The sequence below is a fragment of the Neodiprion pinetum genome, chromosome 3 (genome assembly GCF_021155775.2).
Source record: "Neodiprion pinetum isolate iyNeoPine1 chromosome 3, iyNeoPine1.2, whole genome shotgun sequence".
NCBI classification, from domain to species: Eukaryota; Metazoa; Arthropoda; class Insecta; order Hymenoptera; family Diprionidae; genus Neodiprion; species Neodiprion pinetum.
Window position 1 is genome coordinate 18,785,397 of NC_060234.1, and position 288,358 is coordinate 19,073,754.

Consider the following 288,358-nt stretch of genomic DNA (forward strand, 5'->3'; position numbering starts at 1 on the left):
TTCGGAGGGCTCGATACGTTTCACCGTATAAAGTAAGTCGTCATTCTGCGCGTGCCATGATATACCGAGTGTTTTGTGCACAGGACTTTCGTCTGTCAGAAATTCGATATCTGCGGTTTTTTTCGGAATCGATCCTGCAACTCGTCGAACTCATCGACGTTGTCACCGTCTCCGTCGGTTAATAATGCGAGTTCATCGTGTAATTCCTCGTATGTCCGAAATTGTTCTTTTACACGATCCGCCCGCATTTTTATGTTCGCGGGTTCAAAATCCGCGTCCTCCGTGAACCGCTCGAGTTTTGTAATGTTCGCCTTTAAAGTCGCACGCTTTTGATTAATAAACTTTACGCGGGCAGCGATTTTACTGAGTTGGTGCGGACAAAATATTTACGAGATCTTCGAGAAAAAACAGGCGTATCGACGCCTCGAGATACGACGTCTGTGCGTTCGATGTCGAAGGTCGACTGATTCTCAAGGGTCGGCTCTAAGCCTCTCCCCGTGCAGCGCGTATCTTTTCGAAAACGCGCACGAACTCGTCCGTCCACCGACAAAGATCAAGAGACCGAGCGCGGCCCGCGTCAAGTGTAAACAAATCCCCCCGTGCGGCGGTTACGATTCAACGCCTATATATCGAAACTCTCATAACAAAACGAAACCTATGTTTTATACACGTGATTGTCGTATATATGCATGCTACGTTCTTCACACAAAGCGTGCGTTGGACCGAAATGTGTTTTCGACTACGTCGAACGTTATGAACTATAGAAAGACGTAAAACGCCAAAGAAAGTATATAATACGATATTAAGAATCGTGAACCGTTTGTATACTTATATTTTTGTAGATGATGATCGTTTTCCACCGATGGCGAACTGGGGGGTGACGAGTTTGGAGACGATGGCTGGCTAGTCGAAGAGTGTCACGATTTATTGAATACGATGCACGTTTGCACCTTTTTCTTCTTGTCCTCTATGCGAGCGTGGGTTCGCATCCCGCTTCCGACACCATTTTGTATAGTCGAAGTTCCTTTATTTTCAAAGTCCCTTCGTGATTCTGTATATTTAATTTTTTTTGGATTTTTTTTCTTTTGAGGGATAAAGGTTTGATGTTTTGGTTTCGAAATAAAGTACACTCGCGATTTGAGCCATCGGATTTTTGTCGTTTATTGGCTCTTGTGGGAAAAGCCTTGCGGCATAAAAACCCACGGCGATTTATGTTGTTTTACGTTTTTTCCTTCGTCAAGAAGCCAGTTTGGTCCGTGCCATTGCAATCCTCGGTTTGCGTTTGATTTTTTGATCGGAGAATCGAGGATCGTATGGCTGTTCACCCGCGTTGGGAGAATCTGGAACCATACGATCGTTCACCCGATCGTTTCGATTATCGAATTATCTCCCTTCTTTTGGGAAGTCGTATGTGAGAGAGCACAGGACTCTCTCGCCTTGGTGTCGTTACGCGACGGACGACCGCGTCTTACTGCCTGTTTTTACGTGTATTGCACGCTGGTCCTCGCTCATTGGAGATTTGGCATCCCTGTTGACGCGAGTTGGTCGAACGCGCTAACAACCGAAATTCGCCACGGCCCCGGACGCAAAAGACTCGTAGGCACTGAACATCGCTGATCGATTCTATTAATGCAAGGTCGGCGTCGTTATCCCTTTTTATGATTGTTGCCAAAGCTTTCCCTTGAGCGGAAAGGCATGCTGCAATCCTTTCTTGTTTTGAGATGATGCGGTTATCTCGTTTTACGACCGCCTCCGCTGAGGCCGCTTTTAGCTCGGGATTCACTTTTGGCGAATCAATGAATATGCAGTTGCTTGGCGGAGGATATTTTTCGATGATTGACGTCTTTAGCTCTGGTGGCAGACCTTGTTTGAATATTTCCTCCCATCGCACCGCGATAGGTTTTGGAATTTCCGGTCCCAGGACCCTGTCTGGGGCAATCCGTTTCCCCATAGCTTTGAGGACGTTTCCTGCCAGGCCCCCTGACTCATCGACTCCTGGGTTCGGTGGTGTCTCAGCTCTCGTAGTTGTGAGATCGACGTCTTCAGCGCGTCTCGCGTCTCCCTGCGGTTCGACGACGGGTACTTCCCCGGTCGCTGTATCGTCGGCTTGTGAACCTAAGGCCCGACCTGTATGCATAAATGAGGAATATTTTCTATGTGATACATCACAGTTGCGGCTTCGTTTCAATAACGTTCGTGTAAATATATATACATATTAGGGTGATTCAAAAAAAAAAAATCAATTTTTTTTTTCTTCCAAACAGGCTCAAAAGTTTCTTTTGGATGTAAAAAAATTAATTTTTTTTTTGAAATTTCACAGTGGCTATCCCCCTTAATGTTTGACGAAATATTTGATCCTTAATTTGTCACCAAAACCAACAGTTCCGGTGTAATTCACTAAATTCGATCAAATTTTTAAAAAATTGAACTTCGATCTTCAATAACTTTTGAACGCGTGGACTAATAAAAAAATGTTATCAAACCTTTTTTGTAGAGCGTTCAATTCTCTATAAAGATTATAACAGCGATTTATGAGTCAATCAGTTGTATGAACGGTATAAAAATCAGAAGAAGCAAAAATAATTTTTCCCATGTTATTCTTATGGGAATTACAAAAATGCGATGAGGACTATCTTAATATTAATATTAAGGGCTCATATTTTCACAATAATTTTTTTACATCCAAAAGAAACTTTTGAGCCTGTTTGGAAGAAAAAAAAAATTAATTTTTTTTTTTTGAATCACCCTAATACATATATATATTTATACATTTTTGCCATCGCTAGAGCTTCCTCGATTGGTTGAAACCTTACGAGTGGCATCGTTTTGGATTTTCCAATTTGTTGAGCATGAGTTACAACTCCTCTCTAAGGGCTACAGCCCGTGCAGAGTGCCGAATTCGCTACAGCGAAATGATCACGCTTGACGGGTAAGACGACCTAACCTGCAAAATATTTCCCTTTTCCTCTCCCATCCATGGGGATTCCGAGGACAGCGGGGAGACAACTCACCATTTTCCGTATTATTCCGTGAAAAACTGTCAGTTTCCCAGTTTCTCGTTGGGGATTCGTAGCCGCGTCTTCTCTTTTCGAGGTTATGATCTCGCGGCGAGCGCGAGTCGGACGACGACGACGAGGCGTGCCTGCGACGCGGTTTCTTTTTCGTGTTTTTCTTCGCCAATTTTCGTTCCAATCGCTTTATTCGTTTTTCCAGTAATCCTCCGTCGTTTTCTTTTCCCGAATCTGTACTTCTGCTCCGGTTCCGGAACATTTTTAATGTTTTTTGTGCACTTTATTATCTTATTTTTTATTTTTTGATTGTGGCTTGTCGGTACAAAGAAGAAGAATGACTAGATCTAGGGGTCAAGGGTGCAGGGCCGACTTTTTCGATATATAACTATGAAATATGTGGCGACATCGGTGTGGAGTAGGGGCACTACCAGTTGATCTCAAAGAAGAGGCGCGTAATACAATTGGATTAGTTAGTCGATGCTTGTCAGACGTTGAAGTTCAATACAGTACAACAGAAAAAGAACTCCTAGCTATTGTCTATTCGATTACAAAATTTAGAATATATTTAGTTGAAAATCAATTTGAAATCATAACGCATAATAAAGCTTTGACTTTCTTGAAAACTACAATTTATCAAAATACGCGTTTAATAAGATGGAGTTTATTACTCCAGCAGTATGACTTCAAAACGATACATTGTAAAGGCAGTGACAACATTGTCGCAGATTTTTTTAGTCGTATAGTCAATTTCATGAGGATCATCCCAATTACAGAATAATTTCAGCAATTACATCGAATCTTTTACCAAATGAGAAAAATAATCACCTAATATTATCAAGTTTAATGAAACCTTTGACCATGGATACCATACTTCCAGTTCATTTTAAACAATTTGGAAGGGTCCAGAGAGCTGACCAATCAATAAAAGTAATGTTCGACTCAGTCAATTCAAAAAAAGGCAATGTTAGATATAAGGTATATAATGACGTGTTATTCGTTAATGACAAATATGACGAAAAGTGGAAGCTTGTAATTCCAACTGGATTAATAAGACAATTGGTTGGTTCAGTGCATTCTAAATTAGGTCATGTAGGTGTATATAAAACAAGTCAATACTTAAGGGAATCTTATTATTGGAAGCATGTGGGTAGCGACGTCAAACATTTTGTGTTGGCTTGTGATCTATGTCAGCGTACAAAACATCTAATTTACAGTATGGAAGGAGTACATCAGATGGTGAGATCTGAAAAACCGGGAGATCTCGTCACAGTAGACTACTATGGACCATTGCCTACCAAATATACAAAAAATTTTAAATGTAACAGTACATCAAAGTACAGGTTTCACACCATATCAGCTACAATTTGACAAAGATCATACCGATAAGATATAGCAAATTATAAAATTTCCGCAAACAGATTTGATAAGCAAACCGTTGAGAATTGAGTTAGCTAGAGGAAGAATTGAAAAAACATTCAATCGGCGATGTAAATATCAAAAACAAAAATCGAAAATAGAACTTAATATTAGTGACCTGGTTCTGATCAGGGTTCCAATGCAATCAAGTCTATTGGATAAGGTGACACAGAAATTTTTTCATTTATTTCAAGGGCCATTTAAAATATCAAGTATCATTGGAAAAAATGTTTATCGGTTAGTTGAAATTGATGATGAAAGTAAAGTAAAAGGCGTATACAATAGAGTGAATTTGAGGTTGTATCGTCAATCCACCTAGTATGCAAGATGTTTCTAATAATTAGTAGATAAATTTCACGGTCGCACAGGTCAGATTGATCCTCCATGTCTCACCCAGAAACAATTGAGTGTAAGGTTACATATTGAGAAAATTTTGTTAAATAGATTATGAGGATTTAGACACCATAAATGACGAAGGAATGTGTGTATGCGTGAACGTATGAGTGAGAAAACGTAACGAAAGTGATATAAATCAAAGTGCAATGACGGTGTTCGTTTCTCATGAACGATGCACCGTCCATGAAAAAAGGGGGGTAATGTGACATTACAAGCATTCGAATATAGGCGGCAATATTTCGGATTTGACCGGACGGAAGGAGAGTGAGCGTTTGACCAGTCTGGTGGAACCGGCTACAAATCTGGAGGATAGAAGCGAAGGAGACTCTGCGGAAAAACGCCAACCTGTACAGACCGAAATTTATAATACTCCGCAGCAGTTCAAAATCTAGTCTATTTTTACATTACAAAACTCAATATACACAGTACGAAGTTCACCGAATATTCGATGTCATTGCGATCCTTGCTGATTTCATCTCCACTCTGAACGCGTGTAAACGACGAAGCCTGAAGGTGAACATCCAAATTTAAACTATCTATCGAACGAGAGCAATGGAGAGAAGAAGATCAGGATCGGCAAGTTACTTATATGGTGCAACCACATTCGAAGATTGAGACAAGCAAGTAGCATATTTCAAGGTATTGTGTATCCAAGGCGTACTTTTTAAATTGTGTGAATGTTCGAATGAATTTATAGTTTTCGATTTTTTATATGTACACTTTTATTTCTACCCTTCATTGCAATTTGCTCGTTTGAACTGTTTTATTTATACTATTTTATCTTTACAATTTTGTCCACTCTTTTATTTATAATTTATTTATTTATGTTTTTTAATTGTTCAGGGAGAAATAAAGTATTACAGGTTACTTTCTGGAGGTAGATTTGGACTACCCTGTAGAACTCCACGAGGATCATAAAGACTTACCTCTTTGTCCCGAACATTTTACTCCTCCAGGTAGTAAAAATGCCAAACTCGCGACCACCCTTTACCCCAAAACAAAGTATATATTGCAGTATAGAAATTTGAAACAGTGTTTGAATTTAGGATTGAAAGTGACGAAAGTGCACAGATTTTTAAAGTTCGCACAATCTCCATGGCTCAAGCCTTACATCAAGCTCAACACAGACATGCGTAAGCGGTCGAGGAATGAATTTGAGAAAAACTTTTATAAACTAATGAACAACGCGGTGTTCGGCAAGACTATGGAGAATGTGCGAAATCATAAAGATGTTAAATTGGTCACAAAATGGGAGGGAAGAGGTGGTGCGAGAACGCTTATTGCCCGAGCAAACTTTCACAGCTGTACCGTATTTGGCGCTGATATGGTTATCATTGAAATGAATCGTGTCAAAGTTCACTTCGCCAAACCTATTTACATCGGCGCATCAATTCTAGATCTGTCAAAAATCTTTCTCTACGATTTCCACTATAATTATATTAAAACCAATCTTTCGAATAAGTAAGCTAAATTGACGTATTCCGACACAGACAGCCTTATTCATCAATTCAATGTGCCTAATATCTATGATATCATCAAACGTGATGTAGATGCAATGTTTGATACCTCTGACTATTCACCGGACAATGTGCATCCCTGGTTAAAATTCCATCAGAAACAGACAGAAGACGAATCCTGTCTGAATCGAGTGTGTTTTTGTCACGGTAATTTCAGACAGAAGCAGTTGGATATGCCCGTTCTTATACGCATCTATGTGCAACAGCAGACAGAATTCCTATCCACTCGTGTCCGATTCTATACGCATTTTGCTATTAAATGGACAGAATTTTTATCCGCATCTACCGGTTTTCTATACGCAGACGTTGTCCACCTGGAATAACGCGCAGATGGATTCTATCGGTTTCTAATGTACCTCTATCAGCACTGGTTTAAATACGGTCCACAGATGCATTCTGTCCGCATCTATGCGCTGCTGATGAACTATTTCATTCCGTCTATTTCTATCAATGTATCTACCCTGGTGTTGCCCATGATCACGTACGTATTGAGAAAATAGCAGTACCTTTGGAATGACAAATCAACCCTGAATTACTTTTTTGGTTGAAAATCAAAGTTTTCATCCCGTCAGTATTCAGATCATGGACAAAATGTGATTTATTGTTTTCATACAGTAATGTTCATATATGCCTACTGCCCACGTCCGGCTGACTTGTTACTGCGCAGAGACAAAAAACTGAGTCGTTTTTGGTCTTTGCGCAGGAATGGGTTAATCCAATCCCTACAAAAAATGTCGTATGAAGATATACGGTACTATCCCAATTTAGTATGGTTTTCGTATCCGTATTGTATGCGAACCTATCCGAATGTATCCGGTTCGTAGCGATTTGTATCTGGACCTATCGTAAACCTATACATTCCGATAGGTTCACATACAATGAGGATACAAAAACCATATTGAATTCGGATAGTACCTTATATCTTCATCCGACATTTTTTGTAGGGATGTGGGTAGGCATATCTGAACACTACTGCCCAGCATTTATACTAATATGCGCTATTATACATATACCAAAAACAAACTGCAAATCGATGTGAAATCAAACGTGTGACCTTGTCGTGATCGCGAGAAAGCTGAATATAGGTCCCACGGCAGGAGCAAGATCGATCACCCGATGACGTCTTTCATTTGTTTCAAGCCTGCAATATATTAACATCCACCTATGCACTGAAATAACATACATGTACATAATAAGCGGGAGTGAAGTATATACACCTAGAATGAGCCATACGTCGCAGAGATAATTTTTCTTTGAATTGTTTTTATTGCGAGAATACAAATATGACAAAATCATCCCGTGACTGTCTCTACGTGACTGACTCTCGCTCTTACTCGCTGAGTTCCTCATTCGGCGTGTGTTCCGCATCTAACAAGTATGTTGAAAAGCAGAAGTCTTCATAAGTGGCACGGTTTTCGTTTCCTACGAAGTTTACATATGTTAATCTGACGTTATAAACTGACAAACCTGTATTTTCTTCTTTATTGTCATGATCTTCAAGTATCCTAATAGGGGAGTTTCCGACATCGTCAGTAATGTTGGAGTTGGTGCCTATATCATCCCCCGCGTCTGATTTCTGATCATCCTCTTCTAGAGACAGATATAAATAATCAATATCACAGAAGCGCCAATATATGTCTATATATGTATAATAAGAATATGGTTAGTGGTAAACTCAAATGTCAACTGTAGGAAAGTGGAGATGGTTCGTACAAATGTACAACACCGATGAAATCTCATGATTATACATGCTAAGGCGATATGTAGCGCTATGGTTAAATGTATTTAATTACGTGCACTCTATCATGATCAAGTTTTAATTTACCGGGTACACTTGATGTCATCGATGATGTCGATGGCTTATCAGTCTTTTTCAGTTTGTTTAGGTCGGATATCTTCCTAGTGACGTAAAGGTTTACTTTTGATAATTCCATTTGCGTATTGAATTCAGAAGCCTTCTGTATGGCCAGTAAGCGGTGACGGTAGATATCTGTAAGAATTGGTTATATTGTGCGTAAGTTCGGAAAACGATTCGGAGGCGATTCAGTATATATGCCTGTCTGCGGGCCAAGAATGACGATATTACGAATACGCGAGCTGGCGTATAATCAGACTCATCATCATCGCGCTTGAATTGCGAAAAAGGATCACAAACAATGGTTTTGGGTAACAGATACTTAGATTGAATACGTATGCGCTATTATGCCAATAGGGTATTATCTCCGTTGTGGAATACAGGTATTCCTTACTGCATACTAACACAGTTACTTTTCCTACTCGGGTTTATCTCTGGGGATGTGTATGTATAGGCTTGATAATGTAGTCCAGATGATGAAAGACGTACCACTTATAGCGAGCATCTTTGTTTCATCCAATTTTGCTTTTGCCGGTTTGTCTTTGAATTTATTTGATTGTGTACCAGTGATACTGCTATTTTTCAGAACGTCGTATCCAAATACTGCTACGGCGATTTCCTTCACGAACATCTGATTCGACTTTGCCCTGTTGACGGCACCATTGTACGTACTATAGGGGATCCATACGTTATGTCCCAAATGAATCTGTGAAATGGTATATGGTCGACAATTAATTCATGTAAATACATTACCATTGCCTCGTCAGTGTGCAAACTTACCTTGTCGTTTGAAATATGTCCAGGTGGTGGTGCATTACAACCTTCCAAGTTACGTATGACTCCGTCATATTGTTCCGACATAACTGTGGACACGTATATACTACTCAGTGACTGATACTTATGATAATTCATTTCAGGTTTTGTTTCACGCTAAGGGGAAAATACCTCAAGATTCCAGTGACAAATTGATTATTTGGGATGAAATAGTTGAAATTAATGAATCAAACTCGAATTTATTTATTGCAATTGTAACCTAATTTTGAATAATTCCAATCATTCACTTGTTTTCGAACGATTCTCGATAATTCACTTCAACTAGAGTAAATATCTTATTGTTTTTGTGATTTTTATTCGTATTTCTGATCAGTCAAATGAGTTCGTTTCATTTAATCCAATTGTTTGTGTGATTTTGTTTTTTCTTATTTGATTTATTTCTTCGAGAATAATTATCGATAATATACTCATTGGGGTGAATATCTGAATATTTCAATCTTTCTTTGGTACTTTCTGTGTCTTCAAATGAGTTGACCTTATTTTTTTCAATTCAATTTCAATTTTCTTTCGGAGGTTCGATAATTCACGTACAGTTTTTTGATCTTGTTTAATTTTTTTTCTGTGTTAATTTTTATTATTTAATCAAGCCGCTGTAAATTCTCGTCAATTTATGGACCTATTCGTAATTCGAATCAACGAGTCACTTCCCCCTCGCGTTCAAACCAAGCAGCCGGTGGAGGGCATTCTTTGGATTACATGAAATCTGATCTGTGGTATCTTGAATATTGACAGCTATGAATGCGATGGTATCATCATGTTTCAAACAATTATTTCCCGAGAAATAGCCGAGCTAAAGATACTATACTTCCAAAATTGTATAGAAATCTACTTTCTTTTTTTTCAACGCTTCATAAACTTTGAGCACAATAAAAACTGATAAGCCGTCGTGAAAAGTAGGAAAATGAAAGTGATTCTTGTTCTCGATTGTTAGATACTTGTGCAATAGACGATCGACAGTTAGCTGATGCTTCTACAACCCGCCATATAAAAGGTAATGATTTCGGCAGGACTGACCATGTGCGGCCGCATATGTACCAATTTATAGTCGAAAAATAATGAAAACCTGCCTCTTCGAGACAGTTCAAATTGACCCGCTTTTAGCTTTCCTCCCACCAACATAGCTAAAAGCTGGTTTGAAAAACCCCTTTAACAAAATTCTCAATCAGAAAACGTAAGGTTATTGTATATTTCGAGCAATTTTCGTAGTTTCGCAAATTTGTTTTGCCACCGTGTCAGGATCCCCTCCCACCTCCCCTTCACTGGGAAATGGAGCATAACCCAAAATACCCCAGGAATTTCCGGAAACCCCCACCGATCTCTATAGTAACGATTACTCTGGTAACCAATCATCATAGTAACGATTACCATGGTACCCAATCATTATAGTAACGATTGCCATGGTAACCGTTACCATGGAAATCGGTTGCCACCATGGTAACGGTTACCATGGCAACCAATCTCTATAGTAACAATTGTCATGGCCCAGCGTAAAACCTCCTACCCTCCCCGCCCCTCTGAGCGTAACGGGCCCAGCGTGACGGACGCAGCGTAACGCGCCTGGCGTGGCGTTACACGTGACGCCCCCCACCCCAGCCCCCCACCTTCAGTAAAGAAGGTTTTTCAAACAGTCAATAATAATCGTAGTGCTGTGTAGGCTTAAGAACATTTTGAACGATCAATTGCATAATCTACAATCGATTTACACTGCCTACCTTGGTCTGCATATCTGTCAAATCAATTGTCAATGAATAATGTATGCGTACCTTTGAATTCTTTGAAATACTGGATGACATCGCGCTGCAGTTCCATGTTCAGTGTTGTAAGTTCCTTCATCATTAAATTTTGACTGGCAATCGTAGTTTCATCTTTGGAACATTTCGCCTTTAGATTTTTAATCTGTTGCAAGAGGTCTGCATGACTAAGGTCATCACATCCCTGTAAAATTACCAATTCAATTACTATCATCACATATGTCATTCAGGTCCAATCCAACCATCAATTTCGTATGCATAACACAATTCAACAAAATATATATATATATATATATATATATATATATTTTTGATACGTCATTTGTTCGTTGCATCAGTCACGTAACTACATTGGAAAAGATTCACCAACTTGATTAACTACTGCGAGGTATACGTATGTATGATAGTTTTTTTTCAATATCAATGTATAGTCTACACATGGACAAAACGACGTACAGATTTGTAAAAGAATTTGTCTTGGATCTTTCTTGAGCGAATTTCTGCTGTACAATTTTAGGATTGGAAAATTTTTCATACATCGCAATAATTCTCGAACAATTTTGTGAAAAAGATGCAAGTTCCAAATAAAGTTTAGCAATTTAACACACAGTATTGAATGTCAGTGATGTCTGTGAAAATAACTAATTTGAAATCACTATACAGACGGAATCATTATTCTGGGCTTCTTTCATATCATTACGCAGTCCGCAATGGAGCCCAAACTGCTCATCGGGAATATAACGGGTACCTAATAGAATTTCAGTTCGAAATATGCGATTGAACCAATTACCGAATTCATGTTTTTGCTGTCCAGGGTATTATCGGTCGTCTTTCGTGCCGCTGATGTATTACTGTCCTTCGCCGTCATACTACTGCTTCGATTTCCCTTCTTTTTAACAGCCTGCATTTTATAATTATGAAAATGAGCATTGATTCACCGTAACAATAAGTGTGTATGAGTTACTCTATATTTACAGACGAATCGGGCTTCTTTGCAGGTTTAACTATTTTTTCGACCATTGGTTTATCTAAGGCTTTGGGAGACTGAGCGGATTTTTTACCTACATCAAGACCACTATCCGGCTGCAAATAATGTACATAGCATATACAATTACATAATCAAACATGGCTTTCATTTGAAGCACTCACCGACTGCTTGTTTTTGCTAAGTTCTACATCGTCTGGTGTCATCGCATTAGGCTCCGTCAGAATAGAGCTTTGAGCCTCTCTCACTTTATCAGCCTACATATCGTAAATGTGAAAACGAGCATGTCATTTATCATCATAAAGTGCGTATGGGTTACTCTATAATATTTACCGATGAATTGGGCTTCTGTGGTTTGGTCATTTTCTCAGCCACTGGTTCACCGAAGGATTCGTGAGATCTTGTAGATTTTTTCCCTGAACCGCAGCCGTCTGCATCCTGTAAAACATACAAATATACAACGGCTGAACGGAATAGTGCATCGTGTGACAGTGTGGAGTAGGGTCGATTTCCGTCTAGTGTGTGAGGTTGGTAGTGCGCGCCGAAGGCGAGTGCTGCTTTCACACGAGCTGGCTATCGGCCAATCTACACGTGTTGTACATGCTATTTTTCATCATTCCTGCAATAGGGGAAAATAGGATTTTAGTAACCTGTGTGGCGCGCGTAATGCAAGTGCCTCATTTTCGCCTGAGGGTAGGAATAAGGCACTTTACGCACGCTACACGTACTTCGAAAATCATACTTTAGAAGCAGATGTTGCAAAAAATATGTAACGTTAGTTCTGCATCATTAGTGGGTTGAAATATTGAAAGACGTACCTATATTTGATACAGCCTAACCTTGTCTATCAAAGACAAAAATTGGGGACAGGCCAGTGGGCCGAACTTGATCATTAAATCCATGAAGCTACTTTCAAAAAATTTACAATAGAAACAATTATTGATCGAGATTGAATTTCATATCTCATCTAAGAATCTCAATTGCAATAAGTTCCACTGATAAAGCATAGTGTGATGACTTGTAACATTCGTGCTCAGAGATATATTCAAAACTGCAAAAAAAAAAAACAAATCTTCAAAGTAACCTACCGTAGCTTTTCGTTTAATCGGGCCACTTTTTTTCATATTCTTTTTATCATTGTGGACTTCACCAGGTTCGATATTCTCCTGATCATCTTCAATAGTGTTCACTTCATTTCCTACAGGTGTCATCGTATCTTCTGCAACGTGTTTTTGTCGAAGTGCTTCTAATTTTTCATTCAACTTTAGTTTTATCTTCTGAGATTCATGACGCGATGGTGCCTTTATGAAATAAGCGTACAATCATGAAATCATTATCTATATGGGGTACTCCAGCCATAATCATCCAAGATTTGACTCGACGTTTTTTTATTATTCTTTTTTTATAATTTTACACGATGTAGTTCTATATCGTGTACATCAAAGAAGCATCTATGAATTTTTTCAGATTCTTAGTTGGAACCGGTTTTTCAGGATAAATATTACAGACGTCGATTAATATACAACCTTCGATCTTCCTGCAACGAAGCACAGGTATTCTACGTCGAAAAACTCAACCTTTGACGCCTAGACCATCGTGGACCATATATTCACTCTTTCTACGACTTTACCTACAATTCAGATCAAAAAATCGTTTTCCAGTGCCCATAAATATTGGTGTTAGTGATCAGAGTCTACACTATGGCTTTTTCTGTTCGAAAATATCATATCTCATCCTACTGGGTTGCAAAAATTCATAAATTTTAATTTTTTTAATAATAAACTTTTTAAATCAGTATATTTCTAATAATAAACTTTTTATCAGTAATTTTCTGAACCTAATGGGATGAGATATGATATTTCCGAACAGGAAAAGCCATAATATAGACTATGATCACTAACACCAATATTTATGGGCACTGAAAAACGATTTTTTAATCTGAATTGTAGGTAAAGTCATAGAAAGAGTAAATGGTCTAGGCGTCAAAAATTGAGTTTTCTTTACACATGCATGCGAAATCCTCGTTTGCCCACCGCTAGGAGGCACCCAAAGCCCGGCCTTCGCGCACCGCGCGTGAGAATAATTTTTCCTACCATCAGGCGATGCGCAAAATACTTTGCCCACCGCAAGCGGTGGGCAAAATGTTTTGCGTACCGCCTAGCGGTAGGCAAAATTTTATTCTCACGCGCGGTGAGCTGAAGCCGGCTTTCGCTGCCCCCAAGCACTGCACAGCGCGGACTTTCGCATACATTCACAAAGAAAAATAGTGTTCGATACGCGAGGCCAAACTCGCTTCTTGCGCACTACTCGTCTGAAGGGCGCACGAAGCCTCGGCTTCGTGCTGCCTTCAGACTCGTACTGCGCAAAACGCTTGTTTGCCCTCTTGTATCGAAATATACTATTTTCGACGTGGAATACCCGTGCTTCGTTGCAAGAAGATCGAAGGATGTATACTAGTCGACGTTTGTAATATTTATACTGAGAAAACGGTTCAAAGTAAAAATCTAAAAGAATTAATTCATAGATGCCATGACATACACAACTCCTGCCATGACACTCCTTTGACATACACAATATAGACCTCCATCGTGTAAAACTATACAAAAATTATTAAAAAAAACGTTCAGTCCAATCTTGGGTGATTATGGCTGGAATGCCCCATATACACCTTTGTGCAGGTGCTGCAACATCTGGTAGTAAACAACAACAACATCGTCAGCTTCGTATCTATATGTACCTATATACCTTTTTCGCACGTTTAGCTAATGCGTCGGAGTCTTCTGAAGATATTTCCGAAGCTGACAAAATCAAATTCGAAGGAGGTGCAACTTGCCTTTTCTCTCCACTTTTCGCTCGTAATTTTTCAATAGTGTCTGAAAACAGAATAATCAAACGTGTTCAAAATAGCACACCATCCTATACATTATATTTTCACTCTGGTTTGTGATAATGATTTAAACATGAATTATCGTGAATTCTTCAAGTGACGATCATAAATAACTACTGGCAATCCAAATTTGTTCCATGTAACGTTGGATCATTGTTCGGATGTCGAAAAAATGCGAACTTGTTAAGCATCGAGCAAGCCCGCTAAATATTGCTTTTGAAAAAAATAAACTTGATTTTTATGACAAAAAAAATGACTTTCCACTGTCTAATAATTTCTTGATAATTCATTGCGAAAGTATGTAATGATTTCGTTGGTCAGTTTTCGAGTACATCGAAATCCTGAATCAAGGGATCAACTGAAATAACCGACGGAATAACCAGAATAACAAACCTTCGAAGTGAAAAATCTAATTTACAATAAAAAATTGATGAAAAAAAGTATAATTTCATGACATATAATGTGAAATGACAAAGGAAAGTTAGAATAAAACAAGAATGATTTGAAATACATGAATTAATTTCTATTATTTCAGCATTGAAAAAAAAACATGTTCAGCTGACTGGTGCATGTCGAATCATAAGTTATTTCCCCCTTTTAGAGAGGTGTCAAAAGTCTGAAAAATTGTGTCAATGCTCCTAGCTCATCCCCAAATCGGCGGTATGAATTTTATCATCAAACACGAATATTTACTGTCGAAAATAAATAGACAATTCATGCGCACCGCCGTCTTTGACGCTCAGGGCGGCGGTGTCCTTTGATACTTTCTTTCAAATGTTAATATACGCGTATATATGATGGGAATTAGGATAATATATCGCTCATATAAACATTTGAGGGCCTGTCGTATAGTTCTGCGAACAGTGAGGATTTATCGATTATATTAACATTTTTTTAACTTCACTCGAAGTTGTATTTTTCTCATTTTATAGCGATAAAAAAAAATATACCATAATTGTAAATACTTGCATAATAAGTAACGGAATGTATGAATTATCAAACGTCCGGAATATAAAAAAAATGAATGAATTTCGGTTTTCTTTGTGTATAATTATTTAATATATATAGGTCTAATTGGTAATTCAATTAAAAAATCTCACTACAAAACATCCGTTCGGCATATGTAGTATTATTCTCAGACCGATGATATGGCTCGCGTATTAGAATATATAACCCGATAGCTGATAAATAATGGTGTTATTTATTATACACTTACCGTCAACACAGAGTATGATAGCCTGGCAGTATGAGCCTGCAGGTCCACACTTGATATTATAATACTTTCGATGATCGATGTTATCGGCATCAAAGTGATTAATTTTTGTCACGGGAACAATGTTTTTCATATCGTGACGTGAACATTGCACTTTGAACTGTTATTGGTAATGGTTATGATGGTCTCTATATATTTATCAGAACAATCCTTTATTTATAATCTTTGGTCTTTCACACAAAATACTTAATAACAAATTGGCGAAGAGAACGAGAATCTCTGGCTTCTTGTTTCTTTCTTAGTGAGTACCATAGAGTTAAGAAATTTAACATCTGAGAAACTAGACTCGTAACAGAATTACACTAAGGTAGTTTCGCTATCTGCCACCAGGGTTCCCGAACAAAGACAGTCGTTGTTAGTCGTTGTATCTAACACCCTCCCTCAACGAATACTTCATGTAGTCTTGGCTAATCCGATAACCCGCATTTTTCAGATATATTTTTTAATTTTACAGCTTGCAGCGGCTTTGTCAACATATCTGCCAACATGTGTTCTGTCGGGCAATAAATGTAGTCCATCATTCCCTTCTCTTTTAAGTCCCTTACGTAATGGTATTTAGTGTCTACGTGTTTTGTCCGGTGACTAAAGCCTTGATTTTGTGTCAGCTTTAGGCAACTCTGATTGTCTTCATTTATGATGATTTTTCCGTGTGGTTCCTCCTGCAGATCTGTCAGCAACTTTCGAATCCAGATAGCTTCTTGACAGGCTTCTGCGAGGGCTATGTATTCAGCCTCTGTAGATGATAACGAAACGCAACTTTGCTTTCGACATCCCCAACTAACTGTTGCACTGAATAGTTTGAATAAATATCCACTATTAGATTTTCTGTCAAACCTATTCTCTGCCCAATCTGCGTCGGCATATCCGATTAATTCGTTTTTTCCATTCTTGTCTCCTAGTGTCAATTTTCTGTCTCTTGTCCCCTTTAGGTAGCGTAGAACCCTTTTTGCTTCGGTCCAATCTTCTTCTGATGGTTGCTGATTGTGTTGACTTAGTATGCTAACGCTTGCTGCTATATCGGGTCTTGAATTTACTCCAATATATAATAGGGCTCCGATCAGCTGTTGATATTTCTCACTCTGTTTCATTGGCTTTTTGTCTTCTTTAGTTTTTAGATATCCTGGATCTAAAGGTATGTTTGATGGCTTCGCGTCTTGAAGTCCAAATTTTTCTGATAATTTTTGTATGTATTTTGGTTGATTTATGTTATAGAATCCGTCTGGATTTTTTGTTACCTCAATTCCTAAGTAGTTTTGTGGTAATCCGAGGTCCTTTAAAATAAAGTGCTTCTTCAGGAAAGCAATCACATTATCGATGTCCTTCATCCCTCTTCCTGCGATCAAGAAATCATCCACATATATTATTAGGTAGATTTTTTCTTCATTCTTTCCTTTTATGTATAAACATGGATCAGCTTTGCTCTGTTGAAATTCGTATCTCAGAAGAATTTTCTTTAGTTGATCGTTCCAGACCTTTGCAGCTTGTTTCAGGCCGTAGATACTTTTATTTAATTTACAGACCATTTCCTCTGATCCTTCGACGATGTAACCTTCTGGTTGTTTCATGTAAATTGTTTCCCTTAGCGGGCCATTTAAAAATGCTGTCTTTGCATCAAGATGTTTTATCACTAGTCCTCTTCTGCCTGCTATTGTTAGAAGTATTCTAAAAGTAGTTTGTCGCACCACAGGGGCGAATATTTCGTCGTAGTCTATACCGTACTTTTGTGAAAAACCTCTGGCGACAAGTCTTGCTTTATATTTTTTAGTGTCACCTTCGGCGTTTTCTTTTGTTTTAAATACCCACTTACATGTGATGATGTCTTTATCTATTGGTGCTGGTACTATTTCCCATGTATTATGTTTTCTTAACGATTCAATTTCATCATTCATCGCATTTATCCAGTGTTCTTTATTTTTTCCAGATATTGCTTCCTTTCGAGTTGTTGGTTCTTCTGTTTCTGTTGTTAATCCTGATATATCTCTGTATCTACTTGGTGGTATTCCTTTATTCGTTCTTTGAGATCTTCTGATTTCTATTTGTGATTCATCTTGAGTTTCTCCATCATTTGTTTCAACAGGAAAATCTTCATATTCGTCCGTCGAATCTGATGAACTTCCATCAGTGTATTCATCTTTGGTTTCTTCATTTGATGATATTTTAGGCGCAAAGATTATTTCTTGCGATGTTTTGTTTTCAGTGATCTTTGATTGATGATCAGAGAATATTACATCTCGACTGATTTTTATACAGTCTGTTCTTGTATCCAGTAGACGAAAACCTTTAGACTCCTTAGAGTATCCGACAAATGTAAGTTCTTCTGCTTTCTCGTCTAGTTTCTGTCTGTGTTCTTTTGGTACTTGTGCATACGCCTTACATCCAAAAATATGTATGTTTCCCACGTCTGGTTTTTTCTTGTGCCATAACTCATATGGTGTCTTGTGAATTGCTTTTGATGGCAGCTTGTTTTGTAAATAATTTGCTGTATTAATTGCCTCACCCCAATATTTCTTTGGTAAATTCGCATCAAACAGCATACATCTTGCCATTTCCAAAAGACTTCTGTTTTTTCTTTCAGCGACCCCATTTTGTTGGGGTGAATAAGCTGTTGTGTATTGCACTTGAATCCCTTCATTTTTCAGGTAGTTCTGTAAATTTTTGTTAAGGTATTCTCCTCCTCGATCTGAACGTATAAACTTCGGTTTATCTCGGTACCTTGTTTTTGTCATTTCGATGAAATCTTTCAGGTACGAGGCTACTTCTGATTTGTATTGCATGAGGTATATCTCAGTGTATCTGGAATAATCATCGATTATTGTTAGTATATACCGTTTGTTACCTGGTGTCATAGTTTGCATTGGGCCGCAAACGTCGGTATGTATGAGGTCCAATATTTGTTCAGTTTTACTGTACGATTCCTTTGGGAAGGGTTTCCGAGTCATTTTACCTTTTATGCAGCTCTCGCATATCTCTTGTATACCGCATTCCTTGATTTTTATGTTTGTTGCTAATCCCTTTGATTCAAGTTCCTTAATTGCACGTGTTTCTCGGTGTCCGAAACGCCTATGCCAAGTATGTTGGCAGTCATCGTTGTGTCCAGTTTCTGTTGTTGTGCATGTTCTTTCTACAGTCTTGATTTCATATAATTCGGGTGATAGACTAGCTGTAGCTTGAATTTTTCCATATTTCATTATGTTGCATTCGGTGTCTTCGAACAGTAATTTATATCCTTCAGCTGCTAACTTTTTAACTGACAATAAACTTGCCGTTAGTTCTGGTACGTACAAAACGTTTTTTATTTCCATATTTGATGTGTTACTGTTATTGGTTTTGCATCTTATGATACTCGTTCCGATACCCTTTATTTCGCATAACTGTTGTTCATCAGCCAGGCGCACATGACCTTTTCTTCCCGGATTAAACTCGGTGAAACATTCTTTGTAATTTGCCATATGACTAGTTGCACCTGAATCAACGAACCAAGTATTATTTTTCTTTTGACTTCCTCTCGCACCAAAACATGATTCCTCATTTATCTCCAGATCTTCGGGTGTAGTCATCATGAAGCATGATTCATTTTCATCGACTTGTTTCGCTTTTTCATTTTTTTCTTTCCAGGCTTTATATTTTCTGCATTCCTTCTTATAATGTCCATCCTTTTTACAGAAAAAACAGGTTTTTCTTTTGTGCTGTTCGCTGTCAATCTTCATTGCCGATTCATTTTTGTTTTTATCTGTATCTGTCTGCTTTCGCCTCTTATATTCATCTATGAGTTTACTTTTTACCAACTGTATTGTGAGTTCATTTTCCGATCTGCTCTCCAGGCCTGTAATCAATGCACTGTATGAGTCTGGTAAGCTGCCGAGAAGCATAGCGGCTACTAGGTTATCTTTCAGTGTTTCTCCCAACGCGGCCAGCTTATTAACCAAATTTGACATTTCGGTGATGTGGTCCTCCATATTACCACCTTCCGCTAGTGTTAATCTACAAATTCTTTTTAATAGAAAAATTTTGCTGGATAAAGTTGCCTTTTGGTGATAATTCTTTAACGAGTCCCAAGCTGCACGCGCTGTCGTAGCGCTCCTGACGTGGTGCAATTGGCTGTCTTCGACTAAAAGTCCAATTGTTGCACGAGCTTGATCGTCACGTTCTGTCCAATCGTTTGTTACTGGAGATGGTGCATCGTCCCTTATTACGTTCCACACTTTATCCTTTATGAGAAGTAATTCTAATTTATAGCACCATACTTCGTAATTTTCGCCGTTCAGCTTCTCTATCTTAAAACGTGAGCTTTCCGCCATTTTTGTGTGAGTCTGTTTTATTATCCGGATAAATTTAATGATTCTTCGTACCTGGGCCCATAACCTGTTATTGGTAATGGTTATGATGGTCTCTATATATTTATCAGAACAATCCTTTATTTATAATCTTTGGTCTTTCACACAAAATACTTAATAACAAATTGGCGAAGAGAACGAGAATCTCTGGCTTCTTGTTTCTTTCTTAGTGAGTACCATAGAGTTAAGAAATTTAACATCTGAGAAACTAGACTCGTAACAGAATTACACTAAGGTAGTTTCGCTATCTGCCACCAGGGTTCCCGAACAAAGACAGTCGTTGTTAGTCGTTGTATCTAACATGAACTTCACCAACGCGAACATTATCCCCAGTAGCTCCGCGCTACGTGTTGATATTGAACAAACACTGTATGCCGGTGTAATAACTTAGAAATTGTCTCGTGTTATTATATTCACCCGTCAGTTCAAAATATACACGTGGTCGTGAAGCTCGTGTGAACTACCGCGCGCGCAACTGCACACAGCCCGTGAGCCTTATGAGGCGAGGAGGGGGTATGCCGGCGTTCAGGCCCATCCACGCGTGCTACAACGAGAACGCGTCAACTCGCTAACTAGCGAGCTATCGCGTACACAGTGGTTGGCGTGAGTGGAACTGGCGTGACTACTATATACAGGTAATAACAAGTGATTATTCTAAGGTTCGGATGCTAAATAGCAGGGATGTAAATGTAATAAGGATGAAAAACAATAACGAATGATTGAAATATTCAGATATTATTTGGGCGCTTCACGAATTATCAACCATTGTCTGGGCTCGAAAAATTCGATTTGCGTAAATTTTTTTCCTTACTTTCTGTGACTCGAGTAAATTAGTAAATTCAACAAGTTTCAATCCGATATAGGACGTCGTATGCTGCATGTTCAGGCGAGGAATATGCTAACCAGTTCTTTAGACAAAATTGCTATGCGTATTTTTATCGTATATTTAGCGTGACAATAAAAATTTGAAGAAATATATTTTCTGTGTGAAAAACTCTCAGCTTTCCGGAACTATTTTCCATCTTTCATTTACTCTGCTCAAACGACCTCCAAAACACGTTTTTTGTCAAAGAATAACGATTTCTATTGCCCCGCAATGTTGTATCATTCTTTTGAATTTTTATTCTAACAGCTGAGATTTTTTTACTCATGAACACAAATTTTCAGAATGGAAAGGCTACGCGGTCGCGCGCGTTAGGTACGATTGATTTATAAAGACAATTGTAATAAAGAGAATTTTATTTACCGTTCTTTATTAATTAATCGTAGCTCACGCGCGACTACTATATTATACAGCCTTCCCACTCTGAAAATTTGTTTCTTTTATGACTGGAAAAATCTCAACTGTCAGAATAAAAATTCGAAACAATGACAAGACATTGCGGCGCAAAAGAAATCGCTGTTTCTGTTTTGTCAAAAATCGTGATTCTTGATTGGTTATGGCAGAGTCAATGTGAACTAAAAAATGGATCCGAAAAGCGGAGAGTTTTTCACACATAAGTTTTTTTTTTCAATTTTCATTGTGACTCGAAATCTGCGATAAGAATGCGCATACAAATTTTGTCCAAAAAAATTGGATATCGCATTCCTCGTGAAAGGTACGTCCTATTGGACTGAAGCTTGTTGAATCTACTAATTTACTTGATGGGTCACAGAATAAGAGGAAAATAATTATGAGGCAAATCGCATTAATTTTTCGGGCCGAAAAATTGGTTGATGATTGCGGTGGAATGTCCCATTCACTCATAAATGGAATTGAATTATCGAGAATAGAAAAACTAGTGTATCAAATAGTATCAATTGCATTAAAAGATTTATCAAGTGAATTATTATGAATATGATTTCGATCTGCAACTATAAATTTGTATAACACACTTAAATTATGATTTATCATTTCCTATCGCGGAATTTTCCGTGCGGATTAGTGAATGACTGCGTGAATATCCTTTGATTATCATGTATTTTCAGTGTGACAGTAATTAACTCCGATAATCTGGAATAAATACCAGTGAATCATCGAGATAAAATTAAAGGATATTTATTTCCAACATGGAAAATGAAAGAGCAGCAGATCCTAAGCCACGTAAACGTTACAAACTGTTCTTGGATCCAGAGTACCAACCACATTGGGTTTCTACGAGGACTCATTCATTTTGGGTTGCTGATGCAACTGTTCCGCCACCAGAAACCGACGTCGACGCATCAGGTATTGGTCCAACCAAAGACCGTTTAATTGGTACAAATGTGGAGTATGCAATTTTTTTTTTAACACACGCCAATACCACGCGCCTATAATTTATCCTATACCAGGTTGCAAGCGGAACATCTATAGGCTATTTCTGTTGGAAAAGGTGGAAGATCTTTTTTTTGCGTCATCTATGCTCACGCTATAATTATAGTTACAATGAGCCGTAAAAATTTATTAACGTCGAAATTCGTACATTTGTCTTGGATGATGCATATGAGTTTATACTACTTCACCTTAGGGATTTTTATTATTACAGTTAATAATTTATGAACTCGTGAGTTCGAAAAGTATATTGCTTAGAATTTGAAGGATATTACTGTATATCCAGCTCGCCTAGAATGCTTGAAACATTTTTGTTTTATGTGAGAAAAAAATCACGATATATCGGTTTTTAAATTCTTGGAAATAAAATTCAAGTTAGAATATGGGACATAGGACACGTTTTAGGGTCAGCTTGTAATTGTTTCATATTTTCTTCGGTTCTCAATCTTTGACGTCCCTGTACTTAGCAGAGCAATGTTGGAGAAACCGAATATAATTGGTACCATAATTAGGTGCTTTTTAGGTGCTAATTAGGTGCCCGATTCAAAATTTGGTGCTTGATTTTTTAATTAGGAAAAATCGATTTTTGCCGCGCGCTGCCAGCGGGACGTCAGGCTAGCAGAGCACCCCACGTAACTCGACAAGTACCGGGGTTAGGGAGAAGTACTCTCCGTAGGAATTAAGTGCTTTTTAAGTGCTACTCGGGTAGACTATCTAGAATTTACGGGATCAATTTTTCGATCAGTAAAAATCGATTTTTGCCGCGCGCTGCCAGCCGGACGTGAGGCTAGCAGAGCGCCGCATGTAACTCGACAAGTACCGGGATTAGGGAGAAGTATTCTCCGTAGGAATTAGGAACTTTTCAAGTGCTACTCGGGCATGCTATACGGAACTTCCGGCATCGACGTCTCGATGTACTTTGATACATGGTAAACGTTGTATATCAACACATACATTCTAAAATCACGAGATACGCTGTATACGTATTATATCAAAATACCAGCAAAATTTTTCAATTCTTTCCGCATCTCGTTTTTACGACGGCAAAAGTTATTCGATTCCAACCAAGTAAATAACCCTTCGTCTGCACACACCCGCCACGACCCTCCGCCACGACCTTTCGACTGCATATAGGGTCAATCTGACTCTAACCGTTTTTCAACCGATTGTATCGTACTAAATGAACCGACTGCGTATTTTGATGACGGGACGCCATTAGAACAGAGTAGGAATCGGACACTTTGATGACTATGCGGTCATTTTGGTGACTGTCACGAATGTGTATTTGTATGAATCGGATATTTTGATGACTGGGATTTTTTGGCGTGATCCTGAAAATTCAAAAATTCGAAAATTTTGTTGCCAATTTCTGCCCAAGGCGAAACCACAATTGCATAGCTGTGGCTGTTGTGATAGCCTTCCTTTCCCATGGACTCGCGCGCGAAGCGCGCGAGGCCAGTTGCTCATCAAATTTACAACAAACCTCGTAACTAGGCACCCAAAAAGGTCCGTCATCAGTATATATGATACATGTAAATATATAAATACGCATTATTAATTTTTTTTTGCACATACACTTTTTGTAATAAATTGTTCTTATTTATGGCCCAAGCGTTGATTTTTGAGAATACTAAAATCGAAGTGCCCAAAAATAGGTAAAATACAATTGTATGTGCAAAAAAAAAAATAATAATGCGTATTTATATATTTACATGTATCGTATATACTGATGACGGACCTTTTTGGGTGCCTAGGTACGAGGTTTGTTGTAAATTTGCTGAGCAACTGGCGTCGCGCGCTTCGCGCGCGAGTCCAGGGGAAAGGAAAACTATCACAACAGCCACAGCTATGCAATTGTGGTTTCGCCTTGGGCAGAAATTGGCAACAAAATTTTCGAATTTTCAGGATCACGCCAAAAAATCCCAGTCATCAAAATAACCGATTCATACAAATACACATTCGTGACAGTCACCAAAATTAACGCATAGTCATCAAATTGTCCGATTCCTACTCTGTTCTAATGGCATCCCGTCACCAAAATACGCAGTCGGTTCATTTAGTACGATACAATTGGTTGGAAAACGGTTGGGGTCAGATTGACCCTATATGCAGTCGGAGGGTCGTGGCGGAGGTGTGCAGACGGAAGGTTATTTACTTGGTTGGAATCGAATAACTTTTGCCGTGGTAAAAACGAGATGTGGAAAGAATTGAAAAATATTGCTGGTATTTTGATATACATACATACAGCGTACCTCGTGATTTTAGAATGTATGTGTTAATAAACAACGTTTACGATGTATGAAAGTACATCAAGACGTCGTTCCCGGAAGTTCCGTATAGCATGCCCGAGTAGCACTTAAAGAGCACTCAATTCCTACGGAGAGTACTTCTCCCTTACCCCGGTATTTGTCGAGTTACGTGGGGTGCTCTGCTATCCTGACGGCCCGCTGGCAGCGCGCGGCAAAAATCGATTATTCCTAATTAAAAAATCAATCCCGGAAATTCTGGATAGTGTACCCGAGTAGCACTTAAAAAGCACTTAATTCGTACGAAGTGTACTTCTCCCTAACCCCGGTACTTGTCGAGTTACGTGGGGTGCTTTGCTAGCATGACGTCCCGCTAGCAGCGCGCGGCAATAATCGATTTTTTCTCATTAAAAAATCAAGCACCAAATTCTTGAATCGGGCACCTAATTAGCACCTAAAAAGCACCTAATTATGGTACCAATTATATTCGGTTTCTCCAACATTGCTCTGCTGAGTACAGGGACGTCAATCTTTGTACGTTATTATATTACTTGTGCCAAAGTTATTGTGAGTCAATTAATGTTTTCAGATCAAAATTCTGTGGGATCGGGCGAGAATATGTTGTTAAATACCGAGGATGATACGTCACATTGTGTTTCCGATTCTAATCAATCATCTGCTGCATCTTCGATGGAGCCTGATCTAAGCAATGACTGCTGTGGAAATATGTCACATGAGGAGAATGATGATGTCTGTGTGTCGGATGAAGAGCACTTGACAGATCCCGATGTAGAAAATTCTGATGACTCACAATCAGACGATTCCCACGATTCGCACGACAATTTACAAAATTTTGACGATTCTGAAACTTCGGAAGAAGATGAACCTCACGAACGAGTCGGGCGAGAAGACGGTGTGAATGACGACGATATTATGTTTGATCAATCTGTTCTGTCCGTGTCGGATGTTATGGAAATGGTCATGGCATATTGTATGCGTTTTTCTGTATCCCATGAGGCCCGAAAAGCACTGGTGGATATGATACAATGTTTGGCCGGACCAAGGTATGAGAATTGGTCAATTAGCAAATTCCAAATCAAAAAGAAGTACGAGCCGCCTGAAGATGTTATGACTTACACTTTTTTTTGCTCTTCATGCAAAATACCTATTTTGGGACCAATCACAAAAAGGGAATTTGAAAATAATTCAGTTACTTGCGAAGAGTGCCTTCAGCTACAAAATCTGACGATGCAATCGCCGAATAGGTTCATTTACATTGATTTGAAGTACCAATTTAAGCAACTCTTGAGTAGTCGAAAGATCCGTGAGAGCCTAATGGAAAACTTAATAACACGAGACGCTGCGCTCGCTCGTGCACCACCGACCGTAATGACAGACATTTATGACAGCGAGCTGTATAGAGCGGCAATTGGGGAATATTTTCAGAATGCTGATCATGTCCTCACGTACAACTTCAATACAGATGGAATGCCGATTTTTAATAGCTCCAATAGAAGCAGTTGGCCATTGCTATTAATTGTGAATGAATTACCTCCCCATCTGCGATTTAAGCACGTCCTTCTAGCTGGATTATGGGTTGGAAATAAGGAACCCAGTCCTACCATGATGAACACTTTTCTCCAACAGTTCGTTTCACAGGCAAATCACCTAACCGAACGAGGCCTCAAATTGAAAAATGACATGGGCCGAAAGACAACTTTCAAAATAATACCACTGTGTTGCGTTTGTGACTCCGTGGCAAGACCTATTGTCCAGTGCAGGTTACAATATAACGGATATCGCAGCTGTAGTTGGTGCTATGCTCATGGGAATTATGTACGTGGAGCTGTGCGCTATTTATTCGGCGAAGTAGACGCAGACGGGAGAACACACGAGTCTCATAAAGAGGATGTAGAAAATGCCACACGACTTCGGAAACCTGTGAATGGCGTCAAAGGAGCTAGCATTTTGTTACAGTTGCTCCTATTTAATATGGTGTGGGGATTTCCCTTTGAATACATGCACGCCATATTACTCGGTGTAATAAAACTTCTGTGGGATATTTGGACAACTCCCGGGAGTCCAATTTATCTGGCCCCAGCCATTCAAAATCAAATCAACGATAGATTGATGCGAATGACTCCTACACACGAAATTCATCGATTGCCGAGAAAATTATCGAAAAGAGGCAAGTGGAAAGCTTCTGAATGGCAGTCATGGTTATTATTCTACAGCCTCCCTTGTTTAGACGGTCTCATACCAGACGCTGCTTTGGAACACCTATCACTTTTAGTAGACAGTTCGTTCATACTTCTGCAAAACAAAATTTCCGAAGCAGATTTAAATAAGTGCGAACTGAATCTCACGAAATTCGTAGCTGAATTTGAAATTTTATACGGAAAAGAATATGTGACATTCAATGTACATAGCTTACTGCATGTGGTGAAATCCGTGAAATCGTCAGGACCGTTGTGGACGACTTCTGCTTTCAGTTTTGAGAGTACCAATTACAGACTAAAACAACAAGTCAATGGACCGAAAGGGGTTGACGATCAAATCGCAATGGGATACCTCAATAAAAATATGTTCCAATGGAAATTGGGGGAAAACATGGAACTCTCGGAAGAAAGCCAGAATTACTGCAAGCGTCTCTTTGCCGGCCGTCCTCACACTTCGAATTGCACAATAACACCTGACAATGTAGTTTTGCTTGGCAAACCTGTCGTACATGATAACGGGGAAGTCATATACGCTCGGTGTATATTCAAAAATACCCCTTTTCACAGCGCACGATATCGGCCGAACAAAAAAACTAACGATTCCGTAGTGCAATTGGTCACAACGGATATAGTTCAAATAACTGGATTTGTACTCGTTGATGGTCGGACCTATATCGATGCACAGAATATTGATGTGGTTGTAGAATTGCACGTACCGCACATTGTGAGAGTAAGGCGAAGCGATGAATATCGAAGAATCCCCATGGACGATATCCAAGAGAAACTGCTATTTCTGAGCGTCAACAATTTGACATATATTTGCAAATCTCCTTGCATCATAGATTAAGATAAACTATGTACAAAAAAAATTTACAGCTATATAGCATAGACAGGGTTTATAAACTTGTCAGACAATATTTACTCTTTGCAGGGCTGATGTTAAAATTTGTTCAAGATGTTTAAAATCCTACCATAAGTTAAAATTTGTGTACACTGATTATTATAGTACAATACAATTATAATAAAGACTGAATTGACGAAGGACAAAATAAATGTAAAAAAATACTGTATATCCGCTTTGCTTAAAATTATATCATTTAATAATGATTTATTTTTTTATACAAGTGACCGGAATGCGAAACTGAAGTTATCAAGAAAAGTAATTTTTCTTAAATTCTGAAATATCGTTCTGGTTTCTACAGAAGAAAACTTTGGCTAACAAAACTATTTTTCCTTGACTATAGTTGGGTGAAAGAAACCGAAATCCGACATGTAAAACCCAGACTCAAATTCCCCGTTTACCGGTATTATATTTTAGAGTGAAAATTACGAAATTGAAATGCTGCAATTAAAAACGCATCGTGTCGATAATACATGAAAACCGGACAGACAGGCTATCTATCGGATGCAGATAGAGGCCGATAGAATTTGTATACGCGATTGCGGACAGAAGAGGGTTATTCGTTGTCGGTAGCGAATGCGGATAGAAGCCGATAGAATTTGTATACGCGATTGCGGATAGATCCAGATGAATTCGCACGCTGCTCAGCGCTGCGTACACATTCGGACAGACGGGCTGTCTGTAATTGCCAACAGAAGCGGATGGCTTGTTGTAAAGAGCGAATGAGGATAGAGGCCGATAGAATTTGTATATGAAATTGCGGATAGACGCCGTCAAGCAGTTAGAAGTCCAATAAATACCGTCTGAAATTCATAGTCATGCGTACATGAAACTGATAGATGCAGACAGAAATTCAATGTTGGATCACTTGTGCGGATAAAGCTGACAGAATCCCGTCAAGTTCTTATACATTTCAGTTACATATTCTATTGGTTTCTGATGGAATTTTAACCAGGGATGGTATTCCCCTGAAAAACAAATAACAACTAGGGCTAATGAAGGATGAAAATAATGGTAAAATTATGACCGAGTTTGTGGGACTGCGAGCAAAGCTGTACACATTTACTACGATGGGTGAGGATGGGGAAAAATATGACCGTGGCGTGAAAGTGAGTAAGCGTGCCAAGGGTGTAAAAAATTCATCGATAAATAGCATCACGTTTTATGATTATAAGCGCTGTCTGATGGCTTACCAAGAGTTGACCCTCCCCCAGTGTTTAATACAAAGTAAAAAACATGAAGTAAGCACGGTCGTACAAAAAAAATTGGCTCTGAGTTGGCAGGATGTCAAGCGGCAATTGATACCTGGGCAGACCGACACCGTACCTTGGGGGTTTGTCGCAGCCCCCCATTAATAACTATAGGATAGAACTGTAGACGTAAAATTGATGTAAATATGTGACGTTTGACACATCGGACGATCCACCATTAGGCGGAAACGTTTCACCATCAATACGATATTTAATGGATTTGAAAATGTGAATTCATATACTTGGCAATTATTTGTTTATTTATTTATTTATTATTATTAATATACCGAGAAATTATTCATATTTATTTGTTCACCTTGTTACGGTGTAGATTGCGCAGGCTCCGATGAGCGGTAATCGGAGCTTACTCCACGCCCAGCCAAGGTGTTATTTGGCTATTGTAGGGTCCGTTCACGTCGACTATGCACTCGCGTGCTACTACTCTCAATGCAGGAAATGAGTGGAATAGAAAGGGATCGGTATTAAGGGAAGGTAAACGATTTAAGGTATATGATTGTTTATTAGTAGTCAATGCAATGGAGTCGGTCGAGGGATGAAGGTATGGTCTTGGTTTAGAGGGATAGGTGTCTTACTTGAGCGCTAGGATGGATCTGCCTGGTTTTGCGGGATGTAGGAGGCAAGCTAGCCGCGAGTTACAGAAGAATCTGCTGACTCGCGAACGATAAGAGTAGACTACAGAGCGTAAGGTAACTAAGAGCGTGGGAAAGGAATATGAAGTCTGGAGGACGTAACAACCTCGAGAAAAGTTTTCAGAAAAAGAAAAAAAAAATTCAGAAAACGTAAAACAGTTTTCAGAAAACTTTTTTCCCATTTGATTAACACGTAAGAAAAGTTTTCAAAAAATGAAAAAAAGTTTTCCAAAAAATAAAATGTGTAATAATCGTATGGCAAAATTGCAGATTATCATTATTATCCCTGTTGGGATTCTGGATGTTGGTGTGATTAATTTTATTAAATAATTAAAGATTTATTATAGGAAGATTGTTACTTTATTCAAAATAGAGTATCGGAGGTTTGTCTTGACAAACTGAAGGATCAGAGTGAACTAACTCCTTGGAGCTATATTACTGTAACTGTACTGTTAAAAATATATATTTAAGGGTCTATACTATGCTAAAAATTATACCTAGTTTTTATGACTCTGTTCGAGTACTCTTATCCTTACTTCTAGAAAACTATAAAAGCAATCGCTACAGGGTTGACAATGTGTTTACCAGATGTTGCAAGAAAATGAAAACTTTCACTTTTAAAATAAATAAAATAAAACTTAAATATGAGAATGTAGAGTTTTGGAGTTGTGGAGTGATTAGCGAAATGATTGATGCCGATAATTATGGTTAACGATAACAAGAAATTAAAAGATGCTTTATTGAAACAGAGAACAAACGAGGTACTGAGTTTACACGATTGATTGACGAAAGTACAGAAAGCAAAAGAATGAAGCTAGCTACTTGATGTGTATGTTACGAGAGCGCAACGAAGACTAGGGTAAAGAAAGAGTGCAGGCTCGCCCCCGAGTCGAGGCCAAGGGTCGCGTCGCGCCAAAAATGCCACATGTAGGGAAATTTCCGGCGCGGTCAAACCCTTAGCCCTCGGCTAGCGAGGCGAGGCCTGGACACTCGAAGGCTAGTCGGACATGAAAATATTTCAACGGTTTTTCTCGCCAGTGGCGGGTGTCCGCCACAGAGAAATATAATATCTCAAAAGAGAGAAACTTTTGTAGACGAACTCAATATTTCAACAATCCCCATTATTGTTATTATTATTATTATTATTATTATTATTTTCATAGTACAGAGTATGGCACATGTGCATACAAAGGAAATGAAATGTGGAAATATTTGTATATTCAAAATCTTTTATTGTAATTCGGAAAATACACACAAATTATGTTACATGTCTGTCTTATTTATCCAACTATTGTGCGAACTATCAAAACCCAACCACTTCACATAGAACAGATTCCCCCGTTTGCGTAATACTTTCTCCACAAGGTAGCCGTCGGGGTATTTTACTTTGCTGAGCTCTTTCTGGTAGAAGCCCCCATCGATGGGATGATCCTGATAATCGGTAAGTTTATAGGTAGTTGGATTGGTATTTTCCACCTCACTCACGGTGAATATTTCAGTCGTCCAATTGGGTGTATAGCTTTTTTCGAAATCATTCTTGTACTTGCTGATTCGAACTCGATCGCCTACACTGAATTTCCGCGCCCGATCACTTCGTTTGATTTGCCGAGGCTTGTACACGTTACGATACAGCTGTTTTTCATTCTCCGTGCTAATATCCACGGGTTTCATTCGAATCGTGCGATGTTTGGTGTTGTTGTAGGACTTCATTAAATCATCCAAAATATTAATCCACTTGTAGGATCCTTGGAGAGTAAACCGCTTCCACATTGTATTTTTCAATGTTCGATTAAAACGTTCGCATATCGACGCCTTTAAGTTGCTAAATGTCGAATACATGTTGATATTGTGATGCTTCAGGAGGGCTTTGAATTCGCTCTTGTAAAATTCTTTGCCTTGATCAATGTGTAGATGTGTAGGTATACGGCTCTGAATCAGTACAGATTTCATGGCAGCAGTAACATCTTTCCCACTCTTGGACTTTATCGGCACCGCCCACGCGTACTTGGACAATATATTGATGATTGTTAGTAGGTATTTGTATCCCTTGTTGCACGAGCTGTATGCGGTCATATCGACGAGATCAGCTTGCCAGGTCTCATCCAGTCCGCGTACATCTACGAATCGGCGCGGATAGTTGCATCGAGCCTGTCTGTGAAGTTCGGCAGCTATTACAGTCTTCATTGTTCCCAACTCTTCACCTTTCAATTTTTCGAATTGTCGTCCAACCACTCTGGTTCTTCAATCGATATTGATTGCCTCTGCTGGTCTGTCCCAGCGTCGGTGTTGCTTGCTCCCCAATATGTTTGATGCGACTCAACGCGTTTTCTACGATTTTTTTATTTATGCGTAGCTGTTTTAACTCCTCGTTGCGATTATGCGCGAAACTCTCAAAATTTTATTGAAAAGTATCCACAATATCCTCAGCCATAGATCGTAAAGCGGTATTGAGAACTTTTAGGGAAACGGCATCGTTTTTCATTTGTGGATCAGCGATATTACACAATCGTTTGCTGTCTATTTCGTACTGATTGTCGTTGGTGGTTTTAAATCCAACACCCGGAGGCCCTCGAATAAATTTTTTACCACCACCACCACGCTCCGAGTGTCGTCCGAATGTGTCTATGCTCATCACTGGACGGTCACTGAACAAATCATGGTTTTATGTTCACACGCCGTTAATAAACGATTCCGGCCTCGCGCAACTCTTCGATAATGGAGACTATTTCGTTGGAATGGTTGGTATTTCCTGCAACCTGTGACGCCATAAGCAGCCGGAGGCGATCTACAATTTCATTTGGATCATCCCAGTAGACGTACTCAACATCTTGCCCCTCCTTTCGAGCAATCTTATAGTCAGGTAAGCCTTTACCTGATTTATTCGGCGAGCCGACGTGTTGTGCAATGAAATTTCTATACTTTGCGCTTTTTGAATCATCTCGAAGGCTTCTATCGGCTTGGTAACGATTTCGATGCGCATTTTTCGTCGTTACAATTTTTATATAATTATTCTTATCCGCATCATTTACAATCGATGCATCGGTTGATTTTTTAAACAGTAATTCGAGTAATCCAGGTGTTCTCTCATAACTTTTATCCCCCACATTGACCAGATTATCAATAAAATTGATCGGCGTATCGCCAATCATCATACCGTTTGTCAAGTTTCGAACACCGTATGTGGTATCCAAATCCCTCTTTTTGCTTGTGCTGAACATTTTCAAATATTGCGCCGTGGAATCCGTTATTTTCTTCACCGGCGTACTTGTAGTAGAAATTTCACCAAACTTCAGTGTTTTATCATTCGCATCCATGAACTTCCCCTCATCCATATTCTCATCCTCCTCAGTATCATGATCATCCCCGGTACTCTCGTCATCTTTTTCTTCCTCTTTTTTCATTGTCACATCCGGTAGTTCCGTTTTAATTTCTTGTTTAATATACTGCTGCTGCTGTCTTAAGGTATCAACCAATTCTTGCAACGGTGTTACTAAAGGCTTGAGTAACTCTCCCATAACCTGTTCGGTCGTGTCCTTGTCCAACTTGAGCATCTTATACTTCCGCCGTATGACATCGGATGCTTTCGATATTTTACTCAATGTATCCCTATGTTCACGAATCTTGGCACTCTCCATGTTGCCGACTCGATTGTTGCCATGAAACTGTGCAAGTTTATGTTAGTTTATGCTTATAAAGCAGTCAAACCCCTTCCTATATCGCCCCCCATTCATTTCGCTATCCTTGTCAATTACGGTAAAACTGTAATTGTAATCATTCCAGCATGCCGAGCACAAGTCTTTCAATTGCTGATACGTCATGTCCGAGTTCACATGATCGTTGTAGATATGTTTCAGATTCATATCATCCTGCCAAAATAGCACCAATAAGTTTGCATTGTCACGCACTAGGTGTTTTGGAATGCGCGCATACGTTTGACTTAGATAAAAGCTATCGATATCGCGATGCCTGCCCATGCTGAAGTATGCTCTGATATTATCTTGCTTTTTACAGGCCACATTGTCGAAAATCATAACAGAGTTAGGGCGAGCGACTTTCAGTTTCACAACCTCATCGTTCTCGCGAAACGGGAAATAACCCACTCCCTGCACGGGTTCTAGTTACTTTTGCAAAAATTGATACTTTGGCTGGATGAGAGATTTCGAATAGACGTAGACATTTTCGAATCGGATTCCATTGCCGTGGGTGATGAGTGAGAGAAGAGCGTTAGTTTTACCACAATTTGATGGCCCGCAAAAAATTGCTCTCACGGTATTTGGCAGCAATTTTTTATGTCGTCTTTCTATCTTCCTCTTTCCACGTCGAACCATTTTATCAAAATTCACGATAGGTAGTTTATCGGGCTGACCTTGAAATCTCATGATGCTTCGTTAGCATGACAACGAGAACTAAGATGACGGTATATAACTTCCTTCTTTCATAGAAGTCACGTTAGTCGTGGCCCGACTACGAGAACGTGCACACGGAAGAAACGTGGTGGTGTTTTGTTAAATAAAATCATCAGTCATCTTCCAGTTGAATTGCATGTGCCAGGGTATCAGTACTGCGGACCTGGAACGAAATTGGCCAAGAGATTGGCTCGTGGAGATTTGGGGACCAATCCGCTGGATACCGCGTGTAAAGACCACGACATTGCATACGCAAGGAATCGCGATATCGCAGCGAGAAATCTTGCCGACAAAGCGCTCGCTGAGAAGGCGTGGGATCGCGTCCTGGCCAAGGACGCTAGTGTGGGTGAAAAGGCGCTAGCCTGGGGAGTCACCAACACCATGAAAGCTAAATCTAAACTCGGAATGAGCTTAGCTGCGAAGCGGTTGAAACTTGGAGCGGCTGCGAAGAAGAAATCTAGAATTGGCGGGAAGAGTAAACAGCGGAAGAGAACTGTGAATCTTAAATAGTGTAACGTTCTTAGACGTTACGGAAATAAATATGGATCCGTGAGTTTGATTATCAAACCAAAATCAAAGGCGTAAATAGAATGTCGTGAAAAAGCTTTAATTGCAAGATATGTGTTTCTCGTTTCAAGTCTGAAACAAGACTGTTTTTACAATAATGTTGGTTGACGCAGCAACCTTATTCATTTTAAAGAAATAAAAGGTTTGTATACATCTTTTATCTATGATGACTACTAGATCATTAAAAGGGGGCAAAACGGGTGATTTCACCCTTTGTAACAATATCATCACAGCAGCAAAGGTCGCTATGCTACCGGGTTATAAAGCCGTCGAGTCGGCGTTGGCGGGTGCTCGTGCGGCTGTGCGTGGGACTGGGAAGAATATTCGTATGCCTCGCGTTATATCTGTGCCTGATAAAATTGGCGGCATCCTGCCGTTTCTCATTCCAATTCTGGCCGGTCTAAGCGCTACTGGGGCTCTTGCGGGTGGTGCTGCGGGTATAGCTAAAGCTGTCAACGAAGCTAGTGTCAACAAACATCGGTTGAACGAGACCAAACGGCACAATACAACAATGGAGGCGATTGCTTTGGGCAAGGGATTATACCTGCGACCCTACCGCAGCGGAATGGGTCTGTACTTACGTCCGGCAAAAAACTAATAAAGCTACCACACCGAGCTCTCACCAACATTGATTTACGCAACTATTCTAAAAATATGAAAATTTTACATTATCGAGGTGTTTTCATGCGGAATGATCTGCCGAAATCAGGACCAAAAATGCAAGAATCCGCAATTATTAATTATAACGATAAAAATGGCCCAGGAACACATTGGGTTGCATACAAGAAAAATGGTGACCATGTTGTGTATTTCGATAGTTTCGGTCATTTGAAACCGCCTAAGGACTTAATGAGGTATCTCGGTGTTGGTAGCGTTGAATACAATCATAAGAGGTATCACGAATATGATACTGTAATTTGCGGCCACTTGTGCCTCAAATTTCTCTGCGAACAACTCTCAAAAGACAAGTGTTACATGAGCAAGCATTAGTCATGTCGGAATCGTTGACGTTAACACTGTCAGGCACATCCTCCGTGCTGGAGGCTCAATATTTCCCCCCAATCGAGTTATCACTAGAGAAGAACTATGTTCTCGGTCTCGTCGAGTTCCTGACATTCAACTCAATACCCAATATTCATGAGACGTGTAATAAATTTTACCTGAAACGAGCGGACAACAGCAGAGAGAGCATCACGATACCTACGGGAAGTTATGAAATTGAGGATATTCAAAATTTTTCGCCTAAAGAGCTACCCTCCGACATCACCCTTAGTCTGAAAGCTAACGACAACGAGCTGAACAGTGAAGTCACGTGCAATCATGTGGTAGACTTTAAGGACGTTGCCTACCGAGCTCGCGCGGGAACTTTGGCTTCATGCTCATCAGCCGTTTGCATCATCCACATTCCAGGACAACGATGAAATCCATATTGTTGTTCAACATCAAGACTTGTGTTTACTGCCCAGTAAAAGCTCTCTACACATTCATGAAAAAATCACAAAGGGTGATGGCGTGGCTGCGGTGACGGTTACGAAATTGATCAATATGGCCGTTTGCCACTTGTTTGAGGAAGTTCACTATGAGTTGAACGGTGTAGAGATTGATCGAAATAAAAATGTTGGCATCACCAGCGCTATGAAGGGTTACGTATCCTTGAGTCCAGGCCAGCAATATAGTCCCGAGAATACCGGGTGGTTGAGTGGGGGTAACGAACTAACCGATGCCGCTGGAAATTTCGATGTTGTTTTACCGTTAAATTATGTGCTAAGCTTTGCCGAAGATTATCGTCGAGTCATCGTCAATGGCAAACACGACTTAATTCTCACACGTTCCAACATTGATTTGAATGCCGTGATTCAGGCCTCGCACACGGAAAACTTCAAAATCACCCTAAATAAAATCAAGTGGTTGTTGCCTTACATCAAACTGGCGGATAAACCGAAAATCCAGTTACTCAACTACATTGCCAAGGATCCGGCCATATCCATGAGTTTTCGTTCTTGGGAAACGTACGTGTATCCGATGCTCCCATCGACGACGCGACATGTGTGAGCGGTCAAGACATCGACACAGCTTGAGAAGCTGAGATATGTCGTTATGGAATTTCAAACTGCAAGGAGAAACGAGCTGCTGAGAACTGCCAGCGAATTTGATCATTGTCGGATCAGAGATGTAAAACTCTTCCTCAACTCACAGTGCTATCCCTACGGAAATATGAATCTCGATATATACAATAATCAATACGCCATTCTCCATGATATGTATGTCCGGTTTCAAATGACCTACTACAACAAAGAAGCTGAGCCTTTGCTATCGAAGCGTGAATTTATAAACCGAGCCCTCCTTATCGTCATCGATTGCTCCAAGCAGAACGAAACATTGAAAACTGGACCTGTGGACATTCGATTGGAATTTTACTCTAGCATTGCGTTCCCACCACACACTTCTGCCTACTGCATGATCCTGCATGACCGCATTGTTGAATGTAATCCGATTAGTGGTACTGTAAAAAAATTGGTATAAAGTCAATTTCGAGATAGGAGGTTTAATTATTATTATTATTTTTGTGCGAATAATGAAAATATGTGTAAGGTTATTTGCTTAATTTAAAATGTGGTGATCTATTTCCATTATTATGTATAAGCTGAAAACAGAATGTAATTGTTGATAAATAAAATAAACAAATATTCGAAGCATCCGACCGTTATTCTTTGAAACGTTCACCCCCAACCATACGATAAATGAATAAAAACTTGCCGTCTTGCGGCGAGCATTGGAAACATCACGCAGAGTCGATAGATGAAATATTGATTGATCGATAATGCGATGGAGGGGGCGCCACATACCACTAATCTGCGGTAACACCCGGTAACACCAACTGTCGGTAAGATCGGGGATAACAATTTCGTCGGTAAGATGCTTACCATCAAACAATAAAAAAAAATAAAAAATTTGAAATGTTTGCTCATCTGACGATGAAAAAATCAAAATGGGAGCTCATCCGGCTGAGCAAAAAATCCCATTATCAAACTGTCTGACGATAAACAAATCAAAATGGCTGCTCATCCGACTCAGCAAATAACCGAAATAGCTGCTCATCTGAAAAAAGCAAATAATTCATTGTCAAACTGTCTGTCGGTAAGGTCGGACAAAAATACTGGTGGCGTTATCTATGGTAACGCTACAGTCGGTAACAATTTTGTGGGTAAGGCTTACCATCGTGGTGGTAACATACCGACTGCTAGTAAAGTCGGAACCAAGATCGGCCGGTACGCCGCCATCTATGGGGTTAGAACTGTCGTATATACACTACTGTCCTCGAAGTCGAGTTTCACCAGGTAGCAGACATGGAGCACAGGAACCACAAAGCGCTTGTCTTGGAAGTCGAGTTTCACCAGGTCGCGGATGTGGAGTGCAGGAACCACGGAGCGCTTGTCCTAGAAGTCAAGTTTTAATAGGTAGCGTACCTTGAGCGCAGAAACCACGGAGCGCTTGTCCAGGAAGTCAAGCTTCGCCAGGTAGTGGACCTTGAGCGCAGAAACTACGGAGCCCTTGTCCCCGAAATTAATTAAGTTTCACCAGGTGCGTACCTGGAGCGCAGGAACCATGAAGCACTTGTCCTGAAAGTCGAGTTGCACCAGGAACTGGACCCGGAACGCAGGGTCCAGGAGGTAGAGAACACTGTACGCGAAATCTGCGGAGCGCGATTCTCATTCGTCTGCTCCACTGCGCGGTTGTTTCCAGACTGAGGAATTTGGCTAGCTGATTTTAGATTGAAGACGTCAAGAGACAAAAAAAACTTGGGTAACGTCATTTTCTGAACATCTGAACATCCAAACTTCAGTTTCGAACTTTAATACTATGTATGATGATGTATGATGTACGACGTATGATGGTATCATATGATGTATAATGATTTCAGTTCTCACATTTCGTACAAGAAATACGCACTCTATCTTTTCTGTCGATTCCAGACTCAGGCGGCCAGGCGCCTAGGCGCTTCGATAATCAGCCGTTGACCAAAGATATATTCTTCAGTTAACGGCTTAGCTAACAACGCTGCCGTTCTGCGACAGTTGGATGATAAAAAATTTTGCTCGTACCTCTCAAATGTCTGTTAAAATGTACTTGAAGTTTTAAGAAGCTTAGTTCTTTCTCTCTCTATCACCTCTTCAGGTTTCCAAATCTTTACACTACGTTAAATACTGTCTCATATACGGAGCATCCATTTCATCTCGATCAAAATTAGCGCATACGCCATGTATTACAGTTACTCTGAACCTTTTTCCATCCGAACACTTTTCAAAAAACAAATCTGCTTCTCTACCCAACGTAGATACTTCACTTACGACTAGCTAAAACAGCGTTTCGATTTTATGCCTACGAAAATTCAAGATCGAGAGAGCAAATGAAAGGTTGTAGGAATAATTATGAATAATAATGTTACGGAATATATCGACCGCGTGTCGAATAGAATCCCATTTCGAAATGAATAATTCCTCTATTTTCATATTACAGCCGATTATCGTTGATAATCTAGTATGTCTCCTGGAAAATTATAAAATTTATAGTATGCATCATATGATGGTGATGATCGAGCTGATCGAAATTTCTAAGTCGCACTTGACAAGTAGTCTTACGTACTCTCTTTTTACCGACTCAAACTCAAGCCTTCATACCGTTACTACTTTGGTTGCTACGAATGTAAGCGCCAGCTCGTTAGGTAGAGTCGATAGAGGAGAACCCTTCTACGCTCCCAGGCCCACCTGGGTCCACCTGCTCGCCGAAAAATTGTCACAAAAATTTACCCAGGGGCATCAGTCTTTATGTTCTTCAGTCAACGGATAAGGTAATATTGTGGGAGATCTGTTCAAGTGGAACTGGGATCCCGGTCCCTCACTTGTGACACATACCCCTAGAGGGCGATAGCCAAGATGGTACCTACCACGCCATCTGGAGGAGAACATACCTCTCTCAATATTACCTTAGTAATGACAGACAGTCCTTTAACCTGTAACGTAAATAAACTTTATAGTCCGATTTATTGATATTCATGGTAATAAAATGCATAAATTGACGTTGTTTGTGTTTTTATTGAAAATAAACAAAAGTACGATAATTTTCTTGTCAGTACCATAATTTTACGGCCCTGATACCATAATTTAGTCTGTCAAGGTTGGGAATACTGCGTAGCAGCAAACCGTAGTATACTTCGGCATAAGCAATGCCCAGTCCATTCTGTATGGTCTATGACAGTCTATGATATTGATCACTAACTGTCGAAAAACGTCAGAATAAACAAAATTATGTTATGCGAAGCCCTGAAGTTGTTTAATCGCTGTGATGACTTCGTCTATTGGTGAGATGTCTAAATGTTGCTTACAATTATTCGTTTAAAATCAAATCTCTCGTTTTTGTATTACTAGGTATTGCAGGTAGAAACAGGTTATGTTATTTTCTTTCACGTAAGAAATTGGAGGAAAAGAAGAAAATTTAAAATGTCAATATTACTTTCAAATTTTGCAGAATCTGTTGTGTACTTGGGACTCGCTGCTCTGCTGTGGGGTGCTACCAATCCGTTCATCAAAAAAGGATCCGAAGGCTTGCAGTATGTCAAAGCAAGCTCACCGTGCAGACAATTAGCCAAAGAAGTTGTGTTTCTCGTCACAACCTTGAAAGTATACCAATATTATCTTTAATACATCAGACTATCAACAGTCATTGAATTGTTTATCCGCGTACTAATACTCCTGTACCAAAATTCAGGTTGCATCGTACAAAATTCAGGCATTCTCAATGTTCAAAAAAAGCTGTAATTTTGAAACATTACTTTATTTTATTGTGTTTAATTCGTGGGAAACAGACAATTTCATCAGCTTTATCTTTGTTATTGCTGTGGTTTGATAACAAGTTGATATTACTATGTTTTATATCGATTTTCAATCTCATCTCCCATTTTAATCTGATGTCATATTTCCTATAAATAATATGCTTCCATCAAATGAACAACATTACAGAAATGTAATCAAATGTGAAAAACTTACAATTTTGTTTTTGTTTTTTGTTTCAGTATATAATACCATTTGTAATCAATCAGTGTGGTTCGGTCCTTTACTTTCTTGCACTTCAAAGTGCAGACCTGTCTCTGGCTGTACCAGTTTCAAACTCACTCACGTTTGTATTCACCGCAATTAGTGGATGGTTTTTGGGTGAAGAGAAATCCGACAGAAGTAAGCTACCATTACATAAGTATACCGAGACAATCTCTAAAAACTATACAGTCAATGCGCATGTGCCAAATAATTCAATCTCATTGGTCGGTGAAATCGCCCCGCGGCGATCTTTTCGTCTGCTTAGCAGGGGGCCAACGTACACAAAATGAGACAAGACTCAAGAGTTGTAAATCTCTCGCGCACAAAACCCCGGATTGAGGTTATGTTGCTGTTTATTTTTACGTAGCGTGAATTGTGTAAGAAGAATAGTATCGTTCAGCTATACCGTGGTCGATATCGGAAAATATTCAACCGACGCTATAAAGAATTCAACGGAAAAGCAAATATCAAATGATACAGAAATTGGGTGTTATTTATTGAAAGAAAAAATTTGAAATTCAATGTGAAATGTCATTAACAAGTGGGAGTCTGGACAAACAGAGGTAGGTAAGTAAAAACAACGTTTATTGTGAACAAATTCTTTATTTACATAAAATTAAAAATGCATTTCATTCATGATTTATATTTTGTGCATTTTATTGGAAAGTAGTTGTATCCAAAACTATCAAAAGCTCCTGTGTGATAATACCTTCTAATATTTTCAGGTATGAAATAATTCATTGTCAAAGCGGGATTAAAGTTGTCAGGCATGGAAGCATGTGAGTAAATTTCTAAGTTCGTGATCTTTGACTATTACAATATTTTAACATGGATTCAATGATAAAATTAGTTTTTTTTTCAGCTGGTTCGAAGTTTATACTTCGATTAACACGAGGAAAATGATGCCTTACCTTATGGTCAAAACGTTTCGGTGGCAAGAATTCTGGTTTCTCGAGCGGTGCAATCATTACAACCATCAAAACTGGTTGTTCCGTCAGACATCAGGTGCCAGAGTGAATTTCATCAGGCCATTGCCACCTTCTTAACATCAGTTGAGGCAAAATCGAAAAGCGGGATACACTAGAGATCAATCATTCTGTGCACCATTGTAATTCAAGCATTATTATTGACCAGCATTGTTTTTCAAACTTTATACCATTGAAGTTGGTATCTTATTTCGAAGCTTACTTTTACTCTCTTTGGCATTAAATTCAGATAAATAGTTTTTCAAGTCCTCAATTAGAATGTAGGGTTGAATTTTGCTAGGCAAACCGAATCAATCTAAATCTAGAATTGTTAAATAACTTCCGTTAAAAATGTCTTTAAATTTAATCTTAGTTGACGGTGTCATCTGGTTAGCTAGTTGCACGATAACTTAAAACCAAATTCAATTTTACACTTTTTATAGTTAGTCCTTAGTCCTACGCTAAGACTGAAAGCTTCTGAATCTCCATTTATCGCAATTATTTCTGCGTTTCATGTTAGCATTGTCTGGAGCAAAAAAAATCTTATTTTGAAATTGGAAATGGAACCTGAAACGCAGAAGTTATTCAGTAGCACGAATTGAAAACCAAGAATTTTATAATGGTTCCAGCAACAAAGAGACTCTTTCCAAATATCCTTGTTACAAGGTAGTGTTCGGAGGACTATGAACAAGATATTGTATCGGATTACATTATTTGGAAAAAAATCTTCATGAACTTCGTTAAAAATTAGATATTCATTTATTTTGATAGAACAAAAGACAAATCTTGAATGCGATAAGTCAATATCCTTGTAATAATGTTTTGACATTACTCTAAAACATGATTGTCCTTGAAGCTAATTGTGGCGTTAAGGTGCATTTTGAGAAATTTGATTTTCAACTTGTGTCACAGGATGCGATCCACGTTCCTGAGTTCTACACTTCCGATTAGATTTTCTTTGTTTCGAACCGCACTAACATGAAATACAGAAATCATTATAATAAATCTCATTTTAGTTGAATTTTCAATTGGAGTATTAGGTTCCCTTCATTCATTTAATCGAACATCGTTGAAAATGTGCGAAATGAACTCTGATAATCATTGGAAAATTTTTAATAGTAGAAGTAATAATTTATTGATCGGAAAAAATACACTGACTATCGACCATTTGTAAATTTTGTTGAACTATTTTCGAGAAAAAAAAGATTCACAGTCCTATTAAGGCTGACGCCGACTAGACCGCGGCGGACGGCGGCGGACGGCGGCGAAATTTTCGCTCATACAGTTATCCATATAGGTGTTCACACTAGACGGCGGCGGACCGCGGCGGACCGCCGCAATTTTTCGCGAGTTCCAGGTTGGGAATATTTCGGCGGTGCGCCGCGCATCGCCGCGCATCGCCGTCGTCTAGTGTGAACACCCGACCGATGCCGAAATTCATCCCAAGTATAAAAATAGGGCAACCTGCGTTACTTTGATGTAAATGGTTATGGTTTACAAGGATTCTTTTCATTCTCTCCGCTGTTCTTGCGAATAATAAATGTATTCATTTTTACATCTTAAATAAATCCTACGGATATTAAATAAATGTTACGTAAGTAATTACTTCATTTTTAAGGAAATTTAAGTAAATGTGAGTTTTAGAACAACAAGTTATGATCAACGGATTATTTTATGTGAAAAATTTTTTTTTTTTTTTATTGTTCGGGTATGATGCTGATTTCGTGAAGACTGTTTTTTATTTTGCGTATCAATTTTTATGCATAAGAAATGAGAGAGTATATTTTGAGCTAAAATTTATTTCATTTTTACTATACATATATTATATGTATAATAGGGTGTTTCAAAATACAAAAAATTTTCGATTTTCCAACGAGCCACACCCGAAATAGTTAGTTTAGGTAGAAACAAAAATTCTGGCGAAAGATGAGCATTGTCGGTTGAGTGGAAGATCGGGCACATTTGATTTTTAATCCTTTTTTCCTTTTTATCGAATTTATGATGGACAATTGTTAGTAATTTTTTTTTCGTGTTAAACACTTCTTCATCTGAGCTATCCATAATGAGTAATCCAGAAGTAGTGGCAAATATGCATGATTATTTATTGTGTGCCCATGACGACTGAGACAAATCGTGGTCATCGGATAATTGATAAATATCTCTTTTTTGTAGAAACAGTATCGGCGGGTGGTCACGCGACTATAGTGGGCGCATCTCACGGTAACTGCGCCGCGGTCCGCCGCGGTCCGCCGCGGTCCGCCGCGGTGTAGTGGGCGTCAGCCTTTACAGATAGTGAGGTATTTAAATTTCCTGAACGCTAAGTTTAATGTCTCACTTTTAAAAATGATAAAATTCAATATTAACGCCTGAAATCACAAGAGAGTGAGAAAGTCACGTAGTTGCCTGAAAGTGGCGATGACTTTGTACGTTTGTTAAATTGAATAGGCAGATAACAGTGAATATTAGAAATGTAATTATTTTAGCCGTATCACCTGTTAATAGAAAAAAATTTCATTGTTATTTCTAATGTACGAAATAATAAAAGTGATCAAATAAAGTGCTCCCACCTATCTGCTGCGTTTTTTCCAAGCACCCAACATTTAAACAGATTTCTCATTTCAGTCGAATAAAGCCAATTTTCAAAGAGCATTGACATCAACTTTCGGAATCACTACCTCGACTGTTTGAGATTCTAACCTCAAACATTCGGATGAAGTACATCGCCGCCAGAAACAGAGTTTGACAGCGGAAACTCGGAGTGGCCAGCCTGTCCGAGCAGCCGATAAAACTCGCGCATGCGCATTGACTGTATAGTTTCAAAAGATTGTCCCGGTATAAAAATCCTGCCATAATATTACAATTATAATATTTTTCACTGCTTTTTTTGATTATAAAATATTCTGAGATCTATTTATAGTATGAATGAGCATGAAATGGGTGAATATTTTTATCACAAACCATATCTGTGATTTATTAGACAACACTGTTTTTGCAACATATGTTAAGGGAATTCGTATAAATTCCCATATTCTATGATAACACTAAGAAATTGCATACTAATCACAGAGATTGTCTAGTTCTAGGGCTAAGTTCACGCTACTCATGAAGATTTAACAGATGAAAACTCGAATTTTCTATTTTTATTATTAAATCACTGCAAGTTTGAGGCTAAAATATTCTATCATGTAACAGCAAATTCAATGCTGAACAGATGATTGATATTAAGTAGATTTTCATCTGAAACATTGATGATCATCTTGGACTCTTGAACTATGGCATAAGCAGCTTGTAGGGAATTTTGTTTGCTGAGCATCAAAAAAGTATGTTCTTAAGAATTACTGTCGAACGGATAAATTTTTCAAAAAAAACCAGGTACTAGTCCGATTATTGTAACGGCAGTGATTCATAAACTTCGCATTGTCATATCATTTCAGTACTACTTTAATTCTACATGTCTCCTGCTTTCATGATGAAATAGTAATCTTGGACATGCTGCTGTGAAATATCGTAGAATGTTTTGCTTGATTCCGTTACTAAATGACATAAGAATTAATTTAGTCACGTCAGTTCCAGCCGACTGTACAAAAAATCCTAATGCATCTACATTTCTGATGTTTAGATACCTATATTGGCATGGTACTAATATCAGTTGGAATAACGCTATGCTGCATTGACAAATTGGATGCTTCCGTACAACAACTGAAATAACCTTCCAATGTTGGTGACAATAGTTTATTTCTAATACCGACGACATAGAGATCAGTTAATATGAGGACCAGTAGAAGTCTTGGGGGCATTCAATCGGCTGAGCATCAGAGAAGTCTTATGGCGTTGGACACAATCGTGACGCTTCCATGGACGCGTGTGCAGTATCCATCGATTCCTGTGCAGGCTAGAACTGCTGGTTAGTTTCTACTTCAACTATATTGTGAAGAGTGTTGGATAACTCTGTGACTTTATTCCGGTGTTCATATTCAACATTGCTGCATCGGGTTCAAAGCATTTCAAGCAAATGAAAAATACTGAAAAACAAATTTTTCATTCTTACATTCTTAAAAATTTTTAGTTATTTTTCCCTACCACTGACAGTATTATACATATAATCTTGTTATTTGCACTTCAAAATATCGAACACTCTTACTTATGTTTTGTTGGTATTTCGCTAGCTGCTTTATTAATCGTTGTATAGCCGTAATATAGGAGCAGCAATGTAAAAAATCTGAACTAGTTAGTGGTATTAGGCTGTGATCTTAATTTTGATCAGCTTACTTGTGACACGTGACGAGAAGTTGACTAGCTGGAATTACGTTTATTTATTTTTCAATTATTTCATATATAGTGTTACAAAGTATAACTTGGTTTGGAGCGCACTCCTCCCTGTTTATTTTCAACATTCTCTTCGTACGATTAGCAGTACTGTCAGCCTAGATTAATAATTCTATGTAATTTTAACACTTGATCATTACACGTTAATGGTTATGGTATTTACATACAAATTTATTGGATTTCTGTTCTCTTCTATATATACAGACACGCACTTAGCACCGATCCGATTTTAAAAAAACCAACATATCTTGAAGATGTTTGAAATTTCATTCAACAGTAAATCGAAGCATACAAATTTCTGTATAAAAACGTCTGTAGAGTAAAATCTTGCTTGTTACTGCATTATGTAGCATCTGAATGATGGGGGAAATTACAATTTCAGTGATGATAAATTACATGATTATACTGTTACATTAAACGGTAAGTTGATGAACAAAAAGAAACGTTAAAACTTAAATTAGATTAATCGAGATATTTACAATATACATGCTTGTCACGGAAAGCCATAGAAGAAAAAGAAAACAGAAAAAAATTATATATGTGGTAAAGTGAATCTTTAATATTTATTATATAAGTACGTTTTGTCTCTTCTGGATTAAATGATATTCTTTGAAAGGCATCACATGCTTAAATTAGCTGTCTTCATAAATGCCTTTACTTACAAAATTTATTCACACAGCGTTATAACGGACAATAATTGTACGACATTCCACATATTTATAGATTAATGACAAACACATCATGCTTATATCCTAAGTATGTAGATGATTTTTCAGTAATTTTGATTCATTACGTTATTAAGTAGAGTACATGTACAAGATTTACAGAAATGGCACTCTGATTCACGGTAAGTGAGAAATATGTTACGGAAATGTTAAATTTGAGAATCTATTATTATGGTTTTCAACGTAAAGAAATGAGACAAACGACATCTAGTCTTTTTAAGGGGTAAATATTCAGAGCAGTTCAATATTTCGTGCCTGTGATAAACTATTTCAGTAACTTCTATTAGGGACGAGGAAATTTTACAACACACATGCAATGTTCTTTCTTCTGGTGAAAATTTACTTTCATAAATTTATCAGAGAGAGAATTAGATAGAGAAATATGTGATTAAAAGTTGGAGAAAAAGCGCGAGATCATGAACTTGATAGATTTTTCTCTTCACTGTATTATTCAGTGCTGCTCAGTATTATTTGAAAATTAAAACGGTAGAAGATTTTCAGTCGATCTTAGTCTGCATTTTCATTTACTTAGTTCCCTTTGTTTTTTTTTTTTTAATACAACTGTCTGGTTGAAATTGCACGCTACTCAACTTATATGCGCAATCAGTTCTTGCAGCTTATGCGTGTGTATACTGTACTCCACGAGTAATTTCGAAAAAAAAGCTTTCTCATAATTTTTTTAATTTTATTAACAGCAGTAGCAAATAACAATTCTTTTAGACTATTTCGTAATTAAGGTAATCGGGTCACCGTTTCCGATAAACAACCCGTATATGTGAATGTTTTCGTGACTATATCCAGGTCGATCTGTTTGTAAAAATCGCGATAAATTGACCAATATTATTGAATGTTGGTATTAACAGCATGCGCCTATATCTCGCGAACGATACAGATACGACGTAATCGTCGACCGCTTAAAATTACGCTTTAATTACGAAAGACAAGACTAGCATTGGTCATCGGCGATTCGTTTAAGCCCTAGATTTTTTGCTCTTCAGCTTGAACCACCCGGCACTCTTGTTTGGGTCTCGCGGCACCGAAGTGGATCGGTTTAGTTCTGGCCTCGAACTTCCGCTTCTCGATTTATTTGCCAGAGATTCTGTCGAGACCGTTCTGTCCACTTTTTGCTTGTCTTTCGACTTAAGTGTGCTACGGCTCATTGTACCTGTAACGAAATGAATATCTAGCTGCATTATTTGTCGAATGACAATAATTGTTCTATGTTTAAAATTTGAAGACTGGTTGCTCCAAAGACTATGTTTTGTGAAAGTACACCATTTTCTCGACCATTTTCAGGATTACTCATTCAATAAATTTGATATTATGTAAGTGATGAATCCAATGGTGGATGGAGAGAAACAGAAAATGTATTTGTGATCAATTTCCAAAATTGAGTGACTATGATAAAAATTACTTTGAAGAAGTATCGAACGGGGAAAAGCAAAGGGAAATTTTTGATACCAAACCGAGTGGCCACTCTGAAGTATTGGAAGAATTTTTTCTTCGCATACCGGAAGCTGCACCAATCGAGCTCGGGTCCTCACTCAGCCCTATAACCTCCTCTAAAAATACTGATCACCTGTCTTTGAAAGATTGTCTCTGCTGCGGCGGGCGTCCTTGCTGCGGCGACTAAGGGTTTCGCGGCTTCTATGTCTGCGGCGCATAGTTGGTACAGGTTTCTGCTGCTGCTGCTCGTAGTTTATCTCGAAAGGTTCGCGATAATGTCTCGGTTTCCACGGTGCCAGGACACTTACGCTCCTGGACACCGTCCTTGTCTGAGGATGGAGCGGTCTGTTGAGTTCCTCTCGGCTAGCAGCCCGGCGTCTCTCGTTTGGTCCAGGGATTTCTCCGACTGTGGTGAAGGATTGTGATTATTATTCGTTCATAAGTGCAGAGGAGGTGGGGGGCACGTTTTTTGTTGAACTTATTACCGGTAGATGTTGAAGCCTAAGTAGTGTCTAAAGTCGTTGAAATGATCAACCGTTATTTATGTGTAATATTTCAGCCTAAGAAAAAGGCCGTCTTCAAATACTGCAGTACTTCATATTACCACATTATTCACTGGACGGCGAAAATGAGATTTTCGTGCCACCGGTACCTATGTTATATCTCAGTTTTTTTGATTTTCGTATTTAGCTTCCCGATGTGGCTAAATCCAAACGTGATATCAGAATTCCGAAATTCAAAATGGTGGATCCAATGTGTAGCAGGTATCCATTTTCATGAGAATTCAACTGCTTCTACAAATTTCAATCCGCCATGTTGGGTCTGCCGTTTTGAATTTCGGAATTCTGATATCATGTTTGGATTCAGCAGCCTCAGAACCCTTGGAGTACCAGCCTCTATAGAAATTGCACGAGCATGAATATTTTTCATACACTGGTGCTATACTACAACGCAATTTGTAACTTTCAGTTTTACATATTACAAGTTTTTTTAACAAACAGTTACGGAAATTTGTAAAAGAAAGTCCAAGATACGCGTATCAGAAAGATATAAAACAATCCTTATAGATTAAATAAATTATATACAGTTCGCATTGATTGTAGATGACTAGAAAATGCTTCCTTCTGGGCGAATCGTATTCGTGAATAATTTGTTTACTCTGTAACTATTAGTTTATACTTTAATTTTTTTGCGACAATTTTATCCCTTTCTCGTCAAAGAAGATATTCGTGTGTAAAATTGAACTAATGCAGCATCTAAGGACGGTCCTGTACAAGGGCTGAAAAATTATACATAATTAATGCTCATAGTTTCAACGGTGTTAAACGGCAATAAACTTTCAACCTCATTCGTTCGTTCTTGCAAGGGAAAGAATGCGAAGCACAAGTCGATCAAACTCACCAGTTGCGGCGTGAAGATAAACGACGGACCTTTGCGAGCGCTGGGAATTTTGACTCTGTTGACTGCTGTCACCAGTTGTACTCTCGCCGGATGAAAGGGCGCTCTCTGCAAGCCTGGGAGGTTTCCTGGGTGGCACCACTAGTCCCGAGCCTGAATGACTCCTTGAATTCGTCGCATCGCGCCTTAGATTGTTCGTGTGATCGTCTGCTCGTTTGTTTCTGAAATAGTGTTCGAGATGGTTGTTACTCATATAATACAAGGGATAGAGTCACACAGTCAGATGGAACAGTCTCTCTGATTTCGAAAATTGGTGAAACTTTTCTATAGTCGTCTCTGTTTACCTGCGCTCTCGGTTTGACGATACCGATTCCTGGTCCGTATCTCCGAAGAAACGAAGATTTTTCTGCACCGAGGTCCGCTCCGGTACGGAAGACCCTTCGTCCTCGGTTCCGGTCGTTAGAATTTCGCTTTCCGGTATTCTTGGCTTCTTGTCCACCTGCTGAAACAACATACGGTATTTTAATTCGTGCGATAAAGACCACTGATAACCGTGGAGATTGAACCGGGGGAATCTATTGATTAACGCATAAATAGGTTAATAAGGGAATTGAACCTTCGAATGCGCTTGCGTCAAATCATACGATTCTATTGGTAGATTCAATGAATTTTTCCCGAGCGTTTCGTCTACTTGTCAGGTTGACCAACCCATTGTCAGTTGCAGCAAAGCTCTAGCTACAAGATTTCATGGGTGTCTCGTTATGTTACGTTGAGAACCTGAAGTAGCCGAAAATTGACGGGCCTGGTGTTTTGAACGTGGTGTCACTTGACGGATTTCAGACTTTTTACGAGAATCCATCTCATTCTTTCGTAAAACGTCGATTCTATTGAAAATTTTTGTGATATTATTACGATCTTTTTGAGATTAGGATTAGATTTTTTGCTCTGGTCATTTGGGACGGATGAATTGTCATATGAAACAAAAATCGAACAATTCGCGATATATAACCTTTTAGCCTGTCTCGCCAAAAAGTCTTGGAGTGATAACATTTTTAAATTAATAAATATGGGGTATAGAATTGAGAGTGAAATAATGCAGGTTGTTTAATACTTAACATACCGTTTAATTGGTCGTAAACATAACGCTATTTTTTCGAATGTTCGTTGCTGCAACTCTTACCCGACTGAACTATAACTTGGAGTTTCGTTGACGTTTAAACGCCGTAAAGAAAAGAATAATTTCACGCATATCGGTCCATCCGTAATGCCTACTTTTAAGTTGGAACGTAGGACGTATAGGTTGCATACATCCTCAATAACGATCGCGCATCTTCCCCCGGACAGCCAGCCGTAACTTATTAGCTATAAGGTATTGCATTCGTTATAGGTAATGCGAGAGATCAATTCTTCGAAGGCGATTTCAAACACTTTCCAAGTGCGAGGCTAAGTACAGTTTGTACCTCGGTCAGGTACGTTCATCGGTCAACGATCGTGACGTAACGACGCGAGGCCCGGCTGACGGGGCCCATTAGGATAGAACAACCACCAATTACCAGTTTGATTAAATGCTCAACTAACTCCGCAGTCTGTGGTTTAATTTAATCACGAGATTAAGTACGGACTCTGTCGAGTATATACCGTGTGGCACAAAGCAGCCTTCGATCGAAGCGCCGAACTTGCTTCCTGCAGACGTGCTGACTACTCCGTTCACTTATTTTTCGCGACGCAAACTATAAGAGTGAAAATATGTAACGTGTTTAAGGAGATTGGTTGGCGAAAAATCGATACTTTTTATTAATTCTATTACAAGATGGTCATATATTCGGTATTCATCGAGCCATAATATTCTTAATCTATATACGGAAATCTTTTTAAAAATAGTATCGTCTAATGCACAGATTTAATTTTCTTCATTAGTCAATTCGATATTGCCATTCGTGGATCGTAATAATATGGGTGCAATGTTGTGAAATCAAATATTTAACGCTGCAATGACAAAAAAAAATGTTTCAATACATTCGTACAAAATCGTCTGTTCAACGTGTGCACATTGTGTACCGTTTATTTTCTCCATAGTTTTATACGTTGTACGTATTTTTTCATGCAAGAATCGCGCTATAATCACAATTTTCAACTCATGACTTGTTTAATTTTCATTTAATTTTTCGTACGTGAGAATGAGTTATACATATATACATCGTCCTTTCTCGCTTCCGGCGATTTACGATTCACGCTGCATGCGGAACGAGTATCCTCATCAATAGCTGTCTTTGCAATTACGAATGGCGAGGTAAGATCACTTCGAAGCTCACTCAGGCAGAGGTGAAGGCCAATTACATGATTCTTCAAATTTATTGATTCTGCACCGGTGCGAAGGAGAATTTGCGTCTCACGATGCTGATAAAATTACCAGATTTCATGATTCGATTATGATTAAAAAAAAACGGGGTACCCTTGCGAAATAACAAACCTTATGCTGGAAACTTTATGGAAGGATTGATTTGACACCTTAATAATTGCGACAACGAGCCAACTGTAAGATAGTAAAAGAAATGTCGCCAGGATAGCGTGCGCAATACACCAATCGAGGATCGTTGTTACAATTGTCCCAGTTGTTATTATTTCAACGACTATATAAAGTTTTCGCCAGGGTATTGAGTTACGCGTTACGTAACCCAGCCATCAGACCCTCATTCCATGTGAATTCTGAATTTGATCCGGAGTCAACGAACGGAGATCGGTGTTGGGTTGGCAAAACCGATCCCTTCGAACCTTTTAACGTCAGCGTCTATGAAGCGGTGGTCGGGCCAACTTAACCACGAGGAATTCGCGGCCGATATTGCATAACCGGAAATACCAGGTATTAAGAAACAGTCGTCAACGATTATTCTGCACCTTTGTTCGCCACGTTTATTCCGTGGATTTCGGCACACTCTGCAGCAAGTGTGAACCGGTAGAATTGTACAACTATCGGTGAATCTCCACTAATTCATACTTGAAATTAAGGAAACATGCCGCGAGTTTTCTGTAAAACTGAACGCTCACCAACATCAGATAGGCAATTGAAGCTACGTTTTGTATGACTACTTATCAAAAATTTAGGTTTTGTTGCTTATGTGCCGAAAGTTTCATCGAAAACTCTCGGTACGTTAGCGTGGATGGACCGCGAAGCGCCTTAACTGGCCAATGAGATACGTTCCATCTCCCTTTTTCTTCTCTTCTGTTTCTCCAACTTGTTATTCGGCGCTTTCTCTATGCGTTTGCCTCGCGTACCGTATTACGTATGCGTATACCTGTATATACACGTACCGTGGTCCGAATCGAAAGACCGGATTTTTCGTTGCGTAACCGGTCGGCCCGACACGTTTCGTAGGGTTCGTTACTCGCGTGTATATGTACCACCACGATCCTCCAGAGATTTTTAATTACGCGATTCACGCGTCCCGCCATTGAACCGATCGTGAGTGATGAAAGAATTTATTTTAGGGACGGCGTGCCGGAGGATGGACTGCGGACCGGCACTCAATTTAAGCGTTGCCTCACTGCCGCGGATAACCGTTACCAATTCAATCTACAAGGTCGTCCGATGAAACCGACACCTGCAAGCTCGAATCCGACTCTGAAATACGTAGTTGGGCGAGGGTTGTTGCGCCAACAGCTTTGGCAACTATTTCATGTGCAGTAATTGCGGAGAGTGCAAGTTTATCGCACCGCAATTAATCACGAATCGAAAAATATGTTGTGTAAGTTCAAGGAGAACCAATAAAATGATCGGGTAAAATTTTGAGTTCAATAATAACAGGCTTAAGGGATGTATGCTCACCTTTATGTTCGATTTGTTTTTCCTGGAAAGGGACTTGAACCACCCTTTGCTCTCGGCTTCTTGCGGCTGGTTCTCTCTTGTCAGAGTATTCTTCGTTTCACGAAAGGGTTCCTCTTCTCTGGTCAAGGTCCCCGTCGATTGGGAAAGCCTTGCAGGTCGGGGAGGACTAGGACTTCCACTGGGGGTAGACAGACGTCTACGTTGACTGTAATCCTCCTGTAACAAAAGACGGTATCCCGTCATGTTAGCTTCCTCAATTTATGGTTCAATTAACGTTACACAGTATATTTGTCTTTGGAAAGATGACGAGATAAAACATCACTAGAGAATCTAAGAACTTATTCAACTGTTACATTTCATTTCCTGTAACCGTATCTAACTTTTCTCAAAGTAATTAAAAAGCATGTTTGTTCGCTTTAACTTAGATTAACCTTAGGACTCTACACTAATCTGTACGAAACAAATAACCTGTACATCGATTACGCGCACTCCAGACCTTCAAATCAACACTGCTAATGGACTGTTTTTCGAAGAAGAATTTTGTTTTTTCATTCGAAAGCTGAAAGACCGAAGAATAGAATAGTGTATGTGAGATAAACCTAATACAAATTTTCCACCGTGAAAAATTCGATTGAACGAAGTAAGAAAAATGATTTTAGCAGGCCGTAACAATTGTGTGGGGTTAGGGGTACCCATGTCTAGGGTCCTAGGCGTAAGTCAGCAATGTTTCTCACTTTTCATTTCTTGTCTTCAACATTAAAATACAACAATGGAAATATGAACGAATTGGAACGAGGAGGGTATGAATTGTGTCCTGAAATTGACCAAGGTAGAAGATTACAGTATACTGCGAACTGCCTCGATGGTCAGTATCCTTGGATTGTGAACGTTTGTACAAATGATTTCTCCAACTGTTTCGTGACTGGGATTCATAAAGTGTGATAATTCGACCATTCTTCTTTTCTAAACGATTTCGCCCTCGGCTTTGTTCGCTTAAAAATTTCTGTGTTGTTTTCGTCCGAGGACTGACCCTTTTTCCACTTCTGGCTCGAGCCTTCTTTGATTGCGGGTGTTCTGCAGTCTAGAATTCCCCGATAAACGTAGAAGATCTTCGACTGCCATGACTTGTTTGCGCTGCCGAAGATGTTTCGAATCAGGCGTGAGGGGTGCGAAGGGCCCCGGTGCTGATAATTGCAGGTACCAAAGGACCCGCTGTCGTGCCTGCAGGGCAGCGTCAGGACGCGTTAGTTGCAGCTCAGCGCGAAGGAGTCGCGTAGCCCTCGGCGCTACAACTCTTGGCGAGAGTTATTTCAGGGTCCGAGTGTTTCTGCAGTACCGTGGCAGTGCGGCGAAGGCCACGATTGTCTCCAGGAGCTCGGGTGCTATTAAGGTGGCCAACGGCGCGGTGACGAGGAGACAAATGGAAGGACGTGGGTATCTACGTACGGCGGGAACGGCGGAGCGAAGAGCGTCGCCGTGGGTGGCACCGACCTCCCCCGAGGATTACTTCTTACTCCTCTTCCTCGTTAAAGTGTGCCGAGGGGCCCGGGCGGGTAATGACGGCTCGCCTCATTCCCTGAATGCCCCTGCATTACCCGGCCCTGCCACGGTAATAACTCCCTGCATTCGCGAGAAAGAAGACACTCGGTGTCATCCTCCTTCTTTCCCTCGGCTGCATCTGTGCGAAAGGAAGGCAGAAACGAGGGCTGAGCAGGTAGTCGATGATGAGGGAAAAAACAGTATCGATGTACATTTTTAGTCACATCGTCCGTAATATACGCCATTGGGTGTTCTGTTTGGTAGCGACTTCTTTTTTCTTTCACTCCCAACCGCAAAACCTGTTGTACATTGTACACAAAAAAAAAAAAAAAGAAAGCATTCTCGCATAGAAGGGATATCTTTTGAATCCTACTTCAAAATATCGTTTTTGGAATTCGAAATCTTGATGTTTAAATAACGTGGGGAAATGTCATTCTTTTAAAATGCTACCACTCAGCTGCATTCAATAATACGGACGTGATTTTGAATGTATATGATAGAGAATTTAATTCCTCACTATAGCTTTATTCGATTTATTGTTGTAAGCTCAATAGTTTTGTTATTAAAATCGCTTCAGGATTAATTTCCACATAAGATGGACTCACGAGCTGAGGCTTGTAACTATTAAATCGTTTAAAAAACAAATCTCTGTCAGTGGACAGTTTTGTATACAACTAAATTTTCATCGGAATACTTTCAGCATCGAGTCTGTATCATTAAATGCGGCTGAGTGGTAACAATTTGAAAAAAATGAGATCTTCCCTGTTTTATTCAAATGGAAAAGGTCTAATGCTGACAGAGATAGATATTTGTGAACGAGCCTCTTGAGTTACATTTTTATTTTTAGGAGCAGTCGTTTATTCTAGTGACGCGTACTGTCCAACCCGCAATTTGAGTGATTTCTATTTGTCCAGATTACATGATATCGACTAAACAACTGGAAATATTGATTTATTCAATTGGTTTTATTTTGGTTTGAAACAACTACGCACGTCTTGAATGCATTACACCACGTACTTCTGGATGAGTCAGCATACTTCCGCTCCTGCCGATCTCAACTGTCTAATCAAAAATTAAACAGCGTAGCACGTACTGCGTTAAATTCTATAATTTAAACACCTAAGTATGGAGTATCGCCGACCTTGTCACCTTAAGCAGAAGAACCCAAGTCTTAAATTGTACATTCATTACTCAATTTTAATATTTGAAATTGGATTTTTGCTTCAGTGTAGGTGTAAGATCGGGTATACCGGCAGATAAAAACGAAATACAACTTATCAAAAACATCCTCGTATAATACCGCTGCCATATGAAGCCGAATAAAATTGATGGTCGTATACCCTATATCTCTGCACCGAATGACAATATACTTTTGCTTTATTGCGCAACGTATCGTGCAGTCTCAGATCTCCCTTGAATCACCCTGTACGCGCGGGATCGGCAGAGAGTTTGAACTTACCAACTATAAACTGTTAAATGACTCACAATGAAGAACCGATATCGCGAAGGCTACATCTGCATAGTACATGCACAGACCCAGCAACAATATCCCAGGCTGTTCCCATAACGAGTATAAGACCAGGCCCAACCGTTCCCTCGGGGCATTGTGACCCACGCATCGTCCCGACTGCGCCCCCCCCCCCCTCCTCCCCCCTCTACCCCTCACCTTCCATCACGAGGCCCCTTTCGGGACCAGGGTACGCGAGATCGACGGAGGGATGCAGGGGGGGGCTCCAGGGTTCGCCTTCCTCGGGGAATGCGTGCGGAGTTGCCCGTCTCAACTCCCCCGCATCGCGGTGCGTGGGCCGCAGGATTGGGCTAGGTCGGTAACGTAAGCGCAAGCCGCATATCGTACATACGTATACACTATAAGTATGGATGCCTGACACATAACTCTGGAACATTAAACCTTGGCTCGTAGCTCAGGCTGAGGTTACGCATAAATTTCGCCCCATATACTGTTTATTACCCTAATACACCTAGTCTGGACTAGCTCTCGCATGTTCCATTTCGGGAATAAAAGTCCCACTAGCGGATACCTGTCATTCTTGATCTAGCTAGTGATGTGAGTCGAATAAGCTATTTCATACAGTTTTCATTCAATTTTTCAAGCGTACATGTACTAGCATCATCCATCATGGCTCGGCTCGCGATATTTGGAGATAGAATTTGAAATTACGTACGTCCATTATTGAAAGACAGTAAATTTGTCCATGTAACCCCCGTGTATATTATACGATCGACACGCCAATTCAGTTATGCAACAAGCTTTTGAGCTTCTGCCAATTGATAGAGAATCTTGACTTGAGACCTGCGCACCATCTATAGAACTTTTTCAATCACTCCTGCGCCATTTGAACATTATTCCTATCTCCTTTTTCATGGTTCCTTGATAAGATAACTCTAGTTCGTACTTGATGACGGTGCAGAAACTTATGTTGAAATTCTATGAAAATAGTTTGAATCATTTTTAAGACCTTCGATGACAAACAAACGCTTACTTTTGATAATAATGGTGTAGAAGTGTAGTTGTAGATGAGCACCTAGCTCAAATCTGGCCACCTTTATTAACCGTCAAAGATGTAGTGACGTTCACTTCATCGTAGCAAGGTCAAGCAGTCATCAACCGGAGAATGGTTATGATACCAGTGTAGAGTCATATCAGCACTGCAAGTCTAGTGCACGTCCTGGGTCAACAGCGACTGCAGAGTTCTTGTGGAGAGTAAGTTTTCACATTTGGAAAGATGAGGTCGTCCTTGCAGATGGAAATACTGAGGTGGAAATTTTTCTTCTCAGAACTGGAGATCCGGATGAGGTGCTTTGACGAAGACGTGCTGATTTTACTGAAACCACGAACGGTTGATACGCTGGTGGTATTTCGGTCTGCGTTGATTCCTTCGATTCTTCATCGACGGAAATTTGCGCGACACAAAGTCACATTAAGGTTCCGCTGTCAGTTGCGGCAGTCACTGGATGGGCAGATGTTGGGCTTCAATGCCCGAGGCTTGCCTCAACGTCGTTCGGGCAAGAAACGTAATAAGGTATAACAGCGGGTTCATTGCCGCTGGAAAAGGGCCACCCTGCCCGTAAAATTATAGTTTCAGCATCACGAAAGAGATCAAAAGTGATCAAAATAAGTGGACAATGAAAGATCAAGATACGATTGGTTGAATCATATTGGCATCTGCGGTGTTCGCTAGTCAATAGATATTCGCAAGTTGAGTGACGACCACAGTTGGTACTATGCCTGGATTCCGTGAAAACGTGCTGTACATATTTTCATCACCACACCGTGGTGATGTACGCACGTCTGCGTAACGGAGAACGCACCGCAAAGCGAGAAAAACGGCAAATACTATGAAGAGAACAGGGCCTCGTCGATGGGATGTAGTCTGACAAGGAATATGTAGTAACCGCTGTCCAAGCGTTCCTGATCAAACGGTGGGAAGCACTTTATTTTTAACCTTTTTCAGATGTTTGAGTTGAAGATATTTGAAAAATACACCTTAACCATGGGTACGTGTTTTGTCCAATGGCAATACCTCGATCCCCTTGTTGGACAAAGCTATGACCACGATGCTCCCGGCGGTCGACGCACTTTGCTCTCGACAGAATGTTATCCTGGAAATCCGTTGTTTAGAGGATGCCGTGCCTTAATGAGTGTCAGACCTGTGCCACTCCTCGAGGTGTCAGGTGCTCTCTGGCACACCACCTCTAAGACAACTGGTCCAATTAAGTCAGTTTTATGTCTGAAGGTTTCCACGATTCCTGTTACCTGAAACGGAATTTACTCCAACTTCAGGTTGCAGCTAGGCAAATGGCTTAAGGTAGAAATTCCACTCAATCTCTGGTATTCCAGTTCCACTGCTACTTCCGTATCGACTCAGGATAGCATTGTGTTCTCGAGTAAGAAACTGTAGTTACATGCTGTACTTGTATTCAAAGCACCCTGAGTGAAATAGTGTGAAGGATAAATAGCCCACAGCAAAAACGAGGCAGCGTACAAAAAAACCGTAATTATGCAATCAGCCAGCTCAGTAAACTATAGTAAGTTTCTAGAAATCTAAGGGAGAATTTTGCGTTAATTAGAATTTTACTTTCTAGTCTTTGTCAATCTCAATAGCTAGAGCACATGTTGGCACCTAATTTCTTGCAATGTTGTATCGGGCAATTAGGTAGAAGCGGGCGCCCCTTGTCCCAAAAAGTTTGAAATTTTGTTTTCTGGGCATGGAATTTGCCATTGTTCGATAGTTACCTTCAACTGAATCACAAGCAAAGTTGTATACATCCAATAAAGTGAATCTAATCGGATAAAAGCGGCAAATTTAAGCTCTCCGCCAGAATTCACCAGGTTAGAATTATCAGCTGTCTTAAAACCGGATGTACCTTAGCATGCTGTATAGATGCATGTGTAGTGCTCAATGGAGATACATAAGCATCACACTTGTTGCAAAAACTGCTGAAAAGAACATGGAACGAAATGGACTGAAGAAGTTCAAGCAGAGATACGAAGATGTTTCTGATGTGGAATAACTCGCTTACTCTGATCTGACGCTTGCGTGCAACTATTGCTAGTGCGATTCTTTATTACGAAAACCTGTGGGGGCGGGGGGAAAGGGAAAGACCAACGTTCTCAAAGAATTGAATATCAAATTACGGACACTGGCCAGAGTAAGGTGAATGAATAAAAATGAATGGCAATTGGTTATTAGCACGATTGTAAAGAATGTGCGCGTTTGGATTAAAATATATATGTTACAATACCGGAAATAGTGGTCTATGGAAGTAGTCTATGACATTTCAAACTCTTTCGCGTGAAGTGGCGACTTGAAATAACGTTGTCGTGATGACTTACAGCAGTCATCATTCGTCGAACGGTTGACAATGAAAGATTGCCAAGCGTTTCCGGATCGCTACGTCAGTTGTTTAAGATTTTCCTAATCTAAAAAGTTTTGATCACCTACATAACCTCTTGCTTAAGGTGGCCAATCTGCATGAAAAGACGAATCCTTGGATGAAGCCTGCGCATGCGCAGTTGGACTCTAAATCTGCTAAGTTATACCATTTTCTCCCGGTTCAGTAAGTATAATTAGTTGGTGGTTGCAAGGATCGTCGTAAATCAAGTCAGGAAAATTCGTACGTCTGACGCCGCCTCACCATCCACATACGTATCTCCCGGATCTCGGGCGCAGAAGAAGAAGAAGAAGAAGAAGGACCCGAAGAAGCAGTAGACGAAGCAGAAGAACAAGAAGAAGAAGAAGAGTAAGAAGAGGAAGGAATATTCGTACGCAGAAGAAATGAAACGAGTCGCGATTCGCTATCGGGGTGGTTCGCTCGTGGGTAATAGAGCTACAGAACGGCGCTGCACGGTAGAAAGTATCCGCTCGGTCTTCGTTCAAGTCTGTGTATATACCGACAGCTCTGGCTTCTTTAGTCCGAGCCCGACGATCCACATTGACCAGTTGGCTCTGAAGGGCCGCCGCTTAGATACGACGGTAGTTACCACAGAGATGCATCTGTACCCCACCCTAGCCTTACCAGAGCCTGCCGTGGCTCGGTCGAACGGACCCAACCTAGAACAGAACGGAGCATTGCGCCGAGGAGAATGGTATCGGCAAATTGCAATCGCGACCGCCTTGTCGGCAACTCCCATTCCAGAGGTAACTAAAGTATCTGCCAGCCTGGAAATCTTACGAATATCCGGGATTATTTAGGATTTAGAACCACCAGGAAACTCCATTCCCGGACCAAGATCATTGCTCGTATGTTCTTTTGCGTCATCCACATTCCAATTTTTTTACTCAGCTGGTTGTGTTCAATTTATCAATTTCATTAGCCAGGGCTTCATGGTAGCCATATTGTATTACTCTTCAATGATTCGTTATGCCTGCAAACCGTGCTGAAAGTCTGCTGCATTATATGCCTAAGGGTTTTGACCTGACCGTTTCGAGGACACCGTGGTATAGCCAATTAACTCGTTATTCAATAGACTTCAACAATATTGGTTATTATGAGAAATTAATCGCATGGTCATTTTTCTGCAAAACGACTCTGCTATCATCAGTTGGTTTTAGTTCGGAAGCGATTGGTCCGATTTCAACTGCTGAGACACCTTTGTCTTTGGAAAGAATTGATACGATTCTGCATAGTAGAAAATATGTATCCATTTTGCTTTATAGATATTAGTATGTTTAAAAATGTTGGAGCAAGTTTCGATTTGTCAGCATTTCAATCTCTTATCAATTAGTATATTGATCTTTCTGGTCTACCTTCAACCGTGCTAATCGCCAATACTAAATTAATTGTGCAGGAGAGCCCGCAGTATCAGGAAGAAGGTTGTGTGCCTAGGATTAGTTGATGCTTAAACAGCGATTAGACATGCAACACAGCATCAGTGCATAGAGTTGTTTAGATATTTAAATGGGTTTTGAGTATCAGAGTGTACAGCATTATTCCCGAAGAGAAGAGACCGATGGAAGTCTTCATTTTGGTATTTGGCTGACGTGAAACTATCCGGCAAGGATGAGATCCTCGTAGCCGTGGTTCTTGGAGTAATTTACGACCAACAGTAGATCACTTGCGAGAATGTGGCAGAGGGAACAGGTGCTATTGCGACGAAGCCCCCTGCATGGCGGAGAACGCTAGGCACAGGTTTCTTAATGGTAACTATTTGAAGAATCTCGCAAGATCTCGCGCTTGAACCTTGCTAACCCCTTATCTATCTCGTATAAGCAACTGCTCCGGCAGCTTGCATCGCAGGCTTGCCCCGCGTGTCGCCCCGCCTCGTCGTCAGGTACGCGAATTGCTGTAACCTCCGCTTTCAGTTCGTTTCCACAGATATTACCCCGTCCGGACGATCTTTAACTCAGTCAGCCAGGCTGTGAGAAATGCACGATTAAACCGCGCGCGTTGCGACTGCTGCAGGATTTTACAACCTTTTTTAAAGCTTCTTATACATGCCCGGCTGCGCGGTGTCGGTGTCGACTTTATAGTACACGCTGCCACAAAAACAAAAACAAAAAACAAAAAAAACCAACTGAAAGACAGAGGATAAAACGGGGAAACGAAAAATGAAAAGAAAATACTCGGAATTACAACCTGCAAGAATTTATTGTGGATTGTGCGCATAAGAACGACGCTAATTGGGGTGAACGATAACTCATAGGAATAGAATTCGCAATTGCAGATATGACTGGAAAAAGGAAAAGATTGAATTGACTCTTATCATTTTTTTTTAGACATTGATATAAAAATTGATGAATGTAATTTTCTTGTCATGATATAATCCGTGTCGAACTTTTTCGAATCCAGAAGTACATCTGGAGTTGGAAAAACCACGCTACTGAAAAAGGTATTAGTGTTTAGTTCTAGTGTATCCTTATAGCATGAAACGAGTTAAACTGGCTCGTCAAGATCGGCGGTAAAAAGAGAAAATATCACTCGAATAAATGACGAACAAATTTATTGCCTCGGTTTTTGTAAACACCGGGTAATCAAAAGAATCCCAAGTCACTGGCTATTCCCTTCGTTCCCGAATCACGCTTACAGTAAAAAGTTAAGGTTGTATTTGAAAATGACTCGTTAACACAATCTCGACCGATCATCGCTTCATTAGCTCGGCGAAATTTTTACGGCCTTGAAATAAAAGGTAACACGATTCTTTTCCATCTCGTTTGCAACGTTGGCCATTATTATTTTATTGCTTTTTTACACCGAGTTACCGAGTCCGCAAACGCGCTGTGTATATATGTCTTACATAAACAAGGTCGCCTAATCTTGGATACGCTTCTGCCCGGTATAAAAGAATTGTCATTGTGGACTTGGTTATTTTCATTAGAATTGAGATACCAAAGAGAACTGCTTTTGCCACGATCTCAATCGCTCTCCCAGCTCGCTCGACTGACCGTGACTTTAATCTTGTTCATAAAATCTCCAGCTATGAGGGCGTGCCTGGCAAATTGCTATACAATTCTCACAATTCGTACAATTCATACGATTGATAGAGGTCGAAGTTTACCCTCCCTGGGTTCACATATCTGCTTATCGCGACAAGTATATGTATTATATTCATGTAGATTGTACCGCAAAATCGATAGTCGTAACAAGTAATAGCTGGTTCTCTTCCGTCAAACTTAGAAAATTTTTAGGGAGGACGTGTGCAGATTTGGTCATGTTATTGTTTTATGAAGAATTTCGTCTTTTGAGCCTACAGAACCTCTGACTTTGACAGAAAAATAGTTAGTTCCTGAAAATAGTGATACAAGTCGCCGATCGATGAGACCGTTTCTGATTTATCGATAACCAAGAGTTAATGATAGTTGCCCTAATTACAATTTCATTCCCATAAAACAGGCTTTTTCCAATGATTTTGTAAACAGAAACAACTGTAAACAAAGCAACGGACACTAAGAGACTTAACGTGAACTGAATAATATTCGTTACGAATTGAAATCAGTTCGGTATTCATTTTACAACAATATTTATCGACTACTGTTACTATGGTACTACACTAACCAGCTACTATACTTGAAACGACTTTTATACTAATATTAAATCAAACAATTTTATTTTATTATTTGAATTATTATACGAAGTGTAAAAATGTCAATAATCGTTTATGCTGGCATTGTAAGATTTGAACATAGACATGAGTCTCAAAATATATCACCAAAAACTAATAAATAAAACAACAAGTCATTTATTGCTCCATTCGATCATTCGCTACAATAACTTATTAATTGTTTTCAAAAGATGTAACGTTTAAATTTTTCGGTATCACTTGCCTTCCGTTTCGTTTCGTTTATATTTCATTACTGGTAAAGCCGTCTCTCTACACTTTTATATTCTTCTTCACGTGAAATATTTGCCTGCACAATCCTGGTCAATATTCAGGATTTATTTTAAGTTTACATGCAATTTATCTTTGCAATTACTATCAAGACTTTATCAATACATTTTGTGAAAGGAAATTGGCACGTTGTTCTCCGTAGACTGTTAAGCAAAGAGTCGCAGGGACTGTCTTTCCAAGACAACAGGTGTAATTGGCTAACGAGTACATCACGTGATCGACGCCTTGAATCGAATTAGATACAGTCCTTGTTTTGAGTATCGCCGGTACACTTGAATCGTTGCATACTAGATAGCTATTAGGCACTATACTGCTACTAATTACCATAGTGATCGATAAATTGAAACCACTCACAGGCAGCTTGGATCTTTGTTAGTAGAGTGAATTTTTTTCCGAGTCAGTATGAAAGACAGGGTTGTTCATAAAATGATTAAAACTTATTTGAATCAGTTTTGGCTCTCTTCTACATAAATTATACCGAGCCGTCGCCGGCTGGTTGTATTCTACAAGTTTTCAACAGCAGCCAACCACCGTTGGATTCAGATACGCGAGCAGAGAAATTATTCTTGAGGTTTCTCGACAGCTAACTAAAGCCCGTTTACCAAGTCATTGAGAGAGCCAGGCGGCGGCAAAAGAGAGGGAGGTGAATCTCCGATGAATTTCTAGGCACGATCAGGCGTCGGAGCGGGTGAGAATCGAGATGTAATTGTTACCAACCGCTAGTTAGAGCCCCGAGATATCTTCGCGTGAGTTATAGAGGCGCCTTGGTAATAGATGTGGCCGTCAGTTCCCCTGGCGAGCTTCCTCAGCAATCACGAGATACTGCCGGCGTCGTTTATTTGTTCAACTCTAGGGCCGACCGTGGGCAGTGACGGGACGTTTGTTCGGGTGAAGATTTTTCAAACCGAGCGACAATACAAGCGTCGAAAACGATCTTTGCCTGTCATCCTGTCATGGTTGATAACTTTCAACGGAGAAGGTCGCACGGTACGAACGCGATTCACTCCTCCGCAAGCTCCGTCTCTGCAATTCCAAACATCTACCTACACGTTACATCTATCGAGGACAATATACAATGCGGCCTTTTCTACATTGTATTCAAATACGATTCATGTTAATTCATATAAATTCTTACACCTGTGATCGTTTTAGTCTACACTAAATTCAGCCTGCCCGCCTTAACCATTAACGGCCTTATAAATATGGGCCCATTTTTTACACGATTCATATCTCCACGTGCAAGATCAACTCATAAAAGTCAACGGTATTTTTCGAATAATTCTATGGAATATCGGTGTACCATGACTGATTCTATCGTACAGTTTGCAATTCGCATTGGTCGACCGGTTTGTACGATTGGAAAACATCAAATTTTGTCGCCACCTTCATAAAAATTCCATCTTCATTAATTTGAAATTTATTCTCTATACTAAATCAAATGAATCATATCTAAAATCCAACTTTGGGCAAGTTTCGGACACAAGTTTTATTACTGGGCACACATAATTTTTAATACAATTGTTCACGGAAATCAAAGTACCTATGTACCAATTGTGGCCATAACCTCCGATCACACGAATGAATGTATCCCCAACTGGATGCAACTTGTTGAATCACGATATAATTCTCATTTAATAAATTTTAATTTCTTAATTTTTTCTTTTCCCATTACAATAGAATTTTGAAAACCGTGATCTATAAAGAAGAAGTGACCTGCTAAAGTTCAATTCCATTAATGTAGAAGTATTTACGCAATTTGAAATTGGGCTCGATGCCTGAACACTGTTGCATTATCAACACGTGTTATAGGAGATTTTTCCAAATAGTACTTGAAAAGTTTAGTCAGTGACCGCATGATGAAATATAAGCGGGTTACTGTAATAAGTATCGTAGTTTTCACAATCCTCCAGTTGGATAATCTCAAAAAGGGCATGGTAGAAGCGACGAGGTTCATCGATCCCGAGTTAATCGTTCGCTCAACAATCCGGGAGATTAACAGGGCGATCTGAATGCCGATTTTTTATCGTGTGAAACCGGTGGAGGAGTTGTCTACCGGTCATCCATTACGTGTTCCCACTCTAGCGTAAAGAAGCAATCGGAATGAACGAGCAGCAGGTTCCATCAGCAAACAGTTTATACCTACATCGAATTCACTCACACCGAGAAGACATGATTCTCTCGAGGAAATGCGGTTGTTGTTAAATCGAGCCGTACGGATACTTATCTTCAGCGGAAGTGGTGAAATTTTTCCACCTGAAAGTGAAGAACAAACAGATCGAGACACACGGATCGGTGTATTTTGAAAAACTGGATAAGTACACACGCTCTCTGGAAGGTCCGGGGAAAAAGAGTCAGCGATGCAACGCTCTCGCTGTTCGTTTTTAGTCTCGCTTTTCTTACTCAAGAAATGGAGAGTCGCGGCCTGGATGGAAGCTGCGGTTAGCACCGATCCTTTTTTTCGACATTTGGTCGCTCCGGATGACGATCCCCGAGTTGATCCGCTCATTCTTTCAATCGAGACTCATCGCTGCGAGTATCGTCGTTCCTTGGATAGAGAATGCAAATTCGAAACCTTCAGGTGACTTGAGTTGCGACGAAATCTGCAAGTTCCTTGGATAGTTCGACAAGGACGTTTTTTACGACGAAACTTGCCCGCTGGCTTTCTTTAATATTGAATCCATTTCGTGGCATAATACGAGGATGCGTGGATACGCGTGCAGCAGTTGGTTTACCGAATAGAAGTTAACCATGCACCATTGCGTTCAAGTAGTGGTGAAACTCGGAGCGATATGCCTGCGGTGTGCAACGGGAGGATAAAATCCTCTTATTATCATCCACGTTCCTCTGCTCCAGTACAATGGCCAAGATCCCAGAGTCCGATCCACGCCGGAACAGTATCGTACTGTTATTTGTTCCCTGCAATACGACCACGCCGGAGATCAAAGAGCCCTGCGTGTCTGAGATATGCCCGTCCCGGCATAATATCTTGTTCACTATTATTGTAGCCGAGTTCTTCCAGATGGATTATTCTATTACGCAGATCATCAAATGCCGCGCACAGGCTGTTGTATGTGAAATTCAATGCGGTTTCGCGTGGCATCGGACGACCAATGTTCCAAATTTTGTTGTAACTTTATTGCGCGGCAGACTTTTCAATAGCCCCGTATTTTTTGTTTGTTTCTCAATATCACCTACCGTTTCAAAGAACTAGAAGCCGTTAATCTACAATTTTTCAGACGACACTTCGAAATCTGAAAAAAAACTACATAGGAAATTTCACGGCAAAGGACAAAAATTTCAAGACTATGCAGAAAGTAGTATCTACAATTGTTATTTGTTCAATTAAATTTAAAGTCAAAATTCAATTTTTTGTTCTAGATATCTTAGCGCGCTTTGAAAGATCTCTTACTATTAGAAAAAGTTACAGATAATTATAAGAATATTTGCAGAAATTTTGAGACACTTAGAGGGTGTTATTGGTAATGGTTATGATGGTCTCTATATATTTATCAGAACAATCCTTTATTTATAATCTTTGGTCTTTCACACAAAATACTTAATAACAAATTGGCGAAGAGAACGAGAATCTCTGGCTTCTTGTTTCTTTCTTAGTGAGTACCATAGAGTTAAGAAATTTAACATCTGAGAAACTAGACTCGTAACAGAATTACACTAAGGTAGTTTCGCTATCTGCCACCAGGGTTCCCGAACAAAGACAGTCGTTGTTAGTCGTTGTATCTAACACCCTCCCTCAACGAATACTTCATGTAGTCTTGGCTAATCCGATAACCCGCATTTTTCAGATATATTTTTTAATTTTACAGCTTGCAGCGGCTTTGTCAACATATCTGCCAACATGTGTTCTGTCGGGCAATAAATGTAGTCCATCATTCCCTTCTCTTTTAAGTCCCTTACGTAATGGTATTTAGTGTCTACGTGTTTTGTCCGGTGACTAAAGCCTTGATTTTGTGTCAGCTTTAGGCAACTCTGATTGTCTTCATTTATGATGATTTTTCCGTGTGGTTCCTCCTGCAGATCTGTCAGCAACTTTCGAATCCAGATAGCTTCTTGACAGGCTTCTGCGAGGGCTATGTATTCAGCCTCTGTAGATGATAACGAAACGCAACTTTGCTTTCGACATCCCCAACTAACTGTTGCACTGAATAGTTTGAATAAATATCCACTATTAGATTTTCTGTCAAACCTATTCTCTGCCCAATCTGCGTCGGCATATCCGATTAATTCGTTTTTTCCATTCTTGTCTCCTAGTGTCAATTTTCTGTCTCTTGTCCCCTTTAGGTAGCGTAGAACCCTTTTTGCTTCGGTCCAATCTTCTTCTGATGGTTGCTGATTGTGTTGACTTAGTATGCTAACGCTTGCTGCTATATCGGGTCTTGAATTTACTCCAATATATAATAGGGCTCCGATCAGCTGTTGATATTTCTCACTCTGTTTCATTGGCTTTTTGTCTTCTTTAGTTTTTAGATATCCTGGATCTAAAGGTATGTTTGATGGCTTCGCGTCTTGAAGTCCAAATTTTTCTGATAATTTTTGTATGTATTTTGGTTGATTTATGTTATAGAATCCGTCTGGATTTTTTGTTACCTCAATTCCTAAGTAGTTTTGTGGTAATCCGAGGTCCTTTAAAATAAAGTGCTTCTTCAGGAAAGCAATCACATTATCGATGTCCTTCATCCCTCTTCCTGCGATCAAGAAATCATCCACATATATTATTAGGTAGATTTTTTCTTCATTCTTTCCTTTTATGTATAAACATGGATCAGCTTTGCTCTGTTGAAATTCGTATCTCAGAAGAATTTTCTTTAGTTGATCGTTCCAGACCTTTGCAGCTTGTTTCAGGCCGTAGATACTTTTATTTAATTTACAGACCATTTCCTCTGATCCTTCGACGATGTAACCTTCTGGTTGTTTCATGTAAATTGTTTCCCTTAGCGGGCCATTTAAAAATGCTGTCTTTGCATCAAGATGTTTTATCACTAGTCCTCTTCTGCCTGCTATTGTTAGAAGTATTCTAAAAGTAGTTTGTCGCACCACAGGGGCGAATATTTCGTCGTAGTCTATACCGTACTTTTGTGAAAAACCTCTGGCGACAAGTCTTGCTTTATATTTTTTAGTGTCACCTTCGGCGTTTTCTTTTGTTTTAAATACCCACTTACATGTGATGATGTCTTTATCTATTGGTGCTGGTACTATTTCCCATGTATTATGTTTTCTTAACGATTCAATTTCATCATTCATCGCATTTATCCAGTGTTCTTTATTTTTTCCAGATATTGCTTCCTTTCGAGTTGTTGGTTCTTCTGTTTCTGTTGTTAATCCTGATATATCTCTGTATCTACTTGGTGGTATTCCTTTATTCGTTCTTTGAGATCTTCTGATTTCTATTTGTGATTCATCTTGAGTTTCTCCATCATTTGTTTCAACAGGAAAATCTTCATATTCGTCCGTCGAATCTGATGAACTTCCATCAGTGTATTCATCTTTGGTTTCTTCATTTGATGATATTTTAGGCGCAAAGATTATTTCTTGCGATGTTTTGTTTTCAGTGATCTTTGATTGATGATCAGAGAATATTACATCTCGACTGATTTTTATACAGTCTGTTCTTGTATCCAGTAGACGAAAACCTTTAGACTCCTTAGAGTATCCGACAAATGTAAGTTCTTCTGCTTTCTCGTCTAGTTTCTGTCTGTGTTCTTTTGGTACTTGTGCATACGCCTTACATCCAAAAATATGTATGTTTCCCACGTCTGGTTTTTTCTTGTGCCATAACTCATATGGTGTCTTGTGAATTGCTTTTGATGGCAGCTTGTTTTGTAAATAATTTGCTGTATTAATTGCCTCACCCCAATATTTCTTTGGTAAATTCGCATCAAACAGCATACATCTTGCCATTTCCAAAAGACTTCTGTTTTTTCTTTCAGCGACCCCATTTTGTTGGGGTGAATAAGCTGTTGTGTATTGCACTTGAATCCCTTCATTTTTCAGGTAGTTCTGTAAATTTTTGTTAAGGTATTCTCCTCCTCGATCTGAACGTATAAACTTCGGTTTATCTCGGTACCTTGTTTTTGTCATTTCGATGAAATCTTTCAGGTACGAGGCTACTTCTGATTTGTATTGCATGAGGTATATCTCAGTGTATCTGGAATAATCATCGATTATTGTTAGTATATACCGTTTGTTACCTGGTGTCATAGTTTGCATTGGGCCGCAAACGTCGGTATGTATGAGGTCCAATATTTGTTCAGTTTTACTGTACGATTCCTTTGGGAAGGGTTTCCGAGTCATTTTACCTTTTATGCAGCTCTCGCATATCTCTTGTATACCGCATTCCTTGATTTTTATGTTTGTTGCTAATCCCTTTGATTCAAGTTCCTTAATTGCACGTGTTTCTCGGTGTCCGAAACGCCTATGCCAAGTATGTTGGCAGTCATCGTTGTGTCCAGTTTCTGTTGTTGTGCATGTTCTTTCTACAGTCTTGATTTCATATAATTCGGGTGATAGACTAGCTGTAGCTTGAATTTTTCCATATTTCATTATGTTGCATTCGGTGTCTTCGAACAGTAATTTATATCCTTCAGCTGCTAACTTTTTAACTGACAATAAACTTGCCGTTAGTTCTGGTACGTACAAAACGTTTTTTATTTCCATATTTGATGTGTTACTGTTATTGGTTTTGCATCTTATGATACTCGTTCCGATACCCTTTATTTCGCATAACTGTTGTTCATCAGCCAGGCGCACATGACCTTTTCTTCCCGGATTAAACTCGGTGAAACATTCTTTGTAATTTGCCATATGACTAGTTGCACCTGAATCAACGAACCAAGTATTATTTTTCTTTTGACTTCCTCTCGCACCAAAACATGATTCCTCATTTATCTCCAGATCTTCGGGTGTAGTCATCATGAAGCATGATTCATTTTCATCGACTTGTTTCGCTTTTTCATTTTTTTCTTTCCAGGCTTTATATTTTCTGCATTCCTTCTTATAATGTCCATCCTTTTTACAGAAAAAACAGGTTTTTCTTTTGTGCTGTTCGCTGTCAATCTTCATTGCCGATTCATTTTTGTTTTTATCTGTATCTGTCTGCTTTCGCCTCTTATATTCATCTATGAGTTTACTTTTTACCAACTGTATTGTGAGTTCATTTTCCGATCTGCTCTCCAGGCCTGTAATCAATGCACTGTATGAGTCTGGTAAGCTGCCGAGAAGCATAGCGGCTACTAGGTTATCTTTCAGTGTTTCTCCCAACGCGGCCAGCTTATTAACCAAATTTGACATTTCGGTGATGTGGTCCTCCATATTACCACCTTCCGCTAGTGTTAATCTACAAATTCTTTTTAATAGAAAAATTTTGCTGGATAAAGTTGCCTTTTGGTGATAATTCTTTAACGAGTCCCAAGCTGCACGCGCTGTCGTAGCGCTCCTGACGTGGTGCAATTGGCTGTCTTCGACTAAAAGTCCAATTGTTGCACGAGCTTGATCGTCACGTTCTGTCCAATCGTTTGTTACTGGAGATGGTGCATCGTCCCTTATTACGTTCCACACTTTATCCTTTATGAGAAGTAATTCTAATTTATAGCACCATACTTCGTAATTTTCGCCGTTCAGCTTCTCTATCTTAAAACGTGAGCTTTCCGCCATTTTTGTGTGAGTCTGTTTTATTATCCGGATAAATTTAATGATTCTTCGTACCTGGGCCCATAACCTGTTATTGGTAATGGTTATGATGGTCTCTATATATTTATCAGAACAATCCTTTATTTATAATCTTTGGTCTTTCACACAAAATACTTAATAACAAATTGGCGAAGAGAACGAGAATCTCTGGCTTCTTGTTTCTTTCTTAGTGAGTACCATAGAGTTAAGAAATTTAACATCTGAGAAACTAGACTCGTAACAGAATTACACTAAGGTAGTTTCGCTATCTGCCACCAGGGTTCCCGAACAAAGACAGTCGTTGTTAGTCGTTGTATCTAACAGAGGGTGTCTTCATTTCTCAAGATCCTTGAAATATTTTTTGAAATCTTTTTTCGTAATTTCTGAAGATTTTTCAAAGCAGCGCGAAAAATCTGGTCGTAACGGTAATAAATAATTCATAATTTTGAGGAGAATAATGATACCACTTTCTGCAAAGCTCGATACTTTCATCATTTTTCGTGATATTTTTAGTAATTTTCTACGATTTTTAAAAGTGGCCTGAAGATTCGATGTCTCATCGAAGTTACCACAAAATTGGAAATAATGATGGGAATTTTCCACCACGGTTTTTACTAAATCTTCAGACAGCGTACATATCTAATTTTGTTTTGTTAAGTGCTGATCCTGTTTTTCATTCTCACACCGACCATCGGATGACAGCTCACGTCGAGCAACGCATTTTCGTAATTACCCGTATGCCAGGCTGCGCGCAAAAACGCATCAAGCATGGATTAATTAATCACACACACGTCAGCGGAATATTCCTGAGATTGAATAGACCGGCATTTGATGCTAAGCGAAAGCGGATCTGCAAGTATACGGGGTGTCCTAGAATCAACCTGCATCCTTATTTCAATCGTTGCAAAAAACAATAATTCGTATAAGCATGAAATTTCCCGGGGCTCTTCAAAAATGCTAAAATTCAAGAGTAATATTGACAGTAAAATTTCCCCTTCTTACACACAAAGATACTTGTTGTTTTAAAATCATTGCATGACTATCCGATTGCCGCTGGGACCCGTAATTACACAAGCCGTTACTTCACCAGTATCATTTCTTCATTCTCTCTCTCGTCTTTCACCCACGGCCTCGAGATAACAGAATCGACAAGAATGAGGTGGTTCACGATTTTGTCGCGGTAGAAGTCGAATTGATAGATGTGGAGAACAACCGTTCACGTCCTTGGGTTGTGACCCTTGTAGGGCTGAATGAGCATCGAGCAACGGTAGACGAAATGCTGCAGTGCGAATAGAATTATGGCAGTCACGGACGATGGGCCGTCTGAATTGACCGGTGAATGATGGCTGGGGATCTTGACTGCGATTGCATAACCCGAGGCGCGCCACGGGTTAGCTTAAATTAGGTGTTTGCGCGCAGCTCTACCTCCGTGCAAGTCTTCACCTAACCGAGCTGTGAGAATGGATTAAACTTTCGAGGAAGTTTCGCCCATTTAGCCTGGGATGTTTTTATTTACATTTAACAATCGTCCGCTGTACGTGTATCGAACGATTCTGATTGATATTCAACGCTTGTAGTCAGCCGCTGCAGATTCCTTTTTGGAGTGCCAAGCTCATGCGTAATATGAATAATATCTACACCTTCGTGACATTACTTTACAGATGGATAGACTACGAGCCTGTAGTGTGTCTGTAAAGACGTGACGACTATTCAGCCCCCTCGAGATCTTGAAAGGAAACGGTGAAACTTAGCAGGCTGAGTTACCGACTGAGTATGCTCAAAATTATCGAACTCTATTGGTCGACGGCAACATTTTCGTTTGCGCGGCAGTGCAGCCAACTTACTCGAGCCGAGGCATGAGATGTCAAACTTTTCCGCGTCAATTACAGTAAATTGAAATAGTGTTGTTGCGATGACTCAAAGCATTCGGCAGTCATAAGTCACTCAACAATAAAAGTCTGCCAAGTCTCCCCGAATCACTGCATCAACTATTTGAGTTGTGCTTAACCCGGAAATTTTGGATCAGCTATATAACTTCTTGCTTGGAGTGGTCAACCTGCATAAAAAGCCGATAGAGTTCGCGCATGCGCAGTCGGATACTTTATCCTGTACCGTTTGTTTTCGTCACATGAGGCTCCCGGGAAAAGATGATTAAACCTTTTGGGAAAAAACAAGAAAAATAGGATAAAAGACGAGTTTAGATGACCTGGTTTTATTTATTGCGCATCTCATCTACTCTTTCTTTCCACAAAACGCGTAAAAACGTTACACATCCCGAGAACCACATAAAGATCACTGCAGACTGCGATCGAATTGTAAATCCATATCTCGATAGCGATCAGAGGATTCCTTTCTAACTCGAACTTTTCATATGTAAAACGTAATAATTGGATTTAAACTACGGGTAGCATGGTACTTAATTTTACCGTAGTCTGCAACTGCGTTAAGAACAACGGGTTCATAGTGCGCTACAAGAAATAAGTGCTCAAAAAGCAAGATGCAAACAGCAAATGCTCCCTTGTACGACTCTCTGTCGACGAAATTATTTGAAGAATTTTCCCCACTTGTTGGAAGAAATCGGTTAATTTGGAAGTTGTTAAATTTCGCGAAAGGTATACTTATTTTCCGGTGGATCATTGCAACCCGACGAAACTTCAATTACAAGACTTATTTGCGAAGTCTCATGTATTTCAGGAAATTAGCATAATAATTCGACGATATGGAAATGGGATTCTTCAAGGTTTTAACTTCGGTAGAAAAATATCGGAGTACCAGAATTTCCGATACTTAGGCATAGTTTTGCTTTGTCTGGGGGCTAGACACACCCAGAGTGCATCCCTAATTTGAGCGGGAAATTGTTTTTAAACGGTTTCGAACTTTCACCATTCTCTGGCAGACAGAGGCAAACATTGTTTTACGGTCACTCGGTGCTTCAGGGTTTTACGAGCGTTCCGGAGCTATTCCGCAGGCAAATTGTTTGCTATACGCTTATATACACGCGGGGATGAAACCCAGATTATAGTTATTTATGTCCTTTTTTCATTTGGCTACTTGGCGAGTGGCCGTGTAATTGCCGCACAATATACACGGCTTTTATAATACAACTCTCCGAGTATAACCAGTCACGGAAGCTGTGTCACATTAGCAACATATGTACAAGCAGCCGGTACAACGCGTAGGTGAAAGTTGGCGAAGCAGTATCAATAGCAAGTGAAAATGCAACAGCCCACTGTGCAGCACGTCTACAGTAGGAAAAACAAATTACACGTACCGTGAATCGTATTATTGATAAAAACTATCACTTCGAATTCACTGGAATCTTTGAAACTTCGAAGTCTGAAAAAATGTTCGTTTTAGAGTTAATTTCTTTTTCCAGGCTCCTCAAGACCGATTCATTCTATAGTCGTTTATTCACCGTAATATGTCAAACTGATTCACTTTCGACTTGTCATTCGTTTTTATCAAAGTTTATCAAATTCAATCCGGCGGGCATCTGAAGCGAAAAGGTTGTACCATTAATGTAGATGACTGCATAGTGCACACCGGTATCATACTGGAAACATTTTTTTCTCTTTATCGTTAGTTACTGTGCATTTTCGCACGGCGTGACTGCGCGGATTCCTCGTGCAAACGCAATACGCAAGTGTAACGATCCGTGAAGAATCCATGTGACTAGAAAGTTGAAAAATTCACATAAGCCGCTTTGTTAAACGGCTCATTATACCTGTAGCCAGAGCATTATCATCTCGTACCGCAGTTGCATCAATTAGAGCAAAATGCGTAACGAATTACGTGCATAATCCGCAATTGCGTTACGCAATTTGTACGCCGAAGGAACATGTGTTTGTTTCTCTCCGTCAATTTCTTTGTTTTGCAACAGCATTTGCGGTTCAAGATCACGAGCTCGCCTCATGTTCACTTCCGAATGGAATGTCTTACCGTCATTGACTTCTCGTTTATTTGTTTATCAAAACGATCTGCATCCCGAAAATGACAAGTTTTCAATTATACTAGATCCCCACGTTTCTAGGCACAGGGAATCATCTCCGACTATTTTTTATGAACTTCCGATTTTGTGTTCAGCGATAAATCGACGATGCACGAACGGATTTTGATAATTTTTCCTTTAACCGACATGACTCTTATTATCTTATCTGAATAAGAAAATTTATAAAAACATCATTTCGTGTAATAATGTTGTCCAATCACAAAACGCACCACATTGACAGTTCGTGGGTTGTCCCATTAAAGTCAGCCAAATTCACCATTTTTTTTTATAAATCTACCAGCGTTTATTGTTCGTTCCCCTAATTTCGACTGACGCCAGTTTATTTTGCGTATTATTCGGGAATCGGCAAAGTAAAACTTGTACATTCTGTAATAAAACTCTGCGAATACGAAAGATCATATGTTCAATGTGAATTATTTCACAGCCGTTATCCATCACCGCGGTCATAATAGGTCATGACAAAACTATAGGTTTATAAAATTATACGAAATCATCCAGTTATACGTCTGTATAGGTTTCGCTTTTGGACACAGGGCTGCGTCGACGAACCACGGCACGCACGATATGCACACAACATGCACACGGAACGATACGGTGCGCATACCTGTGTACGAACGAATAGTTATACAGAGCAGGTTGCACGGCGGTGAGGCGTGCATTGTCCATTACAATTATTTATCGCATATCTCAACCGAAGTGGTGCAGTGTCGTGAATGGATTGCGAAATGGAGTGCCAAAGAGCGGCGCGGGTCGATCTCACGGGGATAGTCCGACACTCAGTTCTGGGTTGATATTTACAATGGTTTCATTTCAAACACGCCATTTCATACTTTTCATTTCGCATTGCCGATAACAGGCATTCTCTATTTTCTATTTAAAATGGAAAAATGTATGCATTCAGCCATTTGTCAAATGCCTCTGTTGAAATGGAATGTTCAAATTTTTTCAAATATTCTAGAGCAATTCGCTCCGGTTCGATTACATTATGTTAGAATTTTCAGTTTTTTTTTTTTCAACATATTTTCTCACTCAATTTGCGTTATTTTGCTAGTAATCAACGCGTGATTACGTAGTAGATATACGTGCAAGAATCTTTAAGACTCTAGTTTTGTGTAATGGAAAAACTGTTCCTGGAGCACAATATTGGTACTTTACCAGCGTGTGTACCAATTACACGATTATTCTCATAAAAGCTTTTATCCACGGCTTCGCTCCCGTGCTTCTAAGGAAAAATAACAAAAGTTTTTGTCACTAGAGCACCAATTGTGGGTATAATACAGAGTATTATATTAGGATATTATTGTGTACGATGTTGTAAGTTCTTCATACCTTGGATTCCCTTCTCGTTCAGTGGGTCTGTGTACTACGTACCATGTTCGCGTGTTCCCAATGCTCAAAATCTCCATATTTTCATATTTTATGTGTCATAGGAAATCTGTGTAGCAAATTTCATGAAAATCCGTTCAGCCGTTTTAGCACGAAGAGGTAATTACTGAATTACGCTCCAGATGTGTCCCACAGGAATGGTGCATTTTTCCGGGATAAAAAGTAGCCTATGTTATTCTGTGGCCTATAAAATATCTATGCAAAAAATCACGTCGATTCGTCGTTCCGTTGCTGCGTGAAAGAAGGACAAACCAACAAACGCACTTCCGCATTTATAATATCAATAGGGATGGATCAATGATTATTTTGCCTAATATGGGACACATCAACGATAGAAAATAGTATGCAGGACTACAGTTGCTTGACAAGAATAATAATGCATGATATGGTAAATAAATTGAGAAGCAGCAAGGTGTGTTTCAATAATTACGAAAAATTTAAATATTTACAGTATACATGCCATTTCGCATTTGACGAATCATTTCAGACACCTTATTTTGCATGTTTCAATTTCAATAGAATTATAGTGGAAAGCATTTCCATTTATCAGTTCAAACCAAATTGTTAGAAGTATTTACCATTATCTATTTCAAAACCATTTCACCCGGCCCTGACGACTCTTCTCGTTGTCCATGCGCACGCATATATAATTGTTCGTGGGCGAACAGGTGCCGGTTCACCAGAGTAATTATTATTGAAAGTGAACGTAACAACGTACCTACTTCTACGAAGCCTCTGAGTTTCGCCGTTATTTGCATGCAATTTGTACAATACGACGAGCGAAATGTTGAAAGCAACGCACTCGATCGCTCCGAACACCTTGCGAGACCTAATGCACACGTGTTGATGCGGTTCATTCGCGGCGTGGATGCAAGTGATGCACGTATGGACATACTGTATCACGTATTGTAACGCAACCGTTATGGATATAACAGGAAAAAATAAGACGCATGTACCTATACGGACGGGGAAAATAATGCACGGCGAGGTCCGAGACCTGCTCGAGAAAAGGGAGAGTCCGGTTGTTGGGGTGTTATGCGGTCGCTTACGACGCAACTAAGGTTTCTGTGTCGCAGGTTAGTTACACCGGTTGCACCACGAAAATCTATACGGGACTCTCGCTTCCCCAGGGTGCAGACCAGAGACTGACCACAGGAATTGTTTCGAATCAGAACACATTGCGAAAAAAATCCCTCCTCGGTGTGACAATCGTGACCAAGTCCCTTATATGTTATTATCCTTTATATCGTTATTGAGTACATGTATAATCAAAATATGATCGAGATATGAAGCTTGATATGCTTTTTACTATCAATCAAAGTCACCTTAAACGTCGCTAAAATGAAATAAGGCTGGTGAAAAATTATCAACTGTAAAATCTTGCACTTGGAACATATGCTATCATGTTATTGGTTTGTCTTCCTGTATTACCGTCAATCAGGAAAAATATCGAAGGAGTAATTTTAGATACGGTTCATTTAAGAATCTGCTATTTTTTTAATTTATGAACGTTGAAGAATCAGGAAGTATGAGGCTTTGAATTTAGATAAGTTCATGTCACTTGAAGTGAAATCATATCACTCTGTTGAACAATCACACGAGACTCGAAGTAATTTGTCATAAATGGTTGACTTCATACAACTTGGAATGTTGGTCGCATAACTTCTAATGACATCCAATACTTCCGCATGTCTTTAATTGGCTTTATATAACTTTGAACGTTCTAATTAAAAAACTTCACACGAGTTTGGATGCAGCTTGTGATACGACTTTGACTGTGTTTAACAGACTCCCTTCGGTAATTTCATAAATTACATCGTCGTTACTTTTATCGACTTCTTGACTTCAAAAGGATTTCTGCACGTTGTCATGATTGCAGCTGGCTTTGCAAGACTTTAAGTCAGCGTATGACAATCCTCCTGAATCAAAATGATATCACAAAAGTTTTAACGACTTGGAATGGCTCTAGAAGACGTGCAATACCTTGAAGTGACTCAGCAGCATATCCTCAATGGACTTCCAGTCACTTCGAATGACCTCAAACAACTAATACACATCATGGATATGCATGAAGTGAATTCAAAATATTCTTTCCGAAGATAATCCCATCATTTGATTAGTGGTTAATTCGCTGTACACGCTTCTTTGATCGATTTGATCCCTAATTACGGTAACAAATAACGTTCCGCAAGAGGTTAGTGAAAAGCATGTTGCACGTGACCGTTTTATTTTTCCTTCAGCAGCAAGTGTCTGACGGCTAGTTTGCTGGGATAATATTTAACGTTGGTATGCCTATATACTCGAGAGGAATGAAGTGTATAGAGACCAGCTCGTATATTTGGTCCCTGGTAGCGGTGATTAGTTCCCTCCATGGCGAACGCCACGCGAACCAATTTTCTCAACTGGTCCGGATGATCGTGTGTGCATAAAGCGAGATATGACTCGAAAAATGAGACGAAGAAGAAGAAGAGGAAGAAGGAGAAGAAGAAGACGAAGAAGAAGAGGAAGAAGAAGACCCGTTGGGCAGTGGCGTCTATAGGAGAGCACTTAAAATGAATCGACAGAAGCAGCGCGCAGAAGCAAGGTTCACAAATGACCGGCGGCGAGCCCAGTTTACCCAACATAACTCAACCCAGTACGTCGAGCTCGGGCTTTGAGGCGATGCGCACCGCGCATTGGTGGACCTAATGTTTCTCGGCATTATGCTAATTTATACTATCCGCGCTCGAAGATCACCGATGTTTGCGCACTTGAAGAGAGCTTGCCATTGCGCCGAGTTAGGGTTAGGGCGCTCTAACGACGGCTTAGTTTCGCTCGATCAGAGCGTCGCCCTCTAGCTGATCATCGCATATTTCAACGAGCCTGGTTCAGAAATTTTTCCGGCTTGCCACGGTGAAATGGTGGTACAAGTTAGCGCATGATAGTCTCGGGAAACTGAACACCCAAATACGATTCCGCCAAATCATGGGATTCCATTTTTAGATATAAATGATTCACGCAGAGGTTTTCGTCTGCTTGTCAGGTTGACCAACTCCGTTACAGTCAGAGGCTAGTTATCAAAATTCGCACTCGTTTTGAGGTTACGTTATTTCGAGAATTTGAGGTGAACCAAATGCGATGGATCTACTTCTTAATCAGTATAACCTCGAAATGCTCACGCGTATGGATAGCTAGCGCCAGGGTCCAATGAGACAGAATTGGCCAGCCTGCCTTGACACAGACAAAACGTGGCGCTTGGGTGTTCAGTTTCCCGAGACCGTCACTGTGGAATACAATGTTTTTGGTTGTACGTCCAATTTCCATGTGATATAACCTCGATCCTTGAAAAGCGAGATTCAGCGTATTGCTGAAATCTGATTCATCTAATAGAACATCCGTATAGGTGAAAAATTCCAAGTGATACTCAATACATTATTGGAATTAGGTAAAAGAGTTCGTTCAGTGTTAGCAACACTATTTTCGACATTCTGAAAATGATGATCACCCAGTTATTGGTTTTGAACTAGTTAAAAATCAATGCTGACGTTATGTTATCTCGACTTCACGTAACTGCTACCTACCTACTTCAATTTGTTGTGACAAGTGAGAAAAATTTGAGCATAAGACACTTTTCGGAGAACAGGCGATTAATCGTGTGGAATCACACCAAGTTTAGTGAAGAAAAAAAAAAAATTAAAGTAAAAAGTCAAGGCCCACCAATGACAAAAAAAAAAAAAAAACTGTCGAATAAAAGCACAATAATTGTGACACACCCAATTTGTTTCCAAAGTACTAATTACTTTGTTCCGTGTTGCGATGAGCCGTATTGAGTATACCCATAGCCGGTAGGTACTTGCGGGAATTATGCGCTTCAGATCCCAGTTTGCCTGGATTTACCGACGCGCCTTCACACTTTATTATCGTTATCGAGTATTTTCTGGTTCTCTGAGCCTCCGGGGAAACGATTTACCTAGAGACCCATCTTCCTATCCTGCATGTAACGCTCGTCGTCTCCCGGGAATCTCGTAGACCTGACGGCTCAATCTACGGCTCTTCGAGCCCAAGACGTTTCACGACAATGATTTATTATACAATCATACGATTACTACAGATGACTCAGATTCGTGCCAAAATCCTGATTGATCATTATGTCGAACACCATCGCTCCCAATGGTTGAAGTATTGAAAATTTAAACTTTCAAAGAGTACCACAAAGGGTTGAAATACCAAGTGGTTTTAGTCAACCACGGAAAACTTGTGTATTTGGTGTATATACATAAATTCTAACCTGATAAAAATTATAAAATTCGGTCTTCAAACAAGATTTGCCGTGATAATGGAGCTGAATTTCGACACAAGCCTAGCAATTAGGTGTTTGGTAAAAAAATTAGAAATCGAATGTAATAATGTCCGAAATTTCTGAGGAAAATGTGGCAAAGTTTTCCCATTTGTTCAAAATTAATGAGACGTCTAGAATACTTTTCAAGGTGAAATGCAAGCTGGAAGCCAATCATCGATGAAATCTTACAGATGGTGCAAGTATCCTAGATCCGCTCGTCCTTTCAACCCTTGAAAGGCATTGTGCGACTCGTCATTTTGTAGCTGCACAAATATTTTTTTCTACCGGTGCCGCACACGCGGTCTTCGCATTCATTCAATCATTAGATACTCGAGGCCGGATTATAATTGCTTTGTCATTGTGCTCGGTGAGACATGATGTGCAAGAGTATAAGTCGCTTTACAAAAGCCACAAAGTAAATATTAACATTTTTTTCATCTAGCAGGTGCATCGTCATTCCCTCCGAGTAGCACGGGAAACCCGCAGTCACTGCAACTGCTGCGTCTCGCGCTGAATCTGCTTTATTCCCGATCTCTTTATCTCCCTAGCTCTCAATTATTTCGAAATTACAAGTTTCCCAGCGAGGTTTTCTTCGTTCTGTAGCAACGGCCCTGCGGCTTGGGTCTCGAGAAATCGTTATCCTTGCTAATTTGTTGAAAGAAAGATCACCGTGTTCATCAATCAGCTTGTGCGTGCGAAACATTGACACAAAAAAAAAAAAAAAAAAAGAAAACAAGCAATGAAGAACACTGTACATTTAGACGTGCTATTGTAATTATTCCACTATAGTTTCTTCTTGCATAACCAAGTCGGATGAACATGTTTGATCGTAGCTCGAGCATATTGACAAGTGAACTGTACTGAGATTGATGTAACTTTTGTATGTGTCAATTTAACAGAAAATTTTTCCAAACCTGCTCCTAGAACATCGCCTGGATGACGATGCTCAACAAGCAAGTCATTCTGCAGATACATATTCCCGGTGCAAATCTTATAACCAGCTAAAGACAAAGAGGTCCCTTAACAATTGACGATGTAGAGAACTCTTTGTTGTACTAGATGGTTTAAAAATCGGTAACAGTGACTGGCAAGGTCAAGGTCTGGTTAGGTGTATGCAGTTTGTGAAGCTTAGCCAGGACTGAAGTGCTGCTAGAGAGAAACGGGAATGAATTTCATTTCATTTCGGTGTGGAAAAATCCAGTAAAATGAATTTCGAATCGTAATTTTGCTATTTTTTTTTCAATGTTCGGCAATTTCAAGTTATACCAGCTTTCCTATATCCCTTTAAAATAAATGTAGATAAATTCTAACAATTGTTACCAAATAGTTTGCTATAGCTATAGGCATCGATTTATCAATAAGTAGCTGTCACTGCACTACGTCATTAAATACCCATTACCGATTGATAAATATTTATACTACAGTGATTGTCTAAGGAATTCATTTTTTCTCGCATTGCGAATTTTAACGTCATCTCGCGCGTTATCTATCATTCGCTGTAATCCGTTGATTTGCTTTTATCGAACGTGAATAATCGCATCATAAATCATTTCACTGCACACGTAAATGTCAGAGGTGTAATTTCAGAGGCTCCCTGTTCAAAGCCATAGATCTTAAATTACACAAAAATTAGCACTTCATTATCAGATAAATCAGAGCCTATCAAATTAGCCTCTGGTTAATTTTCACGGGTTTCAGCCAACCGATCCAGTGATGATTATTACCAACAGAGATCAGTTGTTTTCCTCTTCATGTGACAGTTATTCATGTATTTAAGATATTCGCTTCCCCTTATTCAGAGTTGCTATCGAATAACGCATAATGCTAGAAAAATGTGGTATGTACCTCTATGGACTAGAATTTGGTGTCAACCTATCACTAAATCTGATGTGAATCCTGATCGTAACACTATCTGATGTTGGGTTTCCAAGTTGACCACAAAATTTAAGAACCACCATTTTTTACAGTGAAAATCTTGAAAAACAGCATCGGGGTGAGGGTCAGCACTGTTCATATTCATCCCTGAATGAAGCAGAAAATCTGTTCGTTCGAAAATTTATAAATTTTGCAGCTTTGTCGTCGAATGCATGTCATGATGGGCAAATTTTGGATATATACGAATAGGTGGTTCAATCTCGGCTAGATTAGCCGTAGTGGTTGAATCGATGGGAGCACCATTAGCCGGTGATTGATAATGTCCGCGAACTCGTTCCACGCCGTCACATCGTATCGTATAAGTTGGTACAGGCATACGTGGTGTGGTGGTAGCGATCGAGCAAAAACCCCGAGTAAATGCTGTCGAGTGCATTGTCACTACTCCCCTGTTGGCAATTATCGCTAATGCGAAGGTTTTGTCTGGCTTATAATTAGCTACGAAAGTGACAGGGGCCGACAAAGCGTTCGCGCTGGGTCCACGAACGCGTTTCCACTGCCGTCACGTGTCTATATATGTATAATGCACCCGCCAGGAATGACAATGCACCTGGAAATAATAGACCTTATTTACCTACCGTCGCATCCGCAAGATTCGCTCCAACTTTACGCAAATTTATGTGCAGAGATCTGACAAGAAAAAAGGAGCATCCAAGGCATTTCTCTGCTATTATACTTTGAATAAGAGGAAACGGTGAAACTTGGCAGGTTGAGTTGCCGACTCCGCATGTTTCAAATAATAATTGAACTCTATTGGTCGGTGGGGTTACATCATGGAAATATTTTCGCTTGCAAATCGCAGATGTCAAAATCTCCCGCAACAAGTGGCGAATTGAAATTATGTGATTACGATGACTCGTAGTAGTCATCAGTCGTCACTCAGTTAACCCTTCAGAGATCAGATCGTGAAATCGCGGTTGGGAAAATGTGCTTCTGTCTGAAATGTATTCAAATTACTTTCTAGAACGCAAATCTACTCAGAGATTTTTAAAATGTCAAGGATCTTGTCGCCACATTCATGTTTACGGCGTTCTCGTAATATGCGTGAAATTATATTCCTAACGCTAGAAAGAACGTCATCAAATCCCTGAGTCTCTAAAGGGTTGACAGTAAAAATTTCCTAAGCCTTCCGGAACCACTGCATAAACTATATCTGCAAATTTCGCATCACCTGCTCAACCTCCTTAACTCGAGTTTGACAGCTGAAGCTTGTAGTGGCTAGCCTGATTGAAAATCCTATAAAGTTCGCGGTTGCGCAGTCGAACCTTCAGTCTTCTCAATTTCACTGTTTCCATTGGAAGTGCACGAAACTACGTGATATCAAACGTTGAGTTTTTCAATTTTTGAGGCGTTGCAAAAACACGTTATCAGCAACCCGCAGGTTTCCTCCATCAGATTCTCTTCGCCGAGAGTGCGCAGGTACTCAATCATAAATGCCGATGGTAGGGATATAAAATTATTCAGAAAATTCACTTTGCCCGAGACGCAAGTATTTCTTGCTCGATCGCCGGTCTCCCCGAGGCGGAACGTTTTGAAACTGCAGCAACGAGAGATACTTTGCATCTGTGTCCCTGGTATATACGTACCTACATACCTGCATGGACGCTCGGAGGGTATCGAGGAGCGCATTTATCACCATGACTGTTCTCGATCGCGTCCAAGGCGTCCACGCGGCCGTCTTTGAGATTTATTCGAATAATTCCGAACCGCTTACACACGCGGACGTCCGTACGTGGCACCGATCGATGCATGGCTATCAATTCTATCTATCGAAGGCTTGACTTTCTGGACATCCGCACAGAGGCGAGTCCCTCCAGGCTGCATCGTGATATTGCATACCCACCTCGTTGAGATTCCGTATTGTTACTCTCGCATTAATGCCTGTCGTAGATTAGATTAAATTACCTACCGATTATTCCCGAGCTGCCTTCCCTTGGGCTTAACATAAATAATTAACAATTTTCTCGCCGACGTGAATCCGATCGCCGGATTTCATGGTACATTCAACTCCTGCCACCATCGACTCGCTACAATTTTCATTAGAAAGACATATCACTCCAGTTTTTTCACGCTGCAGAAGCCGCGGTAATGTCCGTCATAGAAGTTTTAAATAAACACTAGACACTATACGATTATTACGCTGGATAGAATCGAACGACGAAAAACTAATATCAAAAGTATTCAAAAGTTGGATTTAATTTACTGCAATAGGTACAAGTGTGCTGTTTCAGGTTTTATCTCAGTATCTCAAACGTCTCTCGTGATACTTTTCTACAAACATCGTGCTACCCCATTTCACGTAAGCAATGTGTTTTTCCTTGAGTGTTTTTTTTCTCCTCTCCAAAGTCGACTACAGCACCGATTACCCGGAAATATTTGAAAAATTCGGTACCTCTACCAAAACACGGCGGACTATGAAAATTCCAACGATTTTGTAGACAAAGTTAACAGTATCAGCGAAAACGGCGATGATCCGAGTGGTCAAGGAGCGATTTTGAGACGGTGCTCATGGATGCTCGCGGTGAGGCGTGGGAAAAGGAGTAATTTCTCATGGGCCGTGCGGAGCAGTGTAGCTATCTGTAATATGCCTACGCGTAGCATTCATAACGAAGTTAACCTTCTTCTATCGGCGTCCCGCTGGGTTTGATATAATTTCAACATAATCGCTCGGCTGGTTGCAGTGGTGAGTATTGGCTTTGCCTGAGTGCAGCGCGTGTGATAAAAACCAACCTGCGGAGCGTGCAGCTGCAGCAGCATCCCCTGCAGCCCTGCCGAGGTATCGATGGACGCTCCGTGTCGGACACGACGAGGGAAAGATCCTCGATAAATTCCGATATATCGATCCCCCGCGCCTCGTCCTCATCCTTCCGTCCATTGACCGTCTTCCAGCGCGCTTCCGATCCGCCAAACGCAATCGCGTGGCGTGCAGTTATTCCGGAAGTGATGACACACTTTTTTATATCATAGAGCAAAGCGGATCTATCACCCGACAGCAAAACATTCCCTGACACAGCTCAACCCTCGATCGAATGAGAGTTGTTATTTTCCCCAATCTGCACGAAGAAGGGGCAAAAAGATGACTCGAGTTGACTGGACGAATACAAAGAGAAAAGGAAACACAGAGAAATTATTCTATGAAAGGCGAAAGAAATGTTTTCTTAATTCAAAACAAATTTTATTTAATATAACAAACTGTTTTGTTCGCAATATTTGATTTTCATATTCGGTAAATTCAACAAATCCTTTTTCTTTGTGCATACTTGCGGATCAGATGTGAAATTACAAGTTTTACAAGAAAAGAATGATCACTTATACTGTGGCCAATAATTAAAGCTACTTCCACGCAGCAGTCTTCATCATTCTGAGCTTTGCTTATGGAATATTTTAAGGAAAAGAAAATTATTCAGAGCATTGAGAATTATTTTGAGAGCACACTAGCACACTTGTCAAATGTTTTACTTAATTCTAGTTTCATAAATCTCCTCTTAAGTTATGTACTCAGTTATGAAAACATATCCTTTAGACAATATTCAACTAAGCCTTTCAATACTCAATTATTTCCACACCAAATTTCGCAATTATTAAAGCTGCTGAAACATTTCAGTATCATTTTTGGCCACGGTAATTTCATTGATATTCACCGGATATGATGGATCACAATGTTCAATTGATAGCTAAGATATTAAATTGATATTTCAAGGTAGAACCAACAAACTTAACTCCTCGTCGTACATTCGTATTTCATCCAGCTCCAGTATCAAACCTGTCTTAAAGAGTTTACTTTATTCTCAATTATCCCTTCGCTCGAATCGTTAGAAAAAAGTAATCAAACCGAAATGTCAAAGACACGTTTAATTTATACGTTATTCTTGCGACTTATCGCATATTCTCCGAATTTTGATGCACCAATAAGCGGCGCGTGACTGTAGCATCGCTCGCTCTTGATCGAAATCGTGAGGAGGATATTTCCGGTTCCTCGTTGCGTCATTCATGAGGTTCATTGAGCCCCCATCGACCAGAGGGCAACGGTACGAGGACTCCCTCCCCAAAATACGATCGAGAAACCGGTCAACGCCTCGGTGTCCCGAGATGCTAAGTCCCTGATTAGCGTCCATTCATCGTCAGCTTGGATGCTGTTCGTGGACCCGCCCGAGGTGAGACCCACGTTTTGGGCCCCGTCCGATCGCTTCGGCAGAACGGATTCCTGCAGTAGATGACGATTTCGCCCGTGCTGCGTTTCGGTATGAATTAAGACTGTGCAATTAATCGATTAATTGTTTTCTTAGTTATTCCGCTTATCGTGGAAAAAATCAATATTTCACAAGTACGATGGACCGAAAAAACAATGGATTTAAATTTTTAAATAATCGAATCATGGAAAAAACGATTTATCTAAACTTGAATTGATCAATTAATCGATTAATCTCACATCTCGAGTATGCATGATTATCATCTTACGTTTTGTTTTCGCGTTCTTCGTTGAACATTGTCATATTACGTGACTAGTTTGCCGATTGAAATTATTACTGTACTTTGGAAAGACGATCAAAATAGTTTCTTGTGCAAAAGGTATTGAGTACACAACCGCTTGTTACGCTTAAGTACAGAAGGTGCAAGAGACCGATTGTCCACTGCTAGCATCTCGGACTTGGAAAGAGAAAGCGGAATTCTGTGGACTGAAGTAATAAAACTAGATCACCTCGGCAATTGAACTGATCCGGTCGTTCCGAAATAACGAAGGAAAACGCCGCACGACGTCCGATTCGAGCCGTTGTCGTTTATTTATACAGGCCTGGTCGTTGCAAAGTAAATAATCAATCATGATAAAAAAAAAAGTCAATTTAGTACTTCGGCATAAGTTAAAGTGTTAATGCAGCGAAAAATTAAATTTCTCATTGTTATATGGACAATTTTAAAAGACCAGCTAAGAGATTGCTTAGAAAAAGTAATTTTTTAAATGCTACTCCGTAAGCAGAAAAAAGGAGGTCAAGTCCGAATTTTCACCTCGATTTCGCTGTGTAAAACGTGCCAGAGCGCCATAATGGAATTCTTTGTTCATCTGCGATATCGCGGATAGATTGATGATAAAAAATGATCATCTTCATCCGTAACTTGACTGCGAACGATCAACCATACACCGCAAAAATCAGTCCTGTAATCTAGTTTTATTACCACAGGAACCGGAACTCTGATCAGATAGATCAGATGTAGAAACACGTGCGAAATATCGAAGACGGAATGTGAGCGCGGTTCCAGGCTCTCACCTCAATACCGTTTGGCGAATAAACAAATTGATCAATAATTAATGAATAAGCGAGTAATTGAGGAAACTTCATAAGCCCCCTCATACGTCGGCTGCGTACATGCAGGTATACCAAGTAACGTTATACATGCGTATAAGAATTAACTAGTAATGGTCAGAAGCAATCAGACCTGATTGGGGATGGGAGAATACACCTTATGCCGCCAGCACTCAGGTAAACCCTCTCAGAGGTGTGTAATTACCGAGATTATACACATCAGGATAACTAGAGCGAAAAACATCGACCTGGTTGTTAAACCGCCGCGCTGGTCGCGGCTGCAATATGTCTGTATGGACCGCGACTACACGATATACACAATCGCACGCATCAAGTATGCATGCACCATATACAGTCGGTGTCAGTGCCGTTGGTCTTACCTACTACCGATCGGTCTGCGGTGGCAAACTATCTCACCTTTACTCGGATGCGGACTACACAAGTAGCCACCCTGAGCCAGTGCTTCGCGCACATTCACTCTCGACGCCGCTATTTATATCCGAGATCGAATTCCATCTCGGTGGAAAAAGGTAACTAGATCAACCTGACTCGATATTATTGCTGAGGTGATTAAAAAATAAAACAACAACAGAGTGTAGCTATGGAGTACCGCGTGCTGGCTGGAAAAAAGTTACATCTCACCCACCTTGGGGTGGCTTTGAATCCTTTTCTTCTCTTCTCTGTTGCTTTCGATTCTTATCTACTCTCATTAGTTACTTGCCGACGAAAAGCGTACGCGTTTTACACAGTTATTCTTTGCAAGCTAGTTAAAAGCTGTACACTCAGTTGGTGTTTTTAGGATGCTGAAACTAGTGGTGTTTGAAAGATGTGGGATTATTCTCTAAGATTAAAACGAACCAGTAGGTGTTATTTTTAATTGTTTCAACCATTTCATAAATGAATGTTCCCATTTGCCGTAATTTTGATGTTTATACCGTTGATACAATAAATTATCGACTGATAAACTTTTATTCGCGATAAAAACACCACGCTTGTAATCGTGAGTAAGAGGAGTCAACATTATTTTTCGGAAACGACTTCTTAACAGTGTAAATACTCATATTTAATACACCACACCGGAGCACTTTAAATGCTAGGCATCAACTGGAATGAAGATCGTGACGATCAAACGGCCATCCCCGCTGAAGCTTGACGTAATATTTAAATTGCTGATAGTACAAACGAAAGTCACTTGAAATTTATGTAAATTCGATCATGTATCGTGCGTATATAAATAGCTGAAGTAGGAGATGAACAGAGAGTGAATGATCAACGATGTCCTAAAGCGTTACCTTCCCAGGAGTCTCTACGATGATCACATAAGACACAAATTATCCTCTTCGAGAGTACAGGTTCTTTAATCACGCGTCATCGTTTCACTGCACTTTCATTTTTGATTAATCATTCAACGTGAATATCTCTTTCTGCGTCATCGTGTTGTTTTCAACTCTCGCTAATGGAAATAATCGAAAAAGCGTTTGCCAGTTTTTCTCTTCTTATTAATTGGTCATCCGATGAAAGATTTCGCGGTGATTGTAATATGCAGAAGTACGTCCAAACTTTAATGATGGGTAAACATACTGTTGAAAATGTCGTATTTTTCCGTGTAACACCCAAAAACTCCAACGATCCGGTGAAAAATTCGCAATATTTTCATTAAATCTCGTGGGCATTCATGTTCTTGAGACTAAAATTTGCATTAACTCGAGCGTAAGTTTGAAAATACACTTAAAAACCACTCGGCATTATGAACAGCGCAAAAGAGCAGAGAGATGTATGTTAGTAGTGGTGTAACGATTGCAGCACACACAGCCGGGTTAACAAAGCAGGATGAGATGTAGAGAAGACGCACGATCGGTTTTCACAATCCGATCGGTTGCACGGTCGGCAGTTATCCACTGCAGAGGCAAAGCCACTTAATTCCTTAGAAATTCACTCGGATAGATAAGAATCTGTACACTGACTCCTGAGGAATAAATGCTTTACCAATTAACGCAGGTGTCCTGCCTCGTATTTTTCCTTCCTTATGCGTCCGCGCTCTCGGGGCCTTTACGCTTTTACCTCGAGGACGCATACCGACCGAGGGGTATTAGAAGATAAGGGGGCACAATAAAGGACCTTGCGATGTGGAATAGAAACAGCGTGCAATTTGACAAGCGGCCGTTCGGTTAGTTTTGTTGCCCGCAACCAGACACTCTCGGCTCTAAAGCAATTAATACCGCACAGCGTGACACAGCCGAGTGATTCGTGGCAGATCGGTACAAGAATGAGCGGGCCGGTTTTTTTTCGACACAATCGAAGGCGATTGGTAATTGCCGTTGAAAGGTCTGCTCGGTCGAGGCCAATTAGCATTCAGTCTTCGCCTATGAACCCATTACATCTGGGCTTGTACGTATATGTAATTATATGGCTATACCGATCTTTGTCGCGTGACGGTTTAATTTATTGGTCATTAATGCCGCAGCCTTCGCCTTTCACGAAATTATTCCATCCCTCGCTTCCTCTCTTTTTACGTCTCATTCTTGGCCTCTTTGTCGTGGGTTTTTTGCGTCTTTTACTCGATCGACGATGTCATGAGGAGTTAACATGTATTATGTAGTAAACGTCGGCTGAGCTAGAACTCCATGTTTACAATGGCAATTGACTCTATATCATCATCTGTAGAAGAAATTAATCGACGAGTACTTGCGACGACTTCATTCGTTTAAGATACATTTAAACAGTCAGTATTCTGATCCCTTATAGTTTCTTATATACAATCTAAAAGTGTTTTTCGTGTTTTACTTTATTTCATCATGCAAGCGATGGTTTGAAATAATATAATGACAATAACGTTTGTCAAACAATGTTTTCTTTGTGCAACCCTCCTCTTTTGCATTCCAATCTTCAATTTTTATGAAAATTCGTCTTGCGATTGCCCAGTTTCAAATCCGTTCAGTGGCTAATGACAATTTTCAAACACTGCCCGACACCGCGTCTTTTTCTCATTATTTGCCCTTCCCGATGTTCCAATGACACTAACATAAAACTTTACACGTGAACGCAATAAGGTTTTATCGTCAACTGCTGAAACAGTAGCTTACGTCCTATTTGAGTAAGAATTTCGATTTAATTCGTGAAAAAAAGTGATTATTTGAGAAGTGCGGCACTGCATCGCATGACAAATGTTCAGGAATCATGTACGTCGACAGCTTTACCATCGTCGCTCGTGACGCGACCCGAGCAGTCGGTCGAATTGTGTATTTTTCTTGGCACAGCTGGTATGGCGCAGCTACAGGGCAAAAACGGTGAAGTGAGCGATAAACAAGGATTCGAGTAATAAATCGCGGGAAAGGTTGACCACCGGCCTCGACCAGTACCTTATAGTGGTAAAATCGTGCGGGAGTAACCCGAGGTCGAGGCTGGCGCACCCTTCTCAAGATTCTAGTCGTGGGTGGACTTGGGCTGGGCAGCCCTTCGAGGCACTCAGAGACCGCTCAGTAATTATACCGAACGCGGCGACGGTTCAGAGCCGTTATATCCGCTTGCGAAAGATGACTTTACCGAGGCTCGGACATCGCCGCATTGGCGTGAAAAAATAACTACCTGCCTGGATCGAGGGGATCGCCCGTTTGTTTTTAAAACGCACCAGAGCGCATGCACCCCACATAGCTGAGCTGACGCGCAAATTCCTGCGCAGCTGAGCGCGGCGAATCAGATTCAGGGAATTATTATTCATCTCGCGCGCGCGCTGGCGCGTGGTGGGCAATTACAACGCCGGAAGAAACAAGATAAGCCGAGATAACGTTAGCTCTCCTCTGCAACTCTCTCTTTTTCCTCTTCTGCTTCTTCTCCCGTGCGCCTTCACCTCGGAGGGATGCGTTTATTATCTTCACGCGTCCGCAGGCTCTGGGTGCCATTTGCACGCACGTCTCGTCTACCGATAGCTCGACTTAACACTGCTTCATTATTTACTCGTAAATAAGCGGACTCGGCCGAGCCGCCTCGGAAGAGGTCTTCGGTATATTCCCATAGTCACTACCTTTCTTTTACACTTGTCTATATACTTTCGAATTTATCGTATGCAGGCATGTTCTTATACGGCGACAGTCTCAGGAAACTGAACACCCAAATGCACATGCGCCAAGCGATGTAATTCTGACGGTAGATTCAACTAATTGCCGTCGAGTGTTTCGTCTGTCAGTTTGTACAACGCAGCAATAGACGCTAGATGTAAAAGTTTGTAGCCGTCTTGAGGTTATGTTGCGTTGGAAATGTAAGGTAGACAAAATATGACGCGACTGCATTGAAAGGGGTTACGTGGGATTCGAAATTTCAAAAAATTCATTTTTCTTTAATTTTTTTAATCTAATAGTACAACCTGTCAAGAATATTTTTTCAATGTTTCAAGTCAATTGAAGCAAAAGTCTAAGAGAGAGAACCTTTGGAAATTTCTCTCATTAGGCTGGACCGGCCGGAAGCGTCGGAAGTACACTGGATTCTAGAAGTCGGTGGCCACGATTTCTCAAAAATTGATACACCGATTTTATTGAAATTTCGCACACTTCTTCTAGATAGCATTGATTAGTGATTGAACGAAGGATTTTTCTTTTCTTCGATCACAACTTATTTTACAAGGCAATACATGGTGTAGATTTTACCAAAACTCGCACTTTTTTGCACACAACTGTGCCGAAGACTCGAATATCAATTTTTTTTTAAATCTTTCGTTTAATCACGAGCTATACTTACCTACTAACAGAAAATATTTGCTTTTTTGATTTCGGATGAAGTTATCGTCGCCACCGCAACCATACTTTTTTCCAAGGGGTCTCCAAAAACCAGGTCTCAATGAGTGAATTTAAAACATTTTCAATGAAGATTTTACAAAATATTGTTCAAGGTCGTTCTTTTACATGCTTAATAGTTTAAATAAAATAATTATTTCTTATATTTAAAAAGAAATTGGAGAAAATATACTTTTTTATTTACCTTCGAAACCCATGTAAGCTGTTCAAGTCAATAGCTAGAAGTACGAGCACTTGGAACTAGGTAGTTGTTATTTTTCAAGATTCATTTAGTTACTCTGCAGTTTTTCCTTATAAATCCAAATTTAATAAGCACAGAGAAAATTAGAAGTAACATGAATGATGGTTCAAGCCTTTTTAAATTTACTATGTACATTTCAATTTTCGTTACTACATCCGATTTCAATTGCTAGGAAGTCTACATATCCAACAGAATGACTCAAGATACGGTATAAATTGAGTGAATTTGAGCGAAACACTTTTTACAAAATACCTTTCTCTATTCTAAATAAAAAAATTTTAATATTTATGAAAATATGTCAGACCTCCGTCGGAAAAGTTTTATTTCCAAGTGTCGAAGTTAACTCATGCTGGTTCCTTTAACCGCTGAAGGTATTCGAAAGGAAAATGCTACTGCAAGATCGGGAATGTCGCTTAGCCACCGGACGACCTTTGCCCCTACAACCCCGTGAGAAACTACTTTAATCCTTAAGTGCATGGTGTATCTTGGCCTGTATTCAATAGGAGATAAAGTTGATTTCACGGAGGACGGTGGGGAACGATGGATGTAGTCATGGGGGTACACACTACTGTCCTATACCAAGGGTGGAATGTCACCCATTAACATATTCTCATAAACCGCTGCTCGTGTAAACACCACCAACCGCGAGAGCGGTGTCGAGAGACGAGAGTATCTTCAGTAGATGGAGACGGGTCGAACGGAACCGCGACTTGGCGACGAGCGGAGTGCAGAATCTGCAGGAACGGCGGTGCAGGAGCAGAAAGACCATGGTGAGAAATCCAATCCTATCCTTGGGGGTTATTATGGCGATAATTTACTACTGGTTCTTCAGACCAGCACAAACCGAGCCGACAGTTTATGCATACCCTAGGAATTCCACTACCATGGGAAAGTGTTTACACCTTTTAGAGTTTCATATTTTAAAACGACCCATGCTGAGAGGGGCTGGTGCCTTCCCATTCCTCCGCTCTTCCTCTCAAACAAACCGCGTGCCTACGCCAAGCAGGTATTATAATTTAATTACACTTGTTACTTTGCTCATTTTACGGCATGTAAGTGTATAATCCGCTCAATTTTCCCCTCCCAGAACAGTTCGTATCACCGTCGCTCCTGACTGAGTCTGAAGACGTGTATCCACTCAGCTGAAAATTATGCCAATTCGAAACTGGCATTTGAAGGTGACAGTACAAGTTTTGCAAATGAAAAGTACCCGTGCATTTCAATAGGTAAACCATTATTTCCCAGTGAATTGGCGGCACTTTTTCATAAAGGTGCGATGTACCGCTGTGCATGTATTTACAAGAGACGTTTAAATACATGAGAAAAAAAATCATTCCATAACTGGATCCGCCGCGAGCCATACGTCGGCGCAAAAGTTGGGTGAGCAGGTCGTCCGACATAACTTCCATCTAAGGAACGGACTTCGAAGGATACAAGCCGAGGCACAACTGGGACAGCTAAGCCATATTCGGAAGTTCGGAGGACGTTGGTGGCTAGGATGACTTGCCGACCAAGCGTGGAAAGGTCGAGCGTACGACCTTACCCTAATTCCCCTATTTCGAAGCTATAACTCTGTTTTTGGGCCGATAGTTGTTCAACCGTAAAATTATAATCCCGCGAGTCCTTGAGCGACGTGGTGCATGGAGCATTGATCACATAACGTAGTGATGGCGAACCTTCGAAGTCGAAGAAAAACGGCTAATGTGACTTGGCCGTTCCGTTTCAATTGGCAAATTAAGCACGGCTGTCCAGATGATCGGACGTACAGGAATTGAGAGCTAAACCATGCTTCGATTCTGTCCCAGGCTGATATTATCCTGATAGGACTGGTTCGATGGCACGGAGAGCACAAAGTAGCCACCATGCAGTATCCCTTTGTGCAATCGAACCCAATAAAGATAAAGAGCTAACACGCCAACGACGCTGCCATTCTGCACTCCAGCAGTCGCACGGTGGGTAATACCTGTGGTCGGTGCTGCAGGTGCGACCGCAATCGAAGCAATCAAACCTAGCAAGTTACTGAGAGAGTCTTGTTTTCTCTTCTTCGGCTGTGATAATTCACTTTATCCCCAGAAGGATGAATCAACTTCGATTGCTTCACGTAACTATACCTATGTATTCCAATGAAACTCCGTACTCCAGTCGAAAGCTTCTTCTGAACAGCGCCGGGCGTTCGACTTTTCAAAAAAGAAATGCACGAGTTTCGGGTGCGGCCGCTGGATGGTCGAGAAAACACAGAACCGGTTGCTGCTACTGAAAATGACAGTTTAAGCAATATCAGGGTATGACGCAGTGCTCATGCCGAGGCGAGTTGACCATAATCGGGATGGTATTTGCGGTCGCTCGGATCTACTTAGCCCGCGCATGTGTGCGGTTCGCTCGTTTTGTAAGTACCATTTCGTGATGGTGTAGGAGCTCGCAAAGTAGTTTAAGCATGCTCGCGGCTTGGAGGGCCGGAGGAAAAAGTCTTATGAAACGAGACGAGAATCGTTTCTCCCTCTAAGTACTGTCTTTATGAGTTGCGCGTTGAAAAGCGAGCTGAAACCTGGCGGAACTATGCCGCGACTCCTCGGCTGGAACGGAGACAAGAGACTGAGGCAAGATGGATCTTCGCTATGTGGGATTCTGCGGCTTTGACACACTGCGAACTCCTCAACGTCCATTGTCTGCCGTCGATCCTGGACGGAACCCAATCTCGCGGATGATCCCGCAGCCCGATCGTGAGAGTTTCGTACCCGGTTCCGACATCGCACCCGTGAAATCGTTTGCGGCGAAGGGCTCAGGGCACTACCGCAAATCGAGCTTCGACTAGCGCGTTGGCTTCTACAAGGCAAAGACAGATGCCTGACGTTTTTCATATTGCGCAATGCTCTACGTCCGACCATCTGGTGGCGGTTCCTTTGCGCCTTACGCTTCGAGTGCAGCGTCGACGCCGTGACGTCAAGAAGCGCATCAGAGTAATACGATGTGCGAACAGGAGAGTGAGCTGGTACCAGTCTACAATGAAGAGCGATTCGAGCGAAGAGCGGCGCTCGGGTACGACGGAAGATGAATTTGCCTTCGGGACAATTGCAACGTAATTACGAATTACTCTCGGGACTATAGCGCCTCCCAATTGGAAGTTGAAAAAGTGAAGGTGCGGATAGACCAAGAGAATCCTACCGCATACGTGGATAATTGACCGGGTACCGTTTGCGTGTGTGCTGCGCAGCAGCACAGCCGCACACTATATCCTAGTCGAGGATCCCTCGCCATTATAGCTGTATGATCCACTTGCCCGAAGAAAAACACTGGAAGATCAGATCAAAGTGCCCGAATTGTATCGTTAATTCTTCTACGCTTCCGTCGGCCTGTACGAAGATGGGGACCCGGGATGATACGGTGCGCCATAATGTGGGGCTCAGATGCAGCAGGTACCGACCTGGCCGAGTATGGGAATGGATGCTGCACTTATCGGAGCACAATTTCATCGGCACTTAAAACGTCATCTTGCACAAGCTGGCTCCACCTTTTCATCAGCTGCTAATCTCACTCCTTCACTCTTCACTACTTTTCCCTCACTCTCCCCACTCGTAATACCCATAGTCATCTCCAACTCTGCCGTACGGTGTGTGCAGGCACACATCGACCGCCGCACCTTACCACCTGCAATAAACCGCGGCTACCCCACCCACAGCTTATTAACTCGAGCAGGCTTTCTGAAATGAGGCGGTGAATCTGATCCGACAATAAGGGTGTGTTCCCTGCAGCCTCCCGGGGATCCGCCGCGCGAATTAAGACTCAGGTGCAGCTCGGTATCGGTGCTCGCGATCGATCGGCATCCTGGGTGCCAGGATAAACCCGATTAATTGTATCTGGGCCTTTTGTACCTGGCGGAAACGACTTCCAGCTATAATTTATTGTACGGTGTGTGCGGCGTATGAGGTGTACCGAGAGGAAACAGTAGAAATATGTAGATTAAGCGTCCGACTGCGCATGCGCGGGCTTCGTTGGATTTTCGTGCAGTCTGGCCACCATAGGCTACAGCTCTCAAACGCGGCTTATGAAGGTTATGTAAGCGATGCAAATTTCCTTAGGTCAAGATGATTCCTGGCAGTCGATGCAATGATTCGCGAACGCGTGGTAAATTTTCAATGTTTACTGGCTGATCACTGATGATGGATACGAGTCATCATTGCCATATATTTTCAACTCGGCGCTTTACGCGGGAAATTTTGATATCTCATGCTTTTGTTTCGAGTAAGTTGGCACTCCTGTCTTGCGGATTATATCGACACAGATCTATCTCACCGACCAATAGAGTTCGATTATTTTCCGCATTCCCAGCCGGACACTCAGCCTGATAAGTTTCATCGTTTCCTCTCGGTGTATAGAGAAATCAGCAATTATAATGTCCGGGTCATCAAGGACTTTGGACCATAACCTTCAGGTTTCGTCCACCTCGCTTCACTCGGTTTATTCGCCCGCTGTTCTGCTTTATAATCAACTCACGTTGGCCTATATTTTATGTTAATAATTATTACGAGCCTCATTTACTCGTGCTCTTTCTCTCTCTCGCTCACTGTGTTTTCTTCTTCACTCGGTTCACTTCGTCACGGTAGGTATGCAGCAGACCGCGAAGCATCGTCGGCGTGCTCGACACACGTGTTATCAAAGCTGTGACTATGTCCATGTGTATATATGTGTACACATATATATATATATATATATATATATATATATATATATATATATATATATATATATATATATATATATATATATATATATATCTTGATGCTAAAAGCGAAGCGTGACTTCTGTGAAGTTTTAGCGAAGCGCCCCGTCATTGTGTTTCCACTCTCGATTTTACCGCAGCACGTTCACTTTTGATAGAGGCGTACCTCTCCGAATACCTCCATTATATTACAAATCAATTCACCTAATATCGATCGAGTTTTCATCATTTCAAAGCTGTCGGCAGAGTTTGCGATTGCGATGCACATATTGTACATTTTTATCTCATTTTTGTATATTTTAGTTATGAGGTAAAAGTTTGTGTGATTGTCATGCTGTACAATTTCTGAATGCGGTTTGAAACGGCAATACGTCAGTCGTAAGCAATACATTGGACAAATTTCTTACTCAATTTTTTTGCATCATGGTTATTCCATCCCGATTGCCATTGATGCTGATTTCAAATTTATTAGTTTTATTTGAATAAAATTTTGAACGCACGCAGTTTGACAGATTCTTACAACGGACTGTTGATTTGTAGGTATGAAAAAAACCCATTATATCGAACAGTGCGATTTCATCTTACCCAACGCATATCAAGCTAGAACTCGAACGTGTAGTGAATGGTATTCACAATAAACTGTAGAGATCGCAATCAATTAAGTGCAAAGTTGCGGTGAGACATTTTTCCGAATAATAATTTTTTGTGAAGGCAATGAGAGAGCGCAGTATACGACATGAAAACCGATAAGAATGGATTCACCGACGCTTTCGCAAAGTGAAATATAATAATACTTCCATTCATGATAATAATTATAAAATACCGGTACACAGCGACAGCCCTCGGAGAGATAGGGACTTACTGGGTAAAAACAAGTGACAGGCGTTGTTAATTGGCAGCCTCTAGATGGCAATTAAGATTAATAACAAGCCTCCAATCGCCGGCAGTGGACACCGGGTAAAAATCCCGCGGTAACGCGGAGCGGCCCGCCGGTGCAGGAAGCAAGGGACAAGCGAAGCAATCCCTTCGGATATAATAATATAACTTGAGCGCGCACCGCCTAAGATAATTGTTATGCAATTCACCGCCGAGTTTCGCGTTGCTCATTTCATTTTCCACACGCAACCGAGGGGTAAAAAATGCCGCCTCGAGAATTGATTGGCGTCTACGCACACTGTTTCACCATGATAATTTCGGTATTAGATTTCTACCGTTTTATCGCACGTCAATTATTTCAAATTATCCACCAAGAGGAAACGGTGAACCTGAGCTTGTTTAGTGACCGACTACGCGTGCCCAAAATAACTGAACTCCATTGGTTGCCGAAATCACGTGCCGCGAAAATATTTCAGTCTGCAAGACAGGGGAGCCAACTTGCTCGGAATGCGCGTGAAATGTAAAACTTGCCTGCGTCAACTGGTGCATTGGAATTATGTTGTTACGATGGCTCGTAGAAGTCGTTAATTAACAAGAAACGATTACCAAAGTTTTCCAAATCACCGACTGAAGTTTGGGGTGACCAAACTCAATGAAAATCCGACAAAGTTCGCGCATGCGCAATTGGACGCTCAATTTGCTAAGTTTTCTTCATGGTCCAACTTGTATAAGGGAAGCGTGCCAAAACTGAATCATGTTTTACCGAGCATCCGATATCAGTTGACACCGATTTTTGTTCCAATACGTTATTCAGTAGTGAAACACGCGCGAAGAAGAAGAATAAGTAGAAATATTTTAGCGTCATCGCGTTATTATACGCTTTTTGCGCATCGTTGGTCGCATTCGGTGCAATTCCCTTCCTGCTAAGTTCCGCGAATGCGATAAAGATTTGCGGGTTGTAAATTCCCCGCGGCGGCCTTGCCGGTGTAGGTATAATAAATTTTTTCATCCATCTCAATCGTTGTTTCTCGATCATTACTGTGTACCGCGCAATTATGCTTATTTGTACACAGCACAGCGAGGGCTGCGGCAACTCGGGTCGCCCAGTTCATGTCTGCAGGATACGCCGCTGCGCATTATGTTGTATCATAATGACCGAAAGTAAGACTTATTTGCTTCGGTTCGCTTCGGCAACGGCCTTGCGCTCGCATTCCAGTTACTCCCCACCTGCGGCTACTTTCAGTCTAGTTGTATGTTCACCTGGTCCAGTTGCATTTCAGCGAGCTACTAACACAAAGCAACCTCTTATTAGCTGTAATCATTCGGTGCAACACGGAGGGCTGATTTGTATGTACCTGAAGTTTTGATCGATCACGCTCAATCGCAAACTCAAATTGCCAATGATACTTTCGGAAATTGCCGAATTGTTCAAATCCAGTAGTAGGAGGTGAACAAATTACAGATAAAAATCGACATTTACTGTTTGCTTGTGAGCTGCAGAAGTTAGATCACTACACGAACATACAATCAAGCTTGATGAACTGAAACTTCAGATACACTGATACTTCACCGCAGATTGCCGAAAGTAAACTTAAAAATCACCTCTCGTATAGTCGAGGAAATAAAGCTATCATTGCGGTAGCTTGTCACTTTTTTCGCAATTTTTAGTCAACCGTAAATCGAAGAGGATTCAAAGTGACACTTTTTGGCGTAAGTGCGCTCAGCCTCAGTAAATCTGGACGAAAAGGCCACATTTGTTGGCCAGATTCAATGAAAATCGATGGTTATCATACGAAGAAGAATAAAATTCCAAAAATGTGTTGAAAAACTTGTAAAGCGTTATCTCATTACAATTAGTTCCTCATTTTTATTTTGTTCATTGTTTTCGTTTCGTTCAGCAAACATTTTTTTGCATTTAAGCAACAGTCCGCCAACTGGTGCTGGACATGTGAACCTCCAAATGCAGTCACATTTAATAATTTACCCCTTTGTATCGATACATATGAAAGAGTAATGAAAGACTCACGGCTTGCACGACGTTTTCGGCACCTTGTTATTTGTGTAATTAGTCTTAAACTATCTTTCGACGGTTCTTCGTCTGGCGCTATATTACTCAGCCACGTCCATACGCCGGATCTCGATACCGGCTTGGCACGTTGCGAGGCCATCATAGCGATGGAAAATAGACCCAGTATAATAGATTCGGCTATCTCTCGGTGAATATTTCCATATTGCCGATCGCTCGCGAGAGTACAGATACATGTAGGTTCAATAAGCGTAAAAAATGGAGTCAGGCTATACCAGGAACAAGCATTTTAAAAAGCATCAAATTACAGCTTCAACTCGTGGAACTAACCATTCGAGACGATAATATATGGTTACACGGTACTCTCTCTCCCTCTCTCTGTCTCTCTTTCACTCGCATGAAACTTGCCTCATACTTGCCAATGTCCTGTAGCGTCCACAACAGATTTGCGATAAAGATTATGCGGTAAATTAATAGGAGAGGATGCCTACAGTTCGGTGTACGTCTCCTAGATCTTTTAAATGCAATAAATCAACATTGTTGTATACAAGTTCTACGCACGAGCCTTGTAGAATTTAACCGACAGAGAATCGGCGTAATTTATTTTTCGTTTCTGATATTTTTCTTTTCTAACGCTTTCCACGCTCGTAAAACGCCACCGTTATACGAAACAGTGAATATTATGTATCTTTTTTCTCACATCATGTTATTCAATAACCCCTATACAGTTATAACAACGGCTGACTTTGGATCGAGATCCGTGCTGGGTGTTATAAAACAGATTCCAACATTAATTTATAGACACCGATGGCGACGCGGTGCGAAGTCTCTGGTGTTTATCAGAGAAACTCAGCAAGACACGGCGGAGTTCTGCGCGCTCTGGATCGGTATGGCAAAAACCGGTAATGGAACAACTGTCACCGACACATTGACCGCGTATCAGAGTCGGCGTATATTAAAGATTGCGAAATCTTGTAGGTAATTATTAATTATAAATAATAATGAGAAAGCTGATCACGGGTATCTGGGTCTTCCGCGGAAAACGGTAATACCTATAATTACACTACTCCACATATCCATATCTGGTGGAACACGAAGCCGTATTTTTTTCGTCCAGACTTCAAGTCGAAAACAGGTTTTTTAGTTTCAGAATATTGGCTGTATTTATGTAAACATATTATTTCATAATTCGAAATTTACTTTAATCATTCCAGTGACACAGAACCTGCACATCTGAGATACAAATTTTGAATATATTCATCTGAACGATGTTCTCGTGTATTTTGGCAGTTTTTGTTCTATGAAAAATGGTGTGTAATGCACCGGAAATGAATTAGCAGCAAACGGTGCTTGATTGATTTAAATTTTCCGCAAGTAGATGAAATGGGCAGTGAAACTGTACAAACAAGTACACGAACGGGTATCCGCATTTTTGACCACTGGAGTGAATGGCTGCAGCTCCTTTCGACTTTCTTTTATGGTTGTATTGCATCGAAATACGTAATTCCCTGTCATTGTGATTGGAGGAAGAAGTCACGAAGCGATCTTGCGATCGAGCCATCGGGTTTATTGATCTCGAAAAGGGAGAAGCACGGAGTGTACAGAATGGAGACAATAGAATTAGAGAATATCATTTGGCACGTAGTTTCATCACAAATCAAGGTTAACGGCACTGAGATTCGAAGAGGCTAATAACGTTGCGTCGATGCGCTTTTACTTTCGAAGTCACTCTCACTCACCGCAAAGGTCGGTGCCTTCCTTGGCGGCCTTCTCTCCTCGGTCCTTTCTCGAGTCTCGGGGCTCGTTTCCCTCGCCTCTTGGGATTCGATATTTCATCCGCTGTTGCTGAATCAATTTTGGTTTTGACAGGCATAGTTACAAAAAAAAAAAAAAAATAAAACAATAACGTCTAAGCATACGTATTCCGCACGCATTCGCACAGCAAATAATTATGACGGATCTCTTTTTCGATTAGTGGATCGGTTTCTTGTTTTTATTTTTACTTTTATCTTTTCGATCAAACGCTTGTCAATTCGTCGGTCCTAATTCGGAAACAGGTGAAGGATAACTTCATCGTTTTATCTCTACCCAAAACACCTTGCCGTGTCAATGCTGTTGAATGTAATATTAATTATGATCGAGAGATTTTTTAAAGATTAATTCGAATTGCAATTGAATATGTCAATCGTCAATGGCACTTCGAATGATTACTCGTAATTTACGCATTTTCGAAATAATTTCTGGTGCGTACAATTTACGTCCCTATAGTAAGTAGTAGTAAGTATATACCCACCGAGATTAAATCCTGTAGAGTCAATTCGTTAGAGCGGAATTCATAGAATCATTATATCGATTCTACCCTCAAAGTTCTAGCGTTGCGTTGTATGTGACAAATTAGTTTTAATTGGTTGGGTCAGTAGGAATGTTAAGCCAATTAACGCGGCTTCTTTATTGCGGCAGTAAAATTTATGGTTCGATTGGGATTTTTCACTTAACTTTTTTTCCAATACTATTTTTATTCGGAAAACTTTATACTGTTCGAATGGTGTCAAATCAACTTATATATGAGGCATTCCACACCAAACCGAACTACGTATAACCCTCTCCATCGGCGATTTTTTTTATTTTTTAGTCAGATATAAAGTATATAAAGAAAAAACACCTTTCACCGGATTTTAGATTGTTTGGACCACGGGTTTGATTTTTACTGCTCTCCGAAATACGAAAACTCAATTTTCGAACGAATAGCTCCAATCGATTGGCTTCAAAATTTTCTCATGAATTCTTTGCTGAGAGTCGAAAATTTTGAGATGAAGATAGAAGTGGGCAAGTTTTTGATTTAGAAGCTACAGGCGAAACAAGCAATTGAAAAATGAGAACAATTTAATTGAACATAAATCTAAAAAATAGAAATTTGTATTTAATTCCATTTTTTTTTTCTGTACACTCTACATCGTACTTGAGAATACATGAAATCGTTGACGGTAAGGGTCAATTTAGGGTGGAATGCCTCATATATACTTTGATAATATCCTTTCAATGGCAATTAATTTTTCCGCAGTAGGATTGAACCTTACCGTATACTCATCGACCGGCTGCATAGCTTAAAGAGGAGGAAGGAATGGTACCTCAATCGTTAGAACTTGACGCTGCGACACTGACTCAAAGTTATTGCGACAGGACTGACTTTTAATGAGACTTGTTCATCAATTGCTTCTGCAACAGCAACAGCAGCAGTCATTGCTACTGCATTCTGATTATCCGCAGTACCTTGTATACTCGAGGTACCGCTTCGTCGTCGAGACTCTTAACAGCGGTGTTAAGAAATTCTCTGCATCTGAGGTCGCTCATATATACATGATTTATAATTAATTGGTTCCGTACGCGTCCTGCGAACCGCGTCGGGCACACCTGTTCTCACAAGACCATCTCGTGCTCGGTAAGAATTCCAGATATTACATCCTGGACGTATATAACGTACCTCTTGCAAATCGCCTTGAAAATTTATACATTATATTCACTGCATCAGCGGATCACTTGCAAGTTTAATCCGCGTGCGAAAACATGTTTCGTTATTATAATCTATGATAATCCAGTCGGTATGCGCAATGGTAAAAATTTTGGGATTTTCAACCGCGTCGTTTCACGTACATGTGATTATGTATCGTGTGAAATCAACTTGAAGCGAGATAAAATCACGAATTACAGCCGATTCGTAAAAGGCTTGATTCTTTGTTGACTCATAACCTGCATCCATGTTTTTTTCACGACCCTCTTGGGTACTTTTCCATCTCAATTTATCAAGATAATTTACTCCGCTTTCTCGATTCCATTGTACAGGAGATGTACTTGGTTCAAAACCGTGCATCGTACAAGAAACCTTAGTTCCAAACAGTACTTTTGATCTGGTCAGTTTAGTTCGAACTTTTGCTTCAATGTTCGAAAAATACTGCTTTCGTTAATCGAAACTTTCAAATTCTTCGTAGCTTTCGCCAAATTCTCAAAAAATGCACACAGATTGCGCAGAAAAATGAATCACAAAGTAGTCATGACACAGTTTGACCGGCAAAAGAGGCAACTAAGTAACTGGTATTCCGATTTACAGCAGCTTATTTTCTATTCCCGAAAGCATCTAATTGTCATTATTGTATTTTCAAATTATGATTGAGTGTATACCTACGTTGATCGTGAAATCCCTGTCCGATTGCTCATCGTCCGTTTATCTTCGAGTCTATATCATTTATACCTATCTATTTCCCGCGGCTTGCCCGTGATCCTGAATAAAAGTTCGACGCCTGTCACCAGGATTGGTTATGCTCAATCTCTGTCATTCAGTCTATTCATGCTATTGGAACTCGCTGCTCCGTAGTATCAAATAGGCTGATTTTGTCATCTCGTTAATAGCAATCACCGGATTGACAACCGTCAGATCGACTGGCGCCGACCAAAATGACTTACAGAAATTTTCTACTCACGGTGCAAGTTACATCGTGAAGTGGATAAGCTTAATCGCAACATCACGTGCCCCACGTGGCGATGCTGACCCTCGAATATTCGTCAAATTTTTAACGTAAAATTAGACCTACGTTTTGTAACAATTCTGATAATAATGGGCGTAGCCATCCAGCGGAATGGCAGTGACAAAAGGGTGGGAAAGAGCTTTTTTGAATTCCAACTCAGCTTATTGGAAGCCAATTCCATTTGAAAGGCTTCCGGGAACGGAAAACATACGATCGTTCGTTGATAATGAAAATCCACACGTATAGTTAAATTGTGGTACGTTGAAGCTGCTTGTGTAATCCGCGCGGTAGTACCGAGTTACGCAACTTGTGCCGGTGTATAGTGGCGACGATCCGTGAATGACGACCCGGCGAGTTGCTCTAACGACCTCTAACGATACTCGGTCCCCGTAATTCGTGAATGCGTCGATGCATCTTGAGTTAGAAATCGGTTGAATGTTTTCCCTGAATTGCCGTGGGAAAGTGTCGCGTTATATGCGTTAGGGTTAGTCATCAACAATGCACTTGCTTATATTTGGCAATTAATTACTTTTAACAATTGGCCATTCCCTCCGAGAACAGAGATGATCGTTCGATCATGCCTTGTGAAGGATCGAGTCAGGCATCGGTATTGCGTCAGGATAAGTCGATTTCCAAATCGGATTCGGCGCTCCGAGGATGATCCAGTTGGATGCGAAATAGGCAACCGTTGTACAGACGGTGACAAGCGATTATGAAGAAATACTCGAATTACGATTGTTGCATCGCCTCAGGATAATTTCCACAGTTCAACGAACCCTCGTCGCGTATATTTCAATTGATTTTCCACATTTTTCTCAAGTAATAGAGTTCGGTGCGGGATGAGTGTAAGTATTTTTTCCGACGTAAAAGCACGGGACCATCAGTTTGTGTATAAGTACTCAGGCATTCGAAAATTTCTTTTGAAACATTTTCCCGTACATGAAGTAAGTGCAAGAAATTATCAAGTTCGTAATCGATTAAACTTGACAAGATTCTAATATATCTACTTAAATCGTGACTGTAAAGGTAATTTTCGACGTGCTCTGGGTAGTTGGTTGAGCATTGTGATTTGAGATTCAAAATTAGTACACATCACTCACCATTGCAGGTAATAATCATAGCGGCTCATAGCTTCGTTCAAAATCGACTTACCTGAAATAGAGAAAGAATACGGTGGTTAGGTCAAGGTACAATTCAGGAGCAATCAAATATTAGAGAACTCCACAAAAACTTAGTAAATGAATACGAATCAATGGTTCATTAAAACAAAACAAAATCAGAATTAATGAGTGGTGCAGGTGCATAGTATACGATTGGAAAGTGAGTTTATTGAGAAAAAAAACACGAAAAAAAGGACAAAAACAGACGTTCGGTACTTGTTGTTATCTTGACTCAACATCGCGTTAGATTTACAAACTCACGTTACGGTGAAAAAAAACTCAGCCCATAAGCTGCGAATGCTACATTATAGTTCATTCAGGTTTTGATCGTTAGATAGATACCTGGTTCGGAACCATTTCAACGCCGAACTAGGATTATGAAATAATCGAACGTTTTGCATCAGCAATAGCAGCATGATTAGCATTTGATATATGCTGATATAGCCATGGGCAGTAAACAGATTTCCTTGTACGGCTCGAGCTCTTCTACCTGGATTCAGGCAAGACTGCTATTCTCAAGGAAAAATTTTTACATGCCATAACCATGCAACACATTTAAAGGATAAATCATAAGATCCTGACTGTTTCTCTGTCATTACTGTGATGTTCACTGAATCTATTTCTGCTGCAGTATAGCGGTAAATTTTTTTTATCGCGATCAAAAATCCTCGGTAAAAACACGTTGAAGAGGATCCTATAGTCGGAACTATAGAAGTACCCAGAAAAAATCACGGGTACAGTAGATCGCAATTTTTTATTAACCTAGTTCAATGATACTGTGATGAGAGTGTGAATCAAAGACAAAGAAGAACAGTTTGATTTTTCATTGAGTTGCATACCTGCATATTCTATTTTACACTTTTATTCTATAGTTTAAAATGATTTCTGAAAAACGGCTGGAATCTGCAAGGGAAAAAAGGCCCTGGTCAATTCTGACTTTGCTTTGTTGGACAGGTAATCGAACCACATCTGGCAAGACATGAACCGCGTTTCGGGACGTTGTACTCATAGACAATAAACACGCTTTCTAGCAATAATACGCTAGTCGAAAGGTACCCCCCGAACATTGGTGCTAGTTTTTATGCATTTACCACAAGTAGTTGGTCGCGAAATTTGAGTTGCAGCCTTTCCTGGACAGCGTGGTCAAAGAAAGCCATAACAGTCCTTTTGTTGCTTATTTTGGACATACCTAGTCTTCCCTCCCACTCGCGGTATGTGTAGCGTAGCATACTTCCCATTTTGTACATATCCAAGTCAAATAATTATGCGCAAAAATCAGTTGCCAGAGAATCATCATGGAGTGCACTTCTACTGCGTTTCTCACATCGCGGTTCCTTCAGACGCACTTCGGTCTGTTGTACGTTTTAGTAAAAATTAGTTAGAAAGAGTTTCATTAGAATTCTGCAATTTTAAGTTCAACGCGTTGACACAAATGGACACAATGTTTTACCAAAGACGACGGCCACACATGTAAATCGTATTTTAAATAGATTAACGCCTTATTTTTTGAATGTGATTTATCACACAACGAGAAAATAATACTCCCTTGGGACACTCATCCTAGGGCACGAACTAGATTGATCTTCTCACTGCTGCGTTTTTCGTTAGCATTTAATGGTTTCTAGCGAGCTCTCTTCAAGGTTCGAAAGATAATGATTTGAGATACGGGTATAGGTGTGCGTATATGGATGTTAGTAACCTAGATCCATATCAACAATGTGCATACATATGCACATGTAATGCGTACGGTCAAATGTTTGCCAGGATAATACAGCCCACCATCCGTGGGTGCACATGGTGCATAAGTCAGTGCATGCAGGTTACACACACCTCGGTGCAGATAGGTACATAGGTACATAGGTTTCAGGTACGGATCGAGGTTAACTAGCGTTAGTTAACAACCTCGCGTCACGTGGTTGCATTATAATATTACGTTGCGTTGCGTTTGCGTTTGCGTTTGCGTTTGCGTTAGCGTTCCGTTGCGTTGCGTGTCCCCGACTTCGGCCGAGGCAAACAACTCAGAACCGCACCATAATTGCACGCTATCCTGTTCCAACGATATGCGACTTCATTCTCCGTCTGAACGGTATTTAAAACTCGCGCAGGGCGCGGAGTGTGTCTTTTGTATTTACGCGACAAGGCGTTTTATGTAACCCGGGAAAGTGAGGAAAATGTTCGACACGAACATTGGAAAGTCGGCTCAGCTGCAGATACACCTTTCTATGTATACGTGGAGCGCGAACTGGAAACGATCTAATCTCAAACTCAACGCCGTGAATCACCTGGCAAAAATACTTCTCTCTTTAAATTTCACTGCCGGACTTTTGTTCGAACAATTTCACAGAAGTCTGTGAAATGGAACTTAATGCAAAACTGATGCGAAGGCGTTGGTAGACATTTTTAATAATAATATCTTCTGAATTACTCTTTTGATATTTTTCAAAGGATTCGAATGAATTTTTCATTTCCGTTCAGGGTTTAGCTTCCTCTTTGCTCTCAATTCATGCAAATTAATTGTCTACGGAAAATTTAACGAAGCAAACAATTTTATCACAAATTTAAATCAACCTTATTCAACAACATGGACAAGTTTTATCGCAAAAATTAGGCATCTTTCGGCTTCAAATACTTGCTTTCCAGCGCACTGCACGTCAAACACGTAAAAAAAAAAAAAAAATTCTGTTCAGTTGCATGCACATTATACAGAATACTTTAAATGATTGTAGATTTCTGATATAACAGGTCTGAAAGAGGCATTTGCACAGCATCATGTTATAGATGAAAAATAAGAATTTTGTTTATACCAAACGAAAATGGCGGTTGAAGAGAATAGAGAAATCAGTGAACATTAAACTTTTTATAGTACAGCGGGAAAACCAATTTGAGGGAGATAATTACTAAAATAATTATAGTACTAATTTGATGCAAAATAGAAGAAATATTTAGATTTTCCCAATTGTCCATTATTGAGGAATTGAAAAAGCGTGTGTAAACACCCGAAGATATTTTGAAAGGAAAAAAAAAATCAGTAGTAAACAAAAGTAGATATGATCATGTAAATGAGTCTACGTTTCTATGAAAACAATTTCCTGAACAGCTAAGAAAAAATTGTAAAGTAATTAACATAAAACAGTTTTACGAAGCTTCTATATCACAGACGGAACGCTTATCCCTTTCAAGAATGAAATTTATGTTACCGTTTCACCTTCGTTCTAACAATAACTGTGTTCTTGCATTTAAAGTGCGAAAATAAACACTCATTCGCACCTTCTTCACGAAGAAGAATCGTAAAATTCAAGATTCACTCTGCTGTCCTACTTGCCTCCAATGTATCCGGAACTATTATTGTTGGATTCTGTCACAGCACTACGTTAAGAATATTGTGCTAAGGGTACAGTTACAATGCGAACCAACGTCTTTGCATAACAATCAGCAAATAAGTGACGCATTTCCGTTGCTCGAAGGAGCAGCGGATCTCCTGTATGCACAGGTAGAAATTAACTCTGCGGTAATGATAGTTATAAGTTATAAATTGCAAATAGCTATTCGCGTTACGCGAGGCTTATGGGCTGACGGCAGTTATCCGTGTGACGTTAATTATTCGCAAGTACGCTATACCGCAAAAAATTTTTTCAAGCGACCGTGCAACACTGTATAAACGTGAAAACGCCGTTTATCCTCGATCAATCACATAATTCTCATTCACCCTAGGTATGCGTCCTTCAACATGTTACACACGCTTCGTCAGCTCTCGGTAAATCTATAAAAACACTCCCCCGAGACTCGGTCGGTGTCCGTACTTCCGGAACAATTATCAGACCAATCGGCCTCCTCGCCTCACTTAACTCACTCCAAGGCAGCCACAATCGTTTCGGTCTACACAGACCTGGGCATTGTGGTCGTTTCATTAGAGCGTGCAGAGTCCTCATGGCTGCTTGCTGAACAATATTACGAGCAAAAAAGAGCGCTGCCTTATCCTGATTGTGACCAGAAGGTGCGAATACCGTTGACGCTTGCGACTGAATGTATACTTTGAGAAATCGGCTCTGCCCTCGAGGGTGGAAAGGCGCTGGAATCGAGAATCGTTGCTGTCTTTGCGGCTGTTAGGTGGCTCGTAAATCGATACACGTGTAAATGCGAATCGGAGCGAGATCAATGGGCGTGGTTATCGACCAGTTGCGAAAATTCAATAATATAAAGATATTTCGTAAAAGTTTCCGAAATTCGCTGCAGGAAACGCGATGTATATGATTCGCGATAATAGTCGACACTTTGGCATTAAAAACATGTACGTGACGAGTGCGACGAAGATAAAAAAAATGAATCATTATTCGAGTACATGCAATTCAGGATAAACGGGTCATTGCATCTAATCTGAATGAAAAAATGGGAAAGGAAGAGAACGTTTGAACAGTTTCTTTTAGTTCTCTGATTAAAACAAACCGTTTCATTCATCCTTCATAAATTTCGCATAAGAAGACCGTTTGACGTTTGAGTACCGGTTTTGTTGATTTCCAAAGGATTTCCGTGGAGTTGCACGTGTATTGAAATGCGTGATTGGACGGTACTTGACACCGTAAATCAATGAGGCGATTAATTGCGATAACCAAGTCCAATTAAACATCGACGACGATCATATATGGATTGGTAAGCCGTTTAGCGGGCCAGGATTTCCGGAGACTTGGACGTATTCTTTAATATCTGAGGATATAGACTCTGGACCTACTTCCGGTCACCCAAATCCCACGATTCTTCGGACAAAACGCAACGCCTGCCGGTATTCTCACTCACTTCCACAAACTGAAAACGTTCCCAATCAGAGAAGAGGATATGAGCGGCTCGCTTAGCTTCTTTCGCGCGCGAAGGCTGTTCCCAAGATTATGCTATTTGTAATTGCAATACACCATTACGAGGCAAGTCGCGCATTGCCCGACGACATCTTCCTCGATTCATACACGCGAATTCACAAACTTCGGCTTCTGGCTTTGCACGAGTCGTACGGACAAAATCGAGCCATTGTAGGTATCTCATTGTCAGTAGAACTTGCGTCAGTCTGAGGCTAGTCTAGCTGTCACCGCTGTAATCACCCACCTACAATCATAGCTTTAGTTGCGTAATTTTCACGATTAAATTATACTCCGAAGTAAGAGGCGGCCGGGTAATCAGCCGAGATTCTTGTTTATATGTATGAAAAGTAGGCAAAAATAATTAACCCCCTCTCCAGAAGGGGTCGGCATCCAAGGCTCTTCTTCGCTCAGCATCCCTTTTACACCGTCAACCATGTGCAATTTACCCACTCAACGCATGAATTGCTTTCTGTAATTTTCAATCATACGCTTGAATTGTTTACCAAGAGCCGCATTTACGGTGGGAATTTGCTTCCCTTTGTCTGTCTAACCAACAAGGAAAAAAATTAATCGTCGAATCAACCAACGGATTATTTTAATCTGTTTCAGTCAAGGCAAATAGCGTGTGTTGCCAAGTCGAATATGAGTTTCGTCAACCTGAACGTAATGCTTTTTTTCTCATTATCGGTGTATATTGTATCAAGTGAATGTATTTATGACAAAACACTGCAAACAAAAAAGTTAATTTCATTTTGCACAATAATTCTGTTTACTTTGATATTGATCAGGAAACCGGAAGTATCTGTTGACTGATTGCCGCAAGCCAGGGCCGAGTTATTAAGTAAGGCCAAGAAGTATAAAATAATCACGAAATCAATTATCAAATGAATTCACGTGAATTCCCAACAAAATTCAAGCATCGTATGCAAAAATATAGTGAAAAATCGCTCACATCGTCATTCCGCAAAGAATGAGAAAGAACGAAAAAAAGAAATAAACGATTCTACAACGTCAAACACCGACGAATAAAACGCAGAAACTGCGCAAATCTTTTCATTTTGTTTATTTTAGCTATTTTGATTGTTTATTTTACATAACTCATGATTAACGTCTACCATTTTTCAAGGCTGATCTCAGAGTAGGATATTCAATCCGACAGCCAACCACATTCTCCAGACGTTTGATCTGTGAAAGATAATTTTTGTATTACGTATAAGCGAAAGTCTCGCGGTTGTAGCTTAAAGTCCAATGCGTTTGGCCTGTCACCGCATATCGCAGCTGTATACGTAGCGTGGGTACGAGATGATATTCGCTTGGTCCAAATGTGGAACCGAGCAGAAAGTTATTCGGTGATATCGTTTCGTCAGGAACTCGATTAGCGTGTGACTGTTCTGAAAACGAGTTGCATGAGAAACTAGGTGGTTTTGCTCATCACATTTGCTTTTCAGGACGAACGGACCGGAGCGTCTGAATCAAAATTTGGGAAAAGAGAAAACGCGATTGAACATATCATTAGTAATTTTATTTGGACAAATGATAGTGAATGTACGAACAAAACAACATTCCTATTTTGAAATAGAAACAGAAATCAGAGTAAGATCTTTAGAGTTTAACGATTTTAAATATTGTAATGAAAATCTCTCTCAAATTATCAATATCGTAACTTGTGTTATTGGAATTGTATCAGATTCAATTCTGTCACGTAGTAAAAGACGTTGTTTAATTTGTGTTTACTTTTAGTACGGTTCTAAATTATTTCCGTACTTTGATTCGGACAGTCCGACCATTCAACCTTAAATATGTACCTGCATTGACAGGGAAAGCTTGAGCGTTTAAAATTCTCTGCGGAAAGACCCGAGCGAGAAATACATGAAATGGAGGTCAGCGCTGACGTCGTTAAGGCGCCATTGCGCCTTGCTTGGCTTGTTTTTGCGTGACAAAGAAAGTGTCTTTCATCTCGAAGATCGGCCAGCTAACCACAACGTGAAACACTTTCCAATGAATCATTGAAATCGCACGAAAGCAGCTTTTGTACATTGCAGATCTCACGCAGGATAGACACACACATGTCAACCCGGGGTTGAAGAACCCGGTTCTCTGTACCGGAGGATTTCTAATTTGATTCTGACTCTGGGTCACCGGTACCTGTGACCAAAAAGTGGTTAGTTTGTCTACCGCTGTATGGTATCGTGAAATGGTAAAATGTCGTGAATGGTGAATGGCTGAAGGTTGTAGCCTTACCAGAGGCGAAGACAATTCGGTACTTCGGTATTCGAGCGTGTGGGAAGCCACGGACCTGTTGTTCAGGTCACACGAGGAAAGACTTCAGGATCACTGGAAAGAACAAAGGCTAGACGCTGCTATGGCGCTCATAAACGTGTTTCGATTGATTGCGGAAAGAAACGGATTATGTCAAATTGACTGTCCTTTTTCGATGACTCGAACATAATCAGGCTCGCGATAATCTCAGAGACGTGCAGCTTGGAATCTCTCATTGAATATCATTTTGGAATCAGACATACAGAAGTAATAATAAGACACTGAAGAGTCGGAGGGAAGTGTAAAAAATTGAATTAAGCAATTTCGATTTACTCACGATCAGGAAAGTAATCAGGCTTCTGGATCATCGGTTCTGATGAAACTTCTAGGATCATTCCATCGGTATAAAATGTAAACCAAAACTTCCCGAATCACTACATGAACCATTTAAGGTATGCTTAACCGAAAAAAATCCACATCACTTACGTAACCTCCGTAAGTCGTGAGCTTAGGGTGGCTAGCCTGCATTAAAAGACGAATCGCGCATGCGCAGTTTGACGCTAAATCTGTTAAGTTTTACCATTTCTTCTCCGTATGGCGATAGTAGAGAACAGAATGAAAATAGTTTCAAATTACAATCGCATACGTGCAGAGCAGTTTTACTTACGGGACTCGATCGCACCGCATATTGTTAAAATGTAACAGTAAACATGCCAGAGATGCACTGCTGCATATGCATCATAACAAATTTTAATTTTTAATGCGGTTTTTTCTCTCCCGGATACAGTCTGGAGGTTTTATTCATGAATGACGGTGGATGAACCAGCACAAGTCACATGCGCTTGGAGGCACGCCGTTGGTTACACAAAGCAGCACCTTGCACGCGGGGTGGTAAGAGCGCGTGGGCGCACGTGTCGACCTGGGTTAGGTCAGTCGGCTTGGGTTAGGTCAGGGCGAAGCTGTTCGGCGTCTCTCTTTCTCTGCTTCCTTCCTTGTCCCACCCCATATGCTTCGTATAGTTATAGGCATACTTGCTCCAGCTGCACTCTTGATACACGTGCCAGACCAGCAGAAACCGTTAAGGCTCCTCCGAACCGAAAGCCGCAATTATTCAAGTCGCGTCAACACATGCGAAGCTTTTTCATCCAACAGGACTTTTCCTGTGATACCTTTGTAGTGGCGAAACGAATACGGTGGATGCAACTTTAGGAAATTTACTTTAGGGCACTCAGATTTTGCAATGGCTTGCAATGTCACATTCCTTGGTAAAAACTTTTGAATTGATGTGAATCTGGTTCTTAACCTAGTTGAAAACTATTTGAAAAACACTTTATCCGTCACGTTTGAACTACCATTTAGAAATTTTTTATTTCATACATGGATCACAGGTCTGAAAAGGACATCATGGAAAACTCATACTGAATATCACATTTCATGAATGATGGTATATTAGTTTCTACAACAAAAGGGCGTCGATCATACTATTACCAAGTGGTACCATCTACAATTCCTAACAGGTAATTAGCCTGCACTATATCCGGAGTAGTACATTTTTCAGAGTGAGATTCAAAGATTGCTTGAAACAGAACCATAATCCTGACGGTTTGACGCATATGACCTTCTTACGATATTTATAATCATTTAAATTTTCGGAACCACTCACAATACACGACGTCTAATTATATGCAACGGACGTGGATACGCGATAGAATGATGTTTAAAGCGTAGCACCACCCGCATCTCAGTGTGAGTAAAACGATAATACAAGTACGTGTCTAGTCTCGGTGAGTTCACTGGGTTAATAATACAGGTACCGATTATCTGTCCACGCTCGCGGTTGTACTGATGAACGAGAAAAAAAAAAACAACAAAGAAATGCAAACTAAATAAAATGGTGGTTCTTTTGCAAATGAAAATTAGCAGATGAAAATGCAGCCGTTTTACAATCAAATTACCCTGCAGCGGGTTCCATTGGTGAAAGCACGGTATCGGTGACTCGTCATGACGCTGCTACGAGTGCTGAACATTGGTAGGTACGTGGCTACATTTCGTGGATAATCTAATGTCCTTACCGAAGATCCTTACTTGTAAAGTAATTATACGTTAATATCTTGCGACGGGGATGAACAGTGCATTGTGCATCAGTTACGACACGAAGTAACTGTGAACGAATGGCATTATGCAACCACGTTACAGCGAGAATAGTCTATGCGTCTTTCTCTAAAGAGTCGTAGGTGGCTCTGAATGGAAAGATGAATATTATAGTGTAACGAGCTTTCCAGAATCTAGCAAACAGGTTCACGAGCTTTAACCTTGTACCTCTGGTTGCGAACTCAGGAATACACCTTTGGCCTAGTGCAAGGTGTCAAGTGCATCGTCAGTCCACTTTCGAGGCGACATGTACGTGCGAGTTACGTCAGTAGCGTAATACACGAGTCAGTTCACACAGGCGCCTGTGCAAAACGCAAACGTTTTCAGCGAGCAATTGCGTTACTACCACAACAGCGATATGCTGTTATTAAATAAAGTAATTTCGAGTCGTGACCTCTGGCCCATTTGCAGATCCAGCAAAAGATATTGGCGTCGTTCTCACGCGAATGCGTTCGCGGTGCGTCGCAGTGGTGGGCGCCTTTCCGTGCGAGTTCGAAATCCTTTGTTTCGTATTTGTTTGAGTGCACGCATCGGTGTGTATGATCGCAACGAGCGTGATACCCGTGCATTCAAAACTGTTGTACAAGGGGCCAGACGTGCCTTGCGATGTGTGTAGGTATGTATAATACGGTAGGTACGGACTCGCGGGCGCAGCAGCAGGTGAAGGTAATATCCATTGAAAGGCAGTCCTGTTTTGAGCAATGGCCCAACTCACGTGCGCCGTGTGAACGACTCGCGGCCTGGCCAACGGTTGAAATTCTCCGCTCCCGCCAATTAAGGACGTTGGTTGGCCAAAAATCGATACCGTTTTGTTAATATAGTTACGAAATAGTCGTACAATGAGTATTCGTCAAATTATTCTAGTCGGGATCTACGAAGACCTCTTCAAAAATATGATTATAAAGAATAATGGAAGTATGAACAAAAGGCTCGATATCGATGCCTCGTTTCAAATCGCTTCAAAATGGTTCAAAATTCAATATAGATGAGTTTGATTCGACTCTACGATACTGGTTCATTTTACTCAGAAGACTATTTTCTCTTCAAATACTGAAACAGGTATTCTTGGTTTCAATACCCAGTAAATTCAAAATTGCCATTTATTGACCGTCAACAATATAAAAAAACAATAAAAACAAGATACCAAACGATGTCGATATAATAAAAAAAAGTATTTGAACGAAGTAGCAAAAAATAGTCTTCTAAAAAAATAACCTTTCTCAGAGTGAAATTGAAGAAATGCACAAAATTTTTATCCATTCAGAAACGTTATAAAATCAAGCATCGATATCTATAAACTTTTTATTTCCGTGTTTTTAGAGAGATCTTCGTACCTTACGAATACAGTAATTTGATAGGTATTCAATGTACGATAACCACCTCAACGACTTTTACGCGTCCAGTCTCGGTTTGACCTGTAGGTTCGATTGTCAAATTTTTCCGATCCTGCACAGTCACTGCCTCCGATGTACACGTATGTGCATAGATAGTTTTTTTTCTACAGTGGTAGAAACTGAAAGTTAACCGTGAGGATTGTCTGTGGGCGATGTACGCGTCCGCAAAGACATGCTCCAGCGCGCACGCGCGCGCGCGTGTTAAGCGTGCTATGCTTCTTCTCCGTCTCACTTCACGCGACTGCAAACCCTATATATATGGGATTCACCGAACCTCCCCGTTTCTATTCATGATACGTGAATCATCGCGGAGTGGTTAATTATTTTTCTTTTTCCAAGTCATTTTCCCTTTCTCCGGAAATCAAGGCAACCTTGATTCAATATTTTTAATACTACAGTCTTGTATGAATGCTAATAGCTGCACGTTTTGGCACGACCTCAAATTTCGTTCTGGAAACTATGGCAAGCGGGCATATAAACTTGTCGCGAATGAAACCTGTAATTCGTACGCCAATTCGCCCTTGGACTGCATACACGCTTGCCTTTAAATGTTATAACTTATTGATTTTAATGATCGACTTTTTAGCTGGTCGTTGCCACCAGTTTGGCTTCTTTGATTGTGAATTCGGTAATTGGACGACATTAAGGACACCAACATGCCTTCAGCTTGACAGGCAATTTTATAGATATAGACAATACATTTTAGTAACATTACAATGTCTTGTACCGACTTGTATCAAGAGAAAATTGTCGTGCCTTTAATTATGTATACGACAACCGATAGTGATTAGGTAAAATTGAATAATTCAATGATTGTGTATATCTATTATTCTTACACGGTAAAGAAAGTCAGGATGTGACTAAATCAGGTATAACTTGAACGAGAGCATGAATTCAACGTTTACTATAATACTGAAGAATGGTAAAAGTTTTACAAAAAATATTTTCCATTTGAATCAGAGAATATATTACATTCAAAGTTTATACATGATACCTAGATGTTTGGTAAGCCTAGGATCCAATGAATTGGTACAGATACAGTTACTTTCGTAACTTTATGCTGCTGTTAGAAATTCGATCGTTTGAAAATTTTTAAACAAATTCTTCAAGCCGACATCAGAAATGAAAATATAGGGTTTAAAATTGAAGTATTTTATGAAACTGGATTCGACCGCAAATGCTAAGCGCGTGGATCGTTGATTCCGATATCCCGCAATCACCGCAGATTCGAAAACACAGATACCGATGCATAAAAATGACCATGCGTAACGCACAGATTCACGTTTTTGCACAGGCGCAGAGATAAATCCGCGCATGTGGCATCCATATATGGTGCACGAAGTGGTCACCGGTCAGCCCCGTGTCTCGTTCCGTTGCTCCGTGGTTCGCGCTGGTTGCCTACCACCATCCGTATATCTCGGTCACGGTGACTTCGTGAAAGTGAGAGCTGGTCCCGCTGTGATCCGCGTTCGTGTGTGCGTCCTCCGGGTTTCTACCATCCGTCCCGAGCCTACCATGGGTTTAAAAATTGACGCTGGATAGTGCAGAATGCCGAGACGAAATTAGCTTTCGGTTCTAGCCCTCGTTTTAAAGCTGTTACCCAAATTCCATTCGAAGAAATCTCGAAAACGAGTTATCTGAACGCCTGGTTAAGTAGGTGTGTAAACTTGCTTCGAACATACTCTCGATAACAATTATTCCTGTAAATATTGTCTTCCTCGTATTTGAGAAATTATGTTGGGTCGAATTTTCATACATGCTTTCAGAGCAAACATCGATTTCCTACGTTTATTCCATTTTTCTGAAGTTAATGCATTTGGTAAATTCCAGAAGCATTGAAATCACTCGGAAAATTAATCATCGGTTGAGAAACGTAAGAAAGTATTGATTTTGTGACAATTTGTCAATACGTTTTATTCGTCAGGGATGGTGCAAAAATTTTGTAGGATATGCCACGTGCACATTCCTGTCAAACAGGTCTTGATGTACAATATGAGGAGTTGAATATGATGAAAATGATATCAGGTACAGAAGAAATGAAACAGCGAATTTGAAGAAAAAAATTGAATCAGTGATAATTTTCAAGACATATCTACTCATTTAACAATGTTTTCAATGTCAAATTCGTGCGGTTCGTTTAGTTTAAAATAGTATCTCGTTTTCTCCGAGGTGGAATTTTATCCAAATCAGTTATGCAGATAATTCTTTCAAAACAACGCAGTACCGTGTAATAAAGTAACAATAACGTAAAGATAATTTCATATTAATCATACATGCAGTTCATCTGATTAACCAAAGATCTAAATGAAAAATGTAATCTGGAGGACTTGCAAGGAATATAGTAACGAACAAACTAGATTCGTATTTGAAATCGTCGTTATAAAAATCGTCCAATAATTGAATCCTTCCTCAGTTACAGTACCCTCGGTCTTACTCTATCGAAAACTTTTTCACAACACGTAGTTACTCATTTTTCTTTTCCGTTTCTGCACCGTTTCGACAACATCGGATTGTACAACGTTCGTTACAATGTATTTCATGCGCAAGGATACGTACGTATCCATTAGCCGAGGGGGAGAATACACGCCTCGTTCGATTTATTATCGGTTGCCGAACCGTAGTGAAATATTATTTAATAATTTCAAGCGATCGGTACGAACACGAGTGCAGAGCCGAGCCCGCTGATTTATTTTAGGTAGGCGTGTGTACGCGCAGGGGAATACATATAGAGGCGATTAAGAAGAATGCCCGAGACCCTACATAAAGCAGAACGCAACCGGCGGCTATATACACGCAAAATGAAAGTTTGTAGCGGCGTAGGCTGCGCTCGTAGCGCACGTAGGTATAACCTGAACGTTGCGCCGGTGCATTGCAAGGATACGTTCATACATGCGGCGAACCCGGCTGCCATTACCATCGCCATTACCATTATCGTACAAGCTCGTTAGTGTAGCAACCGATTTGAAAACGCAACCTCTTCGGAGAAGAAGAACCTCCGCGACGCGTCGGTATCCATTTTCCAGGCGAACAGGACGGCGTACCGCCGGTTTTGAAGCGGCCCACGACCTTCGGGATTCGTGTCCCAGATTATCTTTTCGCATGCAGCGATATTCCGGGAGGGCTGTTATTATTGCTCTCGTTACCATCGCGGAGTTGGCCATACGCGAAAGACCAATTATAGGGAATTCTAGATCCATGCTGAGACGCTTTTGAAACAAAAGAAGGTCGCGAGACTCGAGACGACGCGTGTATTATGACCGCGGAGCGATCGACGCCTGGCTCATCTGTTCCACTGCAAAGAGGCCTGCTTTGCATAATTAAGCCTGTCATATTGTCAAGAACGAATATCTTTGAATACGCTCGACGAATGACAAAGTGTGTAGGCTCAGGGTTCTGAACGGGACTTGAATGGTGCTCCGTATCTCCTGTCCTCGATCACCTTTTGTCTTGTCAAATTCGCGGACGACGACCGCGTCCGATATATGCGGGTTTGTCTTTCGCAAAAATCAAAAAGATCGCTCGAGGAAAAAAAAACATGCAAACCGTGTTATACACGAGTCCAATGATGCCGAAAGGAAACGGTGAAACATCGCAGACCGAGCGAGAGACTGCGCATGAGCAAAGTAATTGAACTCTGTTGGGTCAGTGAGATCGTATCGCGACAATATTTTCATATGCAAGGTAGGGGGGACAACTTATTCAGATGTCAGATTCTCCAGTGGCAATTGGTGAATTGGTACTATGTTGTTATGATGACTTGAAACACGTCAGTCATTGGTCAGTTAGTAGTAAAAGTTTGCTCAATCGCTATGTTTCGCCGTCTTTCCTCTCGGTATATTTCAGTCTCGTGTCACCATAATATTTTCAATAAACCATAAAACTTGCATCATCGGTATTATTTGTCTCGAGAGACTCTTTTTGCATTGCACTGCAGCCTCGTTGCAGCAGCAATTGGTATTCTTTCGAGGCATAATGAGCCGCAGTTACGGATCCGTGACACTGTAACTCTCGCAACTCAATCCAGTTCAAGTAAAAGTGGCTGTCGTAAGAACAATTATGCAATCCAAATATGCACTTTTCTCATCCTTCGGGATCAATACACTACATACATAATTCAGATTTGTCCTTTTAGAAAAACCGGCACGAAGTCTTCGATATCAAAAATATGAACCATTCACAAAAGAACGAAAATCGTCTTATCTAAGGCAATGTTTCCATTCAATAATGATTAAAGGTCAAATTTTTATAGGTGTAAAAACTCAAATCTCAATCATTTCATCGAGCATTGGTTTTACCTGAAACACACTGTTGCGTAAATTTTTTCTGATCATTCCGCGGTGTGCGAAGCAATTTGAATAAGATTATTATTATACTTGCAGAGACTTTCCGAGACGAGAACACGCCGCGTTGTATTCCAACGATTCGTACTCATTTCAGAGTAAAATTAATACCTAGAGCCGGTTGGTCTCCACCTTTGTGCTATCTGTCAGTACTCGCGGGCAGAGAAGAGCTTCTCCACATGCAGACCGTCATGATCGTAATCATCATATTAAAATCTACTCACTCACTAGGCAGTAGATGGCATATTCTAGCATATAGCGTCAGTCATTTGTTATACATCAATCAGCATTCTCTTTGGCCGCGTTCAAGTTATTCCCGCGATATAATCCGCTCTGTGTGAGAATAGGCAGAAGAAACGTGTCCAAACCTACTTACGAGTCGTTACAGCTCAATGTCCCTAAAACCAATGTTGTCGGCATGCCGACAACCCGCGTCTTCTAACTCTGATCCTTTATTTCTCATCAGGTTTTTGTCACGCAGCGGATACCTTCTTCGCAATACACACCATTCGTCCACAACGTAAGCAGCTGTAATCTTATAAAGGTTGAAACGAGTTGAAAAATGACTTAAAAATGTGCCCATCGCGAGTCCATCGTATAACATCAGACCCAATCTCAGATATCTTGACGGACTTTGAATGGAAACTCGATGAAAGCATCTGGCAAAGTCAGTTGACTGAAAATCCTCCAAAAGAGAACAATATTCTCAATTGCATAAATCGATCTTCCCTAAATATGGAATTGAATTCACTCTAGGTATGTTAAGTAACTCCCAAGCCAATCATAAACGCAACCTGACAGGTATAAGGAAGTTATTTTCGGTAGAGTGTATCTGCCCAACGATATTCAGTTCATCAGACGTCAGTGTCGAACTGGACTTTAAAGGTTCGAATTAGTGTCAAGTACGATTATTTACGATGCGACAATTTCGGAGGCTGAAGAAATGCGACCAGAAAACTAACTTCGGCCTGATCTCCACTTTAGACTGTATCAAAGAGATTCATGCTGCTGTGGGAATTCCACTATGCCTTTCTTCGCCTTTTCCAGCGAGGGAGCTGGTTCAGCTTCTCAGGCTCCTTATTGGGTTCGCCAATTTATCAATGACTGTTCGCATGCCCACGTCGTACGGCGGCAGGCACCGTCGATGCTGAGTAAGGAAGAATTTTGCAAAAGTTTCTTCGATTTCAAAACATCCCAATCCTCAATTACAATCTCGGTATTCTGCGACTGAACACGATAAATTATTAACCGAAATTTTTACTCATAATTTATATTCATTTGTTTTCTTCGCGTCCAGGAGTAAATAATATTAAAAGCGTATAATATAGAAACCCTGCCAAGCGTTACACCGCGGAGAGTAAAAGAGCTGCGAACTCCTTCAAAGCTGGAACGATCGAGTTGTTATCTTGTTCATGTAACACTTGAGTGATCAGTCGTTCCGTTCGTTAATAATTCAATTAATTGAAAGTGATATTTTGAGAATCACCTTGTATCTACAATCCCAGTTATACATGCTCTATTGATTCGTGATGGAAATAGATCAGTCAGTCTATCATAGACTCGATTCTACCTGACGTTTGGTTATCGATATGACTTGATTAGTCAAGCGTCGCGGCTGTTCGTTGAAAAAGTATAGACAAGAATATTATGAATAAAACTAGTAGCTTCAGGCGATCAAGAAATAAGATTCGACTCACCTTTTGCATCAATCATGAATGGCCTAATCAAGACCACCGTATAATCACTCAAATTTTGCAGTGCCTCAACAGAATCACAAGAAATTGATCGATCTGTTAATATTTTTGTCGGATTAAAAATTGAAAATTTGCGTTGAATTGATGGTTTCAAATATTTTACATAATTTCAAGGTGAAGAAACGAATGTTCCAATACTTTAAATTCACGGTTTGCACAAATTATTTCTAACGATGTTATTAAAACAAAACCTTCAAAATTTGTTATACATATAAGGTGAAAGCCTCGCGGAAAGATATCTCTTGAATTTAATTTTAAAGTTCACTCTCCAAATTTGAATTTTACCATTAGAAAAACATACGGAATACGTAATTTTTTCTAAAAATCGTTATACCACTTATTTTCATTTAATGATACGGAATTGATCCTCAAACCGTTTTGTAGAGAAGTGTAAATTAGTATTTGGCCATGTCAATAATGTAGCTAATAAAAACGTCCGAAGATAAAATTTCACAAAAAATTAACTTTTGAGCCTTAAAGCTTTTAACTTTTAAGCCATTCGAGTTACTGATTTCATTCATTCAACACTTTCTTAAGCGCTTAAGTATTCACAGAATTTGGAGAATTTTCTTGACAGTTGTTGAGAATGGGTTGGATCAGAAATCTTGGGTGTTCCGGTCAGTTTCGGCACGACTGAAACGTCTTTAATAAAATTTTCAATGATGCAAATTAACCGGAACAGCCAAGATTTCTTATCCATAGAATACGGTTGAGTGTTTACTATTTAATAAAAATAATGCCACTCGTGAAAAACTTCAAATTCCGAGAGCGACTTTTAAAACTGAATTAAGTCTGCAATTTTTTTTGTCGAAGTGGTAAAATACTCTCTGTAACGCGTTAAAAATCGTTTCTAGCAAGAAAAGTGAGGTGAGCAATTATTAGCAGGAGTTTCAGGTATCTGTCTAGTATAATCAGCAGAACTAAATCATTCGTGCCTCAATACCATTGAATCATCCTGTTAATTTACAATGGCATATTTCTTTGTCATTGTTTAATGTGGGACTTGATTCATGTAGAACAAATTACAATCAAACGACATTTTATTCAGTTACAACAATTAAGAAATCATTTTTGAGTCTATGGGATTGTAGCGCTACGCAATCGTTACTAAGATAATACAACTAAATTTTGTTTTCCGCACGCTGCAATATCAATAAAAATTTTTGGTTGTCTGGAAATACTGTTCGGTCGAACGTATATTAATCCTGAAATTTCGTTGCCAGAACCAAAGTTGGCTTCATTACGACCAAATTTTTTTCTGATTATGAGTGTCTGTGAGTACTTTCGTTCTCCATCCGCACTTTACCGGGACAAACTCTTGAAATTTGAAAATCAACTGCACATGCGCGAGTTTTATCGGCTGTTCGTGCAGGCTGGCCATCCCGAGTTTCAGCTGTAAAACTGGCGGCGATGTAGTTGATACGAATTTTCGAGGTTAGAATATCAAATAATCCAGGCAGTGACTCCGAAAGGTTTGGGAAGCATTTGATATTGGGTCGGAAAATAGATTCTTCAAATAACGGTCGGAATTTAATGCTCATGCTATTTGAAAATTCAAACGTACATATTTTGTGTACGTTGCCCCCCTGCATCGCAGACAAGAATATCGCTGCGGGAAGATTTCGCCGACCAATGAGATTGAATTATTTAGCGCATGCGCAGTTGATTTTCAAGTTTTAAGAGATTGCCCTGGTATACTCAGTTCCACACCTGCAGTATTAATTTAAGAAACATATAACACATCCACGCATGATATTTCTTGAAGTCGCATTGTATGTACACTGGAAATATGTATATTTAATATATATATATATATATAAGGTATGGATGAAAAATGCATTCCGCGGATATGTTGCAACGAAGCAGTGGCTTTAGCTGGAGGTACCACGCCTAGATAACCTGGCCGAAGCCGATTCTAGGTGCGAAGTACTTATGCTCACGAGTTCTGCAGTCTCTCTTGTGTTGCCGTCTGTCCGTCGGTCCGTTCGTCGTGTCGTCGTCCACGAGGCCTTACAGATAGGTATGCCGCACCGCTTCGACGCTGGGTGTTCGCGCCCTTCGGATCCTGCCGACCCTAAGGTGCGGAATGAGTTACGCGCACTGTCAGCTATTGGTATTCATATCGCGTCGTAAATCGAGCCCGACACCTTCAAGAATGAAGCCAGCTTTACAGGGGTTTTCAACGATCCCTCTCAATCTTCGAAGTCTGAATTTTCCGCATCTCCTTGCAGCAAGAGTTGATCCGAAATCGCTAACATTCTTTCACCGGGAAATAAAAAACCCAATGACAGGAATACCCGAGTTATTGGGATGGAAAATTTCGCGCTTTCATATCTGGTGGCAGAATATTTAGAATTCTTACCAGACCTTACTTCATCATGAAAGATGTCCTTCGTCGCATTTTGTACCGTGTGAACCAAATTTGACAAACTAAAAGCTCGATCTAATCTAACATGAAGTTCTTTCTTATGAAATATTAATTACTGCAACTGATTAATTTTTGCCTGTTTAATCTCTGGTTCTTCAGTGATATTGATCGGCTTGTAACGGTAATGATTGGGTTTTCACCGCGTATGAAAATTTTTAGAATTTTTGTAGTGTATCTAACATCACTGAAATATTGTCGGGTAGTCTATTAACAAAAATATAAAGTAAAATCTTATTCAATCATGGGTATGATAAAGGGTCCATATATATTATAATCAGATAATCAGATTAATTAGCGTAACAATTTTTAGATATACCTATAATTTGAATCTGGAGCAATGATCGAATCTATGAACATTGTCTCGCGCTCGAAACTGTTTGATCAGATGACCTCGGCCTACGTACCTCACGGACGGCAAACCAATCACAGATTGCGAAATTATTATTCATTCCGTGGAAACCGCAGCTGTTTCGAAAAGATTCTGTACAGTTGATATGTCTGACCTTAATTAGTGGATGAGGCTTGATCAGGCTGAGCAGTGAAAATAAAGTAAAGAAAACAAACACCAGCGTGAAATAAGTAAAGGTAAATAAGCCTATAAGAGTAATGTAATTGGTACACAAAGGGTGAAAGGATCCAAAGATCCATTTCTATTCTGATTTATTTTTCTCACGCAGGTGAATAAATTGTATCAAAACGAATGTGATCCATCAAGTTAGAAGTTAAAATAATGTAAATTTCATAAAGAAGCTCGGTATGATACTAATTTATCTTGTTGTGGAAAAGATTTAAAGCGGAGAAGAAAGAGGTAGAGAAATCAACTAGATATCTTCCCATACAGATACTGTGTTGAAATTTGTATCTTTGCAAAAATTGAGCCTTGTCAGAATCTCTGATACTACTGTGGCTCATTTCACTCACAGTTCTATTTTGTACAAACTCACTGAAACAGATTTTCTTGTGTTTGTAGTCAATTTAATATTAGCATTTGGTGATAATAATAAATATCGGTGTAATACTGGAAAATTGACTATTTACCAATACGATATCCAAGTTTTTTTGTATGATTCTAGTAATTTCATACACATAAAGACATTTTCGTACCATGCGAACACGATGTTCAACCCAATAAATGCTCAATGCTCGAGTCACTTTTCCCTTTTTCAAAAGAAAATGAGTAAAAAGTATCTATATCTGTGTAACGAATTACCCCTTTAACGAATAAGAATTCATAACCGTCAAGGATATTTCCTGACGAATCAATCGTTTCAAAATACTCAAAAATTTTCCCAGCTGTTTGTCTACGAGAAAAGGAAATTTCTCAGTTAGCACCTACAGCTGACAATGAGTCGGTAACGAATTACCAGTCACGAAGATGCCGATGAAGGCTGCGCTGTGTGTCGACACCTGCGCAGTTGAGAACCACGAGCGACGGGGACCCCGTAGAGGCCGCGAGAAAGAGTTCAAGTAGCCGTCGACGAGCCGGTGCACGGCTGAGGTCTCCGCCCGGGTAATGGGTATTACGAGAATGAAGCGGAAAGTGAGCCGAGGTGGGTGCGCTCGATCCGGAGGACCGACGCCGAAGGCGCCCCGGGCTCCTGGTGCGATTCTGGGCGTAGCGGCACTGACCGTCGCATTGCACAGGTGTCTGACACCGGGTTCGAGCCCTTCGCCCTCGCTGGATGTTTCTTGGCGAAGGAGAAGCAGCGTCGATCCGACGCGGCGGGCAAAGAAAAGCGCTTTGAACGCTTTCCCGGAGAATTTGGGAATTCGTTTCGCTCGATGTTTTGGAATTGTTTTTGGTGAGGATGCGGCTGAGGGATTCTTACGCTTTGATTAATTGTTTTTTGCTTCCGTTTTTTATTTGATCTTTGAACCGATGATTTGGATCGAATATGCATTGGAGATAGCCGAGTGATCGATTAGTCGGAAAGATGCCTGATCGGGAAACCTGAGCTCGCCGAACTTCATTTGAATCAAGAAATATGCGGTAACGCAGGAAAAACATGTTATGTATATTTTACATCTCATGTGGTAAATATTTGGACAGCACTTTTTTCGAGTCAAATATACATCAGTTGTGGTGGATCTATCGAAGCGTGTTGCAACTGTTACTATTGGTTTTGTAACTCTCGTTATCAGATTTGTAAATCTGGTCACAATTGCTGTATATTTAACTCTAAAAAAGTACTGTCCATATGGACCACCACCAGAGGAGATGTAAAATCTACGATATTTTTATTTCCGTGTAAGATTGAATATGTGGGACACGCATAAATCGGTTAAGTTATGGATTTCAAAATGCCAATTTAAAAAAAAAAAAAAATAAGTAAAATCAAAAGTTTGTCAAAGCGAAGTTAGAAATTCTATCGAAAACGAATCAAATTTAAATCTCTACAAAATGCAGACAAGCTACTCGCACAGAGTAAGTAGAATGGTTCTGGAGGTATTTTTCTGCCCAGGATCAATTATTATTGAATGAAACTGAAACTAGCAGCCAGAGTTAGCCGCTAAAGATTAGGCAAATGTATTAAATTTTTGGGAAATAGAAAAATCCAGTTCAGTTTTATCCTTATAATTCTATAAAAGTATACATGAGGCTCAAGGTGTTTCACAAAATTTTGATTTTCAGACCTCACTACCTTATTCGAATAAACATTACAACGCTTGGCTCCCAATTCTGGCTACTAGCTTTGCCTCGTAATAATTGACAATTTTTTTACAGATATATTTCAAGGTTTTCATGCAAAAAAAATTTTCGGCAATAAATTTCACAGTTGTATTTAATATTAACGTGTATTTATATTCGTTGTATGCTCAATGACACATATTGGAGTGGGTTAAAAGATTTGTGAAATCGCAGAGAAATCGATGCTGTTTTTGATTTACGGTCTTTATCGCCAAGCTTTAATGTACTGCGTGCGAGTTAAAAAGTTAATTCTGAGAACTCGCGATTTACCGTATGAAAGACGTTTAATAATAAATTGAGCTGGTGCCGATAAAGCAAATTATGTATCTCGATTTACTGTTGAAAAAAAGTACAAAACCATATAATCATGATATAGGCTTTAAAATAATAGTAATAACAATAATAATAATAATAATAATAATAATAATAATAAAAACAGGTTCTTACAAAGTTCCACATGCAGGCGATAAAAATTCTGCTGTGAACAAAAGCAGTTTTTCACTCGATCAAAATAAATATCATCTCATCTCGAATAGAAGTAGAAAAAAAGATTATTGTGCTGCTCCGCAAGTCTCTGTTTCTGCGAAATTCAACTATTTTTTCCGCATCGACCGACGATTGAAATGGCTTTAGTTACATCAAAAAAAAAAAAAAGTTATCAAGTATTCCAGAAGTCAAGAAGAATGAAAATACCACACAGCAGTCTCACTTGAATATAATCTAATGCGAAGTATTACTAATTTCTGGAATTTGTTTAAATTTTTTTTTTCGTTGCTTCGATATACGCACATGGCTACGAATTTTCGTATCCTTATACAGCTGCAATGTATTTCTCAACACCGCACGATCGGCTGCATCGAATTGATGGAATTTATACTCCTTCGGTCTTTCCTCCGTGTATTATGTTACGCAATTCAACCCGGACACCTCTTAGGCGGTATCTACCTAGGCGGTCACGTGCAAAATTCTATGAAAGAAGTAATTACCGATTATTCGGTGACTCAGCAAGGTTCACCAATATTCAAGCGAAAGTCAATCGCGTGTCTGCAGCCGACAGCCCAGCGTAAACAGTCGAGAGGACAGAATCGGCGGTGGTGTAACCATACAATCGAAACCTTTTAGCCGTTTAATCTGGCCTCGTTCAGCGGCGATTATCCGCGCACAGGTTATGCTCTGCAGTTCGATACAACCGTTCAATTCTATCGGGCAGCACAAGACTCGATAAGGCATATCGATAACACGGTCGAACACGATTGTCTGGTATTGTTCAACTTGTAACGTATATAAATAAATAAATACCCTCGCCGAATCGCTGAGGGAGCGGACAATGAGACCTTTATTCAATTTCGCCACCACGGACACCTGGTAGGCTAGTCAGAAGTTCCCTACCTCAGAAGGTGTATGATATACGCAGCGAGTCCAGTATACCTGCATTGCCGATCAATCGGACCGATTTCATTGCCTGCATTTCGCAAACGCCTTTATACAAACTGGAACCGGTTGGCCGAGGTTCGATATTCTTTTTTTAACTTTTTCACGATATAGTCGAACATTCGGTAATTATCATATTATTAAGTTCGTAAGATACGAAGATTTCTTTGGTAATTCAAGGATATAAAATACTGGAATTATGAACAGAAGCTCGCAGATGTTGATGCTTCGTTTCAAACTGTTTGAAGGTGGTTCGAAATCTACAGTGAAATTTGTTCGATTTCGCATTTTCATCGCTCATTTTATTCAGAAGATAATCTTCTGCGAATTCGTTGAACGCTAGTTCTTGTTTATCATGTTAGAAACGTTAAATATTTGGTTTAATAACAGAGCTCTGGTATTTGTTACGATCAATAAATGGCAGTATTGAATTGGTTGCGGAAAAAAAAATCAGTAGCTTTCTAAAAAATAGTATTTTGAGTAAAAAGAACCGTAATAATGTGAAATCGAACAAATGTACCAGATTTTCAACAGCTTCGAAACTACTTGAAATAAAGCATCGATATCGCAAATGTTTTTTGACAATTCCAGTATTCTCTATTTTTGCATTTTGAAAGATATCTTCGTTACCTCCGAATGTAATGAATTTGTTAAACACTCAATGCACTTTTCTCTTGAGATAAAATAAAATTAATAAAAGATATTGATTTTTGGGCAGTCCACCCTCTTCAAACACTGACGCATTTTACGTCCAGTTAGTATACTTCTATACTTGGCGTTGAAATGTCTCATATATCTTATATATATCAAGGAGACTCTACAATTTGACGCCAAAAACTTTTGAAACGACTGCAAAGCTAAGCGGAGATCGTAAATGCACAAAATCATAGAACTTTTGAAAATTATCACAGACGATGACAATTTCTAAAAGTGTATGAAGTAATAGTTTCATCTGGAAAACACAAGTAACTCTACTTTGTTCCAAGAAATTAACTCCCTAAGATATTAAAATATGATTGAACTTTTAAAATTCTCTGATTGAAGAAGAGAACCGTTGATTTTCGACGATTCCAAAATGAGTCAATTTTTCATTCTCAAAACTTACGATTTCTGTACCGCTCATGAAAATCTGAATATCATGAAATATTATGAAATCCTGACTCTAATACCTCAATTGTCATTATTATACCTGCTCGTTTCGTGCAAAGGCCTGCGTACATGGTGTGCAAAGTAGTTTCACTCATTGTCAGTGGTCCAAAGGGTATCGCAAAACTCTTGGTCCCAGCGTTGAGCCAGGTTTTACGGTATACTTTTATCGTAATCGGATTCAATTCCGCACCGTTCGTGTATTTCCTGCCCAAAGTGCGATTCGATTACAGCGCATTACAGAAGCCATACCTACCGGGAGTTGAGACGAATGTTATCTCCGGCAAAGATTGGCCAATACATTGTGTAATTACACAGGCTCATATACGAGTATATTACGTATATGAATAATTAAGAAGTATGTACTCTTGCGTACGGATATGTCGTAAGAGCCGTCGTGCTTAGTCATCACGTTTGACTGACGACGAGCGGTGCAGGTCCGAAATCTAACACTTCCAACGGTCTCTTGGTCCATCCGATTCCATCCAAAGTTTACCATCGCGGCTGGCGACATGAGGTTCCGATTGAATTATTAACTACGGCGTAGATGTAAAATACGTTAAGTATTTAACGAACAAGGTGTGTAATCGAAGATTTTAGTCGTGGGTCTTGCTGCGGTGTGTATCAAAAATTGTGTGAAGTCTGGACCGCGGGCTGAAGATTTTTCTTATGGGTTCGGTACTAACCATTCCACTTAAACGCAGCTGCTGATGGATCAAACTTCAGAACTAATGCGCGTGCCTATTGTGGATTTTGTGTTTGCATCCCGCTTTTGACAGGCATTTCTTTAGTCGTCAAACATACAGTAACTTGAGTCTTTTATTGTAAGTCACGTTATTTACAGATTCTAGTGCCACCCTGTATTGAGGTGAAGTTTAAGGAATTTGTCATTTGAGCCGCTGAAGAATCAGCTAAGCGTAGTAATTTGTGAGAATAGCTTTTCAAGAAACTGAATATCGTATGGAGTGAGTTTGTTTGTTTTTATTGGGATTGTGCTAGCTCAATCGATCGATCGTATACTTGAATTGATTCTTTTTTCGACTAATTATTTGATCGAAAGTATTTCGATACATCGTTTTTCCGATTAATCAATTAACTGGCCTCTTCAATTATCGGTTGTTCCAATTAATCGATTAATCGTACAGCCCTGAGCTTCGGAAAGGAAAACCGTACATACATGCCTAGAATATGTGCATTACTCATGCGTTCTGCACACCGACGCCCAAGCATACGGAATTCCCTCGAGCATGGGATTATAGGTGAGTTTCTCAAGAATCAAGCAAGCCAAATGAATCGGTTACGTGAATTTTCTGGGAGTCAGGTGTTGTTACGTAATTAGCGAGGCTGATAGTGCTTCGGTGCTGCACGGGTGGTCCCTCACTCACGCGGTGGACGTGGTTGGTGGTCTGGAATCGTGATAGTGACGTCGCTAACCGTAGTAATGACTTTTTTCAAGCAGCCAAATTATTGCAAAAAGTCTGGTATTCCTCATTATTGGAAGAAAATAAAGCCGTCCCGATCTTTTCGATAACTCGGATTACATAATTCTCCAATCTCTGAGTGGGGTACAAAAATGCGAAAGACCGAAAAGTCGAAGCGAATAAATCACGAATGTCAAACCACCGACAGTTAAAAATGTAGAAAGACCATAAATACGAAAAGTTAACTTTTAGTAAAATACAAATTGAGAACGCAAAAACGTATAAATAAATTTACACCGAATTTTTTTTTTTTTTTGGTATTGGCCAAGATTACGTAGGGCAAAATATTGAATAGCGAAAATACCAAACATGTTAGCCGCCCTCAATTTTTTATATCGGCACTTTCATTTTCCTGTATCACCATATTCTGTGTTTTGTTCATTCGGAATGCCGACTGTTCTCAAAATACTCTTTCGTATAAAAGAGCGTTCGGTTAAATGGACTTTCGGTTAAACAGTTATTCTACTGAGTGATTTATCGAATATCCCAACTTCGGTAAGTAGATCATTCGTTGTTTTAAAATTGGTGTATCGAACATGTCGGGTTTTCAATCAGTCGACTTTTTGGTCTTTCGGGATTTTGACCACCAGCTTAATCTCTAATAAGACTTGGGGTATAGCAAAAAGACACGCAATGCTTCTGACTACCGAGTTAATGGATATGTACGTTAGTCGTTGACGGCACGTGTTTTCTTGTCCTTTTGCGATTTGTGCTAAGCAGAAGTTCTACGCCTTTAAATTGTAGAGTAAACTTCCACAATTTTTATCCAAATCGATTATCCTTCAGAAATCGTATTATAGATCAGATACAACTACAATTTCTACAATGCTGTTAAGTTGGCTCTGCAAATAGAAATGAACCAGTACGTGCTTGTGGCGTTACCGTTTCGAATAAGATTCTTGACCCAATATATTCCAATATGCATAATTATTGTGAAAGTTTTACAAAAATTACCTGATTCAAATTATATTCGTGGAAGTTTTGCTAACGTAATACAATCTTACTTAATCGTATAACGTGTGTGTCTAATATGCATAGATGGTATAATAGATGGGGATGGCGGCAACGATTCCGAGAGTTCCTTTTGCGGCGCGGTCCATCATTCGTGCATCAAGGATTTATTCCTTACAAGGAAAGTGTTACGCGGCGGTTACGAGTCACATGGACGTTGTGTTTATTTTTTTCTCTCCGATCATGTCCATGTCCGCAGCCAACGGCTATTTACATGGATGAATGTACCTGTCAGGTGGACAGACGCGTGCAGCCGGTATAGAAAAAATTTCGTTGCGAAAGTCGTCCACGGAGCTGTTTGAAGTGCGTATATGGATGTCGATTGCACCGTTCGTACTTGAGCCGATTTCGTGTTTACCTCATAACTTTGCCGATTTTGTTTCATCCGTTTAATCGTTCTTTCTTTAATTTTATCAGAAAGAGTACAATTTCGAAAATTTTCAAGTTAGTTGAAAAATTAACGACGGAGCCAGGAATCGAACCCGGTATCTAGAAATGCTTTACCGGAGACTTACTCCACTGGACCATCTAGCCGTCCTGACTACAGTGTTATTAATTTCTCTCATCACGTGTATTCGAAATTGTTTTGTTTTCGTGTGCCTTGAATATATAAAACGCTTGATTTTAATTTTACCCTCTTCTCTTACGAACCAGCGGCCGCGATGATTTACCGCTGACTGTGTCTTGCGATTATTGTTGGCAAGTTGAGATCAAGCCTGAACCGCGAGCACGAAATCCTCGGGGTGTTAATCTTAGGAGGAGAAAATAAATCTACGATTATTCTCACGACTATCAGCGGAACTGAATTCCCAGCAGGATACGAGGCGGTATATATTGCTCGGAGTTGGCCGACGGGCCTCCAGGGTGGCACGAGGGGTGCGGAACGAGGTTAGAGATATTAATAAATAACCTATCTAGCAATATTATCTTCCCAGTCTCCCGGAGCACGGTCTGTACGGATATCAAAGCACGGAGACGGGAGACGATCCAGGGCGTGCACTTCTGCACAGAGTCTCCGCTGAGCATCTTCCTCTTCTCGCTTCGCAGCCGAAGGTGCGAACCGCGTCGTCCCGCCTACCGGGATGCAAAAAGCGCATCTAGATCCCCGCGCGTCGTTCAGTCAGGCATTATCATTACTAAGTCACAACGTACCAGCGGAGAAATACACGCCCCTGCATCATCCAGCGAGATACGGGTGGACGCATAATTTTTTTTACAGCATTTTTTATCCCCATCCTTCCTTCCCGTATTCCTCTTCACGAGGATTCAACCGCTGGGTAATTTCATCGCGGCTCAATAACGCTTGCACCAAATTGCTACCGCTATTTTTAAAATCACAACCGTGGACCGAGCTGCTTTAATTTCTCGACGGATGAAAAATCGTAACGCTATACGCAAAAGTAAGTAAGTGCCCGGGCTCATTACGGTCGTGTTATTACACTCCGTAGTTAGACTTTGTTCTCTCTCCACTTCTTTCGCTCTCTGGCCTTCGATCTCCACTCTAAACAACGCGGTAGTAGAAACAGCCAGCTGAGATGCGATTGCCGATTGTAACCGGATGCGATAGACAAAAAATCTTAAGCTTGAACCAAGGGTATGGGTATATTAAGAGGCTTGCTGGCCCGAAGACCGCTGATCGTCAGAAAGGTGTGAGGTCTAGATTGAAGGTGTGAAGCGGGGACTAACGATCAAATGATGAGGAGATGGCGGTGAAAAACTACGCCACGATCGATCAGCTACGACCAACAGACGAAATCATGGGAATTACCTTTTTGACGCTCGGTACCGCTAACAACTTTGTCAAAGTGAAAAAAAATTTACTGCAGGCCAAGTCCCGAGGCCTAGCCTCTGGTGCAAGCTCCAAGTCCCTAAGCTGAGTTTCTGGTGTAAGTTTGAAGTCTCCACAAGATATAAAACTTCAAATCCCGGTAAGGTAGGCTTTAAAACTCGAGACCTAGTCCATGAGTCTAGTATACGTCAAGTCCTTAGCAATGAACGGACGTGTTTTGATTTTTGTTGTACATATAGCTGTAGCTATCTAAGTAAAGCCCTGGATGTATATTCGTTGTGTGTTTCGTTAACTTTACTTTCTACGATTCATTCATTCGTGAAGCTCTGTTTTAATCAGACCGTTGATCCAAATCGAAATGTGTCACAAATACGCGGACGTTGTAAATGAGGCTTATGCAAAAGTGAAAATTGAGATATCTCTTCAATTGGTCAATTCGTGTTATGTCTTTGGTCAAGACTCTTAGACGAAAGCTTCTTTCAAACTTTGCGAGGATGAATAATTTCAATTTTTACAGACGCTTTGCCTACGTGTTCTCGACTTATTACTCGTTTCATCGTCAAAGTGCAATTCCGTGTAGACGAGAATGGAGGCAGAGTGTTCCGGGTTTGCACAGAGAGAAACGATATGTGCACAACTGCCAAGGTGCAGTGGCTAATCGCGATGTAAAAGTGTTCGTTGTTGGCATATCCAGGTACAAAGAGCTGGCGAACAGTACCGAACGCGCTGAACGTTTACTTTCGATTCAGGGAAAATATTACGCCCTGCTGTTACTCGCCTACTTCTATGAACTCTTGAACCACGTAGTTCATGTGTGCAGCCAAGGTGCGTATAAGAAAACGCCAGATTCGAATTTAAATAATAGCTGCACCACACCCACGCAGAGCAATGAAGCCGAGCGAATGCGATTTCCAATATAGGTGCGGGGTAACTCTAACCCAGAGAGAGGTTGATTTATGCGATCCGAAATGTTCGTTTGTTTCGCAAGGTTACAGAAATGCGACCACCTTACTCGGGGATCAAGATTTCCAAGTTATAGCTGAGAAATGGGAAAGTAACGTAATGTAATACTAATATTCATGTGTAATAACCTAGCTGCGGGGTGTGATAAGAAATAAATGACGGAACGATACCGATGCGATTCGGTTTGTTATTAATTATGCTGCCTGGCACTCCTCCGCTGTTTTGACCTTTTCAATTTATTTTTCAAAACCGCTAACACGTTTTTCTAGTTACCTACCTCGACTTCTTGGCTTGTGCAACTCTCAAGCCTGGCTAGTTCTAGGCTACGCCTGGATTATACCTTAATCTTCGCCTTCAGAGCATTTGGCCAATTTTTAAGGCGTGGGCTACCGCTCAGTTGTCTTCTGAACTATGACAGACTACTACACAGCGAAATTATATTGAAATGCAAATGCAACTAGACCAAATCAGCGTAGGTATATCACCTGCTAGAATATCAAACCAGAAGATTGAGCAATCATGGTGGAACACTTGAGAGTCCATCGAAAGCTAACCAATAAAACTGAATATATTGACGCTATTCAACGATCCCTGCAGAATCCTTTTGCAGAACCATTCTCAAACTCTAAAATTAAGATTTCTTAACCGCTGATCAACATCGTTATCACCTCTAGAGTCTTGATTCCTATACCAACCAATTTTACAAGTAAATCTACTTATCGTAAGATTCCACGCTGCTGGTTCAGTGACTAAAAGTGCAAAAAAAATTGCAGGCGTCTGGTCGCTATAATAGTATTATGCCTATTACTGTTACGAGCGTGCTGGTGAAAGGAGAATATCGCCGAAAAATGATTCCGTCACAGGCATCGGATAGCACAAATGTTTGCTGGACACGCGATAACGGGAAAATAATTCAATAATTCAATAATTCAGTGCTAGCAGTCACGACAAAGCCACAGTCAAACCAATTTGAACGTCCTTAACGTAGAACAACGACGCTTAGCTAGTCATTTGGTGGTTTATCAAATCATCGTCAGAAGCTCTGTGTTGTAGTCAGCCACGTATGTTGAAAATTATAGCGTGCAGTGTAAATCCTGAATCCAAATTGTGAACTTTTGTGACGAGAAAAAAGAGTAGTTAATTGATTTTCATCTTCCGAAAACCCTTGTTCTGGCAATTTCCTGGCAAGTTAATTAATTACGGGCCCTGTAATATTACAGGCGCCATTTTAATCGGTTTTTAGCCGGTTTAAGTCCCTGTGTGCATACAAGTGGCCCACGCAAAGGACAGCATACCCAAATTAGTAAGAAGGCTGACGAGACAGAGGTTGGAAGTTGCAGGTATCATCGCGTGTGATAAATACTCCAAAAATGGAACAGGTGGGCGGTCAGCTCAATTGACTTCGAGACGTCGGACGCTCGAAAGCGGCCTAACCGTCGACCCACGAGTGAACAGTTAGGTATGACGCAATTTCAACTCGAGAGATATTTTTAATTACGGTTATACGCTGACATCTTCGCTCCGCCTGATGTCCAGTTGACAAGTTGGATCAACGAGTTTACGCACACACAAAAACCGTGATGAATGTCGTCTACCGACTCTTTGGTTCCCGTGTGAGTTCGGTAATTAACGCAAATGTGAAAATGTGTTCGCCGAAATATACCGCTAATCAGAATCTGCTGTCAGAACATTTTTTAAAATTTGGATCAATACTGAAACAACAATTTTAAAAACCGGTTTTTTCAGCTAACTTTGATAGCAAGGTTTTCCAACTTCAATAAAGACTATTAGCTATTGGCTGAAGCCAGCTTTTATCACATAACAGGCAGTTCGCACTTTTCATAGAATTATTATACTGATTTGCTAGAGAATCTTGCTCGAAAAATTTAAGAACAAAGAACCTGTAATTTTATGTAAGCAGCAGATCATATATTATCACGGAAAGGCAGCATAACCTCTAAACAGACCTATAATGATTGTGTTTCAACTGCAGAGAATAGTCGAGGACTCACGAATGAGAGAACATCTCCGAGACATAATAATTATTAAAACATTATCTGACAGATTGATTCGGTGATCACTTACCTGGTTGATTTCGTGGTCCAAGTCTCGTGCGCTCTTGGCGCTCCTCAGTTGATCGCCACGATATTCACGGTATCTCATAGTGACCTCATCGTCGGTTAAGGCTCCACTGTTGCTGATGCGGTTGTTCTTCTTCGATGACTTTTGGGATTCCTCCTTGGCCTTCTTCTCCTTCTTACTAAACAACTGTTTGACCTTGCTCATAGTTCCACTTTTGCCGCTCTTCTTCGTGACTTTTTTCTCGTACTTCTTATTGTCGCCCAGACCAGAGGGTGGCTTTGAGGTGACAGACTTTGTGCCCCCGTTGGCGCTGACGTACTTGTCGTATCTGCGTTTCTCGGACGGTGTCAGGTCCATGTTCCTGTCGGTATGCCTGCGTTCGTGTCTGATGAACCGCATCGTCACAAAGCCCTCGTCCTCCGACTCGAGAGGTTCCCTACGGTCGGCCTCTTGGGAGTCTCGGCGATAATCGTTTTCTATTCCAGAGTCGGCCAGCCGGTCCTTGCGATCTGGATCGCTCAGACGACTTTCCCTGTGTCTCCGTTCGGAGTGGCCTCTAACCTCATGGTGGCGCGTGTGCCGCGTCTTGCTCTCGTGGAAGGCCCTTGGGCTGACCGGTGGACTTTCGTCGAAAGTTTCAAGCCCGGAACCCCCCTGTCTTTCCTTACCGACCTTGACGCCGCGACGGAGGCTGTCTCTAGCGTCTGAGTCGTCAAAGTAATCGAGATGATTGCGTGACCGGCGGACCATCTTCTTTGCCTCATCATCCGTCTTTCTTTCCTTGCGAAGCGTCCGGGTCGACTCCTCCTGGTGAAGGTATCTCGTTTCTCGACGTACAGAGTCACGCGCTGTGGTGTCGGAGTCGTACCGGCTGGAGTTATAGCCGCGATCAGGACGCATCCGCGGTGGGGAACTGTCGTACTCGTCCTGAAGAGGGTGTTTGCCCATGTACCGCTGGGTGGTCCTCGTCTCCTTGTAGTACTTGCTACCTAGTTGACTGTTGGTCAGCTGAGAGATGTCTGTGTCGTAGTCATCGTTGGGCCTTTCCCGAAGATGATCGACCACGTGTTGACCGACCGGTGGAGAGGCGATCTTTCGCGTCTCCAAGGGCGGACTCTCCAAGACTGAGTGTCGAAGGTCTCTGGCGTTGACGTAGTCGACAGTACTCAAGTTCTCGTGTGACCTGGTGGTGTACTCACTCCGTAGTGCCCTGACTCTGGCGTTCTCACCGATCTGATCGAGCCGCTGAGATGACTTGCTGATGCCGCGCATGGTCTCGAAACTCTTCTTGGGCTTGGATGAGTATGGGTCGCGGATTAGACCCGCGTCACGGTCCAGGAAATCGTCGCTCTTCGAGAGCTTGTGATCGCTGAACTTCTTCGGTGTGAGTATCGGTGACACGTTCTCCTTGAACTCGGACCTGCGTCCAACATTGTCGTCGAGTACGTAGCCGGGCGGCTTGTAGGGACTTCCGAGATTCCTGGCGGTCTGAAACCTTTCCTCCGGGCTGGTCCTGCTTCTGTCACTTAGGAAGGGCTTGAAGTCATCCGCATAACTCTCATGCGTGCGGGTCTCAACGATATATTTGTCACCATACTTGTTTGTTCTCGTCTCGACCGTGTAACCATCCCTCGGCTTTTGCTCAACGTACGTCTCTCCAGGTATTTTGTTCGTAATCTTCTTCTCGTACCCGTAAACCTTCCCGTTGTCTTGATGAAGCTCCTTCTCGAATATATACTTGTCGCCGTTGCTGTTGGTCCGAGTCTCGGTGATATAGGTGTCGACGTACCTCTTCGGGGATGCTACGCGATTCGGTATCACCGGCGATGGAACGATCGGCTTGTCGATTATTTCGTGTTCCACTTTGTTGCTTTTCGCAGCGAACATCTCGTCGGCCAGTAGTCTCGACTTTATCCTTGACTCGAGCAGGTCTCGCCTGGCACTCAGCTCACTCGTCTTGTTCGAAAAGCCCCTGTCATGCAGCTGGGACCTGACATTGAACTCGCCGTTGTCCTTGCGCCGGGAATCCATGCCGTCGGCTCTTCCGCGGTCAGAAGTATCCACGAATACGGTAGACGTGTACTTCTCCGGCTTGCCAAACAGGCCGCGATCAATCTCGTTCAAATCATGCATGCGCTTCGACTCGGTCCCTCTCGATACGTATTCACCGCGGCTGTTTGCGAACTCACCAAAGTGCGTTGTCGCGTTCTTCTTCTCCTCGTCGTACCGCGACTTAAAGCTATTGATCTCGTTGTTCCGGTGCAGATCACTGTTGTAGGCATAGTCGGCCCTCCTGTAATCTTTCTCCGCTGGACTGTTCTCCCTGGATGAATCCTTGCGCTCAAGTCCGAGGCCCTCATCGCTGTCAGAGTGACTTCGCTGAGCCTTCTTCTTGTCCATCTGCACCTGGGCGTAAATCACACCGCCTGGTGGCGACGTGGGGCTCGATTCGTTCGGTCGGGTGTAAGAGAAGGGCATGTTGTTGTTGTGCCCGAAACCAGGACTCGGCGTCACCAAGGTCCTCGGTAGATGCGGCGGAGGTGATCTGTCGTTTGACAGTCTATGGATCATCTTGTGAATGGTTGACTCCTCATCGATTTGCTGATCGTATCGGCTGCTGTGCAACATCGTTGAGTCCACTTCGTCAGTATCTTTTTTAGTCCCTTCCTTTTCTTCTTGTGCAGAGTTTTCTTCCTCTTTCGTCGGTGTCTTTGTCTTTCCACCGTTGTTGCCTTTCTTTGGTGTCTTCGGTGACTTCGACGGACTCGTTACGGTGATTTCCGGCACCAAGGTTTCCTTCTTGGCCTCGTTCTGTTCGTCCCTTGATTCCTTCTTCGATTTCTTCGCCTCCGAAGTCTTGCTGAAATTGAAAGGTTGCGGGGCGTCAACCTGCGGCGATGCCTCGATTATAGGTGACAGCTGTTTCTTTGCTCTGATCGCGCTCACGTGCGAACTTTCTTCGCTCTCACTACCACTCCGCTTGCGTTGGGGTCGATTGCTCGTTGAGGTACCCGCGTCACTGTAACTCCGTGCAACGGGTTTACCCTTCCTTTCCAATTTAGGTGAGAACAACTTGACGATAGGATTCTTCACCTTCCTGGCGCTAGCATCGCTTGCGCTCCTCTCCAACGCCTTTTTCTTTGCCTTCGGTATCTCGACTAGATCCTCAGTGGTAACACCGATCTCCTCGCTCCGGCGTCTGACGTCCAATGGAAGTTCCGGTCGTTTCTTGTTCCTCCTTGCCGGTAGGGTGCTGAATTTACCAGGAAGAGACGATACCTTGTTGTCTCGCGCAATGCACTTCAAATTACCGACCTGTTCGAGTATCAGGGCGGCCTCTTGGGCTAGGTCCTCCTTGCTTCTGCTGGTTATGCGTTCTTTGCGCACTGGAGTGGCGATCAGTCGGCCTTCCCCGTCACCCACCAGAGCTGAGGTTACTCGGGGAGTCTCACGCCCTGAAACAATCAAGCAAATCGATTGGTTATTACGGTGGCTGTCTGTCTGTCCGTGCAGGAGTCAGTGAAGGTCTACGCGCGGCTCGATTGAACCTCCCGAACCGGCTATATCTCTCAGCAGTAGATATAGAGAAGGATATAAATGAATGGCGGGAGAGCTTCGCAAGAAAGGAAAGGCTGAATTACTGATTCGTTTGATTACTAATAAATTCCCAATCCGTATAATCGCATATAAGATTCCGTTACCTATCCGCGTATGGCTCGTGCGTGACTGACCACCACATATAATTACTTGTAGGAAATATAAATCCCCGAGTAAAATAATCGTTGAAGTTCGATTCCACGGGTAATATATTGGTTCCTAATATTGTTATGCTGCAATTACAATCGCCGAATTATTATTTCAGTTTTTTCTTTCGTAATTTCAATTCGCAGTCACTGGTTGTCCTTCGCATCGAATAGCTACCGGATTAACATTGACTTTGCACAGTGAATGTTCAGTAAATTTATTATCCGGTTTGAAACAAGGATGACGATCACTTCCGAAAGTGAAATGTGCTGTTTTAACCCATTTTATGCATTCTCGAAGGTATTTGTACAGCGGTGATGAAACTCATGCGCGTTGCGAGCAGAAGAAATCAAATTTATGTACCTACTAACGTATCTTATACCTACATAAGTAGGTGTAGAAGCGCGCGAGGAACGCGTCATGACCTTTCGACGCGCACGTTACGTTTACAATACACAAAGTGACGGGTAACATCTATGGCCTCGATCGGGGCTCGACGCGCAGCCAAAGGAGAATCAGGAACTAGTCCCTGGAACGTAGGATATAAGGAATGGATAGAAGGGTTGGGTCAAAGGTCAACGGGTGTGTACACAACGGCATAACACTGGTAAGTCCAGAGCCCCGAGTCCATCGCACGAGTAAGATCGCTATCTGAACTATTGCTGAGCTATTGCTAACCTAGCATAACCCCACCTTACCTAGCCCAGGATCTTTCGCGCTTTGCCTTTAAATCGCACCACCATAGGTGCACATTTACTTATGCCGCAGGTTATATGATTCATTTTAATCGCTCCTAGCAAACACCTTGATAACTTAAAAACCATGCGTGGCATGACGTGGAAAGAATATCATAAACGCAAACATTCATTTTCTGGATAAAACTGGTAGTCTTTTGGTCGAAAAATATTATGCACGAATATTGGTCGAATTATGGATTTAGTGCGGTTTTTTTTCATCTTTCACGCTTATAAGTTGTATAAATATATGAAATAAATATTTTTACAGCAAGAATATAACATAAATTCCCTCTCAATTGAAAAAATGCGAGAAACAAAGAATTCGATACAATCACTCAATCGTTTAGATCGGTGTTTTTAAACCTGTGAGTCGTGATCCCCAGGGATTCGCCAAGTCTTATTCGGGGAATCGCGGTCGCAAGCCAGGTAAAAGTAAAAACCATAAACAAAGTTTCACAAGGAATCCTTTAATTATAAAAATTCTTTGAAATCACTGATATGGTTTTATTATGGATCGGGGGGGTCGCCAGATTTTTCTCACTTGTAAAGGGGTCGTGAATTCAAGAACGTTGAAAAACACTGGTTTAGATTACGGAATATCGAATTCCCCAGTCTATTCACCAGTATTGAGATTGTAGATTACTTGAATGTTTATATAGGTGGTCTGACATTTGGGTAATTTCTTATTTCTACTTTTTTCCGCAAGTTTTTATCTTAAACTTCATCACGGACTTTTGCCCAAAGCAAATTACCTCATTGATACACGCTATACAATTACCAACAGTAACGGCTATGATAAGCTGATTCTTCAATGCTATTCACGATAATATCGATGAACTGTACATGTTTTTTTTTAATTGAAATTCTTTATTTTGGAATTCAATTTTTTTTGTAATCCTGCGTTTCCTTTTCCTGCCACCCCAAGATATTGAGAATGCGGGCAGTTTGTCTCATTGTGTTTTACTCGGTATTAGAAACATCTATATCCGTCTATATATCACGATTAAAATCAGCCTTCCTATAGTATAAGCGGGTACAGCAATCGCAATTCGATACTGTAGGTTAAATTGGTAATAAATTTTGTAGAAGCTGAAGGAGGCTACTTGATTATACTAGTATACATATGACCGATGATCTATCAGGTCAAAGTTACCGGGCAATTACATAAATTTTCAAACACACCCAACTCCACCAAATGAACTGCTATTGGTAACAGGAAAGGAATACTCGACATTGGAAAAGGAACGAAAGTCTTGTTCAATTATATTCAATTAAATTTCGCGCGCATTTAAAATCATTCGAAACAAAACTACGTGATTAGAACCTTATTTTGTATCATGGTATAAAAAAATGTTTAGAGGTTTTGACACTTTATTGAAAAAACATGTTCCAATCAGTCTTAAAATTTTGTATACTCGTCTCATCGATTTGCTTATTAATGTTTTCTAATCAATTCTAATTTTCCAGTTTATTGATTTGACTTGCTGCACTAAAATTTGAATCATTGTGAAGTCTTGTTATATATATATATACTTGCAGGTCGAGGAATCCATCGCATGACAATGAAATAAACAAAAGTTATTGTCAACAATCTGCCTAATTTCGACTGCAGAGAAATTGCGATGTTATAAATTACATTAATATTTTCCTGATGACGGTTTTGCCTTATTATTCACAGCGTCCCAAAAAATCTGCGATCTTCTTAGGGTACAGATCCATGGAGTAAACATATGTGAAGGGTGCACCGTGCCGTAGGCCGGATCGCGTGCAGTCGCAGAACGAGCAACGACGACAGCGAGATAATCCGTGGGGTAAAAATTAACACGAGTTGAAATTTGAGTTGCTTTGCGTGAGGGCTCTTTAATGTTCGATAAACTCAACTCGGGTGACGTGTTTAGTAACGGAATCACTTACCAACGTGAAGAAAACTTAGTTATAACTTCCAGATGCGTGGTACGATCAGCGTGTTGCGAATTCTCTATATACCTGTTATACGTGTGGATCTATCGTAGCCGATGCATGCCTCAGAGGTAATTGCGTTGCGGGGGTTCCCACGCGCGCATACCACACAACACGCTGCGATTCCCAACTATGTAACGCACTTAAGTAACATTCACAAAGTTAATTTTTTCACCATTCGCTCTTTCTCTGTTCCTCATCATATTATCATATGTGGTTTATCTACCTGTCAGCTATTTTCCCTTCTGTTGAATCAACTTCTGGAACTAGTCAATCTGAATCGTATAATTTGTACTATAGAATACTCAGAAGCCTGACAATATACTTGGTTACTTTTGAAGAGACGGCGATTGGTGAACAAAGTTAGCTGATTGTCAATATTAAGAGACTTTAAAAACTGTTTCAATCCATTTACAAGGGCTGCGCCTGATTCCTTTTATGATAACATCGCCAGTTGTTATCCTAGAAATATGCAACTTTGCAGGTCTACATATGTATCACAAATTACGTCAACTAATGTAACATTGTAAAAAAGAAACTTGCGTAGATATTTTTAACTTGTGCTCATATACAGTCAATTCCTGAATAGCTTTTTATCCATTACTCATTCTTTATAGGATGAGAGAGGCGATGTCATCGTATAAAAAAAGGAAAATAAAAAGTCTCGAACATCTTGAAAGGGCTGTTTCACCTTCGTAAACGGACGATAGAAACACTTTATATGTACGGCCCATCAAAGAAATCGTCCGTCTGGATCATTCAAGAGCAACTGCAGGAACTGTTATCCATAAAGCTTTAGCACGCGATGAATTATAACTTATAAGAAAAAAAGAAGCGAGTCCATGATTCATTTACCTTGCTAGCAATATGACGGGAATCGCATCTGAAACGCTCCGGATGAAGGTGAACCCCTAACGAGATGTGAGTGAAGAATAGAGGAACGAACTTATACGCTGAGCAGAGAAATGTATTTATAAACCAGCACGCAAGGATTTTCCATAACTCCAAGATTTACAACGTCTGCGCTTGGTCTCAGCTGGAGACACCGGAGGTGAATCGAGATGCGAGACTTGCAAAGAGCTGACAGGATCACGGGGAGGTCATCGGTAACTCAGTCGGCACGCGGTGAAACGAGGTCAGTCCCTATGCCTCGATTAGCATTTCTGGACGCCGAGGAGCATCGTGTCGAATCTAATCGCAGCCTTGCGATCAAGCGGTAAGCGCGACTGAATTAGTCGAGAGATTCTGCAGCTTGAACTCTCGACGCACCGCGCACGCATCCGAGAGAAAGAAGGTCGTCGTCGAAGATTAACTGGACAGTGACTCGGAGAGTCTGATTACACTTTGTTAGCTCGAGATAACGCGGCGTAATGAGCTTTCACGATTATACACGGACGTTAGAGAATCGGCGATCAATTATGAGCTTTTGTGCAGTCGATATTGCAAGAGACTCGAAGTTAATATCGAAGTAAAAATTGTGAGTGGCCAAGTCGTGCTGTTGGAAGTTCATTACACGACGGAACGCACACGTTATGAAAAGGCGCAATTGGCAATGAATTTAAGCAGCAGGTTGCTAGCTTGCATTGGAATCCGCGACACGAAACAACCCCCCTGGCATATCTATTGTGTGCCATCTTTTCCGACCAGGCGTCGAAGCGGCACTGATCACAAGGCGATCGGGACCATTGCGACAGTGTAAAATTGCGCTTTCTCAGATCCCGAGGCAGCCAATAAGGTTCGGTTCACCGACCGGCCGTATATATCGATAAGCCGAAGCCCAACTAGATCCCGAGATACTCCTCGGAGTGTAGAGATGAAGCTAGCGTCATCCGCGTCTCCCCTGAAGGAAACCTGAAGTCGATCAGATTAGCATGTGACGCACGTGTGTATACGTGAAGGGGAGAATTGATAGGCATGCTGCTCGCGAGGTGAAGCTGGGGATAGGGAATCACCGGGGACGGAAAGGAAGGAGACGGCGGAGGGGAATCGAGTCTAACTTGAAATACAACTGGTATGTAAGAACGTGCAGTGATGCCTCATTCATCTTGTGGCAATTATCAACTCGTAAACCGCCGTAATATCTATTATTTACTATCGCATACATGCTTCGGACCCGTCTTGATCTCACGATGACAACCACCTTCTCTTCATCGGCGTCGTTAACGTTTGAATATGACTCTCGAACATTCATGAAGACCCCTTACTAAACCACGCGACAATCCTTGAGATCTTGACACATAACGCCCACGTGATTTTAAAACTGTTCGCGAGGCAGTGTTAAGATGAGAAAGTGTAAAATATTTTTTCTCCGGTGTAACAGTAACTTTACCGCCTGGTACCATTCGAAAGTATCAGAATTCCTGTACCAACTTACAGTTCCGAAAATTCCAACGTGACAGCTGGATTTGTCAAACAGTCGAAAGGAAGTGATTGAACGAACTAACGCGGCGGTGAAAAAACACTTTCTGCAGTATTAATTAAATGCAAATAGGTGGCAAAAGCGGAGACTATAGTCTTTCGATTCCGATTTAATACTGGTTCCGATATTCAAGGGGCTCAGAAGAGGGAGATAAAGTAACTGTTCCCACGTCCAAAGATCAGGATAGCAGTTAATAATTAACCGGCTGTGAACGTGGTTCTGATATTAAATCTATCCTTTACGTTCGTTAGGGTGGTCAAGAAATACAAGAAATAGCTAAGGCCGTCTAGAACGCGGTAGAGGAGAAGAGCGACTGTGAAAGAGCGGAGAGATAACTCATATAAGATAGTCTTTTTAAAAGCTTGAGCAAACGCGAGTCTTATGAACGATTTATGTTCAATTAAACCGCCTGCAATTCGCGTCTGGGTGTTCGTCGCTGGGCTTTCCAACCGTGGCCGCGAAATGGCGCTGGTTTAGTATTGATGTTGTTGCTGTACCGGCAGCACTGTAGGCAACAGGTGCGCCGACGATCGGTGATGGTCTCTGTCCAACTCCAGAGTCACGGCTGGTCTGCTATAAGTGATAGTAAAAAAACCGGAAGTGGTGAGACTCCGAGGTAGAGGTCACAGGTCGATCCTTGCCTCTGACCCACACCTCCGGGGCCTCTTCCACGCTGATACTCACATACAATGAACAACCGATACTCGAGGGTGGCTTTAAAATGAGCAACCCGGAAAGCAGGATAATCACAAAAACTAACGAAGTTTTTCTTCTGCTGCATTTGTCGATTCTCCACAAAGCAACCGCGAAATCGGAGCAATTGAAGAAATAGCAATAAATGCAACTATCAAATTGAGAAGAGGATACGAAGTTGGGTGATACACTTAACCTTAAAATCTGTTCATTCATTATCCTACCTTACCGACTGTGTATCCACAAAATAATTGAATTATGTCATTATGATGACTTGTAACAGGTAAAAATAAAAGACTGCCTAGTCTTTCCGAATAATTGCTTCAACATTCTGAGATCTAACAATTCGCATCACCTGCATAACTTTCACGTACTGCGTTTCACAGCTGAAGTCTGAGGTAACTAGCCTGCATGAAAATGACTAATCTGCATGTCAATCTACCAAGTTTCGCCGTTTCCTTTCGGCAAAAGAAGTTTCATTTAAAGTTTTATATCGATGAAACAGTTCTTTGATGACTTATACGGTATAAGTTTATGGTTCTGGATTGAAACATGAAGAATCGAAGCTTGGGCTTCGCACACGAACGTTGACAATCAAGTTATTATTTTAGTCGGCAAAGGAACTCAAATGACACGTCAACTGAACGAAATGAATCCTACTGACTTTTTACCTTTACATGATGAAGTTATACGTTTCTCGCAATTGGTTGAAGAAGATTTCGAAGCTTAAGAGATATGCGTGCCGCACTCCTTAACATCACGAGCTGTCTGCAAAGCCTGGAATTTGCTGCTAGGATGAAGCCGTAGCTGGGAATTATAACGTCGGTCGCCCTGGCGCACATCGATTGACAGGACGTTAATTATTTTCAGGGATTTACCGCACTGAAAGGAACTCGTTAGCGAAATTGCGTGCAAAATGCCGGTCTTCGCTCGAATCCATTGCGTGAACGCTTAAATTCCTGGCATGCACGTTTATGACTCTTACACTCCCCGCGAAAAGATACTTCGCCTATGTACCGGGATTTATCTACGTTCTATCTACCTTGGGTTTACACTTTAGCATTTGCATGTATTTTTTCGCACTTAGCGAGGTTTCCAAGGCTTGCAGAAAGCGAAAGCACGTCGAAACAGCTCGTGAATATTTCGTTGAGTTCCGAATCTGGTTGATTAGATACGGACAAATACTTAGGCTAATCGATTACGCAGGTGTGGTCGTAGATTCGTCAGGTACCACGACCCGCCGTTTTTTCACCGCGATCCTTCGGAGTTTGCACGAAACGCAATTATTTTATTGTGACTTCGGACTTGAGAAACCGCACGTAATTTGGGATTCAAAATGGCGCCAGATACGCGGTTTTATGGTCTTCAGATGAGCGTGAGATATTAACGTGAGTAGCAAAAAAATTCTGCAAACGATGAGCGTGCTTCCGAGGTACCTCGTCCAACTACTATTAGTAATTTTATTGCGGAACAAAAAACTGTCTATACCAACGACTAACGTCTCGCTTCAAACGAATCTACAATCTAGACGAATTACATACAACTGCTAAAATATGAAAACTGTGACTTTGGCCACATGCGAATGTTCTCGAATTCGGGCACTGATCACACGAAACGACGGTCAAGGACAAAAAACTTGTAAGAAAAAATCAGTTTCCTTCGGTTCAAGATTGGCATTCAAAAGTTTTCACGGTATAAAGTTCGAAGTGCATCAAATTTTGCTATGTATGATTTCCTTCGTTGTTGGAAAGTCTTATTCTCTTCACTTTTGTTTCCTGGTTTTTTGACAGTACATGAAAAAAAGGAGCAAAAAATGAGTAAAAAGAAGTAGTGGAGTGACTGCTGAGGAAAAATGTTAAGGAAATATGTAGGTAAGGTAGAAGAAGAAAGCCGCGTTGAAACGAACGGAAAGTTATGAGCCAGCGGGGTCTCAGTATCTAACTAAGATCAAGTCGCAGATCTGCGGAGTGTGCGCGGCGTGGTTCCCATGGGCCCGCCTTCAGCGGCGCTAGTTTATAGCTCCGTGATCACCTCTAAAGGGGGTTGTAATTTAGCGACTAGCCTATGTACGATGTAAGCAAAAAAAAAATAAAAAATAAAGAACGAAAGAATAGTAAAAAATCCATACGGCTTTTCGCTTCGCTTTATACTCGGCGGTGGTTTATTGTCGATGTAGATTTATTTGTACCCTTTCCCTTCCGATCTACACTTTTCCCTGCTGATTCCGCTTCCAGCGAGTTAAGGCTACGTACACGTGAAAAGCATATATCCTGTTGTTCCATGGAAATGTCCTATGGGCAATTCAACATAGCGTCAATACGCCTGCATTTATGTAATCCAGAATCTGTACAACCAATCGACATATTTTTTTTCGTGACGTTTAACTAATTTCAAATATCGATGTACCCGTAATTGCCTCGATAGTAAACGCATCTCAATCGATAAAAGCGTGTGAAGTAAGGTAAAGAAACGTGCACGGTCGATTGATGTCTCGGCCGATTTTGCGATCGTTGAGTGGGCATCGAAGCAGTTCAGTGTGCTGTGGAAGTGGATGTTATGGAAAAACCCATCGTTCATCGGTGGTTGATGATAGTTGTACAGAAACTACAGCTTTACCCGACACGCACCATCTATTGCGGTGTCGGTATTCGATACTCGTTCGCTTAATTTGAATGTCATTTCGTGAGACAAGTTTTAAAACTGTACTCACTAAACAACTTGCATACAGTGAAAAAAAGCGTATTGCAATCTGTTGAGCGACTCAAGAGACCTCAGAGGGACAAAAACGGTGGCTCTAGTTTTATACTTAGAAAATGAGTTAGCGAAGAGAGAATTGGATAGAAAAGAGGGAAGATGATTTGGTCATTTACTATAACGCATAGCTTTGAGTTGACGATTAGTCTGGTTTCACTTGAATAGAATCATAGAATAGAATCTCTAACACTATTATAAATGGTTATGTAGCGTCTTGGCGTGCATGTACAAGTTTCAGGTGCGATAAATTCGTTCGATACTGAAAACAAAATACTATAACAAAGAAAATGAGTAAAAAGTTTTTCGTGTAATATTTTATTTACGTGCCTGCAATAATTGAACACTATTCACGGGATCCTGTTCAGAACCAACTCAGTAAAAACAGGTGATTTGTGGAGCGATTTGATTTTATCATGCGATTCGGTGCATCGCGCCGGATAATTGAATGGATACATCGCAATTAAAACAACTGTCCACCCACCCCACCTTGTTTATGGAAATACCAGGAGTCGGGTTAACTCGCGCCTACGTTTTAAACCTTTGCCTATAGCCGTAGCCTTTTACGGAACTCTGTACATATCATCTGTGCAAGAGTGTAAACCGCATGCGCAGGGATGAAATAAATCCGGGCAGGATCCCGCGTGTTAGTCTACATGCACGAAGCGCCGCAGCAGCGGTAGAAGGATGCTGCAAACTGGCGAGTACGTAGAAGAGGAGAGGAGAATTCGGTATCCCGAGGGCTTCGAAGGGGAACGTAAGAATCTGTAATCGTTGCGTTTAAGGTGCGTGCCTCGCGAACTTGTGCTATAACGTTAAGTACGTGGGGTTATAGGTTATGTGCATACAAATTAGCGGCCTTGCAGCTTGCGCGAATGCAAATACCCTCGCGGCGCATTCGGTTTGCACTTTTTACACCTGTCACAACAATTCATTCCATTACCATTACGCCCCATTGCTCCAGTTGCTGCGTACGCTGAGAGAAAACGGTGAAACTTATCCTTGTAGGTTATGTTGCTAAGTAACCGAGCGCGCATGCGCAAAACAATTGAACGTTATTGGTCCGCGAGATCGTACCACGCCAATATTTTCGTCTGAAGTGTAGGGATGCCAATTCACTCGAATCGAAATGAAATTACATAACAATGTACGTAACAACGACGACTCGTAGCAAATCAGTAATCCAGTCAAGCCATCCCAAATCATTGCACATATTTAGATGTGCTTAAGCTAAATAAAATTCACCTCACCTACATAACCTCCATAAGCCGCTTTCGACAATTGAAACTTGAGTCGGGCAGTCTGCATGAAAAGTCATTTTTGGCAATTTTAGTATTTTAAAACGAATATAAAGGTCGCAACTATTCATATTTACACATAATTGATATTTTCCAAATAAAATGTAAAAAAAAAAATCGTAAACCTTTCTTTTTCACCGAAAATTTATTCAGTTCACAATTATATGAGAACAATCGATCTGTCGAAAGACTAGTTTTCGCATGAAATTTGAATTGGTAATAATCACGCGATGCCAAGCACCTCTTATTGTTCGGCTTGAACAAAAAATTCTGAATTGCGAGACGATTTGTTTTCGGCAATATCCAACACTTTAGTCTCATTCTGGCAATCTATTTCGTCACCCTTGACGATCTGCATTCCTTTCGAACTTCTCGAAGCGCTGCTACAACTGACGGACAAATAAGAATTCAACCCACTAAAATAGTTCTCGGTAATATTACCAACAATGTCTGTAGTGTCAAGGCATTCTTCCATTTTATTGCAAAGTTTTCGAGGTCTCGATAGTCTGTTCAGCGTACAGAATGGATAGCACGCGCTCTGCTGTCCCAGAAGAGAATATGTGTAACCATGATCGTAGGATACAAACTACAAGACCGAGCAACAGCGAGGGACCTACTACCGTGGAAACGGCCACTAAGCCTATAAACTCGGCGGTGCCACTATAAAGTAATATGAATGGAGATTCCTCGATAGTAACTCCGGTTTAGTAGCCATTAATTTGCAAGTGGATCTGTTCACAGATATGCTGGACACACGTCGGTGCATCGTTGTCTTTTATTATTTCGCGCCCTGATTTGACGAAACGCAGAAAGTGGAATCTCACGAATCTACATGTATACGCCAAGAGAAATTTCTAGTTTTCGTTACTGTACAATACGCAACTATTTTTATTTTCTTCCATTACCAAAACAGTATTACAGGGTATAAGATGAGACTGAATTTTGGAGGTGTAATCAAAAAAACTGGAACATTTTACTGTTAATTTTTTTCGATTACGGTCACTCGTGTGATATTTTCTTGTAATTTTTGCGATAGTTTTACGTTGATGCGACGGATAATTAATGTTAAGACTTCATATAAGTGAAAAATATTTTTGGTTAAACAAACAAATTCAATGTAGCAATTACGAGAATATGTTGTATTGATAGCTAAAATTATATTGCTTGTTTCGTTGACCCACGTTTTTCCGTACTTTTAATAATATTTAGCTCGTTATTGAAACAATATCGATCACTTTCTGAATTCTCACGCTGCGGGATTGGTACTGCCAACTTTATGATTTTGGTATCGAAAAATTAGGTCAAACATGACGGAGCGTTGGAGAGTTATTCGAAGGTCACTGTTGTACTTATAATATTCTGCATCGAGATATGAAGCTTCGTGTGTGGGAATCCGAGGCAGGCGTACATTGAGTACCCGTCTCCATTATATACGGTTGAAAACTTGCCGCCCCTCGTTAAATTGCGGAGAAAAATCCATAATCACATCGTCAGATGCCACTCTGACCCTCCACTTTGCTGCCATTTCGTCTAAAGTAGGACTCTCTAATAACGCGCGACACGATTTTATTTGATCAGTTATTAACCTTGCCGATCGACATCCCGGCAGGCCAACCAATCTGACACTTCGTCCTGCCAATCAAAATAACGGATAACACTGTCGTTGAATGATGCTTACCTACATCAAATTACTGCCCATATCGGACAACGGGAAATTATAATCTCGATCGAAGTTCATTTTTAATTCACGCTTACAATTTTCGATATTTTGCTTATCAGTCCTAGTCAATTGTATTTCCGAAACCAAGTCTTATGCTTTATTTCAAATCAAATTGCAACAGTTTTAACATGTTTTTTTTATTCTTAAGAATAACAGTGTTACTCAAATTTAAAGCAATATTTAATACAAAAAAAAGCACCAAGATCGAAGAATCTTTTAATTGAAAACAACTCGAATTTCAACCGAAAACTTGAATATACTAATTCAACTTTTTTTTCTCCGCGTTTTGGTTTTCACTGATCACAGGGCTTTGATAAAAATTAAAACATACCACAAGTTTTCGTACAAAATTTTTAGCTGGATCCGAATCTATGTTCAACCAGACGGAGCTTCGGAAATTAGATCTATAGATGTTATGTCTCTTCCAAGTCTTGTTACTGTCATTTGATACTTTGTTGAAAATGAGGAACCTGCAATACTTTGTTGGTTACGTTTTAACGGAAAAACAGATCTTTGTGTAACTACCTATAATTAGACGATTGAAGCCTTTTCTACAGAATTTCTCTTCAAATTAAACTCAAATTTTATTTCAATGCCAAAGCTATTACGAGTTTAGCATAACACAAGAAAATAGTGATGATGATGATGTGTGGGATAAGTTAAAAGGTATATATGTATAGAGAAGGTAATTATACCTATTTACGCAAAATACTCGGAATGACAAGGAGCATTAGTTTACGCTGTGGAAAAAAATCTTGAAATCTTGACGACTCATTGTAGGTAATTACGCTGTGGCGGTGTCTGTATTGCACGTCAATTAATGGTGTAGAATTTTACTAAGTCTGAAGATATTCGTGATTTTTTTTTAACTTTGCAGTCAAAATAAAAGAAAACAATAAATTAAGCGAAGGGAAGTTGATTGTCGGATCTAATTTGAAATTAAGCAAGACTTAAGACTGGAAGGGTTATTCGAGGGGGTGAGAAAAGTGAGTCCTGACATCGATACACACAGAAATACGCTGCACCAATACGAGCCCCAAGTCATATAACGAACAAGTACACATAAATGTCAAAAAGGAAAAATGAAAGATTGAACAATTGAATCGCGAGTGATTCTGGAAACGATAGCAACAATCGTACGTGGACAGTGCTATCGCTGTTTTTTCGCAAATCACACGCGAAGGAAATAATTATTTGTTAAAATAAACAGGGATTGTTAACAACTTGTTATGCTGTGCTAATATACCGTGACAGTCTCAGGAAATTAAAAACCCAAATGTGCAAGCGCCAAATCACGTGATTCTATTTGTAGATTCAAATAATTTGAATCGAGTTTTTCGTCTGCTTGTCATGTTAACCAACTCAGTTGCGATCAGATGGTAGCTATTAAAATTCGCAAGCGTTTCGATGTTATGTTGCGTCGAGAATTTAAGACAGCTAAAATATAACGGCTCAACATAACCTCAAATTGCTTGCGTGTATTTACAGTTCGCGCCGGATCTCAACCAGACAGAGTTGGTCAACCTGTCCAAACAGACTGAAAACTTGGTTCGTGCGCACTTGGGTGTTCACTTTCCTGAGACGATCGAGGTAAATAATCCATTATTATTCATTCCTCGGCCAAAACCGGGCGGAAAAATAAAACAGCATCGTTTTTCTTTTATATTATTTCATTAGAACAAAATTTCGTGCCGTTAGTTGCGGCGTAAATGGGCAGAGAGTTAACGTTTATTGCGGTATTTTTAAAAGTTAGAATGAGTTAGACAGAATATGCGTGGAGCTGGTAGTGCGGCTCTGGCAGCCTTGTCAATTCAAGCTAACCGATCTCTCTCCAAAACCAATGAGAACGTAACTTTTGCCTCGAATCGTGCCGACCCGGATAAAATGTTCAGCTCCGGTTTTGATACTCAGCAAAACGAGAAAAAAAAAAGTTTGTCGGAAACCTGAATTGACGAGACTGCCAGCGCTGGCGTCAGGAGCTGTGGTTCGACGTCAGAAACTCACCTATCCTCTTAACGTGGACGTCTCTATTGAAGGAAACACTGCGCTCGGCGGGTTTGCCACCGGAACCGGAAGCCACGGGTAAAATTGGCGGCAGAGAATTGGCCTGAGCGGAAGTCGATCCTGCTTCCTCGGCCGGCTCGATCCGCGATCTCAGAGATTCCGAGCGCTGGACCGCGGGCATCTTTCTGTATCTCGATTCCCGGTCATAACAAGATTACTTTGCCAATTCTCAGGGCTCGCACCACTCGCAACGACACTCTTACTACCGCGATATTCACCTTTCACCTTTCGTAAGATCACCAACTGCTACCTGCGCACCAACCTGTAACCCAAGCAAAGCTCCACTTTTAATGGCAGCGTTCAATTCACACCGATCACGCGTATCGCACATTCGTATTTCTTCCGTGACAGTATTGGAAAACGTAACGACCAAATGCGCATGCTCCAAATCATATGACTCAATTGTTAGATTCAAATAATTCGCTGTGTAGAAGCTGTAAGTTATGAAAATTCGTTGGCAATTATAGGTATCCGAAATGTAACGAGGCTGTATTTGAGTCAATGTAACCTCGAATAGCTCGCGCCAAGGCCCAACCAGATAAAATTTTATAACCTGTTTGAGAATCCGAAAACTTGGCGCATGCTTACTTGGGTGTTCAGTTCTTAGAACTGTCACGGTATTTAGAGGAAATATTTCGCTCTTTTTTCTGACGCCAATTTATGCAGAATCAAAAATTCAAGACATGGGCATGTTCGACAGAATAAAAAATGATGACTCTTGATCTTTTGTCAACCATTTTACGTCTCCCTGAATTACGACGCTTAAAACAACAAGATGGCTGATATGAGATTCTTCATCACGGTCGAACGAGAAACATTCCTTCCGAAGCATGTCTATAAGTATTTCATATCTCTGTCTTGATTGCGTAAATATCAAAGTGTTTCAAAGTTCGAAATTGTGCAATTTTACTCATGTTATAACCACAAGTTTATTCATGCCTCGAGCAAATATCTTGACCTTTACACATCTTTATGATGTGAAATAAAACATCACGTTTTGTGTATTAACAATTATCTCGTAAATTTTGTTTCAATTCGTTAGAAATCGTACCAACAATTACAAGTATAAGCTCATGTGCTCACGGTGATTTCAATTTTTTCTTTTATTTTTTGCACCTTCGATGTTGACCATGAGTAGGTATTTTTCAATTTGAAAAACCGCATACGTGTAACTTCGTCATAATTGATAACCCTTTAGCATTGATACAATGAGTATGCGAATGAATCGTTACATAATGTATTCTGTACAGAGGTGAACTGTATATATCATGTATAATGAACACGTACTGCGTTACGTTATATTGGCATGCGTATAGATATTTGATGCGTTAAAATTCACAGTGCGACACATGGCGGGCGAAATTTAAGAGCTTGTCAAACATGGCGTGAGATTCGGTTATAGGTACATGTGGCATTGGCAAGAAAGCATTTAAAAACGTAGAAGGTATAGCGGGATATTAAAAAAAAAATTGTTTAATAGTTTATAAGAGATACTGGCTTTTATAATGGGTACTCTTATTCGTGCGAAGGCTGATAATCAATTCGTAAACATTGTACACAATTTTGCACGAGAAACCCGACTTTCCAGTTTTTTTTTTCACATGGCACACGGAATCGTTCAATAAAATTCTCATTTGATTATTAACAGCCATCGCCTGGTCCTTGATTATCCTGATAAATACACTATTAACAGTCACGAAAACCTCGAGATGTACATATTATTTGTATGCCTTTTTGGGTTGTGCATACATGTACGAAAAGATTAACCCAGCTAAGCAGCAGAGCGAGCTCCGTGGATGAAATTGTGCAGGCATAAATTTCAAGCAGTTTCTTTCTTCTCCTTGCCTTAGGGTATTTTATTTTTGCACCAATCGCTGTATTAATATAGAAGATCGTAACATGGCGTGTGGTTGAACAGATCGGTTGCTCATACATCGGTATCCTTTTATTAATTCTGAACTGTTTTAACCTTTAGCAGGCACCTTTATCTGGTAGAACATTGCTGATACTTTGGGGTCGTCGAAGACCCCAATCGAAAATTGATTGCTGAAACGAAGCAATTTGAGATTTTTACTTGAATTTTTTCGGGTATTCACTCAAGTGTTTTTTACAGGATAAAAACGGGCGCAATAATTTTCAACTTTAAGGTAGGTAAAAATTTTAAAAATGACGATTTTTATTAAAAAATTATCAACTGCTTTAATTCTCGACATTAAGAGTTAAAAAATTAGCTGGATACTCTTAAGAAAAATTCAAGTTTATTATTGCAGCAGAAAAAAGGTATTTATTTGGAAAAATGGATACAAAAATTTTTGGTGAAAAACATGCTTATTTTTTTTTCAAGATATTCATTTATTTGTTAAAAATAAGTTTGTTTGACATGGAAATTATTTGAAACGCTTGTTCTTATAATGATTCCCAATGAAAAGTTTACAACAAAAGTTGAACGTAGATTGTACAAATAGTAAAAAAGTAAATATACACAACTACACAAAAAAAAAAATCCAATTAGCTTAAAACATTAGATGCTGAAATCTTGAAAAACGTTCAAAATAATTCTAACAGAAAACACACTTTTGTGACACAGCTGGCACCTTGGGGTCCCTAACAACCCTCATTTACTTTGCAACACTGCTAAAGCAAGACTGACGTACTTATATTTACGTGAATGACGCTCCAAGGAAGCGATACATGTCATTCGTCAACAAATGGCGCCATAAATCACATTTTCAAACTTTCAAATTACGAAAATCTCGATCAAAACCCCTCAGGTCACGAATGATCCCAAGCATTCAATATCGTCGTTTTTCGATCATGATCAATATCGGTCGGTTATTGAAATACGACGTATTTAACGACGCTAACACAACAATAACTGTACGTTTCAGTGAATTCGTCGAAAATAGTCTTCCAAATAAAATAAGCCATCATAAAATGAAATCGAACGAATCTAGTCGATCTTGAACCATTTTGAAGCGATTAGAAAGGAAGCATCGATGTCCAATCTTTCGTTTATAATTCCAATATTCTTGTTTTTTGCATTTTAAAAGACATATTTGTAGATGTCGCGTATAATGATTTGATAAATACCCAATATATTACTACGTCGTAGTGAAAATCGATAAAAAAAAGTATCGGTTTTTGGTGAGCCAATCATCTTAGCCCGCCAGGTTATTCACGCAGCTTCCGTTGGTGCAGTAGATACTCATTACATCTGTAAATGCTTGTAGTTTAATGAACATTATAGATAGAGTAGGTTTACTACACACGCTATCCTCGGCTGCTTGCGGAGCAGTGCCTATTTAAGCTATTAACATTCACGTTATGCTAAATCCAAAGGCCACCACCCGGGGCGCCACTCCAGTTTTCAGATCCTGAAGACTGGTTCGCAAGTTAGCGCGTGACGCGGCACCTTTTTTTTGTGCCTTCGAATTAGGATATATCGACACGATGCGGCTCTTTGTCTATTCGACTATTTAATTCAGCGCCGCATGTTAGAACCTCGCTGATCTCCCGCGGGGTAGGAAGAAAAAACCGGTAAATTACAAGCGTAACAAGCGTAACAAGGTGGCAAAGTGTAGAGGAGAAAGGAACGCGACTAATCACACGTATAGAAATAAATTCGAGCTGAAAAAACAAAATAGAAAATAGGTCAGCTGTTTGTACAATATACAGACGCAAACGTCACGATTTATTTATTGCTGGTCGGTTGGAACGAAAACTTCGTTACCATACGAAAGATTTTTTTAGTCAACAAAATCAATCCAGTTATATTTTACTGATGGTAAATAATTCGTTGTAAAAAAAAAACTGTGATAAAATTCTTTTGCAGGAACTGCATCAAATACAGTTTTGACCTTGTAAGACTTTCTAAATTCGGCCAGTATACACGAAGGGAAATCTCCAATTGTATGCCGGTTCCTTATCTATTTCCATTTCTGACCATGATTCAAAAATATGGGTCCGGATACAAAATGCAAATGAGTTTTATAGTTGCAATCGGAAGGTTTAGTTGCCTACCAATAACCTATTATTCTGTTTTACTATGGACACTTGTACTACATTTCCCTGTGACTACTGTGATAATTTAATGTTGTCGAAACAATGAATTGCTGTCGAGGTTTGATTTATTTGAAAAATATAATAAACTCAGCAGACAGATTGAATGTTGTAATAAGGAACAAATATACTCTTTGCAATTATAATTACACTAAAATATTCCAAAGTTCCTTGTAATTCCAACAGTATTATTACACTTTTATTGTAACGATACCAATGTTACTAGATATTTTTAGTAATTACGTAAGAAATGTAATTTTGCTCAGCTTACAACACGAGTTTCAAATTGGATTTTCTCAAACACGAGCTTTCGGTTATGAGCGGAATATTGAACAACATCCTTTCAAAATTAAAATAAGTCAGGGGTCATTTTTCCATCGGAATTCCGATGCCTGCTCACGTCGCGTACCGCTTAACCTTAAAATCGACGAGGACGACCTCTGGATCTCCCAAGGCCATCGCGGTCGCTGGAAACAGAAGTGATACTTGTAGTTGCAGCACCCGAAGGTCCCTGCTTGACGATGCCCGTTATGCTGAGCGGGATGCGCGAGTTCGAAGAGCCGGGATGAGTGACTGTAATTCAACCTCTTTATTAGCCGGCACAAGTCTGCAGGAATAAATAGAGAGGCTGCCTCACATGCGGGGAAATGAGACAATTTGCATGAACGTGCGATTCCTGACTGTTGAATTAAGACGTTCCGTCCGTCTTGCACTCTCCTTATTCGGCCCAGAAACCCGCTGAGCGCTGCAATGGCGTCGAAATAACACGATTCATTTCACCAAATCCATTTCCTAAGTCATCTTAATGGTGAAGATTGAATATCGGGATTCGGAGAGATTTTCGTCTAAGTTAATTCACCCGTATAATTTTAAGTTCTTGCCAGTTAAATATTTAACCGGTGGCGCCACGAATAAATGTTCTTTGGTTGGCCTAAGTCTTTTTTCTCAGGTTTTTATTGGTAATGCTTTGATTAATCGTTTCTCCGATTATTCGACGATTTTGGTTGGTCATTGTTTCAATAAATGGATTAACCGATAGTTTTCATCAATTGTTTTTTCGATTAATCGATTTATCGAAGTTGCCTTATAATAAGTCTGCAGGTCAAACGGTATATTAATCGAAACCGTTGATTAATCGATGAATTATAAAAACCGTCAATCGAAATCGTCGGTTAATCGTTTGATTGGAAAAACAGTTAATCGAAAAACTCAATTCACCGATTAATTGATTAGTCGAAGGAACAATTAATCGATTAAATGGAAAAACGATTACCGAAAAACTCAATTCACGTCATCCACCAATCGAACGAACGATTAATAGATTCATCACACAGCACTAGTTTTTATACATCTATTGGGTGATGCACTTGAAAGACAGACGGCTAAATGGTCATATTTGTATGATTTTAGAACAAACCCTCAAGAAATAAAGAACGTGTAGATTAGGTCGCATATCTCTATGAAGTTTTAACTGAATTCTCCAACCAGCCGCAAGAAATTCAAGTGAAAAGATTTGAGCTTTCTAAAACTTGTTTTATCTGCAATTGACCAGTGATATATAGAAATCGGTTCAAAACCTTTTTTTACTAACTCTAACTAGTTTGCTCCAAAACTCTAAGTTGAACTTTAATTTAATATTAATTATGAAGTATCAAAACTTTGCAGATTAAGGAATTAACGTGTCTATCTCACGAATAAATAAAATTTTGACAAGACAGTTTCCTTTAGGGTTTTCGAAAAATTGGTATCCCAATTGTTGATATTTAATTTTTGACAACAAATTTTCTGTATCAAAATTTCCGCTGATTATATACAGTAGATGCCGTAAGGGGGGATGCGAATAAGGGAGCCATCAATCTCAAGTAAATTGAATTGATTGTGAGTTGAAAAAAAAAAGAAAAAACAAGAAAAGCACCTTCATTAAGGTCACCGATTTTCGTTAGTCTAAGGAATTAAGCTTTTTAGGAAATAATTTATCACACCGTCACAGAATCCGTATTCTTGCGATTTGCTGGAATCAACTCATTCCGATGCTTGACTCGACTAATGGCGAACAGCAATTAACAGCCGTGAACTGATATTTTCTTTCCCCATCCGCCAATGAATCTTCTCGTTCACAGGTTCCATTTTAGTGACGTGCTGGATTTAATGAAAACTAAGAATCTCCCGAATTCGTTTTGATCAGACACCGAGATAGTGAAGATATTTGCGGGAGCGGTACTCTTAGGATTAAACTGACATTTCTTTTATTCGTCGATTGGAATTAGCATAATCAAGGCTTTACACGTATATCGATGCGAAACCAGTTTTGCAAATTTTTCTGCTGATTCTTAATTGAGGAACGGCCATGAGCTTTACGGATCTTGAATTGAATATAAATACAAAAATTCGAATTATTTATAAGCGTCGGTGAAATTAAATTTCAGAAATCCGTAACCTCGAAAAATCTAGGTGGCCGTATGTAATCTGCAGCAAACACCTCTCGTAAGAAATCTCCAACTGTGTAGTCAAAGTTCCGTTCTTACGTCATCGGAAAATCTCGTGAAAAGTTTCTACACCAAGACTTTTGCCAATCAAAGAAAATCCGAAAAGTCGGAACAACTCTGATTATGAGGTACGAGAAAATAAGAGAAGCACGTTTACCGAGACAATCTCTTGAAACTTGAAAATCAACTGCGCATGCGCTAAATAATTCAATATCATTGGTCGGCGAAATCTTCCCGCAGCGATATTCTTGTCTGCGATGCAGGGGGCCAACGTACACAAAATATGTACGTTTGAATTTTCAAAGAGCATAAGCATTAAATTCCAACCGTTCTTTGAAGAATCAATTTTCTGATCCAATAACAAATGCTTCCCAAACCTTTCCGAGTCACTACCTGGATTATTTGAAATTCTAACCTCGAAAATTCGTATCAATTACATCGCCGTCAGTTTTACAGCTGAAACTCGGGATGGCCAGCCTGCACGAACGGCCGATAAAACTCGCGCATGCGCAATTGATTTTCAAGTTTCAAGAGATTGTCCCAGCATACGCATCTTTGGTAGAGGACCTTTTTTTACCGCTCGACGAGTAGTTTCGGTGTATTATATTCAGATATGGAATTTTTTGCGCAACTCGTACTGCTGATGACGTATATAATGCATAAGTGCAGAAATTAACGAACCTGGTTTTTGCCAGTTGGTTAGTTGCCAAGAGCATATTGAGGTGAGCAAGTAAATTTGGTTAAATGCCACGAGCTCAGATGGCGCGAGCAGAGTGTGGTTGATACTTGGGACGGTAAATTTGAGTTATCTGGATGGTTTATAATCATCTCCAGGTGTCTCCATCCCGAGAGGTCGGCGCAAGGTCACTCATCCGAGATCTCCAACTCGTCGAGAGATTAATCGTCCTCAGAATGTGACGTTCTCTTTTTATCTCCTCCTTCTCCCTTCCCTATTCATTTTTTTTTTTTTTTTCTACTACTTACTCAACACGAAAAACCAAAGTCACGAGCCGCACAGTCGCTTCAACGACGCATCAAAATGTAGAAAGACTTTCGAAATACGTAGACATAAAGTGCGTTATATTTATGCGGCGTTTCAACGTCATCGACTTAAAGAGAAACCGAGGTATAAGCAGATTTAGAAAAAGAATGTTTTGATGTCTTTTTCAATCAAACTATAAAATTACAACCTGCCTCGTCCGCCTTTGACTCATCTAACGTGTCATTACCACGGGTATATCTACATACGCGTTATACTTATGCGTACAACGATGGATCCGCCACAGACACAAAACCGGATGCAGACGTAACTGAAGATTGCTCTCCGCTAAGTGTTCAACTCGGTCCTATTATACAGGTGGCTATAAACTTCTAGGGTATACTTGGATTCTTGGTGACAAATGATGCGACGATCAAATATCATATCTTGTCTTATCATCTCAACGTGTTTTATGATGAGGTGTCGTAATGATTAATAACTTCGTCTGGTTCGATCAGGGTAACGACGTTTTTTTTATTTTTCGGCTACCATAAACTTCTTAAAGTAAACACTTTTTTTGACTTTATTGGCAGTTATGCTTTGACAGTGCTCCCCGTTTCACACGTAACAAATAACGTAGTTGCGGTTATCTACAAATGCACGTCACTGCAGGTAAGATAGGATCGAATTGTACCAGCAATTTTGTTATTATTGTTATCGATTTTGTTTCGCCGTATGTTATAGTCGTGTTATTAACGTATTGGTTCAGTTTCTATGACAGTGATTAATTCCTTTTAATATCCGTTTCCATTGCCCGTTTTGTCTACCACTTTCAAATTGTTTTTTCAATATGCCTTGGATATGATAGACCGATACATCGATCTATAAAATAGACAGATAGTTGTACTTTTTTTCAGACTGCAGTGGATATCTGCGAGACCAGGTCTCCTTTCTGTACCAATCGGTTGTTACGTAGTTTTTATGATTTATGACTACCGTGTCCAGACAACTAATTTTGCCGTTTACCTCAAATTCGTGTGTGAAAGTTACTCTTGGATGGAAATCGTTGAAGTGTCGTAGCAATTCTTTTAACACAAGTTGGAATGTCACCTAAATAACGTTTATAGAACTGTTGTTTGAATATTCATTCCTCTATGTTTTTTACGACAATAGTTTGTGTTTCATTCCAAGAAGTTTGCGAAGTTATACAAATGAATTTACTTGGACAAGATTTCATTCGCAAAGTTTCATTGAATTTATAAAAAATCTAAGGTCAAATAAAAATTATTTTTCTACGGGTAGAATTCAAAACCGTGAAATCGAATTGATGAAATGGTTAAAAAGACTTTTCAATTATTTAAAACACCTGTACCTGCTAGAGTTTTAACTACAAGATTTTGAATTTAAAAAAAATACTAACTCAGGATGTTTCCGAATAATTAATGAATACTTTGAAGCCGTACATTCAAAGGAAATATTCCACGTCGCCAGTTTCGCTGGTTACAAAAAATTCATTCCATCTGTTGGGGGAAAAAAGAAAGAAGGATTTAACCCTATAATAAGTTAACAGCCAGTCTTATCGTTCGTGATTTGCATAACTTTGACACAGTTCTTCGAATTCAAATTTGAATACCAGTCCACCTTTTCCTTAATTTATCGCTATCTTTGAAACGGTGTTGAAATTTATCCCGCTCGAGAGATTAGGAAAGGAAATAACACGGACGAGGCATAGCGCCTAGCAGGCCAACACCGCCGAGCGCGGACAGTATCGCCGTGTTTGCGTAACACGCCAATTGTCGATTTGCCAGGTAAAAACAAGATAAATCCCTGCCGAACAGCTTCCTGCACTCTGAGACTGACAATCAACGGCTCGCTGCTCGCGGATGACGCAGGTCCCCCCGACTTCGCGGGTCACAAGCAATTATTTTTTAGCCTGTAAATTATACACGAAGTGGTAGCCAGACTGTGCTGAGAGGAAACGGTGAAACTTGGCAAATTAAGCATCTGACTGCGCATGCGCAAACATTGCTGGATTTTCATGCAAGCTAGTCATCTCAAGTTTGAGCTGTCAAAGGTGGCTTGAGAAGGTTGCGTAATTGATGCAAGTATTTTTGGATTGAGCAGACCTCAAATTGTTGTTGCAATGAATTTCGAGGGAAAATAACGCTTGGTAAAACTTTTACTGCAAACTATGACCGACGACTGATAACTGCTACGAGTCTATATATAATACTATTTCGATTCACCAGTTAACGCGGGAGATTTTTTCATCTCATGTCCCGATTCAAGTCCGTTGGCCCCCCTGCCTTCCAGACGAAAATATTGCCACGGTAGGATCTCACCGACCAATAGTTTTATTATTTTGCGCATGCGCAGTTGGCCGCTCCGGCTTACAAGTTTTACCGTTTCTTCTTGGCACGTTTTTTTTTCACACGTACGAGCCTCGTCATCAAATAGTCTGTATCAGTAGAGATGCAATCCAACTTGACAAAAATAAAATCAATACAAAGTGACAAAGTTGGTCAATCCACTTTTCGGTATTGTTGCTAAATTTTTTTTTTTTTTTTTCCTACATAATTATATTTGAAGAAGTGTAGGACCTTGTTTTACTCGATATTGTACCTGTAAAGTTCGTCTGTATCTGAGTCTGTGTCGTGCGGCTCATAATCGTTCCTCGCATCGACCTAGCTACTCGTTACTGCCAACCTGACTTAAGCCTGAGGCTGTTTAGCGCGGTTATTAAAGGCGTAAATGTATGTCTGAAACCGTTGAACCTGTACGGTTAACTTCTTAAATAGGATGCAGCAACAGAGTTGCACAAGGAGTTGGAATAAAAATAATAGAAATGAGACTAAAACAAATATACAAATGAGATGGATTTTTACTACCGTGGATCAACTCGACGTGCTGGTTGATTTAAAACTATTCTAGCACTGTTGAAACTCTTCGTTCGAAATTTGATCCATTAGGGAACCTGAATAACTCAATTGAGAACTTTTATTTTACCTACAATAGCAGGAGCTAGAGATATTCCAGTCAATGACTGCATCCGATCTGTGTAAAAAAAACTCTACCGATGACGAGTGAAAATTGTGTGACAAACCTAGATAATTACCCTTATCAAAATTTGAATTCATGTCGCATTGAAACATAGCGTAGATTTGGCTCATGTTCATCAAAATTTTGTGTACATACAGTTTCAAGGTACCAAAAGGTAATCGACGGTGTAAATATTCTCATCCCGACCTAATCCTGTAGCCAATTCGCCAACATTTCGGATTTTCTTAAAAATTCATTGGCGAAACCGTTGATACAATCCGGCGCCCGATCTTTGAATATAAAAATATATTCAACCGTTTGAAGCGCGAAATAAAAAGTGCCGATCTATGAAAGGCGAGAGCAGTGAGACTCCTGATTCGGGTCTAATTAGCCTGCCGAAATTCAGGCGTGTCAACGGACGTGATAATTGTCGTATTCTTCTTTGAACCACCCACCGAAACAATTCCCAGTGAAGGATAGATACACACCTTTCGTACACAAACGACATGCGTCCTTTTGGTAATTAGGCGACCTGTCCTTGATGCCTATCTTTTTTCAAGAACAAGGCTAAAAGTAACGAAGTATAAATGTCCAAGCTGTCCGGGCCTAATGTCCCGGTGATGTATGGCCCACTCAGACCGCGATCCCGGGGGACTCCGTTGGTTTCAGAAAATAGAAGACCCTGTCCCTCTAACGCATCCCGGGTCTTCCTCGAGATGAAGATAGCCAGCGAGCATCTTCCGATTCGTCGATTCTTACGAGGTCCAGGAAATTAATTCACGGCGAAAATGATCGAAATTTTTTTCCGTTTTTTAGATTGTTTGTTTTTTTTTTTTTGCTTTTTTCATTCACCGGGGACAGGAAGAGCAAAAATTCCACCTTAAGGAGGTTGGTTGGACAAAAATTGATGCCTTTTAACTCGATTACGGAATATTCGCGAATTGAATACTCATCAAATAATTATTATTATTATCACATAAAGCAAGTATTGTTTATACGTTTTATTTTCCTTTATTTTATTTATTTATTTATTTTTTGTGTACGTAAACCAATAAACCAATCGTTTCTGCGACGCTACAGAGAGTATCAAAATACAAAAAAGTGAAGTTTTGCGTCCTGGTACTGGAATGTGCATTCTTCTGTACTCCGTACTAGAAAAAAAACTTGCAAATCGTAGTATTGATACATAAAATATCGTGTGCGCCGTGGAGGCAGTCTTTTTTTGCTCCCATATATGCACTATTTGCCTTCTCGTACTCATGGTGCAAACTCATACACTTAGCGTAAAAAGACCTACTTTACCTTTTTGATCAACAATCTATAATATTTGTAATCTAGGAAAATATCTTTGAATACGACAAAATAAAAAATACTGAAATTATAAACAAAAGCTTCGATATTGATACTTCATTTCTAATTGCTTGAAAATACATAGTTCAAAATCCATTAGATTCCTTCGATTTCGTCCACAACTGCTGTCGGTCACTTTAGTCAGAAGACTATTTTCTACAAATTCACTGAAACGCTTTTGTTAATCGTCTTAGCATCGTTAAATTTAAAATTCAACAGTGGATCGACATTGATTATCATCAACAAATAGCAATATTAAATTAACTACTGAAAACGAGAAAATTTGTTTAAGTGACTTTTTAGAAAATGAAATAGTCTGTCGGAAAAAATGAGCCGTCATATGGTAGAATCAAATAATTCTGCTAGAATTTGAACCATTTTGAGAGATTTTAAACGTGGCATTGATATATTTGAGTTTTTGATTGTGATTAAAAAATTTTTTATTTTCGATCTCCTAAAGAGATCCTTGTAACTCACAAATATGATAATAATCTGATAAATAATTGATGCACAACTATCTTGAAAGAAAGTTAATAAAATCAATCGATTCCAGTACACCTCTTTAGAGGATTCACAGATAATCTGACATGTGACAAATCACTTATGAACCACTTTTTTTAGTCTTCCAAAATCTTATATTCTGCCGCATAATAACAAGCATGTTTTCAATCGTTATATATGATACCAAACAAGAAAGTCATTCACCACTGAACGATCTTACTAGCAAATTCTCTTCGTCGAATTAAATTCACAATCAGTCCAACAGAATAATCTAGGGACAATCACGTTGATACATTGAAATAAAAATCGTTATTCTTTCTACTGTACACTACGTTTATTATCTTGAACTCCCTCTCTGATGAGCAAGTTCACTTTATCATTTCTGAAAACGTGAATAATTATTTGTTCGTAATGGCGTTACCGAAGTGTGGCGTGGTATTATTCCAGTACTTCTAGCGATGATTGGAGGTATAACGTAGCCGGGAGAAACCAGTTTTCTGTGATTGAGCGATGCTAATTGAGCTCAAAACATGCAAACGCGTATACATCTAAAACGCGGATGATTTCATGGGTAACTAACCGAGCTGAGCAAGCAACTAGCCGGTACTATATAGCCGATAGCTACATTTGTAACGATATTCAATACAACCGATTTTCGTAAACGGCACTAAATTTGTTTACTCAAAATTTGTTCGCGGAACTCTTACATCATCGGTTAAATGTGAAATTAAAATATTTTTATACAGTTGGAAGTGCGGAATTTGATATCCTGCATAATTCATGCGGTGTTGCTTGACAATTGGGAATTAACGGGGAAAGGACACCCCAACTCTCAAACAACCATGTCCGATGCACCATTGCTACCAAATTTCACACAACAATGCTGCATCATCCGACAAAATTTGACATTGATGAAATAAACTGGGAAGATTTCGCGTGGCGAACTCAATCGGCTTGCAGCTCGTTGAACAGGGAAGATATTTTTCTGCACGATTATTGAAATAGTCGTCAACGCAGTCGGTCAGTGTGGGTGCGTTTTAGAATCGACTTAATCATTAATTCTTATTCCCAGGAATAGGATCATAAAATGAAAACAAAAGCGCCAGCAGTGCATTTTCAACGGCTGGTCTGAAAATTTACCTTGTTTTTAAGTATTCCAATATAAACTGGTAAGCGCGACACTGGCTGATAAACTGGTCACTAACTATATCAAATAAACTCCGGAGTGAAAACTATAATCGTCGTCGTGTCTAGTCACTATTAACTGAGGTCGAAATTGTCACAACAGGCGGTGAGAAGTTGTCACAAATGATATTGACGTTCACGAAGAACAACATTTTCGAATAATTGAACTCGCTTCAAGAATCGTCGAATCGTCGAACCGGCGTTGCCGAACCGAATCGATCTTCTGGTTCCACCTGCACTAGGACCGTTTAACCCCTGCATCGGTGCCGATTCACCATGACAGATGACATCGTGTTATCTCCCGTTCGCACTGTTCAATTAAGCTGATTAAAAATGGTCTAGAATCGAAAATTGTTACACTGAAGAGTCAACTTCACAACATCGATACTCCGGCACTGTGACAATTTAAAGCACTTGTAGGTTTAGAGGAACTTGATTCCGTTTCGCAACTATGAATACAATCGGTTGTTCACTGTTTGTGCGGGGACCACCACTCTCTTGTACTGACACTCCGGGTACCAGCGTTATTCGCAAACGAAGTCGAACCAACCGCCTTCTCACGTTTCCTCGCCGAGAGCCGAAGAACTAATAAAACCTCGAACGCGGTCTGGAACCGCTGCTGCGTAGGCCGCGCGCGTTCTTCCACCACTTCGATTCTGTCCTATCCTCCTACCCGGTGCTGCAGACAAACTATCCGAGAGACACGGACCTCTCGGCAGGTAGGAGAAGGAGAGAGGCCGCGGAGGCAATGCGAGGCGAGGCTAACCGAGGCAGAACTCCGCAGTCTTTAGCGTGGCTTCGTCCTCACTCGGTCAAGGTCCTGCACCGAAAAGGCTCGCCCATCGGCTCCATCTGCGACGGTCCATGGACAGCGCTATACTTGGCCACGGGACCAAGATCATCCGATTTCACGATCTTTCACTCCGTATGTACCTGCACACGTGGTACCAGCGAGAGGACCACCTCCTACGCTCCGGAAACACCTACAAGTCAGCTTTTTGCACGCGTCACCGGTGTTTCGAAAAATCGCACTTTCGCGCTGCAAGCGCTAGATCCATTTTTGGATGTCTGAATCGACTGTCACGACTACAACAACCAACGTTTCGACCTTTGGTCTGCACGTGAATCTGACTGCTCTTTAGTCCCGGAATCAGGAAGTCCTCGTGCATTTATAACATACCGTGGCAACATGTTGGTCTGGCCAACAGCAGAGCTCAGATGTTCTCTGTGTCTTGATGTCCTTGAAATAGTGAGTTTCTCAATGACGCGACTCGCGAAAAATACATACATACGTCACATTTCCTAGTATTTGCCACAAATTTGGAAAGCATGTCTTAACGATGAGTTGAGTCAACACATTGTCGGGTATGAGAACCTTTAAATCCTGCAAACGATTTCTTAGAAAAACTTATTATTTCGTTCCACCATTTAATACCTTGAAGATTTTGACTGTAGCCTTATTTGACTGTTGCGACTTCATTTTTAATACTTCTGTGAACCAGGAGTAACGGGTCTAGTTTAAAGGGGTACTGTAGTCGATTTCGACGTGTTCGTATAATCTCTAAATATCCAAGTCCACATATCGCAAACGTGAAAAAGGACTTGACAGCCACATTCTATGCGCAGTTCTGAACAAAAACATTTTAACGCATTTTCCTTTGACGCAGAAATAAAGAAATGGCATGCATTTCACACTAAAAAAAATGGTATGTTTCGTTGGTTGGAGCTTGTGCAGTGAAATGCTAGGAAAACTCTCTTACCATGTACTTACGTTTGACCGGAAGGACAGTATTATTTCGAATCAGATAAACCGTCAGGGAAATCCGTGATGCTCTGGATTCATTGCTCGATCTGTAGTATCTTGACTTTAAATTCAGACTTGCGTTTTGGGGTGATACTGGATTCTTTTGCAATGAATTTAAATTTCGTTAAAATAGATGCCGACAAAGCCGAAAAGTGGTCCATGATTTACGTCGTAAGCACTTTACTTACTGGACTTTGGAAAAAACGAAGCTCGGACGAACATCTTGCTGCATATAATCAATAAGGAAAAAATAAAAGACGGATAGATATTGTTTTAATTATGATTTAGTGAATCTGGGGTGATGTGTAAATTTGCGATCGGGATTTCCTCTCCCTTTTCATAGGATTACCTATAACCGGTAGAGGTACCACCACTTTCTAAGAGCAAGGCCGGCGTTATTACATTACATAACATTCTCACCTGGAACAGAATGGTTCAAGGATTATAAATTTGAGTGCAGCGCACGATTATACTCAAAGAATCGCCTCCTTTCGAATAATTTTTTTTATGCAAATATATAAGACTCGCAGCCACTACTTTGATATTCACATATGATTAAAATCTCGTTTCAAGGCGAGGCATTTCTCGAAAGTATCAACGCTCTTTTTGTTCAATTTCGATCCTTTATTTTTATTCTTTTAATTCAATTTAACGTTGACTTTTTTTTTTAGTTTCTTTATTCTGAAGCGCAGAGCAGCGTGGAGTTAGGACAGCACAACTTTTGCAGGACCTGTTTAACACGGACGTGTGTACTTGTATGCATGGTCTAATTTCATTATCCATGACTTTAAATACTGCGTAGCTCGAGCTTAGCACAGAAACAAATGTAGCGCTTAAGAGGTTCTTTATCTTCTTTCTTCTTTGTTTTTTTTTTTTTTTGCCCCGCACATTAGCCGTGCGAATTCCTAGGCATCACGTCACCGGCATTGAGTCTAGCACAGACATACAGGAAAAAAAGGAGAGGGGGATCGGGAGTATGACAAGGACCAAGTAACACGATCGCTGTCAGAGAAATTTCTTTACAGACGCGTTCATCTTCAAAACTAATTGCTGCGTTTTCTTCACTGATGCGGCGCTTTGCCAGACCACTCGACTGGAAACTCCGGTGGTCATTGGTCCCTTACAGCACACCTTTGCACAAACCGGATAGTACGCCGTTGTATGTATATAATGCATTCACAAACAGGCGACATGCCTCTCGGAGACGTCTGACACGCGACACGTGACATTCGTTTTCGAGTTTGGACACACAGACCACACCATGTCGCAATGAGCACGGGACTTGGACCTTGACTCTGGACACTTGACAGTTCCACCTTATATTTCTCGTAATATATTATATTGGCACGCACGGTGTTACAGGGGTCACTGTAACAAGCTGCGAACCTTTGAAACATGCAACCTTCAACCGTGCGCGACCATCTCTCAATGTACAACAACGAATGACCTGTACACGAGTAGGAAACCTACATGTCCTCGCGAGAGGACATTTTAACACAATTAAAACGTCAAAAAAATTTTTAGAATAAGAAACACGTCGAGTCCTTATTATTTCACCCGAACATGACAAGTTACGAGTTACTAATGTCACGCTAAATAGCATTGAACGCTTAAACCTTCTACGTTAAACGGAGTTAGGAAGTGTAATAACGTCATGTCGTCAAAGTCACTCCAGATTTTTTATACCGCACCTGGTTAGCATTGAATCGTTACTGACGTTTTCGGTTCCACATTTATACAGCGACGAATCAATTATGCTGAGTGAACATACATTTTTGTTTGGACCGAATTATGTTTTAACCGAAAATTAACTGTGCTGATAATTATACATTCTCTTTGACGTGCTCACAGTTTAATCAGGATTGAATTATTCTGTTTCTCCTTGAACATTTGTAGCTTTACTTTCAATATGCTATCGGAATATCTAAACATGCAACAAAGTGTATCGCTACTGAAATATCAAAACATTCAATGACTTGATCGAATTCTCAGTTACTAACAATAAGTCCAATAGTGATTGTTCGAGATTATTCACCTCTCATCTATTCTTCCTGCACTTTTTTATTTCTTCCCTATATTGGCCACGCCCATGATATAGAATTTCACGGCTAGTTTGACTCGATATAAGAAGAATCGAATTCAAAAACTACACCCGACAGATATTAAGCACCATAAGTCTTTCGTATTTACCAATTAATCACCGTGTACAACAGATTTACCAGCAGAGGCATTATATGTTTTTTTCTTGCCTGATATTCGGAGTTCATTTCAGTAGATTGATAAAAGCGATTTAACACATTGGATTATACTTTTCATACAAGTATACACTTGTTGGCTGTTTAATTGAAGAAGCAATTACAGCTTTAATGATGCTGGTGATCTCCCTGACATACGTGTGAACACACTCTGCTCATTCCAAATTCAAACTTCACCATTAATCCCCATGTCACGTTAGAAAGAATCAATGAAAAAAAGTCGAAAAAAAATCCCAGGAAACATCGTGTCCAGTATCCTCCCTGCCAGTTGTTGACTAACGTAAAATTCCGATTCACTTTTTTTATCCTGAAAAAGGTCCGTCTTTTTAATTGCACAACAGGGGGCAGATCATTTGGACTCCCCACCTACGACGGCCAACACAGTATTATATATCTGTATTCAGCGATACATTATCGTTCTCCAAGCCAAGACCTGGGCCCCATGAGGCAGTTTGAATTATGCGAAACACAACGATCGGATATCATTCATCGCCCTATCATCAATCAAAAATTGCTCCCCAATTGTCTCTGGTGTTTTCCCCTTTCTCTCATCGCTCGTGATCTTGACACGCCTCGCATGGCACTCCCTTCAGATGCCAGAGCCTCATCTGGACAAAGCGGTCCACAATACCAAATGCCACTCCAAGAGTTCCACTGCGTCATTCCAAGTGCAGTGAAAAGTTCCTGTAATCTTTGTCCGGAAAAGATATTCGTTACCGAGTCATCGTATCTCTTGAGGTTCTCGAAAGTCTTTCAATGGTCACAGACTATCGAAGTCCATCTGCAGCGGTAACGTTAAAATCGTGTCGAAGCATCGTCGTAGCTGGTAACAGTTACTGTGACGTCAGCTTTCTCCGTGGTCAATCAAGATATGTAGGAGGTAGGTGCCTGTAACCCCAAGGTATACGTACGATCAGCGGGCAAAGCGTTTGGTTACAATTCACGATTTAGTTCCCAGTGACCGTATGATACCGGGGGAGTCAGAAGCGCACACCTACCTACCTACTTACGGCTCTTATGCCAGAGTGCGATAGAATCCTGACTTGTGGGTGACTTATGGAAATCGTGAGTTCGCGTACAGTCACCGTTATCCGTGCACCGTACCACCGGAGAGCGGTGACTTATGGCTCTTAGAACGCCTCGGGCAAGGTGAGTCCCAGAATCGAACGCTCAACGACCCGAGATTAATTCATATTTTGCAATCCCTATTTTCTTTTATCCCTTACCTTCGGATCAAATTCTTTATCCTCCCATACACCTTTTAAGAATCCCACGCAAGGAATCATTCTTGGCAATGTTTCATGCCTCTTTTACTGCAGGTTCATCCCACGTTATCTTGCAGTTTACACTACCTTCGATCGTGCTTCAAGAGATGAACGGAGCCAGAGTGCTCCATCCGACGATTTTTGTCACCGGTCGACGATCATGTTTCGAACCGGTTAGCAACAGTAAACAGCGAAATACGTACTACATTCGACTGACGTCATTACTCGCATAGCTGGATCCTGTGGTGAGCAGCAGACACTCGCAGGGCTGCTGTTCAAAAGGAGGACACACTGGGATTACCGCGAGTAAATGTGTCAGTTTGTGACTTCTGCCGCGTGCTCTCATGAAACTTGACCATTTTATTACTGCAATTCTCGAAAATTCTTTAAACACAATATCTTATTCGAACAGCGCCAGAACCCATTGCATCACTTGACCACTGTTTGACTTATTCAGCATATGAATGAATACAGTGTTCCACTTTATCTTTTACTCTGAGATCTTGCTTAGACTTTAATAACAAGAGCAGAACTAGTGCCCAGTAGACATTCGCGGTACTTAACAGCTTTAGCTCGTATCATGTGCTGGAAATGATCCACCAGAAACGAGAAGTTTCTTTGAGCGTTTTTCAGTTCGTTTTTGACATATATTCAAAATTAATATTCAATTTGGTTCATTGATATCATAGGTTGGAACAAAATTGGGTCATGAAAACAAAACCGTTTAGCCCAAAAAAGGGTTTTCTTCAGGTGCTGAAACATATTTCATTGCAAAGTTTTGAAGACTGACTTTGAAATTTTAAGTTTTCCTCTGATTTCATTTATCAATTATGTACACCGGTATGCAAGCAAATTTTAAATACATTCAAGGTTCGTTGACATCTGCAGGAAAACGTGCTGCAGCATCCGTGAAAACGTTACGTCCATGTGACTATATGTAATATTCACCTTTGTCGTGCACCAAAGAAGAACAGTAAAGAATCTACTGACAAGAAGAATTGTTCGTACCGATCAGAATGAAACTTTGAGTCAAACGACGTCAGCGTTGGTCGTTGATCACATATTGGTAGCGAAATTTGGCTACCCGGTGTTTACCCAGTGACGCGAAATCTCGAGTGCTCTGTTCCAAGATTCCGCGCCGGCGTCCAGATTTTGATAAAAACGAGCAAGTTAAAATTGGTTATAGAGGCAGCTATACAGCTGGTGGTCGAGAGAAGGACCTTGGAAAGTTACCTACATTACTGGCGAGACAAGCGAGGTGCCCTGCACCACCACGCCGGAGTACACAATACAAGATACTCTCCGGGCGTTATGAAGGGCTCTGTGTAGTTATTAGAGGTTATGACGGCGGTAATATCTCACTCAGCACGACTCCACGGTAATGTTACAGCCGACATACACACTCCCTGGCAAATCTAGCGTCATGTTCCGTACTCTCAACGCCGGGAACTCGAGCGAGCCGGTAATCTACCTCAGTCTGTAATTTGGCATACCAAGATGTTAATAGACGGCACTCTTCCCCTCCACCTCCCCCCCCCCCCCTTCCACCATCTACCTCCCTTACGCGGGTCGTGCATGTACAAGGCACACGCGAATCCGCGGCGCACTTTTCCAAACGGTGCACGCCTCCCCATCAAACAGGGTGCATAGGTAGCCCCGTGATCACCGTCAGCGTCGCGCCGAGACGACTGACGCTTGTCTCTCTCTTTCCCCCCCAACTGCACTACACGGCTGTGTTCTCCGCTTGTAATTTCAACCCGGCGTTTACCCTCAAGCTTAAACGTTTTAAACTTCTTGCTTGTTTGCCAGGTTGATAATTGTTATTTCATCATGGTATGGGAATGTCTATCAAGATATTGCTGCGAAGATGGAATGGTAGCTTGGTGGTAATTTGATCGTAATCGCTCGCTTGGCATCGTTATTATACTGTCGAATATTGAATGGAGTCTCTCAGAAATTTACTGCTCCGAAATATATTGCTATTTCCCATGAAACGGTATTTGAATAAAGTTAGATGTAATCGAGTGAAATGAGTTTAGGAAAAAATCGGGGGAGACACGAAACGAAAAAAGTTAACGTTTCGTAAGGGATTACGGAAGAATGCGAAATGATTAGTGGAAGCATTTCATAGTGAGACGCAGAATGGAAAGCAGAAAAATACAGGTTATTTTCACTGCGAAAATCTTGGCTGAAAATGTACGTGAACAACTTGACGACTCCTTGACAAATTCTCTGACGGGTATCGGCAGAATGATCCAGTCATGATTCAGAGAAAAAATTAGTACCAGAGATCGCTCTTGCAATTAGTAACAGCCGTGGCTTTATGTAGTATCAGCAATTATTACAAGGTACTGTTATTGCGGAGCAGGCAAGAAAACATTCGATCACACTAGCATACGTACGCTTTAAGCCGAGTTCAGTCCTGAATAAAGCGACAGTAATGATCCCTATGGTTCAAGCTTCGTTAGCGATCGTTGGGCACAGTCTGAACCCACCATAAGAGTAATGGGAACATAGTCGCGTATGCAATATATTTATCGCGGATGTTGAAGCCGTTGAAAAAATGCGCGCCCAAGTGTAACCGCAACTCCCGAAAGAGGAGGTGCAAATTAATTAACAGCTTGGAGCATCAATCAAAACGTGCGCCGTGGCAATTTCGTCAAATTAAAATACGCCAAGGGGCAATTGGATACTCAAGTGTGTGGCGTCGCCCGAAGATCCCGGACACGCGACTCGGACTCGTGTTATTTAAATCTGGTGTGTAGATTTCTATCTGGGATACGTTGTTTGACGCGGTGTCCGGGTACATCTGTGTTCCGATGTGTCTACCTGCTCTTCGGCGTGCAGCACCGCTGCAACAGCAGTCGAACTTGTCTAGGCTATTGCGCAAAATGTTTTGACCTCATATGAACGTCTCCCACACAATCGCTGAAGTGAGTCATATAAGTGTACAACCGGTATTCATTTGAGGAATGTACGAGTAGTCCTTGACGGACTTTTATCAAGTGCACTGCGCGCCCTGGGTTCCGGTCCCGAGCAGCCGGTCCGAAATCGTTTGCAATTCATTGTACGTATTTTTATAACGTAGGATTAAGAGAGTTCAACGCAGTGGATGGTCGGTCCGGTGGATGAGGAATGAAACTCCCGTTTTTCAATCGAAGTCCACTGTGACTAATAATTTAAATCGACCTCGTGAACCTTGGACTATCATTTCGGCGATTATAGGTGTTCCTGCGGGCCAGCTATTCCGTCGTTGTAATGATAGACCGATGGTTAATTGAAAACACCTAGCACAAGTTCGTTCTGCGTACAATGTTTTGTGGCGATATAATAATTGCGCGCGGGTTATAAGTATATACGGAATGATATAATGCGTGTAACTGTTCCCCTTGCCCCTAATTCTCGAATACGATCAAAGGATAAGGGGGACGGGAGCAAGCGCAATCGTTGGAATATTAACGTCGCCGTAACGATTTTGTAAGCGCTTCAAACTGTGCGGCAGACAATACTACAGGATCTTCAGATCAGCATGAAAATAAGTAAATAACGTGAATCAGTTATTTTCGTCTTATTCTGGTTCCGAAAAAGGATAAACTTTTGAATTGGATCATTCAATTACTATGTAAATTAGTATAAATTTGCACTAGCAGATTTGGACAGTCTTCATTACAGTATTTTCTGATAACCATACCAGGACACGTTGCAGTGGTTTTAAGTTATTGTTTATTATTGTTTTTTAAGTTACTGTTTTTATTGTGAAAATGATAAATATCCAAAGCAAAACGTAACGGATGATGAATACAGATCAATTTTATCAGAATGCAGTTCCCTTTTCTCAGGAATACGGGCAGAAAAAACTAAGCAACTTGTCTTCAGAAAAAATAACATGCAAGGTACGATTTACATGAAAGTATTGCATTGTGTACACTAAATCTAATCATATAATAAATTAAAACAATCGCCTCTTCACCCTATTCATGACGTCGAAACAGAATCATTCTTTTTCGGAGTTCTATTGACAGTAGAAAAAACGCGACCACAAACCTTGTTCACTTTCATATTCACTTGCAAACGACATTAAATGATTGTCGATGATTATTCTTCGGTTAAGATCAATACATAGAGAAATTTTGCAACTAGCTACAACCAGTTTGACCTTGGTCACACTTGACTTGCAGTAAATGTCATTTAGAATATCTTCCTCGTCCTCGGAGTCAACTCGGGAGCCGTACTCGTCTCGGGCTGTTCAAATGCATGAGAAGAGTTTAGACGCCACAAGTTGTAGGTAGGCAGTTTTCAGCACAAAGGTCTTCTCTTACGATGTAGGATCCTCCTTTCTCTCAGCTTCACGTCACGACCTCCTATGCCGACCTGATACCCACCTTCCTTTTTATCCCCGACACACTCACGGTTCCTTCACTTGTCTCGAGTATGCTAATCGCCACCGGTAGTATATCTACCCGGGTGAAACCTTCACGGTTTGACAGAGTCAGTTTGAGCCGTTACCTAAATCTTCATTATGTAAACGCAGTGAATATTCAGCATATTGCTCACGGCTTGGACCAGTTTCACGATAACGGTTTAATAATGGCTTCTGAATTTATCACGTATTACCCATAATAATGTATAGCATTTTTACTACTCTCTTGACTATCGATATACTTGACTTGCTGTTTGAATCCTGTAACCAATATCAATCGATGTAGCACGTCTCACCACTACTGCATTATGAACTTTCCTAGTGGATTTGTTTTCCTTCGTTCTCCAGTACACGAGGTGTTTCAAAGTGGTAGATGCGTGAGTTGAGACGTCAATGTGATTTACCAAAACCGTTCCTCACTGATTTCAAAGCACTGTAGCTAACAAAAAGGCTTGCAGAAACACCGAAACGTGTTCTTCACAGCGTCGAGAAAACTTGGTAATTACAGAATATATGCGTAACAAGAGATAGACGCGTTATTCTAGCCACGGATGTATGGTTATTTAGATAACAACTACTTCTTCGAGATTGCGGTTGTGTATAGGTATATGTACACTACTCAGATATATTGTTAAGAGCTTTCCAGTCGAGTCGACGATGGCGAAAGTATTTCATCGGGTAGCTACTGCTCAACTCACAACTCGAACCACGGTGCGTAAGAATACAATAAAAAATATTCGAATCGCATTATTCACGGTGCCGTAAAATAATAGACGCGGTGCCTCGTGTTCTACACGGATTTGCAACGTGTCTGTACAACGTGGTTTCGATACGTGGAAGCGACATGGATTATACTACGAGCAAAACTGATGTGCGTTGCCTAATACGTGCTTCGATCCGTGCGTTACTAATATGTATGTGGGCCGTTCCATGTCAACCCAACTTGCCTTCGACCCTAACAACCTTCGATTTCTTCTTTCAAATGTATAGTGTATCGTTGGGAACGTTTTCTAACGTAGCATGAGAAAAATTTCAGATACTAGCCATCCGTGTTCTATTTGGCAGCTTGGAATGCTGTTCCATTTCACAATTTCGTGGCCAATACTAGCACAAACTGGAATGGAATTGATCTAACCTCACCAGAAGTAGTTCATACTCTCGCAGAGGACTTTGTTGTAGGTTCACTGTCTTCGAAATATAGTATTCGTTGCCTCTGGAACAGACACCATTAAAAGTAAATGACGAGGGACGTCAATTGAATCGGAGCTTTTTACGGTCTGTTGCCCGGTACTTAACACGACTCGAATTCATGCACTGGCCAGCCGGGCGTACGTCTTGCACCTAGACTCCTGGGCCGATGCCGAGCGGCGGCTCATTTTTCGACGCCATGGTTCTTATTAGCGTCTTCCTGATTTTTTCAACTCTGCCTGAAAGAAGAATAAAAAGAAAAAACGCCGTAGAACCACGATACTCCGTTAATAGAAGAGGTTAATCTTCCACCTTCCTTCTACAAGATAACGTAGGTTTCATCGACCCCAATAAGAAATATTATTTACAATACATTTTATTTCACACCAAGCCACGTATGTATATTAGTATCGTTACGTAAAACGGGCACCACGCAAGGCTTCGTTGAATTTGATTAACTACAAATATACGAAGGAATTAACTACATTGCTTGACAAACGAGCATTGGCGGACATAGACGGCAACGAAGTAACAGCTGGACTAAGCGTCCTAATTTATTCCACATTCAGTAAGCTTGCGTAATTATTTCACTTTATATGCAAACGTAGGCCTAACAAATTTTTTCATCATTCTGAATCATTACTGTACGCTGTCGTTTAGGGTGATTTTCGCCGATTGCGGGTAAATTCCTGGTTAGTGTAACACTTGCTTCATCTCGTAAAGAATACATCGTTCGTCGCAGTAATGGAAAAATGGCGCTATCAACAAATTCCTACCTAACTTTTTGCAATTAGAACTATCATGGTCATGGAATCGCTCTACATCGCGATGCCCGAAAACCTTGCCACGATGGCGGAAATGAATGTATTGGGTGGGATAGTTTCGGTTGACACACTGTGATTTGATCATCAGAATTGTGTCTGAAAGTAACTCGAGATCACTTATTTACTCGTACCTTTTCATTTTATTTCCTATTCACTGGTCTAGCTTGCCGCATAAGCTCTAATCCTAAGCCAACTGGTAGCAGCCAATTCCGCAGACACTATGAACCTGGATTTAATCTACGCCTCTTAAGAACAGCAGTGATGCAACGACATCAAAGGCCCCAGCTCTGGTACATCTAATGGCCCTAATCCAGCCTAACCTCATCTAATCGAACCCTGCGTAACTCAACCTTGCTGGGAAAATAACAATTGCTCATTATTTCGAAGGTCTTTTAGCCTTTATACCAGCTGCTCCTCTTCCGGCAAGAATCATGTGGACACCTAATACGCAGCTTATTCAAGATTAACCCGATGTCTATTTTAACTGTTTGAAAGTTAGCTTCAGGTAGCCTACACTTGAGGTATGATATCTGTTGACGATAAACGAGATTTATCCAATTAGGGGTTGAATGTTGAAATAGCGTTTCCGATTTAATTCCTAGAGAATCGACAATGACGCCAAGATCGGAATACTGTTCGAAGATACCACTTTAGTATATTCATCGCATCTAATACGACATAGAAAATTGACGATGTAACACCGTGTTGGTCCATTAATAACAAAAAGTCGAAGGACAAAACCATTCGTTGATCTGTCTCAAACGATATACCTTCTTGTACTTGAACGGCAAATTTCATGTAGTACAAGGTACTCGATACTCTCCTGTCTCTGGACTGGGAAAAACAAAGGGATCGAGGTACAGAGCGAGACTTGAGACGTCAGGACAAAATAACTCCGTGTCACCATCCAAATAAGAGTGAACATGGCTTGTTAGTCGCAAGGCTGCGCGCCGTGGTAATCCTGTTATTCTCAGTTAAGAGCGGAGGCTGCAACCGGCGGAATAAGAAATAAAAATAATCCAGCACCCAACAAGAGATATAGATATTCGACCAGATTCAATTTAGACTTCAGAATGTGTCGTTGGGTACGTCAGGCCAGAGCACCGTAATAAGCTTTCTGGGAAAATCGTTCTTGCAACAAATGCAAGTATACATTCTGGTTGTACATACAGACAACGCAGACTAGGCTATAGACAACTCGCCTCCAGGACCGGTTTCAATTTCAATCGACTTTGCAAAAGCACTACCTCCGCGGTGCACGATATATACATGTACACATGCATGCACATGCGCATAGATACATGTATATAAGCGGCAAGGAATCGAGAAGAATCACTGGTGGAAGTGCCTAACGACCCGATATTATCGGCTCGGCACTAAAAGTTTTCCTTCAACGGCGGAGCGTGTCCAGTAGGAAGGCCGGCAGTCGCTCACCTGGGCGACCAACCAGGACAGCCGTCACTCTTTTGACTCGGTTACTGCCGTGATTAAATGATTTTACTTTACTGTCACCGCTTGGGAATAGCGAACGAGCCCGCGAACAGCCCTCCACCTTACGTAATGCCGATTAATTGCCGTCTAACTAAGAAGGTAGGGCAAGAAGAACCGATCGCTACACTTCTATACTACGCAGTACGCTTGTCACCGACCATTTGTCCCGCTTGATCAAGTACTCTTGACTTGAGAAGTTAGACTGGACCAGAAACACCACAAGCACATTTATCGTCGAGAGACGATATCAATACTTATCCTTAAAAAGTTTATGATTATTTGTATAGGAATTCCGGATTTACCGACACATTGAAATTCTTAGGCATTCGTCATTCACCGTAATAACGTAATAGTTATGAAACTTCATTTGCAATTAGGTCTCTCGGCCCGAATTAAGGTATTCTTCACTGTTACGACTAGATAAGAAGATATTATCTTTGAAAACTTGTTACCGATCTATCTACGATAAAAATTGGACCGTTTGGGGAACCGTTAGTATTCGTACAAGTTTGACGGCTTAGGTTATTGCTGGAATGGATACGGCTCAGTGACGATCAACCACACGTAAAAAATGAAAGCAAAATTACTAACTGCATCAGTCGACGCTTTTAGCATCGTTTCGTTTCTTATGTCATTTGTGAATCTGACAGCATCACGTGTAGAACTTAGTCACTAGAGATTATATGTGATGATGGTTGTGGATGATCTTAGATACAGTAAAACTTCATTTATCCGAGGTAATATGGGAAGGACATAGGTATCTCGCATAGGTGAAAACTCGGATGACACGGAAGAAATAAAAAATTCGAGAATTTGTATCATTTTTTATGTATTTGATATGGTAGGATGAAATTTAATCAAAAAAGTATATAAAAGTGAAAATCTAACGAACGTAGATTAATCTTTGGGCTACAAACAATTGTTACTACATATAAGCAACAAAGTAGCAATCGTAAAATACTTCGCGCATGCAGCATAGACATAGCGGCTCCATCCGTTTTATCCGAGTTTTTCCGTATTATGCGAGGACACAGCTCGATTAATGCGGAGTGCTCGGATAATTCCGTAGCCTCGAATAACGCGGAGACTCGGTTGATCGAAGGCCGGATGAATAAGGTTTTACTATGTATTATAATGTTATGAGCAACTTTTTCCTGGAAGATATATGATACATTCGAATATAATCGACGGCTTAATCCACAACAATTGGAAATATCTGTTCTCAAATACTAAGATGTTATACGTGGATTGAGTCATCTCGGATACCGAATCAAAATGGTAATGGACCCACTAAAGCGCGAATATCTCCATGATGTTCACAGATCGAGTCTCGACGTCGCAAGACAATCGTGTTGAGTGAGAACAACCTGCGAATGCTTACCTGGAACTAGAAAGAAAAATAAGACAACGGATGAGTTAACTGATTGCTCAAGGAAAATAAAGAGAGAGCTAAATATGCCAATGGATAATGAAATAGGCACGATATACCGGAAGAAGGTATTGCCCGATGGAAAGGACGCGGATCTTCACCAAGAATGAGGAGAAGGAGGTCGGGCGTCCTGCTCGAAGAAGAGGTACAGAAGCCTGGCAAACTCGAGGTAGCCGTCGGGGAAGCGTAGCATAGTTGCACGCACATTCCAAGTTCACAGCCTTGACTTCTTGGCGCAAGGAACGGAGAGGCTGGACGGAGGAGCCGCGACGAGCGAAGGGCCTCCACGGCGATTGCGCTGGCAATTATACGCGGAGCCGTCCAGGACGAACGACTAGATTCGAGATCAGATAATCCCATCTGTCGGGATAAACGATCCTCGAGCGATCCGGCGGCAATCGCATGAGCGAGAAGGAGCCAAGAATGCCTCAAGCTTCGACTTCGGCTTCACGGAGAGCATAGCTGCCGTATTCTTATGTATCTGCAACGGGGGCAAAAGCACATCATGCGAGGCTACAGGTGATGCCTCGCCTCGATTATGATAGAAATACTTCTGACGTTTAACCGGTAGCGAAGAATTACCTGATAATCATCATTTCACTGGTATGCAAGTATCTAAAATCCCCGTTAATTCCGACGAAAGGTTTCAATAGGCAAATCATTGCTTGATATCTCCTCGTCAGTCCTCAGCGAGTCCATCAATAGACCGCAATGGAACAAATTATACAATAAATCTTTATCATCATACGCAACGGATCATGGTAACATTTCATTTCCATTTGTAAATTGTAGGTTATAAATCATCGTTAGACTGCTCAGACTTTCAACGTGGAGCATATACTTTCACATTCGGCTTACTGATGAATGTACCCATTGAGATTGTGGTTCAGATGTCTTTTGACATGTATAATGGTATTGTAAAATCAAAAATAAAATTGCGAGAGAGTGAAAAGTTACCGTCAGTCTCTGATTCGTTTCTAATTCTTTCTGATCGCTTTCTCCTTAAACGATGTAACAACATCCCGCTCAGCTGGAAGCCCGAAAAATAACGATTACTCGAAAAAAATGAAACAACCTACACTTCAGGCATCGAGATCGAAGCTTGAACGACAAATTTACCAGCAAGGGCTTCTGCGTTGGGTTTTCGCCAGAATATATAACTCGAATCGTTCTTATATCAGATGCGTAAGTACAGTCGGCAATGAAATGGCGAAAAAGGATATTGTACAAAAGTCATGGGTGTCTGATTCACGAAACAAAATGTTCAGAAGGGTCGCCTCGGCAGACGTGACGTGCGATTAAAACTGAAAATATACGCCGATGGGACTCGGGGTGCCGCCCACGTCTCGAGGTTGGCAGCAATGTCATCCCAATGTTAATCGAGGCGCGATGGCACCGACGCCCACGTCAGACAGGGGCGCCAGGAAGGGGGTTCGTATTTGTCGGCCAATCAACGATCGTTAGCGTAATCTGCACTGAGTCGACAAAAAAAAAAAGAAGAATACATACAAAACAAAAAAACCAACGTTACAGCAACACCACATGTCAAAATCGAACCACTTTATAACACCAGCTGATGACAAGCCATCTCGCAGAAGTCGTAAACATAGCCAGTGTGAGCATAAAAATCATAGATTTAGGTAAACGTTGGTCGGTCAAAGAGATCGCAAGAGTTATGCGATTACATGAATTTCGAAGTACCTTGACTCACTTAAAAATGACGATAAAAATTCCATTCACGTTTGGCGCCTAGAGATCTTAGCCCATTTCTAGGTACAGCCAAGGGGCAGAGGTTAGGGGAGTAGGAAATTTCAATTATTCTCAAGGACGTTGAGACTAATGGATTTGAAACAGGTTGTAATTCAGGACGAGTAAGCGCATGGATTCGTACATAGATAAATGTACAATATACGCGAGTGCTGAAAACAGCGGCATAACCGTACAATTTATAGCACCAAACACAGCTACGAATATGCAAGTACACGGACGAGTTTCCCGCGCGTGTAGGTAACAAAGTCACGGTTCATCAGTGAGACCCTGGGAGATGAACGACGGATGCATGTGGACCAGAGTCGTAGGTACTGTTCAATTGACGGCGCGAGCTTGAGGCTGCAGAAGGCGAACGGAATATCCTGGCCCTTGGATATGTGTCTGGAGCGAATTAAAAAAAGTGAATAAAAAATGAGGATTGAATCACGGTCCGGTCGGTCAGCCTTCCGCCCGCCTGCCTTATTGAGGCAGTCGCTTTGCGACCTCCTCGCTCGCCGTTCGTTCCTCGTTCTTCCCTTCGTTGGTTCGTTCGTTCTTTCAGCCGCTGTTCACTCGTCGAGTCGAGTCAGGAGTATAAATAGCACGGCGGAACGGAGACACCGGTGCACAGCGTGGTCCGCATCTGTATGTATATCCGAAGCTGTATCTGCTCTAGCTGTATCAGACACCTACTTGTCGCTCTGTGACCGGTATGGTCATCGGGGAGTCGCCGCGTCCGCGAGTTTCTCATATGTACATACTAATATCACCTCGTGTCCGTCAACCATGCAGAGCATAATGCCGGCGTCGAAAGGACAATTGAATGCGTCCGCGCGACGGCTGCACACGCCTGCACACGCCTGCAGGTCTTCAAGGCGTTCCCCATTATTCTCAAGATGATGAACCAAGATCTGAGGTGAGTGGCGTTTCAATTCAGTAGTGGAGGTAGACTAAGTCAAACCGGAGTGAATCAATTTTGGGTCCAATATTGGCACTATCACGCGGCTTCATCATCTTTTTCGGAACGGATTCATCACGATGTCAAACACATGCAGGGTCTTTCAAGGATATATGAGTTCATGGACAAGCTTCCGTGATTAGCCTTCGTATAGAATAAATTTTGCTGAATCGAGACCACTGATGAGCAGCATTTCAAGTCAGTGATACGAATAACCAACGAAACGAAACGGAACTGACTTGAGACCTAACCAATATCGTGGTGAATTCATTAGGTAATCCTTGTCTCTTCTAGTTCTCACCATCAGGGGCGAGGTCGAAGTTGCACTTTAGTTTTTCTATACCTACAGGGGTTACAGGAAGTGGAGAATCGACAGGCCAAATTCACAAACTGTACAGTGGCAGGCGAGAGTGGGAAAACGCAGGTGGTCCAGAGGCGATGGTCATATCGCAGGATTGGAGTTTCAATCGCGTGCGGTCAAGGAACGCTTAAAAACATTTTCGGCCCGTTGGGTACTGCAGTGGTAAAAAGATTTTACGAGTCCATAAAAAGTCACTGCATGGCTTAAAGACCTGACGCCATGCACTGTCGAACAACGGGTACACAAAAGGAGGAGCGGAGCCCGGAGTAAACACGCAAAGTAGTGTCAAATGGGGCTATACCTGTAAGATACAAGTGATTTTAAAGAGCGCCAGAATGCGTTTCAGGATTTTGGACTCTTAATTTGGTTCGATGATAAAAATCCAGCGCTGGAGCCGCGTGGGCATCTTTTTACCGAGACAGTAACGGGCGGTGATTCCCGCGGGAAGTCCGGTCGCCTGCATCCTCTCCCGAAGTAGTCATGCGAAATTGCGGGAAGGATGGAGGGGTGAGTACGGCGTGTGTGCCACAAGGACAAAAAACCATCGGTGGTATCGTGTCCTTGCTAACTTCTCGCCTCGATTCCTAGTAAGGCTGGTGAAGGATGACTCTGAGACGTTGAATGACCAGAAAATCCTTCGGGGCTGCCCACGTCTCGAAGCTCCCTATCTCACCTTCATATCGGATGACTGCATATAAAGTTTCAAGTGATGGTAAAGAACGTGCTTTACGCAACTTTGCATTTAGACGCAAAATTTCACATGGTGCCTCGAGGTTTGCACATTTTATCACAACGTTGACGATCTTGTGATGACCAAGAACTTGACAATGTTTGTTTTCCTATTTAAGTTGAAGAAAAAGATTTTTTTAAATACAGTGGGCGTTCAATTTTGTCAGTGATGGTACACATAAGATATGAATCTCAAAATGCGCCATACTTTCAAGGGATAGTTGATGAATAAGCATTTAAACATACTTTGGCTCACCAATTTTCATAAATTTCCGACGCATAGGAATCAAGTATTCAGATCATAGATCATCGTATTTCTCTTGATACTGAGAGTGGCATTACTACTCTATGCTGCTTCTTTCTTTTGAGCTCTGCACGTTAGTCTTGATTTGACGAGTTTGCCGACATGTTCCAACCGTCTTGCTCCTGGTAACTGTTCCATAAAAAACTAATCTTGATATCAGAACGTTGATCAAAATATATGGATCTACTGGGCATGTAAGTTTAACTGCTGTATCTACAAAGATCGCCTGTTAATTGACATTTGCGATCTCACGTATCTGGTCTTACGTACAACATGTTTAAAAGCTTCGTAAAGTATAAGTACCGCACCATCGGTGAAACAACGATTTATCACGATAGTTGGCAATGGGTTTACGGACAGTGCAGCCACAGCTAGTTCAATTATTGCCTGCGTATGGTGGCCTTTTATAATTCAAAAAAGCTTTCGCACATGATTTGCAAATTCACTCGGATGAAGAACGCTCACTTATCTTCATTGTTGTCTACTATAATAGACTGTTGAAGAAATATCCATTTATTTGTTGAAATTCCAGCAGCTGCGATCCTGTCTTTGAAAAATTTTCCGTAACTTTTGTTCTCATTCGTCATGGCAGCCTTATGTAAACGCGATTTCAGAGTGTCAAATTTCTTGAGCTAATATTTTTAAATTCCCAAACAACTCACAATCAGATCCAGGTCTTTCTTCTTTTGTTTGATATTCGTGGTTTCACGATGAGAACTTTAAGTGTATTTTTCAGCCGCAAAAGCTCTCTGACCTTTCAAGATCACGCGTACCTTGCACCTGGATCTTTTGTCTGGGCACAGAAGCAATCGTCGAAGCTACGGCTTCGTGCGTCTACATGGTGCAGCCTTGACCGAGGATCGACTACCGCCGTCTATTTGCGTGGTAGCGAGACTCGCCTGTCGCGATTTGAAACGAATTAATGACTCGTATAAATTTATTCGTACAGCTAGAGGAGTTGGCTGGAGTCCGATGATGTCAGAGTCTCGTGACTGGCCACGAGCTGCTCCTCAGAATTTCAACGACATGAGTGCCAGCCGATATGTGAAGATGTTATCTATCCGCCGCGAGTCTTTCTCGATTTATAGCAGCGAGAATCATGCCTTTACACTACGTTTAATGAAAAACTTAGCGCCACCTTGAGCTGAAAACTATCTAGATTCCGCCGCCATCTACAAATAACAGCGCGCTGTGTACATCGTTAAACTGGAATTCAATCGCAATGGAATATGGCTCATCGAGTGACTTTCGTTTTTCCCATTTCACCCTCTTCCTTTCGCCTATACGGCACGTTTGTACAGCGTATTCATTTTTCAAACCATCGCGAAGGCAAATACTAATCGTAAGCATACCGCCTTGCCGGCTAGCTCGGTATTAATTCTGAAATATGTACTTCTTCGTCGAAGGCGCAGAATTGCGCACACGCTCTTGGTAAGTAGATATTTCAGCTGTCTCTGCCCTCCTGCTTGCATGTTTGCAAGGCATCTACCGCTGCCGTTCTCGACGTGTTTTATAAATACATACTCGATTAATGGCAAAACTACGTAAATGATAATTAACAAGCCTAGTCACCGCGGATGAACCGTTTCCTAGCAACACGCGGATGCCTTTCCCGGGACAGTCGTGTGAGTATTAAACCAACATCGCCTCCGGCCCATACCCCTGGTACGATAAAACAATATTTGTTGATTCCGCATGCTTGATGGATGATAATACGTGATAATAAGCTTAGCCACTGGCCACGCCATTAGTCAAAAAACTTTCTTCACCTCAAGTTTTCGCTCCCGCACTGATATGAGGTCGGCATCGACGTGACGAGAATGGACTGACGTGATTCAGTCCTGTTCAGGATAATCTAGAGCGTATAGCTAATAATAAGACATCATCGACAGCGTCCGTTTTGCTTACAGCAGATCATTTGTCAATTATTTTAAAGTTCCAAAGGTCGTCGTAGTTGAAATGAATCATCCTAATCATGGATCATCACTGCTTATACTGCCGGTATGTCGATCTGAAAATGATCGAATTGTCTTGAGAACTTGCTGTGGTAAACCAGTTTATGCAATCAGATTTCTATGCGAAGGATCACTAATATTTCATGACTGAAAAGAAAACCAAATTTTCCGGGCCAGTTTATTTACAATACACGAGTATGTTTAAAACTTGTATGTATCGATGAACATCTTGCCACGTGATTGCTTTTTTCGCACCATGTTCTCAGCTCTAGCTTTTAAATTTATTAGAACGTAAATCGCAATCCGGTGGACATAAGCAGCATTTGTCTAGAAGGGTCTTCCGGAAGTCACAGTCCGATTACATCCACGAAATTATATTAGCTGAACGAAGATCCTCGCGGGACTTGGCGAAACTGTCTCGCAAACAATTATAACGTCCTGGGCAAAAGTAATGGTAATAACAATTTTGAAGAAAGACACGGTAGGTATCAACAAAATTGCAGCAAAGTTTGTCGGCGGCCGGGCGGCGGTTAAGCAGCAGCAGCTTACCAAAGTGGAACCCGTCACGGGCCCCGGCAACCATCCCGGCCGGGCCATCCTTGGCAAGTCTTCATCCGTGACCTCCCGGTTTTGGTGTCCGACTGTCATGATGCAGCCACTATAATGTACCAGCGTACTTAACTTTCCCGTTACAAAACTCGCGCCATGCTGTAGAATACCCAAATTAGGTATGTGCAGTTGTGCACACATCTATGGTTCGAATTTTCATATGTTGTAGAATTTTTATTCGTAGTAGATCGTTCCTAAATCGAATCCATATCCCCAGCCAGTCTCAGATCTGTGATCAATGCTACTAATTCACCAATTACACCCGTTTAAGAAACATAATGCCAACTATTCGTTAGATTTTACCGTACAACATTTTGCAGATGAATTTGACGTGTTTGAATCGGGGCCAATTCAATCAGACCATTCTCAAATATTGCTGGCAAATATCAAGATTATCCAAAAACCACACAACCCATACAATTGCGAGATGTCTTATAAGGTAGCCATAAGTATCCCACATCGACAGCTCGATTGGAATGTCAAGTGTCTTCAGCTCCCGCACAAAAAGTTCCAACATAGCTAACTAAAGCCTATTTTTTGTTCGTAGCAGTCGTGCTAATAATTGGCACGGACATTATTAGTGCACATAAAATCGTGCATTATTCTGGCAAAATTATAAGCAACGGCCCGGTCTTCCGATGAGACAAGTTTAACGATGAATAAGTAAAGTAAGGAAGATATCGATATTTTCATTTTGATGTTTGATATCTTGACGTCAACGATGTCCGACCATATTTGCACGCATACTTAAAGTCAGGATGTTTATTCAAACATTGATAGAAGCCGTCAGTAGCACGCTAAATACACTCACTCTAAATGCATTCAAACATTACGTCGAGAGCAAGCTTATCTAATATATCCATACCTTTTGCGATAATTTTATACAATATCGATATCCCATTTTCGATACGCAATGTTGATATTTCACTCATAAACATCGCGATGTAAGTGCTTCAAGGTCCAGTCGTATAAATGTTTACTACGACATGTTCATCTGATTTCAGTTTTAATTGACTGTAAAGCATCAGCAGGACGCTAAATAACCGTCCTCAAGTGCTCTTGAACATTGGTTCTATAATACTAAGCACTGGTCTCGCTGGATCCAGGATGGTGCAGTTACCAACGACGAGCAGCCCTTCATCTCTAGGATGCATTACACAAATGGGCCGACGCTCCGGCAGTCTCGGGTGTTGCGTCCATGTCCCGTGCGCATATGGCTAAGTGGCTAATACTCGTCAGTGAGGTGCGCGTTAACGGTTAGTGAGCGCTTATGGTGACGGACAAGTGAAACAAGCCGCGCGTTTTCGCCGCCACAAGCTCGAGCTTCAGCGAGCAACGGTGCACGTTGCATCTTCGATGCCCCCTCTCGTCTGTGACAGTTGGATGGTCACCAGCTACGGCTTACAGTTATGCCCCCCCGGGTATCCGGCCATGCCGCGCATCTCCCCGCAGATGACCATATAGATCACGGTGCTTATTCGACAACGCGACGTTTGCCGGTGAAAATAAGAGATGAAGAAGAGAGTCGTGCGACGGTGAAGGTTAAGATCGTGACGCTGCAACCTCGTGGTATGCAGGTGTCACGCGAAAGACGACCGAGAAGACGAAAGCGGTGAAGTTGGACGGGAAGGGGGGGGGGGGGGGGGGGGATATTTGAAAACTGAATTTTTGCGACTTGTACAGAGTAGATAGGTTTTTTTTCGAATTTTTCGATGCGTCCTACGATTGACTTCGGACTACGATACAACTGAAAAATATCGACGCAGCTCAAACTTATCGGTGCAGATCAAAGATGTAGACGCTACTCATAAATGTTGATGCAGCCTGAAAATATCTATTCTGCTCAAACTTATCCGTGCAGATCAAATAAATCGATGCAGTTCAAAAATATTGATGCAGTCCACCGATATGTATCGATAAGGTCTATATCGATATACCTTAAACATCGGAAAGGATACCATATCAAAATTTTTTTGGAGCATTTTTTCTACTAATAAACAACGTTAGAAAGACACTGCAGTAAACTCTGTTTAACTTGTTGATTAACTCCGGTTTTTAAATCAATTTTCTCGAAATCGGGGTGGAATTTTTGGAAAACTGTTTAAAAGAATAGAGGTATATTTTCATTTTGTGCTTTTCAGAAGAGAAATATCGATTCAGGATATCGGTATATCGGCTTGAAAATATCGATACGTCGGTATGTCGATACTACGTCACCCATCAACTGCAGTTATTATGTTATCTTTCATGACGCCAACGATTAACGATTTTCTGCCCCGAGACTGTATCCGATTAGGACTTATCAAGGTTTCGTTATACCTGCCTGTACGAAGGTGAATGATCGTGCAGGGTCTACCTAATCGATCCGAACTTCGGTACGATGATCAATGAATTGATGACCAATTGGACACATTTTGGGGCACTCGATTAATCATTAATCAATTTACGCTGCTTATTTCGCGTCATTTAATAACTCTACATGTGCACTTGTAAAAACACGCGTGTATACAATTGTTACACCGTGTATTTATACTCTGGTAAATCATTCTCTTTCAGTGCTGCTCCCTCATTAAACTGTTGTTAATGCTAAAAAACAAATCCTCTGCAAAATGGAATGAACTATCTGAAGATCTTTTTTATACTAAATACTATTGCTTACAAAAAAAGGTATCTTGATATTTTCCATTTTCGTCTATATTTTTACACGAAATCGACTGTGAGTCATGTTAAGCATTTTTTTATGTGTTATTTCAATGTAAAAGCGAAAACTCGAAAGCCGGATCATAAAATCTTATCCGATGGAGCTCAAATTTGCAGGGAATTTGTCCTTTATCATAAACAACAGTTCTATGAGAGATCAGCACTGAAGGAAAATGATTTTTTCTTTGGGTCAACCACCTTAAATTGCATACGACGTATATATTGATGCTGTGCCTGTCGACGGTTCACGAATTTCCGAATCCAATTCATGTAGATGCATACTTCTGTCCCATGGATGAATTCACATCTGGGACTACTAATTACTGTAGGGATGTTATAGAGCATTGACAAATTACAGGTATCCCTGTACAATTAATGGCCCGTCTTGTTTCCTTTTCTTATATCGTTATACTTGCATTTATTATAGATTCTAAATCTAGTTACATATCATTTATCATTCGGAAATAACGTATAAATTATATTTGAGAATGTTCGAACCCAGCGTTAGAATGTATCTGAAATTCCGAATACTAATCAGTTCACGAGCTTCTATAAATAATTTTTTCTAGCGCAAGGCAATTGATCACTAATTACTAATTTACGCACTAGAAAGTGAGTTAATGGTAAGTTATCTATGATGAAAATGCTTCCACGAACAATTCTTTGAACAAAAATGGTGGTAGTTTCTGATTACCTTAAAAAAAATTTGAGCATCGAAAAGTTAAATGAGTTTTTCAAAGATATGTTGTTTGATAAAGAATTCAGTGCTAAACAAGCTTTAAAGATTTTCAAGAAAATATTGATTTTTGACGAATACTTCAGTGTTTGATAGATATCTTACAGCTTTTGAATTTTTTTCGAAAAATATTAAGTCTATTAGCTGAATAATTGTCATTACTGAAAAACTTTAGTTGCAGCACTTTTTTGGTGTACATCGATCTTTCCGAATACTTCAGATAAATCGCAAAGCATCAGCATTTTCAGAGTCTCCAAAAAAATTTCAAAGACACTGTCAGCATATTTCTCAACGCATTTAAAAAACAAATTTTCACTATGATCATTTCCAATCAAAATCTCAATCAACGAAGGCCACTAAGATAAAGGTATAAGTCGATACCTACATTTTCGACGTCTACCGCCTACACGAAACATGAATTTCTCTTATCGCCTGTAATGCCCACGTGTGGACATTAATTCAGAGACGGCTAGTTTTTCGGCGAAGTCGATTACGATGGTAACGCAGATTCAGCCTGCAGTGCCACTGTCAGCTGGCCGTCACGAGCCAAATCTGCATTACCGACACACTCGACTCAGCTAAAAAACTAGCCATCTCTGAATTCATTTCCACATGTGTACGTACATTTCATAAAAACGTTTACAACGTTGAATCGCCCGTTTGACCAGTAAATACGACGGTGATTTCCTGGTTTGAAAGAAACTATGCTACCAAATTTGCATCCCAATCTACAGAAAGAGTGAAAAACTAGGAAAGACAAGTAGTGGTAATTTAAGATTCTTGAAACTCGTCTAAGTCAACCATATTGATGCGTTTAGTTAATCGCCTAGTTCACTTCGAGGAACGTGCATATTGTGGAATTCCAGTGATACGTATGAGAACCTCTTTGATATCTTTGCAGTCTCAGGAAATTGATCACCAAGGTGCGCATGCTCTGGATTTCATTTCTCACTTCCTGATTGATCCAGGATTATTATGCTCAAAGTCATAAGATGACGTAAATTGGAAGTAAATAAAATGTCGAAGGAGAGATACGCTTTTCACCATTGGACCCATTACCCTGCGCAGAATATGTTGCGGCAACGTAGGTGGGTTGTACACAAGTACAACACGGATGACCAGGTGGACAGACGTACAGGGGAACCGGTGGTGGACGCAGCTCATCGGCAGATCGTTGAACCGCCCCTTGAGTTAAACCTAGCCTCGCGGTTAGCGAATAGAACGCGAATAGAGCGAGTGGAGCGAGTCGTGGCTTATGCCGGGCATTTATTGCCTCTAAACATCAGCGCCGTAGCGCCAACTGCACCTTGTACGATATTCTCGTATTCGTGGACCGTTACTCCTCTTCGGGGACATCGTATACATTCCGTTTTACGCTCAAGTGCCCGCCTTTAACGATATCGCGATATGTACGCCTTGTTTATAGGGGGGAGAACCGGGGGCAGGATACAAAATACGAGTCCGATAGGGTGCAGCAGTTCTTGGGACTTGCTGTACGTGTTATAAGGAAATCTATCGGCATCCTTGCGTGCGGCTGTGACGGAAAATCATAAATTATATACAATAGAAAACTGCACGATTATACTTCGTTCGACAAAATTCGAGGCCCACTGTCGTTGTACCGTTAAATATCACGCGTCACGACTTACTGGAATGATATAAGTTCAAAGGAACAGATATCAGCGTGGGCTGAAAATGAAATTTATGGCTAATCACTGAGATCTAAACTCTCAACTGCTTGCGGTCATTATATAGCAAGTGAAATCGTTCGATATCCTCTACGATTCTTTATTTGGCATCGGTTCACAGTCGCTCTGAACGACTGACGTACGGTAAAATTAAAAATTTCTACACAATGTTAACTCCATTCAAAATCGAAAACTATAGCATAGAAGATACTTACATTGAACGTTAAGAAGCTATTCTGAATTATTCAAAGAAATGTTGAATCACGAATGTGTTAAATCTCTGTTTTCGATGTATACAAACTCCTGTTCAAGGTGCAAATAAATTCAAACCGAGTCAATTGACAAGCCTGTATTATTACCTCTCTCAAACACGCTCTAAGACTTCTTTTGAAAATATTCTATAATAATTATCGTTCTTACAATCTTACATTTGCATACTATCCTGTAAGCTTAATACAGCTTTGCAGTAAATAATATTCTGACCAAGAATTCTAGAAATATTAAAACGAATATTTGAGAAGAATTTTCTTCAAATAATTTCAGAGTCTTAACGACCTTGGAGATACATACATAAATGAAAGAAGTTTGCTTGATATACAAGGTGTGCCATTCAAGCTAGCACAGTAGAATACCGTGTGAACAACATATTCGAGAGAAAAATGTTTGAAATAAAAGTTTCATAGTCCGAAAAGGATAATTTACTGTGCTATCGTACTTTTCATTCGGTGGACATTTACAAGGTCATCTTAAAAAATTGACGTCGCAAGAAAACAGTTTCAAATAAAAATTTTCCTTGTGCAAAATCCAAATCTATGGAAGAAAGTACAAGTTCCCGTTTAAAAAAGCAATGTTCACCTCCAAATGATCTTGTAAACTTTGGTTAATCTACCGGTCTAGATCACTCTCAAAATTTGTTGACGGGAAATAAATTAGGGCTCACCACTTCGCAGCCACGCCAAGAACTTTCCAACTTCGTGCTCTGACATCGGATATCAAAATCAAAACCGATGTCTTAAACTTTCTTCGCCTGAATCTTGTTCACGCGAAAATAACACTCTCTCCTTATCGTTTACTCGCCAGGACTCAAGCGAAGAGCTGCGGACCCGGAATTCGAACGTAGGCGCTACTGGACTCGAAAATTCCCCGGATCTCATTGGCTGCGGGACTCGACGGTGCTCCGTAGTTCGTCAGTGGCGCGGTGACGGCTTCGCGATGCTGTGAGATGCTGGTGTTTTGCAGGAAGGCTACGGCTCGCTGGCCAACAACGGGATTCTCATCCGCATCGGTTTTCCTCACGGCAGGAATCCGCGTTAGCGCAATCTCCGTAGCCTCGCTTGAGGCCTTTCGCTCGCGATATTAGCCAAGCTCTCGTCGTCCTTCCTTCGAAAATTTCCGCCACTGTGGTCGCATGACCTTGTTGAATTCGTTATCTATCCCAGTACACGTTGGATATCGCACTCGCTCGAAACCAAAATAAAGAAAAATCCTGAAACATGACTCATTCGCTAGCCTGTCAAGTGTCCCCTCTTGGAGTTTCAGATACGTGACCCTCGTCCTGGCGTTCTTTTTGTACTCTGTATTGTAGATGGTGATTTATTACAATTATAATGGGTGAAATTTTTATAATTTTTTTTCTTCATTTTCATTTATATTTCAATATCTTTTCCAATAGAATGTGATCAATATTCCACTGAGTATAAAGTTTGAATCCGAGCACCAAAATTTTATTTTCGAGTTCAAGACTTAAAATTATGTTCATCAACCCTCGTCAATGAAATGATACAATTGAACATAAACTGGGAATAATTATGATATTATCAAAATGCAAGTTCATGTTAGCAAAAGCTACAAGACTGGAGCGCGCCAATGATATCTGATATCGATGATATATGTATACAACAATTGGACTATATTTCATCTGACAACTAAACTCAACTGACACTCACACAATGACGCCAACGTTTGATTTGTTTCAAAACTCATGAACCAAATAGATGTGGACTTTTTCTAAGCAACATGACGAGTTGAACATTAACGCTCGACGAAACATTCGATATCACAGGCTTTTCAGATCGAAATAACGTCAATTTCCGTCATATTATGTAGATGTCCACTTTTCTGCATGCCGCGTTAATACAAATCCGTCACCTGCTTCTCCGCTAATAATTTATTGCTGTTAAATATCCTTTCTCGCTACGAGTATTTCTTTCGACGGAGCTGAAATGTCATCAATCAATTCTTAGAATTTTTAGGTGTTGTACCGTCGGCGAAGTCCTCCTAAAAGTAGTATAATTAGGAAATGAAAGATTAATCTCAACACAGTAACCACTAAATATAGTACATATATGTTTCCACTATTCTCTTTTATTACGGTGACCCGAAGTATGTCTTATTGTAACTATTGCGATAATTCGATATTAATGCAAGAATAAAGTACCATCAAAGCCTTATTTGACTGAATAAATATAATCAACTAATGAGTAGATTCAACGTTGCAATAACCAGAAATTTTGGTATTGACAACTATAATTACACTAAACAGTTACTCATTCTACGTTTTTATGTAAATCCAACAATATATCAAAACCAACTGTACTAACTGTACCAGTTTTATTTAAATCTTCTAGCAATTGTAACCAATGAAAAATTCCTTGTCGGTGTGTACTTTTCAAACTGGCATGTACTTGCTTCAATTTTTTATGAATTGAAAGAAGTAGAAAAAAAATAAATAGCTTACATAATTATATCAGGTTTCTCCGGTTGGCACATGTATAAAAATCGCTCATGCAGAGCCCCAATGACGCGTTATGTATCCGTTATGATTCTGATTTTTTTTGACTTTCCATAATTTTTCATCGAATTTTTTTACTAGATCAACGTGTTTTCAAATTGGGACTAAACAGCATGCATCCGGCAACTATAAAAAATAGTCGTTCACCTCTGAAACAGCTAATTCATCCTCATCATCCTCGGTACAATCTACAGGCAATAAAAGCTCGGTAACAACCCTGTACCGTGTTCTCGGTTAATGAAATTAAGATTTGGAGGTTCCGCGAATGACTCATCGGCAAGTCTCCGCCACCTGCTAAAGCCGACTGCACGCACGTAAGACCCACGGATTTCCTCTCGATTTCTCGCTAGCGCCGTAACGTCGTCATCGTGTCGCGGCGTTCGCCAGAATCCTTGGCCACTATTGCGGGCAGGAAAACGGGCCCTACAATTGAGCACCTCTGAGTCGCCCACGCGCCTCCGCGCTCATTCAGTTCTGCGCGGCGCGGCCTCCGCCGCCCTCACGTCCCGGGGGAACGTGTTTCCCATTCCCCGCCACTCGAACAGCCGCTGGTCCTCGCGCGAGCGACGAGCAAAACAGGTGACGTCATCCAATTTATGCATTACACACACTCGCGCCGCTCGCGCGCGCTCCTGCGCCCTGCGCCCTGCGCTCACCGTTTTCTTCTTCACCCCCGAGAGCGATAGTGGTCGCTTTGCGTTTCCTCCGTTTCTCCGGCGCTAACCCAGCCGTGAATCGCCGCGCCGTGGTGATCGCTCTTTTTATTTCACTGGCAATCATGCCAATCCTGGTGTGATTAGACGCCAGTACACCGCGGCCAAAGATGCCCCGTGACCGAGGAGCCGAACGTTAATCTAATCGTCAAAGGTTATTTATCGCTTCGATTAGCATCGCTTAGCACAGTTTATTTACACCGAAGATCACGTGTATGCGGTTCAGTTGCTTGGAAATACGAATTTACTGCTAATGGCCGGAAGTCATCGTCTCGATCGTCGTCTGTCATTACATCAGATTTACCTCATAAAAATTGAAAAACGTGATCGTTGATATTTAGTGCTATTCGCGTGCCTCTGAGTTTCATTCTTATACTCCAATGGGCATTTAATGAAATAATGACTTGAGTTTAAAAACCCCCACCTAGATCCGATTGGTACAGAAAAACTTGAAGTTCATGTAGTAGATGATGTGCTCTCTATGTGTTTTTCAAAACCGAAAAGAGGAAAAGGAGAATACAGTGAAACTTAGCAACTTGTGCATCCAGTTGCGTATGTACGAGCTTTGTTGTTTTTCATGTAGGTTAGCCAACTCAAGCTTGCAGCTGTCAAACGCGGTTTACAGGGGTTATGTAGGTGATGAAAATCGCTTGGTTTAAGCAGACCTCAAATATTGAATGTACTAATTCGGGAACGCTAGGCAGAGTTCTATTATTAACTGATTGAAGATGACTGGTAACCGCTACGAGTTATCATTACAACATACTTTCAATTCGCCATTTGACACGGAGGAAGTTGAAATCTCATGCGTCATGTCAAGGCAGTTAACTCCCCTGCTTGACAAACGAAAATATAACGGAATTCAGTTACTTTGCAGATGCGCAATTGATTGTTTAGGCTGCTATAGTTGTCACCGATTTCTATCAGTTATACCTATCACTACCCCATGTCACATCAAAATGGTGCATTTTCATTCGGAATTATTTCTCGCCTGGGGTTAAACTGGACCGCTTAACAGAGTTAAGAACCGTTTATATCGAGTTTCGTTTTAAACTTTTGAAAAGCCCATAACTGAAGTTTGGAGTAAAAAAATCTAAATTTATGGCCGAAATTGTCACACGAATAGCAGCTTCAAGAAACGCAGGAATATCAATGATTACAGCAAATTCCTGTTATTTGGTCCTTGATATTCTTCTCCGCTTCTTCGGACGCTTTGCAAGAGTTTCTGCCACTCCTGCCATTTACCGCATCGTTTCGCTCTTGTTTCCTGCACGGGAATGCTTGGTTATGCTTGGAAATAATTAGCATCATGTCGATATCGGGATCGTTGACGTTTATGAGTAGCTGTTGAACGACTATTTGATATTCTGCGTCAACTTTTGCTGTTAATTGGCGTAATGGTTTTTGACCGTCTTTTTATTCGATATACATTCTATCCAATTAACAACCGGATCAAACAAACCATTCAATCATCGAAAGTGATTTAATATCCCGAGTATGAAATCTCGCTATTAGAAGCGGATTTATATAACTTTCGAATTCTCGATGCAGAATAGATTACATGCCGGAGAAACTTCACCGAGTAGGCAGAACTGCTGCTGCCTTGTTGATCGACCAATGGACTCACTACGTTAAGCTATTAACAATGTATCTTATCGAATAGAGTCAATCTAATTGAAGTACGATGTAGATATGTTACCGCGTAGAAAATATAGCGGCCAGCCGCTTTCTTACAGTTCAAACTTGACTCAGGATTTTACTGGGCAGTTAAAGTACACTGAGAAAATACTTCGGTGAATTGTAAGCTCATACGTATTAAGAACAATTTTTTTTCTCAGCAAAAGTTTTCCAAACCGTTTTGATTAACTTTTTGTTTCGGGTTTCAAATACTGAAGAGAAAACTGTAGTTCTCGTGAACTTTCTATCACGTAACGTTTTTCAGCCCTATCAGAAAAATTCCCGATCAATGACCTTTTTCAGATAATTCTGCATCATCAGCAGTAAATGTGCGTCAAGTACTGAAGCGAAATTACCTCTGTTGATCTGTGATGTGACAAAAGGGTCCTTCTCAGGATAGTGAAATTTGGCATTCTGTACTGCTGAGGAAGAAGAATGATGTGAAATATTTCTTAAAGTGCCGGTTCACATTGATTTTGTTACTGGCAATTGCGTTACCTCTACTCATGAATGAGTGCCGGTGGTGTAGAACTGGAATAAATTAAAAGAGAAAGTACGATAAAGTCCGCATAAGTAATTGACTGAAGGGTTGTATAGAAAGTTACGAATCAGAATATCTAAATCCGAATTTGTAATTTTGATTATTCTCATCAAGGAATTGGTTCCACTTCTGATTGCGTCTGTGATAGATGATAACGAACTTTCGCTTGGTAGTAAGCTAAGATTTATACTCATATGCCACAATACAGCTGCCTAATCGGGTTTATAGATGCAGCCAGTCTTTCACAAAGGACAAAGTATGAGACAACACAAGAAGGGGACAAATGAGTGAAAACAAGAATGGTGTGAACACAAAAGAGATACATGAGGAAGCTCGGGTTGATATTCGTGTTATGTGAGTTGCAGAAAATCGTTGCGTGCGTAACGGGTTCGTACATGCCGATTCCCTGAGGTCCTAAGAAGGCACGTAGGTAATCCGGTACACATGGCAGTATAAGACAGGAGTAAATGGAACGGAGCGAAACTCGACGCAACAGTGGACTTTCAGGAAACGAACGACGACGCATTATATTCAAATGTAAGATACCGCCGTTGTCTCACGATCAACCTTTCGTAAGATTCAGCAAAGAAGAGAGCTCCCATCTGCCACGCTACACGAACGCGATATTTGAAATGAAAAATTTGCATTTTTACTCAATCATTGTCTTTTTGATGCAAAAATTTCGTGAACTTCTCATTCGTTGCTCTCACCGATGAACAGGTTGTACAGTCCGGTCGAAAATTTGTGTTTAAACATAAACTGGATTGAACAGAGCTTTACATAGTGCGAATGAAGTGAATCTGGTTACATCCAACTAAAAAGCTCCCGTAATACGGGAAAATTTTTTAACGCTGCGTTTGATCTGTAAACACCTAAGTGTTTTAACTACATCGGTGGAATTATAATATTCTATTAATCGATGAATCCACATTGTTTGTCTCATTGTGATATAAGGCAAAAATTCATGGTATTCGTAAATGTATTTTCCACAGATCGTCCAAGTCAAATTTTGATAAACGATAGTATATTCCTCGTTCAATCACAAGTTTACCAACTGACAGTTAGGACAATTATTCACATTCTGTTTTTTATTCTAATCAACTGTCGAGCTTGAGAAAAAAATACTGATTTATATTATTGGTAGGAAATTAATTTATGAATAAAATGAGCTATTTTTCATTAGAATCGAGAACCTATAAAGATTTTTCAGTGAACAAATAGTTGAATAATGTGATTTCTCTGACGTCGGTAATAACAAGTTCTTCAATAAGTTGAAATTCAGTGTCTCGGAGTTTTTTTTTTCGTTACATTACAAAAACTTTTCCAACCAGTATTAATTTAATTTGCTTAAGTTGCACCCTTTGAACCCTTGTTTTATCATGTTTCTGTTTTGAGAAATTTTTCACTTAACTGTACGTCATCGTTCACACCCCACACCCACGCGATCTTACAATTGTATGTACATACGAATCTACGAACATTATGAACGAAATTTGGGGACCGGAATACTCACATTGTACTGACGTAATACATACTCGTCGTCAGAGGCATCGTCGAGAAGTTGTATTTTTCAGTGAGCTAATCAAGATTAGCTTTCTTTAATCCCTCGACGCTTTTAATTAAACGCATCTTCGTTGATTTAATTTTACCCACTCGAGCACTGTGCTCACTTGTCTCAACTATTGTTACCGAATTGCACACCTTCCACGCAACAGACTTCGTGCCAACTACACCTTCACTGCAAAATCGTGCAGTATCTCATGTCTGGATGTATTATACCGGGACAATGTTTTAAAACTTGAAAATCAACCGCGCATGCGCCAAATAATTCAATCTCATTGGTCGGCGAAATCATCCCGCAGCGATATTTTTGTCTGCTGGGCCAACGTACACAAAATGTGCACGTTTGAATTTTCAAAGAGCATAAGCATTAAATTCCGACCGTTCTTTGAAAAATCAACTTTCCGACCCAATAACAAATGCTTCCCAAACCTTTCCGAGTCACTACCTCAATTATTTCAACAAGATTCTAACCTCGAAAATTCGTATCAATTGCATCGCCGCCAGAAACGATTTGACAGCTGAAACTTGGGATGGTCAGCCTGCACGAACAGCCAATGAAACTCACGCATACGCAGTTGATTTTCAAGTTTCAAGAAATTGTCCCGGTATGTAGGTACAAAGCAAGCAGCGTACAAACATTCAAGAAGCAGTTGATTATTTCCAGTCGATGGCTTGCATCCGCAGATCTAGAACAGCGTAACTTCGACTTTGCGTCACAATACTCAATAAATTGCAATCAAAGTTTTATCGAAATTTTCGTCTCTCATTTCAACCACAAATTATTGATGCTGGTAGATGATGGCGATTTTTATAGTTAGAATACTATCAGCAAAAAAAACTTTCTTCGTTATTGTTTATTTACGTTGCCATTATCTATGTTGCTTTTGTTGGTTTCATCATCTCTTTGAAATCAGCTCAGCGTTCGCATTGTTTGTATGCGATTAATAGGTACTTTATGTCCTCATAACGATCCGCGATAAGCTACACTCCGTGACGATCCCTTCACGCAAAGTAAACTAAAGTTTGCTTATGTTATGCTGGTTCAAGTTTACGACGAAACGGGCTTAAACAACAATATCTTTCTTACTAGTAAAGTGCGTCTGCCGTGACAGGAGCGTTATTCGCGTATGTATAACGCCGCTAGACTTTACGGTTAACACAAGTGGCTAAACTCAAACGAATGGCGCTGGACCAAGAAACCGGCTTCAAGACGCGTGAAACGACGCATAGCAGACATAGGCGTGATTCTAATTTGTGCAACACAGTCGTTAGCTGTATTTCAACGACCCGAGGCGCTTTTTTATACTTGAAAAATTAGGCACTATACACCGCAAAATTGCTGAATTCTTGAAATGCTTTCATGAAAAAAATGGCAGCTCAAAATTTTTTCAATGAAAAGTTTCGTTAAATTTATAACGCATTATAACGAAAGGATTAGAGGAAACGTGGAACATGGCGATATGTGCGTTTTGGTGTAACGACTTCACATTTTCCAAGTGAAATGCGAATTTTGGTGTCATAAATAATTGTGCCGATGGTGATTTACAATGTACACAAATTTTGAATACGTCGATGCGTTGAATTTACAGTGAGTGAATTTATCGAACAGTACGGATTAAGGTAAGTTTTTTTCACAGAACAGTTACATAGGGTAAGATGACGGAATGGATAAAATGTGCAATCTCGTTATGTTACAACTATAACGATTCGCAAAACGCAAGAATAGCATCCCATACTTATATACTGATTTCGACATTTTTAACACGTATATCTGGTCGGTGTATCGAGATAAATTGATATCTAAGAATTCATTCATAAAACTACATGTTGAAATGCTGACAGTCCAATCTAGTGTGTAACTTAAATTTCAAAAAAAAAAATTAGGTAAAAGTGGTCGAAATCGCCGCTTTCGAAGCAACATTTCAATCAAATGAAGATGAAATTAATGAAATGCATGTTCCTACGATCAACGCCAGCCTTACGACGCAGCATTATATTCACGCTTAATTTGATACGCAATCTTATGACGCTGGATACGCCTTTTTTTAAGTAACTTCAGTGAAAAAATTACCATATTTGATTGTGATTATTCCTCGTTTGCTCATCAGAGCAGCATGTAATAATATACCTTTGAGTTTACATGTACCTGTGTAATATGACGGAAAAACTGGAACAATTCGTTTAATAACGAAAGTGCGCTGCGGTGCATCGAACGAACTCGCGCATTTACAACCACGCAGAGGTAATGTATATAAGGCATGTGCATTTTATGGTGAATTCATATGCAGGAATGCGTGATAAATGCTCATTAGTTATGGGCAACTGGGTTAATGATAACCGTCTTGAAGGCAGCTCGGTATTATATGTATGTAAAGATCAGTTTTCAGGCAAGTATACCTAAGTAAGGAGCAGAGAAACCATGATGAGAGTAAAAAGTTGATCATCGTATGAAGCCCGCGAGCGGTGAAGAGCCATATGAGAGCAAAGATTCGTGAAAGGGAAAGGAAAAGACGCGCCTTCATCATGGGTATATGGGAGGAAGAAACTCTTTGCGGATGATACGCATCCGAGCACTGTGCCTACGCACCTCTCCCCCTTTCTACTATACCTTTTCTCTTCTTTTTCTCCACAATCAACACATTCAGTCGCGCTGCATCTTTTACAGAGGACAGTTTCATTCATGTTAAGCCCGATGTACTCAAGTGCGTACACAACTGTACAAGCCTGAGACAATGAAACTGACATGTCACTGATCAGCTGATTCATCATGGAACCGAACGATTTCTTCGTTTTTATCGCATGATTATCAATAATATGATTTTAGGAATTCGTGCCATCTCGATGGAAATTTGGTAAATACAAACCGTTAGACGCATTGACGGCAAATCCTCAGGAATCAATGCAACTTTCCCAACCGCCGAATAAGATGGGAAACAAAAGGCAGATTTCCAAAAACGAAGAAAAGAATTAAAATAGAGCTTCGAACACGCGGAAGCGAACTGACTGGTCTGGACTTCAGTTCTTCATTTATCATTTCGCGATATTTCCGTACACACGGTCGATCTGTTATACCTATACCTACTTCGACGTGTTCCGTTAATTTCGCCAAGTCGCGCCCACGCAAGCGAGCGAGTATAGTCCAGACGGTATTTTGCTCGCAGGATAAAATGACGTAGCCGAGCAGGAAGCAGAGTCCACATCGACTGGGTGTTATTTTTTTTTTTTTTTTTTCTTATTTACCGCTGACCAAACTCTTCAGGTCTTGATCATAACCCTCGTGAATCATATAAGCTGAGCTAGTCGGGAGATAGAGAGAGCCATGAGCTGATTCGTATCTTAATTGCAATTATTAAATTGCTCGATCAACTCCGTCGTGGCTTACCTACGCATATCTGCACGTCCCTCTTCTTCATCTTCCACTAAAGCCTAGGCCTCTGGAGACGAAAGAGTCCTGCGAAGCCGCGGCCGAGAAAAGTTGGAGCCCGGTTTCCCGTGGGAACCTGGATGGCTGCATAAATGCAGCGTCGCTAGTCTCGGGGTCGTCCCGTTTGGAGCAAACATTAACCGCTAATCGAACCAATGGGTGCCAACGTTTTCGACATCACCGGTGGACAGAAATGCGGGTACATCTTACCGAGCGGTAGGAGGTCGTGATTAATTGATACTCACCAGGAAGTCCTCGGTGCAATTAAAACCGACTGTGTCAGTTAAAAATCCAAAAATAAGGGACCACACACTCGTAAGTGCAACGGTCACGATCACCTTCCTGTTTCCCACGATTCTCGAATTATACACTTATAAGCTCGATTCCCGTATAATGCATCCTTCTTCGAATAAGTTTTCACACTCTTCGTTCACAACGAAAATATCAGACGGCCGAATGATTGATTCTAAATAAAACTTCTAGGGATGTTCTTTTCGCCCAAAATTTTAACTCTAATTGGTCACTTACGGTGAATATCGTCCCACACATTTTTCAAACTCCTCGTAGAATCCCTTGGTACCTCAACTTTTCCGACGTTTCACAATATTTAAACAATCAATTTTGGTTAGGAAAACTGAAAGAGCTTTTTTGCGATCCTTAAACAATACCTAGATATTGTTTTTTTAGATTTCTAGAACTTATTGTTGAGGCAAGATATCACTTTTTTTGAGCTGGGGTGAATTTCACCCCGTTTTGCGATTCTACCGAAGCCGCGAAATGTGACTAATTAGGGTTAAGCTCCCGATGTGTAGTTTCATCTGATAAGCGTTCGAAAGTTCTTATAAGTTACTTTATTATTGCTTTGAGTTGACATATTTTGATACTGAATCTAGGAGATCCTTTTATTGAAACTTCATCAATGGACAATGGAAATTAATATTCAAGGAAAAAATACGAGACAGGTTCCGTTTGTTACGGTATTTCACTGATCAAATTGCTAATATAATTAATCGTGACTGGAGTGAAAGAAAATCAAAGGCCCCGCGTTTTAGATCAAGGAAACGATCCTAGATGGTTGAACAGAGTCCATGATTCAAAGGTTTGGGACTTTTCTTGTCGATGACGTTTGGCGAATTGTTCTATTTCACCGGACACTGAAAAGAAAAGCTACAATTAAAGAGCAGTATGGTGCGTCATTTTGACCATAAGAGGATGTGTCGAATCAGACAAACTATGAACCAAGGTTGAAGCAGGTAACTGTAGATCGATGACGATTGTACCGTAGTACCTTTATTCCACATATGATTTTGCTGAATGAATTTAAGACGATGTGACAGACCAGGGAACAATGAGTCCAGATCATGCCGAGCGTTTGACTTGTCCGTAAAACAGAAATGATTGTGAAACTGTACCACGAGGATCATATTCCTCGTAGTGTTTCCTTTTGATTTTCTAATTGAAGCTACGTGCTCGTCGATTCGAAGGGTAAATCCGGAGTTATCTGGGACTGGGTCTAAGCTTGTAAACACTCGGTATGAATGCATTTGGATCGAAGCAAACTCCTGCTATAGACGACGGTCCGACGATTTATTATTCAAGGAACGTAGGTAGATCGCCCACCTTACCCTCCGCGACCCACGCAACGTGCACCGTTCGTTCGCCAATGCCTACTTAGTCTTTGAACCGGACTGTTCCATAATCTATACTCTTAGCCCTCAGACAACCATCGATGAGTACATAGATATTTATTTATATATAATGCGTACGTAGGATACACACGGCTTGCCTACTGCGTTGGAATGAGGCGAGGATAGATATCCTGAATACGTCTATATCGGCGTATCTGCCTCAGCTCATAGCCCACACAATTACTCTGGTCACGTCATCACCGCGAAAGGTGAGGGACCCGTATTCACTTAGATAATTTACGCTTTTTCGCTCACCGCCTCATCCGCATCACCTTTCTTCCCAGAGTTTAACTAGTCTCAAAGACTGTTAATACACCATACCGCAACGTACCGCAGAAGTTATTTCTCCGGCTGGCTAACTCACAATCGGATCTTTTTGTTCGACAAAAACAATTCTCCGCAAAGCGAACATTTATGCGCACGGAACGCTGTGCCATTGCATTGCCAATCGGATGAACTGTTTCTTAAACAGTTAATTATTTTACCTTGAAAATAAATACAGGGTGTCCCATTTCAACGTATACAGCTGAATAACTCAAAACATTTCAAATCGATCGAAAAATTTTTCAAATAAAAGTTGTCGGGTATCGAGAGGCTGACCCCACCATGACCTTAACTTTGGCATTGACCTTCATTTTTAAGGTTATTTGAAGGTCGACTTTTGTTTTTCAAACGGCAACGCTTACTTTTAAACTCGGATTCGGAAAGGGCACGAAATTCTGCAGTCAGATAGGTATCCATGTTGGGGGTTATTTAAAAGACGAATTTTCGCTTGGTGCAGGAAAGCCGGTAAATCGTTATATTACTTTTTGTTATTCAGCTGTATAAGTTGAAACGGGATACCCTGTATATATACCTACACTGTAAAAATTGATGATGTTAAAAGTGACGACTGCTACAGAAACATTCTTCTCGTCAATTCAGAAATTTGACATCATATAGTCCCACACTGCGAGAGATTTTTAGTTCCGGTTACCCTTCAGTCCTTAACTATTTTCATTTTTTACCACAATTGAAAAATGTAGTTCTAGGTAGAAAATGAAAATTATTTTTGTAGTTGTTACCAGAAAGTCTAGTATCCGCATGTTACTATTCTTTCTCATTACGATCACTGTTACTATATTTTCTTGTAACTGTTGCGAAAATTTAATGCTGGTGCGACGATAAATTGATGTTAAAACCTTCTTTAACTAAAAAAGTAGAGTAAATCGAACGAACTAATTTTGCGTTGCAATTACCAAAAAAGGATCGACAATAGCGCCAAATGGTTACGTGTACCTCGTTTTTCGAAATTCCAACAATATTCAAACAGATTTTTAGCGATACCTGTTTTAATAAATTTTTCCAGTTACTATAAGTGCAGATTGACATTTGAAAACAGTATCAGAGCGAGACCAAATTATAGTCTATAAAAGCCCACATCGCATTTTTGTCACAGTATGTTGACCCAAACCTTTTATGACATGTTATTTTTAGATACGTCGCACTGATACCATAAAAAACGCATTTTCCCTACAAGTTTCAAGTCGACATATCTACCGCAGTACCAATTCTGACGAAATGATTCAGCGAATGGATTTCAATTCAACGTTGATCCTAGTCATACAGAAATAAATGAGATGAATTCAAATCCACTACTTCGGCGCCAATATCAATCAACTTAAACATCAAGGCAGCTTTCCGTTTCCAAATTATGCTTTACACACACTATAGACAATGATATAGTACTACGAATATCCCAATCCAAAGATGGTCTGGTAAGATATAATACTAAGAATAATTTCACCTGGTCGATAAATACTATATTTGGCATCATAACGCGGAGAACGTTGAAGTAAAAGTATATCGTAATCTCTTCGTCAACAATCATCGAGCATTGACCACCGTTCATCGTGGTCCAGTGCATTCGGCATCCAGTATCTAACCTCTATTGGCATCCCCGAGACATTCACACGAGGCCGTGATTTGTCCTTTGGTTATATATACGCAGCACTTTCACTGCAACCACATTGTTGGAATATCGGATACAGGCAAGCACCTACGTCGTTGACACTAGCTCGTTTTCTCGGAGGAGTCAACAAGTCTGTCGTATACAATTATGATTCGACTCGACGCCGTCGTTCCATATATGTACCTATAATTGTTGCAAAACCGCGCCAGGCGGTACGATTACTCGTCTTTTCACGAGCCAATGGTGACCAGATTTTTCACCCTTCGAAACAATTGAAATTGTTTCGTTCACTGTCACGGTCTCGGATATTATAATTCCAGCCCTCACGGTGAAAACCATCAACTTGAGGTGTAAATTCGTACCCTCGACTTTGTTCTCACGGGAATTTAGCATTGCTTATGAGTTAAAGGTACGCGCTTACGCCCAAGTTGAGAGTTTTTTTTTCTTTGTCCGTGATAGATGTGAGATGATGATTAATTTATCGACTTAACGGGCAACCTGAATCGGTTGATCAGACGTCTATGACTCGATGAAGAGTTCTTCCTATTGTTAACCATCGTATTCGACATTGATATATCATGCAGTAAAGTCAAAGGCAGGAATCAAACGCGAATGGTGCTCGCGGAGTCATCGGGTATGTTAAAATCACAGACGATAATCCGTTATACAGGCTTTTTGTGTACATGTGGTCATTCAATGTTCAAGAATTCTTCGATCAAACGAAGAAGCCACCGCGAATATCATCGGCACGAAGAATCACCGGCGTATATCACTGTTATGATAATTAATACCCGAGGTAAAAAAATCAGAGAGGAATAGTCAGAGAAATGGTAAAAATAAACAAAGACAAGAGGAATGAAACCACCGAGATATTATAAAACGAGAAAATAGACAAGTTTGAGATGCCGTCATCGACAGGCGATTCGTATATGCTAAGCTGTCCGTCGTTTCGGCTATCATAATTCGTCATTCGTCTGCCAAGCCGTTTGGATGCCGATGTTATCAGACGGCTAAAACGCCAAACGAAAGCCCCGGCCGGTGTGAATAAAAAATATTTCTAACCACGAAGTATAATGCGTTTATATTGACGTCCGGCGGAACAGCTGAACGGCTTCTACAGAAGTTGCGATTCTAATCTGCATACTTATACATGAGGCGGGTGTGGATGATACCCGAGCACGTCTCGTTGTGACGATAATATCGATAAAATCGTTTACAACTCGTTATTCCCTGTTTTTACAGGGTGATAACCACTGGCAAGGTGTGACTTGGGTTGATTTAAGCGACTATCTCAGGCGCAATTATAGAACTCGTTAATCACCCATTTGAAAATTGCAAATTTAATTAAGTCGAGCCACGAGAACTCGATCATGGGATCCAATAACTCCTCTTTATCCTCTCTATATTTTCTTGAAATAAGATATCTCTGTCCGTTCGATATTATGCACCACGAGTATTGAAATATTGATCCTGATAACAGCCTTGCACGTATCAAACCAAACCGAACCCATTACTCGTGCACATCTATCCTGCAATTCAAAACAGGTACACACCGTCATCGTTTTTCTCTCGGCTTTCAAACACGTATCGGTATATCGCTAAACTCTCAATTACATTTCACATTTCAACCGGAAGTAGAATGTGGTAATACGCCATAAAACCGACGAACTGCGATTACGGTATAATTCTCGCTAACTAAAAGGCATTGCTGTCTTCAAGATATTATATGCATTTGTTGTCAGTTATACAGACACAGAAGGGTTGACATTCCCAAGATTGATAAATCTTATAATAAATCTGATTCATGATTGCGCGAGATCGTTAGATTTTGATACCATTCTTATTTGCATATTTGAAAAAGTTTTTCTCCGAAATTATCAAACTGAGTAAACAGATGAGAATGAAACGAGGACCTCTTGAACGAAACGACGTAATATTTTGTAGAAGCCTAGACTCGTCGACGCTGACAAAATCCTACTTCTTATCAGGAAAAAACATGCATATGCATTTCACAAGTAAAGGACATCTGTTTGAACCGGAAATAATTATCATTAATTGGCGTGTTTTTTTCAATTCTATGTAACGGCAAGAAATATTTTTACGTCATTACTTCACGGATACTTGTAATGCGACAGTGTTGAAGCGAGTCTTGTGTTGACACGATTTTAAGTCTTGAGCACGTTTATTCCCGTCCAGCGATGTATAAGTAGAGTTCCTTCATTCTATCTTAAGAGGAATTGAATTTATTATAATTACTACAAAATCTTAGGAAAATGGTTATCGTTACAATAGTTTTTTGTTGCAATTGTAAGAAAATGTGGTTCAAGCAACTATTTAGAGTGATTGTACAAAGTTTTCAGTAGTACATTTTCTGGTTGTTGCAACATCAAATCTGCTTGTCTTCTTGACTACGTTTCGTCAGATCAGTAATACCTTAATATCAATTTGTCGCTTACGTCGATAATACGTAATCTGGAAAGTGGGCGCTAAACTTGATCCATAACGATAGCTGATGTTGACTAATGCGTCAGGCGGAAGAAAAGGCCGAGAATATTTATTTATATACATTCTGCGGGAAGACGCTTTGCCGACTGATCTTGAGTTCCCCGTAGCCGTTACACAATCATTGTTAATACCATTTCATCGAATTTAACACATCGTCATCACCATTTAAACTCCTCAGTGAATAATAACGAATAATAAAGTAGTCGTGAATGTTGAAACCTTTCGCATCGCTGAGTCAACAAGTTCACGACATGAAAAAACCATGGTTGACCTCATCTCAAAATTTCGATAACGATATCGAAAATCATCCGATGCCATCGACCGCCAATAACACCTGGTTCATTACACGACGGAGGTGCTGCTAAATATGAAACAAAGGGCTGAGTGATTTCTAAATTATTTCTAACGTTTAAACCATTCTCGGTATTATAAACGACAATTCTATATTCTGACCCATGTTAATTCCCTCAATCTACCAAATTTGAATTATGATTATGTGATACTTCATTAACTGTAATAAAATTCCACGGCGTATTTTACTTTGTGTATGATTGTCTGAATGAATGCATGAGCGTGTAATTTTAAATGTATTGACGTAGATGATCGAATGCGCATATATCTATATGATATATGGAAGTAGAAAATTGAAATTCAAGATAATAACTTATTAAAAGATTTCAATTGTTATTTATATTTTATTTATTTAATTCAATGTCGGATGTAACTCTCGTATTCATCATCGTTCTTGCTTATTTTATTATGATTACAGGCTCAAATTCTCAACCTCCCCTTTGTATGCATTTATCTCTATATCTGATTAATAGATGAAAAAAATATATATATATTTACATGCTGCACCGTCATTAACTTATCGCTGTGCTTACAAGAAAATATTGTGCGGTTGACCGTGATAAAAATAATAGTAATACGTATTAGATTTTCGGATCACAACTGCAAAATTCATTCCCATCTGTAACTCGGAACTTTATTTTTCAGTTATAGTAAAAAATGATGATATTTAAGCGCTGTTCAGTAACAACGGCTGTAGAAATTTCTCTCAGTGCAGTGCTTCGGTTTCAGCCTATGCATCTAAATGACGAAAACAACGAATGGTGATTGACGTCAGACTTCGTGGAGTGAAACAAAGCTCAGTCGTTGTTATTTCCCAAATTTCGCAACACCAATGCAGCCAAGAACCTTGCGCACCAGCCTTGACTTTAAAATCCAGAATCCCATGGGACCCGCTGCGAGGATAGTGTCCACGAATTGCGTTAACGAGGCTAATGAGAGTCACGATGTAATCCTTATGTCACTTAAATTACTCACCTACCAACATTAATTTCTCAGGCTAGTTGTTGTCCCTTCTCATCAGATGCCACATAAATATCACAACCCGCAAAATGGCACGGGAAATAATGTCTATAATTTAACAGCGATATTACCCAGATTTTCATCGCAGGTTAACTGAAAAACTATACTCGTAGCGAATAAATTTCACAGAGCCCGTCAATTAGCCGAATTTGCATAGACATTTTAATTAGCGACATTCACTCGCGTAAGAGTGTTGAAAGGACGAGGCATGTCCTTGCCTTAGAGTCCTACGTGCATCTTCATCTCCGGCCGCGAATATGCAGCCGCATCCATAATGTAGTTAAGTAAACGTAATATATACACGCATCATGCATACACGCACGATCTGTGCGTTCTCGATCCTCCATATACGGGGTGTCTCAATTATCTCATGGAACGGTGGCAATCGATAACACCACTTATCGTCCATTATTACAGAGAAGCCGAACGATCAAACGCCGTCGTAGTTAAGTAAACTTGTCCACTTACGCGTGGGATTATTGTTTCTGCTAACACAGGTTTGTGAAAAAATATTTTATTTCGTACTTAGTTGCAAAGGATGTTTTTGGTGAGTATCATGTTTTCGAGTGTTCTGAATTCAAAAATGCCATTTCCCTCCATCACGTACACTATTTTCGCAAGATACAAGGTATTTGAATAAAAAAAGCATAGCAATAAGAAAAAAAAACCATCATTTCATTACAATGAACTAAGGAATGTTTCTTATAAAATTAAGCAAACAATTTCTTCATGAAATGTACACAACATTTCGTGTTCATTCTTTTTGCCTATGATACCTTTTCTTCTTCTCTTTGATACTTCTCCAAACACGCTCCCGCTTTCCAGTTTCTGTTTCCCGCTTGAGCATCCAACGGTAGTCAGCTAGCGTATTCATGTCCCATCTTCGTTTGAAACTCTAAGGCATATTAAATCAAAGTAAAGAGTGAATTTTGCACAGGATTTTAGGAATCAAGAATAGGATACCAGATTTCGAGTTAAACTGGAGTTTCACTCTAAATGAAACTACGAACACGAGTTCAAGAAAAAACCTGAGGTGATGGAATTTTTTGAGTATTGTTCTCGGTTTCAATAAAAAAAATCCATAAGAACCAGCATAAAAAACGTTTGCAGCTTTTTGGTTGCAGACCTGTGTGATTAGTCAGTGCGACAATATTCCCTTCGCCAAATGTTTGGGCATTTTAAATATTGGCTACCGCTCGCGATTGAATTATGCATAACGATACTTTGGATCTTGAGTTTCATTACCAAAGATCTGCAAAATCTGACGTTACTGTCGACGCGATTCAAAATTCCGCGTCGTAGAACCCAACTCTGATCAGTCTTGCAACCGAAATTCTCTCGACGTAAATTCAACCGCATATTAGTATTCGTTAGTCACTAAATTAGAGCCTGTGTGATATAAACGCTAAAATTATCTTCATGACGATAAGGTGTGTAGTTTAAAATATTTTTCACAGAGCTTCGACGCCAAAACTTCAGGTCGAAATATCTTCACCTACAGTTTTAAAAAACATTGAACTTTTACTTATGTTACATAATTGTTTCATTTGTTGAATAAACAAGTGGATCATGCCTAAGAACTTCGGACTGGGAAGCGTTTCAAAAAAAACATTGACAAGTCAATTTTTTTTTTTTCAATTTTGTATTTCAAATAACTTATACACACACGTAGAGACACGCAACTTTTCTCTATTGGGTGATTATAAATTTGGTTATTTTCATATAAAATCTACGATACCTTTGCTGCTCTGAAAAATAAGCTGTCAACTACTTATATACAGAAATTCATAGTTCTTACTACTGTTGTTACCTAACTCAATTTAAGCACAGTCTCTTTCTCTTCTTCGTATTTCGTAATTTCAATCTACTCGTAGAAATCGAAATTTGCAACAATTATCCAAATAACATCGAGAGGTAAGAAGGAAAATACGACAGCATCATGGATTCGATGCATTGAATTGTGGACCGTCGTAAAAATAATTTTGCCGTTGCATTTTTAAGGGGATAATTAAAGAGCGAGGAAAAATGCAAATACGCTAAAAGTAGCTGCCTGTCTTTTTATGTAATATCTACATGAGTCAATAATTATATGGAAAATTATTTATAAATATATGCAAACAAACGTAGCCACTGGTTTGTCCAGTCGATCGTGACGTGAAAGAAGTTAACAACAGCCTTATACATGCAGGCTTCGAGAGAGCCGGGCAGAGCAATTTTTCGAGTCAACGATCGGCGTGTATAATGTGTTTGGTTAACGTGTCAGAGGTATTACACGGATGTAATATTTGCACGGCGAGAAAGTCCTGCCAGAAACGATTAGCCGCAGGAAATGAACCCGAGTAAACTCGCGGCGATCTCAGTCAGGCTCGTCACAGCCGCTGATTTTTTCATTCGTCTTGTTCTTTTTCAATTCCGCATCATCATAGACCAATGAAACGTCAGTAAAGCACCCTGTCTGAACGAATTGCAAATTTCTTAACATTGTATGGATTCATTCTCCTGAAATACCTCGTTCGTTATGTCACGTCGTTCAGTCTTCCATGCCTCTGTAGTTCGACTATTAATATTTACCGTTTCTCTCGTGCACGGTTTTCGCATATGTTAATTCGAAATTCCAACACAACGGCGCAAAATTTATGCACACGGTCAAATTCCGAAGTGTTAAAAAATACGACGAATACTTTTATACCCACCTGACAATTCCGTGAAATTCCGCGTTTTACTATCTTCTAAAGTCTGGCAGAGGATTTCGCGGAACATCCGAGCTGTACAAAGCTCAACCTTATTTATTATACTCTCGAAATTTACAACAAATCCATAAAGGAACGTTATGTCTGTATATAGTACCCAAATTATACTCCACGCGACAATATATTCGTTAATTTTTCTTCCACGCTGAAAAATGGATTTGAAAAAAAAATCATATCTGTATAAAACCATGTGATTCTTCTATATCATTTCCAAAAACTCATCTATACGATACCTGCTTATACGTAAGGATATCCAGCTGTGATGGTAAATTTAAAAATAACATTACTCCTTCTTTTCAACATTCTTAGGCCGACTCAAGTTCTTCGCAACCTGAGACTCGAGTATATATTTAAATTCTTAAAAAGCAGAGTGTTCCCTGAGTAAATAATTCCGAGTCAACATTTTAATTGGGCCGTGTGAGAGCTGACTCGAGGTGGCAAATTAACGGCCTCAACCTGAAGCTCCAGTCTTTTTAATCCGAATAAAGGTGAAGTTGTGCGACGCGCTGTGTGGATGCCCCCGTAAAGTGGCATTTGGCAAGGCCTGTTTTCGTTGCACGGTTCGTTTCCATCGTGCACACAACGAAGCTTAAACTGGAAGAGAGAGCATCTTCCTGGCGAAATGTCAAGAAGCAGGCGTTTAATTCCTATATAGCGGTTACAGGGTCTAGCCGCCAGCCTCAGACCCATCCAACTCATTCGACCCACCGACCCCGTCGACCCAACTATTCATTACTCGAAAGAACGCCAGCGTTCAAACTACCTACTACCTTCGGCACGACAGGCTCCTTTCCTCTTCACGTCGGCCTCAATTTCTCTCAATTTCCCCAGTATGCCATTTCCGCGAAAAAATCCCACGGCGAAAGCATTTCTAAACTCTGTTTCAGGTAAAGAGTACGTACATCACAGCTTCGCTTCGCTTAGTTTGCTCAAATTCGAACGAGGTTCACCCTAAATTTTCGCTACCGATGCAAGCAGAACCTTCCACTCAAGGTATTTCCTGTTCGAATTTCACAAAAAAAAGTATCTCGAAAAAGAACGTATTCTTACGATGAACTCACCTACGGATGGTCTTAAAGGTCTGGAAGTAGTTGGGCCTGAAGTGACTTGAAGATGTATTGCTGAACCAAAAAGAGATGACTGAAAATACGTTAACACAGGATTTGTCGTCAAATGTGTAACTAGATTAAACAAAAATAAAAGAACAATTACCAACCCACAATACACCTTTGATCCTCGGATGAATCGGTTAGCATACTTTTCATAAGGTGAACCATTTCTGATCAATATAGGAGTCCAAACCGGCAAACAGTCGTCAGACATTTTCAATCCTAATGTATTACAGAAAATTGATGAAAATGGAAGAGGAATCATGAATTATATCATTCAGGAGCTACGACCTACACTCACAACAATAAGGCTATGCACGTCATCAGTGGGATTGAATGAGGAACTGACAGTTTTTTACTTAGAAACACGATGATCAACCGGAATAAGAGGTCACTTGCTCATTGTGTAAGATTCAGAATCACCAGAGCGGTTTTAATAACAGTTGAACTTTCAAGTAAATCATCTAATTCCGATGAAACCGGACGGCAAATTTTCTTCAGTCGTTTTCGTATACTACACATCAAGAGTCGAAGAAATATTCCTTTACAGTCAATGTACGAGAGGTACTTATCTCGATATGCTACGTGCTTAATGGTTGAGTTCCCGGAAGTGCTCTCGATTATTCAAAAACGAAACAGTGAAACTTGGCAGGCTGAAGGACCGATTGGGCATGCGTAAAATAATTGGACTTTGTTGGTCGGTGAAATGGTATCGCGGCAACATTTTCGTCTACAAGACAGGAGTTCAAATTATCAAGTGAAAAATTGAAATTACGTTGTTACGATAATTCATTGCGGTAGTCAACCATCGGTTCCTTCACAACAAAAATTTTTGCTCAAATGAAAAATATTCACATTACCTAACCTAACCTCCGCAAACCGTATTTGATAGCTAAAGCTTGAGATAGACAACCTGCGTGAAAATCCGACAAAGCTCACGTATGCGAAGCTGGAGGCTCAATCTGATAATTTTCGCCATTTCCCTTCGGTATCTTCAATGAATACACTAAACAAAATAATACCCCAAAGTCATCACGCCATCAAGCGGAGGACGACTGGAGCATCTCGGGAACTGTCATCTACTCTGGAGTCGAACGTATGGGCTCAAGAACAAGGAAACCACGGGTATCTCAACCCGGCGTGTAAACACGAGCGGCGCACTAGGAAGCGGGTATGGAGAGCGGTCGACAGGTAGCCGAGGAGAGACGCGCGGTGGCTGGCTGCCACGATATTCACGATCCGTGATCAACGGCCTGTAATTCACAATCGACAATCCGCAATTCACAATCCGGAATCCGGAATCCTTGCCTTCGTATCAGCATAATAAGACTTTCACTCGGCGAAGCGTCACTGAAGCGCTACGTCGGTTCAGCGGATAAGACGAATGCTGCTGAACGCCGTCGATTCTTCGTCCACACGTCACTCTGGTTCGCTTAACCGATGGTGGCTGGACCCGGCTGCTCAATTTCCGGTACGCCAGATAGGCACCAAGTTGAACTTCCTGTTTATCAGGAGCGTAGAAATGACAGATATCGTTTCTTCGTCAACCTCTTGTCGTTGCGTCGACGCGCGCTCACGTTTACTCTGGACTCTACTGGGAGCTGATCACGTCAACTTTTGACAAGTAGTGCAGGCGCGCCGCAAGTGCTATTTGGAACTCGAACGCGCAGCGATCGATTATTTGACGCTTCGTGTTGTTTGGTTTCTTGTTACTTTTGCCGTTGCGAGGAATGTTACGTCATGTACCAAATACCGAATCTTTATAGTCCATCGGGTTATCAAGCCTTTGACATCGTTAAAAATACCATAAATCCTGGAATTCGGATATACTACATTCCTCATTCCGGCTCTAGGATGAATGTGACCTAACGAGAAAGTATTTAGGCGTCATCGATTCTCGACTGGACCTCATAATCCCAAACATAAGTAAGTAGTCACTGTAGACGCAATAGCAGATGCTGATAGAAATCACTCGACCTGTTTAAAGATTTACCAAAAACGGTGAGAAAAAATGAATTCGTCATGAGAGTAGATCAATTCATTTACATCGATAAACCATTCGCATTTTAATTTCAATTTAGTTTATCCCACCGAATGAATAGACATGGGACCAGCGTATCAAACCATTCAGAGGTTGTTATGCGACACGATGCCCCGCAGGCTGTAATAATATGCAGATATTCACGAGATGAGTGATGTGCAGAAGTATTCGTACAATGACAAGTGCCTTGCTAAGCGTTACAGCAAGATATCTGCTGCCGAATAAAGGGGCTATGGATCATGGAATGTGTGCACACTTTACACATGTACCTGCTGACAAACGTCCGGTTCCCAACACAGTCGACGCCCATTCTTACGTAACAGAATTATGGAACGATTGCCTCCTCTTTGATCGCCACATAGTCCCAGTCAATCTAGTATTTATTAAAACAGCTTTGTAGCTGTGACCTGGATTTCCCAACCACCATACTACCAGTATCTTCGGTATTGTATGGTTTGTTCGATCGATGCGAGTCTGGTTTACGGCAGACACCTACGCGAACGTAAAACCACCAGGAGAACAGCGCGACGGTTGCAACAGCGACGCAAATAATTCGCACCTACAGCAAACGGAATTCACGTTTCATTGTTAAGTAATAGGAAACGGTAACTCTTGGAAGTTACTTTTATCCTCTGCAGAAGAAGCTTGGCGGAAACTAAAAGGTGCAGAGAGGGAAGGGACAGGCTGGCAAGTGACGCCAGTGGAACTTTGCCATGTTCAATTTCAATTCGACGTTATTAATAAGAAATATAATTATCAATTGTTGTACAAAAGCTGCTATTACACCATCTCCAAAGTGTTCTCTAACTCATGGCACCTGCTTCCACCTGCTACAATAGGCAAATACATTTCATATGCACCACTGAGAAAAACGCCTACATAAACTCACAACAGGCACAAACTAGAACTTTCATATTTAATAGCTCACACAGCTATAAATAAAATTTAGAAACGATATGCAATTTTCAATAAACTTGTTAATAAATATCATTGTTTCTTCCTGCTTTTGATCCGAACATACGTGAGTTTTTACGGACTCTGTTTTCACGGGCAGTGAGAGTTTAGTCATTACTAATCAGTGGCAATGAGTTACAAGTATTTTGCGATTGCCTCATGAATAACAGCTATATTGACACCTTTCAACCCACAGTTATTCGAATTAGAGTTCGGCGCCCATTTTCATTGGGCTCCGAAATCGTGTTAGAATCAGAATTATCCGGTATCGTTAAGTTCATCTTGACATCATTACCTTCGCAATTGCAGATATGTAACTATCTATTTCCAATATATACGATTCCATTTCGAAAGATCTAGTTTTAAAGTCATGGTACCGAAGGACCGAGACAACTAGAAGGGTTACCACCTAATTCTACGGTAAGATTGGTGCTAACAATAAAGTTTATGTGTAATGATTGGACACGGATTGACAGGAACGATGAAAGTAGCCTAGTTTTTATCGTTTCGTCATTGTGGTTGACGATCCGGCTATGTTTCCTGGACATGAATTGGCTTGATGGCCGTCACTTTTTTCATTCTTCTGAATTGATTTTCTACCTAAATTAATTTCTATGTCTGACTGATGTGAATAACCTGATTAGATTGTAGCCTTATTTCCGTCTTCGTTTCGCATCGATGTTGAAATTATATTTATCAATGTTAACTTTATTGTAAATAAATACGCATTTACAATTCTGAGAAGGGCCCCCCTCAAATGGCCGAAACATAAAATGAAACTTGTTGTTTCTCTAACTGACCTTTGACACCGAAATAACACTACTGTATACGACTCCACTTCGCAACTGTTGATGCAAGTGTTACGGTGCAGAAACACGAGAGGATTCAAATGTCGAAACCGTAAGTGTGCTCGGGATTAACGAATAATATTGCATTGAAACTTGATGCACACGCTCTTGCCTCGATGCACATCGGTTGTCACTAGCCTTGACTCAACGTCAAACCTCAAGTTATACAAGAGGAACAAGGGCAAGAGAAGCAGCGTTGGTAGGAAGACTTCCGGGGCTGTTGGTGTGGAAAATTGCTACCCATAACTCTACTGATGCAGCGGGTGATTGAAGAGTGTCGAACACGGAACGGAGCATGGGAAATTGAACTGCCGAGTTCACTTTAACGGAGGATAATTTATTGTTATGTCAGTTCAGGTGGTGAGTGAACAATTAGCGTTATCTTGCGTGATGCAAACTGGCGTAACGAGTTCGGTTACGGAACAGAGGAAGAAATGATTTCTCTACAGTTTATTTTCCGCTGGTTGGAGGAATTCGACACCTAAATTTAAACCGTCTGAAAAATTATTTCATGCAAGAATTCCATGCATGCGTGTGCTTCTAATTACTGTTCTCATTCGTTTTATCCGCGTCGTTTCCTTTCCAGGACCTTATGAGCGAAGGCGCCCGGCTCTTTCAAAAAGCCGATCGCTAACGACCTCCTTCACCGATGACCCCTAGTCGTCCTTAAAAACAGAAGTGATCCTTCTAATTGGTTACCGGCGAACTAGAAACCGGCTGGAGCAGGACTGCTCTCCTGGCAGCAGCAGCAGCGCATATCGGCCAGACACATCTCCTGAATCTTTAATGGCCCGATGTCTAGCTGACCAATTTAAGCTCCTGTCCTATTTTAGTTTCGGCAATTTATCGCTACCCGTCGCCGTTCTATTGTGTTTTTGTCGTTCAGCTTCTCTGCCAAGTGTAGTCGGTTCCTGATTATCCTCCACCAGGAGTCTCTCGTCCCTGCTCTCCGTGAAGAGATGCCACCACCGCATCGCATCGCGGACGGGTCCCTTAAACCCGAATCGACTTTTTTTTCTCTTTCACTAGAATCTTTTATTTGTTGGTTAATCATGCCCGCGTTTACTATGCCGTCCCGTCTCCCACTATGCAGTTGATCGTCTCTTTCCACGTTTTTAGCCATATATCTGAACCGAAAAATTTCGCACAGCGTGACCAAATATTATTCTGACCGTTGGCGCCGTTGGAACTGCGGTCTACTGTTTTACCTCAAACAAACGCACTGGGAAAAGATTGTAATCAGGAAATTTTTTACACGACGCGAATCTGTCTTTTTCACATTCAGGCTGTAGTATAATGTAATTTTGTCATTATGACCGACATGCCTGCACCTCTGAACACGTCTATCCCGCTCGTATGACGGTTTCAACTCTTCTGATTCTTATTTTTACAGTAAATTTTTTTTTCAAAGTTCATCGAGCTCCCGGACTGTTTCAGTTACCGGTGAATTAGTCACAGTTATAATACACTATTGTACTCGTGTTTCTGCAATTACAAAATCCCAGTTTGAAAAATCAATTTCCCTGCAGTTCGAAAAGTAGCGTCTTTACTCTCAGCTCTGAATACGTATGATAATTCTGGCCGCGGGGGAAGAAGAGAGGGACAAGAGGAATGTTGAGAAGACGAAGAAGAAGACGTCATATGCTTATTTTCAGAGGAAAACAGCACGTGCAAGTTGCCATTGGCGGATGGTTACGGAGCGGACCAATTACCGTATTTAAATAAATGAATAAGTAAACAGGCTTACAAACACGGGTGTCATATCGATGGATAGCAAACAAGAGAGAATCCAGTTACCATGAAATTACGTTGATAGTAGATAATTCCAGGATTTTTCGGCATCTACTTGAAAGTATATTTGATAATTTTTTTAGACATTTATTATTGACTCAGTTAGAAGTTGCATTTCATTTTTCATATTTTTTAGATTTAGAAAGTGGCATATTCCAAATAAAAAATTCTCCACAAAAAACGTTTGGTTGGGAATGGGAAATGTCTACGAGGGTCGAAATTAAGTGAATACAGAGTTCACGGAGATTCATACCTTATGCATTCATTCGTTAACTTGGATGATCATTAAGACGTCAGACCGCTAAAACATCAAATTGCAAAAGCATACAGTCGGTGATTCTAAGTACATAAGTGTACAGCGCACATCGCGTGTGTATGTCAACCTGATGGAGCTGTTACGTTGAATCCGCTTCTGGTACCATCAAAAGTACTACTTGTAGGGCTTGATTGCAATATATTTACTACTTCTATGAATTCAGCGTCAAACCATAATTTGTAAGAAATCTGAATGAAATCAGAGCCTTGTCTTCATCTTTGGAAATCGGTTTTGTTTCATCGTGCCTTAAACCCAAAATCTGAAATCGTTTATGTCTCAGTAACGAGCTATTGAGAAACTTTTCAACTGAAATCAGAATCTGTTAAAAGACGCGAAAGCATTTTTATACCCTAACCGCAGCTCGAGTTATGCACCCAAGCATTTCATTTCATTGGAAAAAAATTGTTTTTGTACCTAGTGATTGGCGGGTATAGCTTCGTCCTAATATTTCGTCCCTTCAGAAAAGAGTCGGTAGGAAAGTTTTTACGACACCAGCCAGTCGCGCAAACAGATCACTGCGCTCCACTCTTTCGAGTTTACAACTGGCCTTCAAGTGTCAGATACGAACGAGCACGTTGTTTGACCCAGTGATGACCATCGGACACTGCCGTTCTTAAAATCGAAGAGAATTTCCGACCGACTGGCTGCTTTTCATTCTAGGTCCCTGCGGTAGCAAAATTCTTTGAACAAGATCCATGTCGATTCATTTTCCAACGTTTACCCAAACACACTCGGAAAATAACGAGTCCATTTAATCGTCGATTCCCCCCAATGTCTCACTCGCTTTTACTGGTCCGAAATTTTCATGCGTCTTACATCCGCGGCTCGAGACACTCGCTGCCGCCCTCGAGGCAGCCGCAGGAAGGCTATACTTAACCTTTAAGGTTGGGTTAAGCCGTCCTTTCTATCGGGCGCGTGTCCCTGATTACAGTGCACCGCGCCTGGTCCTAATGGCGGTGAGTTGCTGGTCGGTCCCTCGGAATCGGCTCGGATACCACTTGATCTCCTAGACTCCCGTGATTCCGGAACGGCTTTTGACCGTTGTCTGAAGTCTGGAAAACGGCCGGAGGCTTCTCTTTCGGATCAATTAGCCGCGTCTTTGCGGATGCCGATGACTTTTTTTTGGCCCTAGGTGTAAATTGCCAGTTCTCTCTGGAGGAACGAGGACGTCTTTTTCACTGCGTTCTAAATGCAGCTACGAGAACCCGAGAATTCAGAACATTTCATGCCTCACTCGTTACAGCTTATGTCTTCTCGGAATAATCCTGATGATTCAACTTCTCTTCTTTCCCATCGGGATGAATTGACGATAGGGCGATTACACCCCGAACCCTCTAGACCCGCCTTGCAGGTATCTCCCTCAGATTTCAATGTCAACTTACTTCTCTCCCTACTCAACCATAATCTTAACTTTTTTGATCTGAAAAGTGAGACAAAAGTGTCACATTATTCCCTCTTCATTTTTTTCCTCATCTGCGGGACGAAATATGCACTTTTCTCCCGACTTTGCGCGAAATATGAGATTTGCGGCAAATATTGATAGAATATGTTACAGATTGATATGTAATATCTTAGCTATCGGTATGTGGTATTTGTATAAGAGAAAGTAGGGAGAAGCGCATTCTACTAAATTTACTATAATACGATTCTTCGGTGCGGCCTGGGAGAAAAAGAAAGAAGACGCAGCTGTCAACTGTTGCTTCGATAAATGCCAATTATTTTCATTGTATTTTTAAAGATTTTGAGAAATTTTATTTCGATTTCAAAAAGTATATTATTCTGGTGGGGGAGGAGGGATCACTTCGCTCGGCCATAAAGCCACCCGCGGGAGTAATCTTCGACTTTATTCCCTTCTTGCATCATATACTATTTCTTTTCATATCATGGAACATTAAACCTTCTACAATGCGAAAGTTTGTCACTACGAGGAAAGTAAATAATTTCGTGAATAAATTCTTTACTGCTGTTTCATCAGACAATAGGGTTCTTACAATAAGTAGAGAAACTACGTTCTTTGTTGAACGGGTCTGATTGATTTGGCGCGGATAATAATTGAACCGATGGTAAATTATGACTTTTTCGCATAAGACTTTGCTGTTCCACATTTTTATTTTTACTCGATCCTCTAATGCGATATATTGGACTGACTTTTGATCATATCCCAGCTGTAGTTTCGTTAAATTCACATCGGCGAATAAAAGTTGAAAATGTATTTACATTTGTTTGGCACTTTGGCCCGGGAGAAACAAGGCAAATAATGTTTGAAAATGGTTTCAACGGAGTTGATGCATTCGCAAACTGTGCAGGGACACTCTGGCCACTTTACACTTTGCATGAAGGTAATGTAAAGAGACTGTTGAACTTTTCTTTTATTTTCTTTCATTTTTTTGTACTTATCCAACTTCAGCTGACTGTACATCATCTACTTTAATAATCGATGACGCAATTGTTTGGCTTGTTTTTTCTGGAGCATATTTGCAAAAAATATGCTTACAAATGAAATGCTTTTGTCATTCAAGTTGAATACTGTACAAGCAATGTTAAGGTGCATTATTTTACCAAACTGTTGGTTATTATACTGTGACGGAAAAATCCTGTTTGACAATTGAATTTGTCTGCGGTTTTCTACGTATGGAGAAAGGAGAAGATTAACCAATCGGAGTAAAACTCCGAGTCGAGTTATTTCCGGTCGCCCTGCACTCCATTCACCGGGTCGCGACCGAAGAACAATGCGCGGACAAATTAAGTTCAGGTTCATACAGATGTTTAGCCTAGTTCTCGCGACGAGTACCGTTGGCGTATAATTTTCAAATTCACTATATTCTCGAGTCATTACAGTGAGATGCAAGCGTTTTGTGGCGAACGCTTGTCACGCGGTTCGACGCCTGCGGAAACCGTTAAAAAGTACACATACCGAAAGGAAACGGTGAAACTAAGCAGGCTGAATGACCGACTGCGCGCGCATAAGATAATGTCGCCAAGCAATATTTTCCTTCACAAACCAGGGGAGCAAACTCTCTGAAAAAGCGGCATGAGATGTCAAACACACCTCCGTCAGCTAACGAACCAAAATTATATTATTACGATGTCTGGTAGCAGTTATCAGCCACCAGTCAGTTGATAATGAATGCCTGTCTAATCTTTCCGAAACACTGCAACTGCTAGAAGTACTTAATTTAAAGAAATGCACTGCGCTTACATAACCTCAACGAGCCGCGTTCGGCAACTGAAGCTTGAGGTGGCCAGCCTGCAGGAGCAGACGACAAAACTCGCGCAAGCGCAGTGCAACGCTCAATTTGCCAAGTTTCACCATTTCCTCTGGGCATATTTCCACCAAGGCACTAAACTTCTAACCGGTTTCAACGATTACGAAGATATTCTTTCTTTGTGATACCGCCAACAGCCAGATGTGCTGGTATTCGAGTTATGAAATATTGTTCACGTGGCACATTTTTACACGGTAAAAGTTATGTGTCTGAAAAGATTTTTCATTAAAAATGATGGAAGAACGATTTAGCCATGAATCAATTGATTGATAAAATAACTGATAGGAGCCTACGAATAATTAATTCCCTGATTGAATAGCCCTAGTTACCGTGCATCCTTATCACAATTATCTAATAGTTGAATTATCAGCAACCACTTGACTGAAACCGACGATCCTAATATGAACTGATCTAGTGTGTACAAACGTGTTTGGGAATCAGGAATAGATATAAATCTTTGCTTTTTTTTACTCTCGTGTTCAATGTAGCGAGAAACTCGTGCAAATCCTACGTAGAAGCCTCTGTAGCGTCGTCAAATAAGGGTTTTATAAGAGATATTTTCTTCGAAAAAGATCGGATTACACGGACATACCGAGTTTCCCGTTAATAAAACTAATCAACGTAGCTGATATGCAAATTTAATTGGTCATTTGGAAACTGCGGCGCGCGAGGATTGCAGGAAACTAAACGTGGCTTGGCACTTATGCCAACCAAGTTCGGTTGCTGGATGCAGGTTACCATTTACTTTGAAACGCCGCGCGAAATCTATACATGCGTATAAGAGTTGCGCTGCTGCAGTTGCTTCAAACAACGTTCAATAATGAAATATTTCCATCGCGTAGTTTATTAGTCGTAAAGTCTAACAAGGAATGTATCACAATATTTTAACGGGGATTTCAGTGACGAAATTTTTTTGAAACCAACTTAAAACTGTTTGCTCACAAGTTCAGATTTCCAGAAGCTGAGCCTTTTTTTTTTTTTTCTATCAATTCTTTTTATCGAATTTCATTTCAAACTTAACAATCTGCAACAAGTACAATCAATCCTGCAGATTTTAGTAAGAGTTCATTTTATGGTGAAAGTTACAATGGAAATATTTTTCTTTGGCAAAGTCTTAAATTCATTATGTATGTATGACATCATGTCGTTAATTTTGAAATATGTGGATCTTAACGCAATCATTTTCTATTGCTTCTTTGGCGACCATTTGTGGACGATACATGACGCAATACATTAGACGCCCATATGCAGTGACACCATTAGATAAAATAAGCAAGCAAAATAGACGTTCGAAAATTATCTGCGCAAAAAAAATATTATTGTACTGTTTGATCATTGGCACAAGAAATTATAAGAAGAAGGTTCAAAGTACGTGTGAAAGTCTTTTTCTCGACTTCTTGCCATTGCCACTCGACTTTGTTATTTTTAGTTTGCGTTTGGCCCCTCTTCTAACTGTGCTATCTTTGCCGCAACACGGACCAATTTACTATGAAAAATGGTGAAAAAAATTCAGTACCCTGGAGTGGCACACATTCCATAAATAATTAACTGAAAGTTTAGCTATTTCAACAAAACGTTTGAAAAGTAATATCCATTTTCGGTCGGGGCTGGTACTGCAGTTCATTTTTATAGAAGAATTTTCGGAAATTTTGTCACAATAATAAAAAGCGTCCAACTCGTGAGAAAAAAACACTCGATTTTCTATTATATAATGAAACAAGTTGTAGCGTTACAAATATGTTCGAAATTTATTGATTTTTTTTTTATTCCTTATATTATACAACTTTCTCCACCCACGTTAGATTTCTTGCAGTCAGGTGGCAGATTCGAATTGATCCTGTTTTGCGGCTTGCGAGTCACTCGAAAAAAAACTTATGTAAAAGTAGATGCATATATATATATTAGACTGGGCCAAAAAAATTGACTATTTTTTTTTTTGAAAAATATATTGAGAATATCATTCAGTATGGCAAAAAAAAAATTTCATGAAATTTTAAGCCCTTAATATTAACTTTAAGAGGTCTATCATCGCTATTTTTGATTTTTAGTAATAATTTGATGTTTTACGTCAGAACTGTCGAAATATTGAAGTGAAAAAATTTATATTCACTTATCCCTTTATAAAATTAAATTCCCTACAAAAAAGGTCTGATTATAGATTTTTGTCAGACAAGCCGTTTCCGAGTAATTAAGCTTAATAAATTGATATAATTTCTCGATTTGACTTTTTTAATTTGGAATTTCGTGACTAACGAATCAATGAATGTATAAAAAAGATCATGACAGATTCTTAAAGGAAATTTAATGTTCTACAAAAAAGATCTGTCAATATTTTTGCCTCAATTTAATTTTTCAAAAGTTATTCTCAATTAAAATTGAAGAAAAAATTGAAATTTCAAGTTTCATTCAAAATTTCATTCATTTCAAAAAAAAAATAGTCAATTTTTTTGGCCCAGTCTAATATATATATATATATATGTGTGTGTGTGTGTGTGTTTTCAGTACCGTCTGCGGTATTTTAATTTTACACTACAGACCTGCAATTTATAAGCCTCAACCGAGTTTGGTTCAAGTCAACGAATTCGCACGATATCATTCTTGCTGCACGTACTTACGCCTCTCGTGTTGTATATCTAAACCATGACGTAAGCAAAAATTTTTCATGAATTATTCAGATGCGACGAATTGTTTCAGAAGTGTAACGCCACCGTTACGACAGATGTCTGGGACGTACTTCGATTCTCCTTTCACGCGCATTTCTTGCGTAATACTTTTCCTGTTGTTTCTTTTTTCACCGTGTTTTTATTCTTCAAATAATTTTTTCCTAAACAAAAATGCTGTAGCTGAAGACAAAAACTAGACACTCAGAATTACACAGTATAAATTGGTTGGAAAAACCGTGTGACCGTGCAGCGTTAAAAGTTTTTATCGCTTCTTCACGTCGGCGCTGTCTGAACGACGAAAGTAATCAAATCAGGTTATGCACAAAAGAAATCAGCCTTGTTGAATAAAATATCGGAATTCCCAATTTAAAAGTCGCGGGAACATTGTAATATTTAGGTAAAAACTGTTCCAGATTAGGGCAATATATTTTTTTTTTTTTCTTGTATTTCTGTAAAAAGTCCGAACCTTAGTTTTTACCGAATTAAAAATCCTTTTAAAGTATATTGAATAACGTGGAGTAAAAAAAGTACACTTATTCTAATTTCTTTGTACAATTTCCAAAATATTCGTTTTGCTAGTAATTAAAGTCACTTCTTTTGAATATAAGTAATAACATATTCCTTGTCGTAGACTTCGAATATTGCTAATATCTAGTTTTTGGTTATTCCAACGCAACAAAAACTTATCATATTTCAATATTGCGAAGAAACTGGAATAAGTAAGTATAATTATTTTCACATGCTATGACGCACCTCTTACAATTGAGCTGAAAATCTTAATATAACTCGGATTTACTTTATATACTACAACAATTGATGTCTCTACTTTGTATTCGATAAAAAAAATATATATAATTTCCAAATTTAAAACAGTCTTATTATGGCACGTATTTTAAGTTGACGTAAAGTTGTTTTCTATTTGGGGAGTCTTCAAGTTATGTTACGCGAGGAAGAAATTAGCAAAGATTACCGCAGCCTCACTGGAAGAACGCCATACGCAAACTCCCACCTCTATGTATACAGGAATTCGATAATCTCCGGAAATTCGAAAATTGCTTGTCTCGTGTGCAGCCCCCTTGATCAGAGCTGAACTCGGACCGGTCAGAAATGCCACAGGCTTGGAAGCCTGAACCAGCGTCGTACACCGCAGACCTTGAAAACGCGAGATAAAACCTCGAATAAACGCCGTTTTGGGACACATGTGTGCTTGAATATTATTCACCAATCGTACGTATATTATGCGTGTTCGACAACTGCGCCGTTCACTCTTCAGCCATGTAAACAGGAAAGTGATTCAATATAGGTAATGGAAAATGGAAATTTCAGGCTACTGAAATCAAATGAGTTTAGCTTGGTAAAATATTGAAATGTATTTCAGACTGAAAAACAACAAGAAGTTTGATATTGAGGACGAAAATAGAAGCGTAGCTTAGCAATATGGCGACGAGAACTGGGCTATGAGCAAATTGTATTTGGTCAATTACGCGAATATGAAACTACAGGGAACTCGGTGCAAGTTATGAAGCCTTAGTTATTTGGCAAGGAATCGATGTACCGCAAAAAATACGACGAAAGAAGCTTTTAAAAGTAAATATAGCCCACTTAGAGTAAGGCATTATTTTTCCACCAGATGTCGCAGCAATATAATTTCCATCCCAATACTGTCCAATTTTTCATTCCATACTGACATATTTGGAAAATTAATTATGTGGGGTTACTAAGATGTATATTTTTGATGAAATTTCCGCATTCTTAATGTACCCCAAAGTTATCGTGTTTTGGAACGTCCAATAGCTTCAGACATAAATTACCCACTATTTAATACATAATTACAAAGATGTAGTTAAAATCTATTTCGGGGTATTTGGAAAAAATTCAATACAATGAACTATAACGAATTAAAAACTTGTAGAAACAATTAATATATACTTGATACTATACCGAATAGTAGAATAGTTTATTTTACATTTGATACTATATGTAAGAGATGATGGGATAATTTTACCTCCACGGTATTTAATTTGTCTTCGTGTTGAATGGATAGGTACTGTTTCAATAAGATTTAACCCTATCAAATTCCATCACGTCCTTTTCGGTCATTTATGATCAATCCAATGCTTTTTCGGCCCAGATTCCATTTTCGATGTTTCAGTAGTGTGATTCATTATTATAATTGCAGTTCGCGATTATGTCAATATATGTATAAATATACATATATATCTTGATGTGTACTGTATAACTATTCAAACATAGAAAAACATGATTTCAAAATATCTTTTGTCTGTAAAGTGAGGCATAACGATATATCTTTCTTTACAAGGTTTTCCCTTTCTTGGGTTACTCGATTTTTGGTGTTCGTGTGATTTAATCCTTGTCAATCCTAATTCTCATGATATACTATAGACTATATAAATTCATAAAATAACATGATATGTGTATATTGTATAACGTACATAGAGAATCTATAAAATTACACAGTGCATACCGTGCCAAATTATACATAACCTACAAAAACGAAAGAATTGAATTTAGTCACGTCACTTTCCGTACATCGTCAACATGCGGCAGCAATATCGTTTAGTTTCAATTAAAATCACCGCAAAAAAGAGAAAGAAGAATAATAACACAATGGAATAACGAAAAGGCCATTACGCAAGTGACCTAGTCTTCTGGCAAACAAGTGATTATATCTGAGAACGCTGCAACGTCCTTTCCAAGGTGACATTCAAATCTCGACGTATGATCACGAAAGGAACTCTCGGGAAAAATCACCATCAATCTTGCGAGGAAGCATTGGCATTATACGAATCTGCAGTGCTGTGCGTTGCATTTTGGCATAGAACGAATACCGAACGTATTTCACTAGCTCAAAAAACGTCTGAACCAAATTTCTGTCAAATTCAACATCTGGATTTGATTTCTGGAATCATGCTTTTTGGCCTTCTTAAACATAATATTCTCTTTGATATAGGAAAACACTCTGACAATTTAAATCAAAAAGCAGATACCTTGTAATTAAAAAAAAATTTCAAATCATTTCCAAAGCTGATTGCCTCACGATCACCTGCATGTGCAGTGGCAAAAGTGCAATATCAACATACACTCGAGGCTGGGGGATACGATATACAAGCGGCAAGAGAATAATTATCAGGCAATTATTTGGTAATGACTAATTAGCCGGATAAGGAATGATTTGTTCCAGTCGGCTTGTGTGACTTTTATACATTATCCTTGTATTCTCGTTTGTCAATATTTCATTTCGCTCAGCCCTTCCTCTTACAATCACCGTTTATAATGCTCTGCGCTTATGTCATCGATTTTATTACCCGACCGCGACGAACGAATGACAATCGTAAATAATAATCAGCTTCCGTGGTGCAGAATGTACGAGTAGAAGGGAGGGACGATGGAGGAAATCTTACGATAATTCTCTCGAGGATGACGACGCGGTAGTCAGACTCGTTCGCCGTACAATCGTATATACTCTCATCGTCTCTACCTGTGTGCTGCTGCGATTTCATACATCTTCTCAAACACAAACACACATAGGCGTGGGACGTGGAAATATCGCGAAGATTAGAGACTATCATTTCGCTACAAAGGAAACTTCATACCGACAAGAGAATCACGAAATTTGTTGTAAAATATTGGATTACAGCTGTGAATATTACATTTTTCGTCCTACGCAACGTCAAACCCTGTTTGCTTGGCTTACGAAATTTTTTTCAATTTAATAGACCTCAAAATATGTTTGATGTTATATCAAGATTGTATTACCGAAACAGTTACAAGAAAATAAAGTTTGAGTGTCCAAAGTCGCAAAGAATCGTGCCTGACATGTACTAGATTTTTGAGTTACAGCAGCAAAATTCATTTTCATTCTGTACTCAGAACTGTATTTTGCGGATACGATGAAAAATGAACGTGAAGGACGTTACATAGTAACCGCAACTATAAACTTTTGTTGTTACGAGAAAAATGACCTAATTAGATATAATTTTACTGAAACAAATGTGACGGTCAAATTACGTGCGTGGTAAAACTAGTATTTTGTGGATATATCATAAACGAGGCCGGTCAAACGAGTTTGATTGTCAAGTTTTAAATGCCATGTGTTTCATTCATATATACTGACAAATGCTTCAATTTCGCCATTGGGATTTTTGGTGCCGAAGAATTTCGAGAAAATTGTCGCATACCTACGTATAACTCATAACGATACGTACGTAGCAAATACGAAATTTATATCTTCGACAAGTTATGTGTAGTCGATGCGTACTTTACGAGATGAAAACAGTCGGCGCTAAAAGCTATAAATTCCTGAGCAACTTTCTTCATTATACTTATCGAGCAGTAACAACGCAGAGCGAAGTGACTTACGTACACAAATACGTCAAACGAGCTTGTGTTCTCACTCGGCAACCGTCATCGCATGTATTCCCGCAGACTTACACGCCTGATCCTTCCCATTCCGATGGTGAAGCATCTCTGAAACGCATGGTTGCGCAAGGCGACTGCTTCCTGAATCCGCATGACGTGAACACCGTCGGATGCTCCGCGTATTGTATAACTAGAAATTTAACTTGCACGTAGGAAAAGTGGCACGCGTTCGCCGCATCGTCGTACGATTTTGAAATCTTAACACTGTTTTCTTTACGATAATATTCGGTATCGATTTATGGTTACATTAGCAGCGCAATATTGTGCAAATTTGTAGCTAAGTAATCAAAAATTACAAATTATGTTTCTAATTGGTTCCGTTTCGATCAGAAATCACGAAAAGTAATCACTTTATTTTCAATTACAAATTACATAAATTAATTGGAATTGTAATTGATTCTATTCCAATAACAAATCACTTTTGTAATCCAATAACAGATTACTTTCACATTCGGTAATTAAATAACGAATCACATACTAGATCAATTGCAATCTTCAAAAATAACCGAATATTATTTTAAAGTCACTTTTGTAATTTGTTATTAATTTTTTGCTCCATTATACAAATTAGAAAAGTAATTATAGATATTCAAATCTTATACGATTACCAATTACAATAATAATAAGGTTTTAGATTCTTTTACAATTACAGATTACAAAACTATCTAACTGAAACGATCAAATCGGTTACAATTTTCAGAAATAATTGACTTTCAGTTTTTCTCAATATACAAAGGTACAAACCTTCCAAAAGTGTTTTGTAATTGATTTCGTTTCTATAAAAAAAAAAGTAAAAGTTGTCAATAACTGTCAATTGTAAAGCTGATTTTCAACTAAAAATAATTCGTTACAAAATGTAATTGAATGTTCGCCGTACTGCGGATGCATAAACTTCTGGCTTATTTTGATCCAAAAGAACCAGCCGCTTCATCAAGTGCGACGGAACTTGTGAAAATTTTTTCAGAAGCAACGCCGACGACTCAAATCGTCTACCGATTTTTTCCAATCCGTGAATCTTTCCTCCCTTGACGGGGACACCAGGCGGCCGATGCGGCGCGGCGCTTCCGCGTACAACGGAAACGTCTAATGGACACGGAGAATATGATCACGATCGCTGTCTCTGCCGTAAGACGGTGAAAGAGAGAGTTAAGTGAGGTGCAGAAGAAAAGGAGACGGAGATGGAGCAAAGACAAAGCCCTTCCGAGATCGCTATGACGGCGGTGAGAAGCATGAGACTCGAGCCGAAGATCAGCTTTTTACATCACGAGAGTAAACATCCCGAGAACGACTTCTGGGTATGCGACTGACTCGGCTATGCTGGACCAAATGCAGTGACGACTGCGGGTCAATTTCACAATCAGTTGCTCTGCAGCGGAAGACGCATCGTCGCAACTCGCTCTATAAACATGAATTCAATTCATCGATATCAGGGAAAGGTATCGGTTTTCGGTTACAAGTGTACCGCTGGAAAAGTCAGTGGCATACTAAGAAAAATGTAATTTGTTAGATAATTTTAGCGGAATGTGTATGATCGTCACAATAACGGTTCAAGTATTGTTCGAATTACAAAGAAAATTTGGGCACCCAATTATTCAATGTATAATTATAATTTTCGATGATTCATTTCTTGGCTGTTGCAGCATTAAATCTGTTTGTTAAAGCTCACCACATTTTTTCAGATAAGTAGAGTCTCAACGACAGTTTATTGTTGCACCAACCACAATTACTTGTTACAATAGTTACGTCAAAATATTGTATGAGTAGCCTTAACGGTAAGACTCGGTGGTTACAGTTTCAAAAGTCATTTTATTTTGTACCCAGAACGATATGTTTTTTACGGTTTGGGAAAAAAATTAAAATAATTTTACGGAATATACAGTGACTACAATTACAAATTTCTCTTGTTGCATATGTTTGTAACCAGAAATTAATAGCTATTCGCCTATATCAGTAGGATTCAACTGATTCATATTCAGAGCTCAGATACTTCAAATCAATGTAAGGGTGAGTCAATTTCAGAAGGTTACCGATCCTTTTCTGAAGAAAGGACAAACGTTTAGATTTTTATACAACCAGCTAAGCTGTGAAAAATACGATATTTCGAATTGCGATCATAATTGTTGGAGAGGTATAGATCAGAAAAGAAACTCTCACGTCTTCTTTTAACGTAAATTTTGGAAATTTATTATTACGAAGAAGCTCAGTGTGGCTTCACACACAAGTAAGGGCTGCTACCACACGCCAAAAAACCATAGACTATACAACATGCAACGTACAAGGCATGGGTTACAATATTTCTTACAATATTCCTCTAATAAGTCGATGCATGCTGGCCACCTTAAGACTTCAATTATCGAACGCGATTTATGAAGGTTACGTATAGCGAGGCGAATTTTTCGGATAACCAGATCTCAAATAGATGATGTTGCGATTCGAGTAGACTAGCCAAATTTTTATTATCAACTGACTAACTACTTCTACCCGTTCTCAAATATAACAACATAATTTCAATTCAATGAATTTGACATCGTATGCGTCGTTCCGAGTAAGTTGGCTGCCCTACTTTGCTGACGAAAATACCGCCGCGATGTGATTTCGCCGACCAATAGATCTCCATTATTTTGCGCATGCGCAGTCACTCGCTCAGCCTGTTAACAAATTTGAGCGTTTTCTCTCGGTACGAAATATTTAAAATTCTTTATACTTTTCGCAGCACCCACAGGCCATGAGGGTCTTGTAAGAAATAATTTTGTTTTCCAGGGTGAAATAACAGATTACGTATATTATATAGGTAGCAACACCTAGTTATAAGAACGTCTGAGATTTGAAGCGAGGCGAGTCCGTCTTTTTCAGTGGCAAATAAAATGAGTACATGTACAATATATTACCAGCAAAACTTGTAAGGTTGATTAGCATTGCAGCAAAGGTACAACCGCAGACTCCGAACGCGTCGTCGTAAAATATTTAAATTTTGCCACAAACTATACATCATATGATTACGTAACCAACATGCAGCGCAGTGTAGGTATATAATTGTACGTAACACAAGCAGAGTCGTATAAGGAAAACACAGGTGTAATACGTTCATATAGCATGAATGCACGTAAGACCAGCGTGCCATGCGCACAACAAAGATGGCGTGAGTAGGTATTCAAAATATGCTTATGCTTTTGAAATCAATCTTCGTCTCTAATTCACGATCAGCTTATTAGTCACGTCTGTGCCGGTATCTTTATAATTTACTACGTAGTTCTCCGCAATCGCAATCTGCAGCGTGACATGCACACATGTATCCTCAATCACGTTCGACTAAGAAGTGGAATCGTCCGGCTGCGAGAGACGAATTTTTTTTTATTTTTTCTGTACTCTCCCCTCTCGAAATGTCATTCAGTTCCAATGAACGGCGGTTGAGAGTCAATGACTAATTAATCATAAATGTGATCGCAAGGAAATTTACCGTTTTGATGGCAATGGAACCTTAATGCAATTGAGCTTAATTTTTTGAATTATTTTTCTGTTTCTACATTTCAATTATTACTGAATAATTCCGTCAATGTGACCAATTAACACCACGTAATGAGAAATTATTTCTTGGTAATTGACGGGATGATTTTGGTTCACCGAATTTAATAGCGTCAAAAAAACGTTGGGTACGACGAGGATTTTTCGCTATTCGTAGAAAAATGCAGAAATAATCATTGATATTCGTCATATTTAAGTGTCAATATTCAAAGAATGTATATGGAATTCTATCAGTGCTTGAAAATTTAATTCAAACTATTCGCATGTCAACAAAAAAGTAAATTTTCTCCAGCAAAGACTCTCTACAAATGCAAAAAAAAAAAAAAAAAAATTTCATCGAGTCGGTTGAGACGCCATCGTATCATGGCAATATTTTCGTTTGCAAGTCAAGGGAGCCAACTTACTCAAGACAGGATACGAGATGTGAAAACTTTCCTGCGTCAATTGGGAGAATTGAAATTACATTATTATCATGCAGACTGCCAAATCTTCTCTAATCGTTGCATCAATCATTCGAGACCTGGGGTTGATCTTAAAAGATTCTGATCACCTACATAACCTCCAAAGGCCGCGATCGACGGTTGAAGCTTGGAGAACTGCGGAAGGTTGAAGTTGGCCAGCCTGCACGTAAAGACGACAAAGCTCGCGCACGCGCAGTAGAGCATTCAATCCGCTAACGATAAGTCTTACTATCTCCCTTCGACAGGTCCTTTCGTGAGGTATTGGGTCGTTCTCTATTCACGGCTGTGAATGCGGTAGGTGTAGAGATGTGCATGCGGCATACCTACGCCTGCGCCTGCACTAGCTGCAGTGATGCAACTCGGTGCTATTGGCGTTTGCACAATGAAGCCTGGAACAGCTAACTAGGCGTGGGTGCGAGCATTCCTGCAACGGTAACTCACCCTTCGCTCGTAAGGTCAGCGTCCCTCTGATTTACTTCTTGTTGTTCTCCCGGCAAAATCGCGCTACGTAGGCAGCGCACGTAACATCAGCTGGTCTGCAGGTACCTACCGGCGTTGTGGTTGGATTATACTCGCAGCATCCCAACCATTTCCGGCGCCAAAGATCACATGGGTCTGATACAGTGCGGCGGCACAGCTCTAATGCTTGGCATTATCGTCACGCGTCTGCGCCCGTTTAGATTTTTTAATGCTCTGAATAAAACATATAAAATTTAATTTTCTTGATTAAAGGATGCGATAAACCGCGCGACGGAATCAAGGAGACCAAATTCCAACGGGGCTGGTTACTTTTTTCTTCATTTTTTCATTCATCGTCCAGCCGTTTAAGGAAATTGCAAGTTGCCTAAAAATGGATACTTCTGATTAATTTTACTTCGAGATAGTCACGCATTGAATATTCGTCTAATCGTTATACTCGTATGCTGGAGAGGTTTTTTCAAGAACATGAAAATAGAAAACATGAATTTATAAGCAAAAGCTTCGAAATGGTTGAAAATTTAGTTATAAATTCATTTTTATATTTCACCATACGATGACTCACTTTATGCAGAAGATTGTCTTCTCCGAACTCGCTGCAACAATTTTTTCCTATCACGTTGGAATCGTTAATTATTCAATTTTTCAATATTGCCTCAGCATTGATTATGATCAATAAATAGATGCAATAGCGAATAGACCGCTGTAAAAATATTTGGTTCTTCGTAGCAAGATCTTGTGAATAAAATTAGCCATCGTAGAGTGGAACCGAACGAATCTACTATATTTCTGACCATTTTAAAAGGATTTGAGAAAGCATTTATCTATAACCTTCAGTTTGCCATTCCAATATTTCCTATGTTCGTGTTTTCAATAAGATCTTTGCAACTACTGATTGAACAATCGGTAAATACCGAATATACGACTATTCTACTGTTAAAATTAATGAAAAGAATCCATTTTTGGCCAATCAGTTTCCTTCATAGGAATTTATTCACGGTTCTCATAGCCGTGATTTGTTTAACCGGCGGTATTAAGGCGCGATTATCCACGCGGCGACGGCATGATAAGATTCTACGATAGATTCTTGTTTGTGTGAGGTATAAATATATTCGCAGAAACTGTTCTCGTCAGAGATAACTAACATGGCAAACGTAGAATATTGTGTACGCAGCGTAGATGTGTAAACATTAGCACTACAAGCCTAGCGCAATTTTTTATGCGAAATTTTTCCATCTCATAGAGGTCGTAACTAACAATCGGTTGTCGATCTACCTCAGAAATTCAAGAACGCCGAAATATTTCAGTCGGAGGAAGCCTGCAGCGCTACGTATCGAGAATATATATCCATAAAAAGTGCTGGATATATACGAATAGTACATTTTTTTTCTTTTTTGGTATTAACATAAATGGTAATTCCGCGCGTCTTGGCCACGTAAAAAGCAGACTTCAGCCATAATAATCTCCGTCGACTCTTGTCCGTTCTATGCTAATTGCCATCTTGTATATATATTTAAATGTCTATATATATATATATATATACATATATATATGTTTGTCCTTTAAAGGAGATTTTTTCGAGATAAGTCAACGTTACTCTTCTCGAACAGAACCCCAGGGGAAATAATTCGCACGCCATTTCTAAACGCGCGCCTCTCTGTTACCTGAAAACAATACTTCAAGCATAACTTCACCGCGTGTTTTATCGCCAGATTCGAGTCCAAAACACAAATTCGTCTCCGTGTCTGTATGGGACATTCTACAGATAATCGACCTGACCGAAACAATGCCACCGCACTCTATTAGAGCAGGCTCGAACATTGTGAAATGTTATTGTGATAATTGATAAGAGTATGCGTGATTTTTTGTAAATTTTCATTCAAAGACATTTGAACGTTATCAGCCGATGAAATATACGAGAAAACGTTGAATGTCGGAGTTGCAGTTGAATATCGCTCGGAAACTTGTATATCGTACAAAAAAAAATTGGGCTCGAAAAAAAAATTCAGTTTATATTCAGTTTAGCAGTTATAATATGCAAAAAAGTATAAAGGATCCCGAATTCATGAAAGATTTTTTTAAACTTTGGTTCCTTGGATTTTTAAACATCATATCCTTTTTCGACTCAACATTCTACAGAATACTTTCAGTGCCAGGTTCAAAAAAACGTGTGTAAATTTCAATATGGGATCAGATTTAGTTTGGAAATTATAAATTTTTTTCCTTCCGAATTTTCGTAACAACTGCAATGTCACGTGACATGATTTTATAGTGATTGAAATGCTTCACAAAAGAAACCCAAAATATTTTGTGATAACTCTAGTATTTTCGCTATTAATCGAAAAAAGGGATTTTTTACATGATTTCAACTTTAACTTTGAGTATCTTTTGAAAGAGTTGCGATATCGAAAAATTATGAGAGACCATTCTTGTAGAGCGTTGAATTGTCTACAAAAATATGTATCGGAACTTTATGTAGATTGTCTCGTTACTGAGCTACAAAATTCAAAATGAAACTAAAACTACTTTCACGTGTTAATGAAATGGAAAATGAAGAATGACGTTCAGGAACCACTAAATATCAACATTAAGGACTCAAATTTTCACAGGCGTCTTATTTCCTCTTCCTACGTCTATTAAATGTGTAACTTTAAAAAAAAATAGTCGATTTTTTAAACCCGTCCAATATATACATTAATTAAAAATATTGTATAATTCGATTATATACGACCAATGATATTAATAATTGTCAATTAAAGCTATCAAATTTCCAAACCTTTCAAATTAAATCCGATCCAATAAAGGGATTAACACACGTTGTTTCACCTCAAGCCATGAAATTTTTATTTTTTTTTTTTTGTAATCTTTTTGAATCCTCCATATTTATCATCATACTCCAACTTAAGTCAAAATCGAAATTATCTTCTGTTCAATTCCTTTCCGTGTTACCTATATTTTTGAATTTATATTACCTACGTGAACACTTGATTGATGACGTTTTCTATCGGCAGCTGTAACGACTGAACGTCTGCGAATAAAAATCTGCACTAAACGTGGATATTCTTGTCAACCAACAAAAACAAGTTTCGTCAAGGTCTTCGTGAGGTAGATTATAGATGGAATGCCCCATACACTCTATCCAACCTTACACGTGGTGTGAAACGAACGCGTATCTTACGTAACTGCGATCCAGAAGTATGGATTCCACGCGTCTTTTCCGCCTCGCACGCCGCAGGACGTGTCGCTAAGTAAGCTAGACTTTTACATTTAGCATACGCAAATTACATCATCGTCCAATTCTCGCTGCTGCAGGTTTGCGCAATCTACATACATGTATAGGTATAATCGAACATATCCGTTCATCAGTCTAATTACCATCATCTCATCTTCCTCCACCTCGATTGCTCACATCATTTGTCAGCATGCACAAGCGTCACGTATTGTAATCGGCATTGGCCATTTCCGATCCAGGCGTTCATATCTCCGGTAAATTCAATTCTGCTTTAGCGTAAACGCAGCTGCGCGTCCGTTACGTAATACGTTTTATTATATATACCAAGCCATTGACGTGATCATGCAAACTTTGTGTAAATTTTTTTTTCATTCGCATTTCTATACAACAAATTCAAATACACGATGTGATTCATTGGTTTTGTCATCACGTGATTTGATCTGATTTGCCTTGACATAAATTTTGATGACTTGAAGAAATTTTTACGTTATTTTATCACCTGGTTAGCGAAATTCTTTCGTCCAATGATATTGTTTTATGAGATCAATGAAACTGTTCGTTATTTCAAAAATTCATTTACTGCTTGGCGTGTTGAGTAAGTGGAGAACAATTTATTTAAATTAAGTATAAAATTATTTCAATTCAGATACAGCCAGATTGTTTCATTAAACTATCGAAATTCATTGTTGGAAAAAAAAACACTTTTTTAGTGTGCATTATACCTGTAGAATAATTTCCTAAGTTGAAACGATGAGAATGAATTGTTGGTTCAGCTACCGGTATTCGTGATGTTGGAGAGTTTTCGTCATAATAATGTTAATCTATGCTTCGTTTGAAGATAATTTCTATTAGAAAGAAACGAATGCTCATTAAGAACCTATTTGCAGCTGAATAGGCAGCAAGAAATAAAACAAAATACTCAAAGTCAAACTGGTTTCTGGGTGATCTCTGAAGAGATCTTGTAATTTATAGTTTTTAATTACTCGTATCTTGTGTCGACTCAATACAGCAACAAAGACGTAAAATACTCGACTAATAAGGAGTTAAAATTTTCTAATGTACGTTAAATTTATCCTTTGATACATTTTAGGAACTTATCGTGCAAGTGCGAAGTACAAAACGCACTTTGGAAAACGCGTCAATTTTGATGCAGTCGTAAAATGTATCATAGTCAACATTTGCACGAATTATTGTCCAAGCTTCGTTCAAGCCCCAAAAACATAACGGAACTTATCAGTCAAACGCAGCTGTGTAATTCTCATCGAATACTCATAACGTATTTATCATGCATGTACAGACATTAGATGTAAATATGAATGAAGTGTTCCCCGCATAGATAAACAGATTCGAGGAAACACGCAGAGTAAAGTTTCGGATCAATACTAATCATGGGCTCCGGTAAAATTTTGACGGAAATTATTATAATCACGTAATTTACAGTACCTGCTGGCACAATTTTTTTTCTTTCGTTACGATACCTCCAATCGTTATTGTAGTTAATACGTCGATTAAGTATTTAATTCCCGCAAGCATCAGCAGTAGTCTTTTAATCGACCGATTACGCTCGGAACAGCTTTGAAACACGATTGCATAATTTACTTATTATCTAGACGTTTTTCTTCAATTCCAATTGCCGTGTCCGTATCACGCAATGATCAATAAACAACATCCAACGCCAAGTTTTTAAAGGAAGAAAAATCTGTTATCTGAAAAAATTTCACTTTTTAAAACCAGCCAAAAGTACGTCGCTTGATTGTTACAATTTCATTCGGGCCACCGCTTCCATTCCATTCCATTGATCATCGTAGTTGAAAAATACCAAATTGTAAGATATTTATATACTTTACTTTATAATACGGTGTATAAATAGGTATTAATCATAGGGTACCGAAACCTTACGTTCTTAAGAATGTAAAAATAAGGTATAATAATGTGATTTCTCTGATGTAGTTAAAATAATGCCATGCTTACGGTTTGCACTCAGTGTCTTAAAATTTCTTGCTGTATCATGGAAATCTTTTTAGTCGGCTGTACTTAACTAGATTGGCCTACTATTTAAATCTTCGTTGCATTACGTTTTTGTTCAACTTTTTTTCCGACCAAACTGCACCATAGTCCTATACATTCTCAGAATTTTTTATTTGAGCGGGTTGTAAAGTTAAGAGACAATACTTTTTGCTAATTTACCTTTTAAGATTATCCTACGTCACGTGTTGATCAAATTATTATATTCGCCCTGGAAATGTGACAAAAAAAGATTAAAATTATGAACAAGAGCTTCGACATTGATTTTCTTTTCGAAACTGTTCAAAAACGATGAAAAATTTAGCAGAATCATTGAGTTTCAATAAACTATGGCTCGTTTCATTCAGAAAACTGATCATCACAATTTCGTCAAACCAAATGTTTTACTCTTCATTATCAATGCAGCCTTGAATAATAAAATATTCAATGTTACTAATGCGGTGAAAAAAATTTTCATAATTGTCACGAAAGTGGAAAATAATTTTCTAATTGTGAGTAAAATACTCATCGTATAGTGAAATCGAACGAGTCTACTATACATTGCACCGTTTTAAAACGGTTCGAAATAATTAATTGATACCAAATTTCTTGTCCATATATAATTCTTACCTTTTTTTTTTTTAATGCATTATTAAGGGAAACGCCGTAGCTAATAAATGTAATAAAATTATGAATCAAATATAGATCTTTAATACGTTTTAATAAATCGTATAAAATTTGACAAAAAGACTCCTTAAATCGATAGTTTTTTATTTGATTTGAATTCTTACACATTTAAATAGTTCCGTGATAAAAGGTAGGTACTCAAAATTGGAAAAACTTTGTAATCGAATACTTGCATTCGACAAGACGATGTCGAGAAGTTTTAGCCGGGCGCCCAGAACGCCTGCGCAAATTCGTTACCCAATATAACCGCGCATCGCTTGCAATGATTCATTTGCTATCTGCGGTGAACCGCAAGCCGATGTATCGCCAAGTTGCACGGAACACCGTGTTCATTTTCATTTCTTTTATTATTTTCATCTTATTTTTTTCGTGTTGACCAATTAATGTATCGATTACCAAAGGCGTTCGTGCAAGCCTAACGCCCATAGGGCTAGTGTTGTTGGCCATTTACTGTATCGGTTATATACGGTGCATTCCCTGCCAATCCATCCAATTCTGACCCTCGTGATTTTTGATTTTGGTGAAACTTTTTCAAGTGATAACAGCATTCCTAAAGTACCTGCTTTGAGTTAGTAGATTTGTTTTATATATCTTCGAAAATTTTAAATCAACCCACGTGAACTGTATTCTATATTTCAATCAATTTGCGAAGAACTTTGCCATAAATTTAATTACTAATTTTTTTCGAACACTTCGGTAATTTTCAGCGTTGAAAATCCAGTTTAGCGTATACCTTTTAAAAATTTTGGAAGAGACCGAAAAATTCAGTTCTAATAATTAAATATTTGTTCAAGGGCTTAAAAAATACAGAAAAAAACATGCTATTGCGGGACCATTTAACTAAAATAGTCGCGATAGAAAATTTGAGTACTTAGATTTTTGGAGGATATTACGAGAGATGGGGTTTGAATATTTGTAAGTTAAAGTGATTTCACTGATTTTTTTTTCATAGGCTGTTCAGGGACGCTGATATCACCTAAAAAATTTTGGACAGGATCAAAAACAGTAATTGTCAAAATTGATTGACGTGACATGTAATTTTCCATAAACCATCAATTTCTACAGTTGGATTAAATGATTGATGCACGAACAAAAATTGTACATCATTATAAGGGCAGATAATTATTTTGCTATTATATAAAGTAATATTAGCCAAAATTGGAACTAGTCTAGCCTAGTAAATTCAAGCTTATTGTTGTGGAATAGAATCATTGCGAATACTGCGAAAGGAAGATACCTCCTGGTATCGTCAAACTTCTTGAAAATTCTTTCTGGTCCAGCGAGGATTCTATATTTTACGCGTGAGATCACCGCCAGCGATTGGATCCGGCGCTTGGCAGTTTCTCGTCCATTGATTCCTGACTTCTGACCTTTTTCGTCTGGTCAAATTCAATTACGCATCCACCTCCTATTAAAATAAAACAAGACGAATCTCGGGGCAGAGTTTCGTCGGTACAAGCGCCAGATTCTTTCTTCTTTCTTCTTTTTCTCCGCTGCCCAAATACACCTCGAAGAGGAATCTTCCTGTCCGTCTTTCGCGCAATCCTTCAGCACTTCACCGCTTTGGATCAACGAATTACGGCTGAATAGATAGACAGGCAGAAACGCAGACTTAAGTACTGCTTTTTTAACAGGCCAAGACAAGATTCAAATGCAAAATTTCAGCCCAGGTCAGCCATATACTCCGTGACCCTAGAGTGTTTCGATTTCGTAATAATTTTTATTTTTCTTTGCTATATCGTTACACTTACAATTAGAGCCGAAGTACACTTTCACATTTCTATTCGTGAAATATATATATATATATATTTCTATTCTATAGAGACGTGTTCGTTTTTGGAAAAAATACGGTTTTCCTGATAAGAAATGAAAATTATCGCTTTCAAACTGAACTTTGCAGTGGACATTTTTTTTTTTTTATCAAATACCTTTTTTCGAATATTAGTACAGTGTCGATTTTCTTTAAAATTTTTGCTGAGTAGTTCAACAAAATCAATATCAATTTTTAGCCCAAATCCAAGACGAAATTTCAAAATTTGTACATTCTAAAGTCTAACAAATCCCCCGAAAAAGCACCTCTGGTGTAAAAACCTTTCGTCAATTTTATTAAAAATGTGGTCATTACTTATATATATACCTTCTCTGATCAAAAATGTATGCATGTAATCACTTTATGCCAAAAAAAAAACATTTCACAAAAACATACTACATTTCAAGTAAATGTGTGTTAATGCACAATAAAAGCATTGTTGAAACTTGACCCCTAGCTTCTACATCTCTCGGGAATCACACTGCTGCCACACTGGGGCGATACTGACTCTAAACTTATCCAACTACAAGGGATACTTGAGTGTGAATGAAAAAGAGAATAACTCATAAATTGGCATACTTTCAATTACAGATAAAATAGGGCGGTTTCAATTAGAACTCAGTGTGGCGGTCAAGAGTTAATAAAACTTTCCAACCGAGAGATAAGCAGGGAATATCGTCTGTGCTTTTGACGCCCAATTGTAAGTATGATACCGAACGCCGCTGCCGCTGCGTATTTGCAAGTGAAGGATTTGGCAACTGCTACATAATGGTATTGAAAATGCAGAAAAACAATTAAATTAGTAAGTAATACTTGGCGTGCTTTTTATAAAAATAACTTTAGGATTAAATCAAATTCTATTATTATCGTATCATGTATGCACCATGCCGTGAAAGAGGCACGCCAAGTTTCGCGTACTAATTTAATGTTTTCTTCTGGATCTTCAATACTATTATGAGAAGCTAAGGGTCAAGTTTCAATCATGATTTTATTATGAATTAATAGATATGTATTTGGCAGTAGTACGTGATTTAAATCTTCGTTGATAAAGGATGAAATTATTTGTGTATGCTATGTATTTTGTGAAATGTTTTTTTTTTTTTTTTTTATAAGATGATTATATGCATATATTTTTGAACAGAGGAGGTATTTTTTCAGGATAATTGTTTAGAGAGATAGTGATAGATACTGGATCATTGACGTGGGATCCGCGAATTAGTGATGACGGACAGGAGTGAGTAAAGCGGGATGATGATTAACGATAGTTGGTGATTAATTAACGATAAAGGATATTATATTTGAAAAAAGGGGTTTGAGGTTTGACATAAGCCAAAGAATACTTAGATAATATTATGCAGGGTAGAGGTAAGAAGAACTATGTCCTTATATAGAAAGTGTTCGTAAAGTAGAGTAAATATGAGATCGCGTTGCTGTAGCAAACGGAAAACATTTGAAAGAAAGCGCTAAGAATTGTTAGAGCAGGACAGAATTCAATAGAAAAAGATAGATATCCGCTTTGTGAAGGCGCTACTTTCAAAAAACTTATCGAATGATATTTTCACGCTCCGATTAGATAAAGTTATTTGTTCCATTCATTATATATATCGTTAAACAATTTAAAATTCAGGATTGGGTATCAATAACGTCTTGTAGCAAGTTTTTAGGTTATCTTGAGTATATTTTCATATCACTACGTTAGCAGTTGACCATGCATTTAAGACGTTTTATCAACTAATCTAATTACTATAACTACTTCTATATTTTGCTACGTCCCTTTGACATACTTCACGTCGTCTATAATGGCCAAGTTCAGATTGAACCCTTATTGCTTATCAGCGCCATTCTGGTGACTTATCGAACCACTATTTGCTGCTTTGTCGCGGCTACTTTTCTAGTCGAAAGCCCATATGACATCGCCCTTCTAACCTCTACCCTCCGTAGATGATACACGTAAAAGATATTGAGACAGTAGACGACACATGAAATACATAGCCGATCTATTTCGTGGCGCGACATGGCAAGTGGCAGGATTTTAGGTAGAGATGAGCTGGTAAACACTGCACGCAAGTGTGAGTACATGTATGAGGACGACTTGAAATAGCGATTGACATGAAACTGCAATGAGCATGATATAATACTTTCACTTGAACTTTAACATCGCTATTTTGCCGAAACAGTAATGACTAAATTTTTAATGTACTTCGCGAAAGGTGCTTTTTAGGGGATCAGAGGTGCTTTTTAGGGGATCTACTTTCCATGTTTTCAGATCAAATCAAAAAAATAGTTAAATGCAATGTACCTCCTAATCTCCATATCATTTACAATCCAATCGTATACCTATAATCAGGATAACGAGGACAATAACAGTAACAGTAATTGTATTATCGGTTATCGGCATTCTCTAATCTGCGTTTTTCTATCGAAAAACTAAAAACGTCTCTTTGCACCAGGTCCCACCAGGTAACATCGTCTACAGGTAAAGTTATTGAGATTGGAGGAGGGGACAAGTCCACAGACTTGAAGTGGCCATTTCCGGTTACATGCCTGAGGCATATTTATAAGAAATAATAATTTTTTCGTAATTTTTCTTGCACAAAGGAATACTGGGTATAGGATAAACATTTTTCTAGCGCCCAAACTGTTCATAGCGGAAAGTCGTGCCCGTAGAGATTTTTGTTCAGAATGCCAAAATCTTCAACGTATCAAAAATTCAGACGATTTCACTCAAACCCAATTCTCATGAGATTAATGCGGGGTCTTTTATTCAATATATCCAACACGCGTACGATTCTACAAACATTGCATTGGGTGCCATGTGGAACATAATTACATCATCATAGGTCGTCACTATATATGTTCATCTAACCAGTGACACGATGATGATATTAAATAAACACGGTCGAACATGGTGTGACAGTCTATAAATTACCATATTGCCAAATATTACAGAGCAAGTAGGATGTAAATAAAATTTCAGTTTGTAATGAATACTTGAGATCCGCACCGAATTTGAAAAGTAGTTTCTAATATGGGGAGGAAACTGAGGCGTGAAATTGCGTCATGACGAATTCAGTTGCAGCCGCAGCATAGAGACTGATGGAAATAGCAATACGATAGATTTTTTGGCTTTTAAAAACAACGTCGTGAGATTTGAGCTTGGGTACCCAGTGAAATATTCTAATATCTCGAAATTAGTCCAAGTTTTTCGCACCGTGTTACGAAAAAAGCTCCCTCTGCCGCATGACGATGTAGTAAAGCTTTACAAGTACAACTGCGGCATTTATTGAGCTTCTCTAAGCTCGATTAATTGAATACATACAGCCGTTCCTAATCACTTTGAACGTCAAATTTTCGCCGTCAAATTACGATGATAAAGATCTCATCATTACATCCTCGTTATTCTTGTTGTTGGGGTTTGTTATTCTCCGTTGTGCAGGGCTTCGCAACATCACTGCGGAGGTGGAATCCCTTGGATTTGGGAGGTATAACAATAATCTCCAAGCATCTCTGACGTTGTATTCCACCATTGTCATTAGTATGTCGACCCAGGCTGAAAGTTCTGAAAATTGAGAATCGCCCTGAAGCACTTCATCAAACATTCTTGCTTCCGAAAAGGCGAAAATATATCTTTCGTCGTGATGCTGTGTGCAAAAAACCGCGGATGTCAAGTCGAATAATAAAATAGGTAAATTATACCGATGGAACGGAAATTACGAAAGTTTTTGACGAAAACTTTAACTCCATGATCGTTTTCGCGTTATATTTTACCGTGAAGCGATTTCGGCACTAAAACCTTTCACGAACTTAACCCCGTTTATTTTACAACTTGACCCCTTTATCAAACAGCGTTAAAACTATCATTCCCCAAGGTTTGATCACCCTTCAAGTTTCACCTCGAGGCTCGAAGTCTGTTCGTTCTCGAAAACTTCGGTAACTTGTTTGTCGGTTATAGAAATATCCTGTCAGAGGTCATCACAGCATCGCAATCAAAGACGCTTCCCGGTATCATTACGTTTTTTTTTTTTTTTCTTACTTTCATTACAAAAAAGTAATTTTTCTCAAGCCTTTCTCAACATTTCCTTCCAACTTTCTAGGACGTGTTAAAAGTTCCTGAAAAACCGTGAAATCGCCTGAAATACGGCAGGGTTCCATTTTAAAGTCTTTCCAAATCTCCAAGTCTTCCAGACTCATTTCATCGTCACCAACTACCACGTTGTGATCCGATTTTTTTCCGGAATACTCATTACTCGTAAGCTCTTCGCGAATATTCTCCAACTTCTCCGGTACAACGAAGCAGCGATCGGGTTCCACTTTTTCTGACGTATCAAACTAGGTAGATGGTTTTTATCATCAATAGTGCTGCTGCGTTCTTTCGATAGCGACTTTACTCTGCTAGACTAGATGAATACATAGCGATTTTTTACGACGTACCGACGTGGAGTCCACGTCTCGTTCGAACCTGGTTTTGAATCAATCATTTTCATGATTTCTCTTGATTTAACCATCTTTCAAAGCCTCTCGTGGCAGCTAAAACAACGCTGCGGTGGATCTGGGACTTGCAAAGGGACTTACAAGCTTCCTCGCTATCGATGTTATTGTCGTCTATAATGATCATCTCTCACGAAAGATTTTCATGCACCCGACTTTTGCTAGTGGATGGTAATCCACTTAATTCACTCGACTGCTGAAAAAAAAATAAAATTAAAATAAACTCTCCCTTTGTGTCTAGTGACAGTGAGAATGCTACATCACAGTTTTCAAGGTGGGATTGATCACGAAGCGAAATGTTTAATTCTTTACAAAAGTGGAACGAACTTCTGACAAACATTTATATTGTATTGCAAAATCTTTCTAGCCAAATTCACACCCAGACTGATCAACTCGTGGGCAATAAAAATCTGAAGAGCGTTGTTCAGAATTGTCGTGAGATCATCGAAACCGTCTTACATTTTTTGGCACGATATTTATAGATTTACAAAATCCTGGAACTGTGTCATGCACATATATGTATATATATACTCGTATATATATACATATATATATATATATATATACATATATATATATAGGTACGTCCAATACTTTTCGACAACAGCCTGCGGGCTTGGATCAGCGATTCGGCTGCTGATTTTTTTCAAGAAAGTAGGTTATAAAAAAGACGATTCTCCAAATTTGAGCTTAATATAAAAAAATCTGGTGGCTATAGAAATTTTTGAAGTTTTCAATAATTCAATTTTTTAGTATTTTTCACGATTTTTTCATGGGAGCTCCATGGGACTTAAAGACTCGAATCTAACGGCATTCCCCTTCTCTGACCTTGTATTTTGAAGAAAAAAATAGTTTTTCACTCCAAAGCAAAATCCAGTTTAATTAGAACCCTTTTCATGAACTACTATTTTAGCAAAAATTCGCATAACTTTGAAACGCTGCCAAGTCAAGAATTATCCAAGTAGACGACCAATCGACGGCTCAAATTATTCTTCTAGGTATACTTTATCACTAACTACACGAATTATTATTAATTACCACGTTCCTTTTTATATACGGCCTCGCAAAACCAACTGATTTCTGAAAAATCGCTGTTTTCACATAGCTGTAACTTTTTTCTATCAACTCGAAATCGCTTGAAATTTTCAGGGAATATACTTTATTCTATCCCCAAACAACGCTGAAAATTTCCAGCTAGGAGTCGAAGTTGCTAACGAGCTGTGAATTTTCAAAATGTTCAAGTTTCCCACATAATATTTCGCATTTCATGGCATTATCAACGACTTCTTGAATTGCGCGTAGAAAATTTACACTTATCGATTATTAACCTAAATAAAAAAAAAACATGAAGAGCTTGCAAAACTACATACTGAAGTAATGTTATAAAAATATGGCTTACATCCCTATAATTTGTATCGCCTTAAAAAAAAAAAAACATTGACTGCTAGAATAGAATATTTATAGTAGTATAAAATATTTTTATTTATCATTCGTATTGTAATTATTTATTTGAAATTAAATATTTTTTTCTCATTGTCCCATGAAGTCATACTCAATAATTGTTACATAGTTGATAATGCCATGAAATACGAAATATTATGTAGGAAACTTGAACATTTTGAAAATTCACAGCTCGTTAACAACTTCGACTCCTAGCTGGAAATTTCCAGCGTTATTTGGGGATAGAATGAAGTATATTCCCTGAAAATTTCAAGCGATTTCGAGTTGACAGAAAAAAGTTAAGGTTATCTGAAAACAGCGATTTTTCAGAAATCAGTTGGTTTTGCGAGGCCGTATATAAAAAGGAACGTGGTAATTAATAATAATTCGTGTAGTTAGTGATAAAGTATACCTAGACGAAAAATTTGAGCCGTCGATTGGCCGTCTACTTGGAAAATTCTTGACTTGGCAGCGTTTCAAAGTTATGCGAAATTTTGCTAAAATAGTAGTTCATGAAAAGGGTCCTAATTAAACTGGATTTTGCTTTGGAGTGAAAAACTATTTTTTTCTTAAAAATGCAAGGTCAGAGAAGGGGAATGACGTTTGATTCAAGTCTTTAAGTCTCATAGAGCTCCCATGAAAAAATCGTGAAAATAACAAAAAAATTGAATTATTAGAAACTTCAAAAATTTCTATAGCCACCAGATTTTCTTATATTAAGCTCAAATTTGGAGAATCGTCTTTTTTTATAACCTACTTTCTTGAAAAAAATCAGCAGCCGAATAGCTGACCCTCGCCCGCAGGCTGTGGTCGAAAAGTATTGGACGTACCCATATATATATATACGCACAATAAGTGCTTCTGTACAGCAGCGAGCAGAAAACAAGTAAGGGGCCATACTTAAATTACGTAACAAGCGTAAGGGAGGGGAGGGGTCAGACTCGATTGTTACACTTTGTTACGATACGGGGGAGGGGGTCTTTTGATGCTTGTACGTAATTTTTTGAATTGAATGTAAAATTTTTTGATAATTAATATATATTTTAAGTAGAAATAATATAATACAATAGTTTATAAGAAAAGAATATTTTAAGTTTTTTATCTTAAATTAATAATATAATTGAATAATTAATAATTAATAATTAATAATTAATTAATAATTGATGAATAAAAGAATAATGAAAAATACAAATGATTTTAATAAAATTTTATGCTATTTCGTTATTTGATTCCGAAAAATTACGTACAATTTGGGACGGGGGGAGGGGGGGTTGACATTTTGTTATGATCCGATACACAGGGGGGGTAGGGGTTGAAAAGTTCTTCAAATTCCGTTACGTAATTTAAGTACGGCCCCTAAGAGAGATCCGGTCATAACAAGGAGATCCGACTCAAACGTACTTACGAAAAAAAATTCTACTCGCCTCGTAGCTTTTCGCCCTGAATATACAAGTAGAATTCACTTCCCTACTTTAAGTCGTCGAATATACTCACGAATCATTTTAAAAAACTAATCTCAGGTGCAGGTAGCGAAATTTTTCGAAAAGCACGAATGTTGAGTCATCGAAACGTCTCCGCACGTAACGTACCGAGCGCAGAGAGGAAAAACGAGCCTGAGAAACAAGGATAATGGTGAGACAAATACGTCGAAATATGTGAATGACTTCCGGAAAGCTTTCCAGAAGTTTCGTTCGATCTGCGGACCTCCGATAAAGTCGGAATTTTTTCTTTACGTATCGCATACGTAATACCGTGTAGAATAATATTCAATTCTGAGACTTTACAGTCGAAACATTCATTCGGTCGTTACAAGTATACGGGGCTACATTTCGTTCTATCGGCACGTGCAGGTTTGATATTCTCATGGCGCCGTTAACTTATTCGTAAATTGTCCAAAATCACACGGTCTAACTATCATCAGGCATGTACTAACGTGATCCTTTCCTTTCCTTACATACTTGTTCGACGTTCAAAAGCAATCAAGAATTGCATGATTCTCCTGAAGTTTATACAACAACAATAATAATAATAATAATAATAATCGCTCCCAGTAGATGTGCGTTGTTTTGTGTTGTCCCTTTTATTATTTATTTAGTATATGTTTGTTCCTGTTAGTAGGACGTCTCTTTTGTGAAAATTTTATCTATGCATGTATTGGACATGTTTAATTTATTTGATATTTATTTAGTTTCAATTTTCTGTACAGACTCTATTGGTTTTGGTTTTTCATATTCACAATTTTGAACATTCGATGTTCGTTGGCGATTAGATTTTAGGTTAGATAGTTGGCATTTTATTATTTATTTCTTTTTTTTTTCCTTTCTTCCTAACCCATGTCATACGTGTGCAGAGCTCATGCAAAGAGCAGAGTCCCTTTTTTTTAGACAACAAATAAAATGTAACGCTCGTCACAAAACATTCTTTAAAATTGAAATTAAAATTCGTTACAATAGCAGTGCCTGAATACTTCCGGACAAATGTGAGCCCTTAAATCGTCCACAAGGCAGTTTCCTATATGAAAACTTATTTTGCACGTACTCTATAAAGCTTACAGACATGGAGGGGCCTTGGTCACTCGAACAGCGTGGCAGGTTGGATAGAGTGAGAGAGAGAGCAAAATATTCTGACTTTCTCGCTTATGCCGGACGCTTATTGCGCGTGCGTCCGAGCACTATTACTTGAAATAGCTGAGAAAGAGATTCGTTAATCGTTGTAAACACTTCATGTTTAGTATTTTTCCTTATTTCTTAATCATGCAGAAACTCACACAAGTACCTATAAATATGTAATAAGCATAATAATAAAATAATACAGGTAATTACGTTCGATATAATAGTTGAAAAACGGTTATCAATATTCGCCACATCCTTTTTAATAACGACAACGACAAATTAAACACTGTATACCCATTTTATACGTCCGCAATATGCAAACGCAATGATACACTTACGACAACCTCAACAGACCACCCAGAACCTCTTCACTTTTCCCGATTGTAAACAATGGTCGTGCGCCTGCGTTATCTGTAACGCATGCGCGTCTGGTGCCTGGTAACAATGAAAGAGATAGAATCGTTACCTCTCTCTCGATCCAGTCAGCCACGCGTAGCTCCGCGAATTCATTATATAGGAAAGGCCAATCCATGTCTTTATGCTCTATGGTCGGCTCGCGTGCGTTCATGTTTTTTTTAATCAATTTGGCGCGATGGAAGAAATTTTTAGGTATTTCAGTTAGGTCAATAACATTTCGTTTCGTTATATTATGTGGGTGTGAAGTTTAGGCTAAATATCAAATGAACATTGATGATAATACAACAAACACGTATTAATTTGTTTCAAAGTTTCAAAATCCTAAATCTCCATTCGGTAGATTCCTGGTCCAATCGATCACCTCAGGTAGTTTTGAGGGGTTTCATTCCCCTCGATCTCTGGAGATGTTAGAATCTAAATCTGACAATGTAAACAAATCACAATCGGTAGTTTATTGAATCTGTGGCTTTAATATAATCGGATACTTTAGATCACTGCCACCGGTGATTTTAATATTTTAGATGACGAATCACAGTTGAGGATAACGTGTGGTTTAATTACCTTACAACCAGCGTTTTGGGAATTTCATTGCTGGAAAATTAGCTGGAATGCTCACGTACAACAGAAACGCGATAAACAACATCAAATATTGGATATATTGATACGATCATACCATATGCGAATGAATTATTTACAAATAATTTTACATAATGCTGAATTTACACGAGAACATAATTTCAACAATTCATATGTCATTCGGAATACTTATAAATTATAATAATTAGAACATAAACTATATTTTAATTGTTTATTGCGTTAAACAATTTTAAGAATAGTGAGACAACGTTCAAGTTTTGAGAGAGAAAGCTAGCAGCAATCTCACGCAATGTCTTCAGCCTAATTTGAGGCCAAAATAATTGGTTATTTAATTTGAATGTGAAAGCTGGATATAATATAATATATCATATCCAAAGCCACCGAAAAAGTGTCGTAAAGAAGTACCAATCACGTAACGTAAAGTCATCTGCCGACTTGAAGGAATTACATATCGGAAAAATGAATAACAATTACATCTCTACGTGATAAGAGCGCAATAATTTGGCCTTTCCGGAGTTGGACTTTTTTCTCTGCTAACTTGCACGAATTTTATGACTCAGATCTACTTATAGGTGTTGCGTATTCCACCATTTCCGTACGTCTTTTAACCGATATGTGGCGCTATTATTACCAGCACGAATCAAACACGTGCGCATAATTTTTAATTTTAAGTTGTTTTAAAATGTTGATTACGACCAACGAATATCAACACTAAATCGTCTGCTGATAGAAAAAAACATCCCTCAGTGACGAGCGAGCTGTTATTCGATTGTAGAATTCGATACTTCGACAGATTTATTGTATGATACGTTTCAAAACATTTCTTAGAAGGTATTAACAAAGCTGTTGGCCAGAAAAATAAATAAAAATAGTTTGATAAATGCAAGCCATCATTTATCACCTATTAAATTTCACTTTCTATATATCTTTTTGGAATTCTCGATTATTGCAAAACGCATCAATTCATCTGCATGATAAGTGTACTCGCTTTTATAAGAACTGCAGGTGGCTTGCAGCTTCTAACTCAGAGTAGCAGGTTCAATTCTTTGTTTATCGTTGTCTCGTTCGAGGCGGAAGCTCGTTCGCGAAGCACGTATAACATCTTGAACTAAATCAATGCGACGTTTCCTACTACTGGTGTTCTGCTAAAGAAGACAGCACATGGTATCTACGAACGCTACGCCAAGTTCAAACTAATTTTTCTATTTCTTTCCAATCGAAGTTGCAAGCGATTTAAAATAGCGATCATTAATTAATCCATCCGGTCAAGCGATCGGAGAAATCTGTGAAATTTCACTATTATACATCTGCATCCGTTACATGGTTCGATTCGAGTGATGCCACAAAAATTCGACCACAAAAATTGTTCAATGAAAACCTCACCGGCCAATTTTGACAACCTTTTTTGTAGAATTAATTTCCCACAAATTACACTTCTAAAAAAAGAAAAATTTATTAGTGAGAAGTCTGTCGTGAGAAAAGTGTAAATAATAAATACACGCAACCAATGTAGAAAGCGAAAGTCGCACGCTCCGATCGGAAATGGATCCTAGAGTCGGTGTTCTGGGCCGAAGAATTCGAGAGCAAGTATCTGCCTATACCGTTCCGGGATAAAGTTATACAGACAAACACCTTCCAGAGTTCCGTGGACCGACGAAGAAACGAAGGATGGGGTTGTTGTGTACTGTAAGACAGATGCCGGAGTCGAGAAAGCAGCGCCAACAACTGGGTGTCCCGAAACTTCTCCCCTATTCGTCATTGCACTCTTTCGATTAGCAAGATTGCTCGCAAGACGATGTCGAAGTTGGTGATCCCAGTTTGTTGAGAAACGTATTGCTTGGAGGTTGATAAACTTGATAGAAACAAAAAAAAAAAAAAATCGGCGGTCAATACTACACACATACTATGATCAGGGCTGAGTACTATAAATGAAATTGTTTCGTTTTAACGATGCATATTTCAAATTTGAAATGCAGTTTATTGCGTGTTCCATTTCAATCAATTCAAAAATGCAGTTTTCATTTTTTACTTAAAATAGTAAAACGTATGCATTTGGCCATTTCACAAATGCTTCTGTTCAAAGAGATTTTTCTTATTTGATGAGCAATTGACAGAGCGAATCTCTCCGATTGAAATGAATTGTTATGTTAGAACAGCCAAGACTTTACTTATACTTTTTAACTTACAGAAAATGTATTTATCAATGCAGCGGTCCTTTTGGTTGGACAAAGTTGTGGATGAAGATCAAGCATGCCTGCATATACATATAGCTTCTCTTTCTAGAGAGATGAGAGCGTTTTGAGTCATTTTCCGCAAATCAACAGCGTGTGATTGCAGCGCTTGCGATGTCTTTTCAATAACCATGACTAGCCAGATCTAGCAAATACTTTTAAAACTGCAGTTTTCTGTCATTTGTACAGTGGAATGATAATAATGCCGAGCAACAGTCACATTAACGACAAAAAATAATATGAACAAGTGCAGTTGCTGGCTAAGACAAACAATGCATTTACAGAAAAATCGTCAAGCAACAAGGCATATTTCGATTATTAGAAAAAAATATAAATATTTACGGTTTGTATGCCATTTTTCATATTATAATTAATTTCGCATTTTGGAATAGAATTGAAGAATACGTTTCCATTTGACCATTTAAATGACATTTTTAGAAGAATTTTCATTTCATATTTCAAATGCGTTTATAAAAGTATTTTGCTTTGCCCTGGACCTAATATCAGACCCCCTGATACGTGTAACTCTTAAATTCGGAGTAGCACGGAAGAAACGCAAAGAAAAAGAGAAAAAAGAAAGAAGGGAAAGGATCAAGAAGAGAGAAGACATCCGCGGACACCCCGTAGGTGAGTGCTGGCGGCGGGGAAGGGAAACGACGGCGGGGAACGGGAGATGTTACAAAGGGACAACAGGTAGGACCGGCCTTGGTCCATTGACCTCGCAACCAGAGCCAAGTACAGGCGGAGAGACCGGGGAACACGCGCTCTCCGAGGCTGAACAGAGAGAGCCAACTCCAAATGGACCGCGTGGATCACACCGTGAGGTCGTCGAACCTTTCTTCTGATTTAGTCTTTGCGAATTACTTCACGCTACGGTTACGACACTTCCCTGGTCCTCTCGAGCGTCCGAAGAAACGGAGAAGAAGAAAGAGGACCAGCCGAGTGGTGTCAAGTCGAGTCGAGTGCCACGGAGTGAAGTCGACGTGGACCTGAATGTGCAATACCAAAACGCAGCATCCGTTCGAGTCCGAAACTTACCGCAAAGTAACGTCATCGATGAAACATCGACTAGGTGCCGTCATGTGTCGATCACCATGATTTCTTCGACGACGATTTTCCCTGGATCGCGATTATTCGTCTAAGATTCGTAAGCGCTTCTGGTGACATGGTCGTCAGGTTTCAGCTGAATTGTCCGATTTTTAGAATACAGCAATTCGCCAACTTGTCAAACCTATTCTTTCCATGTGATCTTCTTTCTCTTCCATTTAGCTCAACCTTCGGGGTAGTTACATTATAATTAAAACCTGTTGAATAAAAAATTGAAGAATTGCAAGAACCGTTGGAGTGTTATGTACATAGTACAATTCATGAAATTTTTCATAAATGTGTTTGTGTAATAAACAAAATGCACTTGATTGATAATTGATAAAGGGCCGTGCAAGATTTTATTCTTCTTATACCAATCGTCAAAGTTACAAGGCACAATGGTAACGTGTTTCCTCTATCTGTAATCGCGACGTCTGATGCCTCATTAGATAACATCAATCGAGCAGGGTCAAATGACACGATACGATAGTACTACGATACGATACTATATACTTGGTCAGTTGCATGGCGATTAATATCTTTATGCAAATAGAATGAGGTTAAGATGTTCCGAAGCTTATCGTCGTTATCCGAGATGGACTTGGGCTAGGCGATATTGATGATCCTCACGCGAGTAGCAAAAGAAATAAAGTCGTAAATAAGTGTCTTTTGTTTGTTTTTTCAAACGTCTGAACGAATTCATAATGTAGCCTTTGCGACAACATACAGCAGTATAAATATAGGCACACTTGTCTATACAGTACACTGAAGCTAGTGCGTTTGGCAAAAGTGATTTGTGCCATTTATGTAACGATGCTATTTGTGCCAAATGGTTTCGAGGTAGTGAGTCAAAGTGAGTCCTACGTGAGGAAAAAAAATTTTTTTGCCGAGGCCACTCCCGTAACAGGTGTACTTTTGGCCTCAATAGACAATGTTCCTTGACAGTGATAGACTTGCCTGCATTCATGCAGAGAAATCCGATCTCAGTGACAGCGACTATTGAGACAGACTGAACAACTATAAGCCTCCAAATCACACAAGTGATTCTGTATAAGTGTTTTCAAATGATTTTCTGCGATTCTGTTTATTGCTCGAAGGTACAGGCTGTTCAAAAATCTGATCGAATGAACTGCAACACAGAATCTTAGTGTTGGCAGACCTGCAAGAAGAAAGATCAAACAGCTCGTTCGTTTACCTGCGTCACTAGTCTTAGGTCTGCGAATGATGCCATGAGACGAAGCGGGGCGAAACTTATGACGTCTCTGTCAACACGCAACGTCTACCCCGTACTTACCGCCCCACAAACTGCACGCACTCTCATACGCGCACGACTTGCGTACCGCCGGCTTGTGGACGTAATTTGCATATTCATGCACCGAAGGTTCAGGAACGCAAATTAATACACACTAACTAATGCGACCCACGCGATTTCGTCCTATGCGGAGCCGATGGAAATCCCACGAATGCGCATCGACTAACGAATTATGATCAATGCGGCCTCATCGGGATAATTAAACCAACGCGTGAAAGCTAGGGGATTGCATCTTCGACGTGGAATAATTTACCTACAGCTTACCGAGGGTAATGGGAAAATGATATAGTGTGGAATTGATGGAATATCCATATATTGAAACCTGTTTAATTTATAATCGAAATGTTTCCTCGAATGTCACCCGTATTACTAGTGTAAGGCAATTCACTTCAATATTTATTCGTTGCAACAATTCATTTCTCAGCGTAAAAATTTTATGCTTTAAATATGCGATAGTAAGACCTATGTCTCGGAATATTCGTCGCATATGCCGAAGACAAACGTTGAGATTTGACAGATTCAGCGTCCGACTGCGCATGCGCAAGCGTTGTCGGATTTTCACGCAGGCTGGCCACCTCAAGCTTCACCCGTCAAACACGACTTGCGGAGGTTACATAGGTGATGCAAATTTTCTAGTTTAAGCAGATCTGAAACAGTTGAGGCAATCGTTCAGAAAAGTTTGGCAAACTTTTATTGCTGACTAACTGACGACTGATAAAGAATCATCAAAACAACATCATTTATTTTTGATTTGAGGTAGGAGCGTTTGACATCTCATGTACACCATTTCGAGTAAATAAGCTCCCCTGCCTTGCAGACAAGAATCATTGTGCGCGTGCGCAGTCGATCATTCGACCTGCCGAGTTTCACCGTTTCCTCTCGTTATATCGCCTTATTGTCGTGTTTTCTTCCTTCGAAGACAAGCTTCTGTAGCGTTATCATACTTTCAGAACATTTCAAACAATGACTTTCGTATAGCCATTGATTTCGTAATTTCAATATCTTACTTCAACTGGGACAATTTTAAATATAGATCGTTACTTACAGTCGGATCAATTGAATAATGGACACACCGCGATTCTGCACGGGAAAATAATGAAGAACTGCAATTTTCAGACTTGAGCCGATTATAAGATGCGATTTTCACGTGCTCACGACATGTATCATTAACGTGTCCACTGACCCGCGAGCAGGCACGAAGGTAATTGCAGATTCTCCGTTCAGAAATCAAGAAAAGGAATGTACCATTATGCGATCCAGATTGTCGGTACAAAAAATAGCCGAGTATTTAATCTCTCGAGGACCCTACAGTCGCGATCAGCTGCTCTAACAAGTGCCATTGATGAAGTGACGAATAATGCTGAATACATTTTATACAGAATAGAGATCTCGTATAAAACCTTTTGGTCTAATGGCGCTAAGTTCCCCATACCCAAAGCTTTTATACTTACTATAAAAGATCCGTATCATCGTTTGCTCAGCAAGTCAGTCTTTTTAAGTATATATGTATAAGACGTGATCCTGCCAGTATTACAAGCAGCATTCCTCTGAAATACTGTACGGCGGTAAAAAGAGGCAATCAACCAATTCAGAGGAAGTAATTTTCTTTGAAAATTGAACGATCAGGTTCGAACCAAGAACTCATAAACTTGCCGCAGTAAACCAGTAAGAAGAGTACAAATTCTACCTGTGAATCATGTGAATGCAACAATTGCGAAACTTTTTATCTACTGTGGCATAGCAACAATATTTATTTAACAATTACATTCCAGCGGCGGATGCTATCATTCGCAAAGATAAAAAGGGCGTGTAACGAGTCCGGAATATAACTCGTAACACGTACCTACATAATATTATAAGAATACGGTTAACGAATAGTTCCGCAAACGTTGATGAGTCTCGCAATGTATATTCACTTGTTAAATGCAGGTACGCCATTAATATGAGGTACACTTGAGCAAATGGCGTTCATTGAAATCGGTGAGCCGGTTGGTAACGGGCATCATGATCTCGAGAAACCAGAGTTATTAATACAGTCAGTCACTGCGGCGGCCTTTACTCGACCATTTACCCGCGCTATGTTAGCGTCTAGTCCGTAGAATTTGATCATCACTCACTCGTTTTTTGCCTACCAATTTCGTACCAAGAGTTGAAAACTAGCATCGCACACCGTATTCCTCCTCCCGATAAAATTCGTTCGTGACACGAGTATTTATCGCTAGCTTTGACCCCGAAAATTCCAGCGCCGAACCACTGACACGACATGAAATTCATTGCTTAATTAATCTCTGCAAGACTAGCGATTGCAAAAAAATACTTATATACCTGCGGATATTGATAGGATAAGCAGATGCGAGTTGACTGAAATGGTAAAGCTGTTTCTACTTTAAATTTGGTTTACTGTACGTGTTATAAAACTCAAGTATACGTTATGAATCGAGATCCAAAGTCAAGAACCTATTGGACGGTTAGCTGGAAGATCCTTGAAACAAAAATATGATAGAACAGAGCTTTAGACAGTGTTTCTGAAGTTGATTTAGTTATATCTAACAAAAAAGTTCTTGAAATACGGAAAAAAAGATTTAATCTTGAATTTGAAGTATAAAACCTATCTGTAAGTTGTAATTATTGCAGATACGTATTCATTTTTCACTGACAAACTCAAGGAAAAATCTGTCATAAACAATTTGTAGGAAGTTCATTTATAAATAAAATCAGCTTTGTTTTGGTAGAATCGGACGAACTATATGGATATGTCTGACGTTGTTAAAAAGAATGTGTTTATATATTTCAAATTTAGTGTTTTTCAAATATCTTCTGGATCACAGAGACTTTTTTAATCAAATCAAATTTAATTCATTTAAGTTGCACCCTTTACACTATTTTTTCATGTTTCCGTTTCCATATATTTCTAACCTGAATGGTAGCGACGAAAAGGAATATTTTCCGAGTATTTCGCACCTGTGACTTTATCTATGAAGACCCAAATTGCATCTACAGTAGTATCGCAGTAGCAGATTACTAGTTAAAAAAATCATCCAGTCACACACCTCACGTTCTCAAAAATTCATTCAGTCCGTTTCTGAGCAAATAACCTTCATTTTTAGATTGATGCAACATCGTGACGAGGGATAGGGATACTTTCGCTTCTTGACTTTAGCAAAAATAATCGGACCTCTCCTTTTTTTGGAGTTCAAACGTGGAACGAATATGGCGCCCATACGCATAGAAACGTCCCCAAGCAACAAGTATCGTTGGTCTCATTCACGCGGGGAAAGTCGGCCATTAGCTTAGACCTCGAACGGCTACTGTCCACTCAAAAGAGACACGCTCACGTTTAATATGTGATATGAATATTCGTTTACGTGCGTATAATATAGCGGCAAAAGACACGTACGAATACTCAAGGTGTCCATGGTCTCCGGGATTGCGCAACAGTCATTATGACACCGTTTCCACCTAAGCCCACGTATAGTTTGCCTCCTACTTTTTTTCTCCTTGTCATGTGTCAAAGAGATGCGTAGTAAAATGTTTCGTATCGAAGCTCAAGATCAGATTCCATTATACAATTATTTATAGCCGTACTTTCCGTTTCAATGTTTCGAGCGTAATATATTACGGTTTCGCGGAATGCTTGTGCAACGTACAAAATTTTCAGGGACGTGTCGCGATTAACGAATGGCAATCAAATTCTTGGCATGTGTGAGTAATCAATCATAATTATGGTGAGATCTGTTCAACGTGAAATTTGTTTTTCGACATCCGTATAATCGATCATCTTGATTGTATGCGTGCGATACTCTTGAATCTGTCTAGAATGTGAATCCACGATTACTTTAGTACAAAAGTTATTATATCTTATACTATACATTGGTATCTGACCAAAAAGGCAAGAAAAACGTGTTTTGACCTAAATTTCAACAAGTAAAAAATGCGCTATGCTATAAACAAATCACTATTAACTGTGGTAATGGACACCCTGAACGTCACAAAATACCGAGCTTTGATCGTTTCTGCCGAAAAAAGTATCATTATTGAATAGCTTGGAAACGCACAATTTTAAAGGGAGGAAAATCAAAGATTCTTATGAAAAATACATCAACGATCCTTATTATGTAAAAAAAATATTATTTTTATGCAAACAAAAGATTAGAAATGAAAACTACCACTAAAAGGATAAAAAAATTTCGTAACTTTTATTTGGACAATAGCAAATCAGACAATTAAGATACTTATTTACATACTTTAATTCACGATTAGAAGCCCCTTGGATAAGCAAAAAAAGAAAAAAACTTTTAAATCGCAACTTTTACTCTCACACCGATCACACTGAATCATTTTCGTTCGCTCGACAAGTTTACAACCGCTGTAGCTTAAGGACTAACGGGCGAAGGGCAGCCAGATGACGAGTGCAGGATCATTCCTGTACTACGTTTTTTTTAGGAAGGAATCCGCGCCTTACTCCTTTTTGGTTTGCCGGATATTCCCAAGTAAAGTTTCCCTTGGGACGAAATCGACCCAGTGCGACTGCGCACGGTTAATGCATCGTAGGAACGTATTTGAGTAATGGCTTTGTTTAAGAAAAAATCCTAATTGATTAGGAAAACGATGACAAGGAAATGGTCCGGTGAAGAATATTTTAGATAACGAGCACGCAGGTATTCCAAAATTGCTTCACTCTCTTATAAGCGATGTTACGAATATATTACAGTCTAGGTATGTCCAATTGCAAAAGTTCTAAAATGCTTCGCGTGCAGCAAGCGTAGGAGTGCTGGGCGTTGGACGTTCGAATCCGGGACGTAGGTGGTAAATTGTAAAGTGTCGGATGATGAATAACAACAATAATGACGCGATGGCAATCTGCGAATGAATCAAATGACTCTACGTTTATATGATTCGAGGTTTCGCACCAGACTCAAATACCAACTTTCTCTCGGTATTATATCGCAGTTCATTGACGCGGTTTGGCGATCCAAGGAGCAGCGCCTATTACACAATCACGTAACATTGGATAATTCGGATGAACCTCGGTAGGTGGATATTTCTTATGAATTGCAGCGTGTTATTCGTTCTCATCATTCGATTCTCGTAGTTCGTTATAAACGCGAAGCACAACGCTCCATTATACAACATTCGTCGCGTTGTGAAGTCTTTCGGCTCTCACGGAATAAAATCAAACACGTTCCTGCCATAGCAGACAGAAAAAACTATACGAATACAACGAACTCCCGGTTTGCAGCCTGTTCCTTAAAAAGATTTTGAGCAACTCATAGAACGATCGAAAGCTGGTAGCAGTAAAGGTACCAGAAAGGCGTACGTCGATCTTTTGATCGAAAGTGCGAATAGAATTTTTCCACAATATATCACATTCGTAATTGAAAAGCATGATTGAATGAGCTTCCGGAAAAGCAAACACAGTTTTAGCACTGCAGAACGCCACACCTATCTAACCGTAAGTCATTGATCATCGACGTACAACAGTCGACAATTCAATCATTTCTATCAATTCGGGCTGCAGTTGTACCGTGCCAGTCTCAGGAAACTGATTAACCGTACGCGCATGCGTGAAGTTACGTTATTTCTTTGACTGCCCGTTAGGTTGACCAACTCAATTTCGACCAAACGCTAGCTATATAAATTCGCAGGTGTCTCGAGGTTACGTTGCGTTGAGAATTTAAGACAGTCAAAATGTAATGGAGCTATGCTCAACTCAGCACAACCTTGAAACACTTGCGCGTATTCACAGATTCCACCAAGTTTTAATCAGACGGAGTTGGCCAGCCTGTCTAAAAAGATGAAGAACTTGTCGCATGCGCACTTAGGTGTTCATTTCCTTGAGATGATCGCGATATTTCAGTCTAGCATCTAAATAAGGCTACAGCTGTGTGCTATTCGGTCTAAAATCGAAAAAATTTACAGATCAGACAACCTTTATAGGCTCTTGAATTTCGTACAAGAATACAAGTATAAGAATGATCGCTGGGATAACTCGTGTTCAGCTACTGTCTGTTCCCATCACTGCTCTCACCTTGCGGAGGGGATTTGTGGGTATATAAAATAAATTATTGGTTGCATTCTTTCGAGTATAGGGCATTATACACACACAACATTTACTCCGCTTCGACATCGTAAAGTTTAACGACAAGAGTAAATAGCGCTATACACGAGCCACGTGATACAACAGTAGCAGGTCGTCTTGCTCACGAAACAATGGGCATTTCTGTGCCATTACGCAATTAACTTTGGCATTCTAATTGCGATCCTGACAGAGTCTGGCAAAGGCTGCTAGTCTATCGATTGGTACATACTTACCTCGTGGGAGTCGGCGAGTAACGGTTAGAATATTCTTTCACGAGGGGGAAAAAAATATCGTAAAACGTGAACAACGTGCCGACAAATTCCCGACACGGTTTCCGTCGATGAGCGGCCAAAAATAGCCATCCGATCGTCTGCATTGTGTGGAAATGATTCGGTGGAAGTACCTGCAGGTGGGTCCCTTGTTCACCCTATCGCTTCCCAGATTCCCTTCTCCCCAAAGAGGCCCGTAGGCAGCAACATCGACCGCCGCCTGTCATCGAGCGAGTCATTGGTTATATTACGGTAGTACGATTAACATTTCACGGTTAATTAACTCACGTGACTAATTAATTAAGTGGTATCGTTCGAATAGGTTTAACTCCAAGACCACATGCGATCACAATATTTGCTTAATTGATAGTTAACGAACGTTCAAGAATTAATTATATGAAAAATAGAAAATTTCCACATAGGACATTAATGCTACGCCTATCAGATAACTTCTAATCAAATCGAAAACCTTCGATCCGATTCTTGATCCTGCTTCGATTTTCAGTCCTTAATGGATCCACCTCTGTATCGTGTCCTTTATATGTACGAACATTTTCTCAACACACCGTAGATGTGTGCGATGTCAATCTCTTTGACTTAAAACTTCGTGATTTCAAATGTCCGTAGAAATGTGGAAGCTGTTATACTTATCCTTCCTCAAAACTTGAACCCAATAAACAATATCACAGAACAAAATCAGACGTCACTGAGAACCGGTTTGCCAATTTGAGGCCCCGAGTTAAAGATAAATAGCGCGTACAGTTCGGGGTAAAAAATAGGTTACCGGAATTCATTTCTGTCACACAACAGGGATGTTATTTCATTTGCGTTCACTATCATTGGCGCAAATAACATAGCGGGAGTTTTTTTAAACAGTATTTTTCCTACAATCCTAATTTTTGACTCATTTGTCCTTAAGGATTGCTGGACCCGTTTATACCCACAGTTTTCGAATCGCGTCTTTTAGTAACGTTGGTAGTTCTTCTGGTACGCGGTAACAGTTAACCCACGACCTTAACCGGAATCATCACTCTCATCGCGAATTACCCAAGTGCACCAAGCTATCTCAATCTATCAATCATTCCGTGACATTTCCCCGTACGATGGAAGTGGGCGGTCTTAGCTCGGCAACCCTTGATTTCTTTTTGGAGCTGCACTACCTCGCCATACTCAACCCTGGGCAGAATATAATACACGTATCTGCATACCTATTTAAGTAGTTTTCAAATTTTTTCGCAAGTCAGAGAATCCTCCGACGAGTTAACGATAAGCTGAGAACCGACCGCACGTCCGAGATTCAGAGCCTTATACAAAGTAGTCGAAAGCTCTCCGTTGTCTCAGCGTGCTAGCTGCCTGTTTAGTCTTAGGTTGTTGGAAATACACAGATCGAAAATACAATTTTCGAAAGAGAAAGTAATATTTATTTATTGTATAAAGGTGACTTGAAAAGATGTGACGAAATATGGATGACTTTTTAGAATTATTTATGCTGACTAAACTTAAACTACATAGATTTTAGATGAGCGCGATCCTTGTTTCTGAATACAATCGTCAACTGATGGCGCTTCGCTTCTAGTAGTAGCTGTTTATTATGCGTCGATTTCTTTGTTAAGTGTTTAATCCCGGTTTAAATCCAGCACATACGTTTTTTTCTATGTTAGTTGAATGGGCCAGAATGAACAACTATGTACTTAGGGAACGGCGAATGTGAATCTTTACAACACTATATAACTCATGGCAAATTTGGGATTTTCCTGTCAAATTCCCCTTCTATTACTCACATATACTTAGTGATCGGAAGGTAAATTGAAAGACATGTAGTCATATACATAGGAAAAGAATTATTTGTTTAATTAACCAAATACGGCGATCAAACATGGCGATAGATATTTTTTGGTAATCCAAATAAACATGGTTTCACTGAATAACCCCAATTACTGTTCTTTGTAAGAAACAAATATTCCCTTCGCCATACTCGGTAAATTCAACAAATCTTCTCTGCATGTGTAGATTGAGTTACACATCCTCGTATTTGGTAAGTAATTACTCTTACAGAGTCACCTATTCAAAGAATATTACGACGCAAAAGTGAACACACTTGCTTAAATATATTTCGAAGAAGCTATTAGCTTTAGTTAGACAAACATTTTTTCATAGAGTGTGAAAACTTGACGCAAAGTAGTGAATCGTTTGAAGAGTCCTGACGCAGCGTATATTTAATCCACGACCTCTGCATAGAGTAGTTCGATTAAGGATCATTGATAAGGATGTTTACCTAACGGATTAACGACAGTCCCATGCAATCATAATACGACCAGTAGAGGTATAATAATATAAAAGCCATGAGCGAATCGTCGTGACGTTTCGTAGACGTGAAGCGACTGCAGCAGTGCACGAGTATAACGAAGCCTCTGAACCTCGCCGCAATTAATTAAGCAGCTATACACCGCGTGGATGCATTGGAGCACGCTGAATCGTTGCATATAAGAGGGTAGGCGAGGCGATGACGAATGGACGTCGGACAGGCAAAAAACTGGCTGCCGAGGGGGAAGGATGACGCGACGAAAGCAGGTGCCGCAAGGATCGGAATCGAGTTTGGAAAATGAGAAAAGATTGACTTCGCTAATTAACGAAGCTACGACCTTGAGTGTGACTGGCTAGACGCGTGCGTGGGGGTCTGTGGCCTCCGCGTCTTTCGAGTCCCTGGGGATGACGGCGAGGCGTCGAGATCCCATACGAAGGTGTACCAACAGGCCTTAAGAGTAAATCGTACTCGTTTCATCTTGAGATACGTTTACGTACGTACGAGTGAATTTTATTCGAGTATTTGAGAAAAAAAAAACATTATTTATTCATTCGGTGAGAATGTTTTGTATGAAATAACGTCCGACAATTTTAGATTAGCATTATTGAGGAAAACGTTGTTTTTTACGGTAGACGTTAGACGGATTCAAACTTGGATTCAAAATTCAAAATGGCCACTGTTAAAAACACTTGTATTTTTATTTTCGATTTACACTCATTTTCAAAACTTATATATAAAAAATGATGACTCGAGTTGCTGAAGTATAATTTCACTTTCAACTCAATTTTAATAACAGAAAATCTTACCCACAAATATCAGTTGTATAATGAGTATACATGTATTGCAATAAAAAATGGGTATGTGTGTTTGGCTCTCAAAACGATGCTGCGGTCAATCTTTACCCACTGAGTAGAATGTCACTTACTTTTATTATTGTTACCTAATATCAAAGCCTACGCATCGTTGGCGCTAAAAAGTCGCAGCGAGGTTCAGACCATGCAACGCTAGATTCAGAAAATGTTATTTTCGCATGCAACAGACTAGTTCTTTGGATATGTACTTTCGTTTGACATTGTACGTAAAATAGCTCAAATAACTGACATTTTACTCGGTCGGTAAAGACTGACTATAGCATACTCTTAGGAGGTTAGGTTGGTCCAAATAGATATTTGTTATTAATATTTGGCAATACATTTCATGCCCACCGTAGCCAAAATTTTTTTTGCGCATACACTTTCATCGCAGAAGGTTAAATGCATTTTTCAGTTTACATAATACCGTAATCTAAGTTTCGTCGGAAGAATTTTTTTAAGATATCTCTTTCAGTCATTTCAAAAACGAATAACTCGGTATTATCAAAACTTCGCCGGAATCTTCCCTCAAGAAGCAACTGGTCATGTATCCAAATCGATGTAGAATACGTGGGTTACACGGGATTCCGTCATCGTGGAGCATCGTCCTTGCGCCGCGCCTACGTGACTGTCACGACGACTCTGCGCGACTTTAGAATTTGCATTCTCAAAGGACGCGTGCAGTCTCTCGTTGTTCACCGCTCTGTTTAAGTGTCAGACAATGACCAGCTGTTATACTGCCGCCGCCGGGAGTTACGAGATGAAATTTCACTGCGTGTACGACATTGATATCTTTACGACCTGCAACGAGTTCTGACGAGCAGAACCGTACAAATTGCAACAATCGTACTGCAGCGTGGGCAAGGCTGCACGATTATTTCCCGTAATCCGAAGATTAGCCGTTAACGAGCTGGGAACGTCTATTACTCCTGATCAAATTATCATAAACACCTACAATTCATTTTCCTTCGTATATTTCTTTGGTACATTGAAGATAAAAGTGTACTTAAACACGCCAAGCTCTTAGCCTTTCATTTACTTTGCTCAGTTTTCGTCTACTTTTATATACAATGTCGTGTGTCTAATGGTATAAGGAGGTATGCGCCATTATACGACCTTTCACCACGCAGACAGGTAATAATACGTATTTTTCCCCCTTTCCATTCACGCGAAAAACCTGAAGATGCATTCAGAAACGTTGAAAATCAAAAATGGATCAATCAACGGTGAAAGGTCGTAAGGTCGATTAAACTCTTTCATCGCGAAATTTATGGAAAATAATCACGCCCACATACGACCTTACATCATTACGTCCGATATTATTTTTTGACATAGTATGATATTTTTTGAATTCTTTCTGTAATCGATAAATCTTTACGTTTTAAAGGTTTTTGCGTCGTTTACGAAAAAAGCCACGAAATTGGCGGATGCGACATTATACCGTTTATAAAAGTGAACAATAAAAATATGTTGAGATGCTGAAAGGCCGTATCCGCCAAACATAAGGTATTTTACCTTTATTTATTTTTTCGGTTCATTTTAGCGTAGATATACGTTTTGAGTGCTTTCGGAGCGAATGCCGCGAAAAAAATCACCCTTTACCACCAAGGTTGCCCTTTTGGTGCCTCCGTCCTTATACCATTAAACACGCGATGTAGTTTGCTACGAAAAATCGGTGTGAAAATACCTATAATGTTGTCACGAAATCTTCGGTTAAAAATTTCTACTGATCTCATCTTTCGTGGAATAACATGAGTAAACAAAAGAGTTTTAAAATTATTGTTTCTTCGCAAAAAAAAAACAACCATTTAATCAGATTTCAAACCGTCACAGTTATCAAGAATCTGCTTGCGTGTTTTTCTTCAATTTGTAAGCTCACATATTCCAACTAATACGACCAATTAATTTCTAGATCTTAGAAGTCACGTAAAATTGCTGAGAATTTTTACACAACATTAGTATTAAATTATCGCAATGGCTACAAGAAAATATATTACGAGTAACCATAATAAAAAATAACAGTGACATGTACTAGATTTTATCGTTGCAACTACAAATCTAATTTTCATTTTATACCCATAACTTTGATTTCAGATTATTGTGAAAAATTAATATAGATAGACGTCACACATAAACAAATACATGTCGAATTAATCAATTGTGGAATCAAACTTATCTAAGAAAAGGTTTTATTGATTCAAATAAATGTGCAGGTTACATTTAATAAATCAAATGATTATTCGAATGAATTTTTTTTGAATCAAATGACATTTCTTTAAATCTAATTAATATTTCTTTCGCCGTAATTGATTGCCATATTTACAAGGTGTCCAGTGTCCGGGAATTCCTGGAAAACTAGGAGAATTATACGAGAAATTGAAAGTGCCCTTGGAAATCCGGGAAATATACGGGAATTTCATGTAGCAACCGAGAATTCGTTCATCAAATTCAACGCCGAAATCGACCACCTTAAGCAGGGCATAGGGATATTCAATACCACTTTTTCGGGAAATTCAACTGATTTAGAAATTTATGTTCATCGACGATCATATTATTTACAATAGTTATCACGTGTATTTAAAGATTAATATTGAAAACAACTAATATTCAGCAATTATGCAGCTTGAAATAACGTTATGAATGTCCGGGAATTTTTATAAAATGACGGGGAAAATACGGAAATCATACGAGAACTGGACACCCAAGTTTGGTAAATACAACAAATCTTTCTCTGTATGCACAACTAGAAATATCTCTCAGCGCGTGAAAGAAAACTTCCCAATGATTCATCTGCAAGCGATATTTTAAACGAGGTGTTTTTCTCTTGTACATCATTAGCGAAACGGAACCTGTAACGTATCCTAAATAGGCACGTTGATCGAGCAAACAGCAAAAAGACTGGCAAGGATAACGCTCAAACACTTACTAGGTGCGTTGTTTGTTCCTCATTTCTACAAAGCGTGCTCATGTTAGTTCTGTATATTTAAAGACGATAATGTTTAACGCAGCGTGCGATTTTTTTACACACATTGCGTCTATTAACGCGAGTATTATGCCGGTACAGCAACGTATTTTCCACGATACGCGATTTCCAAACACGGACAGATATAATGGCAAGTGTAAAATCGGATTTCGAAACATCTGGTGACGTGTTGAAGCGAAAATATGGGCGAAACATTTAGTTTATTGTTAGTAATAGGAAAGCCTCTTCTATATGCAAGCACACGCCTGAAAGATATAAAAGCTGGAATTTACCGTCTGACGTAAGAAGCGGGAAGTCACGTATATTCAGTCGCCATATGGTTGAGAATAAAGTTAGTCACGAAACCGGGGAATATAAACCCGAGTGACCCACCGCTGAAAAATCGATCGTTATATCGGCTGAGGTACATACAACTGCCTCGAATAAACTGGCTTGACTGAGAATAAAAGTGTTTTTCATACTTGCACGTTTAAAAGCGTTTAAAAGCGTAAAAAATATTCTACGCGGTACAAAAATAAATCTTTACGAAAACGTTTAAACTTCTGCGCGACGCTGGACGAACTCTTCTTGTTGATTATCATTCGTACTAACGTCCCGGCATAATTTCCCACTAGTTTCGCGCAGACACAGAAATGTGAGAGAATGCATAAGCATACACAGAGAGGAAACAACGAAACTAATTCTAAGTAGACTCGGTAACCGACCGCGCATGCTCGCAATAATCGAAATCCATTGGTGGTCGAGATCTTACCGCGGTAATATTTTGATCTGCAAATCAAGGAAGCCAACTTACTTAAAACGGTACACGAGATCTCAAAAACTCGCCCTTATCAAATGGCGAATTGAAATTATCACACGACAGTCGTCGGTTGAGAAACGATAAAAGTTTTTCAAGCCTTCCCAAATCTCTGCGTCAACTATTCGAGATGCGTTTGAACCAAAAAAATTCTCGTCGCGTACATAACCTCCGTAAGTCGCGTCTAGTGGCTGAATTTTGAGGTGGCCAGCTTGCGTGAAAATCCGACAAAGCTCGCGCTAGTACTTAATTTGCAAAGTTTCACCGTTTCCTCCCGGACATGTGTGAGTAACAAGTCCTGGACAGCACAGCGTTGAAAAATAAGCGACAGGCCGTTAAGCGCGACGTGATTTTTCTATGATCCGAGGTGATTAATCTTGTCAAAGTTATTTCCAAGCCCTGCCTCGCAGATGCCGGACAGCACGCTCACAGTTTCTTTCGAGCATCGTCTATGATACGCGGTTATCACGCTCGCCTCGTTCGAAGGAGCTGCTCGCACATGACGGTCCGAGTCTCGGTTGTCCGTTGCAGGCACTTATCCAGATTGATGTGGACAAACACGTGGGTGGGGTTCGTTGAAGGTGAGAATTACTCCAGGGAAAGGAGAAGTCGGGAGGTGATCAGGGCCACGCAACGATTCCTGAGGGTTCGCCGGATGCTCTGAAGTCGGCGAATGTAACGCCAATGCGCGAATGCACGCGCCGATACCTATACATGTATAGACGCATGAATAAGATTGATTCCCTTCATTAGGAAGCGGCTTGAGGATAATTAAACGCGCATCATACAGACGATCGGGAAAAATAAACCCCGCCGAGGGAGATCCTTCGGGTCCTAGGGTGGACGATTCCTGATCCTGCGCGTGTAGGTGTTCCTTGATGCGGCACGCCACCGCCATCCAGAGTCCAGCTACTTTAGGCCTCCTTGCATCCACTCCGGCCGCGTTACACGCTTGCTAATAAGAAACTGCATCCACCGGTGTCTAACTGAGCACATTAAAATCGCGTTACCGCAGCTGCTTTGCAGAAATATTCCATTTGTGCATGCGAAACGAGACTCGCTGTAGTAACGCTGCGCCCGTAATGAACGTTTTAGTCACAACTGCACACCGCGTGTTATTACTCCAGAGGCCGTTTAAGGAAAGGGAATTCAACCACAATTGCGGCCGCTCCGCCACACCACCGATCCAGCTATCTTGACCCCTTGACCCAGCCTCCGAAAACTCCATGATTAGCCTGGGTTCGGGCTGGAAGGTAAACGGTATTGAGAAATTTCAATATCTATAAAGTACCGTCTGCGAAACAGTGAGGAACAGGCTTTTCAAATAACTAATGTATGAGTAATTTTTTATTTTTAAATTCAACATTTCCTCAATATCAATTGATAAGGACTCTGCATATTAATTTCCAATGTCGTAACTCGTGAATACCCGTATGAGTATAAGTGACATTTATCGATGTGCAAACCCTACATGCCAGGTTTGAATCTGAATCTGCTTTTCTGTACAGGAAATCATGTAGAAATATTGACAAATATGAAAAATACGTATATTCTAGAAAAACTCATTTTTCGAAACTTCAAAAGAAATGAGGAATATGAAATGACACTCTACCTTCCTTAAACCTATTTCAACGTCATTGGTTGTCATCTAATGATCGTAGGTTCGTGGTACACAGATATCGGCATAAGGCGTAAGAATGAAATACCACTTTTATCGTTACGTGCACAATTGAAGTCCGCAATAACTTCAAACGCTTTCCCTTCATACTTGAAAAAATACGAGTGATTTTCCAGTAACAATTAACATTGTAATTATGAAATTTCTTACTGCTTACAATCCTTCAATACAGATGCATCGTTTTCGTTACACCATACAATTAACGTAGATCATCCATCTAAACCAGATAAAAAGCTAGCTAAACCTTCGAAACAGGAGAGCCAATTTTTAAAACAGTAATTTATTTCGTCGGAATGTTTAAGAATGAATCATAAATCTTAAATAAATAGTCCATTATTTATCCAGCAATGTGATTTGCGACGTTAATAGTGAACACGAATGAAACAACACGCCAGCAGATTCGAACAGTACAAGCTAAGATATTATCAACGATTGTAACAATCAACGATCACTGAAACAAGTTTTCTTTCATTGGGCAATTCCATACTGCCGTTTTGTTGATTTACAGGTTTGTAAAATTAAATATTCAACAGAGCCAGTAAGATAGAAGAAGTGTTTATGTAAACTCGTCATAAATACAGTTTCTTTCGAATAAACTAAACCGTCATCAAGTAGAATCAAACGAATCTTCTAGATTTCAACCGTTTTGAAAGCGATTTGTAATCAAGCATCAATCTCTTGTTTCTAATTTATTTCAAAAAATCTCTAAAGCATGGAGATATGACAATTTGACATATATTCAGCGTACGATTATCTCTCAATAAAATCAATAAAAAGCTCCGATTTTTGGTCTTCCTTACCGGACGAATGCTTTCCAAAAACGCTGCCCGATTTTCGGAACTTTAACGGCGCCTAACCATACGAGAATCAGATCGGTGAAGAATCGCATATACCTATAATGGTCGAAGAGTCTCGACGACATCCCGACGATTTTGACGCCGGAGGTGAAGCCTGAAGCGGGACGAAAAAGGACCTACGTCCACGCTACCATTTCCGGTCTTTTCCGCAGGATTCCCCCGATTCGTTTCACTCCTGCTAACGACCACCGACGTGACGCGAAGAGCGAACTACGAACCACCGAGAAGAGACCACCTTGCCTTTGGACCGCGGCTACGACTTACTTCGGTCTTTTTGCGATCCAGGAGTCCAAACGGGCTCACCGCACAACGACCGCGAATTAACAAGGACAATTCTCTGACGCAACTGATTTCCTCCCGCCATTCGCTCCGAAGTAAAACGATCGGAAACTTTAATCAGACTTTGCTGAAAACGTGACGGTATCGTTAACCGATTTCACTGATCATTTACTGTTCTATCAAAACATACGCCCTTATTCCTTGCAAGCTTTGCATAATATTAGGCCGATTTCTGTCTAGAATAATACGATGCAAAATCTACGTTCATCTTTTGTTTTTATAATTTACTCATCTCACTGAAATAATCGTTACAGTAATGAATGTAACGTGCAGTTCAACAAGTTTGGTAAAATGCCACGCAACAACAGCTGGTATATTCAACTTTTGAAAATGGTGGAATTACGAGCCCAATTATGTACCTGACAATTATTTTCTGCAGAATACTCAACTTGTTAGGCCTAAACGTTGAAAAAATCGATCATATAAATCGATGAAAATTCAATCTTGTTGAAATTCATTTAATACACGAATTATGATGCACGTTTTCAGCAAAATGACTCAATTATCATGAAACGCGAAAATACAGTTCATCTGACTTCAATTTTGTACAGTGCTTACACGGAATTTTCAGAAAAGACACGACATCGGTTGTCTAGCAAATGGAAAATTTTAAACAATAAAGTGTAATTCTTGCTAAGATAATTCAGATTCAGTATATTATTTTAAAAGTGTGCTGAAAATCGTACGCTTGTGGCAGTTTAGTAGTAATACCGCTATAAGGCAATAAAATTGGGAACGAAACGAAAATAAAGGAAAATTAATTTCATAAAGTAGAGAGTATATAAGTATAGGTGAAGTTTATGCGATCATGTTCTCGAAGCTGCACGAGAATGTATGAAACAGATCCTCGTACGGTTAGATAAGTCGAGCGAAGGCGAGTGGCAAGGTTAACTTCATACATGCATGTGCGGAATATCTGCCTGCCTAATTGAAATGGATTCCAGATAGTTAGTTAAAATTAGCTCCGTCAAATCATTTACAAGAATCAGAGTTCCTGCGGCGCGCTGATTTCCCTTGTTCGAAGCGTGGGTCGGGATCTCGGTTCGCGTGCAGATTCGATGCAGTGAAAAATAAACACATCGAGAAGGTATACCTACGGCTAATAAGGAGAACGCACGATAAAAGTGAAACGGGGGTTTGAAACAAGAAGGCGAGCTCGAGTGAAAATAAATAAAATGGAAAAACGGTGCCGCGAGAATATATCAGCGCAAGGTATATTGAGAGGTGATGCATCGGGAAAAAAAAAAATCATAAATAACATGTAATCGCGGCGCATTATCTTCTCTACAAGACTCGCTTTCATTCCCATATATAATAAAGTGTGCGTGTGTGTGTGTTTGTGTGTAATAATACCGAGAAGAACCGTGATAAACCAATACCTCACAAGAAGCAGCTGCACTCGGCAACCGCATGTTGCTAAGACCCTTCCGTTATTAACATTATAATCATTCGATACGCGCGCGGTGGCTAAGATTTATTCTATTTTCTTTTATGCGCTCAGGACGCGCGCTGCTTCGCTAATTAGGTGATCTGGTGTATTCATATACCGGCTAATATTAATTCGATGATTTACACCCGCTGCTTCACCTGGCATTCCCACGCGGTTGGAATTCGAGGCTTTTCAATTACAAATTTAACGTGAATTGAATCACACAACGTTCTGATGTGTGCTTATTTTTTTCTTTTATCTGAACGGATTTATGGATTTCGAAAAATTGGGTGTATTTGGGGAATTTCGGACTCGACAACCGATCGTTCTGTTTGATTGAGGTTTGTTTTATTCACAAGTACGTTGATCCAGCTTCATTTACGATTTTTCTTTTTTTCGGAAAAATCAGTCGATGAAAAGCATTGATATCGATGACAACGTCAACCATTTTACTCGGTGATATTTTTATACTTTGCAAAGCCCACAATATCTGAAAAACAGCTCAACCGATTTACTTCGAATTTGAAGACAGTTCATCCCCTTTTTTATTCAATACGACCATTTGAATAGATGCAATTGAATCTGACTTCATTCCGCCTTTGGATTCATTCTTGAAAAACTTCCCTTGGTGTATCGGAATGGTTCCGTGAATTGAATATTCAAATCTAACTATCGCTGTGACTGGATCCGTGGTTTTCCAATTCTACATCTTCTGTCGTTGGGAATTTCTAGGCCTGCGGTAAACAGAAGTGTGACCGTGCGATATACGTCACTTTTTCGTTGAAAATCGCAGGTATTACCCGCTGAGGGAATAACATTGTACAAGCATCAGCCTTATAGTTAGTAATAATTCGTTGAAGAGGAGAGGTGTAAAAAAGAGCTGTAAGGACGCCCATTATAAATTCTCTAGGATTTCTTTAAAAATACAAAAAAATAGAAAGTTCTGGAACTCCAAATGAAAATGTAGACATTGATACTTCATTTCAAATCGCTTCAAAATTATAAAAAAGATTTAATACATCGTTCGATTGCATTCTACGATTATCCATTTTATTCAGAGGACGATTTCCGACAAAATGACTGAAACGGAAGTTTACTTTTAGGAGACGATTAAACATTGTGATTCGGTAATCCTAATCAACATCGGAGGAATATTTTACTATCGAGTATTCAACGATGCTAACGTGATATACAAAAAGATTTTCATTAAATCTGCACAAAACAGTCTTCCAAATAACATGAGTTATCATAGAGCGAAATTGGACGAATCTACTAGATTTCGAAGCGATTTAAAATGAAACACTGCTGTCTAAGCATATCTTCAGAACTCCAGTGTTTCCCATTTTTTGTATTTTCGAAGAGATGTTGATCGTAGCTTCCGAATATAATAATTTGACAGTAAAGTTAATAAAAGGTGCTAATTTTTGGCACACCAATCTCCTCAACGTGCGACTTACACGGATTTCCATTGCTTAAAAATTTTGCACAAATTCGTTTCGATAAGTCATCGTGCACCTGCATAATGTAACGTCCAAGCCGTCGCAGGACCCCAAGCGGCGTCCTAGTCCTCTGATCTTTCGAAAGTCATCTTCGTAGAAGTTTTTGCAGATGAAAATATATAGTTCAGATCTGTAAGCGAAGGTCACCGGCAAAGTCTCCCGGGCCTGGACCGTTCGTTTAAAAAGCATCCATCCGTCCGTCGACGGAGCGTTGCTACGTTGCTGCGCTACCACCGTGGGTGTGACCGCAGCACGGATCCTTCTTCGTCCTTTCCTAGAAGGGACGGACCGCTACACCAGCCCCCGTGTCTCCTGCCACGCCGAAGAAACCAGAGACGTGACATGACGCGTTTTTGCTCACCTGTACAACCGACGCGACAGGCGCACTCATCTCTCAATATTGTAATTAAGAAAAATTGCGAGAGATTCTGCGATGCTACGGTTGCTCGAGCCACGAAGATGTCTCAAGTGGCTGTATGACGAGTCTAAATTTCGCCGTCTTCAAAAATCTTTCTAACCAAATTTCAGACAGGTACAATGGACATCGTTAAGAGTTGAGGCCGAATCTACTGAACCGTCCGCATCAAAAGTTAGGGACAATGGAGAAACGGTTCAAATAATTTCAAGCTATGTTACTTGGGGCTAATGATAGTGAACAAGAATGAACGAACATCCTTACTGTGTAACAGAAATGATTGTCGGCAAATTGAAATCAGAGAAGCCAAGATATCAACGATTCTACGAAACGAATACTATAAACGAAAATATTTTACTCGCTTAATGTAATGTACTCACGAAACTGTAAGTCATCAGTAACTGAGAGATCCACCTTTTGCACAACATCTGGGAAAAAGGCATTTATCTAGAACTAAATGCTCGAATAGGGTCTTCCAAGGATTCAATTATATGCTGGATATACTCACTAATGGTAAGTTTAAACAGTAAAGATTCCACTGAAGTAAAAGTATCAGTCATGAAATGCCCCTGCAAAGATAGTTTTCTCTTCCTCGTCTACAGTATTTACTCAGCTAGTTACTCCTCGACACTAAATATTGCAGATCCCTCAGTTCAGTAACCGATGAAAAACGTGTTTTTGAACAATAAGTCAACCTCTCTACTTGTATGTAGTGACTTTTGACTCAAGACATAAAGTTGTGAACGTATCTCTTACACCGATCAGTGATTCGTCTCTAGAGAACGTAGAATGAACAGCACAAACCATCGAAAACCTTAGAAATTGGGATATTCAAGAAGTATTTCACTTTTGTCAAACCCAAATAGGCACTACAAAAAAGTTCAAATCTCGCAATTCCTGCCCATTCATCTTGATTATAATACTACGTCATGGTCTTAGAAAACGAACTCTTGTGAAAAAATACCCTTGGGACATGCGAGACCTTGAGACATGTCTACTTTTAAGGTCTACACAGGACTTCATCTAGCGTTTGAGCTTGACACCGATCGAGCGAGGCCCGCATGGTAAAAACGGTTGATTGTCAAGTTCTTCGAGGAATATGATTCACCTTAGTCGGACACCTTGGTGTACATCGTACACCTTTGTAGCGAATTCCGAACTGCAACGACGAATAAGTACCTACACCAAGATCTTGGGATGCCGCGGTGTAGTCGTAATATCGATGCGATGTCATAGATGACTTCATTAGGTAGGTTCATCACTCATACGTTTGCTCATTGATAATCCGTCCGATTCAAATGGTTCGAAAGAAAAATTAAATCCAAATATGCCAAAACATATCTCCAGCCAAGACGTCAACATTTTTTAGTCGGGAAAATCAATTCAACTAACAAACTGATGAGAAAAGTAATTCCTAAAGAATGGTGACGAAATTCACGAAGGAACCTCAGCGAGTACAATGAGTATCATAAAATCACTGCGAAAATTTCTACTAGTACAGAAAACTTGTGCCAAAGTTATGAACCTATCGGAATACTGTGTGTATAATTCTTATGCGATGGAGAAGCTAATCTTGATTCGAGGCACAATGAGTTATTACGTGAATTTACTCCCAAACGAACTCTCTAAAATTCATGTGACTTGATGATACGTCGGAATCACGTTTACATCCGTGAAATCACACGTTCTTCTCAAGACCATTCAACTATCCCTCGTTAATTTGTCGAATACGTGCATTCCTTGATAGGCACTTGTCGAATTAGTGCCTGTCTTGACTTTGAGTACGAGATACTGTACGCTTTACCGATGCTAATAGGAGAGCCATTTCTAAAGACTGTGGATCATTGAAGGGAATCATTGAAATTACTTGAAATTTCTCGAAACCTTACAAAATCTGTGGACTTCTATAAATTGATCCGTCGTTCATTTATTTTAAGAAGAAAAGATATTAAAAGTGAACTTGACATCTCCGGAAGACCATTTCATCTTGACGACGATCGTCGCTGGAGACTCAATGGTGTATCGAAATAAGTTGAACTAGAATAACGATAATGACTTTCGAAAATCAAGTTTTGAATTGGACAACTTTTGTGTTTAGATTGGCAGCACTTCATAAGAGCATCTTTGATGAAGTTAAAATTCGCAAAGTACACAAGATGCAACGCAAGATGAAGATGAAATTCACTTACTTCGACTATCGAAGTTTTGGGTAATGGTAAAAAATTAGTAAATTACATCATATCGATATTAGGTAAATAGCAAATTTTGTCCGTTTTCGCAATTTAGTTGCAAAAACTAAATTTTTCCCCACATATAATTTGGCGATCTGAACTTCAACCGAAGTTCAGCTCCATCTACTTACAAGTCGCATATACATCTATATTGCATACGCTGAATCACCTTAATTCAAAAACCTTTCAAACAATAATGATATTCGCTTAATCATTAATGCGGCGAAAGACAAGACAAATTGACTTTACATGTTCTGAAATTCTGAGAAAACAATTGCAGTAACGTATAATAGGAAGCGATATAATACCGCGAATGAATCTCTTCTTCCATTGCACGCAATAACGACCGGAATCCTTGTAATACACGTGATGGCCGGCAAACTGATTTAGAAGCCATTGCACACCACGATGTGTAGTTGTAACAAAAATTTCGGCGTACGCAGGCAGGTATCAGCGAGCGACGGATGGTGTATGTAAAATATGGGACACGCACGCTTCGACTTAACAATGGACGGATTTTGCATGCCAGTCAGGTACTCAGGGCCGTATGAAGTGCGGCACTAACATTTAATGAACATATGGTGTGCAGGCGTTGGGCTGGGCACATCGTATCTTTCAGCTTGTCGTAAAGCCATTTTTTTTAAATATAATGAATACGTTGAATAGTGAAAACTTCTCACGAATTTTTCAAATCAATTTAGATTGGCGGTTTTTTGAGTTTTGAATAAATATTACCTAACCTTATATAATATTATATAATATTATATAAGGTTAGGTAATTATATAATATTATATAATATTTATATTTGAGGAGGTTGATTGACCGAAGATCTGTACTTTTTGCAGATTTTATTACGAGATAGTAATGCGTTGAGTGTTTATGAGATTATTGTATCAGTGAACTATACGTAAAGACCTGTCGAAAATTCGAAGATAGAAATTATTGGAATTATGTATAAAAAAAAAAAAAAGAAATATCGATGCTTCGTTTCAAGTCACTTCAAAACGTTTAAATATTCCATGGTTTCTTTCTATTTCACGCTACGAAGACATATTGTAGTCAAAAAACTATCTTCTACGTTCTCAATATTAACCCTCTGGCTATTTTGTATAAATATCCAAACTTCACCTGTTTTCCATAATCCAATATAGAGTCAAAAGAATCTTATGCATTTGTGAGTGCGATTTAACACTTGTAAGTTTGGAAGAAAATCTACACAATTTCAAAACTACTGAAATTATTACTTTTATTTATTCAAATTAGTCTTGGAAAGTTGAACAATATATAATAATAGTACTTTCATATCTATACAGCGTAAAACACGGTCTTAAACACGAAGGTGTAAATCGTTAAGTTATAAATTGGTTGTTTCACCATATAACGATTTTTAACCAAATAAAAAAATTAACTAAATTCGGCCCCCCTTAAAGAACAATAATACTTTATTCTTAAAAAATATATTTATTCATAATTATTAGAAGTAACGATGATATAAATTTTTGATTTCATCCGAGAAAGGTTTTTAGTTAAACAAAAAAATTAACTGAAATCGGTCCCTCCGGAAGAACAATAATACTTAATTGTTAAAAAAAATATATAAGAGATCAATAATCCTCCTGGCAATAAACTGAACTGACAATTCTCAGAATCAACCTGACTCAACTATGAGTGCGAAAGACAAAGATTCGGGGATTTTAGGTCCTTTGTTATTCTACACATACCGGTGTGTAAAACGTTACTTTGCACCCGCAAAACGGACCGTAAAATCCCATTTTACGCATACGTCGGACAAAAAATACATATCAGGAGATATAAAATGAAAATAACACACTGTTTGATATTCCAGGCTATTCCTGATAGCTACTTTTTTTATACATGCTTGTAAAATTGTCGGTATTTTCATTGCGAGAAGTTTCGCCAGCGAGTACAATATAATTAATTCAGATCACGTTGAAAATGCAGGAAAAAAAAAAAATCTGATTCCGTGGGTGAAAGATCCGAGAATAAGCGAGACGTAAGAAGTCGTCGATTGGTCTTTAGCGATGACGTAGACACTGCGTGGGTGTATCGCGAAGGAGAACTATCCATATACGTGTCAGACTCCGGTGAACCGATCCGATTCATTGCTGGTGGGCAGCTGCCTACCGATCAAAATCCTTAGCTTTTTTTCACATTGAAGCTAATTACCAGATACGGCCTCGTCTTTTGTTTATTGTTCTTCTAGGATTCAATTCTTTTTTCTCGCCGTCAGCGTTTATCCAAAAAAATAATTTCTCTGCGAAACGAAATTTTTCCTAATTTCAAACTACTTTTTGTATGCTGCTACTTGAATTTGTGCAGAATACCAAAATTACAAAGACAATTCGGGAGTTGAAGGTTCCGCGTTGAATTACGAACATTTTCTAATTTGCTGTACTTCAGTTTTTAGAAGCTTTTTTGCTATTAACTTGAATATTTAATCTTTTAAACGTAGATCAGAAATTTTTTTGGAATTTTTACATACGTCTGCGATGGAACGTGCAGAATTTCTTATTGTTTCGGATGGAAGTTTCTGTTTCCAAAAGTTTAGTAGAAAAATACTTAACACGAAAGAACTTTGGAAATACGGCGCATTTGTTACTGATTCTTCGAGGAGAAACAATTTTTTTATTTTTCTAAACTTTAATTATTCGAATTTTTCACCATAACTGAAAAATATAACTGTTTCAGATACAAAGAGAAAATTGTTTTTGTTGTTCTATCTGGAAAATTTAGTATGTGTTACAAGTCCTTTCGATTGTTATCATTCTAATTACACTCATTCGTCACTATGGCAATGATTTAATGTTGATGCAACAATAAATTGATGTTTATTGGACCTTACTTGACTGATAAAATTTAGTAAATTAAACAGAGTTATTGTCTCTATATAATTATAATTGTACTGAATTATTATTTTTACTTTCCAAAAATATCCAAACAATTATTGTAACGATACGAATAGAACTTTTCAATAACTGTAACAAATGCGATTTTTTTCGATTTTAATGGTCAGAGTGGTATAGTACAGATTAATTAGACCTGAAATATTTTAATGTTAAAAAGTTTCTACTTACAATAACTTTAATAATTGTAATATCATGACTCGGAGCATTAAACAATACCACATTCTTTGTACAAATCGATATTCAACCCTCAAAAAAGACTAAAAGTTAATTCGGTGAATAGAGTAGACTAAAGATTTATATCAGCATCTGGTACTGTTGAAATGGGCAAAAAAGCATCATTTTAGATCTACAATCGGATTCAAGAATACGCGCTCATTGGCCATGCTAAATTAGCTGGGCGAGTTACGAATCACAAAGCACGTCGCGCTTGATGAAAAATGAAGCAGAACTGTTTTTCTTTTCCATCTATAGTTCATTTGCGCGACATGGAAACAATGCCGTTGAAGGACAGACAACTTGCCATCGCGTCGGATTAATGACGGGCATAAAACACCGGTCATTGTGTTTTGCGTGCACTCGAATTGGTTTCCCATTTATCTTATTCATTTTTTACATAACTTTGCATCTGCGGTGAAAATAACAGCCCAACCTGACCGAACGTGTAAAATGCTTTAATGGAACCTTGGACAAAAATATCCGTATAAACATTAACAGGCCACTCGTGTTTACCTCAAGAAATTGTAATTTCAAAGCTGCGTAACTTTGCTGAAAATCCGTGCAAGAAACAGCTCAAAAAACTCCTTCAAGCTTAAAATGTCAGCTGAATAATTACAAAGGTATTTGTTTTCGTAGGTCTCGCAAATTCGATTTCAATATACAATTTTGAACGACGGATGCAAATTAAAAAGTGCCGATTTTGTTACAATCTGGTTTCTGGTTTCTCCGGCATAAACAAAAGGCATGTTTTGCCATTTTATTATTTATATCCTGTTGTGTATGGATTTTTTCATATAATACCTCGTCCGCGATTATTTTACGGAATTCAAATAAGTGCATTTATATTTATTATTTACGTGTCATTTAAATCGGAAAGAAACACACATGGAACGACGCACCTCTCAGACTTGATATAAAAATCGTATATCGTAGTTCCGGTGGATTTGTAGTAATTACGACAAAAAGTATTTTTCATGCCTTCGTTGATCCATTAAAAAAACAAAAATATCGCTCTCACTAAAAAAAAGTTTAATGCGTATATTAAGAGAAGTGCAATGAGACAAAATCACTCCTGCAGGCATACAACGAGACTCTTGAAGGGCCATTAAGTGTAGGCAACCGATGCCTATATATCGAGTTTGCATTTTTGCTCTGCAAAGGTGACAACCAAGTGACGGCTTTAAAGAGAGAAGAAGGAAATTTTTTTCCTCCGGTTTGCTGCACGAAGTACACGAGGCGCATACTCTTGGCCTATATAATTGAAGACAGTAAAGTTCTGCGGACATAAAATCAAAGCGATAGCTTGCATATTTATGTTTCGCGATTTTACACGTACGTAAATATATGCACAGGCATGCATAAGCTTAGGTACACATCCGGTTAGCAGAGTCTTTTGTTTCGTCGTACTTTGCTGTAAATTTTATGGCCTCAAGGGGGGAACCTGCTTTAGAACGCTAAAAAAGTGTGATTTTTGCGAATATTTTTCTCGGGGACTGTGAAACTAATTTTTTCAAAACTTTTCGAGCGTTTTATTACGTATTTCGACGTTACGATAAAATTTTTTTTAATATATGAACTGAGTTTTTTTATACAAAATGTTCGGAATTATTTAAACGTCTCGACGCTGAAGTTGTTAATCGGCACTGAATTGTTTAAAAAAGCTGTGGGAATCAATTTTTAAAATTTCTTAGGCATAATTTAAGTAGCTATTGCAATACTTTTATGTTAGTATAGCAATAAATTGATCTTGTAAGGTCTTGTTCAACTGAAAAAAAATGTGTAAACTAAATTAGTCACGTGTACCAGCACAATGTTTAATAATATGAAGAATTAATTACAGGAGATCAATTACACGTATTTTCAATTTTTTTATATTTTTTTCACAAGTGTGAGCTTATATTGTTGTTAATATAAAGCCCCAATAATTAATTTTCTCTACGCACCCTTTATGCCAACAGACTCCATAAACATTTAAAGTTTCCGTTTCACCCATTTTTCACCCATCATTTTTTTTTTGGTCATAAGTATCTCCCTCGTTATTCACTACATGAAATACTGTATTTTTTCATTTGACGCGGTGGTGTCTGAGTAAAAAGAAGTTGGAACAAAAATTTCATATCTGTGGACATTTTTTCATAAGTCACTTCTAGTTGTAAGTAATATTATTTCTCAATTTCCGTAGGTAAATTTGAAGGTGACTAAAGACTCGGAGACTTTGTCAATTGAAATCATATAAACCAGACCTGAAACTAGAGTATTTTGATGATCAACGACGTGATTTTATTCGAAGACTATCACTGGCTAATTTGTGTCTGTAAAAATAGTCAGTTATCGAAAATCACTTAGGGCGAATTTTATTCGTATCACAGATCATTAGCTTTACTGTGAACATTTCATTTTCTCGGTAAATAATTCCAACACAATCAGATCCGCAATTTAACCGTTTGTCAAATTTAAATGACAAGCATACTGGATTTGCAAAATTACACAATAATTCGTGCACCTATTTTTAAAACTTGTTTCGATACACCGATGATGTTTTGATTAAAATTCAACCTGTTCGTATTCATTCCGAGTGTAATCTTA

General features: G+C 39.8%; 6 protein-coding genes and 1 long non-coding RNA gene across 16 annotated transcripts; 3 read left to right on the forward strand and 4 right to left on the reverse strand.

Moving 5' to 3' along the window:
- Positions 1–1,435: 1,435 nt before the first annotated feature.
- On the reverse strand, positions 1,436–3,311 carry LOC138190684 (uncharacterized). The gene is made up of 2 exons (XM_069134627.1): positions 3,012–3,311; positions 1,436–2,127 (listed from the first exon to the last, which is right to left on the reverse strand). The coding sequence occupies exons 1-2, from the start codon at positions 3,268–3,270 to the stop codon at positions 1,469–1,471; spliced, it is 918 nt and encodes a 305-aa protein (XP_068990728.1). The 5' UTR covers positions 3,271–3,311; the 3' UTR covers positions 1,436–1,468.
- A 4,279-nt stretch (positions 3,312–7,590) lies between these two features.
- Positions 7,591–16,020, reverse strand: LOC124214235 (uncharacterized). 2 transcript variants are annotated; one of them, XM_046616438.2, is made up of 13 exons: positions 15,869–16,020; positions 14,511–14,638; positions 12,854–13,066; positions 12,099–12,203; positions 11,930–12,022; positions 11,756–11,863; positions 11,571–11,681; positions 10,793–10,964; positions 8,976–9,058; positions 8,685–8,901; positions 8,166–8,330; positions 7,808–7,930; positions 7,591–7,708 (listed from the first exon to the last, which is right to left on the reverse strand). In XM_046616438.2, exons 1-13 carry the CDS (start codon positions 15,996–15,998, stop codon positions 7,671–7,673), a joined length of 1,686 nt encoding a protein of 561 aa, XP_046472394.1. In that variant the 5' UTR covers positions 15,999–16,020; the 3' UTR covers positions 7,591–7,670. The 2 variants fall into 2 exon arrangements, with proteins under 2 accessions (XP_046472394.1, XP_046472395.1); XM_046616439.2 differs by lacking the exon at positions 15,869–16,020 and having other exon boundaries at positions 7,592–7,930; positions 14,503–14,782.
- Positions 16,021–20,683: 4,663 nt separating this feature from the next.
- Positions 20,684–30,916, forward strand: LOC124214237 (uncharacterized). Of its 2 annotated transcripts, none has more exons than XM_046616441.2 (3): positions 20,684–20,894; positions 22,228–22,465; positions 25,385–30,916. In XM_046616441.2, exons 2-3 carry the CDS (start codon positions 22,309–22,311, stop codon positions 27,859–27,861), a joined length of 2,634 nt encoding a protein of 877 aa, XP_046472397.1. In that variant the 5' UTR covers positions 20,684–20,894; positions 22,228–22,308; the 3' UTR covers positions 27,862–30,916. The 2 variants fall into 2 exon arrangements, with proteins under 2 accessions (XP_046472397.1, XP_046472398.1); XM_046616442.2 differs by lacking the exon at positions 20,684–20,894 and adding an exon at positions 21,298–21,857.
- Positions 30,917–35,780: 4,864 nt separating this feature from the next.
- LOC138190625 (uncharacterized) lies at positions 35,781–37,311 on the forward strand. Its single transcript, XM_069134374.1, has 3 exons — positions 35,781–36,113; positions 36,199–36,797; positions 36,906–37,311. Exons 1-3 carry the CDS (start codon positions 35,781–35,783, stop codon positions 37,309–37,311), a joined length of 1,338 nt encoding a protein of 445 aa, XP_068990475.1.
- Positions 37,312–39,795: 2,484 nt separating this feature from the next.
- On the forward strand, positions 39,796–47,545 carry LOC124215275 (transmembrane protein 234 homolog). Of its 5 annotated transcripts, XR_011176742.1 has the most exons (6): positions 39,803–40,147; positions 40,315–40,466; positions 40,859–41,018; positions 41,248–41,447; positions 41,606–41,659; positions 41,743–43,433. XR_011176742.1 is itself a non-coding variant. In XM_069134653.1 (5 exons), the coding sequence occupies exons 1-4, from the start codon at positions 40,132–40,134 to the stop codon at positions 41,614–41,616; spliced, it is 339 nt and encodes a 112-aa protein (XP_068990754.1). In that variant the 5' UTR covers positions 39,803–40,131; the 3' UTR covers positions 41,617–41,659; positions 41,731–43,433. The 5 variants fall into 5 exon arrangements, 4 of the variants coding, with proteins under 4 accessions (XP_046474410.1, XP_068990754.1, XP_046474412.1 ...); XM_069134653.1 differs by lacking the exon at positions 41,248–41,447 and having other exon boundaries at positions 41,731–43,433; XM_046618456.2 differs by lacking the exon at positions 41,248–41,447.
- Positions 46,140–170,298, reverse strand: blo (bloated). Of its 2 annotated transcripts, none has more exons than XM_046618452.2 (8): positions 169,610–170,298; positions 155,996–156,317; positions 138,674–142,125; positions 53,564–53,779; positions 50,085–50,239; positions 49,744–49,961; positions 48,476–48,748; positions 46,140–48,061 (listed from the first exon to the last, which is right to left on the reverse strand). In XM_046618452.2, the coding sequence occupies exons 2-8, from the start codon at positions 156,174–156,176 to the stop codon at positions 47,868–47,870; spliced, it is 4,689 nt and encodes a 1,562-aa protein (XP_046474408.1). In that variant the 5' UTR covers positions 156,177–156,317; positions 169,610–170,298; the 3' UTR covers positions 46,140–47,867. The 2 variants fall into 2 exon arrangements, with proteins under 2 accessions (XP_046474408.1, XP_046474406.1); XM_046618450.2 differs by having other exon boundaries at positions 50,085–50,242; positions 169,610–170,297.
- Positions 170,299–225,457: 55,159 nt separating this feature from the next.
- On the reverse strand, positions 225,458–242,014 carry LOC124213920 (uncharacterized). 3 transcript variants are annotated; one of them, XR_006882027.2, is made up of 3 exons: positions 241,958–242,014; positions 238,946–239,197; positions 225,458–225,572 (listed from the first exon to the last, which is right to left on the reverse strand). It is a non-coding gene; the product is annotated as an uncharacterized lncRNA (long non-coding RNA). The 3 variants fall into 3 exon arrangements; XR_006882026.2 differs by lacking the exon at positions 225,458–225,572 and adding an exon at positions 235,387–235,919; XR_011176693.1 differs by lacking the exon at positions 225,458–225,572 and adding an exon at positions 235,387–235,919 and having other exon boundaries at positions 241,954–242,002.
- Positions 242,015–288,358: the final 46,344 nt, after the last annotated feature.

What these genes read in the sequence shown, in the direction of transcription:
- LOC138190684 (XM_069134627.1), bottom strand. Translation starts at nt 3,270, where the DNA reads ATGTTCCGGAACCGGAGCAGAAGTACAGATTCGGGAAAAGAAAACGAC. An exon ending in ACGGAATAATACGGAAAATG is followed by an intron (nt 2,128 to 3,011) that starts GTGAGTTGTCTC and finishes TTATGCATACAG; the next exon opens with GTCGGGCCTTAGGTTCACAA.
- LOC124214235 (XM_046616438.2), bottom strand. Translation starts at nt 15,998, where the DNA reads ATGAAAAACATTGTTCCCGTGACAAAAATTAATCACTTTGATGCCGAT. An exon ending in TAGCTAAACGTGCGAAAAAG is followed by an intron (nt 13,067 to 14,510) that starts GTATATAGGTAC and finishes TATTTCATAAAG; the next exon opens with GCACCATCGCGTCATGAATC. An exon ending in AAAGATGCTCGCTATAAGTG is followed by an intron (nt 8,331 to 8,684) that starts GTACGTCTTTCA and finishes CAATTCTTACAG; the next exon opens with ATATCTACCGTCACCGCTTA.
- LOC124214237 (XM_046616441.2), top strand. Translation starts at nt 22,309, where the DNA reads ATGGAAAATGAAAGAGCAGCAGATCCTAAGCCACGTAAACGTTACAAA. An exon ending in AACCGACGTCGACGCATCAG is followed by an intron (nt 22,466 to 25,384) that starts GTATTGGTCCAA and finishes TAATGTTTTCAG; the next exon opens with ATCAAAATTCTGTGGGATCG.
- LOC138190625 (XM_069134374.1), top strand. Translation starts at nt 35,781, where the DNA reads ATGTCGGAATCGTTGACGTTAACACTGTCAGGCACATCCTCCGTGCTG. An exon ending in AAGTCACGTGCAATCATGTG is followed by an intron (nt 36,114 to 36,198) that starts GTAGACTTTAAG and finishes TCCACATTCCAG; the next exon opens with GACAACGATGAAATCCATAT. An exon ending in AGTTTTCGTTCTTGGGAAAC is followed by an intron (nt 36,798 to 36,905) that starts GTACGTGTATCC and finishes TCAAACTGCAAG; the next exon opens with GAGAAACGAGCTGCTGAGAA.
- LOC124215275 (XM_046618454.2), top strand. An exon ending in TTCTCGTCACAACCTTGAAA is followed by an intron (nt 40,467 to 40,858) that starts GTATACCAATAT and finishes TTTTTGTTTCAG; the next exon opens with TATATAATACCATTTGTAAT. An exon ending in TGAAGAGAAATCCGACAGAA is followed by an intron (nt 41,019 to 44,017) that starts GTAAGCTACCAT and finishes TCTTTTTTGTAG; the next exon opens with AAACAGTATCGGCGGGTGGT.
- blo (XM_046618450.2), bottom strand. Translation starts at nt 156,176, where the DNA reads ATGCCCGCGGTCCAGCGCTCGGAATCTCTGAGATCGCGGATCGAGCCG. An exon ending in CGTCCACGTTAAGAGGATAG is followed by an intron (nt 142,126 to 155,995) that starts GTGAGTTTCTGA and finishes TGATTGTTTCAG; the next exon opens with GGCGTGAGACTCCCCGAGTA. An exon ending in TTATCTTCACGCCGCAACTG is followed by an intron (nt 48,749 to 49,743) that starts GTGAGTTTGATC and finishes CCTTCACCACAG; the next exon opens with TCGGAGAAATCCCTGGACCA.